Source organism: Tursiops truncatus, chromosome 5, assembly GCF_011762595.2.
Source record: "Tursiops truncatus isolate mTurTru1 chromosome 5, mTurTru1.mat.Y, whole genome shotgun sequence".
Lineage (NCBI taxonomy): Eukaryota > Metazoa > Chordata > Mammalia > Artiodactyla > Delphinidae > Tursiops > Tursiops truncatus.
The window spans coordinates 81,636,985-81,925,342 of record NC_047038.1 but is presented as its reverse complement, the minus strand read 5'-3'; the positions used below and the strand labels follow the sequence as shown (position 1 = coordinate 81,925,342).

General features: G+C 34.5%; 2 long non-coding RNA genes and 1 pseudogene across 2 annotated transcripts; 2 read left to right on the top strand and 1 right to left on the bottom strand.

The window, feature by feature from the left end:
* The first annotated feature begins 116,155 nt into the window (after positions 1–116,155).
* Positions 116,156–149,387, top strand: LOC109548790 (inositol polyphosphate 1-phosphatase pseudogene; annotated as a pseudogene).
* A 4,342-nt stretch (positions 149,388–153,729) lies between these two features.
* Positions 153,730–282,661, top strand: LOC109548826 (uncharacterized). The gene is made up of 9 exons (XR_002174965.2): positions 153,730–153,888; positions 182,423–182,512; positions 222,087–222,190; positions 264,203–264,271; positions 270,965–271,113; positions 275,136–275,195; positions 281,167–281,320; positions 281,491–281,539; positions 281,854–282,661. It is a non-coding gene; the product is annotated as an uncharacterized lncRNA (long non-coding RNA).
* On the bottom strand, positions 190,821–272,062 carry LOC141278790 (uncharacterized). Its single transcript, XR_012332012.1, has 3 exons — positions 271,991–272,062; positions 215,360–215,458; positions 190,821–190,983 (listed from the first exon to the last, which is right to left on the bottom strand). It is a non-coding gene; the product is annotated as an uncharacterized lncRNA (long non-coding RNA).
* Positions 282,662–288,358: the final 5,697 nt, after the last annotated feature.

The window sequence follows — 288,358 nt, the reverse complement described above, 5'->3', positions numbered from 1 at the left end:
CGAGCCTGTGTCTTTTGTTTGGAGCATTTAATCCATTCACATTTAAGGTAATTATTGATATATATGTTCCTATTACCATTTTCTTAATTGTTTTGTAGTCGTTTTTGTAGGTCCTTTTCTTCTCTTGTGCTTTCTGCTTAGAGAAGTTCCTTTAGCATTTGTTGTAGAGCTGGTTTGGTGGTGCTGAATTCTCTTAGCTTTTGCTTCTCTGTTAAACTTTTGTTTTCTCCATCAAACCTGAATTAGATCCTTGCTGGGTAGAGTAATCTTGGTTGTAGGTTCTTCCCTTTCATGATTTTAAATATATCCTACCACTCCCTTCTGGCCTGCAGAGTTTCTGCTAAAAAATCAGCTGTTAACCTTATGGGGATTCCCTTTTATGTTATTTGTTGCTTTTCCCTTGCTGCTTTTTTTTATTTTTAAATTTTTGTTCGTCTGATTAATATGTCTCTCAGCGTGTTTCTCCTTGAGTTTATCCTGTATAGGACTCTCTGTGATTCCTGGACTCGACTGACCATTTCCTTTCCCATGTGTGGCAAGTTTTTGACTATATTCTCTTCAAATATTTTCTCAAGCCCTTTCTTTTTCTCTTCTTCTTCTGGGACTCTGTAATTTGAATGTTTGTGCATTTAATGTTGTCCCAGCAGTGTCTGAGACTGTCCTGTGTTATACAGTAGGTCCTTGTTGGTTATCCATTTTGAATATAACAGTGTGTATATGTCAATCCGAAACTCCCTAACTATCCCTCCCCCACAACCTTCCCCCTGGTAACCATAAATTTGTTCTCTAAGTTTGTGAGTCTGTTTCTGTTTTGTAAATAAGTTCATTTGTATTATTATATTTAAACAACTCCCTGAAAGTAGACCTTTACACACACACAAGCACACACACACACACACACACACACACAATGAAATACTACTCAGCCATAAAAATGAATGAAATAATGCCATCTGTAGTAAAAAGACCCCAAGGTAAAATGGCCCCTCCAAATTCTGTAACCCAGAGACTCCCCACTATGCTGACTAGCAATAACACCTAGACATGTCAGCCCCTTCTTAGACTACCCTCTCCCTTTGAGATTCCCTTGCTCTTCTCCCCTTCTTAAAGGTGGCTCCAGTGCTGTAAGCCTCTAGAGAGTCTTCTGCTGTGAGACACTTCCCCTATCTTGCAATCCCCTCCAAGCACCAACCAGTAAAGCTTATGTTTATTACTGCTGCTAGTGGTCATATCTTTTTCCTTGATCTGTCCCCAAATCCCACAGACTTCTACATTTATATATGGCCATAAATTTAAAATTGTCCACTGCATTCTTTAAATCTTCCAAAACTCACTAAGTTTTTATTTACTTGTCTCAATAACCCCTTAGGGAGGATTGCTGAAATTGCATACACTTCCTGTGGATTTATCAAATTATCCCTTTAAATTTATTATATATACATATAGATGTGTGTTTATGTGCTGTATATAAGATATATATGCAAGTATATAACATGTATATTTATATTATACTCTCTATAAGTTACATAAGGAATACTAATTGTATATTTTCATCTATGTGCTTTGAAATATTTACTATTAAATTCCCTTTGAATAAAATCTTTTATTATCTTGAAGTCACTCTTTTTACCTTTAAGATTGTTTTATTCATTATCTCTTTTTTTCCCCCCCTCTGTTGGTTTACTTGTTCTCTTGTTCAACTGATAGATGGACAGTTTTGGCTCAATTAATTTCTTCCTTGAGAGAAACACATGAGGCTTTCATTATTTCATCCTCCTTTTCAGGATAAGATCTGCTTTCCAGTTCAACCAAGATAGTGCATTGGACATCTATTCTAGGAAACACACACACACACACACACACACACACACACACACACACACACTGCTATTCACATTCTTAGAGATGTAGAAGATGTTCACAACTGGTTCTGTTCTGTGTTCTTTTTCTAGTTTCATGAGATAGAATGAAATGGATGGTTCCAGGGAACGAACCTGGAGGTCAAAATTCGCTTTGCCTCCTCAAAGCCGTTTTGTGGCTCATCATTTGCTTGGTGCCTGCTTCCATCTTTGTTCCTCTTAATTCTACTATCATCTTAAACACCAGAGTAATGACCTTAAAATATAAGGTTGATTATGAAAATTATCAACTCATATCCTTTCACTATTTCCTGATTTCCATCAGAATTGAACCCATATTCTTAAAAAGACTCATAAAATCCTTTTATCATCTCAGACCTCATATCCCACAACTCTTCCTCTCTGTGTTCCAGTCACACTGGCTTTTTAACTGTTCGTATGTGCTAGAAAAGACCCAAAATGGAATCACCAATTAGTAATCTCTTATTTTGCTTTCTCTCCATTTAGCTCTGAATTTCCAATTGAATGTGTTTATCTTTGTTCCACCTTAAAATGTTGTAACTTCCAATATGCCTATATTAATAAAAATTAATAAATTAATAAAGAAAAGCTAAAAAAAGAAAAAAAAAGGAGGGTGAGAACTTGGGGTCCCATGAGAGAGAAAGAGAGAGAAGCAATGATAGTCATTAGAAAAAATAAAAAGTGAAAACTATATCAGCATTTCTCAATCTCAGTGCTGTTGATATTTTGGGCCATATAATTGTTGGGTAAGGAGGCCTGTCTTTGCATTGTAGGATGTGTAGCATCATCCCTGACCTCTACCCACTAGTTGCCAGTAGCACCTCCCAAAACGTGACAACCAAAAATGTCTCAAGATACTGGCAAATGTGCCCTGAGGATGGGGGAAACAAAATCACCACCAGTTATCACCACTGGTCTAAATTAAATGTTTAGAGAATCACCTGATCATTACTAAAGAAATAATGATGAAGGTACTTCTGGAAACACCAAACAGGATTTTTTAGCACTTATTTTTGAGCCTAGCTGTAATTAATACTGAATTTGGAATCTGGAATTGAGATATTATAGAAAAAAAGACAACATGAATCACTGGTTTATGGACAGTAATTGGTGAGCACTCAGAAATTATATGCTGGAAACTGGTGACTCTTGTTATATTGTGATATAACATTTGGTTAAATTCCCCTTCTTTCTTTAGAAGACTGGTCAATCAGTGCTATAGATTTAGATGAAATTATTTAGAGATAATTTAAACCTTTGGTTTATGGAGACTGCTTCCAGCCATCTTCAGCAAAATGCTGTAAGGAAAATGAACTCATGCTGTAATTTGTCAGGGAGTTAGAAGAGATGGAAAGGAAAAGAGATCTGATCAAGCAGGTGGTTAGACTTTGGTCTTTGACCTAATTTGAATAGTGACTAGTAAAAGATTTGATGTATTGCTGTACTGAAATACAGAAGCTCCATTATCCCACCCTGACACTGGTATGAGGGTAGCATTTAAGCAGTAGTTTTCTCTTAAACTGCTTTGTCAAATAATGAGAGTATCTCAGTGGCAAAGATTAGAATTAAGGTATTATCTGCTCTGCTCAATTCAAGTTTCCTATTTCACATAGTACCAAATTCAGCATCAATTTGGAAGAGAGGATATAGGTAGGGCACAGAGGTTAAAAAAAATAAAAGACCAAAATAATCAAGCCTTAAAAAAATGATTAAAAGAAATCTTATGGTTTACTTGCACATGAATTGACAAGGAGTAAATTGACCATAAATTTACTAAATGTTTTTGAAAGAATGGTATTGACAAATAAACCACAATCCTGGCTTACAATTCTCCCAGTACCTAAAGCTACTTTCTAGGCATCCAAACCTATATCAACAGCGTGTCGGCTACAAAAGCTGCACAGACTTAACGATGAGCAGGCTCCTCAGTGAAATCGTCAGATATGGCCAAAGAGGATGAGGGACAAAGTATGAGTATGATTGGCAAGTGTGTACCTCCTTGTACAACCAAATCTGTTGGCTAAGGAATTTTCTAGAAAAGGAAATAATCACAATCACTCTCAGAGGACTGCTTTCTTTTCCCATCTTCCCTTTTGCAAATGAGTTTTATTTGTTGCGGTTGTGTTCTCTATTGCAGCCTTCGTAATGAATTGTACTGGGAACAGATGAATTTTCTTGTACATTTTATGGGACACTGGAGTATAAGGGTTCAAGTCTAGGCCTGATGGAGAGGACTAGGCAGCTGTCTAATATTCTGGAATGTGACCCAGTTATAATTTCTAGATAGGACTCTGAGAAGGAGGAAAGTATGGGAAAAGTTGGTATGTAGATATTTGAGTGACCAAGTGGCAAATGGATAGATGGTGCTATTTGAAACACAGTATCAGTTCTCCCTTTTTTCTCTCAGTATTAGAACACTCCAGGGACTTCCCTGGTGGTGCAGTGGTTAAGGATCTGCCTTCCAAAAAGAAAAAAAAATATCCACCTGCCAATGCAGGGGACACATGTTCGATCCCTGGTCCAGGAAGATCCCACATGCCATGGACCAACTAAGCTCATGTGCCAGAACTACTAAACCTGTGTACCCCAACTACTGAAGCCCACACGCACTAGGGTCTGTGCTCTACAACAAGAGAAGCCACCACTGCAATGGGAAGCCCCCACACCACAACAAAGAGTAGCCCTCACTCGCCACAACTAGAGAAAGCCGGTACGCAGCAACGAAGACCCAAAACACAGACAAAAATAAATAAAATAGAACACTTCAATGTTAGCTGGGCTCATTTCTTTCTAAAATAAAAATTAAATTTCTCAGGATCCTAGCAAGATGGCAGAATAACAAAATAAGAGGTTGGCCTCCCAAAACTGTGTAGCCCTATACCAGTTCAGAGAGCCTATCTGGATGTTTATATAAAAGAATCATAAAACCACTGTCTTCTTAAACTATTGCTATTTTGGCCTTTTCTGTTGTTTTCATGATCACATCTTTAATCTAATCTAATCTAATAACATGATAAATAATTACAAAAAAGTGTTAAATTAATTTACTATGATGCATAGAACAATGTATACTTTAAATTTATAAAAAAAAAGAAAACAAAATGTCAAAAAAGTAAATTCAGGAATATTCATTAAACATGTATTGCTATCTTTGAGACTGGGATTAGATTATAAAATCTCTAAGAGTCTGCTCTAAAATTATGATTTCACGTTTTTATTAAAATTTACCTTCTTGGTCTGACAGAGTGGAGTACTTGCTCATTAAGGAACACTTAAAACAAGATAATAAAATTAAAAGTGAAAAATTGGTCACTAAAAGCATTCTTAATGTCCACATTGCCTAGACAGGCTCCTTTGTACTTATCTCAGACAAGAATTTTTCCCTTGATGCTTACAAAGATTACCTTATGTACATAAACAATGTCTTAAAAAGTAGCATACTAATAAGTAAATCAGTTTACTTACTAGATTTTCTTATAGAAATAATTGGACATATAGGATTTAATTTTGATAGATATGTATAATCAGATCTAATTAAAGTTAAATGACAATAATTCTATGGAATATAAAATGTTTGAACCATGTTAGTGTACATTTTCTCTTTTGTGTTATATTTTTCTACTACAGTCTTTATTTAGTAATTTAAAATTCCTAGAAACTATATTAAACACTAGTCTTGTGTTTTTTCTCAAAAATCATATGCTTATAAGGGATGAGTGAAGAAGAAAATCCAAGAGAGAATTATCATTATCTCTTGTAATTTTTTATTTATTTTTAATTCACAAGCAACTTCTAACAAAGACATAACTCTAGATGATGTGGGATTACAGCAATCAGAAGTTGTCATTCTTCTAAATAGTATTAGGAGTAAAAGATATGTACTGAATGTAAAAGAGATGGAGAATTTCTATTTTATTAATACAGGTAAGAAAAATTGATCCAAATAAGGAATATCCCCATAAGCAGGTTCTTATTGGGAAACGGTCAACACAAATGTAATATAGTGTAGTTACTTTCTAGTTAACTTTCGAGTCTGTTCTTCAGCCAAGCACTATTTCACTGTTTAGAAATCCTTGAATTTGATATAGTCTATATATAGACAAGATTGTTTTAAGTTGCTTGTCTTTTAATTTCAAATGCATTTCCAATATCCTGCATTTGTGCTCTCCTCTTTCACAGTTGCTGGTTTTGATATCATATTTGTCTGCAGATAATTTCCAACCTTTACTGTATGTTTGCCTTTACCAGTGAGCTTTTCCATTTGTAATTTTCTTGTTTCTAGTTGTGGCCTTTTCTTTTCTGTGGAGAGAAGTTTCTTTAGCATTTGTTGCAAAGCTGCTGTGGTGGTGCTGAATTCTTTTAGGTTTAGCTTGTCTGTAAAGCTTTTGATTTCTCCAATGAATCTGAGAGAGCCTTGCTGGGTAGAGTATTCTTGGTTTTAGGTTCTTCCCTTTCATCACTTTAAATATATCATGCCACTCCCTTGTGGCCTACAGAATTTTTGCTGAGAAATCAGCTGATACCCTTATGGGAGTTCCCTTGTATGCTATTTGTTGCTTTTCCCTTGTTGCTTTTAATATTTTTTCTTTGTCTTTAATTTTTTGTCAGTTTGATTACTATGTGTCTTGGCATGTTCCTTCTTGGGATTATCCTGCCTGGGACTCTCTGTGCTTCCTGAACTTGGGTGACTGTTTCCTTTCCCATGTTAAGGAAGTTTTCAACTATTATCTCTTCAAATATTTTCTCAGGTCCTTTCTCTTTTCTCCTTCTGTGACCCCTATAATGTGAATGTTGGTGTGTCTAATGTTGTTCCCGAGGTCACTTAAGACTGTCTTCATTTCTCTTCATTCTTTTTTCTTTATTCTGTTCCATGGCAGTGATTTCCACCATTCTGTCTTCCAGCTCACTTATCCATTTTTCTGCCTCAGTTATTATTGATTCTTTCTAGTATTGATTTCTACTATTGATTCTTTCTAGTATATTTTTCATTTCAGTTATTGTATTGTTCATCTCTGTTTGTTTGTTCTTTAGTGCTTCTAGGTCTTTTTTAAACATTTCTTGTATCTTCTCGATATGTGCCTCCATTATTTTTCTGAGATCTTGGATCATCTTTACTACCATTACTCTGAATTATTTTTTAGGTAGATTGCCTATCTCCACTTCACTTAGTTGTTCTTCTGAGGTTTTATCTTGTTCCTTCATCTGGGACATATTCCTCTGCCGTCTCATTTTGTCTAGCTTTCTGTGATTGCAGTTTCTGTTCCACAGGCTGCAGGGTTATAGTTCTTCTTGTTTCTGCTGTCTTCCTCCTGGTGGATGAGGCTGTCTAAGAGGCTTGTGCAAGCTTTCTGGTGAGAAGGACTCATATCTGCCCACTGGTGAGTGGAGCTGGGTGTTGTCCTTCTGGTGGGCAGGGCCATGTCAGGGGGTGTGTTTATCAGGCAGCTGTGTACTCAGGAAGACTTTAAACAGCCTGTCTGCTGATGTGTGGGGCTGTGTTCCCACCCTGTTGGTTGTTTGGCCTGAGGCATCCCAACACTAGAGCCTACAGTCTATCGGGTGGGGCCAGGCCTTGGTGAGAAAATGGCAGCCTCCAAGAGGGCTCACACTAATGAGTACTCCCCAGAACTACTGCTGCCAGTGTCCTTGTCCCTGCAGTAAGCCACAGCTGCCCCTGGCCTCTGCAGGAGACCCTCAAATACTAGCAGGTAAGTCTGGCCCAGTCTCTTGAGAGACTTGGGTTCGGGTGTGCGTGAGACCTTCTGTGCACCCTCCAAGAGTGGAATTTCTATTTCCCCCAGTCCTGTGGAATTTCTGCAATCAAACCCCACTGGTCTTCAAAGCCAGATTCTCTGGGGGCTCCTCCTCCTATTGCCAGACCTCCAGGCTGGGGAGCCTGAAGTGGGGCTCAGAACTTTCACTCATATGGGAGAAGTTCTGTGGTATAATTATTTTCCAGTTTCTGAGTCACCCATCCAGCATGTATGGGATTTGATTTTATTGCGGTTGCACCCCTCCTACCATCTCATTTTGGCTTCTTCTTTGTCTTTGGATGTAGGGTATCTTTTTCTGGTAGGTTCAAGCTTTTATTTTTTGCAATGGTTTTTCAGCAGTTAGTTGTGATTTTGGTGTTTCCGTAAGAAGAGGTGAGTTCGTGTCTTACTCTACCATCTTTTCTCCTCCTCCTAGAAATACTTGGATTTGAATGGTTTGATTGTTTTTGTCCTTTTACATTTTCTGTCATTAAATATCTATTCAGTATTCTTTTCTGAGTGGTAATATATAGTGAGAATTGCAGTAAAACAGTTTCCTTTAAAGTTATTGAAGGAAAAATATTATATAGAGCAAATTTCTCATGATGCCTTTCTCAAACCAGTGAATTAGAAAATCTGGCTGTGAGGCTCATTAGCATAAATTCTCATGACAACAAGCACTTTGTCTGGTTCACTGAGGTATGCCAACAGTTAGAATGGTGAATGCCATTTTAACTAGCTCATGTCTGAGAGCTACTGATCTAAAAATTCAAGAGTCTAAAGTAAAGGAGGGAAAGTAAGTGCTGATAAACATTGAGTTTACATGTTACTGTTCTATAATATTCTAACTCACTTACTTTGCATTTTCATATTTAAGTATTTGGAGAGAGGCTATTTGGGCAGACCAAAGTTAAATAGGCCACTTATAGTTTACTTTATCCTATTTCCAGAACATTTTCCAAATCCCAGTCAGTTAAGGGAAAGTAAAAACACATATGTGCACACTCACATACCCAAACGTCAAAAATTCAAGAAGGAAAACCTTTCTATTTTAGAGATCTATTAATGCAGTATAGAAAGACTGGAAAAAAAATCATGGAGAATTATATAAAATTAAGATGTTTTTCTTCTACAGTCTTGTTTAGATATGTTTATTTGTGTTAATTAAATAACTTTATAAAATCTTATCAAATGTAGTTTTATTCTTTTTTAATAGAGAAAGATAATAAGCTTGACAACTGCTGATCCAAATCTTAATGACTTCATTTAAAGAGAGAGTGAGAAGGACCAGCAGCATGACAAAATGACTACTATGCTTTCACATGTCATAAAAGACATTGAGGGCTTCCCTGGTGGCGCAGTGGTTGGGAGTCCAGCTGCCGATGCAGGGGACATGGGTTTGTGTCCCAGTCCAGGAAGATCCCACATGCCACGGAGTGGCTGGGCCCTTGAGCCATGGCCGCTGAGCCTGTGCGTACGGAGCCTGTGCTCCACAACGGGAGAGGCCACAGCAGTGAGAGGCCCGCGTACCACAAAAAAAAAAAAAAAAGACATTGAAAAACATTAATAATGTGAAATAGTCATTATCTTCTCTCTCTCTTTCTCTCTGTTTCGTTTGTTTGTTTATTGGGCTTTTTTCTTTTTTGTTGTTTTTGTTGTTGATTACGTGCCTCAGCTCTCTTGATAGCAGGTGGCTTTTAGCCAAATGTTAGTGGGAGTTTCCTTGATCTGTTCCTAGGCTGAGAAGTCTTCTGTATGCAGAGAACACAATGCTGAGTCTAGATTGCTTATGGAATACTCTGCAACAGATAAGGCATGAGCCTTAGAAAACAGCAGATGGCATGGGCAGGCATTGTACCAATTCATAATTACAACTGGGTGGGCCTAGGGGAACAGTGCTGTGTACCTTAGGGCTGGAAGTAAATTAATTTATGCTTTTCTCTATTATTCTCTTCTTTCCCATTGATGTGGCTCCTGATATGGTTATAAGAGCACAACAGAGTCGTGTGTGTGTGTGTGTGTGTGTGTGTGTGTGTGTTAAGCCTTCAATGGATTAAATAGCAACCAGAGTCAAAGAAATAGAGTTTCGTCATTTATAAGTAACAACAGATCATTTTGTGCCTATAGATTTTGAATTTGCTGTGTTGGATGATATTTCCTCTTATTCAGACACAGGCTGCATTTATATTTGTCCACCAGCCATGTGGTTAACTTATGAAATAGGTAGTGGTGATGTTCATCATTTTCATAATATTTTTTTCACACATGAAGACTGATAACAAGCAGCTCTAAGGAAGCACAGCTGGCCCTTGATAGGACTCTCTGTGCAACTGAATCTCTACTCAGAGAGCAGTGCACATTGTTGCTGACAGTCTGTAAATAGGTGTGATGGTAATGGGAAAGACAACATTTATACTTACACTTGTACCAGATTCTACCCTTAGGATCATAACCATGGATTCCACAGCATAAATGTGAGATAAACAACAGCTTTAGGTGTTGTGAATATAATGAGATAACTTAGCTTTTCCTTAACTTTCTAAGCAACAGAGACATTTTTCAGAGTTTACAAGGGAGAAGTGGTTACAAGACATTTTCTTCCTACCATTTATTTATTTGAATTCTGTTTTTATCTCCTATGGATATTATTCTGGAAGATTATTATAGGATTGGTGCCCAATTATTTCATGCCTCCCTGTATCCATACTTCTCTGTATCCCCTCCCACACTAAATCCAGGCTAGGCTAATGGAGTAATAGCATGCATTATGCAAATGGAGACTTGAACATATTTACACATTGAGACTTGCCCTCTTCTGCTGCACTTGGAAACACTGTAGCTATCATCATGTGAAGAAGCCTAGGTAGTATGTTGGTGGATGAGAGGCTGTATGGAGAAAGCCCTAGTCATCCTGGCTATATAAACAAGACCATCACAAAGGATCCAAGTCCAGTCAACCCACCCTGACTGGAAAGCATGAGTGAGGCCAGCCTGATCAGAACAGCCCAGGTGACCTGCAGATTTCATGAGATGATAATGATTAAATATATCATTGCAAATGTTTTGTCTATAAATGATAAAATCTATACAAATTAAATAGATTTATATAAATTTATCTACATAAATTTATAGATGATAAATGTTTTAAGTCATTGAATTTTGGAGTAGTTTGCTATGTAATGTTAGAAAACTGATATGTTTCTGAAAAAGAAATAAAGCCCATATACACATGTTTCCATCTCAGGATCATTTTGATCAAAGATGAAAAGTCTTTTAGTTCTGTAACACAAGGCCTATCAAACTTTTTGTACATCTTATGTTATGTAAAAAAGTGAGTCACATTTAAAAGATTTTGATTCACTAAATATCAGGTGAGGTCTAAAATTATACACTTCTAACACATTCCCAGATTCTGTCTATAACAAAACTCCAGTATACTTACCTTCCCGTTTTAGCATTATGGAAATTGAGAACCAGAGGTTCTGCCAAATTTTGACCAATAGTTTCTTGAATCCCTTAAAGTGTGTGTGTGTGTGTGTGTGTGTGTGTGTGTGTGTGTGTGTGTGTGTGTGTATGGTGGTTGTTTTTGTTTTACTATAAAAACTAGTCAATGCCATAGAAAGAAATGATCTAAATATCTAGTCAGGTTTAACATTTAACATGAATCTGATTTTTAAATTGTTGAAATCTGACAAAAATGGAAAAGTTAATTGCCATTTCTTTGAATAAACCATTAGAATGAGTGATCTATTTAACTATGTTAGTCATTAAAATTACCAGAAGCAAATATTATTAATATTAAATTATTAGCTTAGAATTAAAGGTGCCAATGATTTCTGAGTCTGTATGTACAAAATAAAATAAAGCATTAATATGTTAAATGTTTTCCCCAGGCTTTAAATCCTTATTTTTATTACTCACATATGATTTATTATGAAGCAATGTTTACACACATTTATATTACAAAATAAAGTCTTGGAAAATGAGATGAAATATAGTTATTAAAATAAAATTCATACAATAGAGTCTCTAATGTTAGTCTGCATATAGCTGAAGCAATATTAGTGAGAGGGAAGGTCCAGTTAAAGAATTCTCAGGTAGCATAGAATAAGCAGAGAGGTGGAAAGAAAGAAAGAAAAGATACATGGATTATGGATCCAGAATTTCCTAAATCCTTTCTAATTGGAGTATCAGGGGAGAAATAGAGGGGAAAAATGAAGAAAAATATTTGAAAAAAAAGGGATGAATATTTTCAACAACTGAGGAAATAGAGTTTCCTCAGTTAAAAAGAGAGAAGTGCAGATCAAAAAGGGGGGGAGGGGACTTCCCTGGCGGTCCAATGGTTAAGATTTCACCTTCCAATGGAGGGGGGTGCGAGTTCGATCCCTGGTCGGGGAGCTAAGATCCCACGTGCCTTGCAGCCGAAAAACCAAAACATAAAACAAAAGCAATATTGTAACAAATTCAATAAAGACTTTAAAAATGATCCACCTCAAAAAAAAAATTTTTTAAGTTTTTAAAAATTTAAAAAGGGAGGAGGGAGAATGTAACAGTAAAGTAAGTTTCACATCTGAATCTGTTAGTGAAACTTCAGTTCATCTTGGGAGAGAAATGACTAAAATGCATCAGAATATAAGACAAATCACCTACAAAAGAAGGATTAGATTGATATCCATTTACTATTCAATAATACTGTATACAAGATACAGTGTTTTTTTAAATTTCCAAATTTATGATGAAAGATTACTACCCATGCCCCTCAGCTACACTTCATTCCAAGAGCCTTGATCTTGTCAGGTAGCAAGGTGACCATACTTCTTTTCTGGGTGCATTTCCTCCAGCTGAAAGAAATCAATGGTAGTCACCGAATTCTTTCTTAAATCTTAACAAACCCTTATTTGACCTGAATGAATCTAGGTCTTAATGACTACATGTGTTGTTTGCTGACAAAACATTTCATTTTCCAAATCCTGGAATTTCTGGGTACTCTATAGTTTTTCTTAATTCCCTGTAATCTAATCAGTTTTTTTGTGAGTTCCCCTTTTTTCAGAAACAACAAATTTCAACAATCAACATTTTGCTTTGAAACCATTTCACCCAAACTGATAAATCATTTAAGCACATTTTCTGCTCCCCGTGTTAGAAGATAGTTGAGCTAATGTTTCCCCACTATATATAGTGAATCGCCTTCATCTGGCTTCTGATATCAGTCTCTTCATCATCTACTACCCAGTCTCAAAATAAATGCTACATATCTCAGTTAGCATCCTTCTCATTTCAACTTCCCTCATTAATCGGGTTTTGCATGGCTATTCTTGGCTTTGGATGAACAGAAGTGAAAACAACTATAAATCTAATGTAAGTCATCATTCTTGGTCAATCTTTAAATTGGATTATCCCTTTTTATTCTGGCTCAGCTCAATAGCCAAATAAATTTGGAATAATACGGCTAAACAATATAAAACAATTGTAGTAATGTACACTAGAAGGACATTATAGAATACTACAGTTGTTTTATATTACTTAGAACCCTGAAAATTGAAAGGTCTATTGGGAGTTTGAAAATAAAGACATATTAGGTATAATTTTCAAATTATTTAAAAATAAAATTTCTTGCCCTCTTCACTAACTCATTCCCTATCTCCTTCCCTCTCTCCTTGTTCTACTTCCTCTCTCTCTCACTTTTTAAAATATTTTTAGAGAGCAAAGTGCCACAAAGCACATTTTTATGTGTACCGTCTTAAAGCAAAATAGAGACATGATGCAATTACTTACTTAGAAACTGTTTTTCTATTCTACTTTTACCAAAACAGATAATTGTGCTGTTTATTAGATTGTGTTTTGATGTCATTTTTATCATTTAAAAATTAATAAGTGTGTGAATACTTACTGAAATACAAATACTCGACTTCAAGAAGAAATATGCTTCTTAAAGGAAAAGCATAACAATTATAAAATGATATCAACAAAAACTGTAATTAGTCCTCGTGATTTTTTCAACATATTTTTGAAGAAGAAATAATGTAGGCTATAGGTGTTCAAATCAGGATTTAATAGTTACTTGGAAAACCACAACAAAAAATGTTTTTTTTCTACTTTAAATAACCCAGAAAAATACTATATATAAAATGTTGATGTATATTGAATATATTAAATGTTAAGTATTATAGATATACTAAGTATACAATATGTACTTCTGGATTATTTAAAGTAGAACTAAAATATTACAATTGTTACAGTAGTTGTACATACATATAATATATATTTAATATATATGTATTCAATATACATATACTTTGTGATAATGACTCACACAACAAAATTTAAATTTGAATATTAATAGACAATGGAGGGAACATATTTCTCTAACTGATTTGGACTAAAATCTTCAAATTGCTTAAGACTAGATATATAAGGTTCTTAGCTAAGTACTCTGTATCTTTGAAGCATTGTTGTATCTCAACTATTCCCTGAAAAATTCATGGCTTGATACAACTTAGAGTATAATTTGAAATTTTGTATTGCTAATGATTGCATTTATACATTGAGGTATTGGATTAAAAACAAAGATATTTTCACATTCACTTTCAGGGGTACTAAATGGAAAAGAATTTGATAAGATTGCACTGACTAATGTTCTGATAAGGAGCATATTGAATTCTTTGTTGAATAGGTGATTAGTACCTAGTGAGAGTCCAGAGAAAGTGACCTGGTAATCTTTTTTTTTTTTTCTTTTTGTCCTCAAACTGGAGCATTTAAAAAAAAAATTTATTGTAATGTAGTTGATTTACATTGTTGTGTTAGTTTCAGGTGTACAGCAAAGTGAATGAGTTATACATTACATACTCTTTTTTTTTTTTTAAGATTATTTTCCCATATAGCCCATTAGAGAGTATTGAGTAGAGTTCCCTGTGCTACACAGCAGGTTCTTATTAGTTATCGATTCTGTGTATAGTAGTGTGTACATGTCAATCCCAATATCCCAATTTATCCCTCCCCCACCTTATCCGCCAGTAACCATAAGTTTGCTTTCTACATTGGTGATCTACTTCTGTTTTGTAAATAAGTTCATTTGTACCATTTTTTTTTTAGATTCCACATATAAACGATATCATATGATGTTTCTCTTTTTGTGTGTGACTTAATTCACTCAGTATGACAATCTCTAGGTCCATTCATGTTGTTGCAAATGGCATTCTTTTGTTCTTTTGCATGGCTGAGTAATATTCAGTTGTATGTATATACCACTTCTTCTTTATCCATTCCTCTGGAGATGGACATTTAGGTTGCTTCCATCTCCTGGCTATTGTAAATAGTGCTGTAATGAACATTGGGGTGCAAATATCTTTTCTTTTCTTTTTTGCCGTACGCGGGCCTCTCACTGTTGTGGCCTCTCCCGCTGTGAAGCACAGGCTCCGGACGCGCAGGCTCAGCGGCCATGGCTCACGGGTCCAGCCGCTCCACGGCATGTGGGGTCTTCCCGGACCGGGGCACGAACCCGTGTCCCCTGCATCGGCAGGCAGACTCCCAACCACTGCACCACCAGGGAAGCCCAAATAACTTTTCTAATCATGGCTTTCTCCAGGTATATGCCCAGGAGTGGGATTGTTGGGTCATATGATAGTTCTATTTTTAGTTTTTTAAGGAACCTCCATACAGTTCTCCACAGTGGCTGTATCAATTTACATTCCCACCAACAGTGCAAGAGGGTTCCCTTTTCTCCACACCTTCACCAGCATTTATTGTTTGTAGATTTTTGATGATGGCCATTCTGAGGTGATGCCTCATTGTAGTTTTGATTTGCATTTCTCTAATAATTAGTGATGTTGAGCATCTTTTCATGTGCTTCTTGGCCATCTGTATGTCTTCTTTGGAGAAATGTCTATTTAGGTCTTGTATCCATTTTTTGATTGGGTTATTATTATTATTTTTGATATTGAGCTGCATGAGCTGTCTGTGTATTTTGGAGATTAATCCCTTGTTGGTTGCTTGGTTTGCAAATAATTTCTCCCATTCTGATGCATTTTGTTTTGTTTATGGTTCACTTTGTAGTATAAAATCTTTTGATTAGATCCCATTTGTTTATTTTTGTTTTTATTTTCATTACTCTAGGAGGTGGATCAAAAAAGATCTGGCTGCAATATATGTCAAAGAGTGTTCTGCCAATGTGTTCCTCTGAGAGTTTTATAGCACCCGGTCTTACATTTAGGTCTTTACTCCATTTTGAGTTTATTTTTGTGTATGGTGTTAGGGAGTATGCTAATTTCATTCTTTTACATGTAGCTGTCCAGTTTTTCCAGCACCACTTATTGAAGAGACTGCTTGTCTCCATTGTATTTCTTTGCCTCCTTTGTCATAGGTTAGTTTACTATAGGTGTGTGGCTTTATCTCTGGGCTTTCTATCCTGTTGCATTGATCTATATTTCTGTTTTGCTGCCAATACATTACTCTTTTGATTACTGTAGCTTTGTAGTATAGTCTGAAATCAGGGAGCCTGATTCCTCCAGCTCCATTTTTCTCTCTTAAGTTTGGTTTGGCTATTCAGGTCTTTTGTGTTTTCAAACAACTTGTAAAATATTTTGTTCTAATTCTGTGAAAAATGCCATTGGTAATTCAATGGGGATTGCATTGACTCTGTAGATTGCTTTGGGTAGTATAGTTGTTTTCACGATATTGATTCTTCCAATCCAAGAACATAGTATATCTCTCCATCTGTTTGAGTCACCTTTGATTTCTTTCATCAGTGTCATAGTTTTCTGCGTACTGGTCTTTTGCCTCCTTAGGTAGATTTATTCCTAGGTGTTTTATTATTATTGTTGCAATGGTAAACGGGATTGTTTCCTCAAATTCTCTTTCTGAACTTTCGTTGTTAGTGTATAGGAATGCAAGAGATTTCTGTGTATTAATTTTGTATGCTGCAACTTTATCAAATTCATTGATTAGCTCTAGTAGTTTTCTGGTAACATCTTTAGGATTTTCTATGTACAGAATCATATCATCTACAAACAGTGACAGTTTACTTCTTCTTTTCCAATTTGGATTCCTTTTATCTCTTTTTCTTCTCTGATTGCCATGGCTAGGACATCCAAAGCTCTGTTGAATAACAGTGGCAAGAGTGGACATCCTTGTCTTGTTTCTCATGTTAGAGGAAATGCTTTCAGTTTTTCACCATCAAGAATCATGTTTGCTGTGGTTTTGTCATATAGGGCCTTTATTATGTTGAGGTCGGTTCCCTCTATGCTCAATCTCTGGAGAGTTTTTATAAGTGGGTGTTGAATTTTATCAGAAGCTTCTTCTACATCTATTGAGATGATCATATGGTTTTTATTCTTCAGTTTGTTAATGTGGTATATGACACTCATTGATTTGTGTATATTGAAAAATCCTTGCATCTCTGGGGTAAATTCCACTTGATCATTCATGATGTATGATCCTTTCAGTGTGTTGTTGGATTCTGTTTGCTAGTATTTTGTTGAGGATTTTTTGTATCTATGTTCATCAGTGATATTGGCCTCTAATTTTCTTTTTTTAAAAAAATTTTGTCTGGTTTTGATATCAGGGTGATGGTGGCCTCATAGAATGACCTTGGGAGTTTTCCTTCCTCTGCAGTTTTTTGGGAGAGTTTGAGAAGGATAGGTGTTAGTGACCTGGTACTCTTAAGTAATTGAGTCATTGTCCCTTTATCACTGAAGAGAACATGAAGTTTCTTTAAAGAAAGGGCTAATTTCAGAAAGGAAGAAAACATGGGGTAAAAAATATACTTTAATAAAATGATGGCATAATTTCATATTCATTTTCTCTCTTAACATGGCATTCTTTAAGAATCAATTTTTATTTTAAAAAGTTTTTTTCAATATTTTAGGTAACTAACGAAGGTTAAGCAGATCAGAAACATGAACAGATCTCTGCATGTTTTACTTGAGTTCAAGAGTATTCTAAATAATTCCTTCCACCTACAGTTTTTTGATTCTTTAGTTTTACCTGACAGAAAAGATAAAATGAAATAGCAAAAGGTTTTCACTGAATTAAATTTTGTCACTGAGGACACAGTTTTTATCATACTTTATTCCCATTTTGTGTCACATATCTTTCTGCACAATTTCAGTATCTTTTTCACCAAAATCCCCTGGTGCTTTGTTATCAAAAATATTGTTCACCAAATGTCAGATTTACATAGGACTCTCAATTTTTCATCTTTTTCTGTCCAGAAAGTTTATTTGGGTATAGAAACTTTAACATCTATTCTACATTTCACTATTTTCACTATGTTGTAACACTGAAATTTAAGGTTTTATTTTATAGTTTCAACTATGTTTCCTAAGAGTGGTTTTGTCCCTCACCTTTGTATTGGAATTAAAAAAAAAAAGATAGAATAACAGTATCTGTTGAAAAATAATGGAAGACTGACCAAATAAGAGTATAAATAGTTTAAATAATTAAAAAAGCCAGTTATTAGGAGGAAAGTTTGGTGGAAAAGCTATACTCTGCAAAAGTTATTCAGAGACATGACATAGTTAAAATGAAATGCTAAATTTCACTAAATTACCAAACTATAACAAGTTATAATGCTTATAAATATTGGTAAATAGGCTTTGAATTGACCACTCATACTCTAGTAGTTCAGGTCACCTGAAATCAGGTTATGATTTTTTTTTTCATTTATTTATTTATTTATTTATGGCTGTGTTAGGTCTTCGTTGCTGTGCATGGGCTTCCTCTGGTTGCGGTGAGTGGGGGCTACTGTTCATTGTGGTGGGAAGGCTTCTCACTGCGGTGGCTTCTCTTGTTGTGGAGCACGGGCCCTAGGTAAGCAGGCTTCAGTAGTTGTGGATGCAGGCTCAATAGCTGTGGTGCACGGGCTTAGTTGCTCTGTGGCATGTGGGATATTCCCGGACCAATGATCGAACCTGTGTCCCCTTCATTGGCAGGCAGATTCTTAACCACTGTGCCACTAGAGAAGTCCCAGGTCATGATTTTAGAATTGCAAAATAAATATAAAATGTTTCTTGTCCTGACATTGCTCTTAAGGAAAAAATATACATGCTGAAATATGCAAAAACAGTAACATACAAATTAAAAACAAAACAAAATATGAATATAGTCAAATGTATATACATACACGTAAATAAATCTCTTTACACCTATCAAGAGAATACTTTAAAATATTATGCCAAAATGTTACCAAGGTCTTATATCTGGATGATGGAATTACGGGTGATTATTATTTTGCCTTTACATTTATCTGTAGTTTCTAATTTTCTAGATTACCAATAATTATTACTTAAATATTTTAGTAGGTTGCACATAAATTTGTATTGTATTATAAAGTTTTAAATTAGGAAAGAAATTCAGGTTAAAATACCCCACTTATATTTAATCTAACAACTCCATGAATAACTATGTATAAAACTGTTACCAGTCATAACTGTACACACACACACACACACACACACACACACACACACTCTATTCCCTTGCTTGCACATTTCTGTCTATGCATACTTCCAATTATTTTGGGAGAATATTGCTATAGAAATAAATGTGCTTTATCAAATTTTATGTATACTCTGCATTTCAATAGGTAATGCCATTTATTTGTACTTCCTTTTTGATTTTCATAAATGCTTTATATTCTTGATATAATTATTTGTTAAATATGCTGTTATTTTCCCACTCTTTTATTATTTTAAAATACCCTTTTAATTTTCTTGAATATTATACTAATATTGACATTTAAAAAATAATATTAATAATAAATAGGGGTTAAAAGTTATATAGGCTCTAATGAGAAATAGAAAACATATAAAATTTGTATTTTAAAACCAGTGATATCATGAAAAATGAGAGTTAATAAGAGAATGGAATTGTTAAAACACTTAAGAGTTAGGTAAAATATTATAATGTAAATTGCTATCAGAGCAATAGAGTTGATAAGTAAATTTCAAGTAATTGATATAAAACTGGCCTAAATGGCAAAATTTAAGTACATAATGACTGTCCAAATAAATGGACAAACTGTGATGACTTCAGAGCCCTTTTAAGGGGGAGGCAAGTCAGAGGTTTGTTCTGGGGAACTGTCTAGTATGAGAGTGTGGTACATGGAGTTGCTGAAACATCCCTAGAAAAAATGAGTTTCCCTCATAGCTCTAGAGTAATCTAAATTTTTAAAGGTAACCTCAAATCATTCTGATGTGTGAGAAAAATTTGTGAGTTATAACAAGGGCATATCCTAATTAGAGGGAACAGTTTTTCCATTGTTAACTCCACTTTAGGTAGTTTAAAAAGAGCTGTCCTGAAACATCCACATAAATTGATGAGTGTTCCTTGAGAAACATGCTCATAAAGAACCTCTTACTCCTTTCGATAGATACAGTGGCTTACACAGGAAATGCTGGAAGAGCTATGGCAGGTTTGTACCACACTGGACCTTCTTCCTCAAGGAAGGAGTGTACAGCATAGTGAAAAGAAAAACAAAAGTGCACAGTTTTAGAGTCAAATAGTCTCTCTCATTAGCTTTTCAGTTGTGGACAGCACACAGGTTATTTTTTTCTTTAAGCCCCAATTTCTTCATCTTTAATATAAATGTAGCAACTACAATTTCACAAGATTGTTTTTGGAATTAAATAAGATAATCACTCAGTAACAAGTAGTTTCCAAGTATCAGGAACTATGTTACACGTTGAAGCTACACATAATATAATAATCATAATAAATGAATGCTCTGCCCCTGACTTTGAGAGGCTCACAGTGTGCATTCAATGTTCATACCTCAGCGCTGGCATACAGAACACACCAGTTTTGAGTTACTTTTTCTCTTCTTTAGTTATCATTCTATGGGCTAAAAAAGATTAGTAATTTTTTCCCCCTTGGATTTGTTTTCTCTTTTCCAGCTCAATGCCAACTAGTCCTTTCACTAATTTAAAGATTTCTTTTTTTAAAATCTCCTTTTCAGTTTTTTCCGCCCTTTCCTTTCAGCCTTCCCAATTCAGTGGGAATATGTGAATGACCTTGAGCATAACGAATAACATTGTTCATTAGGATGAGAAATGACCAAGAAGCAATATTCAGTCTAAATAGGTAATCAGAATATACATGTAAAAATAATTCATTTTGAACTCAATTGATTAACCCTAAACCAGTTCTTTTACATTAGATATGAATTTGGTTGAATTACTTGCTTTTAGGAACCTATTGATTGTAAAATCTGGTTCATTAGATTCTATGTATTTTGCCGAATTATAAACCTATGAATTTTGCTTTAGCTCTGCAAGGATTAAGAAGAAAAAATCTGACAGATGAAAGAGTTTAAATCTATAACAGCCGTATTACAAATGTTAGATGTTACTTTGTGACAGGTTTTAAAATATTCACACCACAAATGAAAACATGATGTGCTAAAATATTTGTGTGTGATTGAATTTTAATATATCCAAAATAAGACACAGTTCTCCTTAAACACAAAATAATAAGGCTCTTCATACAAATTTATCTTGTTTTTACAGAGAAAGAAAAAATGCATGAGAGGTGTTAGAAACACCTGCAAATAAAGTAAACAAGAATACTAGAAAAATCCTTAATAATTAATTCCCAAAGAACAAAGAGAATCTTTAAAGAGAAAAAGTCCGTAAAGTTTACTGTGTCAAATACTTGTTTTTCTGTGAATATGGCTACTAGGATAATAGAAATTTTTCCATTCTGGTTAAATGTTGTATGTTCTTATGAGTACCAGGGAATCAAAAACATGAATGACACACATTACCTTAAGTTCCAGAAACTTATAACCTAGGTGTGAACATACATTGTACACAAGGCATACTATCATACATTTCTAAAGAAATGTCCAGTGGAACATATTACAACAATTAATGGCAATTTGTTTATTCTTTTTTAAAAAATGTAATAAATAAGACCAAAAAGTAAGACATAGAAAAAGGATAGAAGTTACAGGTTATACAATAACTAAAGTGAATGAACTACATATACTTTAACTCCTTGTATGTGTGTGTCCCTTTTACTTATTAGGAGGTACTTCAAAGTAACTGGGAATCACGTGGTTCAGGAATTCATTTATAAATGAAGAAACATAGAATAAAATTATATGGAATCTTCAAATTTCTGCATTGCAGTAGAATTTAGATTCCTTATTGAGACAGTGGACAGAATATTGGATTCACCATCATATATCTGATTTTTTATCTAATTCAATTACTATCTAGCATTACCCTGATTATTCCATAATAACGAAGATCTTCTCAGTATTTTAACTTACAATTTAGTGATGTAATATAATTTCTGACTCAATAACCCTAGTAAAGCATTTAGTTTTATTATTACTGATTTACTCCATTTTATGTTAATTTTCTGATATATACATTCTCTCTCTCTCTGTCTCTTTCTCTCAGAATTACAGCATCTCAGGAAAAATCTTTGTGTTAGATTCAAGACAAGGTTACAGTATATTTTATAAACAAGTTGAAACTGGAAGATTTGTAAATGAAAAGTGGGGTGCTACTATTTGCTAATCTTGGATGACAGGCATAAGCCAGGACTCCCTAGGTAAACTGGTACATGGTTAACTGTAGTGAAAGATACCCAGAATATTGAGATATAACTATTACCAAAGAGTTTTCCATAGACATGACCACAAGATTTGACTCTGGAGAAAAACTGCCAATGAGAGCAAATGAAAACATTTTACAGTCAAAGATATAATCAATTTTGATGATAATATCCATTCAAATAGTCAAATTGTATCAAAAGCATAGTCTGGCTTAATCTTTGGGTCTTTAATATCCTTAAATGTAATTTCTATCACTACCCCATTACTAAGTAGTCATATTTTAGACATTTTTATAGAAAAAAATTAATGAAATTTTGTATACAGTAGCATAATTCTTTTACAGTCTAAAATAAAAGTTAAGGATTATGAATGTAACTCTCATTCTTGGCCAGAGCAAAATGTTCAGTTCTCTCTAATCACTTTAAGTTTCTACAAATGCTACATTTACTGAATCAGCAATAATAAGTAACTGATAAATAAACAAATAAGAATCATTTTTTTGAAAACCTAATATACTGTTCATATTATGGAAGGACTTAAAATGAAAATGGACAAAAATAAGTTGCAGAAATAGATAAAATACAAATGTATAAAATGTTTCCTTAGGATATGCTGTGTTAACTGCAATATACCAGAAATTGTAAATTACTGAAGAATGTTCATAACCAAAGTCAACATTCTATGTTGAGTATTCTAAACATACCTCATTTACTTAAACTGACTATGGCTTCCCAGGCTTTATTTTTATGCACTCGAATGATTTCTCATGCAAATGATAATCACTATATTAAAGATGTAATAATTTTTTTAATAGTCATGTCAACATTCTCCTTTAATTAGCATATTCTACCTTATGACCTTTAAAATGTTTTCAGAGTTTACATAAATGCTCTAACCTCAACCAACTTCTTTTCACTCTCAATTTTTTTCATTGATATATTGGAACTAAACCTTGGATGTTATAGTGTTATGCAACTTTGAACATAAATGTTTTCATTACCTTATTCAAAATTTTATCCTGCACCTATGTGTCACATGCTATGATTATAGATATTGGACATCAGAAATAAAGAAAATAATGGTAAAGATCAAAGTGAAAGACTGAAGTCTTTCTCCAAATATGATGATCAAAGCAAGGATGTTTTCTTTTGCCATTTTCCTTCAACATTGTACTGTATAGCTAGTACAATAAGACAACAATAAGAACAAGAGCAAGTGCATCCAGTTTGGAAAGAAAGAAGTAAAACTGTAATTACTCACAATATGAGTCTGTGATCCTGGATTTCTCACAGAAGATGTGATCCTGTATGTAAAAAATCACAAAGAATATACAAAAATTACTATAATAAACATATTAGCAAGGTCACAGTGTACAAGTTGAATATACAAACATTAATTATATTTTTATACACTAGCAACAAACAATTAGAACTTGGAATTAAGGAGACAATTGCATTTGTGGTAGCAGTACAAAAATAAAAATTTATAAAATGTCATTAAAATAATAAAATGACAAGCCACCAACTGAGAAAACATTTTCAAATGATACTTCTGTTTAAAGGCTTATCTCAGACTGTATAAAGAACACGTATTATTTGTTAGTAGGAAGACAAATGATACAACTTAAAATGGGTTAATCTGAATGATTAATAAGCACCTGAAAAGATGATGCATGAATTTTCAAAGCATTGTGGTAAGTGAAAATAGATTCAAAAGACCACATTCTATATAATGCCACTGATAGGGCATTTTGTAAAAGGCAAAACTCTAGAGACAGAAATCAGATAGATGGTTGCTAGGAGTTGCAAGTGAGTGGAAGGATTTGTTACAAAAGGACATGAGGCAATTTAAAAAAAATAAAATTATTTTTGAACAATAAACTGTTCTATATTTTGTTCATGTTAGTGGTTGTGAAACTTTATGTATTTTTAAAACTTACAGAACTTGCCACCAAAAACTCTGAATTTGATGATATATATTATACTGCAAATTTTTAAAATGTCATTCAGTGAAACTAAACAATGTATTACAAAAAATAGTTTTAAAATAGTATCAGAATTTCAACTCCGATTATAATGTAGAAAGGTACAAGGGAATGTTGCCCCAACCCTAACACTGAGAGAAAGCTCCACACTCTACAAAATCATAACTTTCCTTGAGTACAGCAGTAGTGAGTTTGCAAATTAAACCAGTCAACTGAATTTCAAAGGGTGATAATCTCCTCTGAGGTGAGACAGGACTTGAACGGGTTTTTTTGGCTTTGGCAGATCATTGAAGGAAAACACAGTCACCATAAAAGCAAGTAGGAACAGCTAAAATTTTAAGATATTTTTAGATGCTAAATGTGAATTACCAGTTTAGTTGTGTACACATGGGAATCCCAAACACAAGAAAACTCTGAAGTTGATGGCAAGCTGTCTTCCACAGGCTTTCATGGGTGCACTTGATAAAGATTTTGGGCAGGTCTGGAGATTGGTGATACATTGGCACAAAGCACTCTCTGCTTCCCAAGTACTTATTTTATAGGAAATAAAAGTTTCAAGCCACTGAAGAAAAGGCAAGAATTCCCTCCTGCCAACAAGGTCCCTAAGCAACCAGCCTAGATAAGCAGAATTGACTCACTCTTATATTCAAATCCATGTGTGTTAGTTTTCTGTTGTTATTAAGTATAACATAAAAAATAAATTTGACTTTTTATTTAAAAATTAGCATATCTAAGTTAAAATGCTTAGAAAAATAATTTTATCCCTCTATGTTTTCATAATTTTAATTTTTTAACTCTAGGGGACAGAAAAAGCAAAAGTGACCACAATCATTTTAGTTTATGCACATTATAATTGGGACAGTTTCATATTTGTTTATTCAATCTAGCCATTGAAAATTAGTTTGGGATTGACATGTACACACTGTTATATTTAAAATAGATAACCAACAAGGACCTACTGTATAGCACAGGGAACTCTGCTCAATATTATGTAATAACCTAAATGGGAAAATTGTGGTCTTCAGTTTTGACCCAGAAATACAGAAATCATATTGATGTTGTAAACTGAGATTGCATAGTCTATAAAGAATGGCAAATATAGTGAAAACATACCTAATATGACTAATATACACATGAAATACACAAGGCTTAACATATGAATACTAAATATGAATGGGTACATTTGTAGATTCATCACCTATATCCCTTACCATGAAGTTAATCTGTGTTTATAGACTAACCAAAGAAAGTATAACTAGATGGACTTTTCAGAAATGGCCAGCATACAGTCTTGTTCTGGAAAAGTACTTCAGTACCCCCAAGTCCTTAGCTTCAGCAGTTCTCACATTTGGCAGATAAATGAATCATAAGATGGCATGGAAAAATTTTCTGGAAGTATTTATTTGGATTTATTGTGAGATGCTTCCGGCTAAGGTATTTGTCTGAACAGATGTGAAAATTTGGTGACATTAACCTGGCAGGAAGCTCATCCTAGCCAGTTCTCAGGGTACCTATTTAGCCCGGTAGTAAACACTCTTGTTACCACTATTACACTTGAGGTAACCAAGCCTTATTTAGAGCTTAATTAATTTCTCAAAAACTTAAAATGAGTAAGTAATAACCCTGAACCCTGAACTCTGGAATGTTTGCTCATAACCACTAGAGTATACTGTCCTTATTTATTTAAAATAATGAATCTTAAAGGGTAATAGACTAAATATGCCTCTTTTTAGAAGATGTGGCACATTCTTAAGGGATTTACTAGATATAATAGAGTGAAGAAAAATGGAATTTTAAGTGGAGACCCACATAAGGAAGTTTTTGGATTAATGATCAATGACTGACGAAGATGGAGCTTCCATTATATCAATCATAAAATGGTCAATTTATTTGTATCAAACAGTGAGAAGAGAGTCTTAATTAACTATTAGCCAGAAATGCCAATTTGTTGAATTGAGTTACATTTATATGGCAACCTTATTATAAGAGGAACATTTCAGGAAGTAAATATATTTTATTTATATAACATTTCTTTCTAGAAACATCAACGTCACTAAAATTATTTTATGAGTTCTCAAAAACATCTTTATGTATATGGGAAACAATTATTGTACATTGGATAAAAAATAAATCACAAGTACATGAAGATAAAGATGAACAGAGGAGGTCTACAAAGAACACGTCACTGTTTACTAAATACAATCTGGAAAATTTTTGTAGCTGTAATCTATGAATGAAATCTCAGTTAGGTTTAATATGACACTTAAGAGAAGTGAAAAAAGCTAGAATAGCTTCTACAGAAGATTACACTGTAATCTATGGTAAAAGATGTTTAAGATATTGAAAATTTATTGAGAAAAATGAATGATATGTCTGACTGGAAGAATTTTACACTCTTCATTTTTGTGTTATAAACAAATTTTCAAAGATGCACAAAAGAAAATAACAGAAGAAAACATAAAACAGAAGATAAAATTACCTTTGTGTATCAGTTAAGGTTCAGTTCGGGTTCTCCACAGAAACCTCAGGTTTTGCTGTTAAGGTCTCTCAACTAACTGGACAAAGTCCATTCACATTATTGAAGGTAATTCTCTTTACTTAAAGCCCACTGATTGTAGATGTTTACCACATCTACAAAATACTTTCCCAGCAATACCTAGATTAGTGTTTGACTAAATAACTGTACTATAGCCTAGCCAAGTTGACATATGAAGGTAACCATGACACTTTTTTAAAGAGCTTTTAAAAACTCTGTTACAGTACTGATGATCAATATGTATAGATTAACTGTCTTCTATAATCCATGGTTTTATAATGTTGCATGTAGACAAATTCTTTTTTTTTTAACTGAAGTACACTTGATTTAAAATATTGTGTTAGTTTCTGGTGTACAGCAAAATGAGTCAGTTAAATATATATATATATTTATATATATATACATATATATATTCTTTTTCAGATTCTATATGTGTGTATATATATATATATACATATATATATGTATATATATATATATATATACACATACACATGTGTATATATATATTCTTTTTCAGGTTCTTTTCCATTATAGGTTATTACAAGATATTGAATATAGATCCCTGTGCTATACAGTAGGACCTTGTCGTTTAAACAAATTCTTACATAGCAATAAAGTGCCCTAAATAAAGGGAAATAAAATAGTTAATTTAATACAATCCCTTTTCCATACTCACTGGTTCAATATTTTATTTAATTATATAATATTGTTAGTCTTTGAATTAAATGTTAGATTCCCAAATAAAAGTGAAAGGAAGTCCTCTACATTTTATTCATCAAGTCCTTAACATTCCTTTCACAAATCTCTCTGGATTCTAGAAGCACTATGTGCAATGATGAGATATTTTGCTTTTATACATTTTCTGAGTAATTTCAAATTCTGCTAGGCTTTGAATAGGACCCAGGTCAAGGATTATCTTTATGGACTTTTTTACCCAGTGGAGACTTTTCTAACAATTGTAACATTAAGTATTGGCAAAATGACTCAGTCACAGTATAACATATGTGAGCATTCTGGAGTGACAGAGTGTGGAAGTGCTAAAGTGAGTGTCTAAGACCCAGTGCAAGGGAAAGGTCAAGTTCAGTAGTCACATCAACACCTACCATATTCTAACCAGACCATCTGCATCAATAAATGTGCATGCAGCTTTCATTTTTTGATTCTTGTCTAGTTGGACCCCCAAGTTTATTTCACTGATGATTTCCAAAAACTCCCTTTTGATTAAGTTAGTTAGAGTCCTGATATGCTCGTATTAGAGCCTTTTTTAGAAATGTAAATGACAGTCCCTTCTGATTTCAGGCTAAGACTATCATACCCGAAAATGTGGTATATAGCACTATATAAGTGAGAAAAATGGAAAAAATCCTTACCTGCCTATAAAATGACAGACTGAAAAGATCTCAAAGACAGAGAGGTTATAAAGAAATTTTATAAAGTCCTGTGAGTAATGCAGTGTTTTCCAAGGAACCCATATTCTTTAAAAAATCTTCCAGTCAGCAAGAGTAGGAAATTTTTTGTGTACTTAATAGCTAAGACAGTCAATATTCTTTTGGAACTACCATCAGAAATAAAAGATAATGATTGCAATTTGACAGAAAATAAAGCTGATAAATAAGCCAATTTCAAAGCCTCTCAGGCTAGTAGTAAATATCCTGATCTAAATTAAATAGTATAAGCTCCACACTGCCAAACAGAACAATATTATAACTCTTATTTTTTATAGTACATTTCACTTAGATTTTTACAGGAAGATGTTATGAAAAAAATTTAAATATGTAAATTATTTTACTGACACAAAGAGATAACATATTTTCAATAAAAATACCAGATTTCTCTCTAAATTACATTCCATATGATATTTGTTTCCCTAAACACGGAGACTGATGTCCATAATTTTGAAGAACAAATATGAAGAAACTGACACATCTTAATGATTGACTCCTTTTGCATCACAGAACAAAACTTCACTAGAGGGAATTTAAAAGTATGTACTAACTCCTTATGAAGCACTTAGGATATCTCATATGAATAAAGAGAAATAAATGAAAAGATGTGATTTATAAGATAGTACCTCTGTTTTCACCTTTGATCTGAGCATACCATGTAAGTATATAAGATTTTGCAAAAAGTTATATTTTTTTTGGTGACAATTGTACTAGTCAGGGTTCTGCAGAAAAACAGAACCAACAAATTTATTATAAGGAACTGGGAAAGCTGATGGCATGGTTCTGGTCTAAGTCCAAAGGCCTGTGAACTAAGAGAACTGATGGTGTTAAGTCCAGTTCAAGGACAGCTCCAATATCCAGCTCAGTCAGACATTGAGAGCAAATTCTCCCTTTCTCCACCTTTTTATTCTAATCAGGCCCTCACAGATTGGATGATGCCTACCCACGTTTTTGAAAACCATCTGCTTAATCAGTCTACCAATCCAAATGTTAATCTCATCTAGAAACACCTTCACAGACACACCCAAAATAATATTTAACCAAATACCTGGTACCTCATGACCCCATCAAGTTGTCACATAAAATTAAGCATGACAGTTCAGTTTGGCACCCATATGCATCTCCTTAAACCATATTTAATTTCCAAATAAAGACAATATCTAGGTCATAATTCTGCCTATAATGATACAGCTATCCTATGTACAACTGAAAATGTACTAACCTTTTTTCCAGAAGAGGAAGTAAAGTCCTTGAGTGATGTTCACTTTCTCCTTGATATTCTGTATCTTAAATATTATGATGTAAAATTAACATTGCTTAAGTACTATGATATAAAGTCAATACATCACGTGTTACAAGGAAAGAAAACAAAGATACTGTATCCATCTATCTATCGTCTTTCTATCTGCATTTATAACAAACTAAGGAGGAAATATTTGTGACAATTATAATACTTATTTCTGTAACTGGACATATGGTTGTAGCTGGTATTTATAATTACCTTTGTCCACTGTCCATACTGGATTCTTTTTGCCTTCAACAAGCACCTCAAATGGTTGTGGTTCTATACATGGCAGAGTGACCCAAACATTCATCCATGAAGAGTCTGGGCCATTAGTAGTCTTGCCTGGATTGGGTTATTTTAACTTTCCATTGACCTTAATCATCGGGTATGGTAATACTAAGAGACACCCTGAGGGATCTCCTGTATAGCAGATATACTCTTCCTTACCTCCATTGTGAATTAGTGGTCCAGTTTCCCCTTAATAGTCAGGATCAATCACCACAGCCAGCACAGTAATTCCCTTCTTTGCCTGTTGATTCAGAGATAAGAAGAGCTCAAAGTGGCCAAATGGCAGTCTTAACTTGCAGTTCAGTGGACCATGGTGTGTCTCCTGGTAAAAGCATTCCTCCATCTGGAGCAAAGACTTCTAAGCCAGAAGAACTTAAAGTTTGGGGAACAGGAAGCAGAAATTTTGCTAGTAGCACATTCAGGGTAATAGTGAGTGGTGCCACCTCCATTTCCATCCTTTGACTGCTGGACCTGTGAAACCTGGCTATTGGAGAAACAGCACTATACCTTGGATGCTGCTGAAGAACCTTACCCCAGTCCTGCAAGGTATTGCCACCCAGCTGACACAGTAACTGTGTTTTCAAAAGGTTATTTGACTGTCTAGCAAACCAGCTGCTTTAGGATGGTGAGGAACATCATAAGACCAATGAATTGCATGAGCATGGGGCCATTGCCACATTTCTTTTGCTGTGAAGTGAGTTCTCTGATCAGAAGCAATACTGTTTGTAATACCATGACAGAATAAGGCATTCTGTAAATCCACTGATAGTAGTTTTGGCAGAAGAACTGTGTGCAGGGAAGGCAAATCCATATCCTGACTATGTGTCTGTTCCAATAAGAACAAACTGCTACCCCTTCCATGATGGAAGCTGTCCAGTGTAATCAACCTGCTAGCTTGCTGATCATCCTGGGGAATGGTGCCATATCAGGCAATCAGCATTGGTCTCTGCTGCTGGCAGATTGAGCATGCAGCAGTGCCAATAGCCAGATCATCCTTGGCGAGTGGAAGTCCATGTTGCTGAGCCAATGCATAACCTCCATCCCTGCCACAATGGCCACTTTGTTCATGAGCCCATTGGCTAAAGACAGTAGTGGCTGGGGATGGAAGCTGGGCTGCTATCCACAGAATCATCCTTTCTACTTGATTTTGAAATTTAAGTTGCTTATCACAATCTGCTCAAAAATAAAAAGTTCACTTTCCTATAATAGTTAACAGTTAGTTGATTTTAAATGGAATTGAAGAGGACAATAAGGTATTTGCTCCGTCACATACCATAGGTATCACATATGTGTTACAGGGGTCATAGCTGATGTGTTAAATTAGAAACATGCAGATTGTGACCTGCTGAATGAGGAGGCACACAGTCTACCCGCATGGGGTTGGCAGGTAGCTCTCTCAGCATCCAAGCTCCCACTTTGCAGATGTGAAAACTCAAAACCTCTGGGGTCGTTTTCACTGAAACCACAGCTTCATTACACCCACACAAAGGAAGTAAAGTCACAAGATTTATTACTCATGGATCCCAGAAATGGGGGCACACTATGAGCCAGGAGAGTCCTCTGTCCCAGATCACAAGTGAACAGAAGATAGAGCACAGGGCAGCAAGCACCTATTACTTATAAGGTGGTTGCGGCAGCAGTCACTAACTTTTTGTGGGCTCAGTTCTAAGTGATTATTTTAAAAGGTGTCCTGGGAAAAGCAGAAATTTGTGGTGGGAATCCTAAGCTCAAGTCGTCTTCTCAGTGTCCAGATTCTGGGTGTGAGCATGGTTGTTACACCATAAAATGCCTAGGCAGCAACTCAGAATGGCTGTTTTCTCATCACAACATACCATGTATGAAGTTATCTACCCACTATAATAATTTATACTTTTTCTACATTTGTTAACATAATAATTTAAGATATTCAACAGTTATTTCTGTCCACTGAGTTATATTTTAAAATCCTGTCCAAAAATGTTCCTCATCAATAAAGAGGAATTTTAAGTAAAGTTTCTTTATCCAACGGAACCCACTTCATAACATCTTTAAAATTTAATTAGGGATTTCCCTGGTGGCGCAGTGGTTAAGAATCCGCCTGCCAATGCAGGGGACACGGGTTCGATCCCTGGTCCAGGAAGATCCCACATGCCTCAGAGCAGCTAAGCCCGTGCGCCACAACTACTGAGTGTGCACTCCCCAACTACTGAAGCCCGGACGACTAGAGCCCATGCTCCGCAACAAGAAAAGCCACTGCAATGAGAAGCCCATATACCACAACCAGGAGTGGCCCCCACTCACCGCAACTAGAGAAAACCCATGCGCAGCAATGAAGACCCAACACAGCCAAAAATAAAAATAATTAAGTTTATTTTTAAAATTTTAATTAACAAATAAAAGTTATTTTAGATATAAATTTATTGGTCCTTTCTGCTCTAAACGATGTAAATGAGTAATAAGGAGTATTTTTAACACTTTAAATAAGATACACTGAAATTCAGTATGCTTGTTGTGTGTGTTTGTTTCACCCTCTGCCAAGTTTAATTGGAAGAGTTTTCTTGGAAGTATGCTGTCTACCATGCTCCAAGAATGGAGTTAAGGTTTTATAAAGCAAAGCTAGTTCTCCTTAGTATAACCATTTGGTTTTGGGTAATGCTGCTATAAAATATCTATTTCCTCAGTGTTACTCCCCCTCCCCCTCCTCCTTTCCTTTCTTTATTTCATTCTTTCTTTTCTTCTTTCTTTTCCTGCCAAAGCAACAAATAATAATACCAAACATTTCAATGTCAAAGATACTGACGGATGGATATTTGTTGTATTTCTTATGATTCATGGAAATATTCACTAGTTATTACTGTCTTTGAATTCACAGAGTAGTTTTTTAGAATTGTAGGTACCCAAATTATAAGCTCACTTCTTCTTATGCCACTGTCAATTTCAATACTCTAAAGTTTATGTGACAAATAATTATTCTTCTACTCAGTAATTCTTCCAAGCTAAAAGCCAGCATCACTAGTCTTAAGTTATTTTTAACAACCTGGGGGCAATTTCCCCTTAACTGTGTTCAAAATATAGTGCAGAATTTTTCCATTCATATTTTCAGAAGTTTGTTATGGGCAGGTTTGAAATGCATAAAGGAAATTATTCACAAATAAGTAAATAACTTGAAAGAATTCATCCACAAACACTTTTTTCTCAAAAGTTTCATTTACAGGACATTATTAAATCTTAATATATATAAATTATGCATAGAAAATTTGATTATACAGAAAATTAATTGGAATTTTTGCAATAATGTTATAATACAAATTATTTTGTATTATTCTGGTATGTTTTCCCTTGGGTAATTAATTACCTTCTAAATACATTTCATTTTTTAGAACAGCTTTAGATTTATGAAAAAATTGAGAAGCCAGTAGAAAGAGTTCTCATATAGCCCAACTCAGTTTCCCCTATTATCAATATCTTACATTAGAATGATATATTTGTTATAATTAATGAACAAATATTAATGTGCTATTATTAAGTAAAGTCTACAGTTTATTAGATTTCCTAAGTTTTTATCTCTTGTCCTTCTTCTATTCCAGGTTTCCACATAAAGTACAGTACATTTAGTCAAGTCTCTTTAGTCTTCTCATCTGTGGCAGTTTCTCAAATTTTCCTTGTTTCTGATGACCTTGGGAGTTTGAGGCGTACTGGTTATGTATTCATAGGATGTCCCAATATTGGAATTTGTCTAGTGTTTTTCTCATGATAAGAATGGGGTTATAGGTTTTGGGGGAGAAAGACCACAGAGGTAGAGTGCTGTTTTCATCACACCATATTAAAGGTGCATTTTATCAACATGATTTATAACTGATGATTCTGGCCTTGACCTCCTGGCTGAGGTAATATTTGTCAGGTTAACCCACAGTAAAATTCCTCAATTTTCCCCCTCTCCACACAGTGCACATTGAAAGGAAGTCACTATGCACAGCTCACACTTTTATACTCACACTATGCACAGCTCACAAGTTATGTTCCTCCTTCTTGAGGGTGGAATATCTACGTAAACTATTTGAAATTCTTCTGCATGGAATTTGTATCTTCTCTCCAGTTTATTACTCTATTCAATCATTTATTTATTTCCATATAGACTCATGGATGCTTATTTTGTATTTCATGTTAGAACTCAATACTACTTTCTTTATTTTCTTGTTCCAAGTTCTCCAGATTTGGCCACTGGGAGCTTTTTCAGTTAGCTCCTGTACTCTTTTAAAGTAGCCCATCAATTTTTTTTTTTTTTTTTTTTTTTTTTTTTTTTTTTTTTTTTGCGGTACGCGGGCCTCTCACTGTGTAGCCTCTCCCATTGTGGAGCACAGGCTCCGGACACGCAGGCTCAGCGGCCACGGCTCACGGGCCCAACCGCTCCGCAGCATATGGGATCTTCCTGGACCGGGGCACGAACCCATGTCCCCTGCATCGGCAGGTGGACTCTCAACCACTGCGCCACCAGGGAAGCCCTTCTTTACTTTTTTTGCACTACAAAGTGCTCCAGGCTCATTTTGTATATTTATTGCTCTAATCCTCAAAGCAACCATTTCTCTAAGGAGCTGTGTTTCCTTTCATCAGAGAATAGTGTTAGGAACCGAGATCTAGATGTTCATTGTTTCTGTGGTGTCATTTCTTTTAGGTCCTCTCAGCTGACAAAGCAATATATGCGTGTGTGTGTTTGTTTGCACTAACCAATGTATATGCACATACCTATAAATATTTCTATACATAAACATCTATATCTTTTTAAAGCTAACCATTAGTTCATACTGATGTCTCCAATTCTAATTCATTACCACATGGATCATTCTAGTTCCCTCACCTTGTTTATCTGTATACTCCCAATCCCACATTGGCAAACCTGGCTTCCACTGTCTGTCTACCTTTTATTATTCCATTCCCATATAAATGTATAGCTAGCACAAAAATTGTTAAGCCATATTCTCATTACTTTATCAACTAGTATATAGGGCTTGTGTGCAGTTCCTTACAGATTTCACTCATCCCCCAAATTTCTTTGGTCATCACCCCTCCCTGTGACTTTCAGTGGGATTTTTTTCATATATTTGTAATATGGCTAGATTCTTTTGTCTCAGCCTACAGGGGTCCTGGGATCCCTAACCCTATATGATTTTTTGTATATTTTCACACATTAGGATTCATTCTTCATTCTGTAAAGTTCTATAGGTTTTGACAAGTGGATAATGTCTTTTATCTACTATTACAGTACCCTGCAAAGTAAATGTACTGTCATAAGAAGCCACTGCATTCCACTTATTCATCCCTCACCCCAAATCCAAGCAACCACTAGCATTTTATCATCTCAATATTTTGCCTTTTCTGAAATGTTATAAAGTTGGAATCATGCAGTATGTAGACTTTAAAAATGGCTTCTATTTCTTATCAACAAGCATTTTTGTTTCATTCATGTCTTTTTATTGCCTTATAACTTTTGTTTTACTGCTGAAAAATATTTTGTTGTACAGATGTACTATCATGCGTTTATTCATTCACCCTTTGAGTGATATCTTTGTGGCTTCTAGTTTTGGTAATTATAAATAAAGCTGCTTTAAATAGTACCATGAAGTTTTCTGTGTGAATATGCGTTTTCAATCAATTGGGTAAATATCTAGGAACAAAATTGAGGGATCATATGGCAAAACTCTATTTTGCTTGTAAGGGACTGACAAACTGTTTTCCAAAGTGCATGTATCATTTTGCATTCCCATAAACAATGAATGAGATTTCCTGTTGCTCTATATTCTCACCAGCATTTCGCATTTTAGCCATTCTAATCTAAGTGTTTAGTGATGACCTTTGCGCTTTAATTTGCAATTTCATGATGACATATGATAATGAGCATCATTCATGTTTATTTACCATCTGCCTATTTTCTTTGGTGAGAAAACTTTTAAGGTATTTTGCTGATTTTTAAATTGATATGTGTTATAATTTCAGTAGTATCAATCCTCCAACTTTGTTTTATTTTAGTTTCATGTTGGATCCTTTAGGTCTTTTTCCTTTGAATATAAACTTGAAATCACTTTTTAAATATCTATAAAATAATTTTCTGGGATTTTCATTGGGATTGTGTTTAATCTACAGTTAAGTGGGGAGAACTGATATCTTCATTAATATTGAGTTTTCCATTCCATGATCATGAATAACTACCCATATTTTTAGATTTTCTTGGATTTCTTGTATCAGATATAGTTTTCTGCATATAGATCTTGCATATATTTTGTTAGATTTATACCTAGAAATTCCATTTTGTGATTCTATTGTAAATAGTACTATGTATTTAATTTAAAATTCCAGTTGCTAGTTGCTGTTATGTAGAAATGAAGTTAACCAATAATAGAAGAAATCCAGAATTGTAGTTGATTGGAATTGGAGGAGATTCTTGGAGAGCTTGGACATGGGTGGCCTACTGGTGGGTTATAGAATTCCCATTTTGTGATATTTAAAAGCAGTTGAGAATATATGCTTTATTCCTCTAACAGCATCCTGAAGAAGTATCAGGTTCCCCCAAAAGAAATAAGTATATGGCACATCTATAGAAAGTATAAGATGGATACAGATTTTTCACTCACTCTAACATAGCATTGGAATAGCAGAATGCTTTCTCATGGGAATGAGAACTCCATGGCAATCAGGAAAAAAAAGCTTGTCATAAAAGTGATCTTGTAGTAGTGAGGAATCAATGAGCTGTTACCAAAAGAAATGATAGGTAGTATCATTAAAAATCACTTGTTATTTGTCAGTGAATCATCCTCTGAGAATTTTATGCAACTCCAGAGAAAGTGGAGGTAAGACAACTGTTGATTGCAAGTTTTCATCTCTTCAGAATATGTATTAAATATATTTCCTTTTGCATTTTATTATTGTATTTAGAAAAAGAGCCTGTTCTCACAAAATTCTTCACAAAGCATTTTGATTTTTTCTTCACTGTCTGGAAACCAAGTACAAAGAAAAATTTTAAAGTAACAATCTGCCTCAAAGCAAATCGATTCTATGGCATATTTCAAAACAGTCAACCCACTTTCTAAGGAGTTTATTTTTTTAACTAGCCAGTAAAGACAATATTAATGTGGTTTGCAATTACACAAATGGATCTACAAATAGAAATATTATTCCTACCAAAGTGTTCTTTTAGAACGTTTATAACAACTAATGTCCTTTCACATTTAACACAGTCTAAGTCTGAAATGTTTGTTATGTTCATGCCACCATGATACCTACCCTTTACTTTTTTGAACACTATATATAAATATAAAGAAAATTGTATTCAAAATAAGATATAAATTTCATTTTGCAAATGTCTTTAAATGTACCCTTGAGTATGTGAGCCACACTATATTGCCTCATTTGTCAAGGTTCACAGAACACAAATTATTTAAATAGCCATCAGTTTCTAAATATGCAGCAAAATAAATAATTAATCTTACCAAAGGCAACACTTTCATAGTTCTCCTACTGTCTGACAGCTGGGCCTCTTTAATACCCCAAACCATAACTGATAGGCTAATGCCACTTGTTCAGCACAAAATTCAAAATCCATTTATTTGTGTAAAGTAAACAAGTACACAAAGTAAGGATACTCTCTGCAGAAATATGAAAAATACATTCTAATGCAAAGTAGGATCAGAAAATGAAAGAATGTACTCGGGGGGAGAAACTAATTTTGTAAAGCATCTAATATAGTATATTCAGTGCAACATTAAGCCATTATGATGACTTTCTTTGCTGAACACACTGTAGTTTAAACACTAAAGGATTTTAAGATTTGCTATACTTGTCATTTGCCATGTGTGCTATCTTTGAAAAGATATTTATCTGCTCAAATATCCATTTCTGCATCAATAAAATAATAATTCATGTTTCTTGCAAATATCAAGTAAGGAAATTAATGAAAAGTGATTAAGTAAGTACTGGGGTAATAGGATACTTCGATAAATGTTAGCAATTAAAAAAATAAGTCTTGTAAAATGAATTGCACTGAAAACTTTGATATGTAAAAATAAAAATTGCTTGCCATACTATCCACACATATTTTCATCATAGGCATATGTGTGATTTTTCTTGAATTAAAGAGCTCGGTGCATCTTATTAATAAATAGTATCATTATAAATATTATTAGTATTAAAATAGTGTTCCAAATTGCTGTGACTGAGTACCATACCATCTCAATTTAGTGGTGCTGAGTAGTAACCATTCTCTTATGCTCTTGGACTCTGTGGCTCAGGAGTTTGGCCAGAGCACAGCTAGACAGTTCTCACTTGGAAGTCTCATATCATTTCAGTTAGATGTCAATACACATTGTCAAAAGCAATGTGGTACATTTCAGTTAGGAATCTAGAAAAATGGTACAGATGAACCTATTTCCAGGGCAGGAATAGAGACACAGACATAGAGAACGGACATGTGGACATGGGGCGGGAGTGGGGGGAAAGGGAGGGTGGCATGAACTGGGAGATTACTATTGACATATATACACTACCGTGTGTAAAATAGAGAGCTAGTGGGAACCTGCTATAAAGCACAGGAAGCTCAGCTCAGTGCTCAGATGGGTGAGATGGGGGGTGGGTGGGAGGGAGGTCCAAGAGGGAGGGGATATATGTATACATATAACTGATTCACTTCATTGTACGTAGAAACTAACACAACATTGTAAAGCAATTACACTCCAATTTAAAAAAAAGAGAAACAATTAGGTACTCTCACTGCATTCTATCCCCTTTAAAAAGAAGCTAAATAAACATAGCTTTATATATGTGCAGGTAATGATATATGTGTGTTTGCAAAGCCTAATCCTAAAACACGTGTAGATGTAATTTGTAGTTCAGAATGTTTTTGGATTTTAGAAATGAAAGTAATAGGTACATGTATCTTACATTGTATGGACTACTTTCAGGGTCTAGGATGGCACCCTTCCATCAAACATACGTTTCTTCAAGGAAGTGTGTGAACATTCACAATATGTGGAATAAATATGTATTAAGTTCCAGTCAAAGCAGACTTTGTAACAAATTTTTTGGTCGGAAGATTTTTGTTTTCAGATTTTTAGATGGGAAATTTGGGGTTCAAATGTAAGATGTAGTCTGATATAGATATATAACAGATAGAAAATAGATAAATAGATATGCATATACATTTACACATATACACATACATATACACACACATATATATACATATATAATTTGCTTCTTTTACCATTAACACTCAGTTTATACTTGAATAGTTAGCATGTAAAAATATGTAGGAGTAAAATAAAATAAAATCATAGATACCCATATTTCAGAAGTAACTTTAAACAAATGAATAATTAGTGAGGTTAATACTAGGCAAATTAGAGGTTAGCTTATGTTGGTAATAGATACTTTAGATAAGTATTAGGAGAACTTTATTGAATTGTGCTACCATTTAATTTGGTCAGTTTAGTCAAATTACTAAACTTTCTTGGTTTCTCTAAATGAGATTCTTAGACTCTAAAATAAACACGTTGAGTATATGTTCTCTCAGTTTCCTTTTGGTCTAAAATTATTTAACAGGGTTATCATCATTACATTTCCAGAACATGTAAACCTGATCATGTTTAATAAACTGTCCACTGCCAAGCAAAAACAAATGAATTTAGATAGAGAAATGTTAATTACAAAGACTACTGCAATAGAGAGAATGATCCAAAGATAAGAACGGCAGGTGTCTCAAATTCAAATGGAAAGAGGCATTAATTTATTGGAAGGATAGGTAGTAAGTAAGGGGAAGCTGAGTAAATGAGCAGAAACGATCAGCAGGATCTGACAAGAAAAGTGTCTGGCTGTGACCAGGCTAGTCCCTGGATAAGCTAGTAAGGGAGACCATACCACTTTTTAGTGCTTGCTCACCCTAGAGTTCATGGGCCAGTAGGAAGGAAAGAAGCTTAATTAAAAGTTTGGTCAAGAACTTCCCTGGTGGAGCAGTGGTTAAGAATCTGCATGCCAATGCAGAGGATATGGGTTCAAGCCCTGGTCTGGGAAAATCCCACATGCCGTGGAGCAACTAAGCCCATGCGCCACAACTACTGAGCCCTCGTGCCACAACTACTAAAGCCCACGCGCCTAGAGCTCATGCTCCACAACAAGAGAAACCATCGCAGTGAGAAGCTCGCAATGCAATGAAGAGTATCCCCCGCTCACCGCTACTAGAGAAAGCCCGTGCGCAGCAACGAAGACCCAACACAGCCAAAAATAAATAATAAATTAATTAATTAAAAAAAAAAGTTCGGTCAAGACAAAGCAGAGGGTAACAAATAGGCAATTGTGAACACTTGGTATCCACCCATCTCCCACAGAGATTGGTATCCTTCTCTGAGTATTTCAGATCTAAATTTGATTTAATTTTTAAAAACCTTGTGATTTCTTCCCTTAGACGGATTCTTGAAAATATAAATATTGCCATATCCACAATATACATGCTGTTTTACTGTACTGAAATTATTTCACACTGTGCATCCCATGCTGTTGTCTAATATTTTGTTTCAAATCCACTTTTAATCACTTCACTACCAGTTCTATTTATATAAAAAATGTAATCCAATGATATGTAATTTCATTCTGGTTTATATTCACTTAGGCAAAAGTGCTCAATCCTTACTTGGGAATAAAAAGAACAATTATAAAATATATAAATCCATATAAAGATATGTAATAATGAAAATACAGAAACATATATATAGCTAATTCAGTATATTCTTCATTCATTTATTGACATAGTCACATCCAAAAAAGTATACTGTACCCTTAATTTGCATAGCCATATAAAATCCCAGCCCACTCATAAATAAACTTTTGATGCAAGTATGATCAGTTTTACAATTGAGAAAAATTTTATTTAGAGAGGTTAAGTGACATATCTGTGGTTTCCAATTTTTAAAAATGGACCATGTATTAAAACTGTTATGTGCTATGATATCTTCATCTATCAACTTGGACTCTCAGGCTACATAATTCATTCAAGATCATTATATGATATCCTCAGCTCTTATTATCTTTAATTCATCTATGCACTTAATGTATTTTAACACTGTCCATTTCAAATATCATTTATTTTCTTTTTGATCACATTATAAGCACAGATTTTACCTATGCTTATAATGAGATCTGTTCCATATATTTACCTTTTTAAGTGCATCATTGCTTAGATAGTCTTAAAATCAAAATATCCCAAAATTTCAATTTGAGAAAATGTCTCCCCTTCCCAATATACACTATCACTCTATTTCTTCAAGTGATACGGAACATATCTTTATTATTTTTTGTTATAACTTTCATTATTTATTAAATACTTTTAATATTTTAATCATTAAAGTCAAGTAAGAAATTTTCTAAAGGAAAGAGCAGGTTCTAAAATGTGTTTAATATAAAGGGTGTCAAAATACATAAATCTTACAAGTTTGCTCATAACAATATAGTAAACATTATTGAAACCTTGAGTATTTTTCTGCTCCTAAGCATCTTACATGGTGTGTTATTTCTTTTTCACTGAGTCAAATTCCTCAATCATACAACTGAAAGAGCCTGAGATATCTGAGAAGGAAAAGGGAATTGCAAGTGTATTCAAGACTTTTCTTCCTAAAAAGTAGAAAAACATAAAGAATGAAGTAGTAAGGAGAGAAAATAAAAGGAAAAGTGCAGGAGAAAAAGGAAAAGAATACTAAGTTTCTTAAGAAACAAAGATAAATAAAGTAAAAGTAGCTTTAGAGATGTCAATATGTAGAATCACTTAAAATATTCAGTACTATTTGAAGGAAAAATAAATGTCATGTTTGATGAAAACGAGACCCAAGGAAAAAAGTTAAGTCTATTGATCCAGGAGTATACTGAGTATACTAAAGTCTAGTTGAGAGTGGAATTATTTGGAATTGTATATCATAACTATTTAAAGACTTCTATGTTTTTCATTTTCCTCAGTTGTCCCTGAATTAGTGTGTAAGACCTGACCTCTTGGCTCCCTCTGATAAGTCTAGAAAATATGGTGAGAGGAAAAAGTGAATAAATGTGTCTAAGAATATGCTCAGCTGAGAAGCAGAATATTTCTGTTTTAAAAGTACTGAAATGTAATTAAAAGAACAAGACCCTGGTTCAAATTCTGAGGGAGGGAGAAAAAAGACTGAGATTGAAGAGAAGACATCAACCTTTATATTTCATATTTTATCAAAATATCCTACATCAAAAACTTTACCAAAAACCTGTTTTTGGGGGGAAGGTGGGAGAAAAGGTCATATACCCATGTTAGATAAGAATCTGGGTCCAAAACACTAGATAATATTTTTTTAAAAGATTGAATAGGAATCAAAGGTCCAAGCTAGGTAAGCAAACCATCCCCAGGTTCACTTATATTGCAAGTGCAGGTCACAGAGAAGTAAAATGTTTAGGCAGGAGTAAACATTAAAATATGATATAACAGTAAAAATATCAAGCACGTGAGGATCCACAACAAACAGGAATCAGGAATTAACTACAAAGATAAGAAGACTTGAAAGCAAACAGGTAAACAGTGTAGCTTAGGTGATGAGCAGCATCTAGGAGAGATTCATTGTTCTTGTTGAGGCAGCAATAATTCCCAGCATAGGTAACCAATTTCCAACAGACTGTGTTGAGCACTGGACTGAGGTAAGGGTTGTGAAGGAATTCTCACATGCAGTTCTCCTCATATCAGTATGATCCATGAAGCACCCTTGAAATAAAATCATTATAATTCTTTGAGGGCTAAGGTCATAGTTACTCTAGATTCTGGATAGTATCTGACATTTAAATATGTGCTGACTCTGTTTAATACTTGAGTAAACCAAAACAAGGTAATTCACATTTCAGGTAGTAAAAACAAAATAAGGCATTATGGTTAAGCAGAATTCTAAAATGGTCACAAAGATTCCTTCACCTTAGATACTCCCTATGAAATTCCATCTCTTTGAGTATGGATGGGGGTAATCAATATGACTAGATAAAATCCCATGAATAAGTGGCCTTAAATTAAAAAGTTTTGCAATCAGTTGATTTGAGTTAATCATGTTTCTTTTTGAGCACATGGGTGGGTCTGACCTAATCAATTGTGCTCTTAAAAGATGTTGGAGACAATAGCACATACTCTTCTTGATGGCCATGTAAAGCAAGTTGCCATATTGTGAGAAGGGATAGCCATGTGGTGAGGACCTCAGGGTGGTTTCTAGCAGTTGAGAGGGATCTTCAGCTGATAGCAAGAAAATGAGGACTTCATTTATACAACCTCAAAGCAATGAATTTCTCTCTGACCTTGAATGAGCCTTGGAACAGATTCTTCCCTAGCAAAGCTTCCAGATGAGGCAGTAGCCTGGCTGACAACCTGATTTCAGCCTTGTGAGATACCAGACTGTTCCCAGACTTCTGATCTACAGAAACTGTGAGATAATAAATGAGTGTTGTTTGAAGGTACTAAAACTGGATAATTTTAAAAGCAGCAATCAGTAATTAATAAGGCACATATTATATATCTTACAAATATGTTTAGTTTATTATGAAACATTTCAAAACTGTCTCATAATTGCCTTCCTTCTTAAATGAATTCAATATGAAAGTCAGAAAAATCTGGTAATTTAATTTCTACATCTATTGTGTGGAAGCCATAAAAATGGTTCCCACAGTATCATAATACTTTACAACTTTATAAAAGATATAGATATTAGATATAGATATGGAAATTAAGGTTGCATCACAACAAAACACACGAGGAGACAGTTCTGAAAATAATAAATGCTAGCCCTTATTTGAGAAGTACACTTACTAGGATTGAATATCAATGAGACATAATTGCTAGATGCTTTCATATTCCAGCTTAGCAAAATAAAACTGTCTAATTTTGAAATGTTGAAAATGTTAATGCATGCAAATTTGAGGAAGGCTTGGAAATCATAGGGTGACAGAGGGAAGAAAGAACAGAGATGAAATCCTACAATTAGATTTTCCTGATATGAATATGAAACATAAAATACACACAAAAATACTAGTGGTAATTCCTCAATTGCCAATGTCACCATGTTCTACAAAATGATAAGTGGACAGTCTATGTTAAAAAAGATGAATGACTTTAAACTTTATAACCTGTAAAATAGAATTTCAAAGTTAATGAATGGGCTGTTTCCCTTAAGACATTATCACCAGTGCAACAAATATAAAGTACATATTTCAGAAAATATTAGAGGTCTTTTGTAAGCCTATTACCAGTATGGATATTTTTATGACAGATCAAATTACCACCTCCCTGCACTCTCAATATACAGGAATTTATAGCTCATTAAATATAGATAATATGCATTACTTCCTTTTTTCTCTCTTTGCTCTGAATATTTTGTTAAATCCTAACAGCTACTATCCTCCAGGGATACTTAAAAGATATTAGATTACAGCTTTGTAGACTTGGTTTTTAAATTTATATTTTATTTATAATTTAATGGGTAATATAGTCACAAGGAAAAATATAGTATGAAGTGAAAAATAAGCATTCTTCTTACCCACCTTCTCAGCTCTCCTTTTTTCAGATCCAGTTGTGGTTGCAATTGTCCATATCTTGTGTGTTCTTACAAAAATATTGTATGTGTGTATAACCATGTGTGTGTGGTGTGTGTGTGTATATATATATATTTTTTTGTGTATGTGTACTTATTGACAGAAACTCCCCTCACCAATTGCTATTGTCAATAGGCAATTTCTATTAACTGGTAAGTTTCTTTCTCTGATAGTTAATTCCATTTCTTTAAATTACACATTAATACTTCCAGATCTCTTATTAATTTAAGAGAATATCTATTAACTTTTTGAAATAGTAAATAAAAATTTGACTGACTTTACCACCATTATCCCCTTTTTGGTCTTGAAATAATATGTATTGTAACTAGAAAATATTTCTTATTCTATCAACTACTAAAACCTAGTAATTAAATGTTAAAGCCCCTAAAGACAATGAACAGAACAGGAAATCCTATTGTACATAAACATATGAAATGTTACTCCATCTGACTAGCAATGAAAAAAAAATGAAATTTCAATGAGATACAACGTTAATCATGTGACCTGGGTGAGCTGTTCTATGTGAATATTTACATAACTACAATGGAGAGTAATTTGAATATGTCCAGCAAAGGTTAAGATGCATATGCTCAGAATTTCATATCATTTCTATATAAGAAACTCACAAAAATACATGAGGAACTATGTAAAGAATGTTCATTGCAACACTGAACAAAATTCACAAACCAAGAAAAAAATTTTTTTGTTAAGAGAATGGATTAAAAAAATCATGGTATGTTTGTGCAAATGGAATACTATACTGTAATAAAAATCAATGCACTGGCATTCCAACATCTACATTGATAAATGTCACAAATATAATTTTGACCAAATAAAAATGTTTTAAATGAATCCAAAAAAAGATACCATTAATATAAAGTTCAAACTAGATAATACATCCTATATGTTATTGGACATACATGGTTTAGGTATAAAGTGGCACTTTTATATATGTTGGCATACTAAATGTTCAATGTTCTTACCTTTCTCATTTAACACTGTATCTGGAAAATCCACTTTACTACATAGATCTGCCAACTTGCTTTAACAGCTCTTTGTATTCCATTATTTTGGTGTAATAACATATCTTAATGTATACACATTTTCTCCTTTAATCTCTTCTCTTTCCTTACTCTGACTCATACTAACACAGTTGTCTTTAAAACTGCATATTGAAGATGGCAGAACTACATGATTAAAGAAATTTGTGTCTTGAATCAATGTTTGAAGAGGATCCACCTATAAGCAGAAGAAACCATTTTAAACTTTGAAAAAAATAAACCACAATGTATTGTGCCACTTGTAGATTGTTTAAACTAGGCCACTAATCTAACATGTTGTTTGTAATTGTATATACATAAGTAATAAAGTATGAAATCGTACATGGAAATGATAAACATCTAATTTAAGGTAGTGGTGACCTCTGGGTGTGAAGGACTGTGGAGAGATACAGGAATGTGATCCTGTGTGAGAACTGAAGTACACAGTGAGGGTGGACCCTATCGGCCCTGTGTTGCTTCTTCAACTATATATGTATTTATTTGATTCTTTATACTTTTTGTATGTTTGATATATTTCACAAATTTGGGGGTTTGAATTCAGTTCCTTTACTCATTTCTCTCTTTACATTGGGGTCATCTGAATGAGTAGAAATGACACATGGGACAATTTTCCATTTTAAACTAAAATCTATTTCTTTCAGTGATTAACACAATAATTAATATATATTATTAATTCAATATATTTTGCTTGTAGAGTGAATTTTATGATGTTTAACCATGAATCATATTCATAGTTAATCATATCTTTATCTTCAATAAACTGGGAAAGAGCTAACTTGTATTTTATGGCTGACAAAATCAGTCATAAAATGTTATGCATGTTTTAAAGTACAGGGTAAATATCAAGTCACATTTTAGAGAAGAAATGAATTATGGAGGAAAATATGGCAAGGAATAAAAGAAAAAAAAGAGGAAGAGATTTTCTTACATGCCTTAAAGTCTACATACTGATCTAATAAAATAAATGGGTCTCAATAATTCAGAAAGCAGCCATCATTTCCAGACTTTAATCTCATATTAATAAAAAAAATTTTGTTGGCTTGGAGGCTCATTTGTATTAATTATATTATGTGCTCAGAAGCTGTGAAAACTAAACAACACACATTATTGAAGAGTGATTTAAGAAGTAAGATTAGGAGAATTAAGAAGCTTTTAATTCAAGAGAAGCAATATGCGCAACAACATAGGCTGTCTTTCTACATTAAGCGAATGGATTCAAGCCGCTAAAGTAGAGTGAAATTGATTCCTTCAACAATTTAATCAGCTGCAGAGTTTATTAGTGTTTCACTTTACTGGTATCATTGCTTGCCTGCCTTCTTTCTTAAAACTTTGCATTCAAATTTTATACAAATACTGATAATTTAGGCTAAATTCCTTCAAATAATAAACTCAAATATACTAGGAATATGCTTAAAAACAAAGTGTGAAAGATTGGCATGAGGAGTTTTATCCACATTAATTACAGATAGCCTACTATTTGCTGGGAGCATATATGATAGCCTTGAAGAGATTAAACTGTTTTTTAATTGATATACTCTGTGTTAATAATAGTTTCCCTCAAGGCAAAGTACATTTGAAGATACGAAAATATTTCCAAACACATAGTCATTTTTAAACGAAATGTACCCTTATTACCTCATTTTCAGTCATTTTTGACTTCCTGTTATGTTTTGTATAGTAGGTGGTTAGAAACACTTTCACATTTGTTGTTGTAACCCCTCAGAGGTGAATGTACGCCACATGCTCAAAATTCGTTTTTTTTGACACTGATAGTGCCATACAAGCAACAAGAGGGCATGGAAAAGTTTATTGCTCACATAATGAGGCTTGTAGGGTATAACAGGGCATACGCAAGCTGGTCCAAGGTTGGCTTACAAGAGGGGGAAAGGAATCTGGCTTGAGTTTTATGATGGTTAAAGAGTAGAGCTGGGGTGACTGTCATGCTGGTGTGGGCTTGCATGCTTTTCTTCTCTACTAATTCAAAAGCAGGGAACACCTGAGCTTTTTTATTAGTTTGCCAGATGTGGATCAGAGGGGAACTGGCAGTGGTGGGACTTGAAAGTTATATGCAGTCAAATACAAAATAATGGATTCAAATTTATTATAATCTTAATGTGTCCGAAATTGCTAAATAATGACCTTACCTATTTCTTTTTCTCTCTGAGCACTATTGTATACTTCAGAATTTGAGGCAGTCAGGGATAGCCCTGTGCCTGGGTTTTAATCATTGAGCATTGAGACTAAGTGACATTAAAACTTCTGGGTCCACGTTTAAAATGTAACACACAATATTAATTCTATTTCCTGTCTAGATGCAGAGTAACACAGTCACATTTATTGTCTCATTACACATGTTAAATCTATAACTACCAATTCATTGCTTTCCCAACCAGGAGGGCATTTTTTTTTTATCGTTTTCTGCTCCAAATGAAATAAGCCTTTTGGCAGAGAAGCCTATAGTTTTCATGACCTGTTCTACCCTGATAGAATTTCTACTCTAAGCCAACTAGAGTATATGAGAGAAGCCTCAAGCAAGAGTGCCACAGACTTGCATTGTTCTCACCCAAAGTTTGATAATTTTTCAAGAAAAAAAGCTTCAAATTTGTTGCATTTCTTTGATCAAGTTCAAGGTTGCTAAAACAGCTACTTTTCACAATTTTGTCCAGCTTCGTAGTTGCTTTTCAGCATGTGATTTTGCCAAACTTCTCAATCCATCGTGCCATAATTTCTGCCTCCCTCATTTCTGTTGAATTCCTTTTTTCTTTTCTAATTTAAATCTTATGTTTCTTTAGAACACTTTCTGTGGTGTCCATTCACATGTCGGTATATTGGTTTCAGTTTTAATTTTAATCTATTTATAAAGTAATTTTTAAAATTTTATTTTTATTTTTCCTGAGTTCAGATATTATTTTTAATTTTCTCTGTTTATTCAATGATCACTAAGCTATTTCACATTAAGCTAATTCTAATTTATGCCCCCCTTTCATTGCTACTATTATTTTCAAAATTTCATTTTCAGTTGATTTTGATATACTGGGTTACACATTTCATCTTATTCTGGGCATGTCTTTAGAGCAAGACTTCATTGTTTTTCTCACTCTGTTCCCTTCTTCCTCTACCATATGAAATTTCTCTTGCCTTTTCCCTACTGACCATGTTCTACAAAAGTCGATTGATATTCCTAGTAATGTCAACTCATTCTAGAGTTTTGTTCTGGCAGGATGTTTTTGCCAGCTAGATGAGTATTTTTAGGGCCCAGTATATATCAATACTCAGATCTTTTCCTACTTGCCATAACTTATACATATTTCACTCAGCCCAAATTGTAGTTCAAAACCTCATTTGACTTTGACTATGTCTCTTGGATAAGCCTGGCAAATGTCCATTTGAAGTGAAGACTCACTTATGTAATGAAGATTTGTTAGAGAGTTCTGTTTTCTGTGGTTATCAAGATTATTTCATGCTTTTTTTATTATTCCCTTGATTCCTTTTAAACAGATTTTTCATTATTCTATAAACAGGGTTGCTCTTGGTGACTACTTCTAGTTTGTGGCTTATGAGAATACCTTGTTACCTAGTTTTTATTGATTAGCTTATAGAAGTTGTTTTTATATGCTAGTTTATATGGCATTTTTATTTCTATAGGATAGGGACTTGGGAGATGTTTTTGATGCAATATTACCTTGCCTTTAGCTGGTCTTTTGAGTGTTTCTCAGCTATAAACTGGTCTTTTGAATAGTCCTCTTTACACAGTTTGAAAGAAATAGAAACAAATGAGAGACTTTAAAACGATATTGGACAGGAGAAGAAAGGACAATAGACCCATACAATATGGGAATTGTTTGTGGAGACTGATGATATTTAGTCTGGTGTAAATGAAAAACCAAGAGAGACGTAACTATCATATTTTTCAAAGTTTTAGTTTTGAACTCATGTTAGGTTTATAAAAAGTTGCAGAAATATTACAGAGAGTTTCAATTCACCCTTAACCCAGGCTCCTCTGTCGTTATCATCTAACATAGCCATAATACACTTACCGAAAGCTAGATATTAACAAGGGCCCAACACTATTACCTAAATTGCAGAACTTCATTAGTTTTTTTCCCCCAATAATGACTTTTGTGTGTGTGTGTGTGTGATTCAGGATTAAAAAATTCACATTAAATTTGTGGAAGTTCCCAAGTTTTTCTTATCTTTCTTAACTCTTCAGTGGCCACTGGTCAGTTATTTCATAGAAGGTCCCTCAGTTTGGGATTGCCTGATGTTTCCTCATGATTAGAATAAAGAAACATATTTTGACTAGACTACTTCAGAAGTGCTATGTTCTTCTCAGTGCATCACACCATGATGTCAACATGTCTTATTTATTACAGGTAATAGTAACTGTGACCATTATGGAATTTCTCCAGTGCCAAATTACCTTTTTTTTCCTCTCTTTATAATAATTAATAGTTCTGCGTCTTTATTCCCGTCCTGCCCCTAGGTCCTTCATGACCTTTTTTTTTTTTTTTTTTTTTTAGATTCCATATATATGTGTTAGCATACCGTATTTGTTTCTCTTTCTGACTTACTTCACTCTGTATGACCACCTAGAGGGGTGGGATAGGGAGGGTGAGAGGGACGGAGACACAAGAGGGAAGAGATATGGGAGATATATATATATATGTATAGCTGATTCACTTTATTATAAAGCAGAAACTAACACCATTGTAAAGCAATTATACTCCAATAAAGATGTTAAAAAAATTAATATCTTGGGGAAAAATACTTTGAAACTATGCATATACCATATTTCAAACATTCACATGCTAACTTTTCCATCCATGTGAGGACTTTGTCTGCAATCATCATTACTGTGATATTTGACTAATGGTGATTGTTATTTCTCTTTTCTTCTCCATTTAATATTTGGAATTCTTATGTAAGGAAGAGCTGTTCCTACTCCCCCATATATTTATTTATTTAAATATTTATTTCTATTAGTATAGACTCATTCATATTTGTTTTATGCTATCGAATATATTTTATTATTATATTACTATCTTCATATATTTGTGGTTCAAATTGTTCCAATTTTCATCTTTAGGAGTTCCAACAAGTTGACTAGTCTGTCCATTAAAAAAATTTTTTTTTAAACATTGCCTTATTTCTGGAACTACAAGATGTTCTAGGCTTATCTCATATTTTCTCTCCTCCAACCCTTAAATTAGCTATGACTCCAAATATCCATGAATCCTCTTTGAGAAGAGTCTTTAGAAACCTATCTATCTATCATCTGTCTATCATCTTTCATCTATCTTTCTCTTAAAATCAATGAGTTCGATTAGAAACCATGATGGTAGACTAGAAAGATGTGCTCTCACTCCCTCTTGTGAGAACACCAGAATCACAAGTAGCTGCTGGACAATCATTGACAAGAAGACACACGAACTCAGCAAAAAAGCTACCCCACATCCAAAGACAAAGGAGAAGCCACAATGAGATGGTAGGAGGGACACAATCACAGTAAAATCAAATCCCATAACTGCTGGGTGGGAGACTCACAGACTGGAGAACACTTATACCACAGAAGGCCACCCACAGGAGTGAAGGTTCTGAGCCACATGTCAGGCTTCCCAACCTGGGGATCCAGCAAAGGGAGGAGAAATTCCTAGAGAATCAGACTTTGAAGGCTAGGGGTATTTGATTGCAGGACTTCAACAGGACAGGGGGAAACAGACACTCCACTCTTGGAGGGTACACACAAAGTAGTGTGTGCATCGGGACCCAGGGGAAGGAGCAATGACTCCAGGGGAGACTGAGCCAGACTTAAATTCTAGTGTTGGAGGGTCTCCGACAGAGGTGGGGGTTGGCTGTGGCTCACCGTGGGGACAATGACACTGGCAGCAGAAGTTCTGGGAAGTATTCCTTGGCATGAGCCCTCCCAGAGTCTACCATTGGCCCCACCAAAGAACACAGGTAGGCTCCAGTTTTGGGTTGCCTCAGGCCAAACAACCAACAGGAAGGGAACCCAGCTCCACCAATCAGCAGTCAAGTGGATTAAAGTTTTACTGAGCTCTGCCCACCAGAGTAACAGCCAGCTCTACCCACCACCAGTCCCTCCCATCAGGAAACTTGCACAAGCATCTTAGATAGCCTCATCCACAAGAGGGCAGACAGCAGAGCAAGAAGAACTACAGTCCTGCAGCCTGTGGAACAAAAACCACATTCACAGAAAGATAGACAAGATGAAAAGGCAGAGGGCTATGTACCACATGAAGGAACAAGATAAAACCCCAGAAAAACAACTAAATGAAGTGGAGATAAGCAACTTTCGAGAAAAAGAATTCAGAACAATGATAGTGAAGATGATCCAGGACCTCAGAAAAAGAATGGAGGCAAAGCTTGAGAAGATGCAAGAAATGTTTAACAAAGACCTAGAAGAATTAAAGAACAAACAGAGATGAACAATACAATAACTGAAATGAAAACTACACTAGAAGGAATCAATAACAGAATAACTGAGGCAGAAGAACAGATAAGTTACCTGGAAGTCAGAAAGGTGGAATTCACTGCTATGGAACAGACTAAAGAAAAAAGAATAAAAGAAATGAAGACAGCCTAAGAGACCTCTGGGACAACATTAAACGCAACAACATTAGCATTATAGGTGTCCCAGAAGCAGAAGAGAGAGAGAGAAAAGACCCGAGAAAATATTTGAAGAGATTATAGTTGAAAACTTCCCTAACATGGGAAAGGAAGTAGCCACCCAAGTCCAGGAACAAGGAGAGTCCCATACGGGATAAACCCAAGGAGAAACACACTGAGACACATATAATCAAATTGGCAAAAATTAAAGACAAAGAAAAATTATTGAAAGCAGCAAGGGAAAAATGACAAATAACATACAAGGGAACTCCCATAAGGTTAACAGCTGATTTCTCAGCAGAAACTCTACAAGTCAGAAGGGAGCGGCATGACATACTTAAAGTGATGAAAAGGAAGAAACTACAACTAAGATTACTCTACCTGGCAAGGATCTCATTCAGATTCAATGGAGAAATCAAAAGCTTTACAGGCAAGCAAAAGCTAAGAGAATTCAGCACCACCAACCCAGCTCTACAACAAATGCTAAAGGAACTTCCTTAAGGGGGAAACACAAGAGAAGAAAAGGACCTAAAAAACAAACCCAAAACAATTAAGAAAATGGTCATAGGAACATACATATTGATAATTACCTTTAATGTGAATGGATTAAATGCTCCAACCAAAAGACACAGGCTAACTGAGGGATACAAAAAAAAGACCCATCTCTATGCTGTCTACAAGAGACCCACTTCAGACCTAGGGACACATACAGACTGAAAGTGAGGGGATGGAAAAAGATATTCCATGCAAATGGAAATCAAAAGAAAGCTGGAGTAGCAATACTCATATCAGATAAAATAGACTTTAAAATAAAGGATGTTACAAGAGACAAGGAAGGACACTACATAATGATCAAGGGATCAATGCAAAAGAAGATATAACAATTATAAATATATATGCACCCAACATAGGAGCACCTCAATACACAAGGCAACTGCTAACAGCTATAAAAGAGGAAATGGACAGTAACACAATAATACTGGGGGAATTTAACATCTCACTCACACCAATAGACAGATCATCCAATATGAAAATTAATAAGGAAACACAAGTTTTAATTAACACAGTAAACCAAATAGATTTAATTGATATTTATAGGACATTCCATCCAAAAACAGGAGATTACACTTTCTTCTCAAGTGTGCATGGAACATTCTCCAGCATAGATCACATCTTGGGTCACAAATCAAGCTTCAGTAAATTTGAGAAAATTGAAATCATATCAAGTATCTTTTCTGACCACAACACTATGAGATTAGAAATCAATTACATGGAAAAAAACGTAAAAAACACAAACACATGGAGACTAAACAATACATAACTAAATAACCAAGAGATCACTGAGGAAATCAAAGAAGAAATCAAAAAAATACCTGGAGACAAATGACAATGAAAACATGAGGATCCAAAACCTAGGGGATGCAGCAAAAGCAGTTCTAAGAGGGAAGTTTATAGCTATACAGTCCTACCTCAAGAAACAAGAAAAACCTCAAACAATCTAACCTTACACCTAAAGGAACTAGAGAAAGAAGGAAAAAAAAAAAAAAAAAGCCCAAAGTTAGCAGAAGGAAAGAAATCATAAAGATCAGAGCAGAAATAAATGAAATAGAAACAAAGAGAATAATAGCAAAGTCAATAAAACTAAAAGCTGGTTCTTTGAGAAGATAAACAAAATTGATAAACCATTAGCCAGACTCATCAAGAAAAAGAGGGAAAGGACACAAATCAATAAAATTAGAAATGAAAAGGGAGAAGTTTCAACAGACACCACAGAAATACAAACCATCATAAGAGACTACTATAAGCAATTCTATGCCAATAAAATGGACAACCTGGAAGAAATGGACAAATTATTGGAAAGATATAACCTTCCAAGACTGAACCAGGAAGAAATAGAAAATATGAACAGACCAATCACAAGTAATGAAATTGAAACTCTGATTAAAAATCTTCCAACAAAGGTAGATAGCTAGTGGGAAGCAGCCGCATAGTACAGGGATATCAGCTGTACTGATATATCCACCTGGAGGGGTGGGATAGGAAGAGTGGGAGGGAGGGAGACGCAAGAAAGAAGAGATATGGCAACATATGTATATGCATAACTGATTCACTTTGTTATAAAGCAGAAACTAACACACCATTGTAAAGCAATTATACCCCAATAAAGATGTTAAAAAAAAAATCTTGCAACAAACAAAACTCCAGGACCAGATGGCCTCACAGGTGGATTCTATCAAACATTTAGATAAGAGCTAACACTCATCTTCTCAAAATCTTCCAAAAAATTTTGGAGGAAGGAACACTCCCAAACTCATTCTATGAGGCCACCATCACCCTGATACCAAAACCAGACAAAGATACTACAAAAAAAGAAAATCACACCAATATCACTGATGAATACAGACGCAAAAATCCTCAACAAAATACTAGCAAACAGAATCCAACAACACATTAAAAGATCATACACCATGATCAGGTGCGATATCCCAGGGATACATGGATTCTTCAATATATGTAAATCAATCAATGTGATAAACCATATTAACAAATTGAAGAATAAAAATGATATGATCATCTCAATGTATGCAAAAAACCATTTGACAAAATTCAACACCCATTTATGATGAAAACTCTCCCAATAGTGGGCATAGAGGGAACCTACCTCAAAATGATAAAGGCCATGTACGGAAAACCCACAGCAAACATCATTCTCAATTGTGAAAAACTAAAACCATTTCCTCTAAGACCAGGAACAAGACAAGGATGTCCACTCTCACCAACATTTTTCAACATAGTTTTAGAAGTCGAAGACATGGCAATCAGAGAAGAAAAAGAAATACAAATTAGAAAAGAAGAAGTAAGACTGTCACTGTTTGCAGGTGACATGATACTATACATAGAGAATCCTAAAGAGGCCACCAGAAAACTACTAGAGCTAATCAATGAATTTGCTAAAGCTGCAGGATACAAAATTAATGCACAGAAATATCTTGCATTCCTATACACTAATGATGAAAAATCTGAAAGAGAAATTAAGGAAATACTTCCATTTACCATTGCAACAAGAAGAATAAAATACCTAGGAATAAACCTGCCTAGGGAGACAAAAGACCTGTATGCAGAAAACTATAAGACACTGATGAAAGAAATTCAAAATTATACCAACAGATGGAGAGATATACCATGTTCTTGGATTGGAGGCATCAATATTGTGAAAATGACTATACTACCCAAAGCAATCTACAGATTCAATGCAATGCATATCAAATTACCATTGTCATTTTTTACGGAACTAGAACAGAAAGTCTTAAAATTTGTATGCAGACACAAAAGACCCCGTTGAGATATGGTTGATTTACAATGTTGTGTTAGTTTCATACAGTGCAGTGACTTTTTTTCAGATTATATTCCCTTATTTTTTATTTCAGTATACTGGGTATAATTCTCTGTGCTATACATTGAATCCTTTTTGCTTAACTAATTTATGTATAGTAGTTTGTATCTGTTAATCCCATACTCCTAATTTGGCCTTCCCTCTCCCCCTCTCCCTTTTGGTAACTGTAAGTTTGTTTTCTATGCCTGTGAGTCTGTTTCTGTTTTGTATGTAGAATCATTTGTATTACTTTTTAGAGTCCACATATAAGTGTTATCATATAGTATTTGTCTTTGTCTGCCTGACTTGTTTCACTAGGCATAATATTCTCTAGGTCCATCCACATTACTGTAAATGATAATATTTCATTCATTTTTATAGCTGAATAAGATTCCATTGTAAGCCAATCATCTGTTGATGGGCACTTAGGTTGTTTTCATGTCTTGGCTATTGTAAATAGTGCTACAGTGAACATTGGGGTGCCTGTACCTTTTCGAATTAGAGTTTTTGTTTTTGATGGATATATACCCAGGAGTAGAATTGCTGGATCATATGGTAGTTCTATTTTTAGTTTTTTTTTTCTTTTTGGCGGTATGCGGGCCTCTCACTCGTGTGGCCTCTCCGGTCACGGAGCACAGGCTCAGGACGCGCAGGCCCAGCGGCCATGGCTCACGGGCCCAGCCGCTCCGCGGCACGTGGGATCCTCACAGACCGGGACGCGAACCCGCGTCCCCTGCATCGGCAGGCGGACCCTCAACCACTGCGCCACCAGGGAAGCCCTATTTTTAGTTTTTAAAGAACCTCCATACTGTTTTCCATAGTGGCTGCACCAATTTACATTCTCACCAGCAGAGTATGAAGGTTCCCTTCTCTCCACATCCTCTCCAGCATTTGTTATTTGTGAACTTTAAAAAAAAAAAAAATTGTTCATTTATTTATTTATTTATTTGGTTGCACCAGGTCTTAGTTGCAGCTCCAGGTCTCCTTAGTTGTGGCATGTGAATTCTTTTTTTTTTTTTTTTAACATCTTTATTGGGGTATAATTGCTTTACAATGGTGTGTTAGTTTCTGCTTTATAACAAAGCGAATCAGTCATACATAAACATATGTTCCCATATGTCTTCCCTCTTGCGTCTCCCTCCCTCCCACCCTCCCTATCCCACCCTTCCAGGCTGTCACAAAGCACCGAGCCAATATCCCTGTGCCATGCGGCTGCTTCCCACTAGCTATCTACCTTACTACGTTTGTTAGTGTGTATATGCCCATGACTCTCTCTCGCCCTGTCACAGCTCACCCTTTCCCCTCCCCATAACCTCAAGTTCGTTCTCTAGGAGGTCTGCATCTTTATTCCTGCTTTACCCCTAGGTTCTTCATGACATTTTTTTTCTTAAATTCCATATATATGTGTTAGCATACGGTATTTGTCTTTTTCTTTCTGACTTACTTCACTCTGTACGACAGACTCTAGGTCTATCCACCTCATTACAAATAGCTCAATTTCGTTTCTTTTTATGGCTGAGTAATATTCCATTGTATATATGTGCCACATCTTCTTTATCCATTCATCCGATGATGGGCACTTAGGTTGTTTCCATCTCCGAGCTATTGTAAATAGAGCTGCAATGAACATTTTGGTACATGACTCTTTTTGAATTTTGGTTTTCTCAGGGTATATGCCCAGTAGTGGGATTGCTGGGTCATATGGTAGTTCTATTTGTAGTTTTTTAAGGAACCTCCATACTGTTCTCCATAGTGGCTGAACCAATTCACATTCCCACCAGCAGTGCAAGAGTGTTCCCTTTTCTCCATACCCTCTCCAGCATTTATTGTTTCTAGATTTTTTGATGATGGCCATTCTGACTGGTGTGAGATGATATCTCATTGTAGTTTTGATTTGCATTTCTCTAATGATTAATGATGTTGAGCATTCTTTCATGTGTTTGTTGGCAGTCTGTATATCTTCTTTGGAGAAATGTCTATTTAGGTCTTCTGCCCATTTTTGGATTGGGTTGTTTGTTTTCTTGTTATTGAGTTGCATGAGCTGCTTGTAAATTTTGGAGATTAATCCTTTGTCGGTTGCTTCATTTGCAAATATTTTCTCCCATTCTGAGGGTTGTCTTTTGGTCTTATTTATGGTTTCCTTTGCTGTGCAAAAGTTTTGAAGTTTCATTAGGTCCCATTTGTTTATTTTTGTTTTTATTTCCATTACTCTAGGAGGTGGGTCAGAAAGGATCTTGCTGTGATTTATGTCATAGAGTGTTCTGCCTATGTTTTCCTCTAAGAGTTTGATAGTTTCTGGCCTTACATTTAGGTCTTTAATCCATTTTGAGCTTATTTTTGTGTATGGTGTTAGGGAGTGATCTAATCTCATACTTTTACATGTACCTGTCGAGTTTTCCCAGCACCACTTATTGAAGAGGCTGTCCTTTCTCCACTGTACATTCCTGCCTATTGTGGCATGTGAATTCTTAGTTGCAGCATGCGTGTGGGATCTAATTCCCTGACCAGATATGTGTGAACTTTTTGATGCTAGCCATTCTGACTCATGTGAGGTGATACCTATTGAGGTTTTGATCTTCATTTCTCTAATAATTAGTGATGTTGAGCATCTTTTCATGTGCCTGTTAGCTATCTTTATGTCTTCTTTGGAAAAATGTTTATTTAGACCTTCTGCCCATGTTTTGGTTGCATTGTTTGTTTTTTGATGTTGAGTTGTATGAACAGTTTGTATATTTTGGATATTAACCCCTTGTCTGTAGCATCATTTGCAAATACTTTCTCCCAATCTGTAGGCTGTCTTTTCCTTTTGTCAGTGGTTTCTTTTGCTGTGCCGAAGCTTTTAAGTTTCACTAGGCCCCATTCGTTTATTTTTGCTTTTATTTCTTTTTTAAGTCTCTTCCCCTGGAGAGCAAGCATTTGTAATGGAGAATACTTTAAATCTATTCCAAAATGTTTACTTTTCTCCTCTGTGCTACCAAAGTCACAAGGTATCTTTCTTGGCTCTTCCCCATGAGAACTTGGTGAGGCTTTTGGAGGCCAAATTTATGAAAGCTGGGAGGTGGGCGGGGAGACTCATAAGAGTACAGTCCGTACTCTCACTGTCTCACTAATCCTTACTAAGTCTCCAGTAATTTGTCGAAATTACCATTTAAGTGTTTTTACTAGTATATAGCTCTAGATCATTCTGCCCCAGGTAATCAGATCTTGGTTGTGACTCTCTGTACTTGCCTATTTCTTCAGATTTCAGGTGGTAGTTTGCCCTATTACCTCAACTCTCCAATAAGTCTAATAAAATTCATTGATGTTTAGTTAGCTTTTTTCTTAGTGTAAGAATGGGAGTAATGCCTTTCAAGCTCTTCATATGTCAGAGCTGAAAACAGAAATGGCCTTCATGTTTTCTTTTAAAGTATGTTTTAATCTTAGTGCATTATGATCAGAGAGTGATTTTTATATTTGTAATATTATGCTTTATTAAAGTGACTCATACTTTTAATCTACTACATGATCTAATTTTGTGAATGTGTTGTAGGCATTTGAGACAACTGTGTAGGGTGTTGTGTTCAATATACATCCATAAAGTCTACCCTGTTAATTATGTTGTTAGACCTTTTTCTCTCCACCTATCTTTTTCATCAACTTGATCTGTCTTGTACTGAGGTGATGTATTTAAACTTGCTGTTATTATTGTGTTTCTATCTGTGTCTCATCACATCTCTTACAGTAAGTGCATCGTTAAGGTGATTTATGCGTTATTTTTATGCTTAAATATTCATACATTTTATATCTTTATCAGGACTTGTGGCTTTTAACATTCAAAAGTGCTTTTTCATGTTTAATGTTCTAACATTTGGATTCCAATTTGTCTTATAGTAGGATCACTATCTGTGCCTTTTATTTGGTCGTTTCCATTTGCCTGCAATACATTTTTGGATTACTTTATATTCAGCCTTTCTGTTTTACTTTGTTTTAGATGAGTCTCATATACAACACATAGTTAGGTCTTCTCTGGAAGCCATCTTGAAAATCTTGGGTTGTTTTGTTTTTTCTTTTTTTTAAACGGGTGAGTTAACCCCATTCTTTCTTACTGCTATGACTGATAAGATTTTTCTAACCTTGTAGTAATATTTTATAATTTTGTGGAGTTTTTTATTTGCTACATTTATTTCACTACAAGATGTGTATTCTCTTCTCCTTTATCTGTTTGCTTGTTATTTGTTTTATTTAGGAAGGTTTGTATTTTTTACCTTTTAGTTCTTACCTTTTTGCTTATGTTTTTCAATGACCTCAGACCTTTAACAACTTAATTTATCAGTTTATATGATATCCTTTAATACAGACCTTTTACCCATATGAAAATTAATGTTTTCATTTTCCACTGTCATCACTGTTACATGTTTTAAAATTCCTACAAGTCATTTCTGGTTGAATTATATTTATCCTGTAGTAGATTCCTTAAGAAGGGCTGAGGGTCATAAAAAGAAATGAAATTGAGCTATTTGTAATGAGGTGGATAGACCTAGAGTCTGTCATACAGAGTGAAGTAAGTCAGAAAGAAAAAGACAAATACCGTATGCTAACACATATATATGGAATTTAAGGAAAAAAAATGTCATGAAGAACCTAGGGGTAGGGCAGGAATAAAGACACAGACCTCCTAGAGAACAGACTTGGGGTTATGGGGAGGGGGAAGGGTGAGCTGTGACAGGGCGAGAGAGAGTCATGGACATATACACACTAACAAACGTAGTAAGGTAGATAGCTAGTGGGAAGCAGCCGCATGGCACAGGGATATTGGCTCGGTGCTTTGTGACAGCCTGGAGGGGTGGGATAGGGAGGGTGGGAGGGAGGGAGATGCAAGAGGGAAGACATATGGGAACATATGTTTATGTATGACTGATTCGCTTTGTTATAAAGCAGAAACTAACACACCATTGTAAAGCAATTATACCCCAATAAAGATGTTAAAAAAATAAAAAGAAAAAGAAAGAAAAAAAAAAAAAAAAGAAGGGCTGAGGGTGAAGAATTCTCTAAGGTCCTATATGCTGAAAACTATTATTTTCTAATACCTTGATATTTAAAAAGTAGATAAGCTGGATATAACATCTGTGGTTCACATTTTCTTTCATTTATTTATTTACTTTTTAATATGCTCCACTGTTACTTTCTTTTACATTCAGGTTTTGAAGTCTGATAAGAGTCTGCTACTTTTACTTCTCTAAGTTATTTGATCTTTTTTCTCATCCAGGTCTTGATAAATTATTTCTGTTTGTTTTGAAATCTAATAGTCTTACTAGTATATGACTTGAAGTTGATCTTCCTTTATAAAATTTTCCATATTTTTATTTTTGTTTTCTTCTTTCTATTTCTGGAAAGTTCCTTGGGTTGTAATTTGTTTTGTTTTGTTTAACATTGTTTAATTCTTTACCTTCAGGAACTCTGACAATTTAAATATATTTGATTCTTTGCCAATTCTTTCCATCTCTACTAACTTTTTTTCTTTCTGTCATATTCCTTCTTTTGATTACTTTTTTTTCTCTTTCCAGTGTTCTTTATTAAATTTTCATATGCATCTAATCTCCTTGGGGACTTTGAAATTTATTCTTCATCTCTGAGATTTTGTGGTTTTCTTCCATATCTTTCTGATTTCAATTTTCTTCATTAGTCTCTCCTTTTGTCCATTTTTTTAGTTTTTTAATTTTTGATTTAACATATTTTTGCATGTACTTGAGGCTTGTTTGAGTATATTTAACTCTGGAGAGTTGACTTACATTTTCTATTGGCTCATAACTGTTTTTCAATTGGGTATTGTTCTTTATTTGATATGTTTGGAATTTTGTTTCTAGATTTTCTGCTGTAGCTATGTAAAGACTTTACTTTCTTCTTACTGACTTTTATGATAATGAAGTATGTCATAAGATGAATAGTTTAATGGTGCTCTCTTCTGTCAAGATAGCAAAGTCCAGTTACTTTAGCATATTTAAAAAACAAAAAAGTTTGTTCCAGGGATGTGGGAGGTTTTGTGAGAATGCCAAATTTATGGTTTATGTTTGTCTTTCAGTACCTTAAGATTCCCCCTTTTCTTTCCACCAATTGCTAAAGGATGCTTTTCCTTTCTTTTTGCCTTTTTATTTTTTCTCCCACAGAATCTGTGTATTGTAAGAACTGGCCTTTAAATCATGCAATCCTTTAAAATTTAACTGGCCTCTTTAAATAGCACATGTAGCTTTAAATTGTGCCTTTTCAAGTAACTGATACTTTGACTCTTTTCCCTATAGACCATGATTTAATCTGTCTAGACACTGTTTGTATTTTTGGTTTAGAGTGGATTTAATCTTCTTGGTGGTTATTCAAAATCATACTCATGGCCCTTTACTTGTCTCTCTCTTCTGTTTTCCCTGCAGATTTTCTGTCTGCATTTGCTCTTCTCAAAGCCTTGTAGCTGGGTTGAGGTAGGGTGGCAGCCGAAGATGCTACACACAGCAATTAGGTGATATTTCACTTTTTACTCACTGCTATTTTGCAATTTGAATTATCTGTCTTTAAGTTATGCTAATTTTGCAGCTTCATGTTGAAATTATTATTTTTTCCTTCTTGTTCTTTTATGTTAGCTGGCAAGGATATTTGGAGACATGGTTTATAATGCACCCAGTGTTGTTCCTGACTATGTATCTTATGACAGTGTTAAAAGTGTCACTTAAAATAAGCATTAGCTTTGAATACTTTTTATCTCCTGGGCAAATATAGGATCACTAAAGAAAACAATTTTAGTTATCAATTTAAGGAAGAAAATGAGTTAGAAATAACAAAGATGAAATAGGCTGCATTCAAATATACTGAGTTTCCCATAAATAGAGCTGGTAAAAGCTTTTTTGGAATCATCACTTGAGAAAAATGCTTTGGAAATTTGGATGCTATAGATCTTTAGGAATTATATAATTCAAAATATAGATGAGCTAAATTTCCTCTAACTACCTGTACAACTTTAAAGCTCCATAATTTTTTGATTATCAAGTGCCTAATAACCAAAGTTTTAACTTATTTTACTTTTATAAATCACATCCTGCATTTGTTTCTTTCTTCCTTTCTCTTCTTTCTCATAACATTCAATGTTTCCTGCTATTATTTAGCTCACCATTTATTTATGCTTCACCCTCTATGTTATGTCTTTAATTCATAATCCTCAATAATTTTTATCTCCTTTAAATCCGCCACTGCAGTAATTCATATGTAGAATTCTGTTAATATATTCTTGACAAACATACTCTCTGAATGCATTTTATCATTAATCTTTGATATATCTTGACAGATATTTAAAGTTTAATACAATAAACACCATAAGACTGAATTCTTTCACTTTTTCTTAAAATGTAGAGGAACTTTGCAAAATACTGTGATATTTGAAATCAAATTTCTTTGTTCAAGGTGATACAAATAGTAATATATAATAGTTATCTGAAGTGAATTTTATTCTTTAAAGTAATGCACTAAAGTTTTAGTATTCAACTTATTGCAGATTCTACTTCAGTTTTTGGAAGATAAGCAGAGAAAAGATGCTTTAAATTAAAAAAATGAAATAAATCACTGTATTACTATAAGTAGTAGCATAGCACATAAGAGCAAAGAAACACTATCACCCAGGGGTTAAAAGTATGATTTAGAGCCAGGATGCCTAGCTCTAAGTACTGGCTATGCCGCTAACTAGTTATGTGACAGAAGTTATTTATCCTTTCTGTGCCTGTTTCCTCATCTATATAATGTGAATAATAATAGTGCCTAACTAATAGGATTGTAGTAAAAACTAAATAAATATATGTAAAGGTTTTGCAGTATTCCCAACTAAAATCGCATAATGAATTCTAGCTTTTCATAATCTTCATTATTATGTGATTTTATACTAAAATGAAAGAAGGAATTGTAGCTAAAGTTACTTAATATTATATGGTACATATGCATACATATACATCAAAACACAATATGCCATTAAAGAATATTAAAAGACATTATGTTAGGTTTCCTTTTAAGTTTAACATAGTCTTTCTGGGGTTTTTTTTCAGCTTTATCCAGATAATATTGACTCCAACTTCGTTTTTCTTTCTCAGGATTGCTTTGCTATTTGGAGTCTTTTGTGGTTCGTTACAAATTTTAGGACTATTTTTTTTGTTTCTGTAAAAAAGTAATTAAAATTTTGATAGGGATTATACTGAATCTCTAGGTGGCTTTGGGTAGTACGGACATGTTAACAACATTAATTCTTCTGATCTATGAACACAGACTGTCTTTCCATTTATTTGTGTCATTTTGATTTCTTTCATCAATGTCATAATTTTCAGATCTTTCACCTCCTTGGTTAAATGTATTCCTATGTATTTTATACTATTTTATTTTTTATGCTTTTGTAAATGAAATTGTTTTCTTTATTTCTTTTTCAGATAGTTTGTTGTTAGTGTATAGAAATGAAACTATTTTTTGTATGTTGATTTTCTATCCTGCAACTTTACTGAATTAGTTTATTAGTTCTAAGTTTTTTGATGGAGTCTTTAGTGTTTTCTATATATAAGATCAAATCTGCAAACAGTTACGGTTTACTTCTTTCTTTTCAATTTGGATGCCTTTAATTTATTTACCTAATTGCTTTTGCTAGGACTTCTAGTACTGTATTGAAAAGGAGCAGTGAGAGTGGGCACCCTTGCTTTGCTCATGATTTTAGCAGGAAAGCTTTCAACCATTCACCACTGACTATGATGTGTGCTGTGGGTTTGTCACATATGACCTTTATTATGTTGAGGTAGGTTCCTTCTATACCCAATTAGTTAAGAGTTTTTATCATGAAAAATTGTTGAATTTTGTCAAAAGATTTTTCTGCCTCTATTGAGATGATTCTATGATTTTTATCTTTCATTTTATTAATATAGTGTATCACATTTATTGATTTGCATGTGTTGAACCATCTGTGTATCACAGGGATAAATCCTACTTGGTTACGGTGTATGCTTTCTTTAATGTACCATTGAATTCAGTTTGCTAGTATTTTTCAGAGAAGTTTTGCCTCTATATTCATCATGGATATTGGCTGTAGTGTTCTTATCTGGTTTTGGTATCAAGGAAATGATGGCGTCCTAAAATAAGTTTGGGAATATTCCCTCCTCTATTTTTTGGAAAAGTTTGAGAAGCATTGGTACTAATTCTTCTTTAAATATTTGGTAGAACTCACTAGTGAAACCATCTGGTACTGGAATTTTTTGTTGCTGTTGGGATGGTTACTGATTCAATATTTTTACTAGCAATTAGTCTGTTCAGATTTTTTATTTCTTCATGATTCAGTCTTGGTAGCTTGTATGTTTCTAGGAATTTATCCATTTCTTCTAGATTCTCCAATTTGGTGGCATATAATTGCTCCTAGTAGTCTCTTATGATCTTTCTCTATGATACTAGTTATGTGATTAACACAGCACCGTATTACAATATTCTGAATTTGACTATACATTCACCTTTGAAGCATATTTTATATTTTCATATGCTTTCTTTCATATGTATCCTTTTATTTCAGCTTGAAAAACTCCTTTCAGCATTTCTTGTAAAGCCGGTCTTATGGTGATAAACTCCCTCAACTTTTGTTTTTTGGGTTTTAGGGGGAAAGTCTTTATTTTTCCTGCATTCCTGAAAGACAACTTCTGCTAGGTAAAGTATTCTTGGTTTGCAGGGTTTTTTTTTTTTTCTTTCTGAACTTTGAATATGTCATCTCACTCTCTCTTGGCCTAAAAAGTTTCTGCTGAGAAATCCACTGATAACATTATAGGGTTCCCTTATATGTGAGAATATATTTTTCTCTCGGTGATTTGAAAATGATATATTTATCTTTGATTTTAGATAGTTTTATTATCATGTGTGTTGAAGAAGATTGTTTTGGCTTGAAAATTTGCAGTGACCTATTAGCTTCATGAACTCAGATATCTAAATCGTCTCCAGATTTGGGCAATTCTCAATCATTATTTCTTTTAATAAACTATTGCTTCTTTCTCCCTCCTTTCTTTTAGAACTCCAGTAGTACATAGATTGTTTCTTTTAATGATATCCCAGAATCGAAGTAGGATTTCTTTGCTCTTTTTCATTCTTTTTTTCTTTTTGATCCTCTGACTATATTATTTTAAATGGCCTGTGTTTGAGTTCATTACTTGTTTCTTCAGGTGTGCTGTTGAAGCTCTCTGTTGATGTATTCATTTCTGTGGTAATATTCAACTCTAGGATTTCTGCTTGATTTTTAAAAGTTGTTTCTATTTCTTTGTTTTTGCTCATTTTGTTCATTCATTTTTATTCCTAATTTCAGTTAGTTGTGTACATGTGACTTTTCGTAGTCCACTGAATTTCTTTGAGAATTATTTTTAATTCTGTGTCAGATAGTTCATAGATCTCCATTTATTTAGGGTCAGTTATTGGCATGTTATTAGTTTCTTTTGGTCGTGTCATTTTTCCTTAGTTAATTACAGTCCTGTGCATTGCCTTGCTGTCTGTGCATTTGAAGACAATGGTACGTCTCCCAATCTTCATAAAGTGACTACAGCAGGCAAAGCCCTTTACCAGTCAGCCTGTCTAGAGATGCTGGGTGGGCAGTCTGGTTGTATCTGTAAGTGGGCTTGCTGTTGGAGCCCTTGGGCACCCTAGTGCTGGTGTGTGTCAAAAGCCCAGGACAGTGGTACTCAGCCTGGTTCTGGGCCCTGCTAGAATCCAGGCTCAGAGGTGCTCCCTGAAGCCTGGATTTAAAGGCATTGATTGGGAATTTGAGTCCACAAGAGTCACCCAGGTTTGCAGGGGTCAGCTGGTGTTGAGATGTGCTGGACCCTGGGTTTGCTGAAGTTTTCCTGAAGCCACCTGGGCAGACATGAACCACTCAGTGTGGAGTGAGTCAGGAACATGGGTTCATGGGAACCTGCCAGGAGCCAGGTTCCATGGAAGGTGGCTGATGCTGTGGTGGGGTCTTGGGAGCCCCCTTGGGCCATGGTAGCTGGCAGGTGCTGGAGTGGTTCAGGGGCCTGAGTTTGTGAGAACCCCTAAGGAATCTAGGGCAGAGGAAGCTTACCTGGAGCTGTAGGGGCCACCTCTGGCTACTGAGCTATGTGGCACTACTGGAGCTGGATAGCACCCATGTGGGCTGGAAGTTTGAGTTTGCAGGGGCTTTCTGAGAGCCTGGCACCAATAAAGCCACCCCCAGCCATGGAAGCTGTCAGGGGCCACTGGAGCCGGCAGGCACTGGGCTGAGCCTGGAGCCTGGGTTCGCAGCAGGGGTCTGATGCTGTGGAAGTTGCCTGAGACCACTAGAGTCAGCAGGCGCCAGGTGAGACAGGGTCCTGGGTTCCTGGGAGCCAGCAGGGAGGCTGGGGCTGTTACAATAGGCATGCACAAGGTTGAGCCAAATTCTGGGTTTGTGGGAGCCTACCAGGAACTTGGTACCAAGGATATCCTTTGGAGCTACTGGGGCCACTGGAGCAAGTAGACACTGGGGTGAGAGGGGGTGGGGGAACCCTGGTTTAGCAGGAGCCTTGAGAGAGTTGGCCTGGTGCTGAGGCAGGCCAGCTCTGGGGTCCACAGTGAAGTCAGGCACTCACTTTACTGTCCTTTTCCCACAGGGAAGGTGTCTCTCTCAGGGTTGGGCTATCAAGGCTTGGGGGAGGGTTAACAGAGACATGGATTTCTGAGGGCCCATTTGGAGTCTGGTGTCATGGGGCTGCTGGAACCAGCAGGTGCCTGGATGAAATGGGGGCTGGAATCCTTGGCTCTTGTGAAGGGATTTTTGTGCACAGAGAGTTGTTCAAGTTGATGTGAGGTGACTAGTGGATAGAAATTCCTTTGCTACCTTTTTGCTGGTGTGACTCCCCAGCATAGTCTTTCTTTTATTACTATGATATTGTGTTCTTCAATTTAAAATTTAAAGCGTATACAATCAATTATACCACTTTATCTCTCTTTTAGGCAATACATTAGAGATGCTTAGAAAAAATATGCATTAAGGCCAAGTTCAATGAGTATTCTTGGTTAAATTATGTTCTATATATGTACAGAAATGGCATTAAATAAATTTTCCAAAAAGGTTTGTGCTGTGAAGTCACAAAATATTCTTTCAGAATAACAGTTTAAAATATAATACTCTAAATCCCTTTAGAGGATATCCCATTGATTTTTAAAGTAGATTTCTCATAGATATTTGGCTTTCTTCATTTGTTTCTTTGGCTGATTGGTTTGTTTACATGTTTTATTCATTTTAAAACAGTAAAATTTTTAAAATAAATAAACAACTGACTTTGATTCCCATTCACCTTCTACCTGCTACTATATAAAATTTATATCTATTCAGTATCTTATAGAAATATATATAATATATACATAAAATGCTGTTAAGATGCTTATTTATCTTACAGCTATATAAGATTCTATAAGATACTGAAAATAGATTTATAAATACACGTAGCCCCTGATTTATATATAACAGAAATGACATTTAGAAAACAGGAATAACCAATTACTGGCTATATTCAGAACATGAAAGAAATCAATCCTAGCTAAAGATTTTGGTGTACCAAAATTTAACATTAAGTTTAATAAAAATTTAAGTTGAATTAATAATTAACATTAGTTGATTTTCCCTTCCCTTTGCATCAAAGAAAGCTTTTATACATTTTTATGCAGATACTCTTTGAAAGCATAGGACTTAATTTAAAAGTTCTAATAACATATATACCCTAAGTCTTGAATACAATTAACAGGGAGCACAATTTGTATAAAATATATTTTCTGGATGTACAATAAAACAAAAGTAATTTTCACTCAATTGTGAGCTTTGTTATCACATTATTTCTGCTTTGCTTCACTGCTAGTTAAAAGAATCATTTCCAAAATGCGTAGATATCAACATAACCACTGTAGTATTCTTTACATAAGATTAACGAAAAACACATGAAACTTAAAAAATTATCTTATGTTGTATCAAATACAACAGCCTATCTCAGAAATAATTTAAAATAAAACAGACAATAAAACTGCAAAAAAAATTTTGATGATGCCTAACCATATAATCTACTTACTTCACTAAAAAAATATGGTACTGATTTATTGCTTAAAATCTTTGACTCAATCCACAAGTTGGTCAGAAATGATCAAACTACAACTTGTACATATAGTATTTTTATTGTAAAACTGCTTTCAGGATAAATAGCAAATCTATACACTTTATTTCTCATTTTTAAAGATCAAGGCTACTCCACCTCAAGTTTTGGCTTTTGTCTTCCTTGAGAATGACCTTAGATTTCCTCTTTCTAATATAATGCATAAATAAATATGAATTAATTTTGAAAAGAAATATAGATGTACAAAACACTTGAAAAACATCAATGTAAGCTGTTTTGTTCACTGTTTTAAAGTTATTTGTAATTTATTACATATTTTTTCTTTTCAGAAGATGTAAATTGATACTTCACTTGGAAATTCTTCCCAAGTATGTAGAATAATGCTTAGAAGTAATTATACTAGTGGTTTGTTTAAAGATGTATCGTGTATGTCTGTCTAAATGTAGATGATCTCTTCATTCAAGACAGATTTGATATTCTGTATTTTTGCTGAAACTATTTTTAGCAGTGAACTTATAATCCATAATGTATTTTAGAAATTATAACAGGAGTATGAATATTAATAAATATCCATCCCTCCCAGGAAATTGTGACCTTGAATTTAATGGCTGGTTATTACATAATTATTTTCTTGCTTATAGTATCATACAATTTTATGGATTTTAAAATATGTACTATAAGTAATGTCTTCCTCTCCTTCTATCCTAATTTAAGAATTATTACTTACAAAAGACCTGTTAACTTCATGTAAATTCAAAAGCATTACCTATAAATGTTTGCCTATAAAGTGAGACCAACTTACTTCTCCCATAGAAATTAACAGGACAAAGAAATTCATTTTCTAAACACCAAAAATTTACTTTCAGCCCTTGACGTCAAGGCATAATGCTTTTTTTTTTATTCTTGGCTTTATAGGATTAGGTGGAATTATTTTCATGGTAGTGAACTCAAAGTACATTTTTTCTCTTGATATTATCTTAAAAAATCAATGAAATTACTGTTTTTTTCATCGAGATCAAATATAATAATGACATTATACTTAAATTCTACTTTGGGTAGGAGTTGGTATATGGAAATGAGTTATTAATTCAAGTAATTTACTAATACATTATTTATTATATCAAATAATATACAGAATTATTAACTATAAGGGTTATAAGGAGTCTTAGAAACCATCTGTCTTATTCCTGAAGAGGGGAACATTCTGTATTGTCCCTAAAGAGATGGAGTTCAAGTCTTCACTTACATCAATCAAGTAAAGAGAAGCTTATTCTTTCCTAGGTAAGATTATTCCCAAATACAAGACCTGAAGAGTTGTTCTCCAGGTTTAAACATTTTATAATCTCCATCCATTTATTCTGGATATTTGGTAAAGTGATATCTTCTTTTAGAGCGCAACATGCTAAATATCTGAAGAGTCTTCTTGCTTTTCTTTTCTAAAATGTACTCGTCCAGTTATTTAACTTTTTCATAATGAAGTTTTAATTGTTCTTCTTATGAGGAACATTATGATGTCAATGTTCTTATTAAACTTTGAGATTCATAAGTCACAGACAAATCATGTTGTGATTTGATGGCCTGTGTAGTCCTGCAGCCTAAAATCACAATACCTCCTTTAAAAAAAAAAAGCCAAACTACCCTCCTCTATTTTTTACATAAAAAAGGGTAAGAATGTAACATCCTAATCTTCATTTTCTTATTTGCATTTTTGAATTACATACAAGACCTCCTTCCTATCCTTTGGGAAATTATTCTCTTAGGTTCAATATATAATTTCACTCTTCAGAGAATACCAACCTATAAAAAAGATAAGTGCCTACAAATTTCAACATACTCCCAAAGACAATGTCACTTACAAATTGGCACTTGCCATCTACTTCTACAAGGATCAAATTATGAGCCACTGCAGTTGCTGACTTTCAACACCACCTGAAAGAAGTTCAAGGTGGAGATCACAAATGAGGCACTCTGCTCTGGGAAAAACTGGCAGAACAGGTCTTCAGATAGTTAGGTATTTTCAGGAGAAGACTTATGAGCCCAATTCTTGCATCTCCTTGTATCTAGAAAAGCACTAAAATCCTTCCTGGTGACGTCTGCTCCTCATGACTAGCACTAACCTTCACGAGACTAGCAACAACCTTCTGCAAAAAACATGTGCTTGATTGCATGTACTCCCCCTTCACCAAAGCCACATATATACTGACCTTCCTCCCTACCTCTCTGGAGCAGTTTCACAGAGCTATATAAAATGCTGTATCTGTTGGGCTATAGTCCTCATTTTGCCCCAAATAAAACTTAACTCACAACTCTCATGTTGTGCATTTTTTTTCAGTCAACAAGAAGAAGAATATAAGAGCAAACAATGGTAATTAAAATATATGTTTTACTAAAGCAGTAATTAAAGTACTATGGAAACATTGAGGAAAGAGCAAATAATCTGATCACAAATTATAAAGCATAATATCACATTCTTAATGTCATACTCATCTAGAGATCTCCTTGTTCTGAGATACTCCCCTTCATACACTGATGGTTTGCACACTTGGTTCACTGTGTTTCTCTTCATTAATATTCCTGACATCATTCAGAGTGACTTCAGTGTTCATACGGGTGACCCTTCCTTAGTTCTCTTATTACACCTATTTAAACAATTTATTTCTCATGACCAGTTTCACCCCATCTCAGTTAACAGCCATAAAATCACAGCCTCTTATTAGCATTTTCTAATGCTGCTCCACCTCCCAATAAAATCCAAACTACTTTCTCTGTAACAAAAAAATCATATTCTTAGTTGCTCACCAAATTAACTTCTATAATTTTGAAGTGTTTGCCTCACAGAGATTTTCATACTTTTGCCAACTTTATTTCTAGATGGTTTATCTTTCTTTGTTGCTAACATAGATTTTTTTCTTCTATTAAGCCTTTTAAATTATTATTTTAAATATATATTTAAGGCTATTTTTATGCCAATTTATATCCTGCTGGATTATTAAATTCTCTTTTTTTCTCTGTTTCAGTTTTAACACCAATTTTCTTGGTGTTCCAGGTATATTATTAGTAAATAGAAAGATCATTATTTCTTCTCTTCTGTTTCCCATGACTCTATCTTTTGCTTTTCTGATTGCATTGGCTGACATACATATTTTTAAATGGTATTGAATAGAGGGCATTTTTTCCCTTATTTTTGACTTTAGCAGGAATGATGTTAGTGTTACAAGTAAAACAATGGCTTACTAGATAGCTGCATAATATAATGGATGGCAGATAGATAGATGGATAGATAGGTAAAGTAGATGATAAGTATATAGATGGGTGTGACAAAATCAAGAATGGTTGTTAAATTTGTTGAAATGCTGTTCATACTAAAGATAACCACATGATTTTTCTCTTTAGATATATTTAATGGTGAATCATGTTATTCTGTTTCTTTATATTGAATAATTCTTGCATTTTTGTATTAAACTTCACTTAATTATAGTAAATAATTTTAATGTCTTTTTGGATTCTTTTTGTTAATATTTTAATATTTAGATTGCTAAATCAATGTTCATCTTGTTTTATTAAAATTACTTCTTTTTATATGATCCAGACAATTAAAGTACATGACAAGGAGCACCATGATTATCTGGCCTTTCATATTTTGATAAAGTTTATCTGTAACACTATTTAAATTTGGTTCCTTGTTGAAAGGGTAGATAAAATCATATTCTCTATGTCTTTAATGGAAATTTATTTAATTAAACTTTTATTTATAAGATTCATTTTTGATAAATTACATTTTCTTTGGAAATTTTCCATATCATCTAGGATAGCATCAGCAAACTATGAGCCAGGGCAAAATATGGCCATGCTTATTCATCTGTGGCTGCTTTCACACGAAAACAGCAGAGTTGAATAGTTGAGACAGTATTGACTCACATAGCTGAGAATATTTTCTCTCTGGACCAACACAGAGAAAGATTTCTGACTCCTGATCTATGTCAACAAATTTATTTGGCTAATTTTGAGCAAGTAAGTCTCTTTCTTCACATTTTTTCTTTGCTTTGATAGTTAACTTATGCTTTTTTATTATTCTACTTCTCTATCTTTGTTCCACTCTTTAAAAACACCTTTTTTTAAAGATTTTAATAGGTAGAATTTTTGTTATCATTACTTTTTAGAAACTCTGCTTTTATTTTTATTTCCTTTTTAGCCTGAGTGTTATATTACAGTGTAATAGAAAACAAACAAACAAACACATAAGTGGAAGGATCTTTGCATTTTTATAATAATTTCAATATTTATTTTATTTGTGGTCTGGCTTTTATTTGTATCACTTTTGTTTTATACATTCATTAAACTTGGATTGTGAACCTGTATATTATCAATTCTTATGAAAAGGCTACGTGCATTTCAGATGAAGCTGTATTCTTTGTTACTTGGGTGCAAAGTCTTTTGGGTCTGAGTAGTATACTTTGCCTGATGCCAAGATTACAGTCCCCATTTTTTTACTGTTTGCATTTCTCTGATATACCTTAGCCATTTTCTGTTACCATTGCTCATTTAGTTTTATAATATTTTGTATTATATGTTTCTCCTATATACTGGATATACCTGGGATTTATGTCTCAAAGTTCAATCAAGGAAGTAGGAACTACTGTGAGTGATATGAAGTAAAGGATTTATTATAAGAATTAGATCTTAAGCATTTGTGGATTACATGAAGATGTCTATGGAAGCTTCTTGCCTCTTTGTCAAATGGTGGGCCTGGAGTCACTGAAGGTCAGGAATACAGTAATCAGAAAGGAAAGCTAGATATGGCATAGGAAGTTGGGAGGATCAACTAGATCCAACAAGGAAAACTTGAATTGATGAGATCAAGCTGGAACCAAATTATGACTCTTTCATACACACATGTCCTGGAACAAAGAGAAGCTGAAGGAGAAGATCGGATGGGATCCAGAGGAACCCAGGCCCAGCTGTTGCTCCTTGCCAACAAAGCAAGTCACAGAGTCTGGTGCTCTACACCAGACTTCACAACCTTATGGCTGTGGCTTCACATCACGTTCCAAATTTAACACAGATTTCTCCAGCAGTAAATCATAATCTTGGTACATACAGTGAAATGTACTTACAGTTTACCTAAGTTTAAAAAGTTTAAAAAATAAAATAATTAAAGTATTTACATAGATATGTGCACACACACACATATACACATGTGCTGAGTTTTGATGCCTACTGTAATATATTAAATCCAAAACATATGTTAATTATCATTTACATTTATAATATAACTGACTAATATTAAAAATCTAGAGTCTTTTTTTATGACCAACTTTAGATGATTCACTTTCATTGACTTAAGTATAGGATGGAGAGGAAACACTGGAATCAATATATAGATATAATTTAATGAGACTATATATAGATTTTCAGGAAATTAATTGCATACGTGTTCACTTCAAAGGAAGCACTAATTAAAATGTGTAAATATGGATCAGTGTGTTCTAAAATAGATAATGCCTATCGTGTAGTGTATTTGGGATTTGTGAAATAAAATGTATCATTTTTAATATTTCAATCACTCTTATAGAGAGATATGATTATGCTTATTTTATAGATTAGTACGCTGAATCTCAGAGAGTTTAAATATTAGCCAAGTTCACAGAGTAAATAGAAGAGCCAGGATCCAATTTTTAGACACCATGACCCCAAAACCAGGCTCTCCTCATTATGCTACATTGATTCATTTTAAAACAGATGAAGGCAGTCACCATTTGTGTCTGAAGATTGAAAGAATGTTTGATAAATAAATTTACCAATGAGTTATCAAAGAATGGATAAATGAAGTAACATTTGAGACAGTTAAGAAAACATTGATAAACTTATGAATGACATTTATAGACCTTTAGAGATTTTTATTTCAGGCATGGAGGATTTTTTTATAATATTTCTGGGTCCTTCAGTTTTGTCTCAGGTGATGAGATTCAATTTACAATAAACTGAAGACTCAGCAGCCACAGGATACTAGAGAGTCATTAGGATATATGAGAAATTCTAGCATAAATTTTAAAAAGATAGGAAATATGAAGAAAATAAAAGGGAAAATACCACATTAAAGAGCAATATATTAAAAATTTCAATAAAGAAAATACCTTATTCTTGAAATGAAAATTTGCTTATTTATCTAATATGTGGAGATTGTGATTTTTTAATTTACATTATGAAAAACCTCAACTTATAAGAACAAAAAAGAATTTCCAAGTATTTTTTTAATCACTTTCTCTTTTATTAGAACCTTGAGATTCATAACTTGCTGAGGACATTGTATTAACTCTTGTAAATGAGTTCTATGAGCAAAATCCCTGTCCTTTGAAAGTTTATGAACTAAGGTGCTAGTACATTATGGTTGCAGAAGCAGAACACCAACTTATTAGAAAACTAGTGTCAGATGTACTTTAGTCTTTTGGTCATTCTTATGGTGATATGTCAAATTTGTTTTCAAATAAAAGTTGTATATTGAAGGAATGGTGTCAAGATATATTATGCCAGAGGATTCTCCTATATCTACTCCTGGAAATAGGGGATTTTATTAGGGAAAAAAATAGTGTTGCGTGGGAGTTTGGAACCAGAAAAATTTTTCTAGTGGTAGTTTGAGACTTCATAATTATGTGACCATGAAGAAGTTAAAAAAATCACATTAAGTTTCTCTATCTGTATCTGTGAATAGAGATGGCATTAAGTATCTCATAATGATTATTCCCAGATCAATTAGCAAACTTTAATATTTAGTAAATAATACATTCCTATAGCTTTATTTTTCCTGAATTATAAGTAAATAAATCGTAAATATTACTGATTAAAACACTTTATGAGTTAAAGTTTTACTTACAAAGAAGTGCAATTTTGTTTTTCTTTAATTTGTACAATTTTATTCACAATCCTGACAAAGTCTCCTCGTTAGCAAGATCAATTCAAAATCTGCTTTAATTTACAAATACTAGCTTTCTCTAAGAGCAGATTCCATTGGATATTTGCATATGGCTACCTACAACTCATCACTGAAATTATAGTTCTAATATAATCTCCATAGAGATAGGAGATGAATATGGTTGTCCCTAGAACTTTATTTCCTTTTCCCTTTGGACAGCTGATCATAGCTGGCCCAGCTGGATTGAACCAGTCTTAACTGGGAGAAGGTCTTTGGCTGAGGTCAGCATTCTTGGCATGTAACATATTCCAAGGATCCTAGGAATATAGTTCTTGGCCCTTGGAATGCATATGACTTAGTGTTTCTTCTAGGTCTGGGTGTATTTCTGCATCCTAGGGAAACTGGGTGCTTCCTAGCCCCTATTACCCTAACCTATTAATTGCAGTGTAGCTGTGGGGTGCATTCTTCCTTTGAAGTACTCTCTGACCTTTGTGCAGCCTGCCAACCAGGGAAGGACATTTCTGCTAGAAATGTGGCCAAAGAACATACAGAACATTGGTGCTATACTATATAATAATGAAAATTGAAAGAACAAAATCATCTGTTATTTTTTTTGCCTGTGAGTTGTCTCCAGTGAATCCAACATGGTATCTGGGGTAAAACAACTTTTGTGTGTCTGTGTCCACCTTGAATCTGAGAACCCTAACCTGATCATCTTAGCTGAAGTAGTGCCCAGACATATTTTCCTATTTTATTTTTATCATTATAAGTAACTATATGTAAAGTACCTTACCTAGAAGTTTATATATTAATATTAATACAATGACAATAATCACTGGCTACTTTGTTCGTTGTTGTATGCTGAGGACTTTGAATTATTTCCAGAACATACTAAGCCCTTAATTTTATTGACAAAAGTACACATGAAATAAACGTGGACAGATTTTCAAAAAAAGTACAAAACACTAAATAATTACTTCTTCATACCTTAAAAGACTCTTAGTAAATTTAGTATTATGATTCATATAATTAACTCCTGAGAATATAGATTTAATAATATGCTAAACACTATAGTGATGGAATATAAAAAAGATAGTTAATATTTTTTTCTGATCATTATTCTTAGTCCATTACTTTGGCAGACACTGATTGTTGTCCTCCACCACCATTTTTTCTCCTTGAGGTTTAGAATCCCTTGAGTTTTAGGTGGGTATGAGGTTTAGAATCTCTTGAGTTTTAGGTGAGTATGTAGCCACTTAACTAAAAACGTTTCTCAGCACACCTTGGAAGGAAGGGGGAGTACCCTTATTTCTTTCACTTTTAAACCTGGATTTGGGTGCTAGTATGGTGATGGGATATGGGATAGCCACCTTGTACCTAGATGGATGATGAAGACAGGCACTGAGTATGACAGACAAATAAGATAAAAGGATACTAAGCTTCTAACATTTTAAAGGTGCTTTGTCAGACTTGTACTTCTTTTACTCAGATTAGTAAATCAAGATAAATAAACATCATTTTTTAAAGTCACTTTTGTTACAAGCTACAAGCTGTATCTTAACTAACTGCACATGTACTTGTTTCACTCCAGCCACCCATGTGGCTGTTATATTCTGTAACAGAGGTGTACAACAGAAATTTCTGGAGTAAAGAAAATGTTCTATGTCTGCACTGTACAATATGGCATCCACTAGCCTCATGTGGCTATTGGACATTTCAAATGTGGCTAGTGCAATTGGGGAATTGAATTGTTATCTTATTTTAATTAATTTAAATTTAATCAGCCACATGTGGCTAGTGGCTACTATATTGGACAGCTTAGTTCTAGACCTTGCAATTTCTGAGAAGTGTATTCCTTTGATAACCTCAATTTCAGACGTGCTATTCTTTGTTTATATTAATTTTTTACCTCCTATCTTTCCTGGACTCTTCTAAATGTTAATGTCATGAAAGTCAAAATATAAGCAGAAAAATGATGGTGGAATTATAAATTATTAATGAGTGGATCCTTGATTGAACCCTGAGTTAAAAAATTGTTATAAAGGATATTACAAAGCTTATGTTACTTAGACAATTGTAGAAGTTAGAACATAGACTCTATATTAAGTAACAACATATTATCATTATTAAATTTCTTGAGTATGATAATTTTATTGTGATTAGAAGTAAAAACTTGTTCTTAGTATATAAAAAAATTAAATTTAAAACAAAGGAATGACATCTTTAAAGTGCTGAAAGAAGCAAAGCCTCTCCTAGAGTTCTCTAGGAGAGTTAACAAAAGTAACAAAAATACTTCAAAATGAAGGCAATTGCCACTTTCTGCCCTGGGATGTAGAAAACTGAGAGGACCTTCTTTTCCTCCTTTCAACAAAAAATCCACAGTTAATTTCAAATTGCTGGCTTTTTTCCCAAAAAATCATCATAGAATTGAGGGAGAGGAAACAACTGGCCTTAAATCAGACATACCTTCAGGGAGAGAGGAGATTGGAACACAGGCCTATCTGGGTTAGATATAACAAGATACTAGTAAGAAGTGTTCAGCTAGGGGTGCTGACAAATTGGAAAATGTTGCCTTTGGGCTGGCAAGATAGTGTGAAATCCCTGGAGACTCAGAACTGGGGAGTCTTCACCCCCTTATAGGATCTTTGCCATGAATCCACAAGGTGGATGGAAAAAAAGATCAGAAAGAGTCCCAATAAGTGTCCATGTTGGTGCAGACTTGGGCAGGGTAGCAGTGGTGTGAGAAAGAAACTGGGGGCAAGAAACTCTCTACCTCTCTGTTCAATGGAAATTTCTTCAGTAAACTAATTTTCCTCTCTCTCAACAATGGAACAAAAGCCTTAACTGTGGGGAAAATGCCAACACTGCTGGCCTTAAGAGATTGGTGAATACCCATTACAGCTGGGGAAGGCAAGAAAGGGGAGACAACCCAAATTAGCAAGTGAAAAATTAAGTATGGAGAACAATACTGCAGGCAGGGGAGGGACAGGAAAAGAAGAAAGGCTATGCTGCCTGGATTGAGGAGTTGATGTTAGCCAACTCTGTGACTTAACCAGAACCCCAGTAGACCCAACCCAAGCCCCACTCTTGGATCTTACCAAGCCCCTCAGCTAAGCTAATAAGCTTCAGATAGCAAGTGCTGGGAGAGGGACAGGAGAGGAACAAGAGTTTGCCAAGACACACTCTATGAGGCATGGCACAAAGAGAAGATATAGAGGCATGCTTTGGTACCAGTCCCTGCATGAAAATTCTAGCAGAAGGAAAAGCATGCCCATTTTCAGACATAAAAAAGATTTACCTAAATCTCTATTGCGCTAAACAAAACATATGTGCTTCAATAAATGATTTCCTGATGGTCAGTGAGGTTTTGCGACCATTGATATAAAAAATAGAACATATATAATAAATACTAACATTTGAAAGATATTACAATGAAACTATTTTGTGAAAGGTTTCAATCTTTGTAGTCTAGAAAATATTAATACCTTTGGAGAAAAATTAATAATCTCTTACAAATTTGAAGAAGGAAGATATTTTATTTAATATATGTTGAAATTGAGATAGGGCACCTAAGTTTGAGTGACTTCTAAAGAGATGGGAATAAAAGACAAGTGAGAAGACAAGGATTTGAAATGTGAAATTATAAATTCTGAAGGTCTGGGTATTTGACTTGGTTTCATCTTATTTCATTGTACTTTCAATTTCCACCACATCAAAACTGCAGACATTTTATTTTACACAAGTACAGTCTACAAAACTTGCCCTAAAATTGGGGAAAAAAAACAAAAACTGACATTCCTTTTACATTTTAGATGAATTGCATATACTCTTACTTTGGATTGTTTCTCCTTCCACAAGTGAGTGATAGGGTACATCCTAAAGTTCTGCCCTGCTGGGAAGGTTTTCCGTCCATGCTATCTAAGTGAGGCTGTAGTGCAGCTGCAATCCTTTTCCCCCCCAAGTTCTCAGTGAAACTATCTGTTAAAAAAGCTTATTTTTTTCCCTTCTCTGTATGCTGATCATAAGGGACACCTATGTCACCATAGGCCTGAGGTGGTCGAGAGACAGGTGCCAGTACAGCAACTGTGGGTGATATGTGATGCTGTTCCAGGCCACCTTGCAGCTTACATTTACCCCACCAGAATTTTGTGTCATTTGGTATATGGGTCAAGTTTATATCCCTAACTGTAGAACATGCTGCCTCTAGAACCCAAAGAAGCATGGTAGGCATTGTGATTACTTCTTAGTGGTGGAAGAAATCAGATGCAATAATTCCTCTTTTACATTTTTGGTAATATCTCTGTAACCTCAGAACACTGGACCCCTAAATCCACCCTGAAACTTTATAATAAAACTTTCCAAACTCTCAAAGCCCTTTGCTTTACAAGGTCTCCATTGTATTGTCACTTTTTTAATATCTGGTCTGATTAACATGAGGACATTTACATAATTGCAACAAGGTGATGTGCCAGAGAGCCCAGATGCCAAACACTTTGGACTATACTATAGCAGAAACCAGTGGAAAATTAATATACACTGGAATAACACTGTAAATATAGGGTACTTGGTTGTCCATTGTGTCCAATGCAAACTGTACATGATTTATTTTCCTGATAAGGATGGATAATAATGTATTTTACAAATTAATGAATACATCCTACACACATGGGGCTGTAATAATGTGATTTAGCAGAGACAGAACATCCCATTACGGCAGCTGCAATGGGAAACAAGTTGATTGTTTTGGGGATAATGTACTGACATTCATCTGGATCTATCAGATTCTTGGGGGAACAGACTCGTGAACTAAGCCCAGAATATAATAGGGTCCCATCATCCTTGCATCCTTTAGGTTTCTTCTCTTATATTTCAGTCCTTTGATTTCTCATCTTTTTCTGCCTTCTGATGAAGTATATGGGAGTCTTTCTGTATTTTATCAAGAAGATGTTCTGGCTTTAAAACCTGACTTTTAATGAAGGACTGATTATCTTTAGTCCTTTTCTTTCCCCCAAAGTATTGATTTTCCAAACATCAGGTGCCATATATTATCAAAGCTTACATATTACTCAAATACCTAATTGCTTTACCCTCAGGAACATTCCCTTCCACTGGTATACTATTCCAGGACACCATTAGTGACATTTTAACAAACACACCACTACTGCATGTCCCACCTAGCACCACAATGAAGGCTTCATTGCCATGCAGGTATTGGGTAAACCAGCTACAAAAACCTCATTTTAGAATCTGGTTGGGTTTTTTTTTGGGTTTTTTTTTTTTTTTTTTTTTTTTTTTTGTGGCACGTGGGCCTGTCACTGTTGTGGCCTCTCCCGTTGCGGAGCACAGGCTCCGCACGTGCAGGCTCAGCGGCCATGGCTCACGGGCCCAGCCGCTTCGCGGCATGTGGGATCTTCCCGGACCAGGGCAAGAACCCGTGTCCCCTGTATCGGCAGGCGGACTCTCAACCACTGCGCCACCAGGGAAGCCCTAGAATCTGGTTTTTATCTGCTTTCTTCTGACCAGTCATTGACACATACTTTTCTTTCTCTTACATTATTAGGATTTTTAATATTTTTAAAACAATGTAAAGCTTTTTTCTTTGCATGTATATGTGTATGAGGGGATCTGAATTAATAAGAAAAAAACATCTGAATCTTTGAAGAGTTAACCATTTCTAATCCATAAATTATTCTGTAATTACAATGTTTTTACAAGGTAGGGCCACATTTTATTTAGGCCACGCAAGTTAAATTCATTACTCAATTACAGCCAATTTTACTACTGTAAATTTTATTTTGTATGCACTTTATTTATGTAGGTTAATTAACTTAAATTGTGTTGACTCTTCTTTTCTTATGTGCTTAACTTAGAGAGATACTTCTAATCTGAAAGTTAGTTGGCAAACTAAAATGCAAAATATAGTTATGACAGCATTTTTTAAATTGCATCTCCATTCAATACTGTTCCATTGACAAGACTCAGTTAAGATAATTATTGAAGTGCTAAGGGGAATTTTTGTAATGTTGCTCTCATGTATTTGTATCTTGTATTAAAAGAAATGAAAATCTATTGGTTGGAAAATTACATCATATAACTCAACCATGTATCAGTGTTTTATCAGAGAAATGAAAAGAGCATGAATGATAGAATAAGTAATTTATTCATATAGATATGGACATAGAATAAGCGATTTGTTGTTAGGTTTACACCTTATGCAGTTGCAGGAGCTGATAGAGAAATCTTTGTAAAGCTGTTTCTTCTGCAACTAGTTTTAGACCAATGACTCTATAGATCAGACTAGTTGGCAGTAAGGAAGGAAAGCTAGACATGAAGTGGGCAACAGCTAGGGCAAACTAATGCACATATTTGAAATTAAAATAGCATAAACTATCTGACTTTGACCAGGAGCTGAGATAGAGTCAACTGTTTGCTTATTGATTTTACTGTTGTTTTAGTATTCTTTCTACTCTGCATTATTTTTAAATTATATAATCTCAAGTCCTAATGGAAATAAAGCATACTCTATTCAACTTCAAGTAAATAATATCTAGATTTGGTGTTTGGATATCATTGGGCAAGAGTAAACATAAAAATAAAACAAATTAAAATTGATATGCCTGCTATCTTAAATTATGTAATATTGATTATTTTGTAAATGGAATGTACTAGTTAAAATGAAAGATGGATTAATAAATTACTCAAAATAAGCAATAATGAAAATTGTCTGTTGATTCATCTAATTTGATGGTAGCTTTAGAACAAAGGGAAAGTATAATTGCGATTATTTGACAAATAGCTTAAGGGAAAATATGACCCATTTCAGAAAACAAATTAGTGAAAACAAAGCAAAATCACAGCATGAGACCATCTTCTTAGCTCTAATATTTTTTTCATTTGTAATAAAATCCTTTACTTCACTTTCCAATGGCTTGTTTTCTCTTTTAACTTTGGTGACAAAATAAAATAAGAACTTTACACAACACACTTGTAAACTTGGAGATAACATATTCTGACTAGATTATAATTAAGATAAATTGTGTTATAGAGAGTAGCATATGAGGGTATTTGATTTTGATTAATTCCTTTTTTGTATCATGACACAGATAGTTGAAAATTATATTTGAGCTGATTTTTCTTGTTTTGTTTTTACTTACAGTTGAAATGCTTGGAATTTGATAAATTTGCAGAAGATTGCTACCATTAGATTACTAGACAGATATGAGATATGAAATATCAGAACATATCCTGTGATACAGGGAGTCACTAACAGGAGACAATTGCTGATATGAAGTTGGAATAATGGCACAGAATATATGACTATAATGAATATCATGCTTAAGGTTTAAACATTTATTTGCCAAGAATGTATTGAGTTCCTGCTATGAAACATACCTGTGCAAGACATAGTCCATATTTTCAAGGAATCTATGGTCTAGAAGATGCCAAAATAGTAAAAATTTAAAAATATATAATATCTTTAATTAATACTATGAACAACTAATCAGTGTGCTTTGTATGTAGATAGTTAAGGTTCATAGAATGTTTTGAATATATGTGTAAAAGGGGTTTAGAAAGCTCTCAGGAGATGGCATCTAAACTGAGGTATGAAAAACATGTATAATTATGTTAAAATACAAACTGATCACATCAGTTTTAAAACCTTTCCATGTTTAATGCCTTTCCTTGCTACTTACAGCTCTTAGGATGAAAAAAACATATTACCATAGTCTACAAGGTACTGCAAATTCTGTCACCTACCTGCATATCCAGCCAAATCACATCTGGTACTACATATCCCTCCCTTCTCTGATTAAGGTTCACCAGTTTTCTGTAATTTCCTCTGTGCCTATTATCTTCTTATAAATGTTCAGCTCTAGGAATATAGTTTTTTATTTTATGCTCTACATTCCTGAAGTTAGGACTCTGCAACAATATTTCCTGGCTTCTATGCTACCTTACTTCCTCTTAGAGAATGCTAATTAAGGATTATCAAATTCTTTCATTGTCATGTATCCTTGGGGTTCAGTGTGCATATTGGTGCCACCATCAAATACTTGAAATATACATTTTTGATTCTTATCATATCTTCATTTATTTTTAAAATTTATCTACATGAGGAAAGAGATGAACTTGGAAGGATAAGAGTGAATTTTAAAGAGTTTAATCAAGTCATATTTCAAACTGCAGCTGATGTTGCAGATGTAGGCCTTATTGGAACAAATCAGCCTGAATGCTTCCTCAAGGGAGGCTTTTGCTCCGTTGCTTGAAGATAAAATATTCTTAAAATGGTGCTTTTACCTAGAAAGCATAATATTGGACCCATATGAAAATATCAACATTAATGTCATATCAACATTAATCCTCTCATTCAGTGCCCCAATTTAATTACATAAACTTTGAGAAGTGCACAAATCTCACAGGACAGCATGTTGACTCACTATATTGATGAGATCCTTTTGATAAAACATGCAGTTACCTAAGATGCCTTACACAGAGACAAGCAATGAAGAATGGGAGATTATTATAACCAATATGTACCTTATTTAAATTTCTGATGCTCCACTGGGGCATATGTTGATAGAGCACTGAAAGTATAGAAAGAAATATCATTATTGGTGGCTAATGCCAAAGCAAAAATTGTGCTGGACAATGTTAAACTGGTAAACTGACAACAAAGACTTTACTCAAGGCTATTGCAATAAGAGAGAAGCCAGAAGTCAGCCTCATCTCAACTCTGCTGAAACAAAAGGCAAGAGGGTTTTTAAGAACTGAGATGAGCTAGTGGAAATGTACTGACGTTAGTGGGGAGATTGGTCAATGGGATGTATTGAATACAGTGAGTTATTCCTGAGTTTGCAGATGCTTTTCTCCAGATTAGGTCATCTGTGTTTGTGAGTTAGCCCCCACTGGAGTTAAGCTCCTATCCTACCACAGAAACTTGTACATGATTCTATTTCAAAGGGATGGCTCCCAGGTCCTTGAGAAAGACATTCCTGGGTTGTAAAACTGAAAAGATCTATTAAAAATACTTAAATCTCAAAGGCACAGAGAATTAATGTACAGTTACAAGTTTTGTTTTGTTTTTTTGCCCATGACGCGCAGTTTGCGGGATCTTAGTTCCCCAACCAGGAATTGAACCTGGGCCACGGCAGTGAAAGCGCAGTCTTAATCACTGGACCATCAGGGTCATAACCCTAAAGTTATAAGTTTTCTAAAGTAAATTTTCTAAGAAACGTACGGTCAGGGCTTAGAATCAGGAAAAAGCCTTCCTAGAGTTTAGTCATGCTGAGGGAACTGTTATAACTATCTTGGTCACTTACCACTTAAATGATTTTGCAGATAACATTGTTGCTTATTTGGTTATTTGACTCATTTCCTGGATAACCTACTTGACTTAACTGTCAGTTTAATGGGAACCAAGAGAAGATGGCTGCTTTATCTTTTCTGAAGACATTGTTAACAGCTTTTCTTCTTTAGGATATAGGAGATACAATAGTGTAGGAATAGATTGTAACAAATGGGGATAACATATTTGTACCATGTTAATCCATTTGTTGAGAATCATGAGATTCATAAGTTATTGAAACAAATTACCCTTAGTTTGGAAAATAATTTCTCTTTTTTTTTTAATATCTGAAAGATTTCTTACTTGTTGCTAGGCTCTGATTAAACTGAAAGCCTTGCTGTGGAGCATAAGGACATTCTCTGACATAAGCTTCTCATTGGGAACTGGATTTCCAACTAGCTATAACGAGTTTAAAACAGCATTTCATAATTAAGATAGTGTATTTCAAATAAGGTCAAAGTTAGTTCTGAAAGTGTAATTAAGTTGCATGTGTGGTAAGTATGCATGCATAGTATGCAAATTCCTTACTTGGATAGCCATTGCCTTCCTAGCCCACTTTCTTATTTTTTTAATTTAATTTTTAAAATTTTTTTTTTAAACATCTTTATTGGGGTATAATTGCTTTACAATGGTGTGTTAGTTTCTGCTTTATAACAAAGTGAATCAGTCATACATAAACATATGTTCCCATATGTCTTCCCTCTTGCGTCTCCCTCCCTCCCACCCTCCCTATCCCACCCCTCCAGGCTGTCACAAAGCACCGAGCCAATATCCCTGTGCCATGCGGCTACTTCCCACTAGCTATCTACCTTACTACGTTTGTTAGTGTGTATATGCCCATGACTCTCTCTCGCCCTGTCACAGCTCACCCTTTCCCCTCCCCATAACCTCAAGTCCGTTCTCTAGGAGGTCTGCATCTTTATTCCTGCTTTACCCCTAGGTTCTTCATGACATTTTTTTTTCTTAAATTCCATATATATGTGTTAGCATACGGTATTTGTCTTTTTCTTTCTGACTTACTTCACTCTGTATGACTGACTCTAGGTCTATCCATCTCATTACAAATAGCTCAATTTCGTTTCTTTTTATGGCTGAGTAATATTCCATTGTATATATGTGCCACATCTTCTTTATCCATTCATCCGATGATGGGCACTTAGGTTGTTTCCATCTCCGGGCTATTGTAAATAGAGCTGCAATGAACATTTTGGTACATGACTCTTTTTGAATTTTGGTTTTCTCAGGGTATATGCCCAGTAGTGGGATTGCTGGGTCATATGGTAGTTCTATTTGTAGTTTTTTAAGGAACCTCCATACTGTTCTCCATAGTGGCTGAACCAATTCACATTCCCACCAGCAGTGCAAGAGTGTTCCCTTTTCTCCACACCCTCTCCAGCATTTATTGTTTCTAGATTTTTTGATGATGGCCACTCTGACTGGTGTGAGATGATATCTCATTGTAGTTTTGATTTGCATTTCTCTAATGATTAATGATGTTGAGCATTCTTTCATGTGTTTGTTGGCAGTCTGTATATCTTCTTTGGAGAAATGTCTATTTAGGTCTTCTGCCCATTTTTGGATTGGGTTGTTTGTTTTCTTGTTACTGAGTTGCATGAGCTGCTTGTAAATTTTGGAGATTAATCCTTTGTCGGTTGCTTCATTTGCAAATATTTTCTCCCATTCTGAGGGTTGTCTTTTGGTCTTATTTATGGTTTCCTTTGCTGTGCAAAAGTTTTGAAGTTTCATTAGGTCCCATTTGTTTATTTTTGTTTTTATTTCCATTTCTCTAGGAGGTGGGTGATAAAGGATCTTGCTGTAATTTATGTCACAGAGTGTTCTGCCTATGTTTTCCTCTAAGAGTTTGATAGTTTCGGGCCTTACATTTAGGTCTTAATCCATTTTGAGTTTATTTTTGTGTATGGTGTTAGGGAGTGTTCTAATCTCATACTTTTACATGTACCTATCCAGTTTTCCCAGCACCACTTATTGAAGAGGCTGTCCTTTCTCCACTGTACATTCCTGCCTCCTGTATCAAAGATAAGGTGACCATATGTGTGTGGGTTTATCTCTGGGCTTTCAATCCTGTTCCATTGATCTATATTTCTGTTTTGGTGCCAGTACCGTACTGTCTTGATTACTGTAGCTTTGTAGTATAGTCTGAAGACAGGGAGCCTGATTCTGCCAGCTCAGTTTTTTGTTCTCAAGATTGCTTTGACTATCCAAGGTCTTTTGTGTTTCCATACAAATTGTGAAATTTTTTGTTCTAGTTCTGTGAAAAATGCCAGTGGTAGTTTGATAGGGATTGCATTGAATCTGTAGATTGCTTTGGGTAGTAGAGTCATTTTCACAATGTTGATTCTTCCAATCCAAGAACATGGTATATCTCTCCATCTATTAGTATCATCTTTAATTTCTTTCATCAGTGTCTTATAATTTTCTGCATACAGGTCTTTTGTCTACTTAGGTAGGTTTATTCCTAGATATTTTATTCTTTTTTTTTTGCAATGGTAAATGGGAGTGTTTTCTTGATTTCACTTTCAGATTTTTCATCATTAATGTATAGGAACGCCAGAGACTTATGTGCATTAATTTTGTATCCTGCTACTTTGCCAAATTCATTGATTAGATCTAGTAGTTTTCTGGTAGCATCTTTTGGATTCTCTATGTATAGTATCATGTCGTCTGCAAACAGTGACAACTTTACTTCTTCTTTTCTGATTTGGATTCCTTTTATTTCCTTTTCTTCTCTGATTGCTTTGGCTAAAACTTCCAGAACTGTGTTGAATAAGCGTGGTGAGAGTGGGCAACCTTGTCTTGTTCCTGTTCTTAGTGGAAATGGTTTCAGTTTTTCACAATTGAGGATGATGTTGGTTGTGGGTTTGTCATATATGGCCTTTATTATGTTGAGGAAAGTTCCCTCATATATGGCCTTTATTATGTTGAGGAAAGTTCCCTCTATGCCTACTTTCTGCGGTTTTTATCATAAATGGGTGTTGAATTTTGTCAAAAGCTTTCTCTCATCTATTGAGATGATCATATGGTTTTTCTCCTTCAATTTGTTAATATGGTATATCACGTTGATTGATTTGCATATATTGAAGAATCCTTGCATTCCTGGAATAAACCCCACATCATGGTGTATGATCCTTTTAATGTGCTATTGGATTCTGTTTGCTAGTATTTTATTGAAGATTTTTGCATCTATGTTCATCAGTGATATTGGCCTGTAGTTTTCTTTCTTTGTGACATCCTTGTCTGGTTTTGGTATCAGGGTGATGGTGGCCTCATAGAATGAGTTTGGGAGTGTTCCTCCCTCTGCTATATTTTGGAAGAGTTTGTGAAGGATAGGTGTTAGCTCTTCTCTAAATGTTTGATAGAATTCGCCTGTGAAGCCATCTTGTCCTGGACTTTTGTTTGTTGGAAGATTTTTAATCACACTTTCAATTTCAGTGCTTGGGATTGGTCTGTTCATATTTTCTATTTCTTCCTGATTCAGTCTTGGCAGGTTGTGCATTTCTAAGAAATTGTCCATTTCTTCCAGGTTGTCCATTTTATTGGCATAGAGTTGCTTGTAGTAATCTCTCATGATCTTTTGTATTTCTGCAGTGTCAGTTGTTACTTCTCCTTTTTCATTTCTAGTTCTATTAATTTGAGTCTTCTCCCTTTTTTTCTTGATGAGTCTGGCTAATGGTTTATCAATTTTGTTTATCTTCTCAAAGAACTAGCTTTTAGTTTTATTGATCTTTGCTATCATTTCCTTCTTTTCTTTTTCATTTATTTCTGATCATATCTTTATAATTTCTTTCCTTCTGCTAACTTTGGGTTTTTTTTGTTCTTCTTTATCTAATTGCTTTAGGTGCAAGGTTAGGTTGTTTATTCGAGATGTTTCCTGTTTCTTAAGGTAGGATTGTATTGCTATAAACTTCCCTCTTAGAACTGCTTTTGCTGCATCCCATAGGTTTTGGGTCATCGTGTCTCCATTGTCATTTGTTTCTAGGTGTTTTTTGATTTCCTCTTTGATCTCCTCAGTGATCATTTCGTTATTAAGTACTGTATTATTTAGCCTCCATGTGTTTGTATTTTTTACAGATCTTTTCCTGTAATTGATATCTAGTCTCATAGCATTGTGGTCGGAAAAGATACTTGATACAATTTCAATTTTCTTAAATTTACCAAGGCTTGATTTTTGACCCAGATATGATCTATCCTGGAGAATGTTCCATGAGCACTTGAGAAAAATGTGTATTCTGTTGTTTTGGATGGAATGTCCTATAAATATCAATTAAGTCCATCTTGTTTAATGTATCATTTATGCTTGTGTTTCCTTATTTATTTTCATTTTGGATGATCTGTCCATTGTTGAAAGTGTGGTGTTCAAGTCCCCTACTATGAATGTGTTACTGTCGATTTCCCCTTTTATGGCTGTTAGTATTTGCCTTATGTATTGAGGTCTCCTATTTTGGGTGCATAAATATTTACAATTGTTATGTCTTCTTCTTATTGATCTTTTGATTCTAATTAAAATAGAAAGATACCACCTAAGGGTAAGTGTTCTACCTGCAGCTCAGAGAATTTTATAAACAAAAGTGAAAATGAAGTTGACAACTTTTATCATTCAGACCATACTGCTATTTATTTGGAATAGCACTTATCAACATTCATTTAGAAATTTTTAGTCTGAATATGATCTGTCCATACACAATCACATTCAGTTCTCACCCTTGAGATGCAATTTTAGTACAGCTTTTTTAAAAATTGAGATGGAGTTGGTGTAGAATATTATATAAATTACAAGTATACAACATAGTGATTCACAATTTTTAAATGTTATACTCCATTTATAGTTATTATAAAATATTGGCTATATTCCTTGTGTTATAAAATATATCCTTGTAGCTGATTTATTTTATACACAATACTTTGTATCTCCTACTCCCCTACACCTCTCTTGCCCCTCCTTCCTTCCTTCTCCCTGTTCGTAACCACTAGTTTGCTCTCTATATCTGTGTATCTCTTTCCTTTTTATTATATTCACTGGTTTGTTTTATTTTTTAGATTCCACATTTAAGTTATATCATAAAGTATTTATCTTTCTCTGTCTGACTTTTTTCACTTAGCATAATATCCTCCAAGTCCACCCATGTTGTTGCAAATGGCAAAATTTCATTCTTTTTTATGGCTGAATGATATTCCATTGTGTATATATACCACATCTTCCTTATCCATTCATCTGTTGATGGACACTTAGGTTGCTTCCATATCTTGGCAAATGTAAGTAATGCTGCTATGAATATTGAGGTGCATGTATCTTTTTGAATTAATGTTTTCATAGCTTTGTAGTTGAGGCAGTTTGGGTGGTTGTGGAAGTGACCAATGGTCAATGGAAATTCAAAACATGCTACACACTTGAAATACACAATCTAATTTAATACTTTCAACAGTCATGCAACTAGCTATTATAATGCACATTTTACAGTTGAGAAAATACAATGTCAAAAATTTGTCAAATGTTATTTATGTACACAATTGTAGAGTTAATATTGCAAACCTAGTTCTAATGACTATTAACGTACAGTCACACTGAGGAAATAAAGCAAAACATAACTGCATTCACTCCAGGTCTAGTCTGTGGTAGGAAAATGGTCCCTGGTCTAATAAAATGTTTGTCAAGTCTTATAAATTTTAGGCTAATGGAAAAATTGTAGGAGTAAGCAACTTTCAAAGGACCTGAAAACTGTACCCTGGGTATCAGATCTTTATTTATTTGAGCTTGGTAATTTCTGGCAAGATTAGGGCTATCATGAGACTGGTTTCCAAGAGTTAAAGGAGATAATAAGCAGAGGAAAAAATTATTCCCATTTGCCTTACTGCCATCCATTGTATGTCAGATTATAAATTCTTTTTTTCCAAAATAATTCATGTTAGATACCTTACATCCAGTGAATGAATGGATGGATGAATCAATAAATGAGTAAACAATAAAATAAATAAAAAATAAATAGGATAGACTACGAATCATCAGATGACATTCTCTGATATATTTTTATTTGAATTTGAATATGACCCATAATGATATGCATTTTAAAGAGAATTTATCTTTATATTCTTGTCTTTGTAAATGTCATTTTAAGGAAAAAAGTATGGTAGAACTTTAAAAAATTACTGTATAAAATTTTGTAAAAGTTCACAAGGAAGCACCTGGTGACATGGAAATTATATCTGCTCAAGGACTTAGAGCTCAAAAGCAGCTTGGTTAATGCTGAAAGGAATGATGCTCTGAGGAAAAAAAGAATTCTAATAAAAATGGAAACGATGACCTACTACATTCCTATGCTTCTTCAGGCTACTGATCATCCTGCCATTCACTTTGCCATTTATCATTGTAGGTTAGGCTGGAGAACATTTTCCAGCAGATTAACAACTCTTAGTATTGAGAAAGTTATGACTTATTTACAACCTTCCTCTCTCATCTGCAAAGGGTACTGGCATTTACCCATAAGGCATACAAACAACATCCTGTGAGTGTAGTTTATTTCTTTAATGAAAATATGTACAGTTTGCCAGAATCTAAAACAGCATGTAAAATTTAAATCTGTAACTTTCTTTAAAGTAAAGAGAAAATTAATGTGATTAGAACAATAATAATAGATTATTGATGATGGCTTTTGTTTACAATTCTTTGAAAATTAATATGAGTAATGAATCTCACAATTTTTAGGGAAAACACTAAAATATTTTTAGAGAGGTACATAGTCACACTTTAGAGTGCCTAATTTTCAGAAATGCAAATGTAAGTGAGATTTTAAAATTGTGTTCCTTATTTTGTTCAATATGAGGAAATATTGAGTACATTTAGTTAAAATTTTTGATTTGCAATTAATTTGTGTTAGTAACAACATTGCAGTTACTAGTAATTTTGTGCTACCATGTGAACCTTTAACTGAATAAAGGTGATGTAAGTACCATTTTTTTGACAAGAATTATATAAAAACACTTTAATTTAAAAATCTCAGTATTTTTCATAGCTTTTCCTGATTCATGTCTGATCTTATGTAAGCAGTGTCACTAATGGCATACACTGAGGGATTTACAAGGATTGCATGGGGATCTTGACTAATGCCTAAATTAAATCATTCATGATTAATGCAACATTTCCAAAAATATTTGACATGTCAAATTTATAAAAATTTTGTTTGAATATTGATATAAAATAATTTTTCTTTGTGTCTGAACATGGGAAATATACTGAAAGCTCTTTTGGAGTATAGAATTTATAGAAAGATTATCAGAGAAGAAAAGGGGAAAAATGGTTTTGATGGAAGAGGTAAATTTGGTGGGAAAGTGAAAGAAAGAGTAAACACCATTAAATACATATTTTGAATAATATATAAATTATATAAATTATAAATATATAGTAAATATATAAAATATATATGAAATTTATTTATACATATACATGTATTTAATTTTAATGGTGTTATAAATTTAAGTTCATTTAATGCCATTAATTCATTAGGTCTATCATTGAAAAAGACATGTTGGTCCAGAAATTTTAATTTGAACTGTACATTTTGTTGACAAAAGTAAAATGGTTCCCTCCACATTTTATTAAGGACATCTCAGTTCTCTGCTAAAAGTGACAGGCAAAATAATAGAAAAGGAAAATATCAGGGATTCTAATTTTTGTTTGTTGGGCATTTTATGATTATTATTTGAAATATGAGTGTCAGATAAGTTTGTGTTTAAATTCCAAAATATTCTCTCTCATTATTTCCTCAACAATTTTATTATGAAAGGAAAATTTCTTGTTTTAAAATCTTAAAAGCATCAAAAGAGTTCATTTACAGAGTAATGAAATCACTAGACTGAAGAGATGTTTTCTGAAGTTAGTGTGTGTGTAGTGTATGTGTGTTTGAACATATGTGTGAGTGAAAAGAGAAGAGAGTGAAAGTTGTGATTGGAAAAAACACTGATGTTCTACACAGTAGGCAAGGCATGGAGCTATTTTTAACAGCAGCTTTTCTTTCCAAATCAAAACATGCTAGATTGCAAATGGGATGAAACTGCCAATGTGAGACCAGGCAAGAGTGTGTGGACTGAAAATTTCTAAGACTGACTTATATGCTCTAAGTAAAACCTATATATATAGGACATATATAGCTTCTGGGGAGAACCCCAGAAGTACAATTTCAACAACAAAGTTAATATGAACAAATTAACTTTGAAACTCCTGTTGGTGTTAGAAGCGATAGGAGACAACCAACAATGACTTCAACTTTCTTCACAGATCATTCTTTCTCTTTAATTTTTTGTTGGTCTGTCACTTCCTAATGAGCCACAAGGCAGCAGCTAAGAGCCCAGTGTATATACTTCCATAGCTTTCTTTATATTCCTATAATCATAATCAAAATATATTAACATATACATTGATTTTTGACATTTAAGAAAACAGGTCACACTTTATGCTATATATACATCTTGATTTTTCTCATTTAAAAGAGAAAATATCTAACTCATTCATTTAGAGGCTACATAATATATAATGATTTGCATGAGCCAGAGTTTACTCAAATATTACCTATTGGTGGTCACTCAGGTAGTTTTATTTATTTTTTTATTTTTGCTGCTAGTAACAATGAAGTAATAAATGTTCTTGTACTTTAAAGTGCAGATGGCTGCTTTACTTTTTTTTTTTTACAATATTGAGGAGCTATAGTTGACATGAAATAAACCATACTGATTTAAAGTGTATAGTTTCATAGTATTGACATATGTATTTACCCATCAAATTATCACCACAATTAAGATAGTGAACATATCCATCATCTCCAAAAATTTTCTCATTCTACTTTGTAATCCCTTCTGCCTGCCCCTCCCACTGCCCAAAGGCAACCCATAACCTGCTTTCTGCCACTAAAGATTTGTTTGCTTTTTCTAGAATTTCATATAGACAGAATAGACATTTTAAAGAACTAGTTTCTTTCACCCAGTATAGTTACTTTAAGATGAATACATGTTGTTGAGGGTATCAGTAGTTTATTCTGTTATATTACTGGGCAGTATTTTATTGTATGAATATCCCATAATTTATTTATTCATACACCTGCTTCATGAATTTTGAAGCTTTGTTATGTGCATAAATATTTAGAATTATTATATTCTCTTAATAAGTTGAACCCTTTATCATTAAGCAATGAACTTCTTTATCCCTGGTAATATTTTTTTTCTCTAAAATCTAATGTATCTGATATTAATCTATCCACTTCAGCTTTATTTTGTTAGTTTTAGCATGGTAACTCTTTTACCAAGCTTTTACTTTTGATATATGTGTTTTTTTGTACTTAAAGGGTGCTTTGGTAGACAAATATAGTTTGAGTGTTGTTTTTCATCTAATTTAACACTGTCTGACTTCTAATTGCGTGTTTTAATCATTTACATTTAATGTGATTATTACTATGGTTATGATTCAATCTTTCTATTTTTATTTGTTCTTCTTTGCATTTTTTCTTTTCTCTTCCTTTATGAATAAACTGAATACTTTTATTCATTTTAAACACATCCACAGGTTTATTCATTGTAATTCTTTGTTGTATGAGTTGTTGGTTTACAGTTGGAAGTATACATCTTTAGCTTTTCTCTGTCTAGCAGTAAGTTATATTATACTACTTCCCATATAGGTAAGAACCTTACAATAGTATGCTTTCATTCCCTCACCTCCCAATCTTTGTGCTATTGTTATAATGCATTTTACTTACACATATGCAATGAACTACCCTGTACAATTTTTTCTGTTTAAACAATCAATTATATTTTAAAGGGATTTAAATTATCAGAAAGGAAATATGTATAGTAGTCTATGTGCTTACTATTTCCAGTGCCTTTATTTCTTTGTGCAGATATGTATTTCCATCTGTATCACTTTCCTCCTGCCTACAGAATTTCCTTTAATATTTCTTGTCAAGTGGGTCTGTTGGAAATAAAGTACAGGTGATTTTTATGGACATAATTAGAAATGACTTCTAGAAATTGGATTGTTGATTTGAAAGATATACATTATTTTAGTAAAACTTTATTGAAATGCAACATACAGTGATAAAAGGAAACATAATATAAATATATAACTTAATAAATTTCCATAAAATAAACACTTTCATGTAATCATCACACAGATCAAGAGAAAGAAAATTACTAGCAATTCTGATGACTCCTCCTGGCTCTACCAATCATTAAACTCCATAAGGTTAACCAATTTTCAGACATCTAGCCTCCTAGTTTAGTTGTGCATATTTTACAAGCATTATAAGTGAACTCATGTAGTAAATGCATATCTATGTCTGGTTATTGTTTGTGAGCTTTGTGTCTGATTTCTATTGGAGACATTCACCCATGTTTCTTGTGTAGTTGTATCATGTTCATTTACATTAGCGTATATTATTCCAGTATATCATTATGGCAAAATTGATTTATTCATAAACTGTACATGGGCTTTACAATTTTTGCTATTTAGAGTGGTGTCACCTTGAACTTTCTTCTTCCTGTCTTTTGGTTAACATATTATCACATTTCAATTCAGCATATACAAAGAAGGGAAATTCCATATGTGCATATGGTCAATTTCTGTAGCTATGGTCAAAGAGTTTTCAAAACTAATTGATCTGATTTACTCTCTAAAAAGTGCTGTAGGAAAGTTCTAATTTCTGCAAACCCTCAGTAACACTTATGATTGCTCATTTGCTTTTCTTTTAGCCATTCTGAAGCCTATGCAGTAATGTCTTGTAGTTTAACTTGCATGAAATAAGTGATTCAATATCCTCTTTTTGAAATGTGTGTACAAGTATTTTGCTCATTTATTGTGTTATTTTCTTACAAATTTGTAGAAATTATTTAGTATTTGAATTTTTTTTCAAATATCGGTATTGCAAATACAATTCACTCTTTGATTTATTTTTCATTTAATGGTGCCTCTTGATAAGTAGAAATTTTTAATATTAATTTTGTCTTAATTATTATTTGTCTCGTTGGTCAGCACTTCTGGGAGCCCTTCTAAAAGAATGTATAGCTACCCTAAGCTTATAAGAATATTTTCTGTATTTACTTCTAGAAACCTAAATATTTTTATCATTTATATTTTGATATTTAATCAATCAGAAATTTTTATGCATCAAATAGGCATATTCATTGTTTTTAATATACAAATGTACAATTGACTATTGAAAATAAAGTTCAACAAATAATTGAATAGTAATTAAAAAATAAGCAATTCCCCACTCTATTGAGGTTTCACGTTTGTCATAAATCAGATGGTGTTCATTAATGGATGGATCTGTAGTTGTAATTTGATGTCTCCCATTGAAAAAAGTTTCAATCCCACATTGTAATAGAATTACAGTATGAATTTATATTTACCTCAAATTTCATATATACTTGAGGGTGAGATTGCTGGCTTTCTGTTTGATGTACATACCATTTTTATAAGTATTATGATATAACAAAAGTTTACATAATGCCTTTTCAATCTAGTCTGTAGTCGTTTTTTAAGAGTTTTTCCCTCTTGCTTTTTAATCTTATTTTCCTCTCTTTTTGCATGCCTAATCATTTTTGTTTGAGTGACAGATATTGTGTGTATAATAAATTTTCTGGAGACTCTAAGTGACAGTATCTTCTTTCAGAGTGAATTCACCCTTTTATTTACTGAGCAGCTATCATCTTAAACTAATCAGGAATAGATGTGTCATTTGGATTATAGTTTGGGTAATGCTCTTTCTAATTCTGGTTTACATACCATGATCTTGTGTCTAGGATTACACATTTTAACTGAAATAGGATTTTCAATCAGGTTCCAGCTCCATTTCCTCTTCTCACTCCCACAAGCTGCCTGATAATACGTGTAGACTGTTTTTAGAGGATTTTGCCTTAGCTATTTGTTTCTAACTCTCATACTTTCAGAATTTGGTAGATTCCTTTAGGGAAAATGGCTATGAGGTTAGTACCAATCCAGTCATCAATTTCTTTACTCTGACACCAATTACCACCAAATGTTCTGTCAGTTTTATTGTCCTTCAGTAGCAGCCCTGTACCAGGCAAAGAACACATTTTTTAAAAATCTCTTGCATTTCTTGGATTTGGCAAATTTCCATGAAAGAAAAGGTTACATAAATTTAGCCTACTTTTCCTTGATTCGTCACTATGTGTACTCTTTGCCCTTCTAGTTCTTACTGCTTCCATTATTCTCTTATATCTTTAGTAAGAGGATTTTTATATTTTATCCAACTTCCTTACTGTTCCCAGCAGTAGTATTGGAATGTCACAAGCTGTATGTCCTGTCATAATTTATATTGCTGACAGATGTACTGACAGATTGCACTTGAAGAATGGATATACAATTCATATTTCCTCTAGCATTGTTTAATAATGTCCTTTTTACAGCATTACCATCAGCACAGGTTTTTATTTGTTTGTTTTATTTTATTTTTTCATTTTGCCAGTGACATGGTTGAGAATGGATTTCACATACCCAGAATTCATTTATATTATGTTGGACTCAATTGATGCATAATTTTATGGTAAAGGCAGGTTCCTACTCAGTCAATTTATGAGGGTTTTCTGAAATATTTTTAAAAGTATAATATACATAAATCAGTCTAAAAGGGAAACCATGTTTAGCTTTAATAGTATTATGCTTTTGAGACTTATTGGTAAATAATGCTAGAGTCTATATTTTGACCAGAAGAAAGGTAAATATAATAATTCAGGAAAACCTCTCCCATGTAGAATCTTTGAGAAACTAGGTACAATTATAATTAATAACAGTCTGACTTCAGAATATTTATGAGTCAGATATTATTCCCATATACATTGGAGTAATAAAGTATAACTGGCTTCTCAAACTGGCTTTTTTTATCCTCACATCAGTTTTCTATAAAACATAGAATAAAACATACGTAAGCAGAACTTTTTATTCTAAATTTTTATTCATTTGTAGTTCCATTGGTACTGTGATAAAAAATATTATTATTATTTTGTTCTTAGAATTTAATTCAAGGCATAGCATTTCTGAATTACTGGAGTAGAATTTTATTTATTTGCACTGAGATATTCCTAGGAGCAATTTGCCCAGCTCCTAGTTTATGGAGACTTTCAGTTGACCAAATTAATCAATGTTCTGAAAAATATGGTACCTCTTAGCTTTAAAAAATGTTTGCTCGGGGCTTCCCTGGTGGCGCAGTGGTTGAGAGTCCGCCTGCCGATGCAGGGGACACGGGTTCGTGCCACGGTCCGGGAAGATCCCACATGTCGCAGAGCGGCTGGACCGGTGAGCCATGGCCGCTGAGCGCCTACGGGTCCGGAGCCTGTGCTCCGCAACGGGAGAGGCCACAACAGTGAGAGGCCCGCGTACCACAAAAAAAAAAAAAGAAAAGTTTGCTTGTTTCTTAGAGTTTGAACACTTTGCTATAGGCAAGTTTTTCATTAAATTTAGAGTCAATATGACCAAAGCTTCTGATTTTTCCTTCAGTTCTTTTTAAAAACGTTTTCTGCTCAGTGTGACTTAACTTCAGGTTTAGGGGTGATGTTTCTGTGTCATACAGAGAGATTTTTATACTTTCTTTTTAAGACTGACAAGTTACAGGGGAGGTTTTAGCAACCAAAAAAATGACACTCTGTTTACTTTAGAGAGTTCTTTTTCTTTGATCTTTTTTGGATGGTGCACTCAAATTTATCTCTTTTCTACATCTGAGAATTTGCTCATTTGATCTTATTATTTTGGATGCTTTTTTTTTTTTTTAAAGATTATTGCATCTGTTCATTTCCATTGCTGCTATCATAAATATGCCATGACTTTCAGAGAATTCCCAATTACTTTCAACCTTGCTAAAGGGATTTTTGTCCTAAGAAAAACCTTTATGAAATCCTGAATATTAAGTTATGATGCATCCCATTTTTGTATTTTTAAAAATCTGTATATTTCCAATTTTATACCTGATGTTACATAATTGAAATCATATTATCTACTAAATCATAATTTTACTGAGACTGAGTTACTTAAATTAACCATTATTCAAAATTTTATATAGTACCCTTCAAGTTACTGACTATAGTTATACATTATATAATAAAGTTATTTTTTTAGTGATCATTAAAGAAATTGAAGTTTTATTTAGTGTGGCTTCACTTAAAGCATGGTCTAATCTCATAGACAACACAGTTTACATTAAAGCAGTATGTTTTCCAAAAATATGGATTTTTTAAAAATGTCATTTCAACTTTGTGTATTATTTTATAAGAAATATGCCACTAATTCAGGATATAGGTATAGTTTCTCCAAGAGGATGCTAGATAGATATAGTTAAGTGCACTCTATTTTTCAGTAATATATTCCAGAAAGGTTTTGATTTTTCAACTAAAAAAAAGTACTTATTAGGAAATAAGGTAATAAATGTATGTGTAAATATTTATTACATAACAATAACATAAACATTACTATTATAAGAAATTCTGTATACATGAGAATCATGTTACAAACATTAATTGAACACATATTATACTGCTGAACTCTGCTATGCACTTCCCATTATAAGTTTATTTAAATAGTATCAGTCACTATAACTAGGTAACACCAGGTTAGGAGAAAAATAAATTAATCCATGAATATACGATACTCTTACAACTAGGTAAGAACTACTTAGAAATGTGTACTTGATCGTATGGGACACAAAGAATCAAAGTTAATAATAATAGAGGTTTGTTTTTCAATCGTTAGGTGGTTTGCAATAAAATAAAAATATTTGTGTTTAATTGATATATATTCTTAGCACCTATTCTTTCAGTTTGTTTTTATTCCAAGAATTCAAGGAAAAATATACATAAATTTTATAGTTGTAGTTGAAGGAAGGAATAAGAATAAAGATCTTTCTAAAGAAATTGTGACATAAATGTATCATTTATACATTGACTCTTTTTTTCTTCCATCAAAGTGCTGGAGCAGTGAAATGCTATTTTCGTGTACTTCCTAGTGTTCAGTTGACATCAAAACGTACGTGGGCGAGAACATTTCATGATGTTTAAGGGTACTGAGTTTATTTGTCTAGGTTTGAAATTCAGCACCATGAATTACAAACTATGTAATCATAATAAAGTAACTATTTTATTTTAATTCTTAGTTTCATTATCTGGGAAACCCTAATGCTGATATTTGCTCCTACATTGAATGTTTGTGAGTTATTCATTATTAAATGAAGTTTAAAAATACTTATATAACCAGGAGCCTGAACATACAGTTAGCACTCAGTAAATGTTATCTATCATTATGTTACATTTCAGCAATTAAATATATGGCCTTTTTAAGACATAAATTGACATATCTTACAAAAAAAGATTAAATGCAAAGAAATAAGGTGTTCAGAGTTTTTTATGATGAAGGCAAGTAGTTGGATATATTTATCTCTATATTACTCCCATCTAAGAGATTACTACTATTATTAATTGATATGTATAAGCATGCACAATGAAGGCAACTTTAAAGAGAACTTTGGAGAGTACAAATGTCTATTTCCAATAAAATTTATAGAAATTTCAGCCAAAAACTATGTTTTTAGGGTAGAAAGTAGCCAAGTACTAGTGATTTAAGGGGTCTATGTCTGATTTTAAAAAATAAAACTTTGAGGGCTTCCCTGGTGGCGCAGTGGTTGAGAGTCTGCCTGCCAATGCAGAGGACACAGGTTTGTGCCCCGGTCCGGGAAGATCCCACATGCCGCGGAGCGGCTAGTCCCGTGAGCCATGGCCGCTGAGCCTGCGCGTCCGGAGCCTGTGCTCCGCAACGGGAGAGGACACAACAGTTAGAAGCCCGCGTACAGCAAAAAAAAAAAAAAAAAAAAAAAAAAAAAAAAAAAAACTTTGTTACACATATACATATATCCACTCTTTTTAGCTGTACACCTGGAACCAATACAACATTGTAAATCAATTGTACTCCAATAAAAATTTAAAGAAAGAAAGAAAATAATAAAAATATTAAAACTTTGCTCACACACAAAGAAAAATTTCAGTACATAAAATGTTTAGGTATGAACTATATAGAAAAGAAATTCTCCATTTTAGAATTTTATACTTTTCTGTAATGTTTTCTCTAATGTTTATAAGTTTGTGTGACTGCAATGATAAATTTGCAATAGGGAGGATGTAGAATTTATGAAATTAAGCCCAGTGTCAATGAATTAGAATATCTGTTTAAGAGTCTCTCTAAACTAATCCAATTATTAACACTCTAAGCATTTGCTGTTTTGCTTGTTTGTTTAGTTATTTAGCACATCTCTAATATTGGAATGATTGTGTCTAATCTGATTTGCAAATTCATTGACTTATACTGCCCCCACTCTGAACGGATTTTAACTGTAGCTGAATGAGTTTATATTTACTCAACATAATCTCCTCTGCAAAAATATGTGAAAAAAAGCAGCCAATTCAATATATATTTCCTTTATTTTCCTAATTTTGCAAAATTATTTGACACATATTCTCCACATTAATAAACATATAGAGTATTCAGATTTTATAAAACTGAGTCTCCTCTTATGAAATAATTAAAGTTTTGCTTTGCATTTTAGTACATTCATATTTATTTTTAAATAGAATGATGTTTTATTTCCACAGTGCACATACAGTTTGAGCACTGAGAAACTGGCAAAACTATACTTTATATCAAGACTCAATTTAAATATCTATGTAAGGAGAAAGATGCTGTAGCTGATATATACTGCACATTTGGTATTTTGGGGACAACTGATATGTCTTCATTGTCAGTGTAAATAAAATGCATCACAAATAATAAATATACACATAGTCAATATATGTAATTCTATTTGCTTTGTTAGGATGTAAGTTTACCCAAATAGTGAATTAAGATTCTTTTAAAAATCTATTTAGCTTAAGCAAATTGTATAGGACTATTTTAGTGCAGATCATTTTTCCCACCAGTTCCATAAGTCAATAAAAATATTTTCTTAATCAAAAGCAAAATAAAGAATTGGTACATATACAAAATAATTTTACATCTTAATTATTTCTATTTTAGTTGCATGTCTACAGTAACACCAATGATAATAGCATTGCAAGTACTACAAAGATACAGTCGAGTCTTTCTAATTAAGGCAAAATAAGCACACTTAAAGGCTGAACATTAAGTACTTTTCAACAAAATACGAGCACTTCACAATTTCTTAACAGGTCTGATAACAAAAAGACAATAGGCTATATATCATTGCAGAAGCAGAAGCTGAAAGCATTTACTAATGGCTTATTAAAAAAAAAAAGACAAGAACGAGACTGAAGCAAATTCAGATGCTAACTGCAAGCTTTTTTTCAATATTTTAGCAATGGGAATAAATAACAAATCCACAATAATTTTTAAATTGTTTTTAATTTTTTGCTCTATGTTGATAGGGCAAACTGCTGGTAGTTTGAAGTAACTTTATTTTATACTATGGGTTTAGACATCTCAGTTAATTATTTTCCCCTTACAAAAATCTCTGATTTAAAGAAGCACACTTGAGAACTTTCAGGGTAGGTATATAAAACAAGTAAATATATCTGATATTTTCAGTTACTCTCCTATTTCTATAATATACAAGGATCCAAACATTCCTCTTGCATATGAAGTATTTTAAGATGACTTCATGTGTCACAAAGGAGAAAAGACAAAAAGAGAAATTACATTCTCGTTTATAGAACCACACAACAAATATGGATATATACAACAGTACATGAACACAGGCCTTCTGAATAGAAAACCATATCCCACGCATCCCAAAGCAATAAATAGTATTCATAGGCATTAACAAGTTTGAAGAAATGATTGATAGTAGTGACCCTCTATCTATCACCATCTATCACCTGCATTTTCCAGAGACATGACTGAAGCCTGTGGACACTCATCAAAACCTCTAGTATTACCAACTTATAAATATCGAGGAAAAGCATGGAGCAGGTCTTGAAATACATGGATGTCATAGACAGGAAACTGAAAAACTTGAGGATATATAAACTCTTTTCATGTCATAATGTAGAAGCTCATCCCTTTGGAAAATAAGCAACGTAAGGTTTAAGTAGATAGTTATATTGAAAGGAGATTTATTTTCTAGCTTAAGATACTGGTATTTGATTATAAGCTCTTGCCACTGAAATAATGAAGGAGAGGATGAAAAATTCCTTTGCAAGTAACTTTCCAGAAAAAGTATCAAGTTTAGACCGGTTAATCTAAATTTATTTCTAACACCAAGATTCTGTGATATTAAATGTAATATAGCCAAAATGTCAATATATTTAAATATATGTAATACCTATAAAATATTAAAACTGTTTTGGTCATTTTAAGAATAATCTTAAGTATATAACAGAACTTTTGGAAAGTAGAGGAAAAAAATCATCCGTAAGAGCACTAGCCAAAGAAGTACCATAATCATTCCATTGTGTTTGTTTTTATAGTTATAATTATTGAATTATATAAGACTATCAGTTATATAAAGATCATTGAATATGTTAAATTGTATATAATAGCTGTTTAGATGAATACATTTAAGTATTATTACATATTATTAATATGTGTAATTCATAGTGACTATATACTATTCCATTCAGGGAATAAAATATAATACAAATTTTATCTTTTAAACATTTTTATAAATATAAAAATATTGTTATGAACATCTTACTGACTTTTACACATTTCAAGTTTTTTCACAATAGATTTTCAAAAGAATAATTATTAGAACAAAATTTTTGCACGTTTCTACTGCTGTTTATGTATAGTGTAATATTGCCTTTCTGAAAAATGTTTTTCCGTACTACATTATTTTATGTAAGTTTTCTGTTGAATCTGAATCTCAGCCTTTACATACAGATATTTTACCTCATTAAATATTTTTGGCAACAGTAAATAATTTTGAATTTCTACTATGCTGTAGACAATATCCTAAATCAGGTTTTGGCAAACTTTTTTTGTAAAAGGCTATATAGTAGATATTTTAGACTTTATGTGCCTTGCAGTCTGACATATACTCTACTCTGCCACTGGAACAGGAAAGCAGCCATTAACAGTACTTAAATGAGTGGATGTTCCTGTGTTCCCGTAAAACTTTACAAAATCAGTGGAGCTCTGGATTTAGTCTACTAGCTGTAGTTTGCTTATCCCTGGGCTAAATAATTAAGTATTAATGTATATTCTGTATATAAAATATTAATGAATATCTTTGTTATTCAAATTATAAAATAATTTTACTGGAATGAAAGTCAAATTTTGAATTTATCTTACATATATAATAGCTTTCTGGAAATCAAAATAACCTTGAATGTGTTTGATTCCACCTTCTTTCTTTAGTGCCATATTAACAGTAATTATAATTTGTATTTGTGACAGCAACATAATGAGTTATCTGCCTTTTAGTGTTTTATTTTGTTTTAGAAACTAATTTCTCATATGTACTATGTAAAGAAATTATGCTCAGTAAAACACCTTCAAATATCTTTACTTAGAGAAAACATTTTCTGTTTTGTCATCTAAGAGACTTCTTTTATTCTTGTCTAAATATATCTGTTACTCCTTGTTGTTGAAATTTTCACTTTTTTGGATAAGTAGTACTTAGAACATGAATTCTAGTTTAAAAATTTTTTATACATATCAAGTATTTATTTAGTAAAGGCATAAACAATAATCTAAGTTTATCCTTGTTTAATATCTATTAACATTATATATATTTAATATCTATATATCTAGTATATATATAGATATATAAATATATTATATATATTTAATGTCTATTAACATTATATATATATAAATATCTATTAACATTATTCTTGTTTAATATCTATTATTGTTTTTCAAATTATTTGCCACAGAGACTGCACTCTTCACAACTTCTTTTAAACACTTTGGGATTCAGAAATAAGTGGAAATATGTGATGTTAAAAAAATCTCCAAATAATATAATTTTATTTAGAAGCTTTTGATTATGTTAGAAACTACATTTCATAATAGAGATCTTATCCTACAATGTTTACAGTAAAAATGCAGATCTATAAGATTATGTTTTGAGACAATAGATAGGTCTAACATAATTGCTAATTTTAATTTTATGACTACTGTACTTAATATTGACACAAACATTTTTTCTACCACTGAATTGCTACTATATCTTGGTATATAAAATATATTTCAGTATTGTCTATGATTTACTCTAGTTTGGAAAACAAATTCACAAGTGGAAATTCTCATTTTGGAAATGGTAAAATGTAATGATAAAGTTAATTTCCCCCGTTACCTATCAAAGGAAAAGCACAGCCAAGACACATCAGTCTGAGGTTCTCTGCTCTCTGGACAGTTCATCTTGCTGCACTATCAAAAGGTACAAGAAAGTTTTCATTATCATGGTCAAAAGATATTCTTTCCTATGAGATGAGAAAATTTAGTAGCAGCCTTATATTTAGGCAGAGAAATTGGACATTGTAGGAAGTTAAAATCCGCAAATACCTACCTTCCATTGTAGGAGGTAACAATTAGCATTCACTCTATGACATTAGGCTCACTCTGTAAAAATGAAAATGCTCTTGGGATAGTTAGTGCTATTTATTCTAGGGAGCATATGGTTCCTAGTGTTTGTAGTACTGTTGGATAAGTCTTCTTTTGTCTCCTTTTTTTACTGATATCCTGTACAACACCTTTTGTGGTAACAGAGAGATGAACTTAATGCTGAAATTTTGAATACCTGTCGCAAGCACAAATGTTAACTTGTCAGGAACTTAGGCAGACTTCAGGTCTGAAGATTCTGCAATCTAGTAACTGTTGTCATGAAAACATCCTTGAAAACTTGCCAAAACAAAAACAAATAAAATTTTTCCACAGCAATAGAAAAAGGAGTCTGAGCTATTCTATAATATGGGAATAGTGGATACATAATACAATGTTACTAGAATATGAAAAATAATAAAGAGGATAGACACATATTTTGCATCCATTATCAGCAAGGAGAAAAACAAAGTTAAGAAAAAGAGGAAGCTCAATATCTCATTCCTCGCACCCTAGGTTTAGAAATTCAAAGCCTACATTTACTTGAATCCAGTCCACTTAGTTCATAAGAATGGATTTCTGACTCACCAGAATAATTTCTAGTAACCTAAACTCTTCTTTTGGAACATCTATTCAGAAAATACAAATGCTAATTTCTACCATGTCAGTGGCTAAAAGAAAATGTATGATTGCACATTATAACAAGAAATGAGACTAAAAGATCCCTGGAAGCTGTGCACCCTGGATAGTAGTTCTGCTCCCCTGGTCTATGAAGAGTTATTAGAAGTGCTTCTCAAAATCTGAGAACAAGTAATGGAGCAGGAGATGCTCCCACATAGTCCAAGTTTCTAACCACAATAAAATAACCCCTGCTGGATTCCTGTTATGGGATGCACAAAAATATGGGATCCAGTTTTAGATAAGAGAGGAGAATTCTCAGAGAAAGGGCATGGTCAGAAGGGGGCTAAGGGCCATCCCTGAGGCTGGATAAATTTCTCTTTTTTCATAGATAAGTTAGCAGAAAGAGAAAAAAGCTAGAGACCATTTTTGTGTCAAAACATTTTAAAAATAGGAACACTAATTTTAGGACCTTTAAAGGAAGTTTTTTTCTTAATTTTTCTTACTATCAGAAAGCAAGTAAAACAATAGAAAGTTCTCTGCTTTTTACTCTCTGTAAAATAATAGTCAATTGTGTCCCTATAAATAAGAATTTATTATAATGTAGAACATACTGAAAAGACAAAAGAAAATCTTGAGAAAAAATGAGAGCAAACAATAATAAGAAAAGCCAGCAGAGTCTAAAATTTTAGTAGCAGAATTGAATTCAGTGTTAAAAATCAATAGAAAGAAAACTTAAGACAAAAAAAAATGCAACCTGTATCTCAGAGGTCAAGTAAAAGATTTTTTTTGATACATAATTGAAAATGACAAAGTAGTCAAAATTATGTCATAAGTGATATGTATATACAAAATTGAAATCTAATTCTCAAGAGGCATTAGCAAATAATAATCTTGAACAAATAGTGGGAAAATAATAATCAACATTTTTATTCACGAAAAGTAAAATACCTGAGCTGAAAAGGCAAACAAATGTGAGGAAAAGTTATCTGAAACACAAATGACAAAAAAGCACTAATATCCATAATCTAAATTACTCCTATCCATATGTCTTAAACTCCCTCTGAAACAAATATATCAAAGCAAGAGAATAATTCAGAAAGTAATCTTATAGTATCAATAAAATGAAAAACAACAAGGCTAGTAGTCAAGTAAGTGCAAATTAAAACAAAATTAAAATAGTATTTTTATTAGTAACATTGTAGACTACTGAAATGCAATGATAATATTCAGTTGAATCTTTCAGGTTTCTGTTATGAGAGAGAAAGCACACTGAATTTGGTTGCTTTCAAAGATATTCACAAGGTGAGGGGAATATTTAGGAAAAGCACAGGGACGAGTGAGGAATCCTGGAGAGAATAATAGCAGGAGGCTGTTACCACTCAGCTTTGAAGAAGTAATATGAAGGATGAGGGAAGGCTTATCCGACTGGATATTTATATTAGAGAGAGAGGGAGAGAGTTAAGAGTTTTGTAGGTAAAGTTGGCCACCTGAAAGAAGTTGTGCCTTTTGACCAAAGTACACATAACACAGCAAATAGGGCAAGCCTGCCAGGAAGGAATGACGGGAAGAAAGACCTCAGATTCACATAACTCCCTCTCTCAAACATTTTCTCTGGGTTTCAGCAGCAGATTTTACTATTTTTCATCATCTTTCATCAAGCCCATTTATGGTGTAACCCATATGTCTATGTGTTTTGAGTTCAGCAGGAGAGAAAACTTTGCAACAGATTCAGATTGTCTGGCAAGGTGCTCTGACACTAGGGTATATGATACAGCAGATTTGATGGGGGACAAAGTGCTTGTGACAAATAAGAATGCTTTAGGAAGGCCCCATAGGTAAAGTATTATGCATACACTAAGGATTTTTGAGCAAATATAAGCTCTCTGTTGCAGAAATTTGTTCTTTTTGTGGAGAAAAAAACTCTGCAATAACATTGTGCCAGGTAGAGACTGAGTGCTTTATCATGGGCCTCCAAACTACCAAGTAATCTAACGGCCCACCTTGGACTCAGTGTCTGAGCCATCAAGCCATAAATTTGAGTACATTAGTGGCACTCCATCATAAAGTCAAAATGGTAAATAAAAGAGTATACAAGGTAGTAGGTACTGGAGGCATAGCTAGGTTGCATAAGGAAGTGTCTCAGATGCTCATGGAATATCAAGCCATAAGACTTCATAGAGCATTCCCTATGATTGCTTGATTGAAGAAGAAAAGGGTATCGGATCTAGTTTACAGGTGGTGCTGATAAGCATGCTGTACCACCTGAAAGTGGATAACTGCAAGGAAATCTTCTAAGTAGGAAAAGCTTTAAACTACATGTTTGGTGGCTAACTTTATTTTGAGAAAGAGTTGAGCAGAAGTATAAATCTACATTAACTCATCAAATATGTTTAATAGTTTGACTAATGGTCAAGGACTTGGAAAGAGCAAGATTGGAGATTTGATGACAAAGAAGTCTGGGGAAGAATTATGTGAATGGACCCCTAAATTTGGCAAATTGGGGATGTTTGTTTCCCAAAAAAGTGCACATCAAAATAAATCATAGGAAAAAGAAGGCTCTCAATTATCAGGTGATCAAGATAACCTACTTTGTGGGAGCCAATAATCTTCTTCCCCAGATGCTCTTGTCTTTGTTTAGTAGACTCATTACAATGTGCTGACAACAATAGGGAGGAAGGTTGTGTATGAGTTCAACAGCAGTCATTTGCATTCAACAAGGCTAAGCTGATCATTGTTAACAGCAGAAACTATAATGAGTTTCTGATACGGCACCATTCCACAGGGAAACAGAAAGTCATATGAAAGCAAATTGGTTACATCGAACCATTTCCATCATGACATTTTTACCTTTGTTAGAAGATGCTTACCTTTTTTCTTTTTTATAATTAATATTTAACATCATTTTTGAGTTGTAATTAACATACCTTATAATTCAACTATTTAAAGTGTACCATTCAATGATTTTAGTATATTCACGTGGTTGTGCAACCAGAATCACAATATTATTTTAGAATATTTCACATTCCCACCAGCAATGTTTGATGGTTCTAACTTCTGAACATCCTCATCAACACTTGTTATTGTCCTTCTTTTTTACTATAGCCATCTAGTGGATGTGAAATGGAATTTTGCTGTGATTTTGATTTGCATTTCTCTAATGACTAACCACATTGAGCATCATTTCATGTTGGCCATTTGTGTATCCTCTTTGGAAAAATGTCTATTCCAATCTTTTAACCATTTTTAAAATTGGGTTAAAAGTTCACTACATATTTTGGATACAATGTTTTCTTTATTAGATATATGATTTTAAAATATTTTCTTCCATCCTGTGGTTTGTCTTTTCACTTGCTATTATCCTTTTTAAATGTTTTACTCAAAAACTTGATGAAGTCAAAATTATATATTTTTTCTTTGTTTGCTGTGCTCTAGGTATCATAACAAAGAAACCAGTGCCACATGAAAAGATGTTCAACATTGCTAATTATTAGAGAAATGCAAATTAAAACTACAATGATGTACCACCTCAGACCAGTCAGAATGGCCATCATTAAAAAGTCTACAAATAACAAATGCTGGAGACGGTGAGGAGAAAATGGAACTCTCCTACACTGTTGGTGGGAATGTAAATTGGTGCAACGACTAGGGAGAACAGTATGGAGGTTCGTCAGAAAACTAAAAATAGAGTTGCCATATGATCCAGCAATCCCACTCCTGGGCATTTATCTGAACAAAACTATAATTTGAAAAGATATATGGCACCCCTATGTTCATAGCAGTGCTATTTACAATAGCCAAGACATGAAAACAACCTAAATGTTCATTGACAGATGAATGGATAAAAAGATGTGGTACATGTATACAATGGAATATTACTCAGCCATACAAAAGAATGAAATAATGCCATTTGCAGCTACTTGGATGGTCCTAGAGATTATCATACTAAGTGAAGTAAGTCAGAAAGAGAAAGACAAATACCCTATGATATCACTAATATGTGGAATCTAAAATATGGCACAAATGAACTTATGCACAAAACAGAAACAGACTCACAGACATAGAGAATAGATTTGTGGTTGCCAGGGGAGGGGGAAGTATTGGACTAGGAGTGTGGGACTAGTGGATGCAAACTATTATATATAGAATGGATAAAGAACAAGGTCCTATTGTGTAGCACAGGGAACTATATTCAATATCCTGTAATAAACCATAATGGAAAAGAATATGAAAAAAAATATGTATAACTGAATCACTTTGCTGCACACCAGAAACTAACACAGCATTATAAATCAACTATAGCTCAATTTAAAAAAAAGAAAAACCAGTGACAATTTCCAAGTCATCTTTATTTGTACTGATTTATTTTAAATATTTTTATTCTTAGCTCTTACATTTACATCTTTGATCCATTTTGATTTTATTATTGTAAATGGTGTGAAATAAGGATTCAACTTCATTTTTTTGCATGTGGCTATCTAGTGTCAACACCATTTGTTGAAAAGACTATTATCTACCCCATTTAATTGTCTTGCCATTCTTGTCAAAAAATCAGTTGACCCTAGAAACATGTGTTTATTTCTGGACTCTAATTTCTATTCCATTAATTTTTATGTCTATATGTCTATCCTTAAGCCAGTATCAGAAAGTCTGGATAACTGTAGCTTCATAGTAAGTTTTGAATTCAGTAAGTATAAGCCCTCCAACTTTGTCTTTTTTTCAAAATGGCTTTGGCTATTCTAGATTACTTTCATTTCCATACAGATTTTAGAATCAAGCTGTAAATATCTGGGGTAGGAGAAAAAAAGCCAGGCTGGATTTTGATAGGGATTGGATCTGTAGACTAGTTTGGGAATATTGCAATCTTAAAAATATTATTTGCTGAGTCATGCACATGGTATGTTTCCAATTTTTTAAACCTCTAAACATTTTAGATGATTTTTTTTACTAGAGTTACCTTGCTTGAACTAATTCTACAAAGGCTATTTTCTCTGCAGTGTATAGCCTTTTATATCCCCTCTCAGATTTTTCCCCCTGTTTTTCTCTTTTAGCCTGTCTATCTAGGGTTTGTCCCTGGGTTGGCATAAGCCACTAATTGGTTTAATTCTGTGCTTAAGTCCCTTTAGCTAATTTGATTTTACTCTGTATCACTGGGTGTACATGTGGCTGGAGGCTGCTATCACAGATCAGGGTGTCTGTGAATTTTCTTCCCCCCTCAAGTTCAGCCATGGACTTGTAGCTTGTAGTTTCCTGTCTAATAACTCCTTAGAGCGTACATCCTTGAGTAAGCACATAATCTTTTAGACAGCCAGGGATGACCATAATTTTATTTTTAAGTCTGGCATCCTTCGAGTCACCCCTGAATCAAAATAGCTTATTGTTCAATGTTTGATCAGAACTCGTTTCAGCCCTTTAGGACAGTGAAGTGTCAGTCCCTTGTTGATGACTTTGTGTATATCTTGAAAATGGTTTCAAGTTTGCCTCACATTCTGCTTTGGTTGTCCCTGAGTGGGTACAGCCTAACAATTGTGTACAGCTTTTCTGAGCCCCAATGTTTACTGTGATCACAGAAAGGCTCTTCTTGGTTGTCTCTTCCGTGGTTCTCTTTATTAAATTTCTGATTGCTCTGCTATTTTGCTTCTGTCATGGAGCTGATAGAGCCTCTGAATTGCTTTTCACCAAGACTTTCATAGTTTTTGACATCATCCTTAACCATGGCTTTCTCCAATCTTTGGTCCAAATAAAATCAATCTTCTCAGGTAAAGCCGTGAAATGTCTCATCCTTACAGCCTGCTTTTCCACTGTGCAGAATCACTACACCACTGGACCAGAGGTGAGATCAGGAACCTGCTTTATCTGGAGTGACACCTTTGCTCTATGAGTGGGTACTGGTATTTGGGGAGTAGCAAAACCTGGCCTTTGAACTTCTGCCTAATGGGGGAGCAAGCTGAGGAAGGAAAATATGGAGTCCTAGTATTTTCTGTCTGTTGTGCCTGGAGTAGGATTTCTGCCCTGTAAATATGGACTTGGCTGGGAGAAAGGAGACCTGCTCCCTCAGCCATGCCTCTGGGAACAGAGCCTCTGCAACACAAAGGGCAAGAAACAATAGCCTGAACCTGTAGACCCAGAATGGGAGCTTGGAGGACAGGGGAGTCCAGTATTTGTGGCTGTATATGCCTGGGATAGAGTTTCCATAACATGCAAATGATGGGGGAGGGATGTGTGGTAAGATAGCAGATTATATCTCAAAAGCCACAGACTTTCACCATCCTTGCCAAGATTTAGTAGATTTTCAAGTTTCGTGTTCACATTTCTTTATTTATTATATGCCCTTAGGTCAATTTCAGAGACTTTCAATGATAACACTTTTATAATATTCAGCACTTAAATTGTTGTTCTGCTGAGATCCTTATTCTACCATTTCAGAAGTCACATCTTAAAGGCACTGTGACTTTTTCTCCTCTACCCCCAGTGCTTTTGCTGTAACACTAATCTATATATTTACAGAATGCATTCCACACATCATTGCTTCTAAAATGAAGCATGTTGCTAAATGTAACTAATTATAATTCAAGGAATAGTATCTAGGTCAAAGAATTCATTGGTCTTACTATGTGCTAAAGAGAGCAGATGGCCTGAAAGGACAACGGGATAACTTTTTGAATGCTTAGTTTTAGTCCCAAGCAGTAGTGTATCTAAACCAGCAACAAATAGATGACATTATTTCTCCACAGTTAATATACACAGGTCAGAAAACCAAACAGTGGATATAGGTATGTCTCATTTTACCCCAAATTATTCACTAGAAATGGCCACACAAATTTATTCTTTGCTTTATGTATGTATGCATGTATATATGTGTGCATATATATACACACACACATATATATGTCAGCAAGTGCATGTTAATAGATATGAAGTATATGAAACTAATTATTTTTTCTTTACTTTTCTCTCCTCCTACTCTTGGATGAGAGTTCCAGTAATGATTAACCATATTTTTCACCATTTAATTCCATATGTATTAAACAGGATAGCTCATTGAGATTGTAAATGAGCTAGAAGAGGAATAAATATCAAATAATAACGTGGCATATAGGATTGTATGTCTGCCTTCATGGGAGAGGTAAGCATGACTTTGGATGTATGAGATAGTTACATCATGTTAGGTGGAAGTATGTTGCTACTGTCTACTTAAGATATCAAATATAATATGTATAATCCCTTGTATCATATATATCTTATATATGTATACATATTTTATATGTGTATATACTTATTACATATAAAATATATAAGGAGATACATGTATCTCCCCAGTTTGTGAGGAGGTGGACTGTGCTGTGTTATCTGGCCAGCTCAGTATCTTCCCAACCTAATTCTGTCCAGCATGGAGGAGAAACCTGGCATAGGTTTCCCAGAATCTCTTTACCTGTGTGTTTTATGTTAGAATTGGCCAATAAGAGGAGATCACATGATATTTGGAAGGTGGACAGGATGGGAAACCTTTTTTTTTTTTTTTGCGGTTGTTGTGATCAGACAAGATGGCCCTGAAGACTTCTCCATGACTTTCTGATGTCCATCATGACATCGAGAGGTGTCAGATTAGCACTTCTCTATTATGAATTTGTGCTTTCATGTTTTAAAGTGTGCTGGTGGCTTCACAGACCTCTCTATTTGCTCCTGTTTCACAGTGGAAGACATGCTGTTCTCCTCAGACTTTTCAGTAGTGCCCGTTTCTCATACGCTTCAGCTGAGATCTTTCAGATCATCCCTAAGTTCTTTTTACATACTCCTAATCTCTTATTCCTGCATATGTTCCCTTTATTCCCCTAACACATGTAGTGGTCAGTTTTTCTGACCAAACTGAGACTGACATACCATGCATGCCCAGTGTAATAGAAATGTGATCAAGTATTAAAATTTTCAGGTGTAGACAAATTTATTTTTATTAAACGTGTGTAACACTTTGAAAAATCAGTTAATGTAAGAGTTTAAAAATTCTTTTGTAATATACAAGTGTATATATTTATACATATTTAAATATTATATTATAGTTAATGTAATATAATTTTTTACAGAAAATAATTTTACCATTTAATTTAATATATTTGCCCAACTAATCACAGCAGGTTCCCTTTCACATCTGATGACTGGGTGCTCTTGAATACTCTCAGTTCCACCTGTGCACTTCCTTTATTGCCCCCTCCACTGAAAAGGAGTGGGGAGCTGGGAACAATTAAGTACTTAGAAACTGATTAACGATACATGTGTTTTTAATTTGAGAGCAATATTTAATAATTAAAGTTTTCTGTGTGTTAAGACTCAAACTTTGTAATACATGGATACCTGTGGATTCATGGGCAAGAGTAGGGAGATGTGTGGGGCTTTAGGTTTTGACAATTACTTTTTTTCCTAGAATTTATGTCAGGTAACAGTCCATTTAAGGAGATTCCAGTCCTTCAAAGTGAAGGTGAAGCAGTGGAAAACAGTGCCAATTCACTCAGCTGAGGAGCGGCTACAAAATGTGAACAAGATGAGTTGCATAACAGTGTGCCCAGGAAGCGTGGAAAATGGATCTAGACCAAAAGCTCAGTTATACAACTATATAGCTAGTGTAGCTTCCTCGTATTAGGGTCATGATGCTTCCCACCTACATGCCTCTCAGTTATTTATTTGCCACAATAACACGGATAAACTTTATTTATTTGAAGCATATTATGTTGGTTCCTTTTAAAGAAATCCAGTGTAAGTCCTTTGCCAAACTTCTAGCAAGCATCATGAGCAAAGAAGCGTGTTAATTCTTGCACACTCCAGTAGAGAACATTTTAGTTGCCTGACACCTAAGTTTGTTTACCAGGGCTGGGAGCACATCAGTATTTAAGCAGCCTGGGAGACCTATCTAGCCAGGATGACTTCTAAACACACTAAATATAAAAACTTTTTTCAGGTCTGTATTCTTGGCTTTAACAGGATGTACTTTGAAATCAACTGTTTTTAAGTGAGCAATAGTAAATCTATACATAAGTCTTCTGAATTTCTCAGGGGAATGAGTGACGGTGGACAGAAGACTTTGGTGGCATCGTCCATGGGCTGTCTGTCCTGGTGGCGACTGGGCGCACGGAGACTACGAAACAGGCCAAACGGCTCTCTTTCCGGTCGGGGAGTAAAAAGCCAAGGCGCCGCGTCTCCTTTACCGGCGGTGGGCGGGGCGCGGCGAAGCGACCGCGTTGCTATTGGCGGCGGTTGGAGGCGTGGAAACTGAACGCGCAGCAAAGATAAAGGCTGCTTTGTTGGGCTTCCCAGCGTCTTGAGCGTCTCTGGATCAGCCATGACTGCGCCGTGCCCGGTAAGTTCTTGTGGTGGTCCTCCGTGTCTGAGTCTCTTTGTGGGGCCAGTGGGCCCCTGGTTGGACGCCGGGTTCCGAGCCGGTCGTCCCTGGCCCCAGTGTACCGTCTGTGCAACGGGGCCCTGGGTTGGAGTGCCTAGTGAACTACCCCCACCCCCACCCCGCACGTGCAAGTACCCTTGCAGGTTACCGGCAGTAGCAAACCAGTCTCAGCCCTTAGCGGAGGAGACGCTAGTAAGGCCCGACAGGAGGTGTGGCTCGAGAGCAGCGCTGGGCTTCTCTGGCCACAGTCTCGTTATTCTGAGCAGTGGGTGGCTGAATGGGGGCTTGTTGAGGGTGCACCTTTCTCCGACCGGTGGAAGTAGCAGGCCTCCGTGATGCCCGGGACAGCCCAGCCCTGCAGTGTGACCTGGGCCAGCCCGTCCTCCCTGAGTCCCAGGTTCTTGCAAAGGCTACATGGGAGCACTCGAAAGCCCCTCTTTTTTTTTTTTTTTGCGGTACGCGGGGCTCCCACAGCTGTGGCCTCTCCCGTTGCGGAGCACAGGCTCCGGACGCGCAGGCTCAGCGGCCATGGCTTACGGGCCCAGCCGCTCCACGGCATGTGGGATCTTCCCGGACTGGGGCACGAACCCAAGTCCCCTGCATCGGCAGGCGGACTCTCAACCACTGCGCCACCAGAGAAGCCCGAAAGCCCCTCTTTTTGAGAGGTTGTTTTGAATCTGTGTGGTCCTCTGGCTGGGTTTAAAGTCAGGGAGGCTGGGTGGTGGTCTGTTGGCTTCCTTAGTTGTCTGGGCACTTGAGCAGAGGGCTGAGACTAGTGTCCTAGGCCTTTTGACCCTTAATCTGGTGTTCTCTCCCCTCCCCGCAATGGGGATGATGAGGAACCAGAAAGCCTGTGGGATTAGAAGAGAGAGTGTTGGGAGGTTTGAGGGCTCCCTGGTTAGGGGTGGATCTGAACTTGCCTTTAAAGGTGGGCACTATTTTACCCTTGTTTTTCCAAGACGCTCAGGTGGAGCTGTTGCTACTCTGTTGGGTGCCCTGCCATTCCTTCTCTTGTTGAAAGGTGGACTCAGGCAGGTGTGTTGTGGTTGGAGCTGGGCTTGGGACCATGGGGCCGTTTGTTCTGCTTACAGCTCTCTGGAGTGGTAGAGGCCTTGCTCTGCCCCCAAGGACATTTTTTTCCCCCCAAGAGGAGGCTTTGCTGGGCTCCCTAGTGTGCCCAAAGTGCTTCTTTGAGGTTTCTGTTGTTTGGGGTAGGGGGAGATGTTTGCATGGCTGAGGTATAACTCTTTAAGTGCTAAGACATGAGCTGCTGTTGGATGGAGAGAGTCTCTGGAATATTATCTCCATGTCTTCCTAAGCTACTGCTTCTTTGATGTTGGGTGGAGTGGAGACGGTGGTAAAGCCACAAGGGGCTTGTTCTTTGGGTTCACTGGCCAGTCCTAAGTGGGATTGAGGGTATGGGACCTGATTCCTGAGATGGGGGATACTGAAAGTCCCCATTTTCTGTCCTTGGGTCTTTTGAAAAATAACTTTATTGAGATATTATTCGCATACCATAAAATTCACTCTTTAAAAAAATATCTTTTGACCCAATTTATTACTAGACCAGCACAAGTCACTCACCCAACGGTGTAAACATATAGTAAAGTAAAAACTTGTGGAGATTAAAGATGACTTAAGAAATTCCCATATTTGGTATATTGTTTGGTGTTATTGATGGATGAATAATCTTTGGAAAATGTTATTTTATCCAGGATAATCAAGTCATAAATCAATAGCTTCCAAGATCAGATTTGAAGCATTTCCACTAGACAATTTGATACTTATTTTTATTCTATCCCGTTAAAAATTCACTAGAGAATTCAAGTGGATGAAACACTCAACTTCCTTAGGCAGACCTAACTTCTAAACTGAGATAACTTTAATCTTTTGTACCTTATACTATAATTCTGAATAAACTTCGAAATCATCATTTGTGTGCTGGTGAACATACTGTTATAAATGCTAGCCAGGATTATGAACAATACAAGTAAAAGTTGGGCTTGGTCTTTTTGAATGCTACCTGTTTCCTGCAGAGGTGATTTAGAAAAAGTCTTCAACTGGAAAAGTCTTTAGTTCAAGACATTTACTTTTTCATTATTTTTTCAGATCCCAAGAGTAACCAGTATGTTTCTGACCTTTGTAGTTTAGTTGGAACGTGGATGGTGTGTTCATTATGTATGATATTTATGTTGATAATGGCCAATTTCTTATTTCCAACTTCATTATCTTGGACTGCTCCCTTCCACTCTCTCTATTCTTAACAAACTAGAATGATTAATTCTGTTAAATAAAATGTAAGTCTGATTATCTCAGACTTAAAATGTTCCCCATCTAACTCAGATCATTATATAGATGTCAAACAAGCATCTTAAACTTAATATGTTCAGAACTAAACTCTTTTCATCCCACCTCCTTCCTGCGTATGTGAAATATGTTACTTTCACAGTTTTAGTTAGCTATTGTTATTATTAGCAATTAATGTGTACCAGTGGTTTAGTCCAAAATCTTGGAGTATTTTTGACATCTTTCTTTGTAAACATTTCCCATTCAATTTGGCAGCAAATTTGTTTGGCTCTACCTTTAAAATATATTTGTAATTGACTATTATTATTGTCACTGCATAGATCTAGTCCGTATCACCATGATCTCTTACCTGCATTGTGCTAATGGCCTCCTAACTGGTCTTCCTACTTCAGAATTGCTCACCTTCATCCTAGCCTCAACACAACTTTAGTGATCCTGTCAAAGTATATGTCACTCTTTTGCACTAAACCCAGCAAGCCTTCTTCACATTTCACTTAGAGAAAAGTCAAACTCCATAGTTCAAATTTTAACCACCTTCTTATTTCCTCTGTGACCTCATTTCTTGTTACTTGACTACCACCACTATTCTTCTTCAGCCATCTTGGTCTCTTTGCTGTTCCTTAGACATACCAGATACTCTACTTCTCTAGGCTTTTTGCCTCTCTTAGAATACTTTATCTAAAAATATGCTCCCTCATCTCCATCCAGTCTTTACTCAAAATTGACATTTTTTTCACCAAAAACTTCTCTATCCTCCATATTTAACAATAAATACTTCCCACCCGTTAAGCCTAAAACTTTCCACATCAGTTTTCTCCAGAGCACTTATCACTACCTAACATTACACATATTTTACTTTTTTTGTGTTATCTCTCCCACTACAATATAAGCTCCATGAGATGATATGTTTCTTTTGTTCAATGCTATATTCCTAGGGACTAGAAGAGGGTCTGGCACAAATGTGTTAAATGAATATTCATTAGTGAATAAATTAATGAAATACATTAAATAATTGTGACTCAATGCAATTAAAATGTATTTCCTATTTGACAATGATATGTAAGATTAAGAGCTATTAAAATGGATCCCATATCACCACACTAGAAATTTATCAGTTCCTATAGAATTTCTGTTTTTTGTTTGTTTTCAAATTATGTTAATAAAAGCGTATCATTAGGTAGTACATTGATGCCTTCAAAGCATTCCAACAGCTAAGACCATATGAAAAAGCCTAGAAAGCCTCCAGTGTAATTCACAGGTTCATTCACTCAAAATTATCTCACAACGTTAGTGTTTGCAGGTTTAAAATCGTTAAAAATACTCCTCTTGGCAAAACTCTGGCCATTACATTACTTTTTAGCTATAAAATTAACAGTAAGTTCATATTCAAATTAGTTTATACATAATTTGCACGAAAGAGGCTTTCAAATAAATACCATGACAAGCCATTGAAATGTTGATATTTAATTTAGGCCTTCATCATTAAGTAGAATAAAAGGCTACTCATTAAAAGGGCACAAAATTTAAGAAAGAAAATTATGCTACATCTAACCACAAGTTTGGATAGTTTCCTAAGGTTTATGGGAGGATAGAATACTTGCACTTGTATGCAACAGACAGGCTTTCTATAGAGCAAAAATACAAGTAGTAGACTTTGGAGATTATCATAATAGTTTCATTATTTAAAAGCAAGAAGAGACGTTCAGTGTATCCTAATACAATCTTGGACCTGAATTGTTTAAAGCTCTTATTATTTTATAGAGCTGCTTGAGGAGAATCACACTGCCAATAGAAAAACAACTTAAAGAAGGAAAATAACCTGTTTAGTTGAATTCATTGATTCATTTTACGTTGCAAACAATGTCTTGAAGCAGGCATTGGGACTGTGCTTGACTGTTGCCTCTGACAGACACCTACTGCCTATCGCTGTTGAAAAATGTCCTTATCCGCTTTTATTTATGATAAAAACCCTCCAGAAAGTAGGCATAGAGGGAACTAACCTCAACATAATAAAGGCCATATATGACAAACCCACAGCCAACATCATTCTCAATGGTGAAAAACTGAAACCATTTCCCCTAAGATCAGGAACAAGACATGGTTGCCCACTCAGCACAATTACTAAACATAATTTTGGAAGTTTTAGCCATAGGAATCAGAAGAAGAAATAAAGTGAATCCAAATCGGAAAAGAAGAGGTAAAACTCACTGTTTGCAGTGACATGAAACTATACATAGAGAATCCTAAAGATGCTACCAGAAAATTACTAGAGCTAATCAATGAATTTGGTAAAGTAGCAGGATACAAAATTAATGCACAGAAATCTCTTGCATTCCTATACACCAATGATGAAAAATCTGAAAGAGAAATTAAGGAAACACTCCCATTTACCACTGAAACAAAAAGAATAAAATACCTAGGAATAAACCTACCTAAGGAGACAAAAGACTTGTATGCAGAAAACTATAAGAATTGGGTGAAAGAAAGTAAAGGTGAATCAAACAGATGGAGAGATAGATATACCATGTTCTTGGATTGGAAGAATCAACATTGTGAAAATGACTATACTACCCAAAGCAATCTACAGATTCAATGCAATCCCTATCAAACTACCAATGGCATTTTTCACAGAACTAGGACAAAACATACAAAACATATATATATAAAAAATAGGAGGCTTGATGATCTAAAGATGATTAGTATGATTTAAAGAAATATTTTAATATTTTCAGCACATTTCCAATCCATTTGGAAAACAGAGTGATAGCAAATTCCAGAAGAAAACCCCAAAATTGTGAAGCTTTCAGTTCTGTTTTCTGTTCACAGTGATTTATATAATCTCTGGGTAAGCCTCTAGGCCTGAAGGCTAAAGAAAATACAACAGTGAATGTCATACAGTTCATCCACAGGTGGTTCCTACTTACAAAATCTTTGTCTTGGGCCACTTGATTTTATGTGTCAACTGGGCTGGGCTTTCATGCCCAGTTGTTTGCTGAAACACTAGTTTAATTGTTGCCATGAAGGTATTTTGTAGATGTGACTAACATTTTTAATCAGTGACTTTAAGTAAAGGAGATTATCCTCCCTAATGTGGGTGGGCCTTATCCAGTTAAAGGAGTTAAGAGGAAAATCACATTTTTCAGAGTAGAAGGAATTCTGTCTCAGAAGTGTAACATAGAAACCCTGCCTTAGTTTACAGCCTGCTAGCCTGCCCTACATCTTTCAGATTCAAGACTATAAGTATTCAGGTATAAACTGATGTTCTGTTCTAAACTGAGGCACAAAAATTCAGTTATTACAAAGCCAAGAATTAAATGGGGTAATTGGAAGGTTAGAATCTTACACATCTCATATGTTAATGAGGAAAGTAGATCTCTGGGTCTGTTAAGCATAGAGGTATTCTGTTATTGATGATTTATTTAGTGAATATATTTGTGTTTAGTTGGATTTAATTATTGAAATCTTGTTTTGAAAATTTCAGTTCAAAATACTTCCAAAAATAACACCTGCTTATATTTAGTATGTTGATTGATGTGTGTTTGTGTGTCTAACTTATGTTTGAAATCCTGTGCCAAACACTTTCAACACATAAATTAATGTCAGTTAAGTACAACTTAGTGTTTTCACTTTTTTTTCCTTATTTCTAAATTTTGGAAAGCTTTAATTATACCGAAAAATTATTAAAAATTTTTTTAAAAGAAAAAAGTATAGACAAGTATCTTTCCTTTCACTCATTCTTCTTGAATCGTCTTCTTAGTCGGGAAAGAAATATGCTGGAATTTCTATTGGTAATGGAGCATGCCAGTTGCATAGTCAGTATGAGATTCCATAGTTTCTAACTCTGAATTGATCAGTATGGGTAGTGTTATTATCACTATTTTATCACTATTGTTATTGTTTTTACTACCATTGGTCTTTCAGTAGCCACATCCTCACTTAACCAGGGAGTTATTCTTTATTTAAGTTATAACTAAATTAATCCATATATAGATACTGGAATATATTTGATAAATGGATGCTTAGGAACTTAATCATTTATATATGAAAAATTACTTTGCAAATCATAGATTCGGTAAATAATTTATTAAAATTACCTATCAGTAGCGAAGTTTTGCTGTTCTTCAAATCTTGATAGGAAAAAATAAACATCTAGGGTGTAATCTTTGGATAAATTATAATCTTAGACAAGATTATATATATTTAGAAAAACTGTGTGTTGGGTATAAAATAGATAGGTCTGAGTATTTAACCCACAAAGAGAGCAGCATTAAAAAAAAAAAATTATCCAAGGAAGGATAACTCTTTTCTCATTACTAGACAGTATGAAACATTTAAATAAATTATAAAGTATGAAGTAGGTACTCATGTTGTTTACATTTCTAAATTTAATCTATATCTGAGATAATTATATAAGCCGATGGCTTCCTTAACACATTTTCAAACTATTTGAAATTAAACATGTAGCATACATAAATATACACATACATATATATGCATATTTGCATATTTATGCACACTGTACAGCATACTTTTAAAATTGTCTGATAATAAAGAGAGGTAAAACATAAGAAAAGTGGTTTTTTCAAATGCATAATATTATTTTATGTTTCATATGACAGTTTATACTTACTGAGAACTTCAGATGAACTGAGCTCTGTGCTTGAATGAGGACATCAGAGATAATATAGATAAGCTCTCTGATTTGAAATTGCTAATAATTAGTAAAAGAGATGTACCATCATAATGTTGTTCAAGAAATACTTTACAGAGATATTTTTCCTTAAGACTTAGCCCTTAGAATAAATACGTTTCCAACAGAATGGAAAGGGGAAGTGAGTCAATTCTTGCATTTCATTTTGATGTGATAAAAATTTAGCACCTGTATTCTAGAATATCTGAAAAATATGTGTTTCTGTAACTATGTGTTTATATATCAATATATAGATATTTATATGTAATAATACAGGAAGCATTATTTGTGCTTCCAAGTGAGCTCAACATCTAGTGGAAGGGAAATACCATATTATAATTTATAACAATATTGTATTTGTCATTTTAATAATAATATAAGGATATATTGTTTCTGTTATTTAATCTTCACTGGGAATTTATTATGTACCAAAGAGTGTGAAAAGGACCCTTTAAATTTCATTTAAGTTAATTAATCAGAGTGATATAAATATAGTAGCATGAAAGATGATGGTAATTATTCTGGCTGATGGAAAAAAGGAATATTTCACATTATTCAAAACTAAATCTATATTTGAGAATGGGGAGGATTCTACCCAGTAGAGGAAACTTATTCCTGAAAGAGGGAGTATTTTCAGAAAAAAATGAGGAAACTTGAAAATGAATGGAGTATTACGAAAACTTGGTCAAGGACAGTTTGAGTGGAGGCTGGAGTATAATGTTCTAAAGGTGGTGGTGAGAGGAGAGGATATGGTAATAATAATGATGATAATAAGTTGGAAGACTGATTACGCTCAAATTGTAAAGAACATCATTTGTCTATTAATTTTCTATCAGCAGTGGAAAAAAACTAAAAAGAAATAGATCAGAGGAGTATGAGATATTGTGTTATAGAATGGTATCTAAGAAACAAAGCTGGAATGAAATAAAAAAGCCAAAATACATCAATATATCTATATCTATAGATGTGCATATGATTACTCTTAAGCTATTACTGCTAACATTTTATTCTCATGAAATAAATCATTATAGAAATGTGTATTTAGAACAAGAGTTAGATATTTAATACCTATAAAAGAAAAAAAAGAAAGGAACAATGGAAAAAGTAAAGAAAGGGTTAAAAGGAAGGCCAGAAGAAGAGGAGGAAAGAAGAAAGGAACAGAGGAAGGAAGGAAGAAGCAACTAAGTAAACAGGCATAAATGACCAATACAGGGAAATGTTTTGAGTATGTTCCAGCAGATCTGCTAGTTCAGATAATATGAAGTCATTAAGATGAATTTTTGAACTTCATGAATAGACTTACAATAGAAGATATCTAATGGGCATGTAGATTATAATTGCAACTTTAGAGTGTTAAGAGCACAAACAAAAGTCAATATACCATGCTGAAAGTTATATTATACTAGGTGGTGGTACTCTGAGTGTTTTAGATTTACATTATATTTTGCCATATTTTTAATGTGAAAGGGCAAAATAGTAACGGCAGTTATTGGAGAGAATTTATGAGAGAAGCAGCATAGGGAGAAAGTATTAAGAAATTCAGTTTGCAGGTGTCGCAGGTAAGATGATGAGCCTTGAATGAAATATTATCTTTCTTTATAACTTTCTATCAACATATTCAGTTAAAATGCAATATATTAAGATTTTAAAGTTCTTTTTACATTACAATCAAATTCACGTATTATCCAAGTAAAAGAAAAAAAATTGAAGGCGTCATATAATACATCTCAGGGGCAACCACAGTATTTGGATGTATCCTTATAGTTATTTAAATATATATATATATGGCAGTGTGTCAGTGTCATAAATATATATAAATATATATATATAAATTATATGTATTATATATAAAGGAGGTCATATTATTAATATTAGTATTTAATTCTCAAAAAAGACTTTTAAAAATTTTATAGAAAACTGAACCGAAGTGTCTAACTCAGTGACTTTTCACAGACTGAACAGCAGTGTGAAACTAGGAATCAGATTAAGAAAGAGATATTGCCAGTACACAAGTAGCCTTCTCATATCCTTCAAGTTACGACTGCCACCTCCTCCAAGAGAACCAGTATTTCAACTTCTTATGGAATATATTAACTTTGACTGTTTTGTACTTTACATAAGTAGACTCATATAAAGTACACTCTTTTTTATCTTGCTGCTTTAACTCACCTTTATGTTTGTGAGATACATATTGTTGCATGTTGCTCTATATCATTCATTTTCATTACAATATTCCAGCAAGTGATTATATTGCAGTTTAGGTACCCATATTTTTCATTGTATTTTGCTGATACAAGCATTCATATTGCTGTCATTTGAGGGTATATGTACCTGTTCTGTAGGCTGTATACTAGGAATGGAAATTCTGATTTATAGGGTTTGTATATGTTCAGCTTTAACAGACGGTGCTAAACAGTCTCCCAAGATGGTTTTACCAATTTACTCTCTTCATCAGTATATGAGAGTTCTGGTAGAGTAACATATCCTTGCTTTGTATGTGTTTTGTCTTTTTAAAAATGTCTTTTCTAGTGGGTGTATGGTAGTGTGTTGTGTATATATAAATATATAATATATATATACACAACACATTATATATAGACACATTTTATATATACATTTTATATATATATATAACATGTAAGGTCTACGATATATTAGATAGTTTTTAGAGCAGCTTTATGTTCACAGCAGATTTGAGAGAAAGATATGGAGATTTCCCAATACCTTCTGCCCCCACAAGGGCATAGGTACCCCCTTAATCAAATTCTCCCACCAGAATGGTACATTTGTTACAATCAATGAAACTACATTGACACATTGTTATTACCCAGAGTCCATAGTTTACATTAGGGTTTTTCTTGATGTTACACATATATTAAGTTTGCACAAATGTATAATGACATGTATCCAGCATTTTAATGGCATATAGAAAAGCTTCCTACCATAACAATCCTCTGTGCTCTGCCTATTCATTCCTTCTTCCCCTCTAAACTCTGGACACCACTGATCTTTTTACTGACTTCATAGTTAGGTCTTTTCTGGAATGTCATATAGTTGAAATCATACAGTATATAGCCTTTACAGATTATTCTCTTTTACTTAGTAATATGCATTTAAGTTTCCTCTTTGTCTTTTCCTGGTTTGATAGTTCATTTCATTTTAGCACTGTATAACGTTCCATTGTTTGGATGTACTGAAGTTTATCTGTTAACTTACTGAAAGACATTTTGGTTGCGTCAAAGTTTTGACAGTTATGAATAAAGCTGCCAGAAATATCTGTGTGCAGGTTTTTGTGTGGACATGTTTTCAACTCGTTTGGTTAAATACCAAGGAATGTGATTGCTGGGTTGTATGGTAAGAGTGTGTTTAATTTTGTAAGAAACCACCAAACTGTGTTCCAAAGGGGCTGTATCATTTTGTATTCCCACCAGCAATGTGTGAGTGTTCTTTGCTCTATATCTGTGTTAGCATTTGGTGTTGTCAGTATTCTGGAGTTTGGCCTTTGTAATAGGTTGTAGTGATTTCTCATTGTTGTTCTGATTTGCATTTCCCTGATGACATATAATGTGAAGCATCTTTTCATATGATTATTTGCCATCTGTATATCTTCTTTGGTAAGATATCTGTTAATATCATTAGCCCATATTTTAAATGGGTTTATGTTTATTTTGAGTTTTAATAGGTTAGAAGCTAAGACCAAAGGAAAGCTCTTTTGACAAAATGAAAGAAAAAATTAACACTAGTTGGAACAAAACTTGGAAAGAGAACTAGGTAATATGTCATAAATGACATAGTAATTTTTAGGAATTTTTTTTTATTCTAAAAGAAATGAAAAGGCATTGAATGGTTTTAAGTTGAGAAGTGTCATAATCACACTTGGATTTTTGGAAGAATTGCTTTGAAACAACACTGAATTAAAGTGGTTTTACAAATAGAGCAATTAGAGTCAAGGAAAACCACGATACGATTTTATTATAATTCAGTTGAGAGAGTACTTTTACCTTCACATCATTTTCACTCACAATATTGAAACTACTGTTTATTGTTTTCTGCATACACTTGGAGAGAGAAATGTCCAGTGACTGATACTTGTTCCATTTGTTGGTTACTGATTTTCATCCCCTCCATCAATATAGTTCTCCCCTCTTCCTCTCCCCCACCCCTCTCTAATATATTCAATAATTTTCTAGTTTTAGTTATTTCAGATTTAAACTCGTTTGTTGTTTTTTTTTTTTGTTTTTTTTTTTTTTGCGGTACACGGGCCTCTCACTGTTGTGGCCTCTCCCGTTGCGGAGCACAGGCTCCGGACGCGCAGGCTCAGCGGCCGTGGCTCATGGGCCCAGGCGCTCCGCGACATGTGGGATCTTCCCGGACCGGGGCACGAACCCGTGTCCCCTGCATCGGCAGGCGGACTCTTAACCACTGCGCCACCAGGGAAGCCCCTAAACTCAAGTTTGATAATAAGTGCGGAAACAAAAAATTAAGACATTTCAAGACTCTACTTACTAATAATTTCTTCATGGAAAATCTCTGACAAGAAAATATCTGCGAATTTTTAAAAAAGCATGCAAATTGCTTTTCAAAAGGTGGTTGTTTGACAGTGTTTTATACGTTTTGATTTAATTGTAGGAATGATATAGAGGTAGAAGGAAAATAAGAAATCAACTAATACAATGACTTACAGGTGAGAAAATAGAGGCTCAAAAAGTTATAATGGTCATTTGTTTAATACCTGACTTTTAGTTCTGCAGATCTGCTTATATCATTACCTTATAGATATTTGTCAAAATGAATACACCTATCCTTTAACAGAAATGTTGACCTTATGTAGTGCAATTTTTCTCCGGTAAAAAAGAACTTTTTTTCTCTACTAAGTTATCTCTGACATAGTAGAGAGAACAGAGATTATGAAATGTCTTTAAATTTTGAACATGTTTCAATAACCTGTCAGCTCTAAGACTATTCATTTAACTTAACTTGCAAAAAATTCTGAAGGCCTATTTCATCACTGACTCCCAAAGGTTAGACCAAGCTTGAACTTTGAGCAATGAACCTTTAGAGTGAGGGCATATTGAACTATAATTTGTCATTTTTCAGGAAAAAAAATGTACCTATTGCAAGAAATAGATGGGAACTTAATTGTCTCACCTCACTTGTGCTTGAGAGGGCAGACTGTCATTCTCTGCAAGAATTCAGAAAGTCTAATTTGGCAAATGCCAGGAATTTATTATAACTGAATTTGATAAAGTAAGAAACCATTGCATTTTTTGTCAGAAAAATTTCAGCATATGTATTATATTCCAAGGTGGTTATTTATTTTAATTATTTTATTTATTTTAAATAGAACATTTCAAGTATTAAGACAGTCAATCTGGTAAGAGTTATGTAGAGTAAATTCTGTTTAAGGAGTTTGGCTAAATATTGACTTACACTTTTTAATCTGATGTACATTGGTAAATGTACTGCTTTATTTTATATGTATTTCAAAAATAACATTTTGTAGAAGTAGTAGTGCTTTTTTTGTGTGTGATGGTTTGAGTTGACAAAGTATTCTGACATTCATTTTATTTTTCTCAGAAACCCTGGCATATATCTTCTCAAACACATTAATGTCCCTGTCTCAACTGGCAGGAACAGAAAGTTCACTTGTATAAGGGAAACTTTGTTTCTAATGAAGTGGTCTGTTAGTTTTGGAAACAAATGCCAATTCTTTCTGACGGTTCATACCTTTTTCTCAAAATCAACAAAAATATAATCATATAAATTAGCACCTGCTAACATAAGTAATATAAATAAAATAACCTAAGATTCACACAAACACAATACACAAATTGGCATAAAATAAAAATGATGTCTGCAAGTGTGAATGAAAGAAACTTTTTGTAAGCTCTGACCATTCAAAAGAGGATGATAAGAAATGGGGAAGTAATGTTGGTGGAGTGCTGGATTATTACATGATAGGGTTGAAACTAAATTGAGTTTTGTATGTTCAGTGAAAATGTCTTGTAAATCCTCAAAATCCTCTTAATCTGGCTGTTGTGTAATTCTCCAATTTTATTTAAGCTACATTTGCCACACTGTCTTCACTAATGTCAAATTAAACTTCTGTTATTTATTAGAATATTGAACAGCTATGAAAATGACAGAAATATAGATTTATATTTAGTGATGCATAAAGATACCCAGCATATTTTAAAGTCAGTAATTCATGTATCAGGGTAATATATATTTATAAACATGATTTTCTAAAAATGAAAGAATGAATGCACATATGCTTCTATAAATTGTAAAAGAAACTTTTCATAGTTTATGCTCTGGGAAACTGGACTTTTTTGTTGCAGTTTTCAGATCTTTAACTTTTCTTTTTCACTATGCACATAGAATAATTTTAAAATATGATTAATTCACTATTACAAAAAATACATGGATAGAAAGAAAGGATTTCTCATCAGGCAGTTTAATGTGAAGGGAGACATTGTGGTACTGCAGGTTTTTGGAGCTCCAAGTCTACAAGGTGGCTTCCCCAGTTACCAAAATTTCTCCACCAAGAAAGAAAACATATTAAATTGTCATCATTTAGTATAAGATAGTATCCCATTTCTTAATGCAGTATGCTTTCCTTCATTTTAAAATGAATCCTTATTCTACAAAATTTTATAAAAATAGAATCATTAATATAAAGTATCCTAGCAAAATATGTAGAATTACAAATGCTAAAGCTTCAATATGTTATCCAGAAATTGAAATTATAAACACAGCACCATTCATGGAACTCTTCCATAGGACAAGATTAATTTCAGTAATGCTTCTGCTTTAAGCATCATCAGTATATTTAAGATGAATCATGTTTCAGCGAGGTATATTGTTGGAATATTTGATGCATATTAATGTCCTCACAGTTGTGGTTATTTATCTTCATATTCAAAAGTTGTCACAATCTGAGCAATAGTAATGTGCAAAGTCACTGCTCTACAAAGTCTCCAGTTATGCACAATGCAACAATTTTTTTAAAGACGAGACATACATCTTAAACTTTTTTGCTCGTATGTAACATCTTTAAATGCTTTCTGAAAAATGAGTATTGTTAAAACTCTGGTTTCTATCTTTCATAATATAAAAATCTCAAGAAAACCAGAGGCACCAACCAGACTGAAAATATCACTCTGTTTTGTTCATGAAGATACTAATATATTGTATTTGTCAGTATCTGAAGTTACCTTTAAAAATTAAAATATAAAATCATTGGGTTGTCTACCCGCATATACATAAAATTTTACTCCATTTCCTTCACCTTTTTGATGAAGGTGAAGGAAATGGAGTAAAAAATTGGAATTTTTAATTGAAATTAATTTTAATGTCTACTGAAATTTCCACACATATTTATTTCCAAGCCAGGCCACACTTTTGAATTTCAAACCTACATGACTACTACGTAACTGAATTCTTCAACGGGAATGTCTTATTAACACCTCAAACAAACGTGCCTAGAAGAGTGAGAAATCGTAGGGACTTCCCTGGTGGTACAGTGGGTAAGAATCCGCCTGCCAGTGCAGCGGACAGGGGTTCGAGCCCTGGTCCGGGAAGATCCCACATGCCGCGGAGCAACTAAACCCGTGTGCCACAACGACTGAGCCTGCAGTCTACAGCCCGCAAGTCACAACTACTGCAGCCTGCGTGCCTAGAGCCTGTGCTCCACAACAAAGAGAAGCCACCGCAATGAGAAGCCCACCCACCCGAACAAAGGGAAGCCCCCGCTGGCTGCAACTAGAGAAAGCCCGTGCACAGCAACGAAGACCCAACGCAGCCAAATAATTAATTTTTTTTTTAAAGTGAGAAATTGTAATCACTCTCTTGGCTATGATTGTTCTTCTAGTATTCCCAGTGTATATCAAAAAAATATATTCACTTACCAGTCTACCCATATCAGTTCTTGTCTTTATCATTGCACTGAGAGTAATCTCTTAAAAACTGCAAAACTTTTATTTTCACTTCTTTGCTTAAAATCCTGTGGACTCCATGTTGCTCGTAGAAGATATTCCAAAATTCTTAAACTACCCTACAGGATTTTAAATGGTAAGGTCTTTTCTTACCTTTATAGCCATACTTACCACTCTTCCATTTTATTATTTTTCGGCACCCATATTTTCCTTCTTTCAGTTCTTAATTTTGACCTGATCTCAGTTCTTTGATAATTTCTTACATAACTTTCCCTTTAACTATCTCCGAAATCAATGTAAAATAAATCTTTATATCATACCAATTTGCTTACCTTTAATCTTTCCTTTTTCTGTCAATGTTTCAACTATTTTTCACATCACTGAAGCCATTTATTTTTGTCTCATTCCTCTACTTGACTACCAAGTAGGTCAAATCAATGACCAAGTTTTTAAATTTAATCATCTTACTTCAAAACATTAATAATGTCTTTCACCTTATTTTCAGTCTCAGTGCTACAGTGTCATCCAGATTCCCATCATCTTGCTGTTTTAATCTAACAACCATGTTCCTATCCTTTCATTTGTCCATTTTCCTATCCTTCTTTCATTTGTCCATACTCCACTGATGCATGACATTGTCCCAGACGCTGGAAATAAAATAGTGAACAAGATTGGTCCGTGTCTCATGGGGTTTATATTCAACTCAAGGAGATGAACAAGTGGATAAATAACTAAGCAAAAAATAATGGACTGTTATTACACACCATTATCAAACTGAATGTTATATAATTCAATGAATAGGAACCTTACAAAATTCTCCTCATTATTTTAGGTATTTATTGTTATATATATTTATGTGTGTGTATATACATACGCACACACATATATATATTTCACTGTAGAAATGGTTATCTACATTATCTTATTGAATGCTTCCCTGGAATATTCTTTAGTTTTTATTATTTAATTTTGTAGAGGACACAAACAAGAGTCAAAGACATTACATGATTTTTAAAGGACCTGTAGCTGTTGACATGTTGATGAAATTTATGGATATGAATCTAGATAAATTCTCAGGCCCTGAGAAGCATGCTCCCCAACCTCCAGTGCCCTCCCCTTTCTATATTTTTTTGAGATGAGGTAACTCAAAGTATGGAATATATAAGTTGTATTTGATTTATACCTTCAAGTGTTGTTTACTTTTGTTATCATCATCATCATTACCTTGGGGAGAAGAGAGTATACAGAAGGGTAATTTACTGGACTATCTTTGCAGTAGTTATTACCAAGATGGAAGTGATGAGAAAAATAACCCCTGAAATTTTAATTTAATGATACGAAAATATGTTTAAAGAAACCTAAAAATTATTCTTTCTGCAATTTTCTAATACGGGTATTTATACTGAGGTAGTATAAACAACATTCCGACTCAAACTCTCTCACTCTTTCTTCCTACATCCTTTTTGTTTCCAAGTCCTGTAGAATTGAATATTTGAAGTTATTTTTGTTTTTCTTCAGCTGCTCCTTCCTTCTAACACTATGCATTTGATTTTGAGCCTCTTGTTATCCCAAGACACTTGCATTTCTGTATTATCTGGCTTCCTTATTTCTCAATTATTTTGTTTAATTCACAACTCTGACTATGGCATGATGACTAAAAAAGACGAATTTTTCTTCCTAGGTATGCACTGCTTAGTTGCTGTATGTGTGATACCACAAAGCACCCAGTGTCCCACCTTTTGTTGTCATTAACTTCTTCTGTCTGACTTTGAGGAATTCAGTCTGTCTCCAATCTTTATTTCAAATACCTCATAAAATCCATTTCTAATGTCTTTGTATAAATCTGTAAGTGAATATGTGCAAAGAAAGGAGAAGAAAACGAAAAAACAGAATGGCAATACTTGGCATTTGGGGATTATATAACAGTTGTCTTTTTTGCATATTTCTAAAAGAAGATTTTTCAAATATTTTAACACTGTCATTTCCATAATAAAAATGTAATTTAATTTACAGAAGAAGCAATAAGAATGAATTTTGTCATGTGACTTTGCCTTAAAATTATTAAAATTTAGTAGCTAACACAATGTTAGTTCACATTTGAAAACTGAATGATAAAAGATTGCTCAGAGTTTTATATATAAGAATTTTAGTACACTTTCTGAAAATCCAGCCAAATCATTAGACTAGGAAACAGTTTTGTTTAAAAGAGTATTCTCTCCAGAATAATCCTTCTAGCTTTTGAGTGTACTGCTAATAATCATCCTTAATAAAGGTAATAAATCATTTTTTGAATGCTGTTTCTCTGCCAACCACCAAGCTGTTTCTCAACAAATTCATTTAGCAACCATGTTAATTGGATTTTATTATTATTCCCATTTTTAAGATGAAGAACATAAAGCTCAAAGACATGAAATTACCACCCTTACCTTGAATAGTACATGGTTTATAAGAAAGCATTTGAAACCAAGTCTTTCTGATTCTAAAATCTATGTCATAAGTATTGAGTGTTCGAACTATTATTAAATTCTATAAAATAATTCATTGTTGGTTTTGAAGGAGCTATTTTAAGAAGTATTAAATAAAATTAAAGTTAAGGATGGTTATGGAGTAGATAGGTAAGAAAAGTTATTAAGGATGAAATAATTGTAATTATTTAAAATGTAAGAAGTTTTCTCAAAAGTCACTACACTTTTTAATGGATTGGATTGGTATGCCTTTAAAGACTTTGGCATCTATTCTAAAATATAGTATATTATTTTTCTAGAATATTTATTAAAATGAGATATGACAAATTCAGTCCATGTATAATCATGGGTCAAGTCTATTAGGCCAAAATTAACTTCGGGAGAGACTCACTCCTAGCACCACCATTTTATGACATTATTCAGATGTTATATTAAAATTATTAAGATGATGCCTTAACTGTGTAAGCCCACTTGCAGCTGAAGGGGGAACACATTGCCTTGGGTAGTTGAAGTAGTGTTATAATTAGGAGACATACCATTATCTGGATTTCCTAGGTCTGCATTATTATAATTCAAAACATTCTGCATAAATCATTTTGCTTCCAAAAGTTGATTAATGAGAAGTCAGAGTGATTTAAATGCCTGTACAAAGTACATACTTAGTGCTTTTTCAGTAAGCATACTTTCATCAATTATTTAATCCTAAGGATTAAATGGCAACAAAGAAGAGTATATGACAATTATTTATGCCTGTTTCAGTTGTATTTTAACTACAGATTTTAAGGTATTTGGCTTTATATAAGGAAAGGAAAATCCTGAAAACATACATAGATAAAAATCATATTGATTCCCATGGCAGAAGATCCATGTTTAGTTTTTCAAGTAAAAAATATAGCATGTGAATTTTAATACATGTATTTTGTGAAAGATGATAATACTGTCAATAATGACTTGTTATGGGCTGTATATTGATTTATTGATCATTCTGTTTTTCTTGGTTATACTCTTTTGAGCAGAATTTCAAAAGATAGGTCAAACCAGTCAAAATTTAGAGTACTGAAAAAGCTTATCACACAGTATTTTAATGTGTGGTACAAATTTGAAAATATATTCATATTTGTGCATTTACATATATACGTATTAGTTTAATATACTTTTATATATGCCTATATATACATGTATATGTAAATAAGTATGTATTTGTAACTGGCTCTTACAGTAGTTATGCATTACTTGCATTCTTTTGCCAATAATGATATCAGTAGATGATTTAAAATTTATGTGGAATTAAAATTATTAGTGTGTGATTTTACGTAATTTTAGTTTCATGAGCTCTTGCCCTCCTTCATGAAGATGAAGTCAGTGAAGATTAACATATAAGAGTTGTGTGTCTGTGTATGTGTGTCTGGTTGGCCAAGCTAAGGCAATTGATTAAAAATGTTATGCTAAAACAAAGGATAAATATGGACATAGCTGTTTGAATTTTTACCATGAAGGTATCCCCAGAATTATGTGGATGAAAGAGTTAAAAATTTATACTTTTCAAAAGTTATTTATACATTAGTCAATTTAAAGTAAATATAATACTTTATTCAACTTTCTGTACTTCTAAATTTACAAATGGCATCGTTGTGCCAGAGATCCAACACACCTGAACAAGTAAATTTCTTCCTTTTATAGTATACTTGGTTCATTTGTCAGTAAATTATTATAACTCATGTCTCCATAATATTTTACCTGAATTCTACCTGTTTTTTACTTCAGAGAAATGTTTTTTCATTCTTTCACATAGGTTTACTTACCATGTATGTTATATATTGACATATTTGACACATTTCCCTTTAAAATAGTCTTTGTCTAACATATGTTGGTTTGATGGAAGTGTTATAAAATGTCAAACGATGCCTTGTGTGTGTGTGTCACAGTGTGTGCACATGCAAGCACACACATATTGAAGACATTATATAGACGTAACTATTAATTATCACTGGGCCAAGATTCAAAAGAAGACAGAATCCAGAAATGAAAGCCAGTGTTTGAGGCTGTTTTTCTCAAGGGAATATTTGCTATTCCTGGATGAGCCAGGTGAAGGGCTGAAAATGCATGTAACATTGGAATATAGGAACCACCATAGATTGAGGACATGAGCTGGCAAGTGACCTAATGCAACAGTTTCATAGTCCTTGCTGTCCAGCTGTTCAATTCTACCTTCAAACGCTTACAAAGTAAGATAAATTTATTTCTTACTAGATCCATTTCTATCACTTTTCTCAATTTAAAGGTGTACATTAATTTATTAATTTTTTCTTTCCTAATCTGTATTTCATATTTTATAAGCTGGCTTTAGAGGTACTTCGTAAAGAAGTGCACAAATCACAAGAGCACAGATTAATTACTCGCACAGCACTCAAATTAAGAACTACAATTTACAGCATCCCAGAAGTACTCCAAGTACCCCTTCCAGTCACCACTTGTTCCAAGAGAGTATCCACTATGCTGACTTTTAACACAAAGATTTTGCTTGAGTTTTGAATTTTATATCAAAGAAAGTATGTACAGCTTTTACTTTATCTAGTTTCCATTTTTTCATATTATGAGTTTCATCTACCTTGTTACATGTGTATATAATTGTTCATTTTCATTGTCATGTAAAGATTCATTATATAAAATATACTACATGTATTTTTCCATTGATAAACATTTGAGTTGTTTCCCTTTTGTGCTTCCTACAATAAGAGTAGCTATTGATATTTTTTGCTCCTATATCATGGCAAACATCTATAAAAAGGTCTCTTGGATTATAACAAGGAATTCAATTGCTGGTTAAATCATTTTCATATATTAAGCTCAATAGACCTTGCCAAGAAGTGTTCCAGATTAGCTATAAAAATTACACTTTCACCAAATGTGCATAAGGATTCCTTTGTTCCACATTATAACCAACACTTGAATTTTTTGTCTTTAAAAATTTTTTTAGCCATTCTCATGGTGTGTAAAAGTATTGCATTTTGATTTTAACTTCTGTTTTCCTGATGACTAAGTTGAGTACTGTTTCACGTTTATTGGGTAATTTCTGAGGTGCCTATTTTTGTTTCCTGTTGAGTTGTCTCTCATTTGCTTTTGTATTCTAGATATGAATTTTTGTTGGATGTAGATATTGAAAATACACCCATGCACTCTTTGTTTGGTCTTTTTACTCTCTTAATTGTGTCTTTTGGTGAACACAGTTTCTTAATATAACCAAATTTATTGTTCTCCACCTCCATGTCCTTTTTAAGAAATATTTGCCTAACCAAGGACATAAAAATAGTCTCCTATATTTTATTCAGTGATTTTAATTGATTTGCCTTCCATGTTTAGATATACAGTATATCTGAAAGTGATTTTGTTACTGCCACTCATTTTTTTTTTTCTTATGGGCATTCACTTGTCCAAAACCATTATTTCAGGAAGATCATTCTTTTTCAATTTCAGAGTTAGTGTCATCTTTATCACAAGTCAGATGACCATATACGTGGGGTTATCTGGACAGTAAATGCTAGTCCTTTGATTGATCTGCCTTTTGACAAAGTAATACTACTTTAATTGTTATAACTTTATAACATGTATTGATATTTGGTAGTGCAAACTTGTTTTCTCTCAGTCTTGCCTTGGCTATTCTTGGCCCTTTGTCTTGCCATACAGAGTTTATGATCAGATTATGAATTTACAAACACACATGAATACATACATGATCTTGACTGGGATTGCATTGAATCTATAAATCAATCTAAGGAAATGAAAACCTTTACAATAATAGTTCCAATATGGAAGAGATTTTGACCACAAAGTTATATTTTTCAATGTCTAGAGACATCTTTGGTTATCACAACTGGGGGATGCTACTGCATCTAATGAGATTGAGGCCAAGAATGCTGCTTAATATCTACAGTGTACAAGGCAGCCCACATCCAACATCAAAATATTCAAACCAAAATATCATTGGTGCCAACATTCATAAACCTTTCCTTACAATGTTTAGTTTTCCAGTCCATTAAAATTACATGTTTATACATTTATTTAGAACATTTTTCCATTTTCTTAAGCAATGTTTTATGTTTTACATTATGGAAGTTTTGTACATCTTTTGTTATATGTATTCCTAAGAATTTGATGCGTTTTTTTTTAGTGTTCCTGTAAAGCATGTATTAATTTTATTTTTCAATTGTTCATTGATGGTATATAGAAATTAGTTATTTATATTGATTTGTATCTGTGATCTTGATAGATTCACTTATTGTTACTGTTTTCTCTAGATAATTTTAGATTTTCTTCATATATAGTCATGTTATCTGTGACTAGTAACGGACTTATTTCCTCTTTCTGAATACTGATGCCTATTCTTTCTTTTTTTTTATTGAGGTAAAATTGGTATATAACATTACAATGTTTTAGGGGCACAACATTATGATTCAACATCTGTGTTCATTACAAAGTGATTATCACCAAAAGTCTACTTACCATCCATCACCATACACTTGATCCCCTTCATCTATTTTGCCCACCCCCCAACTCCCTTCTTGTAATTTTCTTACTGTTTTTTTGTGGTCTCCTGTGTAATGCCAAATAGAAGTGGTTATAGTGGCCTTTATCCCGTTCCTAATTTTAGGTAAAGAAACCTTTCAATAATTAATTCATTAAGGGTAGGATGTCTTCTCTAAGCCTGTTATTAATATTCTAAACATATATGTAAAAGTTTTTTTATCCTACTTTTTAATATTATTATGACTTGGTATTTTATTTTATAAAATGCTCTCCAGCATGTCTAAAAATGAGCATATGATTTTTCTTTCATTTCTTATTATGTGATGAAACAGATTAGGGGAAAAAACCCAAAAAACTTCAACTTCTGTAATAATCTTCATTTGATTGGTGTTTTATGTTTTTCTGTATTGATGTATAATATTTTAAGACTTTTCATCTAGGCCCATGAGCAAGATTGATTTCTAATTTTCCTTTCTTTTGATGTCCCTTTTATGTTTTGCTGTCTAGTTCATTTTGCTCAAATGTCTTCAGAAGTGGAATTCCACCTTTTTCTTTTCTCTGGATGAGTTTGTGTGAGATGGCTATTACTTTATTTCAAATTTATTAAGAATATTTATTTGCTGAAGAGATTAGAAGTGGTTTACTCAAGTAAGACTTGATAGTAGATAAACATTTAAAAATTCATTTAGATTAAAACCATCATTTGTGGACACTATTTTCATGTTTACAATAGATCAGAAAATGAATGTCTTATTTTACATATATATTTTTCTTTTTAAAATTCAGAATCAAATTCTTATGGAAATAAACATTAAGCTTAGTATGTTTCAGTCATCTTATAAGTTACAACTTCCATAGACATGATATCATTTAGTTTTCCTAGTGGATTGAACTGAGGGAGATAATAAAATCGACTCTATTTAGTCAGTATCCTGACTGTCATAATTTAGAAAACATATTTAGTCCATAATTATTCCCAGATTATTAAAATAGTTTTATTTAGAAAATTGTTTCTGTTCTGTAGAGTAAGAATGGAATTAGGTTACTTTTCTTCATAACTCTTTTTGGATTTTATATTTTTTTCTAAATTTTTATGTATTTGTTCTTGTACTAAGAGGGGCAAAAAAATATAACAGTCAGTTTGCCTTGCAAGGCTTCCTTCATTTATGTATTCATTTAAACATGGAGTTGAAATTTCATGTAACTTCAAGTTTTCAAACTTAGAAAATATCTATCCAGAAGAAGAAGGAGACTTGAAGTGTCAGGAGGGAATGCTAGCTAGAGACAGCTTAACGTGCAATTTTATGAGTACATTTTTGTCCCAAATTTTATCAAAACATGTAGTATCCTACTCTTCCCACAAATAGACCATTTTATCACACAGAATGCGACCATGGTACTGATTTATTGTTGGTGTATATAACAATTTGCCTTGATTACTACGTCTCTCAGATAAGCACAACCCATTTTCCCGGGTTTGAAGTGTAAGTTGTAACATTTTTATTGGAGTGGATATGTCTCACATAAAAATAGAGTATAGTTTTGCCTTTTGGCATGACCTTGTTATTTGAGAAAGCATTGCATTTTAACGACATATAATTTAAAATGCCTCTGGGAGTGAGTTGAATTTACTGAGATATTTTTAAGGGTAATTACTTAGCAGAGGTTGTCAGAGCACTTGTAGAGTATCAGCCTTCTTCAGGGCAGATATTTGAGACTAGTTGAAATGAATTAAGGCTTCTACCATTAATGTTTGATGGGAAACGACAGTGAAAAAGATGGATGCTTATATAATTGACATCCTTAACATTTAGAGCTGAATACTTAAATGCCAGAAACATAATTCTGAATGAAATGTCAGGACCTAACTCAATAATATTTAATGATATCGTAGGAAAGGAATGAACAGAAGTCATTTTATATTATTAATGAAATTATTTAAAATAGGCTTAATTGTCCTCATATATCAGTAAGAAGTTTTTATTCATATTATTGTTTCTAAGAACAATTTGTCTCAAATATTCAACTTCTGCCAGTCCAGAGGTGTCAGACATCCTTCTGATTAACGTGATTGCAAAATACTTTTATCGAAATGTAAACAGCAGTTGTACTTGGTCAGCTAAATATTTTAATTACAATCGGTACAGTACCAAATCCTGCTTTATCCTTGATTTATTGTCTTCATCAACAGATTGATCTTTTTTACTTAAACAGTATACTTAACAAAGTTAACTTACATTAGTAGGCATATACAAATATAAAAATATATAATACTGAAACAATATCCACTCTATTAAGGTAATCATTAATTAGCATGGTTGAAAGATAACTGAATGGTAGATAACTATATTATATACTGTGTTTGCATAATTTTCACTAATAATTCAATGAAAATGAGAGGCAAGAGTTTCAAGAATAATTAATTTCAGTTTTAATAAGATAATGTTTTGGGGGAGGATACTTTAGAGGATACTTTTTACAAAATCTTTACTCACTATATATCCAGAGCTGTAAGAAACTTGGGGTGGGTTATAGTTCAGCTAGTCATTTTGCCAAGCCTAAAATCCTGCCATTATAATCTTAATTATCTCTCTAAGAAAAAAATAGGCTACAGTGTGGTAATCAAACTGATATTTAACCATGTCCATCAATGTAGGGAAGGTTCTTGAAGAGAATTCCTGGATGAGATAGTGAATCATGCCCTCACTTCAGACCACAGAGGAAAGATGTCAATATTAAGCATAGAATTCTGAGACTATAGTGACAAGTAGCATGAGTTGTCCAAGATATCAAATGGCATTGACTACTTCTAAATATAGTCATCTTTTCTGTCTCTATCTAGGCTACAAAACAGTTAACCAATCTATTGAGCTTCATGTTCCCTTTCATGATATTATTATAGAAGGCTCTCAGCTTGAACTCCCAAGAACCTTCCAGGGACATCAGATGTTGAAACTACTGTCACGATAATTCCTTTTTCACTCGCATTCCCTCATGAGTGTACAGTGGGTGTTTCAGAAGGCTTCAGGACTAGTGATATTGCTTACAGACTGAATGCAAGAATACATGAATCTCTATGCCATTTATTCATTACACCAGTTATTAAGGAAACTTGCTGAAATGTAAAACAATGTCACTCTTTCACTATTGTTTTTGGAAAGTGTAATTATTTTTAATAGAGTATGCTATTTATGCAGTGGATTTATTATTGTTATTTTAATTGAATTAATATTTTTAATTTAATTTCTAGTATTGTAGATTTTAATAGATCTAACATATAAATAATATTCTTTAGACTCTCAATATTTTCCAAGATTGTAAAGTTACCAAGAGCAAATAGTTTGAGGACCACCATTTTATAGCATCCTTAATGATTGAGTATTAATATTGGTTATTGCTGTTATCATTATTATTTGAGGGATGTTTTCCCTCCTCCTGCACCATTGGAGAGTTAGCATTTTTTTCCCTAGGATGTACAAATACTTCCCTATTACAGGATATATGGTAACTAGAGTTTCCAAGTCCTTTGCATTTCTAGGAAAAGCCTACATCGCAAATAGCCTCTATGATTCGTGGAAAATTCTATATCTTTGGCCAAATTAGTTATTGTAATTAATCACACAAGAAAGCTACTCAAGTATAGTACTTATTCATAGCTACTTTACTGAACATTTCCCGATGTCAATACAGTGATATTCAAGATATTATTTTTCCCCTTTCTGTAAGCATATTTGGAGCAGGGGAATGCTGTCTCCTCACTGTCTCTCCAACAAATAGTACATTTTCTGGAACAAAGTAACTACTCAAGTATTTGATGAATTAATAAATGGCACGTGTGGCAGAAATGCATACACTATTTACTATTAGTATTCAGTTACCCTGAATTTTTTAACTTCACCTAAGTCAGATTGAGATTACTATACTATTCTTTTAAAGGACATAACTTCCCATTTTCCTTATGGGTTCAGTGTATTAATCACCCACATGCAGAAATTATTTTTCATTTTTTTAAGTGAGTATTTCAGATATTCTTTGAAATGATTCTGTTTCCTTATTGCCTTCAAAAGGAAGTAAAAACTTCTTCACATGAACTTTCAAAGGCTTTTGTTATATGAGTGAAATTTAACTTCCCAAAATATAATTTTCCAGTGTGCTTTGGGTTGTTTTATGTTCCTAGCCCTAGAAAGATTTATATTTTCTAAAATACATCAATAACTCTGGCAATTCATGTTTTTCATACAAAATAGTAGTAAGAGTTACTATTTCCAACAATATAGTTTTATCTAATTTGCCAAGTTAAATTTCATAATTACAGTTTGTTTTATGATCCTTTTAATCACAGTAATACTATTTCCCAGTATCGCTTAATAACTATTAAGTGATAGCACTTAACCTGACATTAACCATTTCTGTTAAGTCTAAATGTATACACACTGATGAATTTTACAATAATATGGCTAATGATTAATGTTACTATATACTTCTTTGCATAATAATTTTTTGTTTCCTCTCTTCTGCGTTATGTATTTTTGCTGGCTTTTGAATCTACAATGAAACAAAAAATGAGGAAGTAAAATCATACTTTAGTTTCTTTTTTTAATGGAAGTATATTTAACTTACAATATTAATTTCAAGTGTACAACATAGTGATTCAATATTTTTATGCATTAGGAAATGATCACCATAAGTCTAGTTACCATCTGTCACCATACAAGGTTCTTACAATATTATTAACTCATTTTCTATGCTATTCATAACAGCCCCATGACTTATTTATTATAACTGGGGTTTGACCTCTTAATCCCCTTCACCTGGTTTGCTGATATCCCCACCCCTTTCCCCTCTGCTAACCACCATTTTGTTCTCTGTATCTATGAGTGTTACTGTTTTGTTTGTTCATTTGTTTTGTTTTTTTAGATTCCACATATAAGTGAGATCAAATGCTATTTCTTTTTCTCTGTCTTACTTATTGCATGTTGCATAATACCTTGTAGGTCCATCTGTGTTGTTGCAAATGTCAAGATTTCATTCTTTTTTATGGCTGAGTAATATTTCATTGTGTGTATATACCACATCTTTACCCATTAATCTGTCAATAGACACAAGTTGTTTTCATTCCTTGGCTGTTGTAAATAGTGCTGCAGTTAACACTGGGGTGCATGTATCTTTTTGAATTAGTGTTTTCCTTTTCTTTGCATAAATACCCAGAATTTGAATTGCTGGATTGTATGGTAGTTCTATTTTTCATTTGTTGAGGGATCACCACACTGTTATCCATAGTGGCTGTATCAATTGACCAACAGTACAAGACCTTTTCTCTATATCTTTTCCTACATCTGTTATTTCTTGTCTTTTTGATGATAGTCATTCTACCAGGTGTAAGGTGAAATCTCATTACTGGTTTTGATTTGCATTTCCCTGATGATTAGTGATGTTGAGCATCCTTTCATGTGTCTGTTGGCCATCTGTATGTCTTCTTTAGAAAAATGTCTATTTTGATCCTCTGCCCATTTGTGAATCAGATTTTTTTTGATAATGAGTTGTATGAGTTCTTATATTTTGGATATTGAGCCCTTATCAGATATATTATTTGTAAATATCTTCTCCCATTCAGTAGGTTGTCTTGCATTTTGCTGATGGTTTCCTTCACTGTGCAAAAGCATTTTAGTTTCATTAGGGCCCATTTGTTTGTTTTTGTTTTTGTTTTTGTTGCCCTTGCCTGAGGAGACAGGTCCAAAAAAATGTTATAAAGACTGATGTTCAAAAGCATACAGCCTATGTTTTATTCTAGGAGTTTTATAGTTTCAAGTCTTACATTAAGTATTTAATCCACTTGAGTTTATTTTGTATATGGTGTAAGAGTATTGTCTAGTTTCATTCTTCTACATGTAGCTGTCCAGTTTTCCCAACATGAATTATTGTGGAGACTGCCTTTTCCCCATTGTATATTCTTGATTTCTTTCTCATACATTAATTAAGCATGGGTTTATTTCTGGGCTGTCTATTCTATTCCATTGACCTATGTGTCTGTTTCTGTGCCAGTACCATACAGTTTTGATTCTATAGCTTTAGACTAGTTTGAAATCAAGGAGTGTGATTCCTCTAGCTCTATTCTTCTTGCTCAAGATTGCTTTGACTATCTGGGGGTATTTTGTGATTTGATACAACTTTTAGGATTGTTTGTTCTAGTTTTGTGAAAATGTCATAGGTATTTTAATAGGAATTGTATGGAATCTGTAGACTGCTTTGTGTAGTATGGACATTTTAACTATATTAACTCTTCCAATTCAGGACATTTTAACTATATTAACTCTTCCAATTCATGTTCCATTTATTTGTGTCATCCTCAATTTCTTCCATCAGTATTTCATAGTTTTTAGTGTATAGGTTTCACCTGCTTGGTTAGATTTATTCCTAGGCATTTCAGGTTTTTTTGATGCAATTGTAAATGGGATTGTTTTCTTAATTTCTTTTTCTCATAGTTTATTAATAGTGTATAGAAAAGGAACAGAATTCTGTATATTCTTCTTGTATCATGCAACTTTACTGAATTCATATATTAGTTCTAATAGTTTTTTGGTGAAGTCTTTAGGGCTTTCTATATATAGTATCATGTCATCTGCAAATAGTGATAGTTTTTCTTCTTCCCTTGAAATTCGGATGCCTTCTATTTCTTTTCTTGTCTGACTGCTGTGGCTGGTACCACCAATACTATGTTGAATAAAAGTGGGAAGAGTGGGCATCCTTGTCTTGTTCCTGATCTTGGAGGAAAAGCTTTCAGCTATTTTCCAATGAGTATGATGTTATCTGTGGGTTTGTCATATATGGCCTTTATTATGTTGAGGTACATTCCCTCTGTACTCACTTTGTTGAGAGTTTTTGTCATAAACATATATTGAGTTTTGTCAGCTGTTTTTTTCTGCATTTATTGTTATGATTGTGTGGTTTTTATCCTTGATTTTGTTAATGTAGTGTATCCCATTGATTGACTTGTGGATATTGAGCTATCCCTGCATCCCTGGAATAAGTCCCAATTAATCAGGCTGTATGATCCTTTCAATGTATTGTTGAATTTCATTTGCTAAAATTTTGTTGAGGATTTCTGCATCTTATGTGCATCAGCAATATTGGACTGTAATTTTTGTAGTATCTTTTCCTATTTTTGGTGTCAGGGTAATGCTAACCTCATGGTAGTGTTTCTTCCTCTTCTATTTTTGGAATAATTTGAGATGGGTAGATATTAATTCCCCTTTAAATATTTTGTAGACATCCCCTATGAAACCATCTGGTCCTGGACTTCTGCTTGTTGGAAGTTTCCTGATTAATGTTTTAATTTCATTACTAATAATCAGTCTGTTCAGATTTTTTATGTCTTTCTGATTCACTCTTGGAAGATTATATGTCTCTAGGAATTTATTCATTTCTTCTGGGTGGTCCAACTTGTGGATAATTGTCTGTAGTAATTGCTTATGATTGTGTTTCTGTGGTATTGGTGGTACTCCTCTTTCATTTCTGATTTCATTTATTTGGGCCTTCTCTTTTTTTCTTGGTAAGTCTGGCTAAAGATTTGTAAGTTTTGTTTATCTTCAAAGAACCAGCTCCCAGTTTCTTTAATCATACACACACACACACACACACACACACACACACACACATATTTATTTAGTCTCTGTTTCATTGTTTCCATTCTGATATTTATTATATCCTTCTTTCTACTAAATTTGTACTTTTCTTTGTTTTCTAGTTGCTTTAGGTATAAAGTTAGATTGCTTATTTGAGATTTTTCTTGGTTCTTGAGATAGATCTATATTGCTGTGAACTTCTGTCTTATAATTGCTTTTGCTGTGTACCAGAGATTTTGGGAAATTGTGTTTCCCTTTTCATTTGTCTCAGGTTTTTTAATTTCTTTGACTTCTTAATTGACCCATTGGTTGTTTAGCATGTTGTTTAATCTCAACATAGTAGTGTATTTTCCAGTTTTGTGTAATTAATTCTAGTTTCATACTGTTGCAGTTCGAAAAGATGCTTGATGTGATTTCAGTTTTCTTAAATTTTTTGAGACTTGTATTGTAGCCTAACATGTGATCTATCCTGGAAAATGTTTTATGTCCACTTGAAAAGAATGTGTGTTTTCCAGTTTGGCAATGAAATGTTCTATATATATCTATTAATTTTATCTTGTCTAAGGTATTGTTTAAGGCCAGTGTTTCCTTATTGATTTTTTTTTTTTTTTGGCTTGGTTAATCTATCCCTTGATGTAAGTGAGGTATTAAAGTACACTACTATTACTGTATTACTGTCAAGTTCTCCCTTTATGTCTGTCAGTATTTGCTTTATATACTTAGGGGCTTCTATGTTGAGTGCGTAAATATTTACAAATATTATAGTCTCTTCTTGGATTGACTGCTTTATCATTATGTAGTGTCCTTTTTTGTATTTTTGTTACAGTGTTTCTTGTAAAATCTATTTTGCTTGTTATGAGTATTGCTACCCTAGCATTCTTTCTGCTTCCATTTTCATGAACTGTTTCATCCTTTCACTTTCAGCCTTTGTGTATCTTTAGATCTGAAGTCAGTCTCTTGTAGGCAGCATATAGATCTTCTATTTTTTTTCTTTTTTAAATCCATTCAGCCATCCTGTGTCTTTTGATTGGCACATTTAATCTATTTACATTTAAAGTGATTACCGATAGGTATGTACCTATTGCCATTTTGTTCATTGTTTTCTGGCTTTGTGTTTCTTGTCTGTTCCTTTCTTCTTTTATTATCTTCCTTTGTGGTTTGATGATTTTCTTTAGTGTTATATTTGGTTTTCTTTCTTTTTATTTTTTTGTGTATCTATTATAGGTTTTTGCTTTGGTTACATGAAGTTCATATATATCACCTGTATATATAGAAGTTTATTTTAAGCTGATAATCACTTAAGTTCAAATGCATTGTAAAAGTACTACACTTTTACTCCTTCCGTCCATGTTTTGTTTTATGTTTCTGAAGTCATATTTTACAGCTTTTAACTTTGCGTGTACCTTAACTACTTATTGTAGTTACAGTTAATTTTACAAATTTATTCTTTTAACGTTCATACTAGCTTTTTAAGTGGCTGATTCACTTCCTTTACTATATATTTGCCTTTACCAGTGAGATTTTTCCTTTTATGTATTGTTTCTAGTTATGACCTTTTCTATTCTGCTCAAATAAGTTTCTTTAACATTTCTTGTAAGAGTGGTTTAGTGATGATGAATTCTTTAGCTTTTGCTCTCCTGGGAAACTCTACCTCTCCTTCAGTGATGAGTGATAACTTTGCTGGGTAGAGTATTCTTGGTTGTAAGGTTTTGTTTTGTCCTTTCAGCACTTTAAATATATTATGCCACTCCCTTCTGGCCTGAAAAGTTTCTGCTGAAAAATCAGCTGATAGTCTTATGGGAGTTCCCTTGTATGTGACTAGCTTTTTTGTTTGTTTATTTCCTTGTTTCCTTGCTGCCTTTAAAATTCTCTCCTAATTTTAACTTTTGTCATTTTAATTATATATCTTGGTGTGAATCTCTTTGGATTCATCTTGTTTGGGCCTCTGTGCTTCCTAGATATCTGTTTTCTTCCCCAGGTTAGGGAAGTTTTCAGCCATTATTTCTTCAAATAAATTTCTGCCCATTTCTCTCTCTCTTTTCACCTTCTAGGACCCCTAAAATTAAAATGTTAGTATGCTTGATGTTTTTTCAGAGGTCCCTTAAACTATATATATTTTTAGTTCTTTTTTCATTTTGCTATTACAATTGGTTGATTTCCACAATTCTGTCTTCCAGATCACTTATGCATTCTTCTGTATCATCTAATCTTTTTTTTATTCCCTGCATGTACTTTTATTTTAGTTATTATATTCTTCAGACCTGATTGGTTCTTTTTTATATTTTCTAACTCCTTGTTGAAATTCTCACTGTGTTCCTTCATTCTTCTTCAGAGTTCAGTGAGCATTTTTATGACCATCACATTGAACCCTTTATCAGATAAATTACTTCTGTTTCATTATTGTTCTTTTCTGGTGTTTTATCTTATTTCATTTGGAATATATTTGGCTCCTTATTTTGTTTGACTTTCTGTGTTCTTTTTCTATAAATCAGGCAAAATGGTTACCTCTCTTGGTCTTGAAAGCATGACCTTATGTAGGAGCCTTTCGTATATAGATTGCCTGTGCTGGGTAGCTTGGCAGGTGGACTGGGGCCGCAGCAGACACAGGCTGGAGGGTCCTGGAGTACACTGAACTAGGGCTGCCTTGGCTAGATAGCTGGATCTGGAGTTGGTGCAGGCCAGGTTTTTCCTGGGGTGCACTGGGCAAGTTGCCTTGGCGTGGCTGGAACTGAAGTGGGCATGGCCAGGGGCTGGCTGGAGTGACCTTGGCAGACTGGCTGGAGTGCCAGATGCCTCTGTGCCAGGACTCAGAGTGAGTAAGATTTTATGTGTACCCTTTAAGAGTAGAGCCTTGGTTTCCTATAGCCCTCTGGCTCTCCTGGGCATAAGCCCCACTGGTTTTCGAAGCCAGCTGTTATGAGGGCTCAACTTCCTGGTGTGGGTCCCCAGGGCTAAGATGCCCAGTGTGAAGCTCAAACCCCTTGTTCCTTAGGGAGGACTGCCGTGTTTGTTGTATCCCCTGCTGCATGTGGTCATCACACCTGGGATATGGATGCTGATTACATTGAGTCTCTGCCCCTCCTACCTTCAATGTGGTTTTTTCTTTATATCTTAATTATAGAAGAGCTGTTCTACTAGTCTTCAGGTTGTTCTCAGAGAAAGTTGATCTATATATAGTTAAATCCAACCAAGGAATCTTCTCCTGTGGACTTCAGTGTGTCACCATCTTAATTGGTGTCTTAATTGGATATACAAATAGGGGTGTCCCTGATGTTTGTCATCAACCAGCCTTTGTATCACAAGACCTAAGCACTCTCAGTTGGAAAGGACAGTACTACTGGAGCTCTTCTTACATGGGGACCAATATCCATGTATTTCAGCCCCCATTTCTAAAAGAAATGGTAATAAAATGCAGAGCCAACTGACCAAAAACACAGCTCTCAGGTGGAATTCTCCCACTGGTTTTCAGCTATCAGTACAAGTGAAAAGGAGACTATCAAAATCTCACTGTCACCTCTGTTACTGGGTTGGTGTGCATTGTGTCAAATAGCTTCAACTGAGGAGGTCAACAGAAGACCTGGGCCAGCAATCTCGGTCCTTACGATAGCAAGTAAAGAATTGCAGACTACCACTTTGGGCTTAAGCACAAAGCAAAGTTTATTAAAGCATAGTTGTAATCTCAGAGGGAGAGTGGGCTGCTTCTGCAAAGTGAAACCAGCCCTTCTGTACAGGTTTAAGGGTGTTTATAAGGAGAATTCTGCGAGGAGGTGGGGTGTGATCATGGGTGAGTGACAGGGGGTCATTATTTGATTCACAGTCCTGAGTCATGTAACAAGTTCATTATTGTGCATGCCCTTACCCTAGCTTCACTAAGAAAAGTCCATGGGGCGGGGGGGAGCAAAACCACATGCAGATTTTATTATAATGATGGTATAATGAGTTCGGGTTTACTCTAGGTTTTATACGCCTGTCTAGTCTGGGCATGAGCAGCCCGGGGAAGTTCCTTCGTGTTACTGTGCTCCCTCTTTATTAGGAAAAGTTGCCCACCACCTGACCATAGTTTTGCCTGTTCTGGGTGGAGTCAGGGGAGGGTTCCCAGATGGTTGGGGTGTGACTTGATTATTCCCCTCTTTTCACCACCGTCACCTCCTTGCTGCTAATGTCTGACTAACTACCTAACACTTGTATGTGGAGATAGCCTATTCCCGGCAACTAAGGCTGCTTACAAGAGCCCTGAGTTGTCCAAGGTCTTGCTGACATTTATATATTTTCAGAAAAGATATATCTTTTCACATTCAAGTGAGTGTCTTGTACTGTTAATGTCAAACTCAGGGCCATGGGTGAGGGAATGGTAAACTTAAAAGAATTCTTGGAACGGAATCCAGAAACTGGAGTTGGTACCACATGGAAAATGAAGGTGCCACTGCAGTAAATCAGTGGGGCAATAAGGGAGGACTAATTGCATACAGATCAAGAAAGCAGCAAGAGACATTTCTGAGCTTCCTCATCTAAAGTCTTGAATCTGCAGCTGCACACTACATAGATAAACTTTGTCCTCATATGCTTATAAACTGAACTGTGAAACTATTTTTCACATCTCTATCTTTTGAAGGTAGTTTTGTGCTTGTTTTGAAGGTGAATAGCCAACATTCACCTTCCTCTTTTGAGGAGCATATATATATCACTAAGTTCTGATAACATTATTTTCTGTATTGCAAAATGTGATCTTGGAATAGTTTTGATTTTCTCCAAAATTCATTTTTCCTGCTGATTAAATCAAGATGTGTCCTGCTTGTTTATAAACTTCTGATAAATTCAAGCAAGGGTAAATGCCCCACATAAATTTGTTACTATTATTATTATTAATGTTTTATTTTTTTAAGTATTACCAATCAACTGTATACTGTTGCCACTTATAGTAATATAAAATTGCTGTCTACATGTGTTCTAATTAGGAACCTGTACTAGGGTATTTAATGAGAGCCACTCTACCCAATAAGACAAGAAATTTCAAGGTTCTCTGCATGATGAACATTTGTTACTCGCCTCACTGCCCGTTGTGGTTGGTGGGGAGGAGGAAAAGGAGACTCTACCCCACATAGTCATTCAGGGAACAAGGTGTCTTTTATACTTCAGTCTGCCATTATTAGTACATGGCTTCAAGGTTAGCCTGGTATCATCTATCTGAAAGAAGAGGGTAAGCATGGAGTATTCCATAGAGATTTTAGGGCATAGAATTGGTATATGTAATTTGCATCCACTTTCAAATGGCAAGAACTCAGTCACATGGCCCTACCTGACAGTTCTGAAGTGCAGACAGTGCTACATTGTAGAAAAACTACAGTTTTTCTGTATAGTTAGGGGGAAAAGAAAATAGTTTGGAGAAAGAACAACAAAGGATCCATCAGACTAACTATCCAAGTAAGATTGGCATTTGAGAAAAGTTTTGAACACCAACATAGAATATTATTTCTTGGGATAAAACACTGAATTTAAATACAGTAAACTAATTTATTATTAGATACATCACATTAGCAAAGGACACTGACAATTTTTCTTCCATAGATAAGATTTTATTCCATACAGTAACACTTTGTTAACATCCCTCCTTCTTGCTCTGGTTTTGAAGTACAGAAATAATATTGATTTTTAAAAGCCTGGGCAAAGAAGTCTTAGTTATAATTATTATCTGCGAAAGACAAAGACAGTTTAATGTCAATTTGAGACTAATTAATATACCATAAATTATTTTATTCAGTAAGGCTTTGAAATTTTCATTTAATTTATTTCTGAAAAGATTCCAGATTGACATAGTGGCAGGAGTGAAATATCACATCTCAATTGAGAATTCAAACGTTGATGAAAATGAGTAGCAGAATTTCAAGCTAATGAATCTTGAGCAGTTAAAAAGCAAGTCTTTAAGAATGTGAGACTATGAAGAGGATTATGAAATTGAATACTTTAACGACTTCATTGAGTTCTCAGGAATCATCTTTGATATAAAATTAACATTTTATACACACAATATACATGTTAATTTTATTAGGATGCTTACACATATTAGAATACTTGCATATTGGAATATGTTTTTAGTTTCCTCCTGAGAATGCCACATGTTCAATAAACAGACCTGCTTCTCTCTTTCTCTCTCTCTCTCTGTCTCTCTCTCTCTCTGTCTGTCTGTCTCTCTCTCTCTCTGGCGAGCACCTGCGCTCGCACTTTCTCTCTCTCTCCCTCTCCCTCCCCCTCTCCTCCTCTCCTCTTGCTCTTTCTCTCTGTTCATCTGTCTTTCTGAGAAAGCAGCTGGTCTTTATCCTTATAATACTTCTCCCCTTTCACTCTAAGGGTTGCCAATCAACACATTTAATTATGCATTTGACTTTATTTTCACAGCACAATGATTATGTGATGACTGGATAGTGTTGACATCAGTGTAAGTAGTTAAAAATCTGAAAATAAATTAATCTGTTCTGCTAATTATTTAGAATGCTTGACAGCTCTGATCAAACATTCTATGTCAGCCTTTTCTAAGATGAAGAGTTTAGCAGGATTTATTTATCAAAAACTGTTAGGGACATCCACTCAAAGTTATCATGTGATATTTGATGAAAGATTCTCAGAACCTTTAATACTCCATTGTATATTTTGAATCTATAGACGGTGCATAGTTTGTCCTCACAGAAAAATATTTTGTGTGTATGTCTTTCATATTCAGGAAATTAAATGTAAATATTTCAAGACTAATATAATGAGAAATAAATATGCCTTAATTATATAAAACTAGATTAAAATTTACTTAACTGATAATTCACACCTATATTCATTTAGACAAAGAGAGGCATTTGGGGAAAAGTAAGAGGAATATAAGTAAGGGAAGTTGTATTATTAGATAGATAGGTAGATAAAACATAGACAAAAATGTTGAGAGATTTAGATAAATTTATTTTTTATATGTTTTTGGTATTGTTGTTTTATTATGGGTTAAATGGGTACTCCCTAATAAGCCTTTCAGGTTGGTCTGAGAAGTCTTACTGGAAAATACCACTGACAGCCTCATAAGTGGTAAATGCTACCATTTTCTGAAGTATGTTGTTTCCATCTTTGACCAAAGTTCTGTCAGAAAAACTACAAATTTTTAATATTCCCAGCAATAAGGAGTTTAATACAGGGCATCAGAAGCTTTTGCAATAATTGGTAGGCTGAAGAGTAAGGGTCCTGAATTAGCTTGGGAAATCCAGAAGTGCTGGCTCTTCCCGCATTATAACACACAAGTGATTTGGGGATGTTTTCCAGAAGCCACTGCAAACTTGTATTCTACATAGTTCCCATGCAACTGTCTTCAGCTCTCATCTAAGAATACTTTCAATTTCTATTCTGTCTTCCAAATCTTCTGCAAATATCCCTCATTGGCAGAAGAACCAGAATTTTAACTCTGCTTGCAAAACATCTTAGAGACTAATTTTCTATCTTGCTCTATAGGAGAGAGTATAAAAAAGAGAATTCAACAGTTGAGAAAAGATAATATTAAACGGTATACCTCTTTTTTGGTATCTATAAACTCCAAACCACAGTGATAAAACAATGTATGTGCCTAACAGGTTTTTAAGTAACTTTTGTGTACAAATGAACCCATGGTCACTCTTTCTTCCAACAACATATTCAGAGCCCCAGTGCTTACTCTCTATATATCTGTAGATTATATTGATCACTTTTCTAGTCCATCTGCAACTGTGCTATACTTAGTGGCTATTGATAGTAGTGTATAGTGGAAGTGATACAATTGCATTCCAGATCTAGATCCTAAGTGGCTATGCACTTATGCCTGTCTCTGTGGATTACTTGTACTGGAGCCCTGAGTTTTCGTATGAACAGTCTGACTTCTCTGTAAGCACCACACATGAAACAACCACATGGAAAATCATTGGAACTACACAAAGAGAGAGAGACAATCAGCCAGAGCCAGTGCAGTGTACAGTAGGTACCTGCTATTCCAGATCCAGCCACGTGAGACAACCTGAGCTGGAATGGCTTAGCTAAGCCCATTCCAAATTCCTGAGCCAAACAAATCATGAGAGAGAATTTTAAAAATACTTTATATTTAGAGGAATAGAAAATTTAGGAAGGAAATTCCTTCCTCATATTAATCATGGTTCTCTAGAGAAACAAAACCAATTCAGCAAGGTGAATACAGGAAGTTTTAAAATGCCAATTGCTTTTTCTCTATTTGTATTAAAACAAAACACTTAGGAAAGCAAAATATCCCATATATGGTATCAGTAAAGTTGTAAAATATTCATAATAAGCTGTTTGTTGTTGTTGTTGTTTTGCGGTACACGGGCCTCTCACTGTTGTGGCCTCTCCCATTGCGGAGCACAGGCTCTGGACACGCAGGCTCAGTGGCCATGGCTCACGGGCCCAGCCACTCCACAGCATGTGGGACCTCCCGGACCGGGGCACGAACCCGAGTCCCCTGCATCGGCAGGCGGACTCTCAACCACTGCGCCACCAGGGAAGCCCCATAATAAGCTTTATAAGAATGTTATATGGCATATATTAAAAAATGTAAAATCTTCCAAAGACATAAAATTAGATGTTTTGGGGTGGGAAAACAATATAAAATTCCAATATTCTCAAATTAATGCAATTAGTGCTATTCATTAAGAAGTTCAACAGGTTTTTGTTGTTGCTATTGTTATTGAGGCAAATGATCTGAAAGTATGTAAGAAATGAGAAATATCTAAGAGTAGCTGCAGTGTTTGAAAAGAATTAGTTCAGGTCACCATTATGTGTCTCTCATTTCTTTCATCCTAGCTGGTCACCCAGTGCATGTTCTTCTCTTGGAAATGGCAGAAGGAAAAGAAGCAATGCTCAACATGCAAACATATTGAAGTTCTCTACTTGTTCAATGTCTGCTAATATCCCATTGCTGAAAATATAGCATGATCAAGACAAAAGTGAAGGGACAGATGTGAGGATGATAACCAACAATAAAACAGAAGCTTTGAGATGTAAGGTAAGTCTTTTAATGGTATCTACCCTTTCATCCATGTAGGTAGTGGAAGAGAAGAAAAGGTGAAATATGCTGAATGATAAATATTTTAATCCACCAGAGTGGAGCAATATGGGATTCTTGACATGGACTTCAATTTGGAAAGACTGTGTTTCATGTATACTTAAATTTAGACCTCCCTTTGGAACAGGAATGCTCCTGTTTTCCTTTGGATATCATTATCAAGCTTCTGTGCTTTTGAAATAACTCCTCTTCCATTTTCTCAATTCCAATCTTCTCTTCCCTGTAGCCCATCCTCTATAGCAGTGACTCTCAAACTTTAGAACTGTATAAAAGTCACCTGGCATCTTTTTAAAATGTGGATTCCAATTCAGTAATTCTGGGTAGGCCTGAGATTCTTCTGTCTATCCAACTTCCAGAAGATGCTTATGTTGCTGTATGTGGACCAAGCTTTCATTAATAAGACTTTATCCTGTTTTCAGAAGTGTCTTTCTGGTACACACAAACACACACACAAGTGAGCTCGTTAAGTCTCTTCTTTAATTTTTTTAAATTGTGTTCCTGTTAATTACAGGGAAGCATAATTCAACTGCACACGTCTTCTTCACTCTTTTTCCATGGTGCTTCTCACAATGCCAGTTATAAGCTCTTTGCTGCTTCCTTCCTTTTTAATTAACAAACACTGATCCATTCTTCCAGAGGGAGCTCATGTGCCTATAAATACCATAATGCCACCAGACAGCATAGCCACCCAATTTTTCATTCTCTACATAATGAATTTGTACATTTGTTTGATTATATGTTTGTTCTAATAGTCAGCCTATACTTTCTAGCAGAAGAGCAATTCTGCTTTATTTACCTGTACCATCAGAATCTAGCATGTGGGCCTGGCACACAGTAACTACTCAGAGATATTTATATCATCCAAGTGATGTTGTATTTGTATGTTTCTTTACTATTATTATTTCACATACAGTCAAGTGCCTATGAAGTGCCAGACACTGACCAGATCACTGGTAATACAATGATAAGCAAAGATCACTTCCCCCTGAATACTTATAGTTCAGTGGGAGAAATAACCATAAATAAGTGATCACACTAAAAATTATTTCATTACAGACTCTGAGAAGTGCTATAAAGGAAAAGAAAAAAGTATAATATAGACATAATGGCAATGCAGACTGATTTAGTGGGGAAGCACCAGTTAACCCTTCTCTGAAGAAGTATTATTACAGAATCCTAAAGTATAAATAGGAGTTAGTGACTAAAAAATAGCAGGAGGATTGGAGGAGTGTTCTAGACTGAGAAAATAGTAAGAATTAAGATTTTCAGTCAGGAAAGTGCTTGGGATATTTCATGGACTACGTAGTTATAGCTGTGCACCTTGAGCATATAAAAGAGGGGTAGTAGTATACCAAATGAGGTTGAAATAGTTGGTGACAGCAAACAGCCAATTGTGCAGCCTTCTTCCCACCATCTTAAGGAGTTTGAATTTCACTTATCTTTTTGAAGGGAAGCGAAGGAAAGATTTTATGCAGGGCATTGACATAAGATTCATATTAGAAAAATACTGTTCTGCCAGTAATATGGGTTATGAAACAGCAGGAAGCTTATAGTGTACTTATTAAGGCTTGCTCATTGTTTCACATGTGGTTCACACAATATTTGTCAGTTTGAGGCACTATTTCTGACTTCAGTTGCAGTAAATGTGAGAATAAATATTTAACATCAGCATGGGGAGTACTTAAATCATTCAGTACCCTAGAGGTTAAGAGTTATTCATTTTACTTGCCCTAGGGAAGTGCTTGTGTGACTGTGTGTGTGTGTGTGTGTGTGTGTGTGTGTGTGTATGTGTGTGTGTGAAATAAGGGTTTTGCTTATGACACATTATACTAATTCCAGGAAAGCAGAGCCCAAGACAAACTATCTACCAATTTCATTGCATGACTCACCCTTCAAATAAACCTCTTTAATAAAAAAAAAGTCATTTGGCAGACTATAATTTTTAAACATTTATGATATGTACTCTTAATATACTGGCTTTGTTTAAAACTTTGTGTATATTATTTAATGATTTAAACATGTATTCAATCCAAAAAGACATGTTCGAAATAATTTCAAACACACAAATTCTACATACTTGTGAGCTGTTCTTATTCTAAGCTGAGATATCTTAAAAACTTTAAAAAATCACTGTAACTTACTGTCTTGTACAGTTTACAAATAATTTTATCTGCATTTTTACTTTATCTTTCCAGTATCCCCCACTATAAGTCACACTCTCAATAAGAATCAAACCTTTTGAATTTAAATTCAGTATTTTATATTCACTATTATTTCCTCTTAATATTGTCTCACTGCCTTTATCTAATTATTCATCTCTAGCGTATGCTCTGTTTAGAGGAGGAAGAGTGTTTAGAAGTATAGAGAATATATTACTTCAGTGCATTTTTCAGGTTATTATGGTTTTCACAGAATTCGTGTGACAAATCAATGCTCAAATGACAGATAAGCAATTTTACTTATTTTGTGATATTTAGTACCAAAGTAGGGCAATTGTAGTAAATGCATATAAGTGAAAACCAGAATATCACAGTAATTAATGAGTAAAGGGTTTTTGACAAACTTCACCTGGAAAGTAATTTTATATATCAGATTATCCTTAGAAAGATGCAAAATAAAGTATTTCTTCCCCATGGGATTAGTCTCCGGAGTTTACTTTAGTAGATATTGTGATTTTGAATGAATCAGTTTGAATTCATAATTTAAATGTGTATAGTCAGTAATGGGATATTCAAGAGTAATGAATATAAATAACCATAAGTGTACTGAATATAAATAATCATAAGTGTATTTCTTTTAAGACATTGAAATAACTAATTTTCTGCTTGAGTATAGGGCAGCCAGGAAGGTTTTGTATACTTAGAGAATAAACTATGTGAATATTATTGGTTGTAAGTGCAGTTTGAATATGTCAATGTGATTCAACTTAAGTCCAAAGTATAGTGTTCTTTTCCTAAGCAATGACATATCAGTGGATGCCTTAGAGCCTTTTAAAATAAATAAGGAAAAAGGTAAAGATGCTTTTTTCCATTACAAGTAAGACATCTATTTTAGTTAGAGGCTTTAGTTCCAGGAATGTGAGTGTATCCGAATTTCAGCCAGTGAGGACTACACATTGCTATTCAGTAGATCTTCATTCTTCATTCTCTTATAACTCTTGTACCAACATAGAAAGGTTAAAATTTGTTATGTTTTATTATTCTATGTAGTAATAGAAATTTTAACAACCCTTTTGAGGGTTTTTAATTTAGGGCTAGTGGGTGCTAGTAACATGGAGTAACATGCACGGACTTCTAATTAAACATGAAAAATTAATACATGCTTTCTTCTGAATTTCACTTTAAAGGACAAAGAGAATGAAAGAGACAGTAGGTGATGAGAGATAGAGTGAAATTAGAAAGAAGAATCAGTAACTCACCTAGAAGAGTAGAAATAGATGAAACCTAAATGCTGGCCAAAATAAATGTCTTATGACTCAAGACAATTTATCCTAAAGAAATCCAGTCAGGATCAGGAACTAGAGGGTTTAGGTATCTCAGGAAGCAGGGTGAGGTGTCAAACTGACATAGGTAAATCCATACAAGAATAAATTAGAAGTGAAATGTTACTTAATAAGGCTGTACCTAGCACAATCTATCAACTCAGAAACTGGAATGCCTCTGGATCTGGAGTCACTGAGCGTAAAGAAAGACTGCCAGAATCTGACAAACTAAAGACCAAAATAAAGGGTAGAATATTCAGTTTATGGATTCCTTAAACTCTTTTATTAAACATACAAGTAATGTATTAATGTATAGAATTATTTTGCATTCCAGAGTTTTCTTCTAGATAATTTACTGTTTCTTGTGCTTTAACACTTAAGAAGAAAGAAAGCTTAACGAAAGGACAGTAGGTAATAGTGATGGATATTAACTTAATTTTTACAGTATATTCATGTTGTAGTGAGTGAGAGTGAGAGAGATCTTTTATTTCATATTTAAAGTATTTTAGGTGGTGGAAATTTGGTTTGTTCACAATTATTCAAAAACTAAGTTACATTAAGAATGACTTCTTTTAGCTAGTGGGAAGCAGAGGCATAGCACAGGTGGATCAGCTTGGTGCTTTGTGACCACCTAGAGGGGTGGGATAGGGAGGGTGGGAGGAAGGGAGACGCAAGAGGGAAGAGATATGGGGATATATGTATATGTATAACTGATTCACTTTGTTATAAAGCAGAAACTAACACACCATTGTAAAGCAATTATACTCCAATAAAGATGTTAAAAATAAAATAAAATAAAAAGAACCGCTTCTTTTACTCAACATGGTATCTATTAAATTTTTTCTCTTCAAAAGGATCTTTTCTTTTTGTTTTTCTTCCTTGATTTTTTGTTTAACATCTTTATTGGAGTATAATTGCTTTACAATGGTGTGTTACTTTCTGCTGTATAACAAAGTGAATCAGCTAAACGTGTACATATATCCCTATATCTCCTCCCTCTTTGTGTCTCCCTCCCACCCTCCCTATCCCACCCCTCTAGGTGGTCACAAAGCACTGAGCTGATCTCCCTGTGCTATGCGGCTGCTTCCCTTTAGCTAGCTATTTTACAGTTGGTAGTATATATAAGTCCATGCCACTCTCTCACTTCGTCCCAGCTTACCCTTCCCCCCTCCATGTCCTCAAGTCCATTCTCTACATCTGGGTCTTTATTCCTGTCCTGCCCCTAGGTTCTTCATAACCTTTTTTTTTTAGATTCCATGTACATGTGTTAGCATATGGTATTTGTTTTTCTCTTTCTGACTTACTTCACTCTGTATGACAGACTCTAGGTCCATCCACCTCACTACAAATAACTCAATTTTGTTTCTTTTTATGGCTGAGTACTATTCCATTGTATATATATGTGCCACATCTTCTTTATCCATTCAACTGTCAATGGACACTTAGGTTGCTTCTATGTCCTGGCTATTGTAAATAGAGCTGCAATGAACATTGTGGTACATGCCTCTTTTTGAGTTATGGTTTTCTCAGGGTATATGCCCAGTAGTGGGACTGCTGGGTCATATGGTAGTTCTATTTTTAGCTTTTTAAGGTAAAGGGATCTTTTCTTGAAATGACTTTAAAAATAATATGTTAAGACAGCAGAACTCCCAAAGCAGTAGGGTCTGTTCTGTTTAAAAGAAACTTTTTCTGTGGAATGACAGATCATAAGCACACACTTTCAGAACAACAAAAGTCAAAACCTTGACTCACCAGGTCCCTATTCACATTGGTTCCTCAACAGATGCCACCAATAGCCATTCAAGCAGACACAAAACACAACTGACAAAAAATAATATTGATGCTAATTTGAATCACAAACGCATATACACATGCCCCAAGTATATTTCACCTTCATTTAAGCTTGAGATGACAGGAAATTCTTGGGGTGAAATCTGTGATTTCATTTTCACATGCAAATATTCAGGAAGAAACACTGGTATTTCTTTTTTCACTTGTGTTTTCACGGGGCATTTTTTCCTCTTAAAATCCTTAATTTTAACCTTATATTTCCACAGTCTGACTGCAAGTTTATAGTTTTGTGATAACTTTGTATTATAAAATATGTGCTTAAATGGTATTTGTGACTTCCCATGCTACAGGCTGAGCCACTGATAAATCTTTGTTGTGGAACAAATTTATTTAGTTTGGACATTTGACATTAAAAAAATAAAGATATTTTTAAAACCAAATATTAACTATTTGAAATACATCAGGAAGACACACTATAAATTGATATAATATGAAACAATTTATCATTTCATTTATTAGGAAAACCAACATATATACATATACATATATATTGATAGAAAAAATATATATATATATAAATATTATATCTAAAGAAATAGAGATGCTCATGTACATGGTTAGTGTCAAATAAGAAGAATTTGCATAAGGATAGTTTAAGGATATTATATTGGAATATTTAATAATAGAGCATATTTAACCACTACAAATATATAAATTGGTCACAAAAACCAATCAATTTAATTACAGTTGTTTCTAACTTTTTATTAGCAACATATAGTTAAAGTCCTGGTGAGACTTGTGTACTATGATTTTTCTTTCCATAAACTGAAATTTGGAGTCATTTAAGCCATCGTTCCCCAATTTACTTGCTGTGTGTACTTGCATAGGTTACTTAACTGTTCTGTGCCTCAATTTTCTTCTCTGTGTAGTGGAGATAAACTCTGTCTCAGAGTTCTTGAGGATCAAATGAGTGAACGTACTTCAGACATATGGCAAGTGTTAAATAGGGATGCTTGTTGTTGTTATTGTTGCATACATATAAGAAAAAGAAAAAAATATTTTCTATTAGCCTTATTTATCTCCATTTTACCATAGTACTAGAATATATATTTAAAACCGATTTCCATTCTTTCAGGAATATATAAAGGAGCATAGTGTCTTTTGATGAAAAAATAGAAAGAAGCTAAAAGACTAATGTTGAGGCCAGAATGCTTTTAATAGTCAGAATGAGAAAACTTTTGTCCTTGGCCAATGATATTCTTTGTAGTAGACACATCCCCTTTTAGATCTCTTATTTCTTGTATGTTTCAATTTACTTTAAAATCATATATATATGTTTAAAATCATATATACATGTTTAAAATCATACCTTCATAAAATTATTAATAACGGAATTCAAAAGGTGATAAATGTAAATCATATGTTAAAATTAAGGTTAAAATTAACACCAATGTACCAGTTACACAGATAAACACATCAAAATTTAAGATTGGAATACATGCCTTTGAAACCACCTGTGTGCTCTTGCCAGAAAGCAACCAATGTATTAACTATGCTATCTACCACTCCTTTGTTTTTTCCAGATCTCTCTCTCTCTCTCTCTCTCTCTCTCTCTCTCTCTCTCTCACACACACACACACACACACACACGCACACACGCACATGCACGCAGACAAATACTGATTGGTTTTATATATTTTTAAAATCATAAATGGAATTATATTTTTACATACTTTGGCAACTTTATTTTTTGCTCTACAGTATATATGTGAAATTCATATCTATTGTTATATGTAGTTTAGATCCAGGTCTTTTATTTTCATTACTGCATAGTATACTACAGGATGCATAAGAATTCATCTCTTTTGAAAGATTCTTTCCCATTTTTACTATAACATTGCTAATTAAAAATTATTATATATGTCATCTAGTACACATGTGCAAGGGTATTATATCCTATACACATGTACAGAGTAGTGTTTTTCAGTCTAAGTCACAGCACTTCACAGGGTCATAAAGGTGATATAGAGGATTGTGTCCTACATTCGTGAATGTAACGGGGTGGATTAGAAAGGAACAGAAAGAAGTAAACAGAATACATTAGTTTCATCGTTCATCTCATATTTTTGTGGCAAATATTGCTCATTGAGCTTTTTTTATACACATACAAATAGTGTGGGATATATTTTCCTTTTGTTTTCATATACATGGACACAAATTCTTGTAAGCATGCATGTGTTTACAATGTTACAATATTAAATACATTTCTTACTATAAGTCCCTATTAAATTTTGAAAAAAAACTGCTCTAGTGCATATGCCCAGAAGTGGAATTGCTGAGTAACAGAATATAAGCATTTCTAAATTTACTGTAAAAGGCCACATTGTCATCTAAAATATTGGCATAAATTGTTTACACCATTCCGTATAAGTTTACATTTATACCAGGGATATAAAGTTCTGATTGCTTCAAATTCTTGGCAATGATTGATACTCTCAGACTTAAAAAATTTATCAAATGGAGACAGGGAAAATGTTATTGGTTATTTTGATTTTCATTTTGTTTACTTCAAGTGATGATAAGCATCTTTTTATATGCCTATTAGCTATTCAAGTTTCCTCTTGAATGAATACTCTATTTAAGGTTTCTTTATTTTATATAAATTGATTTGTTTACCTTATTCTTACTTATTTGTAGGCATCTAAATTATATATTGGAAACTATTTCTCAGTTTTATGTCCAATATTATTTCTATTTTAAGGTGAATATTCACTTCCTTTATGCTCTATTTGGATAAACAGAATATCTTTGGTTTTAATATAGACAATTTTTAATCTTCCTATTGAAGAGAGAGTGAATTCACAGGGGGACTGGGAAAACTATCTTTCTCTCTGGAGAAGACGGAATGTCTAGCTTTTAACTCTTGGCCATGATAAGGGCAGGGTCATTTATGATGTGGCATTTGAACCTCAAACATCCCTGATGACTTCACAACTTCCCAAGGCTAGTTTTTGTTTTGCTTGTTTGTTTAAAAAATATAGAGTAAAAATGTAATTATCTTTGATTTGTAATGCACAGTGAAAACCTTGATCTGCTCAGCCACTTCTGGGCTACCAGAGGTTTTTTTTCATTTCAGTCCTTGTTTAATATTTTGTCAATTGGTCTTGGGAATTTTTTACCTATTTAAGAAGCTCAGTTTACTGAATATAATCTTATCTTTCTTTGAGGACTAAGAATCTTACAATATTAAATTGACGTTTGTGAACATTAGTTCTTTTCTAAGCATTCTGAGAGTGTGCTGCACGTGTTGTGTGGTGAACTGGGGATTAAATGGGCTAGTTTTGATATCAAAATTGGCTCCACCACTTAACCAGCTGGGTGGACTCAGACATGTAGTTACCAGTCGAGTTTATGAGGCTTAGTATCCTCATCTGTAAAATGGAACTAATAATAATTACTTTGCTAGGATTTGGGATGATGAGTGTAAAGCCCTTAGTATAATATCATCTGCTACATAGGAAGCCCTGAACAAATATCTTCTTTTTCTCACTTTATAATGACGTGGAATACATATTGATCACAGGACATACCCTAGAAATATTGATTACTTGTAGTGAATACTGTAGTGTCTCCCCAGGGCCCCTCTTCAAGACTGGGCTGTACTCCAGTTGCTCAGAGATCACAGTTGCGCACCTCCCTAGCCATTGCCCTGGGACACGAGGAACTGTAGAACTAGTTTTTTCACTGATGGTTTTCAGCTGGTGTAACTGGTTAGGCAGCTTGGCTTGAATATGCGATCAGAGGGACATAAAAACCCCACAGGGAAATTCATTACGCGCTGAATTTTTCTGAAGTCAGGATTCATTGTACAATTATTGGTGGTTCAATTTAGGGACAAAGAACATGTGTGTGAATAAGAATCCTCAGAGCTTTCACCTGGATGTCTCTTGAATCCCATTGCTTTCCTGTACTTTTTTGGTTGCTTTAAAATAAGCTTTAACATGAGGATGCTCTGTACAAGTTTTGACACCTTTTAAAGATCAATAGGTATGGAATCCTTGCAGTTGGCAATGAGAATGGTATATTTGAAACCATCTCTGACAATGCAATTTAAATAACAATGACTAAGACAATGTTTGGGAGATATAAAGCCAAGGGGATTGGGGAATAATTGTTGTTTAAAGGTTGACTTCCTGGGCATTGCTGGGTTGAGGCTGCACAAGCACTATGTCCACTGACAGGAGGAAAATTGTAAATGAGACTTGAAGTTCATGGATCCAGGGCTAGGTGGACAGCTAAATGTATTACAAAATAAATTTTTTGAAAAGATAAATCAGCCAAGAATGTGCTGTAGTTTTTTTTATTATGTTCTAGTAAAACTGAAGTTAACAAAGAAGCAGCTGGAGGCTGCTAGAGCCACAAAACCATGACCTTTACTTCCAGTATGATATTAAGGTTTCTACTGTCTCCATACCCCTCACCAAGTGATGACTGATGCTCTGATAAAAGGGTCTCTAATTTTTTGTGACCCCTATTTACTTTATTGTTGAGGAGAAAAGATGATGGCAGAAAGCTGTTAGGGATTTTAAGCCCCAAAATGGAGCTAAATGGCAGGAAATTATTCAGGATTACACAAAAGAAATGGAACAATAAGAAAGAAAAAGTATAAGAAAACCTTACATGTGGAATTAAACTATGTGGAATTCTTCAGAGGCTCAATTAAAAATGACATGAAAAAAAGGAAGAAACAGATGGAGTAGCTACTAAAATTTTAATGGATGCCTATAGGAGACCAGGTCATCCAGCCCTACCAGCTACTCAGGTTGTAAAAGGACTATGACAAATTCACTTACTTTATCTTGGCCTTGATACACTTTTTAAAATCTGATGATTATAGAAAACTGAAGTCTACTGTCCTTTCAGAGTCAGTGCCAATTAAAACAGCAGAGAATCAGGATTCTGACTGACAAGAGGGCCAGGGTCTTGGCACAGTCCCTAGTAGGGGACCGAGGTCATTTGCACTGAGATGGGAACAATTTCCTGGTGAGGAAATTTCTTAGAATTGATGGACACTGGTGTTAGTGTACTATCCTTTATAAACTTGCTAATGAAAATTAAGAAGATAATAAATGGTATGGGATATGGTGATACAAATATAGAAAGTTTTCAGGGGAAAATATGGCCCAAAGCAGGAATTTATGAACAAAAGTTATTTATGGGTGTTGGCTCACCATTGCCAGAATGTATTATTGGAATATATGTGATGTCTAAATGGAGGAGTTCTCCCTTATCCAAAATCCAGGAAAAAGGGATGATATGCATATCTGCTTTTCAAGCTGCTTTGATTGGAAAGTCTGAATGGGAACATTTAGAATAATCTAAATATATGCAAGTGCTTCATTTAAAACAATGTAGGATACCTGGGAGGTATAAATATTCTGGTTTAATAAAGGAGCTATTAGATGCAAATATATTAGCATCACAAAACTCTTTAATAGTCCAGCCTGGCTCATAAGAAGATAATGAGTTTTGAAAGATAACTGTAGATCATAGAGGATAGCATAAAGTGCTGCCTTCAAAAGCATCAGCTGTACTAATATGGTATCAGCAGTTCAAAAATTCAAAATATGCCACAAACTGAAGGACACAGCTTGGTTGGCTCTTACCTTCTTTTCCAACTCTGTGTTTAGAAGAAAGTTAAAGCTTATTTGCATTCACCTGGGTTGGCTGAAATGTGCATTTACTGTAATCACAGCTTGGTGCTAAGAGATATAGATAGGATTTAGTCGGAAAGTACTGTTATTCATTATATTAATCATAAAATGTTGATATCACAATCTGAAGACTAACCCAAGAAATAATTAAAAATACTTATTAATCACATGACCATTGGAGGATGGCTAATTAACATCCCTAAAGTACAGAGCTCAAAGCAAATGATAAAATTCCTTGGTATTACTTAAATAGGGGGGGCAATAGAGACATTGCTCAGACGATCAAAACTAAGTTATTAACTCTGCTGTCTCCATAGTCAGTCAAGAGGTATAGAGATTTATTGGGTTTTTCAGTTTCTAAAGATATCGCATGACAAATTTGGGAATATTATTAGCACCTGTTCACAAAGTTACCAGAAAAACAATGAAATTTGATTTTTTTCTCGCAAGAGCAAGCTTTCTTTCAGCTTAAAAAAAAACACGTGGTACAATCCAGCATGTATAGAACCCATGCTCACATGATTTTGGAAGTGTCTGAAATTTATGTCCATAATGATCAGACATGAAAACCTGTTACTGCCACCCAGCAAAGATCATCCTGATTTTGGACAAACTTACTGTGCAGTTTCAAGTTATACAGTATTTAAAAGGCAATTGCTAGTTTGTTATTGGGATTTAGTTCCAACTGCTTCTGTTATAGAGGGACAAAAACTTATCTTGACACTCAAGATACCCATTGTGTCAAATCACCTGCTCCATTCCTGACTTATCAACAGTGTCTTACTGTATACAGAGCATTTTTTGTGTGTGGATGGAAGGAAATAGTTAAGGTAAAGAACACTTGGAAAACAGAGGCCAGTATTAGTTTAGGGGTGATTTGGTGGCACATATTCTTGCTTCTTATAACTCCAGTGGCTGCCAAAGATACCTGTGAGAAACTCTTTGACATGCTCAAACTAAATTATATTTTGATGACTACAATCCATATGATACTGCCCTGGGGAATTCAACATTTCTGAGTCCAAAGTATGTACTCAATTTGTAATTATCAAAGGAACATTCTAAGGCAACAAAATGTTTGGTAGATAAACTAACATTTACCAAAACCTCCTACCTAAAAGAGCCTAGAGAAATTGGCACAAGTCTAGGAGTCCTTGGGCAAGCCAAATTTGCATTCACTAAGGAGAGACATACTGAGGAAAAAGTCATGCTGGCCTTTATTGGCCACTTAAAGGGGAATTTATTTCGGGAGAAAGGAAAAGGATGCAAGCAGTCTAGACAGATTATGCTTGTTTGAAAAATGAATAAAATAACCTCAAAGGATAAACAGCATGATAGGAATAACAGTGGAAAAGAGCATGGACACTGAACCAAGAGGCGCCGTTAAGAATGCTCCTTGAGATGAAAACAGAGGTAGTTCAAGGACAATGGTCTAGATCTTGGTAAGAGAAGTAAAAGCAATGAACTTTATGAGAAATTTATTGTCCACCTAGTCTATGGGAATTCCTAAATGGAGAATGAATGTAATTTGCATAGGTGCTCCCCAGATGCCAAGGCCCCATGTATAAACAAACAACAGATATACCTACTAGCGTAGTTGGGAATGGAATCCTGTTCAGCTTAACCAAGAATTTACTTGTGTGTGTATATGTGTGTGTTTTGGGGAATGGGGCTGTGGGGTGGTTGAAGGATTACTTAAATATAAGGCTCATTATGAAACCTGGTCAATAAAATCTTGTAGTATGAAATAGGTCATATGGCTATGCCCCAAAAGAGACCTGGAATCCAGAATTAACAAAGCTTTGACTCCTGGCTTATATCACAATCCATGACAACATTTGATAACACAGGCAAGGACTGCTTTTGTTAGGAAACCCTAAAAAAATACTATTGTACTTCTAAATGACTTATTTTGTAATAATTTTATATTAATGATGCAGTTGCTATTTAGTGTAATACTGATATAATTAGTAAGAATAATTTGACTGATTTACTTATACCTCATTTGATGATGCAAAAATAGTATTTGAAAGTTGTCCTTTTGCTTTTTTGTTCTATAAATATTGCAAAAGATGCATGGGAAGAGATGATCATAGCAGCTCATAATTAGAAGACTTGTTTCAGCGTCAGGAGGTTAACTTCGTAGGAGAGAGTTAATTTATAGCTGAACTGGTAAGCTATATCTTATCTCTGGGAATGCCAGAATGTATGGTTTTGACTCTTGGCCGAGATAAAGACAGTGGACATGCTATTTAAAGTGCAGAATTCACTTGGCTATCCCCAGGGTCAGTTTGTTCACTGATGGTTTTCAAAAGGCATAACAGATTTTAATAATTAGATTACTTTTGTGTTAAGGAAATTGTGGGCAGACAAGAGGGGGCTATTTCCTTGGAGAGGAGTCATTCTATTGGATAATTTTTCTTTCAGTGTTTATTTTCCTTACAATTTTTTTAAACATCTTTATTGGAGTATAATTGCTTTACAATGGTGTGTTAGTTTCTACTTTATTTCCTTACAATTTTGATGGTGTGTTTTTTCTAGCCTAGACATAGAGGTGTCCTTATCCTGGGTTCAGCTAATTATTTGATCTTAAGCATTGTTAATTTGATATGTAACTTTTCTTTTTTCTGAGTCAGAGTATCTTCCAAGAGCTCCGCAAGCTCTTGTAATTTAGGGGAGAAAGGCAATCTGCCATTTTATTTTCTGTTTCTAACAGAAAGTTTAAGATGATCAACAAAGAGCATAGATACAGTTTTTGTGATATCTTCACCCTTATCTTGATCCGTGTGTTCCCAGAAGGTGGCATTTAAGGGGACTCTGAAGTAGATGCTTACTTCTTCCTGTTTACCAGACTGAATTTTTGATCAGTCAGTTTTGAGAAAAAACCTCGGATAAAGCTACTAAAATGAATTGTCCTATTTTTATGCTAATTTTATATCCATCTATGGTCAAATTTTGATCCATATATTTGATAACATTTTAGTAATCAATCCTTCCTGCTTTTTCTACCAAGTTTTCACATATCCAGGATCTACAAAGGAATAAACTAATTGATAGAGATCAAGGAATCCTAGAATAAAAGTTCACAGAGCAATGTTAAATTCTTCAGTAAACTTTCATCTTTGCTGACCTCAGTGAGATTATGCAAGTATGATCTCAAGCAAGATTCCAAATTAAGGAACCAGAGTTTTGTCATTTTTTTCCAACCACAGTATAAGATATTATGATAATGTTCAGTGAGTGGAGTATCTTTAGGAAAGGCCTGTGTGTGAAACAGAAAAGGGTCTGATGAAAGTTCAAGAGATACAGGAAAAGCAAAGAAAAGGGGAGGAAGAAGTTGAAGTCTGAGGAGGCAGGATGCCAATCCGGAGTTGCAGCAGAATAGGGTGAGAAGTGTTTAAGTTTGGATGTTAGATATTGCACATTTTCATTAGGTTTTATTCATGAGTCTCTAGGAGAAATAATATTAGAATTTTCCTGCTCTTTAGTGGTCTCTTCATGCCAATCTAAAAATGCTAACCAATGGGTATTTAAATTTATTGAAAGTTTTGATTCTAAGGCACATAGATGGGTTATATTATCCTAAATTCTTTGGAGTAGACGCTGAAGTTCTAATTTTTCCATGACAGAATCTTGTCAAAACTTCAATTATTTAGTGCTATTGTCACCATAACCCTAAGGTTTTCTGAAAGTCTGCTAACTACCAATATCCAAGTGAAGAGAAGAAACAAAATACAAATAATCAGGCACTAAGATTCTTAGCCCTATTCCACCTTATCTATAAGATTCCTAAGCAATACAAAGCAAATCAAGAAGCTAATGTCAAGGGGAAAAAAGAAAAAAAAAAGACTTAGGGGCACTTCAACGTATGGGAAACTGTACTCGTTAGAAGTGGGACTTAGTAGTACAGTCACTGGAACTCTGAGGACGGATGTTAAAGAATTTCTGTTATGATCTATCCTCCTGGAAGTGGTCTCAGGGTGAGAAGCAGAAGATACAGTCCTGATCTGAGTTACCTCATCTAAATCCAGATTAGAGACTGATAAGGTCAAAGACCCCAGGGTACCAGGACAGGCTGATTCCCCTCCCCCATGCCACACTTCACTCAATATTTCCCAAAACACCACTACAGCAGAGGGGAGGAAAGAAGACCCTTTATCTGGGGAACTGGGTGGTGTAGGCACACTGTCCAGGTGACTTGAGTCCTTTCCTCCTTCCACCTGCTCACACATTCTCAGTCTCACTGTGTCTTCTGGCCTGGCAAGCTAAGTTCTCCCCAAAGGGCCTGCTCTAGTATATTTCATTCACTAGATTAGTTACAGATTTTGAACAAACTTTCTTAAGAGAATGAAAAGAAAAATAATTATATAGATACATGTATATACTTAGATATTTGTATTTATGTTTTCTATAATATATAAAGTTCTATTTATATATTTTTATTTCAGCATTAGTATTTGTGAAACCCTCCAAAGTGTGTGGCCCAGAGTAGGATGCTTTTCCTATATTTAAGTGTCATGGTATTTGTCATAGCTATCACCATGTGGCTTCTGTGCTATTTCATTACATCTGACCATAATGATTGCATGTGAGCTAATTCCATTCCTAATAAGGTCATACGTTATATTTCAATCTAGTAATACTAATCCATTTTTAACATAAATTAATATTCTTGAAAAACAAAACAAAGTGAGTTATTCTATTCAGGTAATACACATTCCTAAACTTCCTCACTGCTTCCTGAAGATAGCAAGAGAAAGAGAACTCACTAAATTGATATAAATTTACCAATTTGTTTAAAAATGCAGAATGCCATTATTTGGGCATTTCACTGAAGGTGCATTTGTGGAAATAGAAACTATTTCAAAACTTTTACAAATTACGGGTTTTATAGATAAATATGATCTATTCAGAAAGTGTCGCTTTTTTTTCTCAATTTTCACTTTGCTTTTTGAGAACAGTTATTTTCAGATGTTTCAGCTAAAGTACTGTGCTGCATTGCAGCATGTAAGGTTATATGCCACTCATGCTGCATTACAAAAGCAGAAATAGTAGTTGAAAAGCATTTCTTAAATCTGGACTTAAAAGGCATTATCATTTTAGAACATGGTCCAGTAAAAAAAAAAAACCTTTGAAGATTTATCTTTTTATGTGGATGTTGCTGGTGACTCACAAGATGCTTTCACCTCTGTCACTAAGGCTCTTTCTACAAAAGAGCCAAAAATGGTTTGCAGTGAAGAAAAAAGTAGTGTCAGCAATTTGTTATTATTGAAAGTACATAAAGCAGTCAGTTCTGGTTTCATCTTCTTTATCAACAGTTTAAAGAACATTTAAAACAAAAAGATAAAAATAGAATAGGAAAATTTTTTCTTTTTGACATAAAATTTTGGTTTGTAATTCCAAGTGTTTCAAAATCACTCTGGGTCAATAAAATTTGGTGGTGTATAAATAATCCACTTGCCCTGAGAAATATTCTGAAGCTTAAAGTACAAACTACTTAAACTTAAATATCCTTGGGCTCATCCACAATTTATGAAAAGCTGAGTAAAGCTATTCCATTGAGTCTGTCATTTCTAACTTATAATTGTATTACAACCATATTAAGTTCTATTGCATACATATATTGATTTTATATAATATTCAAAAGAATAAAATATGACTACACGGACCAATAATTATAGGAAAAAGGAAGGGTTCAAACTAATTACTTTTTGTATAAAACATGTTTATAATATAACATTCATTAATATACTTAAAGCAAAAGTGGAAATCATACATAATTATATTTTATTAATGCAGGGATTAAGTTTACTTTTATTTTCCATACCACATGGATAAAGATATGGTATAGAAAATAAATGTTTAAGTAATTACATTTGCAACTAACAAAAAGAAATATTACCATATGGCACCTATAATTTTTTAAATGATTTTAAATTTTACGATCATATGCTTTTTCACCTTCTTTATGTAAAAGTGTTAAATTTGTGACCTTATGGAGACACACTCCATTTGCCAAGCAAATTTGGGAATATTCTCAGAATTCTTGGCAATGAAACTAAAATGCATTACTCACCAGATTCACATTTCAGGCTACATTAACTAAAAATGATCTCAGGCTAAAATAATGATTATATAGGTTAACCTATTTGAAAGAAACTTCACAAAGTCACACCTAATGAATAGCAAAGCAGGGTCAATTAGAACCATTGTGAGATCATTAGAAAATGATTCGTCTTGATGCTGTTATAAGCACTATATTCATTTACTTACCATAAAAATCTATTCCCTAATCCTATAGTAGTAATTTCCAAGAAGTCATTATATCTACCAGGTAAGTGATTTGCTCATACTGTGCTAAGGACTTTACAAACAGTATCTCATTTACTCCTCCCATCTGCCTTAGGAGGTCAGGACTATTATACACAGTTTAGAGGAGAACAGTACAGGCATAGAGAGGTCAGTTGATCTGTTTACAGTCACATGTCTATAAAGAGGTGATCCACAAGTCCAGGACAGCTCTGTCATTTCTAACCCCCTTTAGACTTGACATCTCTACTGTTTTGCCTCTTCTGTATGGTTTTCTACAGGAGCAAATCTGTCATTCAGGAGTCCAAGTTAGATTTAAAGCAATGATTATATATTTGCATCTGAAAAAATGAAATAAAATCATGTTAATATTTCTAAATTTAAAAATGTAAATTGCTGCTGCTTAGATACATAAAAAATTAAATCTATGTCTTTTAATGTTATAATTATTTAATCCATTTATTTCCTGGTAGGCATTTTAGCTACAGGCTATGTTAAAGTTGTAGCCACTGACTTCTATAATTAGAATAGAACTTGAATTCATATCACAAGCACTTTTAGGTATATATCCCAAAGCTGGGCTTCAAAAATGAGAAATATAGCATAACAAGAGCCATCATGTTTACCACAGTTGTCCTTTTGGGGTTTCTACTTATACATACAAAAAAAGGCAACTACAGAAACAGTCTGGTCTGTTTGTTATTTTCCATATTTATGAACATCACCTATCTCATGAGAAGGTAATAAAAATTACATGAGATAATACATAATGTTTTTAGGCAGATGTCTGGCATGTTGGTTGTCCAGTGAATGTAAGCGTTATTTTCTGCTATTGACGTTAATATTTCTGTTAGGTAATCTTGGTGGTCAGGAGTGAGGTAATAATGTTTTACTTTTTGTAGAGTCTAAAGCAGAAATGAAATTATCCTTTTTATAAGTCTGTGAGTATTTGAAACATTTTAATTGGGAACTGTTTTGGTTAAAATAGCTAATCAATTTTAGGAGAAAGTTTATTAAACATATACTTATTGTTTTAAAATATAAGATTACTTTTCAAACAGATTTTTGCATAGGTACAGTTCCTCTGTCCATTTGACATTTATATTTGTGGAACAGATGTGGGCTTCTTTTCATGTTTTATAATTACAAGTGCTTTCTAAACTAAGTAGTAGAAATTCCAGATGTTAATGTTATGTTGGATATACATGAAATGTAATTACAAAATTAATTTGTAATCTTATAATACATTCAGATTATGTACAGTGAAGGTGATACAGCTATTGTTATCAAATTCAGGTTCTGCTACTCACCACTCAAAAGCCAATACTTGAGAAGCACGTGTTGGTAGAAAGGAAAGTTGCTTTAATGAGAAAAGCTGGCAATCTAGGGAGATGATAGACTCATGTCCCCAAAACAACTCTGAAGTTTCTGCTCAGCCATGACAGTTTTTAAAGCGAATAAAGGGAAGATCTTAGTTAATCGTTGAAGCAAAAGGTTAGGTTCTGCATCATTTTTATTGCATGCAGGCTGGCTGACTCCTCATGATCTTTCTTCAGTTATTATCTTGCCTGTGTGGTCTACCTATAGAATTGTTAAGGGGGTTCCTGGGGGTGGAGAGCTAGTCATTCTTTAACTATTTAATTCTTCATTCCTACTTCTTTTAATCTAGAATCAACAAGTTAGGCAAGGCATTGTGTGCATTCAGAAGAGCACAAGTCAGGAGTTAGGTTAAATGTTACCTAGTGATCTCATTTTTATAATTAAGGGTTAATGGTAACGAAAATAGACAAACAGGAAAGGAGCAAAAGAGCTGCTTACATTATCAGATTAGGTAAAAATAAATTATAGGCACACTACATAAAAGCACCTGCTAACATCTAACTGAATTCAACTCTTTCTCCTATATATTTTGCTCCCTTAGCATTTTAAAATTATATTAGTTTACCTATAATTTACATTGCCCAAAATGGTAGCAACTTGTCACATGTCATTGAGCATGTGAAATCTAGCTAGTTCAAATTGAGAGGCATTGTAAGTGTGAAGTACACACTATATTTTGATGATGTAGTGCAATAAAGTAGTATTAATAATCTTCATGTTAATTGTATGTTAAAATAATAATATGTTGGGTAGGTTGGTTTAAAAATAGTTATTAAGGGCTTCCCTGGTGGCGCAGTGGTTGAAAGTCTGCCTGCCGACGCAGGGGACGCGAGTTTGTGCCCCGGTCCGGGGGGAATCCCACATGCCACGGAGCGGCTGGGTCCGTGAGCCATGGCCGCTGAGCCTGCGAGTCTGGAGCCTGTGCTCCGCAACGGGAGAGGCCACAACAGTGAGAGGCCCACATACCGCAAAAAAATAAAAAAAAATAGTTATTAAAATTATTTTTACCTATTGCTTATTTTTAATATGGCTACTAGGAATTTTAAATTACATATGTGGCTCATGCTTGTGAATCACATATTTTGATGGGGCAGCATAAATCCATAGAAAATGCATGTGCACATTTGTGATATTTTATGTATACATGTGCATACACACAATGACAAAACTGTTTGATTTTGTCTATTTACTATAAAGACATTTTGTTACATTTATTGAAAGGTATAATGAATTTAATGCTGAAGCTCAAGCACTGTGCTACAGGAAAATGCTAATTACTCCTTATAATCACATCTATGCCTCTTTGTCTCACTGTTTTCTAGAAATATATCAATATAGACTTTTTTGAATAGATTATACTTTTCAAAACCTGATTATTATTTATGTAACATACCCATTGATATTTTGTTTCTTTTCATTTTACTGTTTAACTGATGTCTATTAATTATTTTTTCTCCTAAGATTTATAAAGGAAGTTAACCACATGTATGCTGTCCAGTGCTATGTGCTCAATACATAGTATAGTCTCAAGCACACAAGTGATATTCAATCATATAAATTATATGAATAAGTGAATAAAGAGGAATCATTATATATATTTCTGTGGGGTTATTTTAATAGCTGTATTCTATTCTGCATTTTAACTTATTTGGCTAGTGCTATATAGTTTTTTAAAAACAATATTTACATTTATATTGATGTGTTTGTGATATTCTTTAAGTCCATTTTTCTGCTCAGATCCCTTGAATATTTCTACTTATGTAAGATGAATTTGTATTAACTTGACAGAATCAGAGGTAAATAGCACAAAGATGAATATTAGCAGGTTTTTTTCCAGAAATATTAGGATGAATTTACATTGCCACTGCTGGCCCATAGTCATATATTTTCACCAAAATTAAGATGTAAATATTTAAGTAGATGAGAGAAAAATAGGGAGGGGGAAAGACACTCCACTAATTTGAGAATTTTATAAAAAAAGAATTTTGTTTCAATGTGTATGTTTCAAATTGTACATAAACTGACCATTTTTGCAAATGTTTGTAAGTCAATTCTATTTTTCTATGGAAATTTGGACTCATTTTTAAACCTTAGGAATAATAAGAAATACATGTATATTGTCAGTATCACAGACAACTCAAACTCAATATAACCATATTAGAATCATTATCTTTTCAAGTGGGATTTTTCTGAACACTTGTAGATCCACAAATGTTAACTCGAGTCATGACCAATAAGTTTTATATAACATATTTGAATTTTAAACTTTTATTTCCATGATAAGATTTTTAAAAACATTAACAAATGTATTAAAATGATAGTCTAGTAACCCTTAACAAGTAGTTCTCCAAATTATAACCTTGTAGACAAGATTAGCACTCAATTTTTTAATATCTTTGTTAACATTTAGGATATCTTTGCTGCCGAGTATAAATCTATAGTAAGAAATTAACATTCAATATAGTGGTAAGTGTATATGACTACCCTACTTTGGCATGTCTTAATGTATAATGACATCATTTTATGTAAACTCCATAAGCACAGAGATTTTATATTTCTCACTGATATATCTTAAACATCTAGAATAGTACCTGGCTTTTATAAGACACTCAATAATAGTTAATTTGAATGATCATCAATGATCATACTTCTGTATATGGACAAAATTTTTTTATTTATACCGATAAATTTCAATTAAAATACATTTTCATAAATCAAAACTTGTATTTAAGATTTAAGGAATTAATTTCAATATTAAACTATTTCATTTGTCATCATGAAGTAGGGCAGCTCTTCATATTTTATTTAATTGTGTCCATGAGCTAATAAGTGGTAATATAACATAAAAATAATTCATTTGCATCAGGTGCACTATATAGGAAAATGTCTTTGAAGTGGTTCAAAAGGAGAAATGTGTTGAGAGAAGTGAATCTTTATACAACATATTGTCTGAAAGATGTCCAAAGTCAAGAGAACCAAGGACCTGTGGTCAAGACCAAAATCACATTCTAGTGGATGTATTAGAGTGATGCTAACTTTTAATATTTTGACTGCTGAGTAGTGGTAAATATGCTATGCAGTTTTTGATAAATGTAGATTAAATTTGTCAATACTATATTTGGAGGTGTAAACTGTAAAAGTAATTAGACCATACAAATAATGACTGAATTTTTTTCAATATGATATAATATTTCACAGTTGATCTTACCTTTAATTTTAATAATGCTTCTGCTTACATAACTTATGATTTTTAATTTGAAATGAAAATTTGTAAGTGTAATTTAAACCTAGCTTTATTTTAGTAGATAACATATGAGTTTGTATTTAAATAAGTATTCAACTTTGGGAGTTCATGAGAGCTTTACCTTTACAGAGGGTCTGCACATGACTTAAATTCATTGTAGTGCAATGCCTATAGGTTTGTAATCAGACAGGTTTAAGCTCCACTACTAAAGGATAATTGATCTGAAATTTGGCAAGTTTTTTGCTACATAATTTTTTTAACAGCACAGTGATATTACCTGAATCAGGTAACGCCTATGGAATATGACTGATGTAAGGTATTGTAAGATAATAGAAAATATATATTGGTCTCTATCCCCAGTTACTGGCATAGAGCTCCTAAAACTCTTGTAACTGCCTAAGTGATAAGAGCACTAGGAACATCTTTTGTTCTAATCTTTGGTCTTTGGCCCCAGTTCCTGACACAGGGCTCCTGAAACCCTTGTAATTTCCTGGGTGATAGGAGTATCTTTTGTTCTGATGAGGTGACTCTGGAAGGGCTTCTGGATGCCTCCTGGATGGGGGTGGCCACTGGAAAGACCAGGCCATGATTAGAAGCTCGGAAATATCAGCCCTACCTTCTGTTTTCCAGTTAATAATTGATCATGTTCACATGAGGAAGCCACCATAAAATCCCAATACTATGGTATTTGGGGAGCTTCCATGTTGGTGAACACATCCATGTACTGGTGAGGTGATGCACCCTGACTCCATGGGAACAGAAGTTCCTGTGTTCAGGACCCTCCCAGACCTCACCCTATGAATCTCTTCATCTGTCTATTAATCTGTATTCTTTATTAAAGAATAATAAATTTATCCTTTAACAAGCTAGTAAATATAAGTGTTTCCCTGATTTCTGTGAGCCCCTCTAGCAAATTAATCAAACCCCAGGAGGTGGTCGTGGGAACTACTGATTTAAAGTCCAGCAGTACAGATGTTGTGGGTGACCTGAGGACCTACTGTTTGCAATTGGCATCTGAAGCTGGGCGGGAGCAGTCTTGAGGGACTGAGCCCTTAACCTGTGGGATCCGACACTATCTCCATGTAGATGGAGTAAAGGACACACACAGGTGGAGTTTTTCCAACTCAGGTATTAAATTACCTGAAGCATATTAGTATTTATTAAAGGCTGGTGCTTTTCCACAGTTATCCCAGTATGATGAGATTATCTGCTTTGTGGGGCAGTGGTGAACATTGCAGATTAAGAACCCAAATTAAAGTGCATTTAATCTCTCTGTCCCCTTGGTTTTTCATCTTTTTTTGAGGACTAAAGATACTAATTCACATTGTTTGCTGAGAGTAGTGTCTGACATAGAATAAGCATATAATAAAAAGAGATATAACTTTTAAAATTCCATTTAGATTATTTTATATTATGTTCAATATATTTTTAATTTGGTTACGGTATTAAATAGTGTTACTGGTTGATTTGGGTCCTGAAAAATTCATATTTGACATAATAACCCCAAGTACCTCAGAATGTGACCTTATTTGGAAATCGGGTCATTGTAAATGTAATTAGTTAAATTAAGATGAGGTCCTACATGAGTAATGTGGGTCCATAATCCAATAAATTGGTATTTTAATAAAAGAATGCCATGTGAAGAGACATATACAGGAGAACATTATGTGAAGATTGGAGTTATACTGCCAGTAGCTAGGAGAGAGTCCTGCAACAGATCTTTCTCTAGTAGCTTCAGAGGGAGCATAGTCCCACCGACACCTTAAATTTTAACTTCTGGCCTCCAGAACTGTGAGATAATAAATTTGTTATTCAGAGCCACTCAGTTTGTGGCATTCTGTTATTCCAGCATCAGCAAACCAATAGGATTAAATTTACTATTTTGTGTCATACTTAGAAGACACAAAGATGAAGAGTACATGATCCCAAAATAACCAGTAAACAGGTAGTATAGTGATTTTTGATACGTATAATGAAAGATGTCTGTCTTAGGTGAGGGTATCTGATAAGCACATCATAAGCTAAAGATCCAGGTACATGTGATTTATTCAGGAAAAGCTCGCAGGAGGAGCCAAAAAGAATGTGGAGGAGGCAGGATAGAAAAGGGGAAGAAACTTGGCAAGGGTGGCATTTAAGTTAAAGTCCCAGACAAACCTAATCTCAGGAGGAACTTTGTAGTATACATTCGGAAGTTTGTTTCAGCTGAAGGTAAGAGCTGGGCTTTTGTACTCCCACACCAGTCATAGATCACTGATCACCTGGGATATGGGGAAGATAATGCAAGAGTGATAGGGCAATACTGTGAATGTCGCGGATGCTCCTAGCTGGGGATGGGGCTTGAGGACCTAATAATCTATCTACACAGGAACTTATGGGAGATCTTATGAGGGGCATGACTTTAACCTTGGGGGTTTAAGGAAAGCTTTTCTGGAAGGAGAGTCTTCTTTATTGAACAGTCTTGAGGTACGTGTACATGTGAACCAGTTGAATGTCAGCAGTACTCTTTTTCATTTCTCAGTTTTGTGATCTTACTTACATTCTACATTCTACTTACTATTATATTCCCTGGGCATTGAACTTGTATTTGGTTTAATAATGTTTTTCACAGTGTCCAGCAGAGTGCACTCAAATGTGTATTTAAAGAATGAATATTCAGTCTTTTTTCTATCCACCTCATTCTCCTTTTCTTTGTCTATCAGTCACTGCTCTTCTAAAGCAAACTTTATTTTTAAACCTGTTCCAAGATATTTGCATCTTTAGGAAGCTGTTTTTGACAATCCACTTATGTTACACTGTCACTCTGGAATGAAAAAAATAACAGTTTTATGAAAATGTTGAAACACTAGTTTAAACACATATTCTAGATGTGGTGTTGTTATAATTAATTTATAATAAATATTTGCTCATAATATACATAAAATATAATCTTAAACTTTAGAAGATGTATGTAATAGACTGAATTGAGAATTTTCACTTCTATCTTAAACCTGATGTTAATAATATAAAATGTCAATCACTAGATACAAGAAAATGTGATTTAATCCACATGTTCTTTTAAATTGACTCAAATCATTTAGAGGAAAAATATCAAAAGAAAATACTGGAAACTACAAATCATAACAAGTACAGATTAAATGTAAACTCTAAATATGAAGATTTTGTTTGAAAAGTGCTTTGTAAAAATCTAAATTTTATTAATAGAACAACTGTTTAATTAACTTTGATTGCCTGAGAAATTACTTATAAAGTCTGAATAAAGTTCAGATTTTAAACACAGTATCAGTCATAGGAGAACAGTTACACTGTGCAAAACTGTTCTCTAAGAAGTAGTGCATTTACTGGTTATTAATTTAATAGTAAATTTTCTGGTTTTTCTTCCTTTGAAGTTACTGGTAATTTTTTTTAAGATCTAGAAGTACATGTAAATGAATATGGATCAAATGTAAAATTTCACCTTAGACATCAATGCATCTAGTAAAAATTGAGAACAGTTTTAAGGTGATACCAAAAGGGTGGAATTCATGCCCTTTTTTTATTTTTCACTCCCTGGAAGGTCTTATCTACTTGAGGCAGATAGGGGACAGTGTCTTTGCAAACAAGGAAAATAGAATTACAGAACTACTAGTCTTTAAGGACCAAAGTTTATAAAGACAATACATATAAGTGTAATTGATGCTTTTAATGAAGGGATATAGCCCAAGTTTTACTGAAGTTACTCAATGACCAATGGCTCAAAGGAAAAATAACCAACCCTAAAAACAAAATGCCTATTTAAATATGTATACAAACTTTTGTACACTTTTTCCTACTTTATCTTTAAGTCTGATGCACTAAAAGTATCTTGTGGTACCATTGAAACAGTTGCAAATATATCTACAAATATATGTATTTTTTTTTTTTTTTTTTTTTTTTTGTGGTACGCGGGCCTCTCACTGCTGTGGCCTCTCCCATTGCGGAGCACAGGCTCCGGACGCGCAGCCTCAGTGGCCATGGCTCACGGGCCCAGCCACTCCGTGGCATGTGGGATCTTCCCAGACCGGGGCACGAACCCGTGTCCCCTGCATCGGCAGGCGGACTCTCAACCACTGCACCCCAGGGAAGCCCAATATATGTATTTGTAAAGCTAAAAATTACTCAATCTATTTTTCTATTTTAAACTTTTTTTATATATCAAATGTTAGCTGACAAGTTGTTTAGAAGCCATGTGTTAATTACTTCTTGTAATTATCGTAATTGCTTGTCTTTTACAGTAGTGTCTGAGGCCAGATACTCGATAATTCCACTTTAGTTGTGAGAGTAATTTGTTTGATACTGACATCAAATTTTTTAGTACGGTTTGTGAGTTAATTTCAAGTGAATAAAAGGGTTTAGATCACAAGCACATTAGCAGAAATGCCAATGGATATATAAAATTACAGACATATATTAAATTGTCTATTTCTTATACCTAAAAATAAAAGAAAAATAGAAATTTTACTGCCTAAATATATATGTGGGAATTTACTATTCTATCATTTTAGGATTTTTATATGTTTAATTGGGATAACTCAGAAATAAAATATAAGACTGTAATAATGAGACATACACGTATGGCTGTCAGCATAACTGATGCCATCTTGGTCCTATTCTGTTCCTCCCGACCCTACCTAGGGCTTTTTTGTGTAGTAATTCTCTTCTCTACTGTCAAGGACTTTGTAGTTAAAAGATGTTGTTTAATGATATTTAGGGCCAGGTGGCCTCTATGATCTGTTAGCCTCCAAACAATGATGAAGACCTTCATTGTGTATTTCAGGCACCCACAAGACTAGTTAAGTATCCATAAATATTGACTTAGGGATGCACTTCCTGTTTCCAAGCACTCTCATGCTTCCAAAGCATTCCCATACCCTAGGTTACTGATAAAATTGTCCCAATGGCCCCTCAGTGTTGCAGAGTGCAGCTGTGAATGCTTTCAGATTGTTGTCCAACTGATCCTACTTTGTGAGTAAATTACCCTATAAAAAACTGATCCATTGATTACAGTAAATCCCCTACATACAAACGAGTTCCATTCCAAGAGTGCGTTTGTAAGTCCAACTTGTTTTTAAGTCCAACAAAGTTAGCCTAGGTACCCAACTAACACAATCGGCTGTATAGTACTGTACTGTAATAGGTTTATAATGCTTTTCACACAAATAATACATAGAAAACAAAAAATAAAAAAACTTCTTTTTAACATCTTTATTAGAGTATAACTGCTTTATAGTGTTGTGTCAGTTTCTGCTGTATAACAAAGTGAATCAGCTATATGCATATGTATATCCCCATATCCCCTCCCTCTTGCGTCTCCCTCCCACCCTCCTTAGAAGTATAGTAGTACAGTATAACAGCTGGCATACAGGAGCTGGCATCGAGTGAACAAGGAGAGTTGTTGACTGAAGGAGGCAGAGGAGGTGGGAGATGGTAGAGCCAAAGGATCATCAGCAATAGTAGATGGAGGGCAAGCTGAAATTTCACTCACACCTGACGTTGATGGCACAGGTTCTGGTTCCTTGCTGGATTCAATTCTATCTACCCTCTTGAAAAAATGGCATCCCTGGGTAGTAGCTGTTTTGTCCTCAACATCTATGACATGGTGGCACTGGATTGCATTCTGAATGGCTGCTGCAACCTTCATGTACCGTTCTACATTCGGGTCCTATACCTCAAAAAGTTACAGTGCCTCCTCAAATAAAGAAAATCCCCTTTCCATTTCCTGTGTCCTGAATCTCTTCAGTTCTTCAATTACTTCGTTTTCCTCTTGCCTCTCTTTGTCCATTCTCTGGGCCTCCGATTCCTGGCACTTCTTACCAGTACCAGCTACATCACCGCTGCTTTTACGCTTGCTTCTGGACATCCTGGGCTTGAAATAAAGATACTGTACTACTGTACTCTCTACAGTACCGTACAGTAAAGTACACAAAAGCACAACCACTTGTAGATGATGTACGAACGTGACAGTGTACACCACACATGTGAAGTAACATATTATTGGACATGCGAACACATTTTCGCACCTTTGAAAGTTCGCAACTTGAAGGTTCGTATGTAGGGGACTTACTGTATGCGGAGCTGTCTGCCTCGCTTCTTGGTCTCAAATTACCTCCTCAGTTCAGTGGGTACTTTTCTTTCTCGCCATTCTCTAACACATATGATTTCATAGTTCCCTTTAATGTAACTCTAAATTATAGTGTTATTTAGAATAAACAGCTTCCCCATCCTTTATTTAATTATAAATATTTTTCCAAAACTATTTACTAGGCAACTACTTTGTTCTGAGAATTTTGCTAGACCTTGGGGATACAGTGTTGAAAAAGTATATTCTTGTTTCTCAGAAGCATTGGGAAGAATGTAATAGTTGCAAATGAATGCAATATTGAATAAGTATTTTGGTGAGTATATGCACAGAACATGTGGAAGCCCACTAATGGTGTCATTTAGCCAGTCTTCTAGCTTCCTAAAGAGAATTTTCATGTGAACTGATTGCTAAGTAAAATCTGCAAGACCTAAGTGTGAAACCATTTGGGTATGTTTCAGAAGGAGGGAAACCAGTGGAGGAAATCCCAGATAAGAGAGGTGAACCAAAAGGTGAAAGAGGACACAGCTTATTGGGGAAAAACCAATCTGGTAAGTAGAGACCTCAACAAATATGATTTATCAATAAGGTAAACAAGTAATTCATCATGAAGACTGGTCTTTTTGACTAAGGGTTTTGGGTGTTATCTGAGGCTTTAGTGTTTGTGCTTTGGAAGTAGTTGCTGATAATCAAATGCTTAACAGTGTTAAACAGGACAAATGCTAAGCAGATTTTTCAATGGGAGAAAAAAAATCTTAAATGTTGTCAGTATGTGTTTAGGTTATTTTTCATTTTAATAAGGTTTATATTTGACAAAGTATTAATGATTTCTTCATTTTTTTTATTATATGACAAGCTTCAGAGAACAGAGTTTTTATTAGATTTTTGTTTAATGCCTTATCCGACAGCACACATACATATGTATATCTCGTTAGCTCAGTTTTTAAAATTTATAATCATGAAGTGACTGACATAGAGCAGTTGTTTTAGTTCAATGCTGTATCATTCTACTAAAGCCTAGTCATTCCTCTTAGAAATTCATACAAAGAAATACACGTGATTAATGGGAAGACCTTCAAGTCGTGTACTTCTGATTAAGTTTAAGATATATTTAATAATGAAGATCAGTACATTGGCTAATTGCTGCATACAGTGCTAAGAATTAGAAAATTTTTAATCCAATATGCAGAGATAAGCAGAATTGAATTCCTGAACTATCAACTAACAAGCAAAGCACTACCAAGCAGACTACATTTCCTCCTAGTTCCAGACTGGGAATAATGTGGAATCATTTTAGGTGATACGTATTTTTACTTTTTAAACACTATAACCAAATTTAATATAAAATGCAAAAAAAAGTTCTTTCATGCTCAAATAATTTTACATTTTGGTTTCAGATACCTATAGTAAAAATTTTAAAGAGTGTCTTATGTAAATGATGGACTCTCTTCACTGTTCTATCAAATAAGCTAGGTCCAGTTACTAAGAAGTGAGGTACTTCTGTGATTCCAAAGTACTTTATACTGAGCATAGTGTATTAAGTCATCTATGCCTTTTGAAAATTAATGAACATCTCTGACTTCCCACTGTGCCCTAAAAAGTCTTTTGCTTCCTCTGCAAATTTTATTAGATACTGAATGACTTATTTTAAAATAGTTTTGTCTTGGTATTCATTTTTCACTCTGTGTAAAATGGGTGATGATTTCATAATCTATAAATCTTAAATGAATATTTTTTTAACATCTTTATTGGGGTATAATTGCTTTACAATGGTGTGTTAGTTTCTGCTTTATAACAAAGTGAATCAGTTATACATATACATATGTTCCCATATCTCTTCCCTCTTGTGTCTCCCTCCCTCCCACCCTCCCTATCCCACCCCTCCAGGCGGTCACAAAAAACCAAGCCGATATCCCTGTGCCACGCGGCTGCTTCCCACTAGCTATCTACCTTACGTTTGTTAGTGTATATATATCCATGCCTCTCTCTCGCCCTGTCACAGCTCACCCTTCCCCCTCCCCATATCCTCAAGTCCGGTCTTCAGTAGGTCTGTGTCTTTATTCCTGTCTTTCCCCTAGGTTCTTCATGACATTTCTTTTTCTTAAATTCCATATATATGTGTTAGCATACGGTATTTGTCTTTCTCTTTCTGACTTACTTCAATCTGTATGACAGACTCTAGGTCTATCCACCTCATTACAAATAGCTCAATTTCGTTTCTTTTTATGGCTGAGTAATATTCCATTGTATATATGTGCCACATCTTCTTTATCCATTCATCCGATGATGGGCACTTAGGTTGTTTCCATCTCCGGGCTACTGTAAATAGAGCTGCAGTGAACATTTTGGTACATGACTGTTTTTGAATTTTGGATTTCTCAGGGTATATGCCCAGTAGTGGGATTGCTGGGTCATATGGTAGTTCTATTTGTAGTTTTTTAAGGAACCTCCATACTGTTCTCCATAGTGGCAGAACCAATTCACATTCCCACCAGCAGTGCAAGAGTGTTCCCTTTTCTCCACACCCTCTCCAGCATTTATTGTTTCTAGATATTTTGATGATGGCCACTCTGACTGGTCTGAGATGATATCTCATTGTAGTTTTGATTTGCATTTCTGTAATGATTAATGAAGTTGAGCATTATTTCATGTGTTTGTTGGCAACCTGTTTAGGTTCTTTGGAGAAATGTCTATTTAGGTCTTCTGCCCATTTTTGGATTGGGTTGTTTGTTTTTTTGTTATTGAGCTGCATGAGCTGCTTGTAAATTTTGGAGATTAATCCTTTGTTGGTTGCTTCATTTGCAAATATTTTCTCCCATTCTGAGGGTTGTCTTTTGGTCTTGTTTATGGTTTCCTTTGCTGTGCAAAAGCTTTGAACTTTCATTCGGTCCCATTTGTTTATTTTTGTTTTTATTTCCATTTCTCTAAGAGGTGGGTCAAAAAGGATCTTGCTGTGAGTTATGTCATAGAGTGTTTTCTGCCTATGTTTTCCTCTAAGAGTTTGATAGTTTCTGGCCTTACATTTAGGTCTTTAATCCATTTTGAGCTTATTTTTGTGTATGGTGTTAGGGAGTGATCTAATCTTATTCTTTACATGTACCTGTGCGGTTTTCCCAGCACCACTTATTGAAGAGGCTGTCCTTTCTCCACTGTACATTCCTGCCACCTTTATGAAAGATAAGGTGGCCATATGTGCGTGGGTTTATCTCTGGGCTTTCCATCCTGTTCCTTTGATCTATCTTTCTGTTTTTGTGCCAGTACCATACTGTCTTAATTACTGTAGGTTTGTAGTATAGTCTGAAGTCAGGGAGCATGATTCCTCCAGCTTCGTGTTTCGTTCTCAAGATTGCTTTGGCTATTCGGAGTCTTTTGTGTTTCCATATAAATTGTGAAATTTTTTGTTCTAGTTCTGTGAAAAATGCCAGTGGTAGTTTGATAGGGATTGCATTGAACCTATAGATTGCTTTGGGTAGTAGAGTCATTTTCACAATGTTGATTCTTCCAATCCAAGCACATGGTATATCTCTCCATCTATTTGTATCATCTTTAATTTCTTTCATCAGTGTCTTATAATTTTCTGCATACAGATCTTTTGTCTCCTTAGGTAGGTTTATTCCTAGATATTTTATTCTTTTTGTTGCAATGGTAAATGGGAGTCTTTCCTTGATTTCACTTTCAGATTTTACATCATTAGTATATAGGAATGCCAGAGATTTCTGTGCATTAATTTTTTATCCTGCTACTTTACCAAATTCATTGATTAGCTCTAGTAGTTTTCTGGTAGCATCTTTAGGATTCTCTATGTATACTATCATGTGATCTGCAAACAGTGACAGCTTTACTACTTCTTTTCCAATTTGGAATCCTTTTATTTCCTTTTCTTCTCTGATTGCTGTGGCTAAAACTTTCAAAACTATGTTGAATAAGAGTGGTGAGAGTGGGCAACCTTGTCTTTTTCCTGATCTTAGTGGAAATGCTTTCAGTTTTTCACCATTGAGGATGATGTTTGCTGTGGGCTTGTCATATATGGCCTTTATTATGTTGAGGAAAGTTCCCTCTATGCCTACTTTCTGCAAGGTTTTTATCATAAATGGGTGTTGAATTTTGTCAAAAGCTTTCTCTGCATCTATTGAGATGATCATATGGTTTTTCTCCTTCAATTTGTTAATATGGTTTATCACATTGATTTGCGTATATTGAAGAATCCTTGCATTCCTGGTATAAACCCCACTTGATCATGGTGTACGATCCTTTTAATGTGCTGTTAGATTCTGTTTGCTAGTATTTTGTTGAGGATTTCTGCATCTATGTTCATCAGTGGTATTGGCCTGTAGTTTTCTTTCTTTGTGACATCCTTGTCTGGTTTTGGTATCAAGGTGATGGTGGCCTCGTAGAAGGAATTTGGGAGTGTTCCTCCCTCTGCTATATTTTGGAAGAGTTTGAGAAGGATAGGTGTTAGCTCTTCTCTAAACGTTTGATACAATTCGCCTGTGAAGCTATCTGGTTTTGGGCTTTTGTTTGTTGGAAGATTTTTAATCCCAGGTTCAATTTCAGTGCTTGGGATTGGTCTGTTCATATTTTCTATTTCTTCCTGATTCAGTCTTAGCAGATTGTGCATTTCTAAGAATTTGTCCATTTCTTCCAGGTTATCCATTTTATTGGCATAGAGTTGCTTGTAGTAATCTCTCATGATCTTTTTTATTTCTGCAGTGTCAGTTGTTACTTCTCCTTTTTCATTTCTAATTTTATTGATTTGAGTCTTCTCCCTTTTTTTCTTGATGAGTCTGGCTAATAGTTTATCAATTTTCTTTATCTTCTCAAAGAACCAGCTTTTAGTTTTATTGATCTTTGCTATCGTTTCCTTCATTACTTTTTCATTTATTTCTGATCTGATTTTTATGATTTCTTTCCTTCTAATTTCCGGATTTTTTTTGTTCTTCTTTCTCTAATTTCTTGAGGTGCAAGGTTAGGTTATTTATTCGAGATGTTTCCTGCTTCTTAAGTTGGGCTTTTATTGCTATAAACTTCCCCCTTAGAACTGCTTTTGCTGCATCCCATAGGTTTTGGGTCGTTGTGTCTCCATTGTCATTTGTTTCTAGGTATTATTTTATTTTCTCTTTGATTTCTTCACTGATCACTTCGTTATTAAGTAGTGTATTGTTTAGCCTCCATGTGTTGTAAAGATACAGATCTTTTCTTGTAACTGATATCTAGTCTCATGGCGTTGTGGTCGGAAAAGATACTTGGTACAATTTCAATTTTCTTATATTTACCAAGGCTTGATTTGTGACCCAAGATATGATCCTGGAGAATGTTCCATGAGCACTTGAGAAAAACGTGTATTCTGTTGTTTTTGGATGCAGTGTCCTATAAATATCAATGAAGTCCAGCTTGTTTAATATATCATTTAAAGCTTGTGTTTATTTATTTTCATTTTGGATGATCTGTCCATTGTGAAAGTGGGGTGTTAAAATCCCCTACTATGAATGTGTTACTGTCGATTTCCCCTTTTATGGCTGTTAGTATTTGCCTTATGTATTGAGGTGCTCCTATGTTGGGTGCATAAATATTTACAATCGTTATATCTTCTTCTTGGTTTGATCCCTTGATCATTATGTAGTGTCCTTCTTTGTCTCTTGTGATAGTCTTTATTTTAAAGTCTATTTTGTCTGATATGAGAATTGCTACTCCAGCTTTCTTTTGGTTTCCATTTGCATGGAATATCTTTTTCTATTCCCTTACTTTCAGTCTGTATGTGTCTCTAGGTCTGAAGTGGGTCTCTTGTAGACAGCATATATATGGGTCTTGTTTTTGTATCCATTCAGCCAATCTGTGTCTTTTGGTGGGAGCATTTAAACCATTTACATTTAAGGTAATTATCAATATGTATGTTCCTATTCCCATTTTCTAAATTGTTTTGGGTTCATTATTATAGGTATTTTCCTTGCCTTGTGTTTCTTTTTCCTTTAGCATTTGTTGTAAAGCTGGTTTGGTGGTGCTGAACTCTCTCAGCTTTTGCTTGTCTGTAAAGGTTATAATTTCTCCATCAAATCTGAATGAGATCCTTGCTGGGTAGAGTAATCTTGGTTGCAGGTTTTTCTCCTTCATCACTTTCAGTATGTCCTGCCACTCCCTTCTGGCTTGCAGAGTTTCTGCTGAGAGATCAGCTGTTAACCTTATGGGGATTCCCTTGTGTGTCATTTGTTGTTTTTCCCTTGCTGCTTTTAATATGCTTTCTTTTTATTTACTTTTTGACTGTTTGATTAATATGTGTCTTGGCGTATTTCTCCTTGGATTTATCCTGTATGGGACTCACTGTGCTTCCTGAACTTCATTCACTATTTCCTTTCCCATATCAGGGAAGTTTTCAACTATAATCTCTTCAAATATTTTCTCAGTCCCTGTCTTTTTCTCTTCTTCTTTTGGAAACCCTAAAATTTGAATGTTGGTGTGTTTAATGATGTCCCAGAGGTCTCTGAGAGTGTCCTCAGTTCTTTTCATTCTTTTTTCTTTATTCTGCTCTGCAGTAGTTATTTCCACTATTTTATCTTCCAGGTCACTTATCAATTCTTCTGCCTCAGTTATTCTGCTATTGATCCCATCTAGAGTATTTTTAATTTCATTTATTGTGTTGTTCATCGTTGCTTGTTTCATCTTTATTTCTTCTAGGTCCTTGTTAAATGTTTCTTGCATTTTGTCCATTCTATTTCCAAGATTTTGGATCATCTTTACTATCATTATTCTGAATTCTTTTTCAGGTAGACTGCCTATTTCCTCTTCATTTGTTAGGTCTGATGCATTTTTATCTTGCTCCTTCATGTGCTGTGTGTTTTTCTGTCTTCTCATTTTGCTTATCTTACTGTGTTTGGGGTCTCCTTTTTGCAGGCTTCAGGTTCGTAGTTCCCGCTGTTTTTGATGTCTGTCTCCAGTGGCTAAAGTTGGTTCAGTGGGTTGTGTAGGCTTCCTGGTGGAGGGGACTAGTGCCTGTGTTCTGGTGGATGAGGCTGGATCTTGTCTCTTTAGTGGGCAGGTCCACGTCTGGTGGTGTGTTTTGGGGTGTCTGTGGACTTACTATGATTTTAGGCAGCCTCTCTGCTAATGGGTGGGGTTGTGTTCCTGTTTTGCTAGTTGTTTGGCATAGGTTGTCCAGCACTGTAGCTTGCTGGTCGTTGAGTGAAGCTGGGTGCTGGTGTTAAGATGGAGGTCTCTGGGAGATGTTCGCCATTTGATATTATGTGGAGCTGAGAGGTCTCTTGTGGACCAGTGTCCTGAAGTTGGCTCTCCCACCTCAGAGGCAGAGCCGTGACTCCTGGCTGGAGCACCAAGAGCCTTTCATCCACATGGCTCAGAATAAAAGGGAGAAAAAGTAGAGAGAATTAATAGAAATAGGAAGAAAGAAAGGAGGGAGGGAAGGAAGAAAGAAAGAAGGAAAGAAGACAAGAAGGAAAGAAGGGAGGAAGGAAGGAAAAAACACAGAAAGAAAGAAGATACAGTAAAATAAAAGTATAATAAAGTTATTGAATTAAAAAATATTTAGAAAAAAAAAGGGACGGATAGAACCTTAGGACAAATGGTGGAAGCAAAGCTATACAGCAAAATCTTACACAGAAGCACACACATACACCCTCAAAAAAAGAGGTAAAGGGAAAAAAATTATAAATCTTGCTCTCAAAGTCTACCTCCTAAATTTGGGATGATTCGTTTTCTAAAGGAGGGAGGAAAGGAAGGGAGGGAGGGATGGAGGAAGGAAGGAAAGAAGGTAAAGTATAATAAAGTTATTAAAATTAATTATTAAGAAAAAAATTTTTTAAAAATGGATGGATAGAAGCTTAGGACAAATGGTGGAAGCAAAGCTATACAGAGAAGATCTCACACAGAAGCATATACATACACATTCACAAAAAGAGGAAAAGGGGGAAAAAATCATAGATCTTGCTCTCGAAGTCCACCTCCTCTATTTGGGGTGATTCGTTGTCTGTTCATGTATTCCACAGATGCAGTGTACATCAAGTTGATTGTGGAGCTTTAATCCGCTGCTTCTGAGGCTGCTGGGAGAGATTTCCCTTTCTCTTCTTTGTTCTCACAGCTCCCAGGGGCTCAGCTTTGGATTTGGCCCCACCTCTGTGTGTAGGTCGCTGGAGGGCGTCTGTTTCTTGCTCAGACAGGACGGGGTTAAAGGAGCCGCTGATTCGGGGGCTCTGGCGCACTCAGGCCGGGGGGGGAAGGGCACTGCTTGTGGGGCAAGCCTGCGGCCCGCCGTGCTTTCTCCCGGGGAAGTTGTCCCTGGATCCCGGGAACCTGGCAGTGGCGGGCTGCACAGGCTTCCCGGAAGAGGGGTGTAGATAGTGACCTGTGCTCGTACACAGGCCCCTTGGTGGCAGCAGCAGCAGCCTTAGCGTCTCCTGCCCGTCTCTGGGGTCCGTGCTTTTAGCCGCGGCTCGCACCCGTCTCTGGAGTTCCTTTAAGCAGTGCTCTTAATCCCCTCTCCTCGTGCACCAGGAAACAAAGAGGGAAGAAAAAGTCTCTTGCCTCTTTGGCAGCTCCAGACCTTTTCCCGGACTCCCTGCTGGCTAGCCGTGGTGCACTAACCCCTTCAGGCTGTGTTCATGCAGCCAACCCCAGTCCTCTCCCTACACTCCGACCGAAGCGCACCGATTCTCTGTGCAGGAATCTCCCTGCTTTGCCCTCCACACCCCTGTTGCTGTGCTCTCCTCCGTGGCCCCAAAGCTCCCCCCTTCGCCCGCGAAGGAGCCTCCTAGTGTGTGGAAACCTTTCCTCCTTCACGGCTCCCTCCCACTGGTGCAGGTGCTGTCTCTATTCTTTTGTCTCTGTTTTTTTTTTTTTTTTTCTTTTGCCCTACCCAGGTATGTGGGGAGTTTCTTGCCTTTTGGGTGGTCTGAGGTCTTTTGCCAGCATTCAGTAGGTGTTCTGTAGGAGTTGTTCCACGTGTAGATGTATTTCTGGTGTATCTGTGGGGCGGAAGGTGATCTCCGCGTCTTACTCTTCCACCATCTTCCCAGCACTCCTTAAATGAATATTTTAACAAAGAGCATAGATTATATTTTTCTCTGATCTCCAGTGGCTGTGTATCTGAACTTGTTTGTGCAGTCTACCTCAAATATGTGAAAGGAATCATTTGTCATTTTCTGGCTCAAGAAACAGTATATGTCTCAATATAAAATAAAAAAATCACTACAGTTGATTAGGGATGGGGAGTTAGGGGTGAGAGGGGAGAATAGTGGATGTGATAGAGGATATAGGATTTCTTTTTGGGTTGATGAAAATGCTCTAAAATTGACTGTGATGATGGTATAGATATCTGTGAATATTCTAAAAAATCATTGAATTGTATTCTTTGAATTGATGAATTGTATGGTATGTGGATTATATTTCAAAAAATCAGTTAAAAAAAATCTCAACCTGCTTTTCCTGGCTTTGAAGATGGAGGAAGGGACCATGAGCCAAGGACTGTGAATGGTCTTTAAAAAGTAGAAAATTCAAGGGAACAGATTCTCCACCAGGGCCACCAGAGACCTAGAACAACCTTGTCAACACCTTGCTTTCACCCCAGTGACTCCATTTTGGACTACTGACCGATGTAACTGTGAGATAACAAATTTGTGTTGTTGTACGCCAGTGAGTTTGTGACTTAAACAGGCAACAAAAAAATAATACTCCTTACCTAGGGTACATCACTGTATTTGTAGCCATTTAGTTGACAAAATTTCCAATAGATTCACACATAATGGATTCACCCAATGGACAGACAAATTCTATATTAAAATAAGATAGGGAGCGAGGGGGAAGATGGTGGAAGAGTAAGACATGGAGATCACCTTCCTCCCCAAAGATACATCAAAAATACATCTACACGTGGAACAACTCCTACAGAACACCTACTGAACGTTGGCAGAAGTCCTCAGACCTCCCAAAAGGCAAGAAACTCCCCACGTACCTGGATAGGGCAAAAGAATAAACAGAGACAAAAGCATAGGGACGGGACCTGCACCAGTGGGAGGGAGGGAGCCATGAAGGAGGAAAGGTTTCCACACACTAGAAGCCCCTTTGTGGGCGGAGACTGCGGGTAGCAGAGGGGGGAAGCTTTGGAGCCGTGGAAGAGAGCACAGCAACAGGGGTGCAGAGGGCAAAGCGGAGAGATTCCCGCAGAGAGGATTGGTGCCGACCAGCACTTACCAGCCCGAGAGGCTTGTCTGCTCACCTGCCGAGGCAGGCGGGGCTGGGAGCTGAGGCTCGGGGGGCTTCGGTCGGAGTGCAGGGTGAGGACTGGGGTTGGCAGCGTGAACACAGCCTGCAGGGGGTTAGTGAACCATGGATAGCCAGGAGGGAGTCCGGGGAGAAGTCTGGAGCGGCTGAAGAGGCAAGAGACTTTTCCTTCCCTCTTTGTTTCCTGGTGCGCAAGGAGAGGGGATTAAGAGTGCTGCATAAATGTGCTCCAGAGACAGGTGCCAGCCGCAGCTAAAAGCACAGACCCCAGAGACAGGCATGAGACGCTAAGGCTGTTGCTGCCGCTACCAAGAAGCTGCCGCTACCAAGAAGCCTGTGTATAAGCACAGGTCACTATCCACACCCCTCTTCTGGGGAGCCTGGGAGCCTGTGCAGCCTGCCACTGCCAGGGATCCAGGGACAACTTCCCTGGGAGAACGCATGACATGCCTCAGGCTGGTGCAACATTCTGCTGGGCTCTGCTGCCGCAGGCTCACCCCTCATCCGCACTGCTCCCTCCACACGGCCTGAGTGAACCAGAGCCCCCCCAAGCAGCTGCTCCTGTAACCCCATCCTGCCTGAGCAAAGAACAGACGCCCTCCAGTGACCTACACGCAGAGGTGGGGCCAAATCCAAAGCTGAGCCCCTGGGAGCTGTGCGAACAAAAAAGAGAAAGGGAAATCTCTCCCAGCAGCCTCAGAAGCAGCAGATTAAAGCTCCACAATCAAACTGATGTACCCTGCATCTGTGGAATACATGAATAGACAACGAATCATCCCAAATTGAGGAGGTGGACTTTGAGAGCAAGATTTATGATTTTTCCCCTTTTCCTCTTTTTGTGAGTGTGTATGCTTCTGTGTGAGATTTTGTCTGTATAGCTTTGCTTTCACCCTTTGTCTAGGGTTCTATACGTCTGTGTTTTTGTTTCTTAAAATTTTTTTTTAATTTTAATAACTTTATTTTATCTTTATTTTATCTTCTTTCTCCCTCCCTCCCTTCCTTTCTTTTTCTCCCTTTTATTCTGAGCCGTGTGGATGAAAGGCTCTTGGTGCTCCAGCCAGGAGTCAGGGCTCTGCCTCTAGGTGGGAGAGCCAACTTCAGGACACTGGTCCACAAGAGACCTCCCAGCTCCACATAATATCAAATGGCGAAAATCTCCCAGAGATCATCTCAACACCAGCACCCAGCTTCACTCAACGACCAGCAAGCTACAGTGCTGGACAACCTATGCCAAACAACTAGCAAGACAGGAACACAACCCCACCCATTAGCAGAGAGGCTGCCTAAAATCATAATAAGTCCACAGACACCCCAAAACACACCACCAGACGTGGACCTGCCCACTAAAGAGACAAGATCCAGCCTCATCCACCAGAACACAGGCACTAGTCCCCTCCACCAGGAAGCCTACACAACCCACTGAACCATCCTTAGCCACTGGGGACAGACACCAAAAACAACGGGAACTACGAACCTGTAGCTGGCAAAAAGGAGACCCCAAACACAGTAAGATAAACAAAATGAGAAGACAGAAAAACACACAGCAGATAAAAATGCACCAGACTGAACAAACGAAGAGGAAATAGGCAGTCTACCTGAAAAAGAATTCAGAATAATGATAGTAAAGATGATCCAAAAATCTTGGAAATAGAATAGAGAAAATGCAAGAAACATTTAACAACGACCTAGAAGAACTAAAGAGAAAACAAGCAATGATGAACAACACAATAAATGAAATTAAAAATACTCTAGATGGGATCAATAGCAGAATAACTGAGGCAGAAGAATTGATAAGTGACCTGGAAGATAAAATAGTGGAAATAACTACTGCAGATCAGAATAAAGAAAAAAGAATGAAAAGAACTGAGGACAGTCTCACAGACCTCTGGGACAACATTAAACACACCAACATTTGAATTATAGGGGTTCCAGAAGAAGAAGAGAAAAAGAAAGGGACTGAGAAAATATTTGAAGAGATTATAGTTGAAAACTTCCCTAATATGGGAAAGGAAATAGTGAATCAAGTCCAGGAAGCACAGAGTCCCATACAGGATAAATCCAAGGAGAAATATGCCAAGACACATATTAATCAATCTGTCAAAAAGTAAATACAAAGAAAGCATATTAAAAGCAGCAAGGGAAAAACAACAAATAACACACAAGGGAATCCCCATAAGGCTAATAGCTGATCTTTCAGCAAAATCTCTGCAAGCCAGAAGGGACTGGCAGGACATATTTAAACTGATGAAGGAGAGAAACCTACAACCAAGATTACTCTACCCAGCAAGGATCTCATTCAGCTTTGATGGAGAAATTAAAACCTTTACAGACAAGCAAAAGCTGAGAGTTAGCACCACCAAACCAGCTTTACAACAAATGCTAAAGGATCTTCTCTAGGCAAGAAGCACAAGAGAAAGAAAAGATCTACAATAACAAACCCAAAACAACTAAGAAGATGGGAATAGGAACATACATATCGATAATTACCTTAAATGTAAATGGATTAAATGCTCCCACCAAAAGACACAGACTAGCTGAATGGATACAAAAACAAGACCCATATATATCCTGCCTACAAGAGACCCACTTCAGACCTAGAGACAGATACAGACTGAAAGTAAGAGGATGGAAAAAGATATTCCATGCAAATGGAAATCAAAAGAAAGCTGGAGTAGCAATTCTCATATCAGACAAAATAGACTTTAAAATAAAGACTATCACAAGAGACAAAGAAGGACACTACATAATGATCAAGGGATCGAACCAAGAAGAAGATATAACGATTGTAAATATTTATGCACCCAACATAGGAGCACCTCAATACATAAGGCAAATACTAACAGCCATAAAAGAGGAAATCGACAGTAACACATTCATAGTAGCAGACTTTTACACCCCACCAATGGACATATCATCCAAAATGAAAATAAGGAAACACAAGCTTTAAATGATACATTAAACAAGATGGACTTAATTGATATTTATAGGACATTTCATCCAAAAACAACAGAATACACGTTTTTCTCAAGTGCTCATGGAACATTCTCCAGGATAGATCATATCTTGGTTCACAAAATCAAGCCTTGGTAAATTTAAGAAAACTGAAATTGTATCAAGTATCTTTTCCGACCACAACACTATGAGACTAGATATCAATTACAGGAAAAGATCTGTAAAAAATACAAACACATGGAGGCTAAACAATACACTACTTAATAACGAAGGGATCACTGAAGAAATCAAAGAGGAAATCAAAAAATACCTAGAAACAAATGACAATGGAGACATGACGACCCAAAACCTATGGGATGCAGCAAAAGCAGTTCTAAGAGGGAAGTTTATAGCAATGCAATCCTACCTTAAGAAACAGTAAACATCTCGAATAAACAACCTAACCTTGCACCTAAACAATTAGAGAAAGAAAAACAAAAAAAACCCAAAGTTAGCAGAAGGAACAAAATCATAAAAAGCAGATCAGAAATAAATGAAAAAGAAATGAAGTAAACAATAGCAAAGATCAATAAAACTAAAAGCTGGTTCTTTGAGAAGATAAACAAAATTGATAAACCATTAGCCAGACTCATCAAGAAAAAAAGGGAGAAGACTCAAATCAATAAAATTAGAAATGAAACAGGAGAAGTAACAACTGACACTGCAGAAATAAAAAAGATCAGGAAGAAATAGAAAATATGAACAGACCAATCACAAGCACTGAAATTGAACCTGGGATTAAAAATCTTCCAACAAACAAAAGCCCAGGACCAGATGGCTTCACAGGCGAATTCTATCAATCATTTAGAGAAGAGCTAACACCTATCCTTCTCAAACTCTTCCAAAATATAGCAGAGGGAGGAACACTTCCAAACTCATTCTACAAGGCCACCATCACTCTGATACCAAAACCAGAGAAGGATGTCACAAAGAAAGAAAACTACAGGCCAATATCACTGATGAACATAGATGCAGAAATCCTCAACAAAATACTAGCAAACAGAATCTAACAGCACATTAAAAGGATCATACACCATGATCAAATGGGGTTTATTCTAGGAATGCAAGGATTCTTCAATATACGCAAATCAATCAATGTAATACACCATATTAACAAATTGAAGGAGAAAAACCACATGATCGTCTCAATGGATGCAGAGCAAGCTTTCGACAAAATTCAACACCCATTTATAATAAGAACCCTGCAGAAAGTAGGCATAGAGGGAACTTTCCTCAACATAATAAAGGCCATATATGACAAACCCATAGCCAACATCATCCTCAGTGTTGAAAAACTGAAAGCATTTCCACGAAGCTCAGGAACAAGACAAGGTTGCCCACTCTCACCACTCTTATTCAACATAGTTTTGGAAGGTTTAGCCACAGCAATCAGAGAAGAAAAGGAAATAAAAGGAATCCAAATTGGAAAAGAAGTAAAGCTGTCACTGTTTGCAGATGACATGATACTTATACATAGAGAATCCTAAAGATGCTACCAGAAAATTACTAGAGCTAATCAATGAATTTGGTAAAGTAGCAGGTACAAAATTTATGCACAGAAATCTCTGGCATTCCTATACACTAATGATGAAAAATGTAGAGTGAAATCAAGAAAACACTCCCATTTACCATTGCAACAAATGAATAAAATATCTAGGAATAAATCTACCTAAGGAGACAAAAGACCTGTATGCAGAAAATTATAAGACACTGATGAAAGAAATTAAGATGATACAAATAGATGGAGAAATATACCATGTGCTTGGATTGGAAGAATCAACATTGTGAAAATGACTCTACTACCCAAAGCAATCTACAGATTCAATGTAATCCCTATCAAACTACCACTGGCATTTTTCAGAGAACTAGAACAAAAAATTTCACCATTTGTATGGAAACACAAAAGACCCCGAATAGCCAAAGCAATCTTGAGAAAGAAAAATGGATCTGGAGCAATCAGGCTCCCTGACTTCAGACTATACTACAAAGCTACAGTAATTAAGACAGTATGGTACTGGCACAAAAACAGAAATATAGATCAGTGGAACAGGATAGAAAGCCCAGAGATGAACCCACGCACATATGGTCACCTTATCTTTAATAAAGGAGGCAGGAATGTACAGTGGAGAAAGGACAGCCTCTTCAATAAGTGGTGCTGGGAAAACTCGACAGGTACATGTAAAAGTATGAGATTAAAACACTCCCTAACACCATACACAAAAAGAAGCTGAAAATGGATTAAAGACCTAAATGTAAGGCCAGAAACTATCAAACTCTTAGAGGAAAACATAGGCAGAACACTCTATGACATAAATCACAGCAAGATCCTTTTTGACCCACCTCTTAGATAAATGGAAACAAAAACAAAAATTAAACAATGGGACCTAATGAAACTTAAAAACTTTTGCACAGCAAAGGAAACCATAAACAAGACCAAAAGACAACTCTCAGAATGGGAGAAAATATTTGCAAATGAAGCAACTGACCAAGGATTAATCTCCAAAATTTATAAGCAGCTCATGCAGCTTAATAACAAAAAAATAAACAACCCAATCCAAAAATGGGCAGAAGACCTAAGTAGACATTTCTTCAAAGAAGATAAACAGGTTGCCAACAAACACATGAAAGAATGCTCAACATCATTAATCATTAGAGAAATGCAAATCAAAACTACAATGAGATATCATCTCACACCAGTCAGAGTGGCCATCATCAAAAAATCTAGAAACAATAAATGCTGGAGAGGGTGTGGAGAAAAGGGAACACTCTTGAACTGCTAGTGGGAATGTGAATTGGTACAGCCACTATGTAGAACAGTATGGAGGTTCCTTAAAAAACTACAAATAGAAGTACCATATGACCCAGCAATCCCACTACTGGGCATATACCCTGAGAAACCATAAATCAAAAAGAGTCATGTAACAAAATGTTCATTGCCGCTCTATTTACAATAGCCAGGAGATGTAAACAACTAAGTGTCCATCATCGGATGAATGGATAAAGAAGATGTGGCACATATATAGAATGGAATATTACTCAGCCATAAAAAGTTATTTGTAGTGAGGTGGATGGACCTAGAGCCTGTCATACAGAGTGAAGTCAGAAAGAGAAAGACAAATACCATATGCTAACACATATATATAGAATATAAGAAGAAAATGTCATTAAGAACCTAGGGGTGAGATAGGAATAAAGACACAGACCTACTAGAGAATGGACTTGAGGATATGGGGAGGGGGAAGGGTAAACTCTGACAAATCGAGAAAGAGACATGGACATATATATATGCTACCAAACGTAAAATCGATAGCTAGTGGGAAGCAGCCACATAGCACAGGGAGTTCAGCTCAGTGCTTTGTGACCACCTGGCTGGGTCGGATAGGGAGGGAGGGTGGTGCAAGAGGGAGGAGATATGGGAATATATGTATATTTATAACTGATTCACTTTGTTATAAAGCAGAAACTAACACATCATTGTAAAGCAATTATACTCCAATAAAGATGTAAAAAAATAAGAGGGAAAATGATGGTCAGGCAAGTATGTCCTATAAGTATTATCATTTTAAAATAATATAAAGTAATGCTGACAAGAGTATTTGCATCATGTGAAACAACAAACCCCAAATTGTTTAATTGATATCATTGATTTTTGTAGTATAAATAAAATTAATAAGTAAAGCCTTAATGTATCCTTTTTACCTCTTATTGTTCTTATTAAAATAAAAATATTTACCTCATTTTCTTTAAATATTTTTTAAAAAAATTTATTGAAATATAGTTGATTTACACTGCCGTGTTATTTTCAGGTGTACAGCAGTGATATCTTGTTATAGATAGTGCTGCAGTGAACATTGTGTGTACATGTCTCTCTTTGAATTATGCTTTCCTCCAGATATATGCCCAGGATTGGGATTGCAGAATCATATGGTAACTCTATTTTTAGGAACTTCCACTGTTCTCCATAGTCGCTGTACCAATTTACATTCCCACTAACACTGCATGAGGCTTCCTTTTACACCACACCCTCTCAGCATTTATTATTTGTAGACTTTTTGATGATGGCCATTCTGACCAGAATGAGGTGATAGCTCATTGTAGTTTTGATTTGCATTTCTCTAATAATTAGCAATATTGAGCATATTTTGATGTGCCTGTTGGCCATCTGTATGTCATCTTTGGAGAAATGTCTTTTTAGATCTTCTGCCCATTTTTTCATTGGGATATTGTTGTTGTTTTTTGATATTGAGCTGTATGAGCTGTTTGTATACCTTGTTAGTCACATCTTTTGCAAATTTTTCCTCCCATTCTCTAGGTTATCTTTTCTTGTAACATTAGGTTGTTTATTTAAGATTTTTCTTGGTTCCTGAGGTAAGTTTTATTGCTATAAATTTCCCTCTTAGAAGTGCTTTTCCTGCATCCCATAGGTTTTGGATCATTGTGTTATCATTGTGTTACTGTCAATTTCTCATTTTATGTCTGTTAACATCTGCCTTATATATTGAGGTTCTTCTATGTTGGGTGCATAAATATTTACAATTGTTATATCTTCTTCTTGGGTTGATCCCTTGATCATTATGTAGTGTCCTTCTTTGTCTCTTGTAACAGTCTTTAAAGTCTAGTTTGTCTGATATAAGTATTGTTACTCCCAGTTTCTTTTGATTTTCATTTGCATGCAATACCTTTATCCACCCCCTCACCTTCAGTCTGTATTCGTCTCTAGATCTGAAGTTTGTGTTTGTAAACACCATATATATTGATCTTGTTTTTATATCGATTCAGTCAGTCTATATGTCTTTTGGTTGGAGCATTTAATTCATTTACATTTAAGGTAATTATTGATATGTATGTTCTTATTGCCATTTTGTTAATTATATTGGATTTGTTTTTGAAGGTCATTTTTCTTCCTTTCCTCTTTTGCTCTCTTTTCTTGTGATTTGATGAGTTTCTATAGCGTTGGGTTTGGATTCCTTTTTCTTTCTTGTGTGTATATCTGTTATAGATTTTTGGTTTATGGTTGCCATGACGTTTTGATATAGCAGTCTATTTATATCCATGATTGTTTTAAGTTGCTGGTCTGTTAATTTCAAATGCAGTTCACATATTCTGATTTGTACTCTCCTCCTCTCAAGATTACTTGTTTAGATATCATATTTGTCTGTGGATGATTTCCTACCTTTACTGTATGTTTGCCTTTACTGGTGAGCTTTCCCATTCATAATTTTCTTGTTTCTATTAATAGTTGTGGCTTTTTCTTTTCTGCCTAGAGAAATTCGTTTAGCATTTGTTGTAAAGCCAGTTTAATGGTGCTGAATTTTTTTGCTTTTGCTTGTTTGCAAAGCTTTTGATTTCTCCATCAAATCTGAATGAGAGCCTTTCTAGGTAGAGTATTCTTGGTTGTAGGTATTTCCCTTTCATAGCTTTAAATATATCATGCCACTCCCTTCTGGCCTGCAGAGTTTCTGCTGAAAAATCAGCTGATGGTCTTATGGGGATTCCCTTGTATGCTATTTCTTGCCTTTCCCTTGTTTTTTTAAAATATTTTCTCTTTATCTGTAATTTTTGTCAATTTGAATTTGATTACTGTGTGTCTTGGTGTGTTCCTCCTTGGGTTGATCCTGTATGGATCTGTGCATCCATTCTTTTTTTTTCCCATGAGGCTTCTGGGATCTTCGTTTCCTGACCAGGGATTGAACCCGGACCCTCAGCAATGAGAACGTGGAGTCCCAACCACTGGACTGCCAGGGAATTTCCTGTGCATTCATTCTTTTCCAGAGTTTTTGGATCATCTTTATGATAATTACTCTGAACTGTTTCTCGGGTGGATTGCCTATCTCCACATCACTTAGTCTTCTGGAGTTTTATCTTGTTCCTTTGTCTGGAACATATTTTTCTGCCATACCATTTTATCTAAACTCCTATTTGTATTTTTATGTATGTGGAAGGTTAATTATGTTTTTAGACTGTGGAGAATTGGTCCTCTGTAGGGCATGTCCTATGTGTCCCAGCAGTACCCTCCCCTCTTGTCACCCAAGGGCCAGGGACAAGCTGGTCCCAGAGTAGGTTCTGACCTCTGTTTGTGTACTCAGTTCCACAGGCTGTGGGATTTTAGTTTTCTTGCTTCTGGTGTCTGCCCCGATTGGTGAGGCTGCTCTAGAGGCTTGTGCAGTCTTCCTAGTGGGAAGGGCTGATGCCTGCTCACTGGTGTGTGGAGCTTGGTTTTGGCCCTGTGTTGGTGGCAGGGCCATGTCTAGGGGCATGTCTAGAGGTGGTTATGGGCTCTGGAAGTCTTTAGGCAGCTAGTATCCATGAAGCAGTAACTACCTCACTTAGAGGCTTGTAAGTAGAGTAAAATCCTAGACTATTCACAATTCTTGATATTAAGAAGGAATTTCAATATAGTGTTGTGATACTACAATATTGGGGACCAAAGCAAATAATTGTAAGTGGATGGAATTCAAACTTCTAAGGATAGATTGCCAGGAATTTACATTTGCCACTCTGACACAATGTCTGTGTCTTGTCTAATATTTGTTATTTCTAACCAGTGCTGTTTCATGTTGAGTTTACTGGTCATTCTGGACACAAGGACCTCTGAGTAAACCAGAGACTGACTAAATCTTCTTATTAATGCATGACTGTGATCCTAGTTTCTCAAGCTTATCTATTACCCCAATTCCCTTTATCTCACATAGAACTGACATTCTCAATTGAAAAAAATTTTAAAAACTTGAATTGTTGCTTTTCCATAGATTGCAGACCAGTCCCACGTTCTTGAATTAGAAAGCATAGGATTTTGGAGCCTGTTGCTATTACACTGTTTTTCATTAAGATGTTATGGGACCACTACTTAGGTTTGTCATATTTAACATTTTCTTTTTTCTCTCTAGCTGTGCTTCTTCACACCATTATTCCAACTACAGTACATAATAAATACCATTCATTATTCTTACATCATCAAGAAGCAATTCCCCAATAGTTTGTCTCCTCCCCAGCTCCTTTGAATGAAATTTATGAATATTCCCTTAACACATGGAGCTAAATTCAGTCATTAAACAAATATTTTCTGAGCCCTTAAATCCTTTACTAGGAAATTAGAATTTAATTTTATTCCTGAGAAGTTTCTAGTCAGTCCTTTGATGAAAACCAAAATGTCTTCTGAAAAGAAGTGACAGTTAAGAAGAAAAAAGTTGACACGTAGGTTGAGGGAAGATAGATAGTGGAAAATTCTAGGGAGAGGGAAGAGTGCATATGAACATAAAGATTGACAATAAAATATGTCATGCTCTGAGTAATACAGTTTTATAAAAATACATAGTAGCTTGCTGAGATGAAGATATATACACACACATATATGTTTATTTATTTTTAGGACTACTACCCTCTCACAGACACAATTAAATAAACACCTACCCACCACATCCTATTCGTTTCTTTAAGCCAAAAAGGAAGTTTAGCCACCAATAAAAAAAAAGTAATAGTTGACATTTATTGAGTGCTCATTTGTGATATTATGATATAATATGACATGATACAATATAATATATTCTCATAAAAGCCTAACGGTGACTTTATGGATATGAAGTTGCTACTAGTATCCTCACATTGAAGCTAATGAGATGGGGTAGAAGCCAAGTCGATTTTATGTACTCTATACACTCGTCCACAAACTACATGATGTGTAGTTTACAGAAGCTGTTGGATGGTAGAGTGTGATTGTCCATCTCTAAATGAAGTTCCAACATGTGTTGGAACATGTCACATGAGTTCTAGCAAGAAAATACATTAATAGGCAAACAGAGTGTTTTTTTTCATAATTTGAGACTTAACCATGGAACCAGTCAAACTTATTTGTATTCAGTTATTCCATTACTCATCAACTTATTGACTGAAAAAAATGGTGATCATCAATGCTGTACTCTGTTGGAAAAGTGAAAATATTTGATAACTTCTTATAACTGTATATATAATACACATATATAATGCACACACACATATTGAATTTAGAAAATAGTATGAACAATATTTTCTCAAGTTAGTTATGTATGTAGTGTTGTGTTTCTGAGTAGAGAGTAGTTTGTAATAATGAATAATCTCCTTTATATAGTTCCCTAAACTCATTCATTAAAATTTATCCTTGATATGCTGACATTTATTTCAGTTTAGTAATCCATACTGTTGCTTGAAAACTGATATTATGTTTGTTTCAGTCCATAAGATAAATATTGTATAGTTGCTGTGCATCAGGAAACTAAAAAAGGAAGAAGTCAGGACTTGTTCAATTTCATTATAAGGGAAAAGTAAAGATAATATTTAGTAGATCTATGATTTGAATGTAGATTTGTCTTATAGCCCAAGGTACTTTTAATTAAATCATAAAGCAAAATATCAGGTTTAATATTTAAGTTATCTCTAAAATATATCTTGTATAATCTAAAGAACATAGTTTCAATATATGTGTCCAAATCTTGTCTAAATAGACAAAACAAATACAAGCTATTAGTAGAAACAGATACAATTTACTTATGCCAGAGTCGAGTCCAAGGTGAGACAAGCTCATTCTAATAAGATAGTTCTCAGTACTACTTTCTCTGCAAATTAGTGAAGAGCAAACGAAAGTAAAGGTAATGCTTTGGGAGGTTTTGGTGCTTAGCATTATTTTTTTATTGTGATAATATACAAAATATAAAATTTATTATTTTAACCACTTTTTTCTTTTATTGTGTTAAAAACACTTAATACAGGATCTACCCTCTTAACAAATTAAGTACAAAACACTGCTTTGTTACCTCTAGGCATGCTTTTATGCAACAGATCTCTACAACATATTTATCTTGCATAACTGAAACTTTATACCCATTGAATAACAAATTCCCTTTTCCCCTAACTCCAAACAAGCTAACTTTATACCTCAAAGAACTAGAGAAAGAAGAAAAATCAAAGCACAAAGTTAGCAGAAGGAAGAAAATAAATAACAAGCATCAGAAATAAATGCAATAGAAGAAAATAGAAACTCAAGGGAAAAAAATCAACAAAACTAAAAGTTGGGGTTTTTGTTTTTTTGAAAGATCAACTAAACTGACAAACTCTTGGCTATACTAAGAAGAAAAAGACTCCAGTAAATAAAATCATAAGTGGAAGAGGAGACATTACAGTTGACTCCACAGAAATAAAAAGGATCATAAAAAACTACTATGAATAATTATGCACCAACAAATTGGATAACGTATAAGAAATGGATAAATTTATAGAACATACAACCTATTGAGACTGAATCATGATGAGGTAAAACATTTATATGAATAATAAGTGAGTAATTAATAATCTCCCCATGAAGCAAAGTCCAAGATGAGGTGGCTTCACTGGTGAATTCTACTAAAAATTAAAAAAAAAAAAAACGCATTTACACCAAACCCTTTTAAAGTCTTCCTGGAGAAGAAGGAACACTTCTAAACTCATTTCATGAGGCCAGCAGTACCCTGATATCAAAGCCAAACAAAGACACTATAAGAAAAGAACTATACAATACAATATCCCTGGTGAACATAGATGCAAAAGCCCTCAACAAAATGCCAGCAAACCAAATTCAACAGCACCTTAAAAGGACTATACACCATGACCAAGTGGGATTGATCTCTGGGATGCAAGAATAGTTCAACACACAAAACTCAGTTAGTATGATACAGCACATTAAAACAGAATAAAGGATAAAAATCACATCATCTCAATAGATGTAGAAAAAGCTTTGGACAAAATTCAACAATCTTTCATGATAAAAACTCTCAACAAATAAGATATAAAAGGAATGTACTCCAAGACAGTAAGGGCCATGTATGAAAGCCCACATCTAATATCAGACTCAAAGGCAAGCTGAAAGCTTTTCCTCTAAGATCAGGAACAAGACAAGGATGCCAACACTCCCCACTTTTATTTATTTAATACAGTAGTGTAATTTCTAGACAGAGAAATTAGAAAGAAAAAGAAATAAAAGGCATACAAATTGGAACAAAAGAAAACTCTCACTACTTGCAGATGAGACGATACTACGTATAGAAAACCTTAAAGACTCCACCAAAAACTGATAAAATTAATAAATGAATTCAATAAAGTTGCAGGATACAAAATTCTATACATTAATAACAAACTATCAAAAAGAGAAATGAAGAAAACAATTCAATTTACAATAGCATCAAAACGAATAAAATTCTTAGGAATAAATCTAACCAAGGAGTGACACTGTACACAGATAACTACTGGACAGTGATGAAAGAAACTGAAGAAGACACAAACAAGTGGAAAGATATTCCATGCTTATGGATTAGAAGAATTAATATTGTTAAAATGATTACAATACCCAAAGCTATCTACAGTAGCTATCAAAATGCCAATGGCAATTTTCACAGAACTAGAACAAATAATTCTAAAATATGTATGGAACCACAAAAGACCCTGAATAGCCAAAACAATACTGAGAAAAAAGAACAAAGCTGGAGGTATCATACATCCTGATTTCAGACTGTACTACAAAGCTATAGTAATCAAAACAGTATGGTATCAGCATAAAAATAGACACATACATTGAGATTGCTGCAAGATGGTAGAGTAGGAAGACCTGCACTCAACTCCTGTCATGGGCACACCAAAATTACAACTATTTACAGAGCAACTATTGATGAAAAAGACTGAAATCTAATGGAAAAGCAACTAAAGATATAAAGAAGGAATCACAGCAAGACAGATAAGAGAGACTTGTGGTATGGTCAAGATCCATACCCCTGAGTGGTTAACCCACAAATGGGAGAATAATAAAAATTGCAGAGGTTCTCCCCAAGGAGAGGGGGCCTGAGCCCCACATCGGGCTTCCCAGCCCAGTGGTTCTGTGCCAGGAAGACAAGCCCCGAGAACATTTGTCTTTGAAAGCCACCAGGGTATACTTTTGGGAGAGACAGAGGGCTGTGGGAAAATAGAGACTCTGCTCTTAAAGGACACATACAAAATCTCACGGGCTCTGGGACTCAGGACAGAAGCAGTAATTTGAAAGGAGCCTGGGCCAGACCCACCTGCTGATCTTGGAGAGTCTCCTGGAGAGGCAGGAGGCAACCTAAATTCACCTTGGGACAACAGACACTAGCAGCAGCCATTTTGGGGAGCTCCTTCTACCACATGGACACTAGTGCTGGCAAGCACCAATCTGTACTCCTCCCTGTAGCTTATGACCCTTGGGACCCAGCCCTGCTTCTTCCCACAGCCTGTAGGCACTATTACTGGGACACCTCAGGCCAAGTAACTAGCAGGGTGGGGACATAGCCCCACCCACTAGCAGGCAGGCTGACTTAAGAACCTCTGAGCCCAAAGCCACCCTGTACATGGCCCTGTCCACTAGTGGGCACAGGAACCAACCCCACACAACAGGAATGAGACCTGGGACCCCCAAGGCCCAGCAACCAGAGACCCTAGGACACAACTCTGCCTATTACTGGGCAGGCATGAGCTTCAGAACCCACTGTGCACCAGTGTCACCACCACCAGACAGACACTAGCCCCAGGATCACAACAGTGCTGCAGCCTGCCCTGGCAGACCCAGTCCACCTACCAGCAGGCCAACACCAGCCCTGGGTCACAAAGGGCCCCATCCCTGTGCATCAGCTGGCAAAGACAAGCTCTGAGACAACTTGGGCCCCTCAGCCCACCTCTTTGGAATCCAGCCCCACTCACCATCGGGCCAATACAAGCTTTAGGACAAGATACCCTGGAACCTGCATCCAGCTATGTCAGGAACTGGACCCACCCATCAGCAGTCCAGCAGCAGCTTTGAGGTACCTGGGCCCTGCAGGAAGAGAGCCTAGGACCCACCTCTGCCTGCTAGTGGACCAGCACTAACTCCAGGATCCAACTTAATGCTCTGTTGGGCGGGTAGCAGCCCCAGGATCTACTGGACCCCATCCTACCCACCAGCATGCAGACAGCAGCCTCAAGACAACCTCAGCCCAGCAGCCTCCTTTGTTAGGATCCAAACAGCATGTCAGCAGGCCAGCAGCAACCCTACAACCACATGGATTCCATCCCTGACAACCAGCAGGCATACTCTGGGACACCTTGTGCTCCTCAGCCAGAATCCTTGAGATCCAGCTCCACCCACCAGCAGGCTGATACCAGCTTTGGGACATACAGGGATCTACAGCCAGAGACCTGGGGACCTGGCTCTACCCATCAGTGAGCCCATATTAGTCCTTGGACCCCCTAGAGTTCTACAGCCAGCTGCTGCATGACCCAGACCTGCCTACCAGCATCCAACAGCCTACACACAAGGCAGGGACTGGCAACCAAATGGATCTGGGACCAGCCATACCTACAATACCACCTTCAGTAGTCAGCTCTCCACAACAGAAGGACCCACACAGTGCACATAGGAGACACACCTAGAGCACACAACATACAGAGGGGAGGTTGCTGCTGGGATGTATAGGACATCTCCAACAAAAGGATAATATTGCAAGGTCATGAAATGTAACCAGCCTACCAGATACACAAAAAAGGAAACAGCTGATTTGCAAAATGAGGTGACAGAGGAACATGTTCCAATAGAAGGAACAAGATAACACCCCAAAAGAACAACTAAGTGAAGTGGAGATAGGCAATCTACCCAATAAAGAATTCAAGGTAATGATTGTAAAAATGCTCAAAGAACTTGAGAGGAGAATGGATAAACAGAGTGATAGAAAATGCAAAGAAGAACCAGAGATTAAAAATACAATAGCTAAAATGAAAAATACATTAGAAGGAATCAATGGTAGATTAAATGATAAAGAGGAACAGATCAGTGAGCTGGAAGAGAGAGCAGTGGATGTCAGTCACTGAAGCTGAACAGGAAAAAGAAGAACGAATGAAAAGAAATGAGGACAGTTTAAGAGACCTCTGAGACAGCATCAAGTCTACTAACATTCACATTATAGGGGTCCCAGAAGAAGAGACAGTGAGCAAGGGGCAGAGACTATATATGAAGACAAATAGCTGAAAACTTCCCTAACCTGGGAAAGGAAACAGACATCCAGGTCCAGGAAGCAAAGAGAGTCCCAAACAAGATCAACCCAAAGAGGACCACACCAAGACATATTATAATTAAAATGGCAAAAATTAAAGACAGACAATAATAAAAGCAACAAGGGGAAACAATGTTACATACAAGGGAACTCCCATAACTCTACCAGCTGGCTTTTCAGCAGAAACTTTGCAGGTGGGAAGGAAGTAGCACAATATATTTAAAGTGATGAAAGGGGAAAGCCTACAATCAGGAATATACTACCTGGCAAGACTCTCATTCAGATTTGATGGAGAGATCAAAAGTTTTACAGATAAGCAAAAGCTAAAAGAGTTTAGCACTACGAAATGAACTTTACAAGAAACGTTAAAGGGACCTCTCTAAGCAAAAAAGAAAAGGCTACAAATAGGAAGATGAAAATTACAAAAAGAAAAAGCTCATTGGAAAAGACAAACATAAAGTTAGTAAATCAGCCCCATATGAAGCTAGTAGGAAAATTAAGACAAAAGTAGTAAAATCATCTGTATATACAATAAGTAGTTAAGGGATACCAAAAATGAAAACATGTAAAATATGATGTGAAAAACAATAATTGTGGGGGGATTGGAGTAAAAAATACAGAATAGTTAAAATGCATTTGAAACTAAGAGATAAGCAACTTAAAATCATCATGCATAGATAGATAGATAGATAGATTGCTATATTTAAACCTCATAGTAACTACAAACCAAAAAAAATCTATGAGAGATAGATACACAAAAAAGAAAAATCCAAAGATAACAATAAAGATAGTCATCAAATAACAAGGTGAGAGAACAAAGGTAGAAGAAAGGAATAAAAAAGAACTACAAAAACAACCCCCAAACAATTAACAAAATGGCAGTAAATGCAAACCTATCAGTAATTAATTTAATGTATTGGGTTGCCCAAAAGGTTCATTCGTTTTTTTCCGTAAGATGGCTGTAGTAGCACTTAGTTGTCTTTAACTTCATTCAAAGCAATTTTGTTAGATTGTATGTGACAGCTGTGATATCAGTGTGCACTAAAGACTTATGAAAATTGGTGAATTTTTGTGTAGCCATTTTAATATTGAAGGTGGTAGAGAAAAAGCAACATTTTTTGGCATTTTATGCTTTATTATTTCAAGAAAGGTAAAAACGCAACCGAAATGCAAAAAAAAATTTTGTGCAGTATATGGAGAAGGTGCAATGACTGATCGAACATGTCAAAAGTGGTTTGCGAAGTTTTGTGCTGGAGATTTCTCGCTGGATGATGCCCCACGGTCGGTAGACCAGTGGAAGTTGATAGCAATCACATCGAGACATTCATTGAGAACAATCGTTTACCATGCAGGAGATAGCCAACATACTCAAAATATCCAAATCAAGCGTTGAAAATCATTTGCACCAGCTTGGTTATGTTAATCACTCTGATGTCTGGGTTCCACATAAATGAAGAAAACCTTCTTGACCATATTTCTGCATATGATTCTCTACTGAAATGTAATGAAACATTCCATTTTTAAAACAAATTGTGGTGGACGATGAAAAGTGGATACTATACAATAATGTGGAATGCAAGAGATCATGGGGCAAGCAAAATGAAATACCACCAACCACACCAAAGGCTGGTGTTCATCCAAAGAAGGTGATGTAGTGGTGGGATTGGAAGGGAATCCTCTTTTAGGAGCTCCTTCCAGAAAACCAAACGATTAATTCCAACAAGCACGGCTCCCAATTAGACCAACTGAAAGCACTGCTCCCAATTAGACCAACTGAAAGCAGCAGTCAATGAAAAGCATCTGGAATTAGTCAACAGAAAATGCATAATCTTCCATCAGGAAAATGCAAGACCACATGTTTCTTTGATGACGAGGCAAAAACTGTTAAAGCTTGGCTGGGAAGTTCTGATTCATCTGCTATATTCACCAGACATTGCACCTTCGGATTTCCATTTATTTCAGTCTTTACAAAATTCTCTTAATGGAAAAAATTTCAATTCCCTGAAAGACTGTAAAAGGCACCTGGAAGAGTGCTTTGCTCAAAAAGATAAAAAGTTTTGGGAAGATAGAATTATGAAGTTGCCTGGAAAATGGCAGAATGTAGTGGAACGAAAGGGTGAATACATTGTTCAGTAAAGTTCTTGGTGAAAATGAAAAATGTGCCTTTAATTTTACTTAAAAACCAAAGGCACTTTTTGACAAACCCAATAGATGGAATAAATGCTCAAAACAAAAAAAGTTGAGGGACTAAATGGATACACAAACAAACTCCATACGTATGCTGCCTATAAGAAACTCACTTCAGATCTAAAGACACACAGATTGAAAGTGAGGGGTTGGAAATTGTTATTTCATGAAAATGAAAATCAAAAAGAAAGCTGGGTTAGCAATACTCTTATCAGGTAAAATAGACTTTAGAACAAAGACTGTAACTAGAGACAAAGAAGGACATTATATAATGACCATGGGATCCATCCAAGAAGAAATTTGTAACATTTGTAAATATATATGTACCCAACAAAGGAGCACCTAAATAAATAAAGCAAACATTAACAGACATAAAGGGAGAAACTGACAGTAATGCAATAATAGTGGGAGACATTAAATCCCCACTTACTTCAATGGACAGATCATCCAGAGAGAAAATCAATAACCTTCATTGACACATTATATCAGATGGACTTCATTGATATATAGAACATTCCATCCAAAAAGAGCAGAATACACATTTTTCAAATGCACATGGAACATTCTCAAGGGTAGATCACAAGTTAGGTCACAAAGCAAGTCTCAGTAAATTTGAGAAAATTCATATCAAGCAACTTTTCCAACCACAATGCTATGAGAGTAGAAATCAACTACAAGGAAAAAAACTGCAAAAATTACTAACATGTGGAGGCTAAACAATATGCTCCTAAACAACCATGGATCATTGCAGAAGTCAAAGAGGAAATTTTTAAAAATACCTGGATGTCAATGAAAGTGAAAACAAAACCTTCCACAATATATGGAACACAGCAAAATCAGTTCTAAGAGGGAAGTTTATAGTGATACAAGCCTGCCTCAGGAAGTAAGAAAAATCTCCAAGAAACAAACTAACCTTACACCTAACAGAACAAGAAAAGGAAGAACAAACATAATGAAAAATTAGTAGAAGTAAAGAAATAATAATAGAAAAGGCCAATGAAAATAAAAGCTGGTTCTTTGAAAAGATAAACAAAATTGATAAATCTTTAGCCAGAGTCATCAGGAAAAAGAGAAGGCCCAAATCAATAAAATCAGAAATTAAAAAGAAGTTGCATCTGAATCCACAGAAATACAAAGGTTCACAAGAGGTAACTATGAACAACTATATTCCAATAAATTGGACAACTTAGAAGAAATGGAAAATCTCCTGACTGAACCAGGAAGAAATAGAAAATGTGAACAGACCAATTACCAGCAATGAAATTGAATCAGTAATAAAAATCTCCCCAACAAACAGAAGTCTAGGACCAGATAGCTTCACAGGTGAATTCTATCAAATGTTTAGAGAAGAATTAACACCTATCCTTCTCAAACTATTCCAAAAATTTGAAAAGGAAGGAATGCTTCTGAAACCATTCCACAAGCCAGCATCACCCTAATACCAAAACCAGGTAATGATATCACACAAAAAAAGAAAATTATAGGCCAATATCACTGATGAACATAGGTGCAAAAAATCCTCAACAAAATATTATCAAACCAAATCCAATAATACATTAAGGGTCATACATTTTGATCAAGTGTAATTTAACCCAGGGTGCAAACATGGTTCAATATCTGCAAATCAGTCAGTGTGATTCAGCACGTTAACAAATTGAAGATTAAAAATAATGTCATCTCAATGAATGCAGAAAAAGCTTTTGACAAAATTCAACATCCATTTATGATAAAACGTCTTTATAAAGTGGGTATAGAGGGAACATATCCCAACATAATAAAGGACATATATGATAAGCCCACAGCTAACATCATACTCAACAGTGAAAATCTGAAAGAATTTTCTCTAAGATTAAGAACAAGACAAGGATGCTCACTCTCACTACCTTTATTCAACACAGTATTGGAAGTCCTAGCCACAGCAATCAGAGAAGAAATAAAAGAAATCCAAAGCGGAAAGGAAGAAATAAAACTATCACTGTTAGCAGATGACATGATACTATACACAGAAAATCCTAAAGATGCTACCAGAAAACTACTAGAGCTCATCAATGAATTCAGAAAAGTTGCAGGATACAAAATTAATACATAGAAATATGTTGCATTTCTATACACTAACAGTGAAAGGTCAGAAAGAGAAGTTATGGAAACAAAATCCTATTTACCATTGCATCAAAAAGAATAAAATACCCGGGAATAAACTTACCTCAGGAGGCAAAAGACCTGTATGCCGAAAACTGTAAGATGCTGATGAAAGAAATTGAAGATGGAAAGATATACCACGTTCTTGGATTGGAAAAATCAATATTGTCAAAATGACTTTACTCTCCTAGGCAATCTGTAGGTTCGATGCAATCCTTATGAAAATACCCATGACATTTTTCACAGAACTAGAACAACTAACTTAAAAATTTGTATTAAAATATAAAAGACCCTAAATAACCAAAATAATCTTGAGAAAGAACAGAGCTGGAAATATCATGCTCCCTGACTTCAGATGGTACTACAAAGCTACAGTCATCAAAACAGTATGGTGCTGGCACAAAACACACAGATCAATGTAACAGAACAGAAAGCCCAGAAATACACCCACACACTTATGGTCAATTAATCTATGACAACTGAAGGAAGTATATACAATGGGGAAAAATACAGTCTCTTCAATAATTGGTGCTGGGGAAAATAGACAGCTACATGCAAAAGAATGAAATTATAACATTTTCTTACAATGTATACAAAAATAAATTCAAAATATATTAAAGACCTAAATATAAGACTGGAAACAAAATTCCTAGAAGAAAACATAGGTAGAACACACTTTGACATAGATTGTAGTAGTATTTTTTTGTATCTGTCTTCTAAGGTACAAAAGCACAGTAAAGGAAACCACTGACAAAATTTAAAAACAACCTACTGAATGGGAGAAAATATTGGCAAATGTATAATTGATAATGGGTTAATTTCCAAAGTATATAACCAGATCATACAACTCAATATCAAAAACATAAACAACTTGAATGGGCAGAATACTTGAATTAAGATTTTTCCAAAGAAGACATGCAGGTGGCCAACAGGCACATGAAAAGATGCTCAACATCATTAATCATCATGCAAATCAGAACCACCTTGAGCTATCACTTCACATCTGTCAGAACGGCTATCATCAAAAAGACCACAAATAACCAATGTTGTCAAGGATATGGAGAAAAGGGAATCCTTTGTACACTGTTGGTGGGGATGTAAACTGGTGCAGCCACTGTGGAAAACATTATGGAGGTTCCTCAAAAAAATTAAAGGACTACCAAATGATCTAGCAATTCCACTCCTGGTTATGTATCCAAAGAAAATGAAAACACTAATTCAAAAAAATTTATGTACCTTGATGTTCACAGCAGTATTTTTCACAATAGCCAAGATATGGAAGCAAAGTGTCCATTAATAGATAAATGGATAAAGAAGATGTAGTATATGTATACAATGGAATAGTACTCAGACATAATAAAGAAACAAATTTTGCAATTTGCAACATCATGGATAGACCTGAAGGAGGGTATGATGCTTAGTTAAATAAGAGAAAGATAAATACTATATACTATCACTTTTATGTGGAATCTAAAAAATAAAACAAATGTATATAGTAAAACAGAAACAGACTCACAGATATAAAGAACAAACTAGTGGTTACCAATGGGCAGAGTGAAGTGAGGAGGGGCAAGAGAGGGTTAGGGGACTAAGAGGTACAAACTCCTATGTACAATATAAATAAGCTACAAGGAAATATTGTACAGCAGAGAGAATATAGCCACTGTTGTATAATAACTATAAATGGAGTATAATCTATAAAAATTTTGAATCACTATGTTGTATATCTGAAATTAATATATTTTAAATCAACTATACCTCAATAAATAAATAAATTTAAAAATGTTTTTAAAGAATACTTATGATTCTATTTCTGTAAAATTTTATAGTGACAGAAGGCAAATGATTGGTTATCTGTGGGTGGAATTGTGTTGGTATGGGAAGGAGGGAGAAATTACGATGTGGCTGAAGAACTTCTGGGGTGATGGATATTCTAATTATCTTAATTATGGTGATGGTTTCACAGGTATACACATATGTCAAAACTTATCCAACTATGTATCTTTAAAATTTACAGTTTGTTATTTGTCATTTACACCTCAGTAAATCTGGGGATAAAAAGATCAGAGGAACAGAACAGAGAGCCCAGAAATAAACCCACCCATCTATTGTCAATATATGACAAAGACAGCAAGAACATATAGTAGGGAAAGGACATTCTCTTCACAATAAGTGCTATTTGGACAACTAGATATCTACATGCAAAACAATAAAACTGAATTACTGTTTTAAACCATACATCAAAATTAATTCAAAATGGATTAAAGATTGGAACGTGTAAGACCTGAAATCATAAAACTCCTAAAAGAATACCTAGGTGGTAAGCTCCTTAACATCAGTCTTAATATTTTTTTCTTTTTGGATCTAACTCCAAAGACAAGGGAACAAAAGAATTTTTTTTTAAAATGGGACCACATCGAAATAAAAAGCTTCTACTCTGCAAAGGAAACCACCAACAAAATGGGTTTTCCTTGAATAGTGTTTCTTAGATTTGCAAAATCTCTAAATTATTTAATGTGTATTCAGGGCATGAAATACAGGTCATTTTCTCCCAAATTTTGTGTTATAATTTTTGTATTAAAATATGTTCTATTTATTAACAGTAATAAATATTATTTTATATCACTTAAAGGAATACAGTTGTTGTAATGATAGATATTTTCACCCATGTGTCAAATACTTCATCTATGTCTAGTAGTCCGGTTTGGATTATTCTTTCTCTTTTATTTATTCATGTCTACTGATATCTTAATCAATTTGGGCTGCTGTAAAAAATAACAAACTTGATTGCTTATCAGCAATAGAAATTTTTTCACTCACTGTTCTGAAGGCTAAAAGTCCAAAATCATGATGCCAGCATAGTCGAATTCTGGTGAGAGCCCTCTTCCAGGTTGCAGACTGCTGACTTCTCCTTGTGTCCTAACATGTGGGAAAAAGGGAGAGAGAACTCTCTAGGGTCCCTTTTTACAAGAGCATTAGTCCCATTTATGAGGGCTTCACCCTCATGACCTTAAAACCTCCCAACTACCCCACTTGCTAATACTATCACATTCATCATATGAATTTTGAGGAGACACATGTAGTCTACAGCAACTGACATTTTTGATAGTCGATCTCAAGTTTTAAATACTATATGTAGACAACTCTCAACTTTACATTGTACATCTCTTCTCTGAACTAGAAGCACATAGATTCAAATGCTTCTTTGACATCTACATTTTGATATTGGATACGCTTCTCAAAATTATTATGTTTATAAAGAAATACCTAATCTTTGCAACACTACCTTCAGTTCAGGTTCTACTACTGTTTTGCCCATGTCAGCAAAAAACCCATTTTTCCAAATTTTCAGGACCAAATTTGTAAGTCATTCTTCAGGCCTTTTATTATTTCTCCCTTAATTCCAATCAGCCAAGGAAATGTGTTGGCACTTCTTTCACAGTATCAGAGAATTTGACTGCTTTTCACCACCTTCACCACTAGCATCTTGATTCAAATTCCTATCATCTCTCACAATTATTATTATAATCCGTAGTTATCTCGCAATTCCACCCTTTAGTTTCCACGATTTATTCTTACTAAGGGCTGATAATAAATAATAATAGATTTATATAGGAGTGATATAATGGAGGCCATCCTAAGTCAGATTAGGGTTTTAAATATTATTTGGTCAATGAGAAGTTTTATGAGACTTATGATCTATAAAGTTTTAAAGAGACCATTTTGATTATCATGGAGGGAATGAATTTTGGATAAGCAAATGTGAAAAGGAATCCATGGCTATTGTCATTATTAGGTGAATCATGATTGCGTCTTGAACTGTATTGGTAAAAAAATCAATAGAATTGAATGGATTATAATTTGAAAAGAAGACAAGATTTATGGATGCCTTATTCATGTGGCATAAGGAAATGGGTATAATCAAGGGTTGATCAAATGGTGAGTGAACGATGATAATTTTAAAGTTTGAAGACTAGGAGAAAAATAGGTATAGCAACAGTGAATAAAGAATTCAGATTTGGAAATATTAATTTTAGAATCCTATAAATAAAACAAGGAGGTATGTCAATCAGGCTGTTTGTATCTCATGAGAGTGGTCAATTCTGATGTTGTAAATTTACATCAATAAAGTTATAACTAGATCTTAGAGTTTAGATGGCACCCAACAATTATTACCCATTTTTCCTTCCAGAGCACTAAATAAATTTAGAAATAATACTGAAAAGTTTCCCTTCAATATTGTCATTAATATTCTAAATTTCTTTTGCATAAATTGTGATGGTCATATTAAAATAACATTTAAGATGTTAAGAGAAATGTCATAAAACTTTTTTCACCAGTTTTACTTCTTATTCTAGGTACTAAATAACCAAGTCTTCTTTCTTTTTTGCTCTTGTCTTTGATAAAAGTTAAAAGCCAAAATTTTTATTTAAAAACAAAAGTTATTTGAAAATCAAAAAAATATGATTAAAATCAGATAAATATTTTTAAATGTCCAGTTCGAATTGGTAGTCTCACTGAATTCACACTGAAAAAGCTTTTAGCAGTTAACTCATTTTTAAAAAGTCACAATTTGTGTTCATTTAATTTGGATTTGGATACATTTAGTGTAATAAAGATTTTTGAAAGCTTGGTGGAAGGTTATTGAAATACTTAGCTTGTTAAATAATGAAGACATTTAATCATCTTGACATAGGAACATCTGACAGTTAAAAAATATTTCAACATTTTAAAATACTTGGGGATACATGGCGAAACAGTAATTTAAAAATTTAAATCCTTCAAACCATAAACAAATAGTAGTATCTCAATTTGCATGTAATAAAATACATGCTTGTAATCAGGCCTGTCAAAACCTGGTTATACTGATAAGGACAAATAAACATTTGAAAATATTGAGAAATTATGTCAGTATATACAAACACATTTTAAAATTTTCTATGTTATTTCCGTATAATTTTTTAATAAAAAGTAAATCTGAATAACTAATTTCAAATTCAGTATTGCTTTGTGATATGAATTTCTGTAATGTTTTATGAGCAATGTAGATTTTGAAAAATGTGCTTCTAGTTGAGTAAAAGGTTTTTATAATGCCAGTGATTTCCTCAGTGAGAGTGACTATTTCATGCCTTAGAGATTATTATAAAGCTTGAGAGCAAAGCATTTCAAAATGCACAGGTGCTAATGCATTTCTTGGAATTACATCCAAACACCAGATAAATTTTAGCATTCTTGGGATCAATAATTGGAAATTGAGTTTCTGTTCTTTATCACACTTTGCTGAGGAAATCTAGAAACATAACAAATGTATTTATATTGTCAATACGATATATGACATTTTGATATAAATGAAAAAATTCATTGTGATAGTAGTAGATTAAATAATAGCATTTTACTACCTAAATAACAATGATGAAATTTCACATTAAAGCATTATATTTAAATCGAAGGTGAGTTAACAATACTATAGTTACTTGCACTGTCATGAGTTCCTGACATTTACATTGATACTAAATTTTTATTCTTACAGTGTTGAAGTCAAAAACATCAAAAACTCAATAGCTGTGAAAAAAATTAAAAACTTAGATTAAAAAAAATCTACCATTTATTTGTTAAAAAATATTAAATGTGCCTTTTTTGTCCTACTCACAAGCTAGGAAACAAAATGCCATATCAAGTCTAACACTGTTTTATAATCACACCGTATTCTGTTAAGCTTCTCACTGCCATCACAATTTGGCACTATTAGCTGTCCATATGTTACAGACTATTATTAACTATATTTGATGTAGGAAAAAAACATAATAGAATGCCGGCTTAAAAGAGAACAAGAGCCATGACCTAAATAGAAAGTTTCAACAATTATCACGCTTACTGTCGTTTAAGTAATGCATTTTAAATTTAGGTTTAAGGCAAGTTTCATTCAGTCTGCTTTCCTTCTCCCTTTGTCACATATTAAATGGAAAATTGTTCCCCAATTGTCTAGAGTCTCAGGACTTCTTCAGTGCATCTTCAATCAGCTGCAATTTATTATTGTATTTGTTCTCTAAGAATGTCTATTTATTGATTGAAAAGTTAAAGAACAGACAATGCTTATACTATATGTATGCCCTCCTTGGATATCTCCTTGGTAACAGGTAATTTATCTTCTTCCTCTTCATGCACTCTGTACCATCTAGTACAATGCCTTGGACATAATATTATTTAACATATATATATATAAATATTGAATAGTCTCAAATAATTTCTGGGTGCCTACTGTGGCCATATATTGTACCAGGGCTTAATGTAATTCAGATATTGTGTTAGTTGCAGTGGCTCACTTTCCCTTACATTATTTAGTAAAATGAGAAATTCAAACTTATCCTGTCTGTTGAGGCAGATTTATAGTTGTTTTGACCTTTAGTAGTTAGATTCTTAACACCATGGGCAAAAATATTAAGTATTGTTTAATAAATTGCCAATTCATTATGATGTTCTTTTTATAGTTAAGAGAGGCAAATTTTTAATTTCCTATTTTAAACAGTAATGCAATAAAATGATAAGCTTTATTTTTTAACAATGGTGTATCACCTTTTGTAACACCGGATGTATTTCATTTCATGTCTGACACTTTTGCATGATATACATGTACAGATAAATAGATTGAGTAATGCCTTTTTTGTTCTTAATAATTTGAAAATATTAATGTCATAATTTTATAAAGTTAAATATCTTTTAAATTAAATCGATGTGTTTTAACTTGTTAAACTATATGTTTGATAGACTTTATACTTCTTTCTCTGGTGAGGTTAAATTAAAGACTTCAAGGTAATAGAAAGTTCTCTTAATACTCTCCAGTTTCTAGCTCAAAACTAATAAAACCACCGTGTCAGTAGAATATCTGCCCAAGATAGGATGTGGGGAACAGCAGTGCTTTCTCTCGCTACATGCTGTGGTAGTTCTGTTTAGGGAGTTCTGCCTAAGCAAAGCGTTAAGTCTAAGCATTGTTGAAAATTTATCACATTTAATTCTTTCAATAACTATGTTTAACTATTACTGGTTTTAGAGTGGAGGAAAAGAAATTCCCTAAATTGCCCAGACATGTGGCTAGCTTTTGCTAGAGCTAGATTTGAAAGTCAATCAATCAGTCATATTTCCCAAGAGAAGTGTCTTCAAGAAAATAGTTTTATTCAATCCCTTCCTTAGGCCATACTCTAAGTTGAATTGGAAAATCCTGCAGGTAAGCACAGTGTTTAATCTTTTAGTTTGTTTTATTGTTTAGCTTAGGTGGCTGGTTGTTCTAATAAAGAGCTAGGCAAGAGCACATGGAGAATTTTCCACACAGAAATACACCACCTCCACTTGCCTTGTGCTGTACTTAAAATTGCCACATTTATTGTTGTTCTAGTTATGTTTTCTTAGATTCTGTGTATCTATTAATCACCAGGCCAAACTATCAGCCAAAGTATTTACCTCTCTCCTGTAAGTCAGCTTGCCTGGAACTGGCCTTTCCTGTGAGGATCCAAGGCTATGCCCCCACCCACCTTCTTATCTCATTCTCACACACCAAGTCAATGTTTCCCCTGTCCTAAATCATTCCAGGGTCAGGTACCAGGTGCTAGAGACCACCCCTGTAGCCCAGAAATGGCTAGAATTACTCAAACTAGCCAGTCTTACACTGTATACCCTGCCCTGACTTGCCTTCCTACAGAAACCCCAATTAAGGCCCTGGCTCAGGCTTTCCCCTCACTCAAGTCTTCTACCTCCTGACTCCTGGTGTTTCCCATGTGAGCCTGTGTGCCCCTTCTATAGGAAAATGTAAATAATATATTCTTTCAATGACATTGGCCTCTCTATCAGCACTCAGTGATAGCTTTATAAATTAAGAATAAATGTCACATGAGTTCATAACATCTGTGGCACAGAATAGACGTCCCATTAGTTCATAACATCTATGGCACTACTAGTCCTTTACATCATTTGCACATGTCTTTATTAGAATAAGGAACAGAGCATGGATCTTACTTATAAAAGTATCTATTAACTTCCACCCTTCACCCCAGATAAGGTAGACTACTGAAGGATATTAAGAATGTGGACACCTGGATTGGTAGACATTTATTAACTTACTATTGTTTAACATCATTTATGAGAGTAGTAAATGTCTCTCCACTTCTAACAATACATTCTGATTGGGACAAATTATATTTATCTCAGTTGGAAGAAAAAGGATTCTACCTGAAATCAGTCCCTGGAAGTATTTTTTAAATTTATAAATGGGAAATAGTATATTTTAATTTTTTTAAATGTAATAATATTTATCTGTGACAAAGTTAAAAAAGCAAGCTTTTTTTCCCACTAATAATCATTGAGCATGGATTGGGTTACAGCATGAATGAATAAGCAATAGTCATAATACGCTCATGTAGTTGAATAATTTTCTACCTAATTGCACATTAGATACACTAAGATCAATGGGGCTACTCTAAAAAATAATTCTGTACTTTTGATAAGTGAAAACAAACATGCTTAGAGATAAATAATGATTCCTAAGCTTATGCTTTTGTTAATTCCCCTGTAAATATAGTTAAAACAAGCAACAATATCAAAAACAAGCTACAAAATCTATTGCAATTAGTGCTTTTTAAATGTCATTTTTAGTTTGATTACCCTCATGGGATCAAGAGATGAATCAAAATCTCCTTGGAACAGTTGGATATGTGAATATTATGTTTATATTCAGCATATTTTGAGAGATATTTTAAGATAAGAATATTACTACACTAAATTACTTAAATGCAGCTTAATGTGAACTAATTTTCTAGAAGTTGTGCTAAGGTGAATCTATGCCAAGCTACTTTTATATTTAGTAGCTTTTGGGACACTGGCATCTAACTTCCCAGTAGACCGTCTTCTGGACTGAAAATGTTGCAGTAATTTTTCTTTTCCTAGTACAAAACAGAATTACTGAACAGTGGTTTCCAAACAGCAGGAAGGTTTAATTAAATTAAAGCACTGAGTCAAGAAAACAAGCATCATGCTATTAGCATCAAGAGAACAGGGTTTCTGAATGTTGGTTTAAAAATGAAATCTTGCCCCCAGATTCTGGGAATGGAAGTCAGAATATCTTAATAAATTCATATAAAATTATTCAAGGCAAAATATAATAAGGCAGTGATAAACTTTACAGCAATTATAATTTTATTCAAATGGTGGCTGATGTACAAAATAGAGCAAAATCATTTTTTTCTATTACTACTCTTTTTAACTTGACCTCATGTTTTTATATTTACTTGGTAGGAATAAAAATTTTTCTACATTTTTCATATATGATCAAAGTGAACAGATAAGAGCTAAAAATACTTTTCTCTAGCTTAATATGCTATGTCATCTCTGATATCTCTCATTCTTAATGAAGAATTTTTGAAATGTGAATTTTTAATAATACATTTGTATGAATTTTGTGTAATACAACTATATTTTACCATCTCCTTCAAAATTAAATAAAATTCCGCAAATTAAAATACATAGTTAACCTAAAATGTACTTTATTCTTAAATTGTAGGTGTCATTTTAATCACTGTTTTAATGAGAAGATTGAGAACTGACCTAACCTTGGTTTTCTGAATGATGATCCTGATCTCTATCAGTTTTGTTCCTCATGACAAGGTAAATTCACAGCATAAACAAACAGCAGCTACACATGTAGTACATAAAGAAATATTGACTACCATAACTTTTTTTCATTGTTGTCAGTAACTAAGTTAAGACGAGGGATACACAATGTTAAAATCGATTTTATTCAGGCCATTGTACATTCAGCTCAGCATGGTTTTTTAATTTTATAAACAGTAGGATAATGAGGTAAAACAGGACCATGAAATTTCTAGCAGTTTTTGTTTTTTTCTTTCCCTTTGGCCATTCAGGTTCAAATTTTAATGCTCTTAAAAGTCAAAGCTAGATGGAAATTCTGGAATTCCCAAGTAACCATGATTCATGTATGTGTCCTACATATACAGTGAATGCCCAAGCATTTATACTTTTAAGAAACATAATAACATTGAGAAATAACAAAAAACAATTATAAAGGAGAAATGGACTGTGTACTTTTTCCAAATGTTTAAACAAGCTGGACTTATACACTAGAGTAAATTTTAAAATGTAATTCTGAGTCATAGATATTTACTTTAAGAATATTTTTCAGATCTCTATGAAGATAGTAATCTAGGACTATCAAGCCTCTTTGAGCATGGTATCTAAAAAGTTGAGCATTCCCTAGCTATAGATGCAGTATTTCACTTACCCAGTTAACATGCTTCTAACCTCCTGCTCTTATTCATATCATTTTGTATATAAGTCTTTTAGAATATCAGCCATAATGAGTGCATAAATTTTTCCCTAGCTTTTAACCATAAACTCCTATCTGGTCTTCAAATTTCAACACCAATTGAATTTTCACTGTGAAATATATATAATATATGATTCTCACATTATGATATTTTTGTTAGGTATATAACTATTACACACTGGTCTACATATTCTTTGAAAGTGAACATGTCTTTCAACTCTATTATAGAATAGTGTTGGCAAAGAAATAAAACATGAATCACAAATGTGATCCAAATATATAATTTTACATTTTAAAGAAATCACATTAAATAAGGTCCAAAAAAAGTTAATTTTAATGATACATTTTGCTTAACTCAATGTTATCATTTCAATGTGTAATCAGTATAAAATATTAGCAAAATATTTTACATTTTTTCCTAACTGTAATCTATTGAAAAGTATTGAAAATCTGGTGTTTATTTTACTCATACAGAATGTGTCAATTCCACTGGCCCCATTCAAAGCTCTTTAATTGCCTCATATGCCTAGTAAACACGCTATTGTGCAATGTAGATCAGAATGATATTTGAACATGGCAGATACTTGTTAAATTGATGGATGTGTGTGTACACATATATATTAAAATAAGACGTTAGAAAACATGACAGTGATATAGTAAACAGTCAAATTAATAGTTGTTAAAGGGAAATATATTAGGAAAAGAAATAACATATCTATTCTGTATATCTAGCTATAGAATCATAAGTAAAAAGACATGAAAGGAAATGAACCAAATTTTAAGAAGGGAGAACAAAATGATTCAATTATAAAGTATTTCACTTCTTATAGCACAATGTTTAATATGCAATTCACTTAAAGATGACTTTCATCTTTATATAAAAATGTATGTAAAATTTTTGGTGGTGGACATTATTTATATTCATAGCAGAAAAATGAAACAATATATGTTACAAAGCAAAGATGGCCAAAGTTTGCATTTTATCCAGTTAATTATTTTAGCCCTCTAAATTTTTTAAGGAAAAATTAATGTCAGTGATTAGAAAGTCATTCAAGCTATCCTGAGTTTATTACAAGAAGATGTACTTCACAGGTTCAAGGAAACACTGAACCAGTGAGCAATTGTAGAAACAAAGACACTTCGAGTTCCCATCCAGGGAATCTTAACAGCCTCGACCACCACTCATAGGGCAGTTTGTTTTCTGTTTGTCAATAAATTGGCTCAGTCTGCCAGTGTTCCAGTTTAAAATACTTAGAAGATACAATCTGATTGAAGACTGGATCTGCTCATTCAATCATTATGACTAGGAGAGTAAGGTTAGTCACATCATACGTAAAACTAGCCCTTTCAGTTGGTCACATGATTGTCGTGTAAATACTCTCAGGAGAAATAAAGCAATAGAATGGTATCTGTTGTAAACCTATCATATATTACAATATTATCTTCATTATATAACTGCCATCATGTAATTTGTTATATTTCTTCCCTTTCTTTCTCACTGACATACATTTGAAAAGAAACATGCCTTATTTTAATAAATAATTTAAGTTTCTCTTTAAATTTACAATACAATAAAATCTTACTCAGGAAACAAAAAAAAATCACAAATAAAAACCTAACCTTACACCTAAAGCAACTAGAGAAAGAAGAACAAATAAAACCCAAAGTTAGTAGAAGGAAAGAAATTATAAAGATCAGAGCAGAAATAAATGAAATAGAAATGCAGAAAACAAGAGAAAAGATCAATGAAACTAAAAGCTGCTTCTTTGAAAAGGTAAACAAAATTAATGAAGCTTTAGCCAGACTAATCAAGAAAAGAAGGGAGACAGCTCAAATCAATAAAACTAGAAAGGAAAAAGGAGAAGTTTTACAACTGACACCACAGAAATACAAGCAACAATATGCCAATAAAATGGACAACTTACAAGAAATAGACAAATTCTTAGAAGGGTACAATCTCCCAAGACTGAACCAGGAAGAAATAGAAAATATGAACAGACCAGTCACAAGCACTGAAATTGAAACTGGTTAAAAAACTCCCAACAAACAGAAATCCAGGATCTGATGGCTTCGCAGGCAAATTCTATCAAACATTTAGAGAATAGCTAACACCTATCTTTCTGAAACTGTTCCAAAAAACTGCAGAGGAAGGAACACTCCCAAACTTATTCTGTGAGGCCACCATCACTCGCACACCAAAACCAAACATACCACACACACACACACACACACACACACACACACACACACACACACTACAGGCCAATATCACTGAGGAACATAGAGGCAAAAATCCTCAAAAAAATACTAGCAATCCAAATCTAACAATACATTAAAAGGATCATACACCAAGATCGAGTCATAATTATCTCAGGGATGCAAGGATTTTTCAATATTCACAAAGCAAACAGTATGATACATCACATCAACAAATTGAATAGTAAAAACCATATGATCACCTCAATAGATGCAGAAAAAGCTTTTGACAAAATTCAACACCAATTTATGAAAAAAAACCAACTCTTCAGAAAGTGGACATACATGGAACATACCTGAAAATAATAAAGGCCATATATGGCAGATCTACAGGTAACATCATACTCACTGGTGAAAAGCTGAAAAGAATTTTCTCTAAGATCAGGAACAAGACAAGGATATCCACTCTTGCCACTTTGATTCAACGTAGTTTTGGAAGTCCTAGCCTTGGAAGTCAGAGAAGAAAAAGAAATAAAAGGAATCCAAATTGGAAAAGAAGAAGTAAAACTGTCACTGTTTGCAGATGACATACTATACATAGAAAATCCTAAAGATGCTACCAGAAAACAACTAGAGCTCATCAATGAATTTGGTAAAGTTGCAGGATACAAAATTAATACACAGAAATCTCTTGCATTTCTATACACTAACAAAAGATCAGAAAGAGAAATTATGGAAACAATCCCATTCACCATTGCATCAAAAAGAATAAAATAGAAATAAACCTATAAATAAACCTACCTAAGGAGACAAAAGACCTGTACTCTGACAACTATAAGGTGCTGATGAAAGAAATCGAAGACGACACAAACAGATGGAGAGATATACCATGTTCTTGGATTGGAAGAATCAATATTGTGAAAATGACTATACTACCCAAGGCAATCTACAGATTCAGTGCAATCCCTATCAAATTACCAATGGCATTTTTCACAGAACTAGAACAAAAAATCTTAAAATTTGGGGCTTCCCTGGTGGCGCAGTGGTTGAGAGTCCGCCTGCCGATGCAGGGGACACGGGTTCGTGCCCCGGTCTGGGAAGATCCCACATGCCGCAGAGCGGCTGGGCCCGTGGGCCATGGTCGCTGAGCCTGCGCATCCGGAGCCTGTGCTCCGCAACAGGAGAGGCCACAACAGTGAGAGGCCCGCGTACAGCAAAAAAAAAAAAAAAAAAAAAAAATCAAAATTTGTATGGAGACACAGAAATCCCCATATGGCCAAAGCAATCTTGAGAAAGAAAAATGGAGCTAGAGGAATCAGGCCCCCTGACTTCAGACAATACCACAAAGCTACAGTCATCAAAACACTGTACCAGCATAAAAACAGAAATAAAGGTCAATGGAACAGGAAAGAAAGCTGAGAAGGAAAGCCATGCACTTATGGTCAATTAATCAGTGGCAAAGGAGGCAAGACAGTCTCTTCAATAAATGGTTCTGGGAAAACTGGACAACTATATATTAAAAAAATGAAATTGGAACATTCTTTAACACCATACACAAAAATAAACTGAAAATGGTTTAAAGACCTAAATATAAGGCCGGATGCTATAAAACTCTTAGAGGAAAACATAGGCAGAACACTCTTTGACATAAAACACAGCTAGATCTTTTTTGAGCCATCTCCCAGAGTAATGGAAATAAAAGCAAAACTAAACAAATGGAACCTAATTAAACTCAACAGCTTTTGCACAGCACAGGAAACCATAAACAAAATGAAAAGACAACCCACAGAATGCGAGAAAATATCTGCAAATGATGCAACTGGCAAAGGATTAGTCTCCAAAATTTACAAACAGCTCATGCAACTCAATATCATAAAAACAAACAACCAGATCAAAAAATGGGCAGAAGATCTAAATAGACATTTCTCCAAAGAAAGCATGCAGATTTCCAAGAGGCACATGAAAAGATGTTCAACATCACTAAATATTAGAGAAATGCAAATCAAAACTACAGTGAGTTGTCACCTCACACCTGCCAGAATGGCCATCATTAAAAAATCTAAAAACAGTAAGTGCTGGAGAGGGTGTAAAGAAAAGGGAACCCTCTTACACTGTTGGTGAGAATGTAAATTGGTACAACCACTATGGAGAACAGTATGGAGGTTCCTTAAATAACTGAATATAGAGCTAGAGCTACTGTATAATCCAGCAATCCCACTCCTGGGCATATATCTGGAGAAAAACATTGTCTGAAAGAATACATGCACCCCAGTGTTCGTTGCAGCACTGTTTATAACAGCCAAGACATGGAAGCAACCTAAATGGATAAAGAAGATGTAGTACAACGAATACAATACAATGAAATATAACTCATTCAAAAGAATGAAATAATGCCATTTGCAGCAACATGGATGGACCTGGAGTTTATCATTCTAAAGTGAAGTAAGTCATACAGAGAAAGACAAAATATCATATGATATCACTTATATGCCAGATCTTTTAAAAAATGATACAAATGAACTTATTTACAAAACAGACTCACAGACTTAGAGAACAAACTTATGGTTACCAGGCCTGAAGGACGACGGGGAGGGATAGATTGGGAGTTTGGAAGTGACATGTACATGCTACTATATTTAAAACAGATAACAAACAAAGACCTACAGTATAGCAGAGGGAACTCTGGTCAATATTCTGTAATAACCAAAAAAAAAAAAAAGAAACATGGCCTATTTTAATAAATAATTTTTTGTTTATACATCAAGCAACACTTCTTTATTATTTTGCTAAATTGGCACATTTTAACATATTATTAATGAAGTTTCAAGCATTGTGTTGTCTGTCAAGATAGTACAGAGAAAAAGGGTAGGTTTATTCCTGATGTATTCCTGAAAAGTAATGTGATGTTACCTCAAAAAATATTCCTAAGAGTCCTTACAAACTCTCTCAATATAAAGTGCTCTCAAAATTAGTGCATTTAAAACAACCAAGTTCTATTTGGGGATGGTTTAATAGTTCAGATCTCAGTCATTTCTAGCATTAATTGCTTATGCAAAACACCTTTGGAATTGATTTTATTTAAAAAAGTGCTCAATTATAACACAAGTTCAATAGCTATTCATAATAATATGAATATGAAATTGAAGGAATTGAATTTTATTACACATCATTCCTGAAAGCAATAAAAATATGCTTAAAGTACAGTCAAACACCACCAGAACAAGTGGAAATGTGTCTGCCAGAATTTTATGCAAACGTCTACTTGTGAGATTAAACCCTCATCTTCCAAAAAAAAAAAAATCTAAAACAATTACTGTGACATGAAAATCATTAGATTTCTCAACATAGAAGAAGGTCTAATGATGACAAAATCAGTAACGTCAAAGAAACATATTAGGAATTTTAACTAAAAACATTACATGAATGAGAGGATAAAGAGAAATATCTGAGTAAATGTATTTTTGTATAGCATATTTAGAATATATACAGATAAATTAGTGTTTGATATTTAAGTAGATATTGGACTATTTTCATCTATATGTCTAAAATTTTATATTGTCCCTTCCAAGAAAAGAATATTTTTAAATATTTTATTGTTAAAAATAGGATGTTGTATATTATTCAGAACTGTGTAAATGTGTGCCTAAGAAATTGCCTTATGTTTTAAATATGTGCATATAAAACAACTATATAAGTTAGAGTCTGAACTGGAAAACAAACAAAAAAGTAAGTATGACTAGTTCAAAGAAGGAGAATTCAATTCATGAATTTAGTTAAATGATGCAAAGTCCAGTCAAACATGAGTTGGTGATGAAATTATGAATAAAGCATAAAGCTGAGAGTAACAACAACAAAAAGAAACACAAAATAAGAGGAAGGTACATGATAGACTCTGGAACCATGTTAAGAGATATATCCATTGCTGGAGATAGATACTGCTCAAGGCAGAAAGCAAGAGAAATATATCTTGGCTTTTCCCTTCTTCATGTCTTGTTATCCAATTCTATTCTAGAACCTGTTGTCCAAATCAACCTGTAACCATATGTGCAGGTGGATGGACAAGAGTGAGGAAGACAGCCTACTGTATTAAACAGAATAACAGAAGAAGGGTGAATAATGTATCTGGGGGCAAACAGATCAAAGAAAGATGAACAACTCCAAACAACCATTTGATATAGATTTTATTTTAAAAAATGAAAATACTAACCAATATTCCTAATAAAAATAAAAAGAAGCAGAATTTATTTCAGGTTAGAGGAAGACCTATGCAAGAAGCCATTGATGATTATCTCTTTTCTTATTTTCCATGAAATTAACCATGAAGATATATGAAAGACTTTTTTAAAGAGTACAGTCATAATATCTTTATTTTTTTAAATCTTTTGGAAGGATATGGAATGAGTTTCCATTAAATAGAAACTAGATATTACTTGTTGGGGAGAAAAGACTCCATACCTGCTAGTCATTAACTCATGTAGGAGAGTAGCTCAAATAATACCATCTGCCTGCAATGATTGTTTTTTTCCCTATGGATGCTGACTTCTAAAGAAAGGAGCTCTTAGGCAAAAATGGAAGAGATTAATGTGTTTCATAACTACAAATATTGTAAAATAACTTTTATTACATACCACAATATTTCTCAAGTTCAGTTTCATCCAGGTACTAGGTAGCCATTGCTTTGATTAACAAATATTTAAGAGGAACTCTCAATTTTCTATGGCATAGGAAACAAAGTTCAAACATTGTACTTCACAGAATAATATAAGAAAGTAGGCATTCAGTAAAAATTGCAATGCTCTTACACACATAGAAGGAAGAAGTAAAGGTAAAATGGGAACTGTGGTGGGTAGGATAATGGCTTTCCAAAGATGTCCTCATCATAATGTTCTAGCTCTGATGTCCTAATCTCTAAAATCTTCAAATTGTGATGGGTAGAAAATCCTGTGTTATGAAGCTGGGCCCAATCTAACATATAGGTTCTTAAAATCAGAAAGTCTTTCCTAGTTGTGGGCAAAGTGAGATGTTAACTGTAGAAGAAGAGTCAGAGAGATGTGATGTTGCTGATTTGAATATGGAAACGGGGGTCCCTGAAGCAAGGAAGGGGGCAGCCTCTGGAAGGTAGAAAAGGCAAGAAAATAGATTCTTCCCTACAGCCTTCAGAAGGGGATACAATTCTGTGGACACTTTATGAGACTTGTGTTAGACTTCTACAGAACTATAAGGTAATAAATATGTGAGGTTTTAAGCCACTGATTTTGTATTAATTTGTTACAACAGTAATAGAAAACTAAGACAAAAAAAGACACTAAAAAAACCCTCCTTATCTAGTGCAGGAGGATCAGGCAAAACTTCATCAAGAAGATGACCTTAAAGCTTCTTTATAAAAAGAGAGTAGAAGTTAGGCTGGCACATAAGAAATTATTGCCCCAGGCAGAAAAGACAATGTAAGTGAAGGCAAAGAGGTGAGGCTTTTTTAGTAAAGTTTAAACACAGAAGGCGAGGGGTAATTACTGAAAGGTGAAACTACAGAAATGATTGGTGATGGACCAGAAACATGATAGCTTGGATTTTCCTAGGGCAATGGATAATCAGCAGGTGAGTGGCATGAATAAAATGTTATTTTTTGAGAAAGCACAAATATTCTAATGTACAAGATGGAATGGGGGTAAGCAGGAAACTAAGATGACACTGAAGTGAGATCAAAGTATAGAGTGACATGGACTAAGGACAGTTGTGGTAGAAAAGAAGAAAACTGAGGAAGCAGAGATATGTAGGAGAAAGAGGTAACAAACGAAGGCCTGGTAACTGAATGAAGTTGGTTTAAGGGACAAGAAGCAATCACATACAAATCCCAGGTGTCTGGATAAATAAGTTGAGCATAGTATAGTGTCACTCACTGAGGCTGGGGACAGTGAGGAAATAAATGGAAGGGAGAGAGTAAGTTTATATTTGGACATGTTGTATTTGAGATTCCTTCTGGATATCTAACTAGATACTTTAGTAAATTATTTCATATATGTTTTAAACACAAAAGAGGTATTTGATTGGATATTTGTATCTTGAAATTATGTTACTTATATGGTCATGATGTGTGGATGTCAAATGAAGCCAAGAAGGAGTAGATATCAAGTCCAAAGAAAAAGAGGTTGTAAAATATATACCTAAGGAATACCAACTTTTATAGCTAGATTATGGAGAAAAATTCAACTGAATGTTTCCAGAGAGGGAAGATGAAGTCAGGAAAGAATTATTAAGACACCCAAGGAACTTAAATACATGAAATTCAGCTCAAATAAAGGAGAAAGGTGCTAAGGATCAACTACTCCACCTCAAGTCACACTTCAATATATATATTTATATTTTTAGTTAATCTGTTCTGTGAACTATATAGTCTTTTATGATCAACAGGTAGATATAGATGAATAATGTTTAACAGTTGCTTATGAGACTATTATAAAGACTCTTATTACAAGTAGCAATTATTTCTCTTATATTTGGAGAAGGTACCTCTTTGAATCTCAGTTGTTGTTTCTAAGCCCAGAGAAGAAATATTTGATCCTCATGATACTTTCAAACTTAGTTCTAATAATAAGATTTACAGAAAGGTTCCCATGAATATTTCCCATGGAAGGCATACATTAGAAATTAAATTAAAACTTACTGTTATGAACTAGCTACAGATGCATTCAGCAATATTGGTGAAATTCAAAAACATTATGCTATGTAAAAGAAGGCAGACTGAAAAGGCTTCATGCTGCATGATTCCACTGATATATTCTGGAATATATGGTGATACCATAGTGACTGAAATCACATCAGGACTGGGGACAGGTGGAATGTATTGAATGCTAAGAAACATGAAGGCACGACTTAGGGTGATGGAATGTTCTGTATCTTAATGTCGGAGGTAGTTCTGAAACTATATACAAACCCATAGAACTGTATGCATAATTACATCACATTTTGATGAAATCTGATTTTAAAAATCTGAACACACTGTAATGACTAAAAAGCTTACTATAGGGACTTCCCTGGTGGTGCAGTGGTTAAAAATCTGCCTGCCAATGCAGAGGACACGGGTTCGATCCCTGGTCCAGGAAGATCCCACATGCCACGGAGCAACTAAGCCCATGTGCCACAACTACTGAGCCTGTGCTCTAGAGCCCATGAGCCACAACTACTGAGCCCACACGCCATAACTACTGAAGCCCACGTGCTCTAGGACCTGCGTGCCACACTACTGAGCCCACATGCTGCAACTACTGAAGGCCATGTGCCTAGAGCCCGTGATCTGCAAGAAGAGAAGCCACCACAATGAGAAGCCTGCGCTCGCCACAACTAGAGAAAGCCCTAACACAGCAATGAAGACCCAACGCAGCCAAAAAAAAAAAAGCAAACTCTAATACTATATAATGTATGTGCCTAATACAATACTCATATTCATTCAATAAATGTATTAACATACTAACAAAAGATATCTATTTAATGAACTCATGCTTTTATTATTTTTAAAAATACTATTCTTTTTTAAAATGAGTGAAGTAAATTCACCCTGTGAAAATTTTATGACCGATAAGTTTCTAATTATGTTACTCATATGTTGGCAGTATGTAAGCAATTAACTGATTTAATTAAGTTGCCAGTTGATAATTCATGGCTTCTTACTTCACCTTTCCCTTTTAAGAGATATGTTGATTTTGGTGAATGGGTTTTGAAATGAATCACAGTGAAAGATTTTAAAATAAATGCATATTCATAGTAATATAATGTATTTTCCTATTTCCATTTTTAAAGGCGATTTACAATAAAAACTTAGAAAATAAAATGTCAGATTTTACCTAAACATGACAGTCCATAATACTTTTGAGTACAGATGGTCCCCAATTTAACGATGGTTTGGCTAACGATTTTTTGACCTGAGGATGGTATGAAAGCAATACGCATTCAATGGAAACCATACTTCAAATTCTGAATTTTTATCTTTTCCTGGGCTAGTAATATGCGGTACATACTCTCTCATGGTGCTGGGCAGTGGCAGCGAGCCACAGCTCCCAGTCAGCCATGCCATCACAAGGGGAAACAAATGATATACTTACAACCATTCTGTACCCATAGAGCCATTCTATTTTTCACTTTCAGTACAGTATTCAATAAATTGCATGAGATGTTCAACACTTTATTATTATAAAATAGGCTTTGTGTTAGATGATTTTGCACAACTGTAGGCTAATGGAAGTATTCTGAGCCTGTTTAAGGTAGGCTAGGCTATGATGTTTGGTAGGTTAGGTGTATTAAATGCATTTTCGACTTACAATATTTTCAACGTACTATGTGTTTATCAGGACATAACTCCATTCTAAGTTGAGGAAGACCTGTATATTTACAGCAAATTATATACTACAATATTCAATCAAATTGTATAGTTTATTAAAAGCTTAAGTTTGCAATAACTTAACAGTAAAAAAAAATCTGTCATATACAGTTTTCACTAATTACAATACGCTATCTGAAATTTTCTGTGAATTGACTAGTTATTAATGCTTTCCACATTGATTCTCATAGTAGTTATATACATAGTTACACACACATGCACACATATATAACCAATTAAATAACACATATGTATATATATCACCTTTGTTGTCATGTGCTATACTTTCTAAGGAAAGAAAGGAAATTTTAAAATGAATTGAATGACCTAATTAAATATTATTTCATTTATCACAAGCTTATTTGATCATAAATGAGTAATTATCTGTTAGTGAATTACTTTGGATTAATACCTGTCTTTGAATACTTCAAATACTTCAATACAGAAGTTATCAATTTTAGATAGAAGGTAGTGAAATTCTTACTGCATGTGTGAAGCTCAGTATATCATTTGAACCCTTGGAGCACCTCAACAAACACTTTCATTCAGTCATTTTTACTGTTCTCTGGTTTACCTTCAGAGGTTCTGATCAATTTATATACATGTGCAGGTAATTCTAATTATTTCTCTTGGTGTGCATTGTTTCTCCATATTAAATCACATCTGCTCTCTAGTTCTTCAATCAAAAATTTAGATTATATCCTTCTGAGTTTTTCACAAACAACCAATATTTGAACTAACATGAGTACCCCTCCCTCTTTTTTGTTAATCTTAAGTGCCTAATGATTTTTTTCCTTAGTAAATAGGTCAATGGATTACTTCCTAACATCAATTTTATAGCACATATAGTGCACTCTTTTCAAAGAAGGGATATATTTTAAGTGTCTAAGACATTTTGCCATCATTTTCTCCTTGGTTTCTCTGTATCAGTAACTATTATAGTTTTACCTATACCTGATTTAACATATTATAAATAAGGGCTGAATATAATTCTCAATTTTATTTAATTGGAAAAGAAGCGTTGTTTTAAAATTTCTTAAACCTATGTCAGTATTTTTTTCTAAAAGCCAACTATAAATAACAAAAAGCATATATTCTAGAAAACTTACTAAAGTAGCAACAACCAAATCTGGGTAAATGTTCCTTTTCTCTCCAATCTGATCTTGTGATGATAACAAAGATTTACAGTTCTCCTTTAACATTATTACATCAACCTGTGGTTAACTTTTTAGAAGAGTGTATTTATTTTACATGCTTCCTGTTCTCTAATCCTGACAGGGTTGCAGTTGAAGTTCTTGGTAATCACAGGAAAAGATTCTTTTAAGATAACATGGGGAAAGGGGCTAACAGAAAGATAGAACTGCTCATTTAAAATACAATATTTTACTTCAATCCTTGGTAAAATTTTCACTACTCAGAGAATTCACCCTGTTGTTGGTTACTCTTCACATCTCTTCCACCTCTTTGTTTAATTTATTGGTTAATATGTCTTCAAATAACAGGTCTCTTATCTATCTCTAATATCTCATATATTCTTATTTAATTCTCTTATTCAGATATGGAAATTCTGACTTGATTTTGTGCAATTTTCTAACCTCACTGCTAACTACGCCTTGTAATATGTTTAACCCAATTTTCTGGCCTTGATCTCTGTCCATAAAAAACCTTGGTTGTAAAACTCCCTGTAAAAGTTATTTTGAAAAAATAAGTTAGAGCCACTTTGGAAGATAACCTGACACTTCCTTACAAAATGAAACATACTATTACCATATGATCTAGCAATCACTTTTTTTTAGTACTTACCCAAATGAATTGAAATTTAAATCCACGCAAAACGGAGCTGCAGGAATCATATTCCCTGACTTCAGATTATACTACAAAGCTACAGTAATCAAGACAATATGGTTCTGGCACAAAAACAGAAATACAGATCAATGGAACAAGATAGAAAGCCCAGAGATAAACCCAGACACCTATAATCAACTAATCTATGACAAAGGAGGCAAGGATATACAATGGAGAAAAGACAGTCACTTCAATAAGTGGTGCTGGGAAAACTGGACAGTTACCTTTAAAAGAATGAAATTACAACACTCCCTAAAACCATACACAAAAGTAAACTCAAAATTGATTAGAGACCTAAATGCAAGACCAGACAGTATAAAACTCTTAGAGGAAAACATAGGAAGAACACTTTTTGATATAAATCACAGCAAGATCTTTTTTGATCCACCTCCTAGAGTATGGAAATAAAAACAAAAGTGAGACCTAATGAAACTTAAAGGCTTTTGCACAGCAAAGGAAACCATAAACAAGACGAAAAGACAACCCTCAGAATGGGAGAAAATATTTGCAAACGAATCAATGGACAAAGGATTATTCTCCAAAATACATAAGCAGCTTATGCAGCTCAATATTAAAAAACAAACCACCCAATCCAAAAATGGGCAGAAGACCTAAATAGACTTTTCTCCAAAGAAGACCTACAGATGGCTAAGAAGTCCACAAAAAGCTGCTCAGCATCACTAATTATTAGAGAAATGCAAATCAAAACTACAATGAGGTATCACCTCACACTAGTCAGAATGGGCATCATCGGAAAATCTACAAACAACAAATGCTGGAGAGGGTGTGGAGAAAAGGGAACCCTCTTGCACTGTTGGGAATGTAAATTGATACAGCCACTATGGAGAAGAGTATGGAAGTTCCTTAAAAAACTAAAAATCGAACTACCATATGATCCAGCAATCCCACTACTCGGCATATACCCACAGAAAACCATAATTCAAAAACACACACGCACCCCAATATTCACTGCAGCACTATTTACAATAGCCAGGTCATGGAAGCAACCTAAATGCCCATCGACAGATGAATGGATAAAGAAATTGTGGTACATATATAGAACGGAATATTACTCAGCCATAAAAAGGAACGAAATTGAGTAATTTGTTGAGACGTGGATGGATCTAGAGACTGTCATACAGAGTGAAGTAAGTCAGAAAAAGAAAAACAAATATTGTATGTTAATGCATATATGTGGAACCTAGGAAAATGGTACAGATGAACTGGTTTGCAGGGCAGAAATTGAGATGCAGATGTAGAGAACAAATGTATGGACACCAAAGGGAGAAATTGGCAGCTGGTGGTGGTGGTGGTGTGATGAATTGGGAGATTGGGATTGACATGTATACCGTGATGTGTATAAAATGGATGACTAATAAGAACCTGCAGTATAAAAAAAGAAATAAAAGAAAAAAAATACAGGGGGATATTCCAACAAATATATAAGAAATCATTCAGACTACTCTAACACTATTTTCTAACAAAATGAAATTAATAGTTACTCCTTCTCTGTTGATCTGGAGGTTAATCTTATTGTCATTTTCTATACCATTGCTTACATTTGTCTCAGTACCAAAAGGAAGTATTCTCCTGGTATTTCCTTGATGACTACAAAGTAAAAAAATAAAGTCTAAATTAAATGTTAATTTTGCTTTTGGACACTAATGTCTGTTTTCACACCTTGCTGTTAATGCAAAACACAAATAGATTTTAATTTAAATGTGATTTCCTTAGGGGATTTCAAATTAGTTAGCAAATATGTTAGCATTTTTAGTTTTCACTATCCTAAGAGAGGTGTAAAACAGTTTCCATTTATTGTTCTATCTTTGCCACATACATTTCTCTCAGCTTCTCATACCTATTTGTCAGAACAAATTGTACCATTTCCCACATGTTTAAAATTCCTTTTCAGATGCATGTAAAAACTTGCTCTTTTTTGTGAAGTGAGAGGTAGTGAACGTCAGGAAGGAAGTCTTTGGCAGGTTATAAATGTTAATTCACTTTTAAGGACCTACATGATGATGATAAGAGGAGAAAGATGATAACAACATCATGATGATAAATTCAATACCATAGTTAATTAAATTGCATGAAAAATAGGCCATTTTCCTTAGTGCTAATACAGATTTGTATCATTAAAAAAAAAACAGCTTACAGGTGCCTGTGAATAAATTTGGATGAATTTGTAAAAGCAGATTTTTGTCTCAGCATAACCAACTGGAGCATTTCATAGAATAGCTATGCTCCACAGTTTCAATCTCCAGGACTATAAGGGAATTCCTGATTGCTTTATATTGGATCCCTTACTAATAGTACTCAAAACTTGAAGCTCGAGCTCTTAGATATTTCCTCACTTAATGATTCCCAGTTCTTCTGAGTGCCACCTAAATTATTCAGATATTGGTTTGTCAAGTCCCTTATTTATTGCCTCTTTTTGAATCTCCCTGCTGAGCTTGAGTGTGCACAGAGGAATGCTCAGATAAAATAAATAAGGAATTAAAGAGCAATAAGAGTGCTGTTTCTCCACTCCAATAAGAATATTTAAGACACACATGAGATATTTATTTACTGTGATTGACTCTCACTTTTATTACCACATCTTTACTCAAATAGATGAAATAGACAAATAGCTATTCCAGTATGATCCTTGTAATACTTAACAGGGGATGGTGATGCAACACTATAGCTAAAGGATTTTCTTTCTCCCAAGGTATCAGCCCACATATAAATGGTATATCTAGTATAGAGTTTGCTTTGTAGCTTTGTAGTTATAAGAAATTCAGGAAAACAAAAAACAAAATATAGTATGTTTATATATTCTGTATAATATCTCTGAGGATCTTACATAAGATTTAAAACATATCTCTAAATAACCCAAAGTAGCTAAGCCATGTTCCTTTCTTTACACTTTGTCTAAAAAGTTTCCCTAGAACAGCAAATAATAAAGATTAGCATACTAATCTTCAAAATATTCTTAAATTAAGAAATTGAAAGAATTTATTTTTTGAATGAATGAATGGATGTTTGACAATTTTGCAGTGAAAGTTTGTCGACCTTATTAGAGATATTATTATCCTTTCTTTCCCTTAAGGAAAACAGCTAAACTTATATACAGAAAAGTCTTACATTTATTGTAAGATTTAGCTTTCATTATGTACTTTCTAAAGTTTTGAAAATTTTGATATGCTCTATAAAAAAATTAAGAAACTGATCTATTTTGATTTCTCCCTTAATAATGACATGGAATTTGTCATGAATTGACCAAGAAGGCCTTAATCTTCCTCTCAGTTTCACAAAACTTTAGACTGGCTTTTACCTGACTCTAGAACCCTGACCTCCCTTTCCTTATAACATTAACTTCAAAAATAAAACAAAACAAACAGATAAACAAAAAACCCTTGTAATTGTATATCCTTTGCCTCTTTGAGATGTAAATCTTTTGAAAAGCCTCTTGCCAGTTTTACAAAGGAGGACTGACTGTCTTTCTCAAGGACTGTGAGCCATCCTTTTGAAATGTAATTAAGAAGGAAGATAGTACCTCTATCTCCCAGTCTCTGTTGGAGGGCAGGAGCCTAACTTTGGTGGGTACCTCACTCCAACTTGTAAAAGCACCACTTATGTAGACAGAAGAAAGTTTACTTTTTCTTTGGGAAAGGCCAATATCTTCCACTATTAATACCCCGCCAACCTTTGTTTCAGTGGCGTTGAGATCAGACTGCATTCTGGATTCTCTTCCCTCTTGCAACAAACTTGAATAAAGTCTTCCTTGCCTACTTAACTTTTGCTGGTGCAATTTTTGCTATGACATAATATAAATAACTTGATAAAGGATACATATTTCATACAGAAAGCACCCTGGTTGAAAATACAGGTTTTTTATCTGTGAGATAAGAGATTTGAATCTTATCTCTATATTGGTTTGGTGTTAAGTAAATGGAAATATTTCTCCCTGTTTTTGTATTATTATACTCTTTTTTTAAAAAAATACTTCCAACTCTCACACAGGAATGCAAGGATTCTAAAAGTAAGCTTCCCAGTTGACTTAATATCAAGAAAACTCTGCTACTGGTCTTAATTATTTTTTTAACCTTTTATCTAATTTACCCTGGTCTTGTGGCATATATGGGCCCTTGCTCAATGCTTGTAATTCATTAGTGTATTACTCTGAGTAATACACTAACAGAGAAACAGAACAAAAAGAAGATAGATAGATACACACACACGTATATATGTATATATATATGTGTGTATATATACACATATGTATACATTATATATACCTAATGTTATATTTATTATATATTACAACATTATAATGTTATATAATATTTAACATATAATAAATGTATAACTGTTAAAATCTATAATATATTAATATAACAATATATTAATATATAATATATCTGGTCATAATCTCTTGATAGTAGAAAATTTAGCACTGATTTGAAATTTAAAAGTTGCTCAGTCTAACAATGATCTTTGTTAAGTCCTAATTATATTTGCACACTAATAGGAAGACATCATTAAATATGGGGAAAAGAAAAAAAATCCTAGAAGAATACTAACAGATTGAGGCCATTGGAAATGCCCTTATGATGGGGACACCTGCTGCTTTGATTAGCTTGGTAGTGCTTGTCCTTTGGAGACCAGGATGACAGAGGAGGCTGCTCTCATGGAGTTGGAACATCTGATATTACTGTGGGTCTGGGGATCTCAGATTGTAGAGGCCAGTTATTTAACTATGCAAATTGGGATAATTTAAACAATGAAGAAGTTGTATTCCAGATGCCTTGACCTAGAGGAAGCTCTGGCATTGATTAGTAGATTGATTTCCAAAGCAAAAATAGTTGGTCAGATGACTAAAGTTTTGCTCAATTTGTGGAATTAGACAAAATAGGAAGGTATTTTCAGCCATCCCAGTGTAAAAATTTGGTAGCTTACTTCATTTTGAGTTTTTGAGCCACTTTACAGATACACACCCAATGACTAGAAGCTGAGTCCCATTGAATAGGGCCAAAAAACACTGCAAGTGATCTCAATACATAATCCTTCAATTTTTAATAAGGTATTTGTACCTTTTTATTTGTACCTTTTTCATAGGGTAATGGTGCACAAAGGAAGAGGGATTATTCAGCTATTTCAAAGACAGACATAGGTATGAGCTAACACCAATGCCAGGAACATGGACTGCTTTGATGAATTTCTGGTTAGAGTTTGTGCTTATGAAAGCAAGGAGATTAAAGGAGTGCTGCCCTAAATTCATATTATAGAATTCAGCTGTGAGTTTTTTATTTGATTTTGAAGAAAGAGTATCTTGTTTTTAGTAAATCTAGTTCTTGTTTTTAGTAAATCTCTTTATCTTTACTTTTAATTACTTCTACTAGGAAATAATATGGAGTGAGGTTTTTTTTGTATTTAATTTGATTCAGGTTCATAGTAATTCTTTTCTTCCTCTTAACTATATATTTGTTTTCAGAAGTACAACATACATAGTTGAATTCAACACCATCAGTACATATTTTTCTCAAGTTCACATGGACAATTCAACAAAACTGACCATGTTCTAGGCCATAAAACATACCTTAACACATTTGAAAAAAATAGAAATCAATGTCTGCTCTCAGACCACAATGATTTTAAACTAGAAATCAGTAACAGAAAGATACCTGGAAAATCCCCAAATACATGGAAATAAAGTATCACACTTCTAAATAACACATGCGACAAAGAAGAAATCTCAAGAGCAATTTTAAAAATATTTTAAACCCAGTGAAAATAAACACATGATATTAAAATTTGTGGGATGGAGTGAAAGAATTGTGTAGAGGGAAATTTATAGAAACGAATATATATATTTGAACAAAAGAAAGGTAAAAACAATAATCTAAGATTCCACCTTAGCAAACTAAAAAAAAAAAAAGAAAGAAAAATAACCAGAAGAAAAGAAATAATAAAAATTTGAGCAAAACTGATGAAATTGAAAATAGAAAATTAGGAAACCCTGTCTGCTCTAGGGGCTACGCATCAGGAGAGAAGACAAAATGGCAGAGTAGAAGACGTTGAACTCAGTTCTTCCCACAAGAACACCCAAAATCACAACTAACTGCTGAAGAACCAACAACAAAAAAGACTGGAACCTGCCAAAAAAGATATTCTACATCCAAAGACAAAGAAGAAATCACAGTGAGATGGTAGGAGGGGTGCACTCATAATATAAACAAATTGCATACCCCCAGGCTAGGAAACCCACAAACTGGAGAATAATTATATTGCAGAAGTTCTCCCACAGGAGTGAAATTTCTGAGCCTGATGTCAGGCTCCCCAGCTTGGGCTCTAGCATCAGGAGGAGGAGCCTCCAGAGCTTTTGGCATTGAAGGCCAGGCGGTCTTGATTGCAGGAGTTCCACAGGACTGGGGGAAACAGAGACCCCACTCTTGGAGGATGCACACAAGTTCTCATGTGCACCAGGACTCAGGGCAAATCAATGACTTCATAGGAGCCTGAACCAGACCTGCCTGTTGGTCTTGGAGGGTCTCCTGGGGAGGTGGGGGGCTGACTATGGCTCTGTGGCAACTGTGGGACATAAAACTTGGTAGCAAACATGTCCAGGAGTACTCATTTGAAAGCTGACATCTTGCTTGTGACATAAGCACCAAGATCTGGCCCCACCCAACAGCCTTTAGGCTGCAGTGCTGGGATGCCTTAGGCTAATCAACAAACATGGCAGGAACACAGTCCCACTCATCAACAGACACGCTGTCTAAAAACTTCCTGATCCACAGCCACCTCTAGACACACCCCTTGATATGGCCCTGCCCACCACAGGGGCAAGACCCAACTCCAGCCATGAATGGGCAGGCACTGGCCCCTCCCACCAGGAAGCCTGCACAAGGCTCAATACCAGCCTCACTCACAAAGGGGCAGACACCAGAAGCAAGTAATATACAATCCCACAGCCTGTGGAACTGAGTTTATAAACACAGGTCAGAACCTACCCTGGGCCCAGCTGGTCTCTGGGTATTAAATTATGACAAGGGAGTGTACTGCTGGGACACATAGCACATCCCCCACAGAGGACCAATTCTCCATGGTCAAGAAACATAACTAACCTTCCACATACATAAAAATACAAGTAGAAGTTTAGACAAAAAGAGGTGGCAGAGGAAGATGTTCCAGATGAAGGAACAAGATAAAAACTCAGAAAAACAATTAAGTGAAGGGGAAATAGGCAATCCACCTAAGAAAGAATTCAGAGTAATGTTCATAAAGATGACCAAGGCACTCAGAAAGAGAATGGATGCACAGAGCGAGAAGTTACAAGAAGTTTTTAACAAAGAATTAGAAAAACAACTTGCCAAACAGAGTTGAAGAATACAATACCAGAAATACACTAGAAGGAATTAATAGCAGAATAAATGAGGCAGAAGAACAGAAAAGTGATCTGGAAGACAGAGTGGAGGAAATCACCACTGCAGAACAGATTATAGAAAAAAGAATGAAAGGAAATGAGGACAGTTTACGAGACTACTGGGACAATATCAAATATACCAACATTCGCATTATAGGGGTGTCTGGAGAAGAGAGATAAAAGGGCCTGAGAATATATTTGAAGAGATAATAGCTGAAAACTTCCCTAACATGGGAAAGGAAACAGTCACCCAAGTCCAGGAAACACAGAGATTACAATACAGAATCAACCCAAGGAGAAACATGCTGAGACACATAGCAATCAAACTGACAAAAAAATGAAGAGAAAATATTGAAAGCTATGAGCAAAAGCAAAAATAACTTATAAGGGAACCTCCAGAAGGTCATCAGCTGATTTTCCAGCAGAAACTGCAGGCCAGAGGGAGTGGCACAATGTATTTAAAGTGATGGAAGGGAAAAACCTACAACCAAGAATATTCTACCCAGCAAGGCTCCTGTTCAGATTTGACAGAGGAATCAAAAGCTTTACAGAGAAGCAAAAGCTAAGAGAATTCAGCACCACCAGACCAGCTTTACAACAAATACTAAAGGAACTTCTCTGGGCAAAAAAGAAAGGGCCACAGCAAGAAACAAAACAAGTACAAAATGTGAAAGCAACGGTTAAGGCAAACATAAAGATAGGAAATCATCCACATACATATATGATATCTAAAACAACAACTGTGAGAGGAGGAGAGTACAAATGCACAGTATTTGAAATGCATTTGAAATTAAGAGATCAGCAAATTAAAACAATCATGGATATATATATAGACTACTATAGCAAAACATCATGGTAATGGCAAACCAAAAATCTGTAATAGATATGCACATAAATAAGAAGGAATCAAAATACAACACTAAGTAAAGTCATCAAATCAAAAGAGAAGAGAACAAAAGAGGAAAGGAAAAGACCTAAGAAAACAAATCCAAAACAATTAACAAAATGGCAATACAAATATACATATAGATAATTACCCTAAATGTAAACAAATTAAATGCTCCAATCAAAAGACACAGACTGGCTGAATCGATGCAAAAACAGGACCTATATATGCTGTTTATACAAGACACCACTTCAAATATAGAGGCACATACAGACTGAAAGGGAAGGGATGGAAAAAGGTATTCCATGCAAATAGAAATCAATAGAAAGCTGGAATAGCAATACTTATATCAGACAAGATAGACTTTAAAATAAAGGCAAGAGACAAAGACTACATAATGATAAAGGGATCAACCCAAGAAGAAGATACAACAATTGTAAATATATATGCACAAAACATAGGCTCACATCAATATATGAGGCAAATGTTAACAGACATAAAAGGAGAAATCAACAGTAACAGGCAAATGTTAACAGACATAAAAGGAGAAATCAACAGTAACACAATAACAGTAACACCACATTTACACCAATGGACAGATTATACAGACAGAAGATCAGTGAAGAAACACAGGCCTTAAATGACATATTAGACCAAATGAACTTAATTGATATTTATAGAACATTCATCCGAAAGCAGCAGAATACACATTCTTTTCAAGTGCATGTGAAACATTCTCCAGGATAGATCACATGCTGGGCCACAAAGCAAGCCTCAGTAAATTTAAGAAAATTGAAATTGTATCAAGCAACTTTTCTGACCACAATGCTATGAGATTAGAAATCAACCACAAGAAAAAAACTACAAAAAACACAAACATCTAGGGCTTCCCTGGTGGCGCAGTGGTTGAAAGTCTGCCTGCCGATGCAGTGGACATGGGTTCATGCCCTGGTCTAGGAAGATCCCACATGCCGCGGAGTGGCTAGACCCGTAAGCCATGGCCGCTGAGCCTGCGCGTCTGGAGCCTGTGCTCCACAAAGGGAGAGGCCACAACAGTGAGAGGCCTGCTATCGCAAAAAAAAAAACAACTAACATCTAGAGGCTAAACAAAATGCTACTAAACAACCAATGAATCACTGTAGAAGTCAAAGAAGAAATCAAAAAATACCTAGAGACAAATGAAACCAACAACATGTGGATCCAAAACCTATGGGATGCAGCAAAACAGTTCTGAGAGGGAAGTTTTTACCAGCACATACATACGACAGGAAACAAGAAAAATCTAGAGGAAGAAGAACACCCAAAACCCAAAGTTAGCAGAAGGAAAGAAATCATAAAAGTCAGAGCAGAAGTAAATGAAATAGAGACTGAAAAAAAAAATAGAAACAATCACCAAAATGTAAAAGCTAGTTCTTTGAAAAGATAAAATTAATAAACCTTTAGCCAGACTCATCAAGAAAAAAATGGGAGCAGGCCCAAATCAATAAAATTGGAAATGAAAAGGGAGAAGTTACAACTGACACCAGAGAAATTTAAGTGGCTGTAAGAGAACACTACAAGCAACTATATGCCAAAAAAAATGGACAACCTGGAAGAAATGGACAAATTCTTAGAAAGGTATACTCTCCTAAGACTGAACCAGGAAAAAATAGAAAATAGGAAAAAACCAACTAGAAGTACTGAAACTGAAACTATAATTTTAAAAGATCCCAACAAAAAAATGTCCAGGACTAGGTGGCTTCACAGACAAATTCTATCAAACATTTAGAAAAGAGTTAACACCTATCTTTCTGAAACTGTTCCAAAAAATTGCAGAGGAAGGAACACTTCCAAACTCATTCTGTGAGGCCACCACCATCACCCTGATACCAAAACCAGACAAATATACCACAAAGAAACAAACTTACAGGCCAGTATCACTGAGGAACATAGATGCAAAAGTCCTCAACAAAATTCTAGCAATCCAATAATAAATTAAAAGGATCAAACACCATGATCAAGTGAGATTTATCCCAGGGATGGAAGGATTTTTCAATATACACAAATCAATCAGTGTCATATACCACATTAACAAATTGAAGAATAAAAACCATATAATCATCTCAATGCAAGCAGAAAAAGTTTGTGACAAAATTCAACACTCATTTGTGACAAAAACTCTCCAGAAAGTGGGCATAGAGGGAAAACACCTCAACATAATAAAGGCCATATATGACAATTACACCTAACATCATACTCAATGGTGAAAACCTGAAAGAATTTTCTGTAAGATCAGGAACAAGACAGGGATGCCCATTCTCGCCACTTTGATTCAGCAGTTTTGGAAGACCAAGCCATGGAAGTCAGAGAAAAAAAAGAAATAAAAGGAATCCGAATTGGAAAAGAAGTAATAAAACTGTCATTGTTTGCAGATGACATGATATCAAACATAGGAAATCTTAAAGACGCTACCAGAAAACAACTAGAGCTCATCAAATGAATTCAGAAAATTTGCAGGCTACAAAATTAATACACAGAAATCTGTTGCAATTCTATACACTAACAATGAAAGATCAGAAGGAGAAATTAAGGCAACCATCCCATATACCATGTCATCAAAAAGAATAAAATACCTAGGAATAAACCTACCTAAAGAGGCAAAAGAGCTGTACTCTGAAAAATATAAGATGCTGATGGAAGAAATCAAAGATGATACAAACAGATGGAAAGATATACAATGTTCTTGGATAGGAAAAATCAATATTGTCAAAATGACTTTACTACCCAAGGCAATCTATAGATTCACTGCAATTCCTATCAAATTACCAACAGTATTTTTCACAGAACTAGAACAAAAAAAAATTTAATTTCTATGGAAACACAAAAGACCCCAAATAGCCAAAGCAATCTTGAGAAAGAAAAACTGAGCTGGAAGAATGAGCTTCCCTGACTTCAGACTATACTACAAAGCTACAGTAATCAAAACAGTATGGTACTGGCACAAAAACACAAACATAGATCAATGGAACAAGATAGAAAAGCCCAGAAATAAATGCATGTATTTCTGGTCAATTAATCTGTGACAAAGGAGGCAAGAATATACAATGGAGAAAAGACAGTCTCTTCAATAAGTTGTGTTGGGAAAACTGGACAGCTACATGTAAAAGAATGAAATTAGAACATTCTCTAACACTGTACACAAAAATAAACTAAAAATGGATTAAATACCTAAATGTAAATCAGGTACTATTAATCTCCCAGAGGAAAACATAGGCCAAGCACTCTTTGACATAAATCACAGCAATATCTTTTTGTATCCGTCTCTGAGAGTAATGGAATTAAACACAAAAATAAACACACGGGACCTAATTAAACTTAAAAGTTTTTGCACAACAAAGGAATCCATAAACAAAACAAAAATACAACCTACAGGATTGGAGAAAATATCTGCAAATGATGTGACTGACAAGGGATTAATCTCCAGAAAAGAGCTCATACAGCTCAATATCAAAAAAAAAATAAAAATGGGTGCAAGATCTAAAAAGACATTTCTCCAAAGAAGACATACAGATGGCCAACAGGCACATGAAAAAACTGCTCAACGTCACTAAGTATTAGAGAAATGCAAATCAAAACTACAGTGAGGTATCACCTCACAGTAGTGAGAATGGCCAACATCAAAAAGCCTACAAACAGTAAATGCTGGAGAGGGTGTGGAGGAAAGGGAACCCCCCTACACTTTTGGTGGGAATGTAAATTGGTACAACTACTATGGAGAACAATATGGAGGTTCCTTAGAAAACTAAAAATAGAGTTACCATATGATTCAGCAATCCCACTCATGGGCCTATATCTGGAGACACCATAATTTGAAAAAATACATGCACCCCAACATTCATTGCAGCACTATTTACAATAGCTAAGACATGGAAGCAGCCTAAGTGTCTATTGAAAGATGAATGGATAAAGAAGATGTGGTATATTTATACAATGGAATATTTCTCAACCATTAAAAAGAATGAAATAATGTCATTTGCAGCAACATGGATGGACCTTAAGATTATCATAAAGTGAAGCAAGCCAGAGAAAGGCAAATATCATATGATATCACTCGTATATATAATCTAAAATAACGATACAAATGAACTTATTTACAAAACAGAATAGACTCACCAAGGTAGGGGGTTGAGATAAGTTAGGAGCTGGGGATTAAAATACACACACTACTATATATAAAATAGATACCCCACAAGGACCTACTATAAAGCACAGGGAACTATACTCAATATCTTGTAGTAACCTATATTAGAAGAGAATGTAAAATATATGTATATATAGGTAGATATATATATAACTGAATCACTTTGCTATATACCTGAAACTAACAAACATTATAAATCAAATGTATTTCAATAAAAATTTTAAAAAGTAAAAAAGTAAAATTAAAGAAAATAGGAAATCATCAGAGGAAATGAAACCAAAAGCCAGTTCTTTAAAAAGCTCAATAAAATTCAAAAGCCTCTATTCAGCCAAAGTACAAAAAAATGAGAGTACACATATTACTAATAACTACTAATATATGTGGAACTGAAGACTTACATCTGCAGAAAAACCTGCACATGGATGTTTATAGTAGTAAATTCATAATTTACTAAACTTGGAGGCAACTTAGATGTCGTTCAGTAGGTGAATGGATAAATAAACTGCAGTACATCCAGATAATGGAATATTATTTAGCACTAAAGAGAAATGAGTTACCAAGCCATGAAAAGACATAAAGGAAACTTAAATGCATGTTGCTAAGTGAGGGAAGCCAATCTTTAAAGGCCATGTACTGTATGATTCCAACAATATGAAATTCTTGAAAAGGTACACCTATGGAGACATAGAATGTTCAGTCATTGCCAAGGACAAGGGACAGGAAAGAGATGAATAGGCAGAGCATGGAGGATTTTAAGGCAGTAAAAATAACTCTGTATATTATAATTATGGATATGTCATTATACATTTTTCCAAATCCATAGAATGTACAACATCAAGAGTGAACTATGAACTCTGAACAACTGTGATGTGTAAATACAGGTTCATCCTTGGTAAAAAATATACCATTCTGACAAGTGATGTTGATAATGGAGGAGATTATGCATGTGTATGGGCAGAGGGCATATGGGAAGTATCTCTGTACTTTCAGTTTCTTTTCAAGCCTAAAACAGTTCTAAAAAATAAAATATTAAAAAAGCACAAGCTACAGAATGGAAGGAAAGATTTGCAAATTATATCTCTGATAATGATTTAATATCCAAAATATTTAAAGAACTTCTACAGCTCAAAAGCAAAAACCTAAGTAAAAAATTGGATGAAGGACTGGAGTAGTCTGTATCCAAAGAAGATGTCAAATCGTCAGTAAGTAAGAATCTGAAAAGTAAGAATCTGAAAAGTAAGAATCTGAAAAGATGCTCAATATTATTAGTCATTAGAGAAATGCAAATCAGAATCATAATAAGATATCACTTTCCACCTACTAAGATAGGTATAATTAACAGAAAAACAAAAGTGGAAAATAATTTTAAGCAAGGATGTGGAGAAATTGAAATTTCTGTAATAGTCACATTATTAGAGTCATAAAGGAAATTAGAGGTTATCAGGGACTAAAAAGGAGGAGAAATTGGGAGTTTTTGCTCAATGGGTACAGAGTTTCTGTTTGGGGTATTAAATTAGGTTTGGAAGTAGATAGTGGTTATTGTTGCACAACAAAAACTGAATATAATGCCACTGAATCACACATTTAAAAACTGTTAAAAGGGCACATTTTATACATTTATATATAACCACATTAAATATTATCTTTTTAAAAAACTGAACTGGTGCTAGAACAATGTACATCTACATGCCAAAAAACAATCAGTGTAGGCACTGAGCTACTTACACTTTTCACTTTCACAAAGATGAATTCAAAATAGATCATATACCTAAATTGAAAACAAACTATAAAACTCCTAAAAAATAACATAGGTGAAAATCTAAGTAACATTTTGTTTGTCAAAAATATAATCCATGAAAGAAAAATGTTAAGTTGAACTTTATTAAATTAGTAACTTCTGCTCTGCTCTGCAAAAGTCATAGAGAATGAAAATACTAGGTTAATACTGGGAGAAAATATTTGCAAAGCATGTATGTGATAAATGACTAATATCCAAAGCATACATGCTTAAACCCTAACAATAAGAAAACAAAAAACCCATTTAAAAAATGAGCTAAAGATCTGAACAGATACTATATCAAAGAAGATGTAAGATAGTGACTAAGCATATGAAAAGGTCTCAGTATCATATGTCAATAAGTAATTGCAAATTAAAGCAACAATGAGATATTACTACACACCTATTAAGAATACCTAACATCCAAAAACCCACCAATACCAAATGTGGATGAAGATGCAGAGCAATAGGAACTTTTTCATTACTGGTGGGAATGCAAAATGACAGAGCCACTTTGAAAGACAATTTGCTAAATTTCCTATATAGCTAAATATAGGCTTACCATATGACCCGGCAATCAAGCTGCTAGACATCTACTCAGTTTAACTGAAACTATTCTGTGTGATACTGTAAGTGTGGATTTATGACATTATACATTTGCTAAAACATTTAAAAATTATACAACTCATGGTTTAATATAAACTATGGACTTAAGTTAATAGTTATGTGTCAGTATTGTTCATTAACTGTTAAAAGATGTTAATAATGGGACACTGTGAATGTGTAGGGTATATAGTAATCGCTGTACTTCTTGATTTATTTTTATGTAAGTCTAAAATTTTCTTTAAAATAATCTATTAATTACAAGAAAATAAAGTGATGCTCTGTATACCAAATTTGGCTACGAAATCTTGAACAAATGCTATTTTTCTGAAAATCAGGGCCAGGAAGTAGGTATCAAAGTATTCTAATTCTCTCTCTCTATTCTGTCTTTCTCTCTTTTTGTCTTATCTTTCTCATTTAATTATATGTATTTTAATTATTCTCATGATTCCTATTTCTCAAAATACCTCCTTGTAACCTCTAACCATTTTCTTTCTAAATCCTTTGTATGAAAGAAGAAAGGCAGTATATTCTTGTTGGATGGCATAACAATTTTGTTAAAATGGCTTCTACTTTACTACTACATTAATTAAAACATGGGGTACTAGGAACTTACACTTTCATTACTATAATATCCCCAAAGTAAATCAAGTTTGAGAAATCATCAAGACACAGCATGAATTTATATTATACCACTTTATTATAACATTGGGTATACAATTTAAAAGAGATAAAGTCTTTGTTCTGTTTATTCACTTGTCATTTCTTTTTATTTACTCCACTGATAGAGATATAATTTTAAAAGACTACATGGTATATTAATATTTAATGATTTACACAATTTATTTCAATCTTTAGCTATTTATTCAGTATGATTAAAGGGAAGCAGGCATGCCTGATTTGTTTGAATAGGTCACTTGTACCAATAAATCCTAAAAATTTCAACTCTGATCCAGATAATGAAACATGCTTTAAAGTGTACTTTTAGCATTTTCTTTATAATAAGGAATATTTTAAATGAAAATGGTAATCTAAGAAATTAAGCAAGTTTAATAAGAATCCAAAATACAATTAATCCTTCACTCAGTTTTTTGTATGTTGATTCTTATTTGCTTGTATATACAATGTCAAAATGCTGAAAATATTATGTCTATAAATTGTCCAATAGAAATAACTTATTACTTAAAAATGGAAGGAGCTTCAAGATGGCAGAAGAGTAAGACGTGGAGATCATCTTCCTCCCCATAAATACATCAAAAATACATCTATGTGTGGAATAACCCCTACAGAACACCTACTGAATGCTGGCAGAAGAACTCAGACCTCCCAAAAGGCAAGAAACTCCCCACATACCTGGGTAGGGCAAAAGAAAAAAGAATAAACAGAGACAAAAGAATAGAGACAGGACCTGCGCCAGTGGGAGGGAGCTGTGAAGGAGGAAAGGTTCCCACACACTAGGAAGCCCTTTTGCGGGCAGAGACTGTGGCTAGCAGAGGGAGGAAGCTTTGGAGCCACAGAGGAGAGCACAGCAACAGGGATGCAGAGGGCAAAGTGGAGAGATTCCTGCACAGAGGATCGGTGCCAACCAGCACTCACCAGCCCGAGAGGCTTAACTGCTCACCTGCTGGGACAGGTGCGGGCTGGGAGCTGAGGCTCGGGATTCGGAGGTCGGATCCCAGGGAGAGGACTGGGGTTGGCTGCCTGAACACAGCCTGAAGGGGGCTAGTGTGCCACAGCTAGCCTGGAGTGTGTCTAGGAAAAGGTCAGGAGCTGCCGAAGAGGCAAGAGACTTTTTATGCCTCTTTGTTTTGTGGTGCGAGAGGAGAGGGGATTCACAGCACTGCCTAAACGAGCTCCAGAGATGGGCACGAGCCGTGGCTATCAGCACGGACCCCAGAGACGGGCATGAGATGCTAAGGCTGCTGCTGCAGCCACCAATAAGTCTGTGTGCAAGCACAGGTCACTATCCACACCTCCCTCCCAGGAGCCTGTGCAGCCCACCACTGCCAGGGACCAGTGATCCAGGGACAACTTCCCCAGGAGAACACACGGTGCACCTCAGGCTGGTGCAACGTCATGCTGGCCTCTGCCGCCAAAGGCTTGCCCCACATTCCATGCCCCTCCCTCCTCCAGGCCTGAGTGAACCAGAGCCCCCTAATCAGCTGCACTTTTAACCCAGTACTGTCTGGGCAGGAACAGATGCCCTCAGGTGACCAACACACAGAGGCAGGGCCAAATCCAAAGCTGAACCCCAGGAGCTGTACGAACAAAGAAGAGAAAGGGAAATTTCTCCCAGCAGCCTCAGGAGCAGCGAATTAAATCTCCACAATCAACTTAATGTACCCTGCAACTGTGAAATACCTGAATCCACAATGAATCATCCCAAATTGAGGCAGTGGACTTTGGGAGCAATGATATATATATATTTTTTTTCCTTTTTCTCTTTTTGTGAGTGTATATGTGTATGCTTCTGTGTATGATTTTGTCTGTATAGCTTTGCTTTTACCATTTGTCCTAGGGTTCTTTCTTTTTTTTTTTTAATTTGTTTTTTTTTTTTTTTAGTACAGTTTTTAGCGCTTGTTATCATTGGTGGATTTGTTTTTTGGTTTGGTGGCTTTCTTCTTTCTTTCTTTCTTTGTTATTAATTTTTTTAAAAATTTTAATAATTATTTTTTATTTTTATAACTTTATTTTATTTTATATTTTTCTTTCTTTCTTTCTTTTCTCCCTTTTATTCTGAGCCATGTGAATGACAGGGTCTTGGTGCTCTGGCCGGGTGTCAGGCCTGTACCTCTGAGGTGGGAGAGCCGAGTTCAGGACACTGGTCCATCAGAGACCTCCCAGCTCCATGTAATATCAAACAGCGAAAATCTCACAGAGATCTCCATCTCAACGCCAAGACCCAGCTCCACTCAATGACGAGAAAGCTACAGTCCTGACACCCTATGCCAAACAACTAGCAAGAGAGGAACATAGCCCACCCATTAGCAGAGAGACTGCCTAAAATCATAAGGTCACATACACCCCAAAACACACCACCACACGTGGACCTGCCCAACAGAAAGACAATATGCTGCTTCATCCACCAAAACACAGGCACTAGTCCCCTCCACCAGGAAGCCTACACAACCCACTGAACCAACCTTAACCACTGGGGGCAGACACCAAAAACAAAGGGAACTATGAACCTGCAGCCTAAGAGGAGACCCCAAACACATTACGTTAAGCAAAATGAGAAGACAGAGAAACACACAGAAGATGAAGGAGCAAGGTAAAAGCCCACGAGACCAAACAAATGAGGAGGAAACAGGCAGTCTACCTGAAAAAGATTACAGAATAATGATAGTAAAGATGATCGAAAATCTTGGAAACAGAATGGAGAAAATACAAGAAACATTTAATAAGGACCTAGAAGAACTAAAGAGCAAACAAACAATGATGAACAACACCGTAAATGAAATCAGAAATACTCTAGAAGGAATCAGTAGCAGAATAACTGAGGCAGAAGAACGGATAAGTGACCTGGAAGATAAAATAGTGGAAATAACTACTGCAGAGGAGCATAAAGAAAAAAGAATTGAGAACAGTCTCAGAGACTTCTGGGACAACATTAAAAGCACCAACATTCGAATTATAGGGGTCCCAGAAGAAAAAGAGAAAAAAAAGGAACTGAGAAAATATTTGAAGAGATTACAGTTGAAAACTTCCCTAATATGGGAAAGGAAATAGTTAATCAAGTCCAGGAAGCACAGAGAGTCCCATACAGGATAAATCCAAGGAGAAAAACACTAAGACACATATTAATCAAACTATCAAAAATTAAATACAGGGCTTCCCCAGTGGCACAGTGGTTGATAATCTGCCTACCAATGCAGGGGACCTGGGTTCGAGCCCTGGTCCAGAAAGATCCCACATGCCACTGAACAACTAACCCCATGAACCACAAATACTGAGCCTGTGCTCTAGAGCCCATGAGCCACAACTACTGAGCCCACGTGCTGAAACTACTGAAGTCTGCATGCATAGGGCCCATGCTATGAACAAGAGAAGCCTCAGCAATGAGAAGCCCATACAGGGAAACGAAGAGTAGCCCCTGCTCTCCACAACTAGAGGAAGCCTGCAAGCAGCAATGAAGACCCAACGCAGCCAAAATAAATAAATAAAAATTTTAAAAAATATATATAATATTAATAAATAAAAATAAATTTATTAAAAAATGAATTTAAATATGAAGAAAAAATACTAAAAGCAGCAAGGGGAAAACAGCAAAATATATGCAAGGGAAATCCCCATAAGTTTAACAGCTGATCTTTCAGCACAAACTCCATAAGCCAGAAGGAAGTGGCAGAACATATTTAAAGTGATGAGAGAGCAAAACCTACAACCAAGATTACCCAGCAAGGATCTCATTAAGATTCGATGGAGAAATTAAAACCTTTACAGACAAGCAAAAGCTAAGAGAATTCACTACCACCAAACCAGCTTTACAACAAATGCTAAAGGAACTTCTCTAGGCAGGAAACACAAGGGAAGGAAAAGACCTACAATAACAAACCCAAAACAATTAAGAAAATGGTAATAGGAACATACATATTGATAATGACCCTAAATATAAATGGATTAAATGCTTCAATGAAAAGACATACACTGGCTGAATGGATACAAAAACAAGACCCATATATATGCTGTCTACAAGAGACCCACTTCAGACCTAGGGACACATACAGACTGAAAGTGAGGGATGGAAAAAGATATTTCATGCATATGGAAATCAAAAGAAAACAGGAGTAGCAATTCTCATATCAGACAAAATAGACTTTAAAATAAAGACTATTAGAAGAGACAAAGAAGGACACGGCATAATGATCAAGGGATCGATCCAGGAAGAAGATATAACAATTGTAAATATTTATGCACCCAACATAGGAGCACCTCAATACATAAGGCAAATACTAACAGCCATAAAAGGGGAAATCGACAGTAACACATTCATAGTAGGGGACTTTAACACCCCACTTTCACCAATGGACAGATCATCCAAAATGAAAATAAATAAGGAAACACAAGCTTTAAATGATACATTAAACAAGATGGACTTAATTGATATTTATAGGACACTCCATCCAAAAAAAACAGAATACACATTTTTCTCAAGTGCTCATGGAACATTCTCCAGGATAGATCATATCTTGGGAACAAATCAAGCCTTGGTAAATTTAAGAAAATTGAAATTGTATCAAGTATCTTTTCCGACCACAACGCCATGAGACTAGATATCAATTACAGGAAAAGATCTGTAAAAAATACAAACACTTGGGGGCTAAATAATACATTACTTAATAACGAGGTGATCACTGAAGAAATCAGAGAGGAAATCAAAAATTACCTAGAAACAAATGACAATGGAGACAAAACAACCCTAAACCTATGGGATGCAGCAAAAGCAGTTTTAAGTTGGACGTTTATAGCAATACAAGCCCACCTTAAGAAGCAGGAAACATCTCGAATAAACAACCTAACCTTGCACCTCAAGCAATTAGAGAAAGAAGAACAAAAAAACCCCAAAGTTAGCAGAAGGAAAGAAATCATAAAAATCAGATAAAAAATAAATGAAAAAGAAATGCAGGAAATGATAGCAAAGATAAATAAAACTAAAAGCTGGTTCTTTGAGAAAATAAACAAAATAGATAAACCATTAGCCAGACGCATGAAGAAAAAAAGGGAGAAGACTCAAATCAGTAGAATTAGAAATGAAAAAGGAGAAGTAACAACTGACACTGCAGAAATACAAAGGATCATGAGAGATTACTACAAGCAACTCTATGCTAATAAAATGGACAACCTGGAAGAAATGGACAAATTCTTAGAAATGCACAACCTGCTAAGACTGAATCAGGAAGAAATAGAAAATATGAACAGACCAATCCCAAGCACTGAAATTGAAACTGTGATTAAAAATCTTCCAACAAACAAAAGCCCAGGACCAGATGGCTTCACAGGCAAATTCTATCAAACATTTAGAGAAGAGCTAACACCTGTCTTTCTCAAACTCTTCCAAAATATAGCAGAGGGAGGAACACTCCCAAATTCCTTCTACAAGGCCACCATCACCCTGATACCAAAACCAGACAAGGATGTCACAAAGAAAGAAAACTACAGGCCAATATCACTGATGAACATAGATGCAAAACTCCTCAACAAAATATTAGCAAACAGAATCCAACAGAACATTAAAAGAATCATACACCATGATCAAGTGGGGTTTATTCCAGGAATGCAAGGATTCTTCAGTATATGCAAATCTATCAATGTGATAAACCATATTAACAAATTGAAGGAGAAAAACCATATGATCATCTCAATAGATGCAGAGAAAGCTTTTGACAAAATTCAACACCCATTTATGATAAAAACCCTGCAGAAAGTAGGCATAGAGGGAACTTTCCTCAACATAATAAAGGCCATATATGACAAGCCCACAGCAAACATCATCCTCAATGGTGAAAAACTGAAAGCATTTCCACTAACAACAGGAAAAAGACAAGGTTGCCCACTCTCACCACTCTTATTCAACATAGTTTTGGAAGTTTTAGCCACAGCAATCAGAGAAGAAAAGGAAATAAAAGGAATCCAAATTGGAAAAGAAGAAGTAAAGCTGTCACTGTTTGCAGATGACATGATAGTATACATAGAGAATCCTAAAGATGCTACCAGAAAACTACTAGAGCTAATCAATGAATTTGGTAAAGTAGCAGGATAAAAAATTAATGCACAGAAATCTCTGGCATTCCTATATACTAATGATGTAAAATCTGAAAGTGAAATCTAGAAAACACTCTCATTTACCATTGCAACAAAAAGAATAAAATATCTAGGAATAAACCTACCTAAGGAGACAAAAGACCTGTATGCAGAAAATTATAAGACACTGATGAAAGAAATTAAAGATGATACAAAGAGATGGAGAGATATACCATGTGCTTGGATTGGAAGAATCAACATTGTGAAAATGACTCTACTACCCAAAGCAATCTATAGATTCAATGCAATCCCTATGAAACTACCACTGGCATTTTTCATGGAAATAGAACAAAAAATTTCACAATTTGTATGGAAACACAAAAGACCCCGAATAGCCAGAGCAATCTTGAGAACGAAAAACGGAGCTGGAGGAATCAGTCTGCCTGTTTTCAGACTATACTAAAAAGCTACAGTAATCAAGACAGTATGGTACTGGCACAAAAACAGAAAGATAGATCAATGGAACAGGATAGAAAGCCCAGAGATAAACTCACGCACATATGTTCACCTTATCTTTGATAAAGGAGGCAGGAATGTACGGTGGAGAAAGGACAGCCTCTTCAATAAGTGGTGCTGGGAAAAATGGACAGGTACATGTAAAAGTATGAGATTAGATCACTCCCTAACACCATACACAAAAAGAAGCTGAAAATGGATTAAAGACCTAAATGTAAGGCCAGACACTATCAAACTCTTAGAGGAAAACATAGGCAGAACACTCTATGACATAAATCACAGCAAGATCCTTTTTGACCCACCTCGTAGAGAAATGGAAATGAAAACAAAAATAAACAAATGGGACCTAAGGAAACTTCAAAGCTTTTGCACAGCAAAGGAAACCATAAACAAGACCAAAAGACAACCCTCAGAATGGGAGAAAATATTTGCAAACAAAGCAACTGACAAAGGATTAATGTCCAAACTTTACAAGCAGCTCATGCAGCTCAATAACAAAAAAACAAACAACCCAATCCAAAAATGGGCAGAAGACCTAAATAGACATCTCTCCAAAGAAGATATACAGACTGCCAACAAACACATGAAAGAATGTTCAACATCATTAATCATTAGAGAAATGCAAATCAAAACTACAATGAGATATCATCTCACACCAGTCAGAATGGCTATCATCAAAAAATCTAGAAACAATAAATGCTGGAGAGGGTGTGGATAAAAGGGAACACTCTTGCACTGTTGGTGGGAATGTGAATTGGTGTAGCCACTATGGAGAACAGTATAGAGGTTCCTTAAAAAACTACAAATAGAAGTACCATATAACCCAGCAATCCCACTACTGGGCATATACCCTGAGAAAACCAAAATTCAAAAACAGTCATGTACCAAAATGTTCACTGCAGCTCTATTTACAATAGCCCAGAGATGGAAACAACCTAAGTGCCCATCATCGGATGAATGGATAAAGAAGGTGTGGCACATATATAAAATGGAATATTACTCAGCCATAAAAAGAAACGAAATTGAGCTATTTGTAATGAGGTGGATAGACCTAGAGTCTGTCATACAGAGTGAAGTAAGTCAGAAAGAGAAAGACAAATACCGTATGCTAACACATATATATGGAATTTAAGAAAAAGAAATGTCATGAAGAACCTAGGGGTAAGACAGGAATAAAGACACAGACCTACTAGAGAAGGGACTTGAGGATATGGGGAGGGGGAAGGGTGAGCTGTGACAGGGCGAGAGAGAGGCATGGGCATATTTACACTAACAAACGTAAGGTAGATAGCTAGTGGGAAGCAGCTGTATCACACAGGGATATCGGCTAAGTGCTTTGTGACCACCTGGAGGGGTGGGAGAGGGAGGGTGGGAGGGAGGGAGACGCAAGAGGGAAGAGATATGGGAACATATGTATATGTATAACTGATTCACTCTGTTTTAAAGCAGAAACTAACACATCATTGTAAAGCAATTATAACCCAATAAAGATGTTAAAAAAAAAAGAAAAAAAAGAAAAGAATTTTAGTAGAATAAAATGAACACTTAGATCTTGTCAATTTGGTAGTCATTAGAAATAAGTGAGGTTAATTTACATTAATTGCCAATCTGGGTGCTAAAAGTGGAATATTCTAGGTAAAAACTAATTTGAAAAAGAAGGTTTTTTAAATACTACTGTTCTTAAATTGAAACTAGCTAACTAAAGTGGAGAGTCTCTGGTGAAGTTACGGACAAAAGAGCAAGTGAATAACTCTTTAAAAATCCCCCCAAATAAATCAATATTTTTAGAATAATGTTAGATATTCATGAACAATAATGTTGAACCATTAAATAAAATTCTCTTTGCAAATTGCTTATAGAATTATTGATGCATAGGAAAGTTAAAATTATGCATTGTAATTAGTTAACTTAAAAGCAAAACAAGTTTTCCTTATATAAGCTTTTTATCATTTAGATTTATTTACTTTATAAACACAGTGTATTTCAAGTTTTCTGTTTTAAAACTTTCTCTGAAAATCTTCAACACAATAATTTAACCTAACAGTCCAAATGTTCCTAAGACAAAGGGAATAAGTTTATGCTCCATGAAAAACCATAACTTGTGTACTTAATGTATATCTTAATATTGTGTGGCAATTAAAGATCAAATATCAACGCATTTCAACACCAAACCCAATTAATTGAATTTTACTTTAATTTGAAATGTATCTTTCTTTCTTTTTCATTATTCATTCTTATTATTACCATCTTATAGCACTTGTATGTAGCCCATAGTCCAAAATCTTTCAATATAACTACTGTGACAAGTTTGCTTTTTAAAGAGCAAACATGGATATCATCCACAGAATAGTTGAATTACAGGGCATATAGTTGTTCTTTATTTTACTAAAAATACTGGTTCATGAATGTGAAAGAAGGAAATGAATAGAAGCTCTTCGACAATGTGTATGTGTTATTGCAATGAAGAAAGAATATGGAAGAAGTAGTGATAAAATAAAATCTATTTAACTTTACTGATAATTAACAAAATGCAAGGCTTTAATTTGGTAATTCATGTCACTACAACAATTCCCTGCCATTTATCAAGTGCATCTGCCAATCTGTCTCTCTAGTCATCCATCAATCCATTTGTCCATATATATAAATATCCATACAGAATATTGACTATGATCTTGGAAGAGTATTAATTTAGCATAGTTATTTTTGCTTAACATTGAACTTCTCTTTCAATCAAAAATCTGTTTTATTTTCTCTTGCTGGGCATAATGGCATAATCTCACTATTAAAATTCAAATACATAAGTTTGGCAAAATTAGCTTAAAATTAACTGTATACAGATCTTAATATGGGAGAGCACTCTATTCAACATTGGAATAACTATCTCCTATTTCTTACTAAAATAATTTAAAATTTCATAAACAAAATTTTATCTGACTTTGAAGAGATTTTTTATAATAAATTTCTAATACTTTTGCAGTTTTGTTATTACATGATTATTTTTCCTCTCAAATGTTTACATGTTCTTAAGATCTGCCACAGACTCACCTCATCCAGGCCCTAATATTTATTCAAGAATTGTAAATAGTGACATTGATATATATCAATAAGTATATACCTTATTGATGGATAAGAAAATGTTTCTAATATTATTAAATGACTATTAGTCTTCAAATGTGAGTCAATGAAGTAATTAATGCTATGATAGAAAAAATATTTGGAAAATAAATATGATAAATTGAAAGTTTAAAAAAGAGCAGTGAAAAAGTTAAGACACAACCACCAAAATGAAACAAATGATGCATTAAAATGTATCCGTACCTCTTAATTTTTGAAATATTTCATGTACTTTGCATATATTAATGTATCAGTTTCTAAATGATCTATATGCATTTAGAATAATGGGCATAATCAGGCATGAATACATTTTATACCTCATGATAAAAAAACCCTAATTTTATTTATATATCAAATAATTTAGCAAAGTCAGATGTAATTTTGAATTCCTTAAAAGTGTGAATAATTGCACAAGGTTTATATCAAAATTAAGTGGTATAAATACATTTACAAGGTGTACATTCACCAGTTGATAAATAGTGATAAGGCAATAAGGCATGATAAACATCTACAAAATAATGAAATGCAGTGATTGTGTGCCACGTAAAGCAAGCACCATAGCATTCTGTTAACATTATTAGGGATACATGGCTATTATTCTAGTTGCTGTTCCAATATCTAAATCAAAGATGTCTAAAATGATGATAAAATCCTTTAAGAAGTCCTTAAATGCCACTTACAAACTTTGAAATACATCATTTTCCTCAACAAACTTTTTCTAAACATTTCAAAAAATACAAAGGAAAATTTGCAATTAGAATTGAAGCCAGCAATTTTCTAGAACTAAGATTGTTTACTTAACAATCTATGAATATAAAGTATTTCCTGGTTAGTTTTTAAGAAACTTACTGTCTCTCCTCTGTGTTTAGAACATCTTATCACTGCAATTATATTTCAATATTGTGAATAAAATGTCAAATATCTTCATAGTTATTGCCAAATAAAAATACCCAAACCTCGTAAGTGTATGCACAGTTGTTAAACTAATAGCCTTTGAAATATGGTAAGTTTTTAGCAATCACATCACAAATTGTTGATAGTGACTATATAAAGAACATTTTTAGGTTTATGCGTTTGCAGTTACCTTTTCAAACTCATGATGGGAAGCAATGTTGTGTTGTGATTCAACATCTGTCATGGGAAAAAAAATCTCAATATTGCCATATTGGTGTGATCTTGGCAAAACTGCATTAATACCTTAGCTCTTAGTTTCCTTATATTTAAAATGTGGATGATGAAAGAATTTAATCTGGATACACTAAATCAATAACCCAGTGCCTAGGACATGGCCATAAGCCCTGATGCCTTCGAAATATGTCAATAAATATGAGCTATATTTTAAAAAAGAGAAAAAAGTCACCAATTCATCATGAATTGAACAAATTCAGTTATTTTTGATCTCATGATATATTCATGACACTTCATCAGATTATGGCAAAAATGTATAGCTTAATTGGATAGACTTATGTTCCTAAGAAAAGTTGAGTGAAAGATAAGTATCAGCAATGAATAAAAAGATAGTACACGATATCTAAATATGGTATATCTATAGAATATGCATTATCTACTATTATACAATATATCCATTTAGTTTAGCTCATATAGATTTAGGAGGAGAAATACGTATTTTAATTTCCATTTAGGTAGAAAATAAACTCAGTATATTCAACAATCATTGATGAATAAATGTAAATTAGAAGTAAAAAGCAAACTGTCTTAACTCAAAAAGAATATTTATCAAAAATTTACAAACATCAAACACCATACAACTTACTGGCACAAGTGAGCCTTTTCTTTAAAATTAGAATCAAGATGACTATGACTGCTATTATCAAATTGATTTCAACAGTGACCTACAGTACTATCTAGATAAATTTTACAAAGGAAAAGTAAGAATATATTAAAATTGGATATGAAAGAAAATGTAGGTAGTCCAAAATATATTATTGTTAACAGAGAAAATACAAAAAGTTTTTCCACCAGATAATTAGAATTAACGAAAACTGTAAAATACTTGGATCACTGTTTTAAAGAAAAACAAAACAAAACACTTTTTATGGCTATTACTCCATTTTGTATATATACCACATCTTCTTTATTTTTTCATCCACCAGTAGACACTTAGATTGCTTCCATATTTTGGCTATTGTAAATAATGTTGGTGATGAACATTTGAGTACATATATCTTTTTAAATTACTGTTTTTGTTTTCTTCAGGTAAATACCCAGAAGTGAGATTGCTCTATCACATGGCAGTTCTATTTGTAATTTTTTTGAGGAACCTCAGTATTGTTGTCCATCTGGCTGCACCAATGAACAATCTCCCCAACAGTGCATAAGGCTCTCTTCTTCCCCACATTCTCACCAACATTTGTTGTTTTCTTTTTGATGATAGCCATTTTGACAGGTGTGAGTCTCTGTCTTTAATTTTTGACAGCTTTATTATAATCTATCTTGGAGAACATCTTTGTAAGTTAAATTTGTTTGGAGACCTATGAGCTTCATGAAATTGAATGACAAAATTTCTCCCAAAATTTGAGCTCCTTGCCATTATTTCTTTATATTTGCCTCTGCCACATCCTCCTTCTGTTCTCCTTCTGGGACTCTAATAATTTGAACATTGCTTTTTTTTGATGATATTCAATAACTTACATAGGCTTTCTTTACTATTTGTTCTTTTTTATCCCCAAACTGGATGATTTCAAAGGTACCTTTACTCCACAGATTCTTCTGCTTGATCTGATGTTGATGCTCTGTATTGCATTTTTTCATTTCATTCATCATATTCTTTGGCTTCAGAATTTTGTTTTGTTTTGTTTTTTTTTAATTTCTATCTCTTTGTTAAACTTCTCATTTTGTTCATGTCTTATTTTCCTTATTTTGTTCAATTATCTTTCTGTGTTTTCTTGTAGCTCCTTGAGCTTCCTCAAAATGGCTCTTTTGAATTTTTTGTCAGGTAAATCACAGATTTGCATGTCTTTGGGGTCAGTTACTAGAAGATTATTGTGATCCTTTGCTGGCATCACGTTTCCTTGATTTTTCATGTTCGTTGAAGTCTTGCATTGCTGTCTTTGCATTTGAAATAGCAGTCTTTACTGACTGACTTTGGTAGAGAAGTACCTTCCATCAGCCCTGCTAGGAATTCTGAAGCTCTCTCAGGCTATGGCTATGCCTGATCCACTCTTCTTGCTCCCTCTTGTGGCCGACTTAAGATTTTATGCTTCCTCTAGATCCTGCAATACATCAGTCTGCATGCTGATAGTCTTCCTTTCGCTTTCCCAAAGGTAGCACTAAATGCTGATGTTTGCCATATCCTCTTGGTCTTACAGATTCAGACAGGCTTTCACAATTAGCCATCTGTGAAAGTTCCCTCTCACTGCCATTAGAAGTGCACACAGGAGCTGGCTACAAGGTGGCCGAGGGATGTGTAGGTGAGGCAAGCTCTGGGTTCCCATGGTCCAGCTGTGCGGATGCATAGTCATAGGCCAGCATCCTGACAAAATTTGTCACGTAGTTAGTAGAATGTGCATCCCTTTGATGCCTTCCTAGATGCTGTTCTCCCAGCCGCTAACTAACCCCTAGTTTGTAGCTCACAACTTAGTACACTGGATGGACTGAGAGAGAAATGAGCCTCTTTATCTGCATCTCACACAACTGGGAAAACTGGCACTGACTCATATGCTCTTTTTCCCACAGGTGAAATCAAAGGTCAAGAAGGACTTTATTGGTACTGAGCTGTGCCGCCTTGGTGGACAGGAGTCATAGGTAATGCCACAGTTTTCCTCTCACACTCTCCAGTGTGTCTAATCTTGGATTTTTTTTTTTTTTGCTCCAGCAATGTGCTGAAACTTCTCTGGTAGAATCTTGGACTTCCACAAAGGCTCTCTCATCTATGGGTGATTTTCTAAGTCAGTATTTTCCAGGGTTCCCCAGACAATGGCCAAGAGGGGCTGGAGCCAGTTCATAGGCCACTTCATGGTCCACAGCTGGGTCCAAGGTCTAGATGTCTATTACTTGACACACAGGGGTGTGAGACTCCTACCAGGGTCCATCAGAGTATGGTGCTGGATCTCACAGCACCCACAAGGCACTTTGTTCCATGATGAATGCCAAATATTTGTTGAGGGAGAGATATGGGCTAGGTACGTCTTACGCAGTCATCTCACTACTGTCACTCCTAATTCAAACTTTTTAGAAAGTTTTATTGTTATTTCTTGTATGTGTATTTTGTTTGAAAATGCTTAATAAGAATAGAAAAGCAAATATGAATATATCAAATACCAAGTCTCTTCCAAGAAAAACAAGCATACTGATCTGTTTTTACTTCATAAATTTGTATAAAGGAAGTAAGGAATTTCAGATAAATTTTACAATGTTATTCACATTTTCTGTCACATTAATGTATGGTATTTGACTTAGCTGCTTTATTTCCTCTTTCTTACCTGGGAGAAGCCATTAATTGAAAAAATTTTGCTTTGGAATGATTTTCTAAAGTCTATATAACAAAATAAATAATTTTATATGAGAAGAATACAAAATGACAATATCTGCTTTTCCATTTCTAATCAAGTGCTTAGGAAGACAATAAGCAATATTTTAAGTAAATTAAAATGGAATTTGCTTTTCACCATGTCTTATAAATGCCAAACAATGAAATGATTTAGTTTTCAAAGTTATTATATCCCAACTGATCTTCCAGGCAATGGACTTATTATCTAATTATGAAGATATGCACAGTTATCAAAAGTTAGAACCATCTGTCTCAATTCTGTTTAATTTCATTATACATTCGTCATTTAGACAGTCAGCTTATGACATAAGCCTCTACCGATGAGTAATTCTATACTGATTATCACTCGACTACGTGCACAGGTAGACACCAGTCAACTCTTATTAGTCTACTTTGAAATTAAAATTCTACTAGTAACAGGCTGCTGACTAGCCAGTCATCACTGATATATGCAAGAATCATCTCTGGTATTCCTCTAAAGAAACGTAAAACTGCTAATTTCTTTCAGGAAATTATATAAACTTAACATTCATAAATTCTTCTTGAATTGAGAAGTAAATACATTTAGACCCATCTACATATATTCAGAGTTCTCATTTTTAGATAGAGGAAGACCAGAAGAGAATAAATATAATTTAAAGAAATTTCTATTAAAATATTTATAACGCTCATAAGATTTTATAATTCTGGGGAATATATTAATAATCCTGGTTAGTGACTTTGGGTCAAAACACCAGATTAGATATGGAATATAATTTCTTTTTCTTATATGTGTGATTATTATTGACAGAGATGAGTAAGAATATGGGAAATTATTTACTGGAAACACTTTGCCTCTTTTTGTGTATCCAGAATGAAGATTAAAAATATCTGGCATTCTATTATAAGCACACTTAAACTCATTAGAAAAATATCATATGTCAACTCATAAATAAGAATACAGCAAGTTACTGCAAAAAAACCAAATGCATCTTACATATGGCACATCTCTGTACCTGTCATTATGGTCATAAATAACACAAATGATAGGCTCAAACACTGTCTAAAGGGAAAACTGAATCCCTTCAATCAAATCATATGTAACGATTTTATGTATATTATTTATATATGTATTCATAATATATATAATTAGCACATTGGATAAAATGACTTAAATAAAATATATTTTAATTTAATAGCAATTTATATGAAATGTTTAAGAGAAACTATGTGTTTCTAAATAAAGAAAAGTGTTTTATATTATAAGGGAATCTGGTTTTCCCAATTTACATCATACTGAGAGATTGACTGTCAAAATGATTGCAATCTCAACCAAGAGTATTCCTGGGAAGACAGACGCCAGAGCCAGTAAGAATGGGGTAAAATTTGGACCAGGTGGCCAAAGAATTGAAATTGCTATAGAGTTAACCCGTGGGAGGACTAACAAGCAGTGTGTTACTTGGCATCCAGAGGGGCGATGCACTCAGAATGATATTAGCCAATATTAGTATTTAAGAAGGAACAATATGTTGGATAGGACAGCGTTATGAACAAAAATGGAAATGTGAGGGAAGTCAGATATACCAGTAGTTTTTTTTTTTAATCCCTTCTTTTTTAGAAAAGGTTTCTAGCCAGCAGCTGAATTTACTACTAACCCGACCAAATTTATCCAATGGAAAAATATAGACAAAAATACTATATTAGTATTCTGACAACAAAGACTGTAATTTCAAACCCATAATGATATTATAATGCTTACCAGGATAACCAAAACAGAAAGTAAAGGGTACATTAAAAATTGTTAATCCTTTCATGTGGTACATATGCATGATGGGCTAACTTTAAACATCATAAAAACAAACATTAAGGTGATAAGAGCAATTCAGTACTCTACCTTCTTGTCACATGGAAGCTCAGAACTTAGTGATTGTTAAGACTGACAAAGTCTAGGCTGTTGTTTCAGTTAAAGTCTTTGGAATAGAATGAATGACTCACATTCCAAGGAGTCATTGCAATGTGTTATCTAAGACCAAAGGCCCTAAAATGTTAGTGTATATAAGAATTACTTGGAGAGTTATAATAAATGCACGTTCTACATCTTCCCCCTCCCAAATTTAAACAAACATTCTGAAATAGGTGGTAAGTGGTTTATGCTTTGTTGTATGCTATTCTAGTCAGATCATCATGACTGTTTAAAGGCACTATTTCCTCAAAGAATTCTGACTCCTTAGATGACATGCAAAATTGCAAAGGTGGCATTATGATCTAGGAAACTTAGAGGATTCTGAAGGCAACAATGAGCATGCTCAGCCTCAAGCTTTTATTTATCTCTAAAGGAACAAATATTAGAGGGACAATTTTCTACTTCATCTATATTTGTCTGAACCATTCTGAGTCATCAAATCAAAGGGACTAATTTCCCTAACTCTTAGGTATACTAGGTTTTTCAAGGAATCAAAACAACTTCAGGAAGGAAAGGAAAACAATGAGATCAAAGCTCAGAGGCAGACACACAGACACTCGAGTCCTTCAATAAGTAATCTTTCTTTGGAAACATTTAATTATTTGAATATTGTGTATTCTTTATTTGTCCTTGTCTGTAGAAGGCAAGAGTGTATGTGTATATATAGTCCAGGATAATATTACCCACAGTATAGCCTAATATGGGTAATTATGAAGTTGAAACTTTAGAGATTGCTTGGGTAAGCTGCCTTAACTCACAGATCTATGAGGTCTCCTCCATATCTTATTGAATATATAAGAGAGATTATAACACTATCAATTGTAGAAAATTTGAATTGACATTCCAAAATAAAGAACTTTCTTAATCTTGGGAACTTATAGTAACGTGAGGGTTATGTATTGTCTTTAAAGGTCCTGTAAGATGAAAATAATGTATAAAATTACAGACACCAAAACAGCCACTTCCTAGGTTCTCCTACCTCATCAATCTATGCAGAGCTTCCCTCAACATTTCATGTCATTTAGCAGCTCAGTAAGCTGCAAAGAGTTGTTTCTAATTTAATATCTCAGCATAAAACAATGAGATTTTATGTTTATTTCACAACTTATCTTGAGATATATATATATAGATAGACAGATAGATAGATAGATAGATAGATAGATAGATAGATAGATAGATTTAGGCTATACTTTTGCCCATTTTTATGGACAAATTATACCTCTTTGATGTTGATCCAAAGCATTCATTGTTACTTTAGAGATCATCCTGTCACATCCGATGAAAGTTAAAGTGGACAGTAATGAACTAAGGATAAACTCATATTTGAAACTAAAAAATAAAAATGACAAATGACTTCCCACCTATTTTTCTTTTTTATTTGAACCTACCGTATTTTGTTATAAACTAGAAAAATGTATTTCTGGCATTGTAAACAAGAAAAATATAACATAGGGAATGAAAAATATTTTCATTTATTACATTACAAGTGAAATCTTCAGAAGTTAAATACCCATTGTCTTCCAGCCTTTATTGTTTTACAAGAAGTCACAGTTTTATACTGCTTGTTTGAAACACAGTGTTGCTTTTTCTCCAAAGACTACTTTACGATATTTAATTTTTTGTCTTTGGTTTTCAGTAGTTCTTTCTATTATGAGCATATGGTATATACTGCTTTGGGAATTTCAAGTCTTCTTGAGTATGCAGAATAATTTATTTTTCAATATTGAAAAATTCTTAGCCATTATTTAAATAATTCTTCTGCCTTATTCATTCTTATTTTCTTCTGGGACTTAAAATAAGCATACGTAAGCCTTTTCACCACAGACATATTTCACTACCATGCTTTCTTTCTGTTTTTTATCATTTCTTCTCTCCATGTGTCATTCTGCATTTTTTTCTGAATTTCCTCAGTTCATACTTTCTCTTCAGAAGTTTAAAACTAATGCTAAACACGGCCACTGAGTAATTTACTTTTGTTTATTATTTTCATAATGCCTATAATTATTTTTGATCTTTATAATTATTTGCTGTTTTCCATTAAAACTCTGATAACCCTCTCTAATAAAATCATCTATCTCTTATTTCAATTCTATCATCATAGTAAGGACAGTTATTTGGAAGTACATGACTGCTGAATTTAGTTTTTTGGGTCTGCTACAGTGTTTTGCTTTTGTTTTTTCTATTTTCCCTTGTTTTTGGTTATATTGTCTTTTTTATGTTTAGCTAATATTGATATATTCTTATGAATTGCAAATTGAGAATTACACAATTGGACTTCCAGTTTCAGTTCCAATATGTAAAGAACTTAGAACTTGTCACTCCCATCATGACAAAAAAGAAATATGTGAACAAAATAAAAATTAACAATTTTTCTTACACCTATTAGAGAACTGGAATTGCAGGGCAAACCACCATCATGAAATCTGGACAGACAGGCAGATCAACAGAGGCATAGACAAGGTCTTACCTAAAGCAGAAGCTCCATCAATTGGAGCCATAAACTAGTAGGGATACTTAGATGGTAATGCTGACAAATTTCTGGAAGCTGATTGCTGATTTTGGATTAGATTGAAAGTGAGAAACTACTAGGAGCTGCAATCTTAGAGGGCCCTACACTTTCATGGGTTTAACCTTCAGGAATTCCACAAGACTGTCACTGTATATAGCCAGAAATGATTTCCCAGTGGTTCTGGCAAAAGATGGAAAAGACTATCCATGATGAAATAAGCCAAGAATGTTCTTCATAAAAATTCTCCAAGGTAAAATACGTTACCAGAGCCTTATTACATGTAAGCTAAGAGAAGTTCTCTGAGTCTAGCACTGTCTATCTTCCCTTTATCGCTCAAACGGGGGAAAAAAAAAAAAAAGAAAAGATAAAACACTTGTGAAAATAATAGCCCAGAAACTCAGAGACAAACCTAACTAAAACAATGAGATTTACTCATGAGATGATAGAACACTTCCCTTCCCACACGCCCTACCACCACTCTGACAGGGTACCCCTGTAATAACAATGGATTATAGCTGAAAGAGCAGAAAGACACAGACACTATTTGATAAGGAGTTCTTATGAAAGCCCAAAGACAACAGAGGAGATAAAATCAAGGACACTAGAGGATTTGAAGCCTTTGGCACATATAGCTACAATAATCAGTTAGCATTGTCAAACTCTAGAAATATTTACATAAAATATCACACTAAGACCTGTTTATCAATACCTCAGTTCTTATGACCTGATACATTATATTTGGCTTTCAACAAAAATTACAGAGGATGCTTAGAGACAGAAAAATCAGTTTGAAGAGACAAAGCCAGCTTTAGAACCATACTCCATTATGACACAGATTTTGGAATTGTCAAAATGGGAATATAAAGTAACTATGAATAATATGTTAAGAGCTCTAAAGAAAAATCAGATAGTATGTAAGAACACATGGGTGTTGTAAGCAGAGAAATGGAAGCTCTAAAATAGAATCAAAAGGATATGCTTTATTTCAAAATATCTTTGATGGGCTAACCAGGAGACCACACACAGCTAGGAAAAAAATAAGTGAGTTCGAAGATAGGTCATAAAAAGATAGAACATACAAATAATTGGAATACCAAGAGGAGAAAAAAAAGAAAATGGAGCAAAAGAAATATTTGAAGTAATTGCTGAAATTTTTCCAAAATTAATGATAGACACCAAACAGATCCAGGAAGCTCAGAGAACATCAATTACGATTTAAAAAAAAAAAAAAAAGACATGTAGACATATTATATTCAAACTGAAAAAACACCAAACAGAGCAAATCTTAAAATAATCCTAGGAGTGGTAAGGGGGTAACAAAACACCTTAACTTTAGAGACACAAGGATACAACTTATAGTAGATTTTTCATCACACCATGCAATCAAGAAGAGGGGTGAGTAACATTTATACTGTTGAAAGGAAAATGGTACTAATCTAGAGTTCTATGCCCAGCAATATTATCCTCCAAAAGTGAAAGAGAAATATATTTTTTCAGGCAAACAAAAACTGAAGTAAATCAATGCCAGAAGATCTGTCCTATAAGAAATGTGAAAAGGACTTCTTCAGCAACAGGAAGGGATGCAAGTCAGAAACTTGGATTTACATTAAAAAAGGAAGAGCATCAGAGAAGGAAAACGTCTTAAGGTAAAATAAAGCTTATATTTTTCTTATTCTTAATTGGTATAAAAGTTAACTGTTTAAAATAATAGTATTAAAAAGATATTGGATAATTAACACAACATTGTAAATCAACTATACTTCAATAAAAAATGGTGTTTGATGATTACAGAATATGGATAAATGAAATGAATGATAGTAATGATATACAGGTAAAAGGAGGGAATTGGGAACACTGTTATAAGGTGCCTGAACTTAAAATGAAGTGGTATAGTTTTATTTTAGGTGGAACTAGATTAGATTAGTTGAAAATGTATATACATTGAAAACTCTGTGAAAACTACTAAAGTTTTTGTAGTATATGTGATGTGCTAAGAAAGGATATAAAATAGAATTAGAGATAATTCTTAATTAAAATCAGAAAAGGAAGAAAAAGGGAAGAAGTAAAATTAAGAACAAGGCAATAAATAGAAAATAGTTAAAACATGGTATATATTAATCCAACTATTCAATGTCACTTTGATATAAGTGGTCTAAATACACTGTTGGTAAAATAGACATTGTCAGAGTGGATCAAAAAGAAGACCTAAGTATAAACTGTTAATTAAAAAATACTTAAAATGTAAAGACTCTGAATGGTTAAAAGTAAAGGGAGGATAAATATCAATATATACAATGTTAATCATAACACAAGCAAACAAACAAAATCTAAATTAGTTATATTAAATTGAGACAAAGCAGAATTCAGAACAAGGAAAATTATCTTAAATAAAGAGGGATGCAGTATGACAATGAATGGATCAATTTTCCAAGAACACATGATAATCCTAAATGCACGTAACAACAGGAGTACAAATATGTAGGTAAAACTAGGTACAATGAAAGGATAGGTAAGTCCACTTACAGTTACAGAAGTCAGCATTCCTCTTTCACAGACTGATATATCAAGAAGGTAGAAAATCAGCAAGAATGCAGGTGATCTGAAAAACACCATTAATTACCTTTATCTAACTGAAATTTATAGAATATAGACTAGCCCATCCAACAACAGCAGAATACACATCTTTGTCAAGCTCACATGAAAATTCACTAAGATAGTACATATTACGGGCCATAAGATATACTCTAACATATATAAGATAGAAATAATACAAAGTATGCTCTTAGGCCTTAATGGATTTAGACTAGAAATCAAAAACAGATAGTTGGAAAAATTTCAAATTATTTAGAGATTAAACAACACGCTTCTAAATAACACATAGGTCAAAAAAGTAATATCAAGATAAATGTTTGAATAAATTAATTAAAAATGAAATGTAACTTATCCAAATTTGTGGGGTGCAGCAAAAGCAACTGCTTAGAGGGAAATGTATAGAATTAAATGTATATATTAGAAAATAAGAAAGATAGGAAAAGAATCACCTTGGGAAAATAGAAAAAGGGGAGCAATTTTTTTAGACATTTGTAGATTTATTGATTCTCAGTTTTCAGATTGAGACAGATAATTAAATAATTCTAGTGACAACGATTTACACATTTCCCCACTGTACCCCATGTCCCTACTCCTTTAACTAAAAAGCCCAGCAGTTCTACTTTGCTGCCAGAGACATCAGACAATATTTTCACAATGTAAATAAAGGGGAGCATGATATTCACATAATGTTGGTATTTAATGTTGATGAAGTTAGTGGCACAGGACAAGTTTTTTCTTCAAGTAACATCATATTTTCCTTTGGCCAAAACGTGGAAGCCAGTCCCAACCAGCTCAAGAGCAATTTAAGTATATAGCAAGCAGAAGAAAATAAATACAAATTAGAGCAGAAAACAAAGAAATTAAAAGTCAGAAAACAATTAACCAATCCAACTAAACCATAAGTGGATTCCTTGAAAAGATCAAAAAATTATAAACCTCTAGCCAGGCTACCTAATTAAAGGTGAAAAGACACAAATCGCTAATACCATCAATGAAGGAAGAGTTATCACTACTCATCCCATGGACATTAAAAGATTAATGAAGGAATACTGTGAACAACTTTGTGCCCATGGATTTAATAATATAGGTAAAATAGTCTTACACCTTGAAAGACATGAACTACCAAATTTAACACAAGGCGAGATAAATTATCTGAATAGGTATATATCTATTAAAGAAATTGAATCCATAATTAATCATCTTTCAAAAAAGAATGCAGCAGACGTAGATGGTTCCACTGGTGAATTCTACCAAACATTTAATAAGGTGATATTCAGCCTCCACACTCTCTTTCAGAAAATAGTAGCAGAGGAAAAAGCACTTTTTAATTCATTCAATAAGGCAAGCATTATACCCTAATACCAATACCATATAAAGATATTACAAGAAAGGAAATCTACAAACCAATATCTTTCATAACAGATGGAAAAATCTCAAAAAATATTAACAAATTGAACAAACAAGGCATTAAAATAATCATACAGCAGGAACAAGTGGGATTTATTCCAGGTATACAAAGACTGAAATCAATCACACAACATCAACATGCTAAAGTAGAAAACACATAAGATCATATCAATTGATACAGAAAATCATCTGACAAAATCCAATATCCACTCATGACAAAAAAACTATCAGAAACTAAGAACAGTTTGGAATATCCTCCCCTTCATAAAGAATGTATATAAAAAACTGATGAAACACTGGATGCTTCTTTCCTAAGTGCAGTAAAATGTTTATTCAATGCACTACAACATCAAGAAAAGTAAATAAAAGTTATGCAGATTGGAAAGGGAGAAATAAAATTATCATTGTTTACAGATATATATACAGAAATATACATATGTATATATATATATATAAATTATTTTCCTATATAACTTCCATGAACAATTAGAATTTAAAATTAAAAGGGAAACATATCATTTACATTAGCACCAAGAAATGAAATATGTAGGTATATTTTTAACAACATGTATATAGGAGGAAAACTACAAAACCCTGATGAAATAAATCAAAGAACATATGTATGTATACATATAAATCGAGAGGTATTTTATGTTCATGGACTCAATATTGCTAAGATTATCAATTCTTCCCAACTCATTCAATAGATTCAATGCAATTCCAATGAAAATTCCATCAAACTAGTTTGTAGGTACAGATAATCTGATTCTAAAGTTTATAAGACAGAAGTCCCAGAATAGACGAAGTAATATGAAATAAAATGCAGTTGGAGAAACTATATTATCGAATTTTTTTTAATTTATTGAATTGAGATAACATTATAACATTGGTTTATAACATGTAAGTTTCCTGTATACAACATTATGATTCACTTCTGTGTACACTACGATGTGCTCACCATCAAGAGTTTAGTTTCCATCCATCACCACAGAGCTGACCCCCTTTACCCATTTTTCTCTCCCCCCTCCCATTTTCCCTCTGGTAACCACACTCTATTCTCTGTATCTGTGTGTTTGTTTTGGTTTGTTCATTTATCAAAAATGTTTTTTAATATTCCACATATGAGTGAAATGATACGGTATTTATCTTTCTCTGACTTATTTCACTTATAGTATACTCAAGGTCCTCTTATAGCACACTCAGGGTCCACTAATGTTGTTGCAAGTGGAAAAATTTCATCTTTTTAAGTCTGAGTAGCATTCAGTTTTACGTATTACATACCACATCTTTATCCATTCATCTGTCGATGAGCATTTAGGTTGTTTCCATATCTTGGCTGTTGTAAATAATGCTAGGGTAAATGAACATAGGGGTGCATATATTTTTTCCAAATAGTGTTTTCATATTTTGGGGATAAATACCCAGAAATGGAATAGCTGGATCGTATGATAGTTCTATTCTTAAGTTTTTGAGGAACTTCCATCCCTTCACTGAGCCTGTTTGTCTTTAGACCTGAGATGAATCTCCTGGAGGCAGTGTTTAGTTGGTTTTTGTTTTTGAATCCGTCCAGCCACTTTGTGTCTTTTCATTGGGGAATTCAATCCATTTACATTTAGGGAAATTATTGATAAATGACGCCTAGTACAGCCATTTTATCTTTTGTTTTCAGGTTGCTCCATATCTCCATTTGTGTCTCTGCTCCAGATGTATGTTTTGTGGTTATCATCAGGTTTGTATAAAACCTCTCATAGATAAAATAGTCCTATTTTCTGCTGATAGCAGTTTACCTTCATTTGCCTGTAAAGGTTCCATTTTTTTCCACTTCCTTATTTATGTTTTTGTTGTCTCAAATTTTCCCTTTTTATGTTGTGAGTTTGTTACCAAACTGAAGTAGATATAGTTGTTTTTACTGCTTTTTTCCCCCTTCAAGTATATGCTATACTTTTTAAATAACCTATTCTGATATAGAGTTGCAGTGTTCTGATTCTATTTATTACTTTACTCCAAGTTTTGTGTACTTATGCCTTTTCATTTTAAGTAGAAGAGCTCCTTTCAACATTTCTTGCAACGTACGTCTAGTGTTGATTAAATCTTTCAGCTTTTGTTTGGGAAAGCCTTTATTTCTCCTTCATATCTAAATGATAACTTTGCTAGATAGAGTATTATTGGATGACAGTTTTTATCTTTCAAAATTTTGAGTATGTCATTCTACTCTCTCCTAGCCTATGAAGTTTCTGCTGAGAAATTTGCTGATAGCATAAGGAGGGTTCCTTTGTAGGTTACCATCCTTTTTTCCCTGGCTGTTTTTAAATTTCTTTGTCACTGACTTTTGACAGTTCTAATATAACTGTGCCTTGGAAAAGGTCTGTTGAGGTAATTGTGCATTCTCTTAGCTTCTAGACTTTTATATCCACTTGCTTCCCCAAGTTTGGGAAATTCTCAGCTATTATTTCTTTGAATAAACCCTCTGCTCCCTTCTCCCTCTCTCCTGGGTTACTCATCATTCTAATGTTGCCCATCCTAATAGAGTGGGATAGTTCTCAGAGAATTGCTTCATTTTTTTAGATCTTAATTCTCTTTCTTCTTCTATCTGTATCATTTCTAGATTTCTACCTTTGAGCTCGCTAATTCTTTATTCCTGTGGTCTTCTCTGTTACTACTGCTTTCTAATGTGTTCTTCATCTTATTTACTGAGTTCTTCAGTTCCAGAATTTGTTTGGTTCTTTTATAGACTTTTAATTTCTTTGGTAAAGTATTCCTTCTGTTCACTAATTTTATTCCTGATCTCACTGAACTGCTTTTCTGTGTTTTCTTATATCCTGTTCAGTTTCTTCCTGATAAGTATTTTGAATTCTCTGTCAATTAGATCTCAATATCCTGTGACTTTAAGTTTGGTTTCTAGAAAATTGTCATTTAATTTCTGTGATACTATGTTACCATGGTACTTCACGCAGATTTGCTCCTCTGCATTTGAAGTAGTAAGCATCTTTTTTCTTTAGGTAAAGCCTTTTTTTTTTTTTTTACTTGATTCTAATGACTCAACAGTTAGTAATTAGAAGCCTTTCTTTTGTTTTTCAGTAGGTGACTATATAACACAAGTTGGGTTTTTTTTTTTCATGTTTTTTTTAACATCTTTATTGGAGTATAATTGCTTTACAATGTTGTGTTAGTTTCTGCTGTATAACAAAGTGAATCATCTATACGTATACATATATCCCCTCCCTCTTGTGTCTCCCTCTTACCCTCCCTATCCCACCCCTCTAGGCAGTCACAAAGCACGGAGCTGATCTACCTGTGCTATGCAGCTGTTTCCAACTAGCTATCTATTTTACATTTGGTAGTGTATATAGGTCAATGCTACTCTCTCACTTCATTCCAGCTTACCCTTTCCCCTCCCTGTCAAGTCCATTCTCTATGTCTGCGTCTTTATTCCTGTCCTGCCCCTAGGTTCTTCAGAACCTTTTTTTTTTAGATTCCATATATATGTGTTAGCATAACACATAGCACAAGTTTTGGATTTCTCTTACCTGAATTGCCTCTGGTTGTATTTGATAATATGCATTTTTTCACCTTGCATCACCTCTGACACAGGTGTTGCCCATTCTTCCTGCTGCTAATGTCATTGGTGCTTTGCTGCTGGGGGTCACTGGCATTGCCACCTGGGGCCATGAGATGGGGAGGGAAAATCGGGGGACCCAGGGCTTCAGGTGCCTCTGCCAAGTCCGGGGTTGTAAGGTTTGTGTGTGTCATCACTGTGGTCAGGGAAGGCAGAGTTGTTGGGTACCTCTGCAGCTGGAGGGAACAGGGTCACAGGTCCCTATGCAGCTGCTCAGTTCCCTGTAGCTGCAAGTGGCACTGCAACCAGGAGGTGGGAGTCTGTGCCACTTCCTCTTATGCTACTAGATTCTCTGAGGCTGTGAGCTCAGCCATCTGGCCAGAGGTCCAGGATCACAGGCACCACCTCTGATATTCCCCTCGTTTCACTTTCTCTATGTGTTCCAGTGAACCCACCTTTAGATGTGTAGATGTGTGGATTTACCCAGCATCCTGGTATGTTGAGCAGAGGCACCTTTGTTCAGTTATGGTTGTTTTACTGGTTGTAGATTGAAAGGAAGAGACAAAGGGAGCATATCAGACCACCATGATGCTTGCATCACTTTAATATTACCTAATTTTTGTTTTTTTTGTGGTACGTGGGCCTCTCACTGTCGTGGTCTCTCCCGTTGCGGAGCACAGGATCCAGACGCACAGGCTCAGCGGCCATGGCTCATGGGCCTAGCCGCTCCGCGGCATGTGGGATCTTCCCAGACCAGGGCACGAACCTGTGTCCCCTGCATCGGCAGGGAGACTCTCAACCACTGCGCCACCAGGGAAGCCCTAATATTACCTAATTTTAAGCCTTACTATAAAACTACATTAATCAAGATAGCATCGTATTGGTGATAGACACCAAGATCAGTGGAACAAAATGGGAGAAAACAGAAATAGATCCAAATAAATATAGTCAACTGACATTTGAAAAATGAGCAAAGGCAACTCAATAGAGAAGGAATAGACTTTTTAACAAATGGTACTGGAAAATTTGAATGTCAATATGCAAAAAACAAAAACAAAAACCCCAGACACAGATCTTACATCATACACAAAATATAATTTAAAATGGATCATAGACTAAATGTAAAACTTTAAATTCTAAATTTTCTAGAGTAAAACATACAAGAAAACCTAGCTGACCTTTGGTTTTGCCATGAGTTTTTAGATACAATATCAAAAGCATGACTGATGAAAGAAAAAATTGATAAATTGTATCTGCTTAAAGTTAAAAACTTCTGTTATGCAAAAGTACAGTTAGGAGAATGAATACCCAATTCTCAGACTGGTAGAAAATATTTAAAAAACACTTCTATGATAAAGGACTTACATTCAAATGTACAAAAGACACTTAAAACTTAACAATAAGAAAACAACCCAATTAAAAATTGGCAAAAGGTCTGAGCAGATGCCTCACAAAAGAGGATATAGAGATAGAAATAAGCATATGAAATGATGTTCAACATCCTCTGTTGAAGAGGATTAGAGGATTGCAAATTAAAATAACAATGAGTACTGGTACATACATATTGGAATGCCTAAATTCAAAAATATATGACAATAACAACTTCTGGGAAAGATGTACAGTATTATTATTCATTATTGGTTAGAATGTAAGGTGGTATAGCCACTTTGTACTACAGTTTAGCAGTTCCTTGCAAAGCTAAACATAGTTTTAGCTTATCATCAAGCAGTCATGATTTTATGTATTGAGTTCACTGATTTTAAAACTTACGTAAACTCAAAAACTTGCATGTAAATGTTTACAGCAGATTTATTCATATCACCCCAAACTTGATGCAACTAAAAAATGTCTTTCAATAGGTAAATGGATAAACTGTGGTATATCCATATAATGGAATACTATTCAACAATATAACAAAATGAGCCATCAAGCAACAAAAAGACATGAAAGAAACAAATGTATATTTATTGCTTAATGAAAGAACCCAGTCTGAAAAGGCAACATACTCTATATAGGAATCAGCTATCTCAGTGGTCCCCAAACTTTTTGGCACCAGGAACCAGTTTCGTGGAAGACAATTTTTCCACAGATTGGGGTGGGGGGTGATGGTTCAGGTGGTAATGCAAGTGATGGGGAGCGGCAAATGATGCTTCACTAGCTCGCCCACCGCTCACCTCCTGCTGTGCGGCCCGGTTCCTAATAGGCCATGGACCAGTACCAGGGGTTGAGGACCCCTGAGCTATATGACATTCTAGGAAATTCAAACTATAGCGATGGTAAAAAGATCAGTAGTTACCAGGGGTTTGGAGGAGGAGGGGAGAATTAAATGGGTGAAGCACAGGGGATCTGGGAAAGCACTACGGTAGTGTAGTTATAGATACGTGATATATTGCTTTGTCCAAACCCACAGAACTTTACAGAACAAAAGTGAAATTTCATGTATACAAACACAGATTACAACAAAACAACGTATTTGTATTACACGTGTATGAAATGATCTCCCTGATATGAGTGGGAGCAAAAGTTACTGATCTAAGTAATTGAAATGAGTAGAGTCTGTAAGACTAAGGCAAAAGAAACTGGATAAGCACCATGCCTTAGTTTATAAAGTTATTTCCCAGGGATGTAACAGTGGGTCCATAATTCTGACACTGCTGTATATGTACACTTGGACAATTAAGCAAATGGGTGGCAGATGGTTGGAGCTAGGTTTCTCACGTGTTGGAACATGGAGTTAGAGATAAGCAAGGGGGGAGGATTCTAGAATGATCTATGTAGTAAAGGATTAGAGTTTGAGATTTCAGTATGAACTCATGTTTAGCTTAATATGTGTGTGTGTATATGCAGCTATATATAGAAATGTTTATGGGTCTATGTAAATAATAGGTGTATACACACACACACATATTTCCTTGTTCTGTCAGGTGAGATGGCTTACACCTAGCAGCAATAAGCACATCTAGCACACAGATCTTGGTTTCTAATGCTTTCTCAATGAAAGAAACAAGATTTTCTTGCAGAAATGTCTAATTCTAGGATTGGGGCATCAAGTATACATGATGAACCTGGAACAATCTGGCTGTACAAGAGAGCAAGGAAGTACTCCAAAACAAAAATGAAAACAAAAGCCTATAATGATGGGAGTATGTCAGGGGGACATGGGAGCCATCTCAAAGAGCTCCCAATGGCCAAATCTGGAACAATATGAGCAGGGAAATAAGTACAGCAGTATTGGATTATAACCCAAGGTATAAAATAAACAACAATTAGTCTATTCTGATATAAATCAATGATGAATTAATAACTAACTGGAGGAGAAAGGAAAAATACTCTGTTGAAGAAATCCAAATATATTAAATTATGTAGATTCCTCCCCTCCTACATATTGACTTCCTTCCAAAGAGTACAGTATGGAAAAGGGGCTGGAAAAGGAGGTGAAGAAACCTGACTATTATTTGAGCCATATGACTATGGTTAATAGCAACAATATAAGCCGTGTTGATAGTATTTATCATTGATATGATGTAATGAAAATATCACTTTACTTCTGTGGTATTCCTCTGGAAAACCCATAACCTCAGTCTAATCATGAGAAAAATATCAGACAAATCCCAATTGAGAGATGTTCTACAAAATACCTGACCAGTACTTTTCAAGAAGTGTCAAGGTGATCAAAAAGAAGAAAAGTTTGGCAAACCTCTCACAGCCAAGAGGAGCCCGAGGAAAGATGACAATTAATATGTATTGATTCTGGGTGAGATTGTGAAACAGAAAAAGGACATTAAGTAAAAGCTAAGGAAATATCAATAAAGCATGCCTTTAGTTAGTCATAATGTATCAAAATTGGTTCATTAATTGTAACAAATGCACCAAGCTAATATAAGACACTAATAATAGGGGAAACAGGGCATGGGGCATATGGAAAATCTTCATACTGTCTTCACAATTTTTCTATAACCTTAACCATTTTAAAAATTAAAGTTTATTATTAAAACACTTTTTACAATTAATTTAAGGTAGAGGTGATGTCATCTTTATCCAAAAATGTTTGCATTTCTTTTCATCAAGGCCTTTAGCAATAATAATCACCTTATCCAATCAGAATTGAGGATTGGTGTATTTCTAATTTATTCTTTCTCCTTAGGGTGTTCCTTTGAAGTCCCATGCCAGAAGTTTGTTTTTAAAAAAGAAGAAGAAAGAAAGAAACTATTCTCATTGGAAACCCTGATCTACAACCTTTGTTTTCCTAGCCTCCTGAATCTGTCAAAATTCTGCACAAGTATTCCCGTTCTCAAAAGGTACAATAGGCAATTCTAGAAACTGTCCCCACATCCTCAGCTCACTTTTGTGAGGTTCCCTCCTTTGATTTATCTGGATTTTCATTCCACAATTCTTGTTGCCTGCATCTTTCTTATAAACCTTCAAAGAGATGTTTAAACAATACTATTTTTTTTCTATTTCTTCTCAGGTTATCAGACCAAACCCCTACCAATCATTATAATAAGTGAATCCTTAAGGTATGTTTTTAAGCATAAATCTGCTTTCTAATGGGTTCTCCATGATAATTTAACTTTGAAATGTATTTCCTGGACTTAAGTAAATTATTTTAATTTATGAGATCACTCAGAGTTCTACATTTTGATGATAAGACTTAATACTCAAATAATAACAAATATGCCTTGGACAAAATTGACAATTGTGTTTTTGGAACCCAGATCATTTTAATTCTAACCTATTACTCTTCCCACTATACTATACTTTGCACAGACTGAATAAGAACTACCTAGACTGCATAATGTGTTTTCATCTGCTTTCTCCTTCTTTCTTCTAGGAAAGTATGGTCAAATGATAACTGAATTAGACGAAAAGAAACAGGAATACCTTTATAAACCTAGATTCTTAACACTGTCTCCAATCCAACAATGACTTCTGCACTTGTGTATATGGTGGACTTCAAGGGACAAAATCAGTAAGGATGGTCAAATAAACAAGAATGAGTGGGATTTATCTCCCTCATTTAAACTTGCATCGAGTTACTGCTATACTGTAGTTTTACAAAAAATCTATTATATGGACAAGAATATAGGTTAAAAATAATTTGGTGAGTTTCCCTGGTGGCGCAGTGGTTAAGAAACCACTTGCCAATGCAGGGGACATGGGTTCGAGCCCTGGCCCAGGAAGATCCCACATGCTGTGGAGCAACTAAGCCTGTGCACCACAACTACTGAGCCTGCGCTCTAGAGCCCACAAGCCACAAATACTGAGCCCACGTGCCACAACTACTGAAGCCTGCATGCCTAGAGCCCATGCTCCACAAGAGAAGCCACAACAATGAAAAGCCTGCACACTGCAGTGAAGAGTAGCCCCTGCTCACTGCAACTAGAGAATGCCCACAAAGCAACGAAGACCCAATACAGTCAAAAATAAATAAGTTAATTAATAAAATAAAATAATTTGGTAATTTTCTCTTCAATTACCTTTGTTATTTACATTTATTCACGAATTAGTTTTAAATATTATATTTATTAATTCTTCAAATTTTAAAAATTTCATATTGATATGAGTAATTGGCAATAAATGTAGAATTTAATTGTGTATTAATTGTGCATACTGCTACACTGCTAAACTTATTTACTAGTCCTAGGATATGATTTGTAGATTCTATGGTATTTTCTACATTCTACATAATCATGCTACCTATCGATACAGAAAGTTTTATTTCTTCTTTTCCAATTGTATTTTTTTCTTGTCATATAGCTGACCCTTGATTTATTCCTGATACTCAGAAGTTAAAAGCTTTTTTTTTTTGGCTGTTAGGTATAATGTTACCTCCTATAGCTATTTTGTAGATGCCTTTTATCAGGTTAAAGGAAGTTCCCTCTATTCCTAGTTCTTTGAGAGTTTTTGTCATGATAGATAGTTGGATTTTGCCAAATACTTTGTCAGCATCTATTGGGATGATCATATGATTTTGTCCCATAGTCTGTTAACACGGTGATTTGCATTAATTGATTTATGAATGTTGAGGCAGCTTTGCATTGCTGGGATAAACCTCAGTAGGTGATGATCTAGTATTATGTTTGTATATTGGTGGTTCAGTAACACAAAATGCAAGATGCGTATGTCCAGACAGCAAAGACTGTATGAGTAATGTATATTAGTGTTGACTTATCTCAAGAATTCAGCACTTAGAAACTTGCTTAGAAATGTCTTAACGATAGTGCAATTCACATGGACTGTTCAAGGAAGAATTAAACTATTTTCTACTTTCTACTCTTTTTTAAATAACAGTAGTATTTGTCAATTATAAAATTTGATTAAACAAAAATATGTGAATTGAAGATATAAAAACAGACATTGATATTGATATTTATGTAAATGTTAAGTGCAATATAGTGAGTGGTGTGCAAGATGAAAGACTTATTGTGATTTTCAAGAAAAATTTTTCTCACTGAACAGAGCTACAGATATTTCTGGCTGTTTTCAGGGATACAAAACCTTATAAGGAAACTACTATTGAGTGTGTGTGCAACTTCCTATGTATATTTGGGCATGAGATTAGAAAAGGAAGATACTAGTTGCATAAAGGAATTCCTTTCCTCTACTGTCATCTTTGAATACAAGTTGCACTCATTTAAAATAAATAAGCATAGTGAAACTTTCTAGAAAGATACTTTGATAGAATTCTGTTGTAGATAATTGGTTTTATAATAGATGCATAATTTGACCCTAAAGTAAAAATCCAAATTAATTAACTTTTATTAAAAATAGTGATAGAAATATCTTATGTCACTGCAACACAAGTTTTTTAACTAAACACTCCAATGATATGAATAAAAACAAATCAAATCTTATTCTGTAATTAAACAAAAATTAATCAAGTGAAGATAATTACTTCCATAGAAATGAGACCTACTACAATGGGAAGACCTGCTGTGTTGCCTTCAGAAGTTACACCTCTTCACCTGACACTTCAGCAGGCTTTTCAAACAAGACTTCCCACTAGGCCAGATTTTCTAAATCCTTCTGACAGCCAAGATGGTATTTCAGATAGTCTATGTTCTTCTGTTTATCCAGGAACTCTCCCATGAAGTTTAAAAGATCAGTTTCACTATTCTTAGAAGCCAAGATCTTCAGTTCTTGTTGGACCTTGCTTAACATGTTCTCCAATTACAAAGCAGACTTTAAAGCTTTGTATAAGAAAACAATCTCATTTTTTCTGAGTGTAACATTTAAAACTTTTTAAATATAATAATCTCCAGAATAAGCTTTTGTAATTTCATAAACTATAGGTTTAAAGAATATACTTCTGTAAGAAAGCCAATAATTTTATGTTTTTGTTTTTTTTAATAATTTTATGTTTTAAAGCATTATTCCAGTGCACTTGATTGGATATTTGATATGCCTTTTTTTTTTTTGCCTTTTAATATATTATTTACTCTCTTTATTTATAACAAATAAGATATTCTAAAATGAATATATTAAAGGACTAAAACTCATATTGCTTAATCAGAAGATAATGATTTGAGGAGATGATAATATAACCATACTAAACTATTTTTCATCCATGGTGGGCCTCATTGCATATAATTAATTTTCTCCATGTGCTTTAAAAATGATTAACAACATCTAGTTCTTTCAATAATTCTGTTAATATCTAAAATGGAAACACAGAAATCATAAGAGTTAAATAAATATTGGTACAGTTAACAGCTTCTGACAAGTTAAGACCCTTATTCAGATTTTGCTTGTCATAGCATTTCATGGATGCTAGAAATACATTCTTTCTGGAATTTATTCAATAAGTTTATGACTTTATGCTAATTTTTCTAAAGAAAAATTGTATTCACCTTTCTTAAAGGAAAAGAAAGAAGGAGAGAAGGAAGGTAGGCAAGAAGGAAGAATGTTCCACTTCCATGCCTGCCTTTTGGGATGTTTTCCTTTGTCTACTTCCTCCTTAAATATAACTGAAGTAGGCACTGTGGGGTATAAACTTTTGGGGACCATATAACTTTTGCACACTGCTTCCTGCTAGTGAAAATTTGGTAACCCAATAGTTATTTTTGGCTTTCACAAGACAGACTCATGTTTTCTTAGGAAATAAATTTTCCTTAGGAACTTAGTAAGCTCATAGTGTCTGCTTCCAGTCTGTTCCATGTACCAGCGACTATTCCCCATGTTCTTTTCCATACACCATTTTTATATCTATGTTGTTACTTTTCATACTAGCTCTGCCTCAGGGAGCCCACAGTGAAATACAGCTCATGGCTTATATACCTTCCACATTCACCCCGGTCCTGATCATGTGACGTTTGTACAATAAGGCATTAGCAAGTATATTTCAGAAAATTGGTAAGTGCTTATAGATTGGGGCTTGATTCCTTGGAATGTGCTTGTTAGAATCCAGATGTGATGAAGAAAAGAAGCTCAAGCTAGAGTACTCAGTAATAAGAGGCCATATGGATACAGATCCTAAAAAATAAAAAAGAGGCCTTCTTGGATGTACCAGCTCCTGCCAGCTCTATGCAGTTACATGAATAACTTCTCCTAAACCTGAAGAAAAGAACAGCCCAGATGATCCTAGGCAACCCACAGAATCATGAGTAATAATAAATCATTATTGTTTTAAGCTACTAAGTTTGGGGGTGGCTTGTAACACAAGCCACCACCACAAGAGAAATACACTCTTGCTTTCTTATATTAAAGATCATTAGCTTGAGGCCATGTAAAAAAATACGGTTGGAAAAAGATTGGAGTCATCATCTTAATCTCCCACATTTTGGGTCCTAGAGAACTGGACTTTTCAAATCTTTGAGTCCTCTAATCTCAAGACTCTATGAGAATTACAGAATCATTATTATTAGAATTATTCATCTCTCTTTGCAACTTGCTGCATTTTATTTTTGTTTTTTTTGGTAATACATTCTAACTGCCATTGTACTAATAGTTGGTTATTTCAACCATTCCCCTAAAACTACTGGCTTGGTAGGATTACCTTCCTAGTTCTTATAAGTGGTAATTGTTCCACCTGCAATTTTTGCTCCCTCTTTCCTTGATTTTAAATTACGAAGCCGGTGGAACATGTTTTATATTGTTAATGGGCACTCCCTGTTCCAACAAGTTGATCTGCTCTAACAAGGAGACCCAAAATATAATTATTCAGTAAGATGGAATTCTGTTTCTCTCTAATGTAGAATGTTTCTTTTCCATGTTAACATTCCGAAAGCTAAGTTTCCTTTCTTCTCTTGTATTTTGATGGCTTGCTTTTGTTTTTTGTGTGTTTGTTTTATGGTCAGCTCATAGAGCACCATCATTATCTGCATCCAGTTCATAACAACATTAGAGAAGAGAGAGTTCAGTTAGAATTGCAGAATATTTAGTTATTTGGGGTCCTAGATACGTCAGTATTAATAAAGTAGGTAAAACTATTTTTTTTCAAATAGTAATAAAAGGAAGAATGGGGGGGGGACTCTAATGTTCATCAGAATTAAGTGCCTCCCAAGATGACTTATTTAAAAATTTATCCTCTCTTAGAATCTCTATTGCAAGAACTTTTAACTAATTTTAAGGATATTGACATTCTCCTTTAAAAGAAGGGGGTTAGCTCTCTATACAAATTGTCATGTGATGTCTTTTTCTTAAAGCTAAATTCGAGGAAAAAAAGCTATATCATTTTTTCTTTCAATATATACTTGTGTTCTTTGCATGAATATTGAGATCTTATAAATAATTGTTTCACCTGCTCCTACCCCGTCCGTCTCTCATGTGACCACACAAGTTTTTGACCAGATAAATGACAAATTTGTGCCTCAACTTCAAAAAGTGTGCAGTAAATTTCTTCAAAAGCCGAATTTTATATTTTGTCTTGATCTTGACCCTATATGTGTGCATGGTATGTGCATGCACGTATGCATGGTGTGTGTATGTACATGTGTGTGTGCATGTCTGTTATTTTGAATACTGAAAGAAAAACAATAAAAATATAGAGGATTTGAAAATTTACCATATTTTCATGAATAAGAATCAAACATAGCATTATTTTCTCATGTGTTTCAAGTATTTTATGATAAAAGTAATAAAATAAGGAACCCTCCTACACTGTTGGTGGGAATGTAAATGGATACAGCCACTATGGATAAAGTATGGAGGTTCCTTAAAAAACTATAACTAGAACTACCATATGACCCAGCAATCCCACTCCTGGGCATATATCCAGAGATAACCATAATTCAAAAAGATATATGTACCCCAGTGTTCACTGCAGCACATTTTACAATAGCCAAGACATGGAAGCAACCTAAATGTCCACCAACAGAGGAATGGATAAAGAAGATGTGGTACATATATACAATGGAATATTACTCAGCCATAAAAAAGAATGAAATAATGCCATTTGCAGCAACATGGATGGACCTAGAGATTATCATACTAAGTGAAGTAAGTCAGAGAAAGACAAATATATGATATCACTCATGTGGAATCTAATTTTAAAAAATGATACAAATGAAATTATTTACAGAACAGAAACAGACTTACAGATATTGAAAACAAACTTATGGTTTCCAAAGGGGAAACGTCGGGGGAGGGATAAATTAGGAGCTTGGGATTAACATACACAATATTCTCAGTATTCTCAATACTCAATATTCTGTGATAACCTATATGAGAAAAGAATCTGAAAAAGAATGAACATATGCATATGTATAACTGGATCACTTTGTTGTACACCTGAAACTAACACAATATTGTAAATCAACTATAATCCAATAAAAATTTTTTAAAGCAATAAAATAAGTAGAAATAAATATTTTCCATCCTCTTTGATCCTGACTTCTTTTCCCTTTCTTTCTACTCTATCCCAAATATAAATAACATGTTTTCATTATGAATGGTTTTTAAATATTGTTATGGTTTTATATACATAGTTTATTTATTAAAAATTAATATTTTTGACTAGTTTTGAAAACTATGAAAGCGTATTCATATTTATATCACTCCATTCTTTTTGTAGCTATATGCTTTTCCATATATAGTCATAGATCCTTTTTTCAACTACAGTATTTAGTCTATCAATACATCATATCCTATTTCTTCATTTATAGTTAATAATTTTATCTCCAGTAAGTGCTTATAACAAATATTACTGTAATAAATGCTGTGCCTTGTGTGTGTCCTAAAGACCCTATGCCTGAAAGTAGGATTTCAGACTCTTAGAATACACATTTTTAAATATCCCTACGTCATGTGAAATTGCTTTTCAAATTGAATAGTTTCATTCATTTCTAGACCCTTGAGAACTGCATATTTATTTTTCTAAAAATGGTAGATAAATTATT